This window comes from Capra hircus, chromosome 16 (genome assembly GCF_001704415.2).
Source record: "Capra hircus breed San Clemente chromosome 16, ASM170441v1, whole genome shotgun sequence".
NCBI classification, from domain to species: Eukaryota; Metazoa; Chordata; class Mammalia; order Artiodactyla; family Bovidae; genus Capra; species Capra hircus.
Genome location: NC_030823.1, coordinates 74,766,680 through 75,010,472, shown reverse-complemented (window position 1 = coordinate 75,010,472; position 243,793 = coordinate 74,766,680). Strand labels below are relative to the sequence as shown.

General features: G+C 43.0%; 1 protein-coding gene and 1 pseudogene across 1 annotated transcript; one reads left to right on the top strand and one right to left on the bottom strand.

Moving 5' to 3' along the window:
- On the top strand, window positions 5,196-15,706 carry LOC102170898 (annotated as a pseudogene).
- Window positions 19,704-232,878, bottom strand: CRB1 (crumbs 1, cell polarity complex component). The gene is made up of 12 exons (XM_005691053.3): window positions 232,682-232,878; window positions 161,184-161,765; window positions 143,189-143,384; window positions 140,325-140,464; window positions 133,527-133,712; window positions 72,271-73,230; window positions 65,616-66,163; window positions 64,234-64,399; window positions 56,459-57,368; window positions 53,853-53,981; window positions 49,651-49,777; window positions 19,704-20,951 (listed from the first exon to the last, which is right to left on the bottom strand). The coding sequence occupies exons 1-12, from the start codon at window positions 232,749-232,751 to the stop codon at window positions 20,736-20,738; spliced, it is 4,230 nt and encodes a 1,409-aa protein (XP_005691110.2). The 5' UTR covers window positions 232,752-232,878; the 3' UTR covers window positions 19,704-20,735.

The following is a 243,793-nucleotide window of genomic DNA, read 5'->3' as shown; positions in this document are numbered from 1 at the left end:
ATTGATGCTTTTGAACTGTGGTGTTGGAGAAGACTCTTGAGAGTCCCTTGGACTGCAAGGAGATACAACCAGCCCATCCCAAAGGAAATCAGTCCTGAATAGTCATTGGAAGGACTGATGCTGAAGCTGAAACTCCAATACTTTGGCCACCTGACGCGAAGAACTGACTCATTGTAAAAGATCCCAATGCTGGGAAAGACTGAAGGCAGGAGGAGAAGGGGATGACAGAGGATGAGATGGGTGGATGGCATCACTGACTCGATGGACATGAATTTGAGTAAACTCCGGGAGTTGATGATGGACAGGGAAGCCTGGCGTGCTGCAGTCCAGGGGTCGCAAAAAGTCGGACGCGACTGAACTGAAAGTACACAGCAAGTGTTAGATATTTGTGATACACCACTGTTGTTCTAATAAAACCATTCTTACTGTAATAAGGATTATTTTATCAGTTCTCTGGACTTTGGAAATATAACCTGGAATAAGTTGAGAAATACAAATAGATTTGAAATATTTTAATGTTCTGTCATAGTGGATACTTCCAAGACGACTTATCAGGGAAAATTTTGTCTTAAGTTTTGTGCTTAAGACAAGCTTGTGCCTCTTTTTTGTGCTACCAGAGAGAAAACAACAAATAGGCTAGAAATTAGATCTAGTTTAGAAATTACAACGGCCTCCACCTGGGTTGGCCCGTGCTGGCTCAGCCATGCTCCCGTGTTTCCGCACTGAGGCTTTACCCTTTCTATGTCTCCACCCACATGGCACCTGCCACTCAAAAACTTTACCCAACAGCTCAGTGTAAACCCAGACCTAGGGCGCTGACAAATTGGGGGTTCCCAGACTATTTCTGAAGGATGACGTTTGATATTTCAATTAGAATCAAAATTAAATATTAAGACAAAAACTCCATTGCATTATCTTAGTCTTCATTTAGGAACTAAGAATCGTTTTACTGTCCTCCTGTTTAAGGCTCCCGAAAGGTCTTCGATGCCCCACCTGGGACTTTCGAAGCGCCTTCAGTTTCCCACGGTCCTAAACACCCGGACAGGCCGGGGACGCTGTAGACCGAGGGCAGGGTGGACGGCTTGTTCTCTGAGCGTCTCCTGTGCCCTGAGGGCGACACGCGGGACTGGACCGACGGGAAAGGATATTTGCAAACCCGAGGCCGCTCCTGGGCGTCGTATCCAGGAGCTTCCTGCCTGTTAGGCCTCTCCCGTCTCCAAACAAACGTCCCGCATTTAAAACGGGCCCAGCCTGCAGCCCTCCTGTCTTCCCCACACCATGCGCAGGACCTGCCCAGGGGTACCCAGAGTGTTTAAAGACCCCCTTTCCTACCTTTCTCCTGGTCCGAAGCCGCTCCCGCCGAAGTCCGGGGAGACGGGGCATCAGCCGAACCTCGCTCGTATCGCCTAAATAAAGGGCCCACGCGCAGGAGAGCGGGCTCCGCCCCTGAGACGCACCTGCGCAGAGCGGGCAGGGGGTGGGGTTTGATGCTGGGCTGGAGGCGTCCTGAAATGCACACGCTGGCCAATAGTTCAAAGGAGGGGTTTCCCCCTTTACGTTTCTAAGCTCATTGCAGCGTTTCTTAAAACCCCCACTTTCCTCGGGAGTTTCCCTCGCCCCCCGCTTTTTTGCACCCACACTGCTCCTCACTTCTCTGGCACAATTCTCCCAATTCCGGCCGTGACTTGTGCCTCTCTGCTTGCGTGTTTGCTCACTCGCTAAGTCGTGGCTCACATTTTAAAACCCCATGGACTGTAGCCCGTCAGGCTCGCCTGACCTTGGGAGTCTCCAGGCAAAAATACTGAAGTGGGTTGCCATTTCCTCCTCCAGCGGGGCTTCCTAACCTAGGCATTGAACCCATACCTCATATATTCAGCGTTGGCTGGCGGGTTCTTTACCACTAGGGTCACTTCCGTTTGGTCTGTTATTTAAGGACAATGTATCTTTATGAATGGGGCTTCCACTGTGGCTCCTGCAGATGAAGAGTCTGCCTGCAATGCGGGAGACCTGGGTTCGATCCCTGGGTCAGGAAAATCCCCTGGAGAAGGAAATGACAACCCACTCCAGTATTCTTGCCTGGAAATTCCCATGGATGGAGGAGCCAAGCGGGCTACAGTCCATGGGTTGCAAAGAGTTGGACGCGACTGAGCAACTTCACTTTCACGTCTTCATTGTCTGTCTGGATGATCTGTCCATTGATGTTAGTGGAGGTTAAAGTCTGCCGCTATTACTGTGTGACTGTCAACTTCTCTTTTTATGTCTCTTAATATTTGCGGATAAACTGAGGTGCTCCTGTGCTGGGTGCATGTATACTTGCAATTGTTATATCTTCTTCTTGGGTTGACCGTTGGATCATTATGTAGTGTCCACAGCTCTCCAGCTCTCCTGAATGCAAGCCCGCTTGCCTTCAAAGCCAGACACTCTGCAGGCTCATTTCTTGGTGTAGGATTCCCAGCCGATGTGGGACTCAGACCCCTCGCCCCTTTGGAGGAAGCTTTGCAATCCTGATTGTCCCCGAGTTTGTGGGAAGCCTGCCTGAGTATGTGGGTCTTGACTACACGGCGTCTCTGCCCCTCCTGCTTGTCTTGCTGTGGTTCCTTCTTTATATCTTCAGTTGTAGGAGATCTCTTCTGCTAGTCTTTAGGTCATGCTCATCAACTGTTGTTGTGTAAACAGCTATAATTTTGGTGCACCCGTGGGAGAAGGTGAGCTCAGGGTCTTCCTGCTCTATCGTGGCTCCCTCCTGCTTTGCTCATCTTTGAATCTCCACTTCTTAGCATGACATCTGTCTTGCTGTCAGTGCTTAATAGCTTTGTGTTGAATGAAACTGAATAGAATTTCACTAATCAAGGTGGCAGAATTTGGGAAAGACCTGATACCTCTCTGTTAACTCTCAAATGAGTCTGATAAATTAACTATCTCTTTCTTTGGAGATGGGCTATCCACTACATATTCGTACCAGGCACACAAAATTGAAAACAGAATGAATTGGGGTTGAGTTTAGTAATAATAAAACTAAAAGTCTCTAATTCTGAAGTTATGAAGTGGGATGGAATGAAGCATGTAGTCAGGAACATTTTTCTAAAACTCAAAACCCAGGAGGCAGTTAATCCTGTAGTCATTTCTGCATGAATTTTGGGTAAAGGTTCTCAAATTACAGTAACAGTTCAATTAAATCACTCAGTAGTGTCCAGCTCTGTGACCCCATGGACTGCAGCACGCCAGGCCTCCCTGTCCACCACCAACCCCCTGAGTTTACTCAAGCTCATGTCTATTGAGTTGGTGATGCCATCCAACCATCTTATCCTCTGTCATCCCCTTCTCCCACCTTCAATCTTTCCCAGCATCAGGGTCTTTTCAAATGAGTCAGCTCTTCACATCAGGTGGCCAAATTATTGTAGTTTCAGCTTCAACATCAGTCTTTCCAATGAGTATTCAGGACTGATTTCCTTTAGGATGGACTGGTTGGATCTCTTGCAGTCCAAGGGACTCTCAAGAGTTTTCTCCAACACCACAGTTCAAAAACATCAATTCTTCAGTGCTCAGCTTTCTTTATATCCCAACTCTCAAATTACAGTATAGAAGGGTATTATTATATGTTCTTTGGAAAGATACACAAGCTAAAGGCTATTTTAACTATTTAGGTAGCCTCTCTTGGTTCAATGTATGGGTAAATGTGAAATTTTTATTAAGCATATTTTCTTTCTTTACATATTTTTTGTCCATTAATAAAGTGTTAACAGTAAAGATTATAGTGTATTTTCAGATTTGTACTGAATAATATACAAAGCAACTGACATTTGGTTTATTCTAACAATTGTTCCACACATTTCTTTAATGATTTTGAAACTGTTGGCATAATAGAAAAGAATTAGAAGTCATTTAAAGCTTAAAGCTTATTTGTGCTTAATTATTTAATAGAATACTGGCCATAGTCAATCCTTGGCACATTGTAAAGTAGGTTATGTTCTCATTTTTTGATATCATTAATACTTTAAATGATGTGGTCAGCAGCATCAGAATTTCATCCTAATTAGTTGCATCTTATTTTGTGATTTGTCTTGGATGCCCTTGATTGCAGGATGAACATTTTTTGCCAGCCTTTTCTCTCGTGCAACGTTTTAAATGTCACCAAGCCAATATTTACATAATTGGCTTCTCCCTTTCCACCCTTTTCTATCCATTATACCTCCCCTCCCCCATATGAGGACATCTCTTTTGGAGCTCTGAGGCTTTTCTGTCCTGGACAGTGAAACAGTCTCCTTTCAGAAATCTCTGTTATGTTCTCTGCAATCTTCTCTTCCACCACCATTTCTTCTCCAGGTAAGATTTCAGGTGCTATGTCTGATGTCAGTTAATTATGTTGTACTTGGCACCAAGTGCAAGATATTTGGTATTATTTTTTCCATTAAATGAGCAAAGTGAATAATTCTGTTTAGAATGAATGTGAGGAAGTGTTGTTACATGTACTGGATTTAAAGTCATATTTGTATGTTCCAGATACATTTGAATGACTCAGAAAACATGCCTTGTGAGCAGCCTCACTGTGGACTGGGAGGTGCCGACAGCCTCGGGCCTGTGCGCTGCAGTCCGTGAGGTCACGAAGAGTTGGACACAACTCAGCAACAACAACCACCCAAGCCTCGGAGGTCTAGACATCCATGAAACTGCCAATGAAAGAATGGCGTGGGTTATGGGGAGAGGAGGAAGAAACCCTCCAGGGAACATCAAATTTATATATTTAACTTTACTAAATCAGTACTTAGAAGGTGAAAGTTGTGAAATTTACTGGTGATCCAGGAATCACCAGCTAATCCAGTTTGCCTCCTTATTTTTGGTGGAAGAAGAAACAAGAAAATAACCAAGGAATGGATTTGAAGCTCAGAACAGAGGAACTGAGTTGAAAAGTCCTTAGTACCAAGGAAGGAAAAAGTCAGACGACATGTCCTCTCGCAGGTTACAAAAGGGAATCCTGCTGATATAAGAGAAAGTTAACTGGGACCCAGCAGTTTTGGGTAGAAATAGCTACCTCTTCCTAGGATGATTATACTGCCTCGGCAGCTTCTTGCTAGACAGTTTCAGCAGCCACACGACTATACAGGCCATCAGAGGCAAGTGTGCGAGTCTGTCTCGGAGAATCCCGGGCAGAAAGGCTCTCACCCCCATGTCCTGAGGCTTGGCCTTTGGGGCACGAGATGCTAGAGCTCTTGGAAGGAGTTGTGAGGTGTGCTTGGGAAGGGGCTTCCGGAACACAGCAGAGGACCGTGAAGACAGAAGAAGGTGGTAGCGGGAGGGTCTCACCCCCCAGTGAACCGAACACAGTGGGACTTGCTGAGCATGGTGGGGGCTGGGTTGCACTGTCCTTGCTGCGGAGGACGTGGGGTGGCAGGGTCCCCTGTGAGCTGCAGGTCAGGCTGAGGGGACAGTGCTGCTGCCCAGGGACATTGAGGGGCCACCACGCATGTCCCACCACCTCTTCCAGCAGTGGCCTCTGGGGGTTGGGGCTGCCCTGCAGGAGGGGCTGCAGCCTGTAGACCACTCCTGACCAAGAGGAGATGCCCGGGAGGGCGGCACAGCCTGGGGAACCACGCAGACCCCAGCCCCCTCTACCCTTCAACGTGACATCCTCCAGGGAGACGGGGATGCTGCCGTTTATCTCTGTCCACTGGAGAAGGGAATGGCAAACCACTTCAGTATTCTTGCCTTGAGAACCCCATGAACAGTATGAAAAGGCAAAATGATAGGATACTGAAAGAGGAACCCCTCAGGTCAGTAGGTGCCCAATATGCTACTAGAGATCAGTGGAGAAATAACTCCAGAAAGAATGAAGGGATGGAGCCAAAGCAAAAACAATACCCAGCTGTGGATGTGACTGGTGATAGAAGCAAGGTCCGAAGCTATAAAGAGCAATATTGCATAGGAACTTGGAATGTCAGGTCTATGAATCAAGGCAAATTGGAAGTGGTCAAACAAGAGATGGCAAGAGTGAACGTAGACATTCTAGGAATCAGCGAACTAAAATGGACTGGAATGGGTGAATTTAACTCAGATGACCATTATATCTATTACTGTGGGCAGGAATCCCTCAGAAGAAATGGAGTAGCCATCATGGTCAACAAAAGAGTCCGAAATGCAGTACTTGGATGCAATCTCAAAAACGGCAGAATGATCTCTGTTTGTGTCCAAGGCAAACCATTCAATATCACCATAATCCAAGTTGATGCCTCAACCAGTAACACTGAAGAAGCTGAAGTTGAACGGTTCTATGAAGGCCTACAAGACCTTTTAGAACTAACACCCCCAAAAGATGTCCTTTTCATTATAGGGGACTGGAATGCAAAAGTAGGAAGTCAAAAAACACCTGGAGTAACAGGCAATTTTGGCCTTGGAATGCGGAATGAAGCAGGGCAAAGACTAATAGAGTTTTGCCAATAAAATGCACTGGTCATACCCTCTTCCAACAACACAAAAGAAGACTCTACACATGGACATCACCAAAGATGGAGAATCTCTATACAGTCAACAAAAACAAGACCAGGAGCTGACTGTGGCTCAGAACATGAACTCCTTATTGCCAAATTCAGACTTAAATTGAAGAAAGTAGGGAAAACCGCTAGACCATTCAGGTATGACCTAAATCAAATCCCTTATGATTATACAGTGGAAGTGAGAAATAAATTTAAGGGCCTAGATCTGATAGAGTGCCTGATGAACTATGGAATGAGGTTCGTGACATTGTACAGGAGACAGGGATCAAGACCATCCCCATGGAAAAGAAATGCAAAAATGCAAAATGGCTATCTGGGGAAGCCTTACAAATAGCTGTGAAAAGAAGAGAAGTGAAAAGCAAAGGAGAAAAGGAAAGATATAAGCATCTGAATGCAGAGTTCAAAAGAATAGCAAGAAGAGATAAGAAAGCCTTCTTCAGCAACCAATGCAAAGAAATAGAGGAAAAGAACAGAATGGGAAAGACTAGAGATCTCTTCAAGAAAATTAGAGATACCAAGGGAACATTTCATGCAAAGATGGGCTCGATAAAGGACAGAAATGGTCTGGACCTAACAGAAGCAGAAGATATTAAGAAGAGGTGGCAAGAATACACAGAAGAACTGTACAAAAAAGATCTTCACGACTTGGATAATCATGATGGTGTGATCACTCACCTAGAGCCAGACATCCTGGAATGTGAAGTGAAGTGGGCCTTAGAAAGCATCACTACGAACAAAGCTAGTGGAGGTGATGGAATTCCAGTTGAGCTGTTTCAAATCCTGAAAGATGATGCTGTGAAAGTGCTGCACTCAATATGCCAGCTAATTTGGAAAACTCAGCACTGGCCACACGACTGGAAAAGGTCAGTTTTTATTTCAATCCCAAAGAAAGGCAATGCCGACAAATGCTCAAACTACCGCACAGTTGCACTCATCTCACATGCTAGTAAAGTAATGCTCAAAATTCTCCAAGCCAGGCTTCAGCAACACGTGAACAATGAACTTCCAGATGTTTAAGCTGGTTTTAGAAAAGGCAGAGGAACCAGAGATCAAATTGCCAACATCCGCTGGATCATGGAAAAAGCAAGAGTTCCAGAAAACCATCTATTTCTGCTTTATTGACTATGCCAAAGCCTTTGACTGTGTGGATCACAATAAACTGTGGACAATTCTGAAAGAGATGGGACTACCAGACCACCTGACCTGCTTCTTGAGAAATCTGTATGCAGGTTAGGAAGCAACAGTTAAAACAGGACATGGAACAACAGACTGGTTCCAAATAGGAAAAGGAGTACGTCAAGGCTGTATATTGTTACCCTGCTTATTGAACTTCTATGCAGAGTACATCATGAGAAATGCTGGACTGGAAGAAACACAAGCTGGAATCAAGATTGCCGGGAGAAATATCAATAACCTCAGATAAGCAGATGACACCACTCTTAAAGTGAAGAGGAACTAAAAAGCCTCTTGATGAAAGTGAAAGAGGAGAGTGAAAAAGTCGGCCTAAAGCTCAACATTCAGAAAATGAAGATCATGGCATCCGGTCCCATCACTTCATGGGAAATAAATGGGGAAACAGTGGAAATAGTGTCAGATTTTGTTTTGGGGGGCTCCAAAATCACTGCAGAATGGTGACTGCAGCCATGAAATTAAAAGACGCTTACTCCTTGGAAAAAAAGTTATGACCAACCTAGATAGCATATTCAAAAGCAAAGACATTACTTTGCCGACTAAGGTCCGTCTAGTCAAGGCTATGGTTTTTCCTGTGGTCATGTATGGATGTGAGAGTTGGACTGTGAAGAAGGCTGAGTGCCGAAGAATTGATGCTTTTGAACTGTGGTGTTGGAGAAGACTCTTGAGAGTCCCTTGGACTGCAAGGAGATCCAACCAGTCCATTCTGAAGGAGATCAACCCTGGGATTTCTTTGGAAGGAATGATGCTAAAGCTGAAACTCCAGTACTTTGGCCACCTCATGCGAAGAGCTGACTCATTGGAAAAGACTCTGATGCTGGGAGGGATTGGGGGCAGGAGGAGAAGAGGACGGTAGAGGATGAGATGGCTGGATAGCATCACTGACTCGATGGACGTGAGTCTGATTGAACTCCGGGAGTTGGTGATGGACAGGGAGGCCTGGCGTGCTGCGAACCATGGGGTGGCAAAGAGTCGGACATGACTGAGCAACTGAACTGGACTGAACTGAAGAGGGGAGAGTCCAGGTGACTGATGGGTATTTCTCCTTAAGATGGGAAAAAGCAGCTTTGCACCAAGAACAAGGTAGGGATTGGAGCTGCAGAGGTTCTCCACAGGGCTTGGAGCTGATGACTCTTTTCCTAATAACCAGGAGAATATGACCGAGAAAAGTAAAGTACCCTCCAACTATGAGGGTAATCCCTCAGAAGTCTAGTGAGAAACAAAAGTTAAAACACACGGCTGGATTAAACACAGTTGGTCGGAAAGTTCATACTTATATCCAGGGCTGCACTTCTTCAGTTATTGCTACAAATAGTTAATGATCACAAATACTCTTTTTTTTTTTTTTTTAATAAGAAGAGCTGTTTCCAGAGAGAAATGACTGGCTGGCTGATGTCTTATTGGGCAGCTGGGCGCCAACACTTGGCCATCCTCCCACATCTCCTAACTGGTGTCTGACAGCAGCAAAGAGAAATTGTTATGGTCTTAGGGAGCAAATAAACTGACTTTAGACCTGAATTTTGTATACCTAACTTGTAACAGTGATGAAAAATACCGTAGCATCCAAATCTGTTTTTACTTTTCTGTGCAATTGATTCAATCATGTAAAATCCGTTCAGTCTCTCATGCAAAGTGACCTTTGATCAGATTTATTCCTAAACATAGATCTATTCCTATCAGGATCTAGCTTGAATTTTGACCTAAGGATTGATCTACCATCTTGAAACATTTTCCACCTAGTTTTAGCCTCTCTAATTTTAATTTCTGGGTTGAAGGACACAAAAAGAAATATCCTCTGAGAATAATCCTCTTTAAAACAATAGCTCTCATTAAAACAAACCGAGAATATTTATTATACAGGTTTTAAGATGAACTGGAGAAGGCAATGGCAACCCACTCCAGTACTCTTGCCTGGAAAATCCCTTGGATGGAGAAGCCTGGTAGGCTGCAGTCCATGGGGTCGCGAAGAGTCGAACACGGCTGAGCGACTTCACTTTCACTTTTCACTTTCATGCATTGGAGAAGGAAATGGCAACCCACTCCAGTGTTCTTGCCTGGAGAATCCCAGGGACAAGGGAGCCTGGTGGGCTGCCATCTCTGGGGTTGCACAGTCGGACACGACTGAAGCGAGTTAGCAGCAGCAGCAGCAAGACGAGCTACACATGGCAACAGTGTGTTTGTTTTTCCAGCCCTTCTGGGTCTTCATCTGAGACCCAGATAACCTGAGATGAAACAGTTGTCTCATTGCTAGACTGGGCTTCCCAGGTGGCGCTAGTGGTCAAGAACCCGCCTGCCAATGCAGGAGACATGAGCGACGTGGATTCCATCCCTGTGTCGGGAAGACTCCCTGGAGGAGGGCATGGCCACCCCCTCCAGTATTCTTGCCTGGAGAATCCCACAGACAGACAGTCCATGGGGCTGCAAAGAGCTGCACTCAACAGAAGCGAGCAAGCACACGTGCTCGCATCTCTGAAGTAGTAACCCTTGAGGGCAGGTGTTAGATCTACTGAAATGCATTCGGTAGGCCAACACACTATTCACATACGTTACGAAACTCCATTTAATCCAAATAAATGCAATTTTATCACATGGATGTGTTTGGCTAGTTTCTTCAAGAGAGAGGGACTGGAATTAATTTGTGTTTCATTTAAAATGATTTAAAGTGGCTTTCACCAATTCAGATGACAATATCATATTTTACTTTCTAATTAAAAACAATATTGTCTTCATTCTTTTTTTTTTCCCATGACAAGGCCTCCTGTTCTACCAAATGCTAAATAAGTTGACATAATTGGAATCTCCTCTAATCAGTGATTCTGGTCATTAAATGCTTCAGATACTTAATTATTAAATTGATCATCCTTATCCCTCTTCAATTCAAAACATTTAAGTCCTATTACTGCAGATTCAGTAATTGAATCAAATGAGCACTTAGCAGTGAAGGGGTATCGAACTGAAATCCATGTTCGGTTCCGATCTCCAGGCAAGAGGACTTTTTGACTTCTGTCAGTCAAAGAATTAAATAACAACGCATTCAAAAGTAGCAAAGACTTTTAGAAAAACCTGAGTTTGAGTTCACATGGAGACATCTATATCCTGTATGTCAGAGACTTAATCACTTTGGGAACCTTATGAAAGAAACCTTAAGAGTTAGATGTAGTCAAATTTTTCATGTGACAAAGTATTTTCAAATTAAACCTCCTCTTGGTGGTTAGTATTTAGTTATTTACCTCTGTGCAAAATTAAGCATCCCCAAATTATTCAAATGAAGAGTAATTTTTTGGTTTTGCATTTTTGGAAATAGGACTGGCCTGGCAAAACAAACTTTATGAATGATCTCTGGGGAACCTCACCTGGCAGGTACCTGTGGATATGTGGCCTGATGGTGAAAGGCTTTCACTGTTGATTGGGTCACGGGATGAGCTGACCTATGACATCTCCAAATCCATGACTTGAGGGGCTGAGTCACAACAGGCTCTGAGAGCACCTATGCTTTCGGGACTTTTACCAACATGTATGCCTGTTTCCATTTGGTGTTTGCTTTATTTCAGGCTGAATAAACTTCAGTTTTGGGGCCTGGAGCTCCAAACCATGAACCCCTCTGAGAGGTGCCTCTTAGAACTGGAAGAGGTGGATTTGAGAGCAGTTTTCAAGAAGTTGTCACCCAGCATATCAGGAGACCCTGTGGTTGGTTCCTGAAGTGGCTGTCCCCAGGCAGGACTACCCGAGAGATTTGATGGATGTTCCCAGGTTCCTGGAACCACGTAAAGCAGAGCCTGGGCACCAGATCACAGAAGCATGGACTTAAATTGAAAACATGCATTTTTGTCATCGCTTTTCAATGGATGCACAGCAATAAAAGCTGCACTTTTGCTGGGAGCGAGTTGAAATGTGAAAGGTCAGATTCACTCCAGAATTAAGGAAAGTTTCATGCTTTGAATCATACCCCTGTCGAGCATAAAACCAGGGAAAACTGGCTAGCTAGTTATCATCAAAAGGAGGATTTAAACCAAGACATGAGGGTCAGTCTTTCTGAATGTGATATCATGGGTGACTGTGATTCCTTAAGAAAAGAGGTTTAGGGATAATCCTAAAAGACCGGGTTAAAAAAAGTCATCACTGCAAAGCAAGCCTTTTTTTTTTTTTTCCCATTCTTATCGTCAGCTGTTTGGGGGACTGAGGCTTTTGATTTATTTTCTGACAATTTTATTGATACCATGCAGGTCGTCTGTCCAGTTCGTGTCAGTCTTACAGACGAAGTGATTTCTCCAGCTGGACGGGGCTGCCATCTCAGGGGTGATTCAGAGACATGGCAACATGAAAAGGAAATCTTTCTTTGCACAAAATCTGCTTGGTTTAGAAGTACATCATAAGATGGGTGGGAAGGGGACTGGGGGGCAGTTATCCCCGGGTTGGTTTGGCAGATAAAGCAGGAGATGGGAGAAAACAGCACCCGCGCGTGTCCCCTTGACACTCGGCCTTCTCTGAGTGATCGTGGGAGATGCCACACCTGCTGTGCTCACTTGCAGTTAGTGTTTTCATGAGTAACTATTACAATACACCCATGAGTCAGAGGGACGAGTACTGTTTTTCAGGCTAAATTCATGTCTTCTGGATGGGGCAGACTAGAAACTTAAAACCTATCAATATGTTTCTGGGTCTCCAAAGGTTCTTACTGCTGCTGCTGCTAAGTCGCTTCAGTCGTGTCTGACCCTGTGTGACCCCATAGACGGCAGCCCACTAGGCTCCTCTGTCCCTGGGATTCTCCAGGCAAGAATACTGGAGTGGGTTGCCATTTCCTTCTCCAATGCATGAAAGTGAAAAGTGAAAGAGAAGTCCCTCAGTTGTGCCCGACTCTTAGCGACCCCATGGACTGGAGCCTACTAGGCTCCTCCGTCCAAGGGATTTTCCAGGCAAGAGTACTGGAGTGGGGTGCCATTGCCTTAAGGTAAGGATAAAAGTTCCTCTTTCAAAGAGCTGTCAAGGTTTTAGTGAGACGTGATGCACAGAATGTAGCTAACTGGAGTCCTGGTCCTTACCAAGAGCCCCCCCTCCCGCCCAAAGGATCCCTCATTATCATTGTAATAATGGAAATTCTCATTACCGTAACGCCTTTCAGTTCTACCTCTAGGTACTGGGACAATTTCTCTTCCATGACTGCAGCTAATACTGGTCGGTAATGATAATAATCATGGTACCCAGGGCCAGACTCTGGGACCACAGCGTCCTCTGTCTCAGATGCCGGCCTGTTAAGCAGTGGTCACTTAGGAAGTAAACTAGGGCCGGCGCCACGGCCGGTTTAAGTTATGGTTGTTGGTCATTTCCTGCTTCCCTTTGCACTGTGCCTCCGGGAGCAGCGTGAGAGGCCCGTTGCAGGAGCCTTCCTGTCCCTCCTCATAAACATGCCCCAGATGTGGCCCTGGCTACCTGGTCAGGGTGTGCCCAGGGCAGGAAGTGGGAGGGCTGTGTCCACTCTGCACCCAGGCCCCCAGGGCTGCAGATGGCTGTTCTGGGGGGACGGGTACCCTCAGCCGGTCCCAGGGCTGGGATCCAATGGATCCTCATCGCACCTCCCACTGAGGGGACTCAGCATCCATGTGTCATCTTTTGTTAATAATGGACTAATGACTGTCACTCTGCAGATGAATACTAAATGGCTCACCTGTTCCTGGGCAGTAGTTTCAGAAGCAGAGGAGTCCCACCTCCTGCCACATTCCTGGTTTGTCTTGTTGGTGTGGACAGGTGTGTCTCAGTCATCAACCACTCTGTAGCAAATCAACCTGAAACTTAGTGACTTCAAACAATGACTTATGATTTCTCCTTGATTCTGTGGCATGATGGGGGGGTTGCTCTGCTGGTCTCACACAGTCACCATGTGGCTGCATCCAGCAGGCAGGGTGGCTGGGAGCCTGGCAGAACCGAGCCTCTGTTTCCAGGTGGTACATTCACTCCAGATTTCACAGCATGGAAGTCTCAGTACCACCATCTAGGAGAAGGGAAAAAAACCCTTGCAAACCTCTTGAGCTTAGAATCATTTCCATGAGAAGTGAGATGCTGTTGGTCAAAGAAAACCAAACAGCCAGCCCTGACCCAGGGGACGGCAAGCAGACCCACCTCTTGAGGGGAGCAGTGGCGATATTATAATGCGAACAAGGGCAACAGGAACTGTCTCCACCATCACCGAAGCCAAACACACACACAAACTGCAAAAGTACACGGGATGTGAAAGTTGCATCTGTTGCAAATATTTTCTCTCATTCCATATTTTTTAAAAATTTCGTTTATGGTTTGCTTTGCTATGCAAAAGCTTTCAGGTTTAATTGTGTCCCATTTGCTTATTTTTGGTTTTATTTTGATTAAGCTAGGACGTGGATCCAAAAAAATATTGCTATGATTTATGTCAAAGAGAGTTTTCTGTATGTTTTCTTCTAAGAGTTTATAGTACCCAGCCTTCCATTAGGTCTTTAATCCATTTTGAGCTCATCTTTCTGGATGGTGTCACAGGATGTTCCGATTTTATTCTTTTACATGTAGCTGTCCAGTTTTCCCGGCACCACTATGGACTGTCTTTTCTCCACTGTATATCCTTGCCTTCTTTGTTGTAGATTAATTGACTGTAGGTGCGTGGGTTTATTTCTGGGCTTTCTAGTCTGTTCCATTGATCTATGTTTCTGTTTTTGTGGCAGCACCATACTGTTTTGATGCCTGTAGCTTTGTAGTATAGTCTGAAGTCAGGGAGTGTGATTGCTCCAGCTGTTCTTCTTTCTCAAGATTGTTTTGAGTATTCAGTGTTTTTTTTTTGTTTTGTTTTGTTTCCATACAAATTTTAAAATTATTTGTTCTAGTTCTGGGATTAATTTACAAAACAAAAAATTGCTCAAACAGCTTAATTAAAAAAAAAAAAAAAGGCAGCCCAATTAGAAAAGTGGACAGAAGACCTAAACAGACATTCCTCCAAAGAAGACACACAGATGGCCAACAGGCACGTGAAAAGATGCTCAGTGCTGCTAGTTATCAGAGAGATGCAAACTGAAACGGCAGTGAGGCATCACTCCACAGCAGCCAGAATGGCCATCATTACAGAGCTCACAGATAGCAGATCCCAGGTAGGGCGTGGAGCAAAGGGAGCCCGAGTACACTGTTGGCAGGACGGTAAACTGGCCCCTTGCTGTGGAGAACAGTGTAGAGGTTCATTCAAAAGCTACAAACAGAGTCACCATATGATCCAGAAATCCCATTCCTGGGCATATATCAGAAGAAAACTCTAATTCAAAAAGATACATGCACACCAATGTTCATTACAGCACTGTTTACAATAACCAAGACAGGGAAGCAACCTAAATGTCCACAACAGATGAATGGATAAAGAAAATATGCTGCATATATATAATGAAATACTCCTCAGCTATAAAAACAAGGGAATAGCTCCCTTCCTGTTTCCTGTCACGGCGCAGGATCAAAGTGAGAAGGAGAACCCTATGTGGGAGCTGCGCATCCGCAAGCTCTGTCTCAACATCTGCGTCGGGGAGAGCGGAGACAGGCTGACCTGGGCAGCTGAGGTGCTGGAGCAGCTCACGGGCCAGACCCCAGTGTTCTCCAAAGCTAGATACACTGTCAGATCCTTCGGCATCAGGAGAAATGAAAAGATTGCCGTCCACTGCACTGTCCGTGGGGCCAAAGCAGAAGAAATCCTGGAGAAAGGTCTACAGGTGTGAGAGTATGAGTTAAGAAAAAATAACTTCTCAGATACTGGAAACTTTGGCTTTGGGATCCAAGAACACATCGATCTGGGGATCAAGTGTGACCCAAGCATCAGTATCTACGGTCTGGACTTCTATGTGGTACTGGGTAGGCCAGGTTTCAGCATCGCAGACAAGAAGCCCAGGACAGGCTGCATTGGGGCCAAACACAGAATCAGCAAAGAGGAGGCCATGCGCTGGTTCCAGCAGAAGTACGATGGGATCATCCTTCCTGGCAAATAAATTCCCGTTTCTATCCAAAAGGCCAATGAAATATTTTCAATGAAAAAAAAATAAAAATAAAAACAAGGAAATGATACCATTTGCAGCAACATGGATGGACCTAGAAATTATCTCACTAAATGAAGTCAGACAGAGAAAGAGCAGCATCATATGATGTCGCTTATGTGTGGAATCTTTAAAAAATCACACAAATTAACTTATTTACAAATCAGAAATAGACCCACCTATGTAGAAACCAAATCTGTGGTTATCAAAGTAGATGGAGCTGGGAGAAAGATAAACCAGGAGACTGGGATTAGCATACACACACCACTATCTACAGAATGAACGGTGGGGCATATTGTGTAGCGCTGGGAACTGTATTTGCTGCCAAGTCGCTTCAGTCGTGTCCGACTCTGTGCGACCCCGTAGGCGGCAGCCCACCAGGCTCCCCTGTCCCTGGGGTTCTCCAGGCAAGAACACTGGAGTGGGTTGCCATTTCCTCCTCCAATGCAGGAAAGTGAAAAGTGAAAGGGAAATCGCTCAGTCGTATCTGACTCTTAGCGACCCTGTGGACTGCAGCCCACCAGGCTCCTCCATCCATGGGATTTTCCAGGCAAGAGTGCTGGAGTGGGGTGCCATTGCCTTCTCTGGGGAACTATATTTAATATCTTATAATAACCCATAGTGGAAAAGAATCTGAAAAACTATATATATATGTATATAGTGGCTCAGCAGTAAAGAAACTGCCTGCCAATGCAAGAGATGTGGGTTTGATCCCTGGGTCTTGGAGAAGGAAATGGCACCCCACTCCAGTGTTCTCGTCTGGAGAATCCCAGGGACGGAGGAGGCACCCCACTCCAGTATTCTCGTCTGGAGAATCCCAGGGACGGAGGAGGCACCCCACTCCAGTATTCTCGTCTGGAGAATCCCAGGGACGGAGGAGGCACCCCACTCCAGTATTCTCGTCTGGAGAATCCCAGGGACGGAGGAGGCACCCCACTCCAGTATTCTCGTCTGGAGAATCCCAGGGACGGAGGAGGCACCCCACTCCAGTATTCTCGTCTGGAGAATCCCAGGAACAGAGGAGCCTGGTGGGCTATAGCCCATGAGGTCACAAAAGAGCCAGACACGACTTAGTGCTTAAACAACAAAAATATATATACGCACACACATGCGTATATATATATATATGTATATATTATGTATGTATGTATACATAATATCTGAATCACTTTGCTGTATACCTGAAACAACCCTGTAAATTAACTATACTTCTATTTAAAATGTTAATTAAATAAAAAGTTGCACCAACATTGGTGATGCAAATGCTAGCTTTTCTACTTAAGATGGGGTTTTGCTGATGTGTGACAGAAATCAAACCAACATTGTACAGCAGCTATCCTTCAATTAGAAATAAATAAATTTTAAAAAGACATAAAAAGGCAAAAAAAAAAAAAAAAAAACAGCTTGGATTGATCCTGTTAAAGAGAGTTCAGTACAAATACTCCACAGGGCTGACATGGCAGCATCCTCACAGAAGGCGCTGTGTGCACAGCCTGCTCGGATGCAGATCTGACTTGCTGGGCTGGCCAGTAAGTAACTTCCTGTGTGTTTCGTGCGTCCACATGGGATTATTTATCCATTCATGCCTGCATTCATATATGTGTATATATATGAGAGCATATTCCAATGGAAAGCCCTGAACTAGACTCTGGAAGAGAGTGAACAGCCAGATTACTTAGACGTCTTTTCCAAACTTGAAATATTACCATCAATGGTCACCATTTTCTTCTTACCTGTCCAACTTCTCCTCCGTGATTTTTTTCAGTTTGTAGTATTCTTAAGTGAAAGTGAAAGTTGCTCTGTCGTTCTTTGCAACCCCGTGGACTGTAGCCCGCCAGCCTCCTCTGTCCATGGGATTCTCCAGGCAGGAATACTGGAGTGAGGAGTCATCCCCTTTTCCAGGGGATCTTCCCTACCCAGGGATCAAACCCAAGTGTCCTGCATTGTAGGCGGATTCTTTACCATTTGAGCCACCAGGGAAGCCTGTAGCTTTTTAAAGTCAGCTATACTTTTTCCTTTAAGCAAGAGCTGTTTCTGTCCTTCCCACATAAGCCTCTGTTGAGAAGCTGTAACTCTGATGGCATGTAAACATAAAGAGAATATCTTCTGGAAAACTCTAAACGTAGATACCCAGAGACACCATCTTCTTGGACAAACACTTAAAACAATATTAAAAACAGAGGGAAAGCCAAAGATTAAGACATTAATAGCTACCGAGCTATGACAGTTTAGTAGCTAGGATGTCCAATGACAAGTCACATAAATCTTGGGCACTTTGGGATTTTGCTGGTGGCAGGTACAGACAATACTCATTCATTATTTGTTCACTTATGCAGAAAATATTGTGATTTTATTGTATGCTAGGCCTGTTCTAGGTGAGAAATTTTTCAGTGAAATAACAAAAGAGAGCAAAGTTCTTGTCCCATGTCCTCAGAGACCATGTGACTTGTCAGGGAAGGATAAATGGTACGGAAAAAACAAAGTGGAAGCTGGGAAGATGAGGGGAAGATAGCGAAGAGACGGAAATGGGCTGAAACAGTAGGATGAGAGGGAAGTCAAGATGGGATGCTGTCCCACTGGGTGGCGAGGGTTTTGAGAAAGCAGTGATAGTTATTTCAGAGGCGGTAAAGTCTGAGGATGGGCCGCCGTGTTTGGCAATGTGGTCACTGGTGACCCTGATATGAGCTCATCCATGGGGTGGGGCAGGGAAAAGCCAGATCAGTTTGATTTCAAAGGAATGGGAAGAGAGGAAGGAGAGGAAGAGAAATATTAAACCCCTTTATGGGTGTGTTGCTGAAAGGTGTACTAAGGAATGGGATGGTAGTTAGAGGGGATGGGGCCACAGCGGGTAATTCTATATGATAGAAAAATAGCAACATGTTTGGTGCTGTTGGAGAGGATCTGGTACAGGGGGAAAGTTGATGGTGCTCAAGGGGGAGGGCAGTGATGGTCTTGAACAGCTGGGGAGCATGGCTTGCTGCCAAACATATATAAGAAGTCATGTTATTAATTTCTTGAGCATATATCCAAATATATAAGCATATATTTAAAATTTGTATTTATATGCTACTTTATTTTTTTTTTACATTATACAAAATATTTTATTTATTTATTTAATTGGAGGGTAATCACTTTACAATGTTGCGTTGGTTTCTGCCACACATCAACATGACTCGGTTACAGGTATGACTCCTCCCTCTTGAACCTCCCTCCTGCCCCCGCAACCCCGTCCCACCCTCTAGGTTGAGCTCCAGGTTGAGCGCCTTGCATCATACAGGAAGTTTCTGCTGGATGTCTGTTTGCATATGGTAATGTATATGTTCAATGCTACTCTCTAAATTCGCCCCGCCCTCTCCTTCCCCTGCCGTGTCCATAAGTCTGTTCTCTATGTCTGAGCCTCTATTCCTGCCCTGCAAACAGGTTCCTCAGTACCATTTTTCTAGATTCCCTATATATGCATTAATATATGATGCTTGTCTCTTCTTGACTTACTTCAGTGTGTAAGGCTTTAGGTCCACCCACCTCACTAGAACTGACTCAAATTCATTCCTTTTTATGGCTGAGTAATATTCCATTGTATATATGTATCACAGCTTCTTTATCCACTCATCTGTCAGTGGAGATCTAGGTTGCTTCCATGTCCTGGCTATCGTAGCCAGTGCTGCAGTGAACGTTGGGGTGCATGTGTCTTTTTCAGTTATGGTGTCCTCAGGGCATATGCCCAGTAGTGGGATTATGGTAGTTTTATTCCTAGTTTGTAAAGAAATCTCCATACTGTTCTCCATAGAGTCTGTATCAATTTACATTTCCACCAACAGGGCAAGAGAGTTCCCTTTTCTCCACATCCTCTCTAGCATATATACATTTCACAACATGTAAAATTCTAATTAAATCTTCAGAGGAAAAAAATGTATAAATATAAGACTATTTTCTCTCCATACCCCATAGACTTATACACATGCTCCTTTTAAAAATGTTCTTAAATTTTTATTTCATGTATTTATATACCTTACTTGTAGATTTCTATTCCATTTTGTTCCACACAGTCATTTTAAAACTATTTAACCTAATTTCGTTCTCACTGACATTTCCCCCATACATTCTCAAGTTTATTTTAAAATGTATCTTTCTATATTATGCACACAAACTACCACCTACGCTCCTTGAAGTGTGTGTACGGTACTTGAAGGTTCTTACCTTCAGACAAGGTCACGTCTGACACTGATTTATCAAAAAGCAGCTGAAAGGAAAGAGCTTGGCCTTTTAGGTCAGAGAATCCCAGTGTTCCTTTTATCTTGCTCTTCTGTCTCAGGAAGTGTTTTGACCTTAAGCAGCACCTTATAAAGAGCAAGGACTTTAAATGTAATGCTAGAGGTGAGTTAGTTCAAAGGTTCTTCAAATGCTCCTGGAGGTTACCTTTGTTACATGTAATGTCACATAAGCAAAAAATACTCAGAAAGAGGAACAGCCATACTTCAATTTTTATTAGTGGACGCTGGATTGCTTTTTAACCGCAGGTTATTCCCATGACTTTCTCAAATGCATGACTAAAGGACAAACCATGTGCATCTTTGCTTTGGTACAAACTAAACCTTTCACTGCCTGATGGGAAGAGTGAGGAAGGTACCTACTTTTTCTGTAGTTTCTGTATGAAACAATGCAGTTTCCAGTGAATGGGCAAACTAAAAACACATCCCCAGGTTGCAAAGAGTAAAGATTGTAGACATCAGGCACTGGAGACACGTCTTCTTTCCCAGAAGACACGTCCTTTGGCAGGCATTTTTGCTAAATTATGAGGCTGAAACTATTGGCACAAGAAACATCATTCTGTGACTGGCTAATATAATACAACAAAACAATGATTTCAACTTGAACCACTATGAACATCTGTATGGTGGTCAAGGGAGTTCTTCCTTCAGTTTCAACGTGGTCCTGGTCGTGAACTGATGTTTCCAGGTGCATCAGATCTCTCGGGGGCAAGCGTCTCATTCACAGTGCACGGGTCTCTTCCTCCAGGGGCAGGGTGGCCCTAGATCAGCCTCTCTGCTGCAGGGGCATCCATCACGCTCCACATCTCCACACGAGAGCCGTCCTTTTCCTGACGGCTCGGGCTGTAGGAGCCCTGGGTTGCCCTTTTGTTGGAGGCGAGAACAGAAGCCACCACTGCCAGAAAGAGGATCAGCAACAAGGCTAACGTCACTGAACCGATGGCGGCGAACACGTCCGACAGCAAGTCATCTGCCAACTGTGAGGATGGAGATAATTGTGATGTGAGTTACAGAGCAAAGGAGAATGGCCAGGACAAGCAAATACTCTGGAATGAAAGTCAAGCAGAGCACAGGTGCCACCCTGTGCCTGAGAAAGACTAGATACGGAGGGACATTCAGGGGTTCTTATTCCCAGATCACGAGAATGGGACCATGTCTCTGGCGTTAAGGTCTGAAGTCAGGAAGTAAGGCACATCTACTGTGTTTACCTTCTGTCTTGGTCTCAGTGACTGAGAGCATTCATCTCAAGGCCACAGGATGAACCCACACGTAGCCATGCATGCGCCCTCAGTCAGTCCTGTCTGACTCTTTGCTGCCTCATGGACTGCAGCCCGCCAGACTCCTCTGTCCATGGGATTTCCCAGGCAAGGAGACTGGAGTGGGTTGCCATCTCCTCCTCCAGGAGATCTTCACGACTCAGGGATCAAACCTGTGTCTCCTGGGTCTCCTGCATTGCAGGCGGATTCTTTGCCACTACACCACGTGGGAAGCCCAAACCCACCTGTATATTTGTAAAATAGGTTTCCAACTATAGGACCCAACTGTTTACAGTCTTTTGACTCCTGTGCAAAAAGTTCTGATTTTGCACTGAAAGAATGGTTGTTTTACAGCCTTTCTTGGGAAATGAAGAAAATTAAATCAGTTGGGCCTCCTGGGAAAGATCCGAGACAAAGGATGGGCTGCAAGGCTCTGGTTTCCACACTCACCACTTTGATTTGGATTCGATGCGACAACTGAACGGTTGTGGACACAGTCGTGCTCCGTGTGGAGCCAGACCTTGAGAAACAGGAAACTGCAGGAAGAGCCCCTCTTGGAGGAGCTGGGTCTGGGACACTCAAGGGTGGGCCTTGGACAGACGGGTCTCTCTGATGTTGACTGCATTGTGTTTGCCAAGCACTTTTTGTCAATGGATAAAAGACACTGATTGGGTTGCACAGAAATATTAAAGACAAGATATACTTGCTATTTAAATTTTTAACAGGCTTGCAAAGAAATATTTCTGTCAGGGTAAACAAAGCAGAAGTAGACCGCCTTCTCATCTAGCTTCCCCTAGGACCCATCCCCTGTCACCTAACCAAGTTACTACTATAAATGTAATCTCTGTTACTGTAATATCCTAGGGAATTTTTAACACTTTGGCTTTCCTTTGTGCGTGTGCGTGTGTGTGTTTGTTGTTGTTCTTCACTGTGCTTTGGTTTAAATCATTATACGGTCAATATATTCCTATGATACTGTGTCTCTTCATAATACTATCTTGTATTCACTATGTCTTGTATTCACTTGTTCAAATGTGGTTCATTAGTTTCTTCAATCAACAATATTTATTGACTGTCTGCTATAAACATTGAACTGAGCTAGGAAATAAAAATCAAAGTTAAGCCAAGGTTTGATATCTGGAGCTGAGATTGTGGACGTGGGCAAATGGAGGACACACACATGCACACACATAGATAATCATCATATATCTTAAACACGTGTTACGGAAATGTCATAAATGATCTACACGGGCTGTAGGTGGAGTGATAGTGGAGGATGCATGTGATTACCTTTGGAAGGATAAATGAGCATTCAAATATTTCAAGCAGGAAATTCTACTTGGATGAAACAACTTGAAATAAAAAGGGCAAGAGTATACAGAAGTCCTTAAGAGTTTAGAGAAACAGGAAGAAATCTGACATGACCAAAGGTACTGTCCATGAATGTGTACATTTGAGCGGTAAAGGATTTAAAGAGTTGGTGAGAGATGGGACTCTAAAGTAGATGAATCTTAACCAGAAATCTGAAAGCCACACTAAAATTCAGTCTTGGTCCTGAGGTCACTGGGAGCCTGGGAAGGTGTTTGAGTAAGAGCATAGTATGATCAGATCTGTGTTTTATTAACTTGGCTAGGGTAACAGGGTGGAGGGTGATGGGCGTGAAGGTGGGGCTGGAGATAGAGGAAATAGGAGTTTATTGTATTTGTCAAGATGAGATGATTTGGGTCTAAGTTTACCAGTGGAGTGAGACTCTCTCCAGGCAAGAATACTGGAGTGGGTTGCCATTCCCTTCTCCAGGGGATCTTCCCAACCCAGGGATCGAACCCAAGTTTCCTGCATTTCAGGCAAATTCTTTACCCTCTGAGCCACCAGGAAATCCCACATTCACTGGGAGAAGACACACAGGAACAGAAACAGGAAGACTCTGGTTCCGGTTGGGAAAGGCAAGTGTCAGTTTCCTGGACAGTGTTCAGGTGCGCGGTGCTATTAGACAGAAAGAAATAACTGCTCCCTCCTCTCCACATTATTGTCTACAATTCTGGGTCTCAGCAGCTTTCCCAGTTATTGGAGAAAAGCAAGTAAAGTTTCACCGAAATCAGTTCCTCTTGAGAAAAATCATTCACCTCAACTCGAGGGTCCGTCCTCTGGCCATGGAGTGTGGCAGTGACATCCTTTATCAGGGACGACGACCATGGACTTGAAGAGAACTGTAGACATGGCCTTGAAAGCTCAAGAGTCTGGGACTCAGAGGGGCAGATGGAGCCTCCGGTGTCCTCTGGGGACCTCTCCATCATGCGACACTCATTCCTAGCTGCTGAATTCTCCTAATCTAGCCGGTAAGTGGCATGGTCTCTGGGAGTAAATGGCTGCTCTGCTGGTGAGGGAGTTGGGAGCGGCCACACCTACACGGAGAAGGGAGAAATCACTGGGTTTGCCTCTGTTTTCTCAACTTTTCTGGCTTCATCCCATTTGGCCTGAGAAGAATGGCATGCAGGAAGCTGATGCCTCCCTGCAGCCAGAGAGAGGGGACACGGCAGGTGTAGGCACTGAGCTCTCGCTGGAACCCCACTTCTGAAAGAACCAGAGCACTGGTCCGCTCCACTCATCTAGGGACCTGCAGGGAACCAAGGCTCTTCTCCGTAGAGGCTCTGGGCTCTCAGCAACACGGACAGTGCAAGGGCCAGCTCTGGGCTGGGAGCAGCCCCCGGCCCAGCCCACCAGCAATGTGCAGAGTGGGAAGGCTCAGCCTGTCCCCACAGGGCCCTGCGCTTGATCCAGCGCCCTGTGCCCCGCCAGTGTGATCAGCATGTCCTTCCCCACTGGAGACTCAGGTTTATCACTTGCAATGCTGGATCCAAGTGTTGACACCTAGGGACCAGGGTCAGGAGTCCCTGAAGAGGTGCTCAGCTCATGAGGATGTGAACCACAGTTAAGGCGCGGTGCGCCCCCTCCCTGACTTTACTTCACTCTGAAAGATGAACGGGAACTCCCTTGATGCCTTGGGGTGCGACCCGGGAGCCGACCTACAAACCTAAGATTGCAATTCCGAGCTCCAGATAAAGCGCTGGCTGAAATGGCTGGCCTAACCAAATCAGATAAGACTCATCACTAAACTCTGGAGGGGAGCTGAGGGCGTCGGGGTTTGAAACTACCTCTGGGAGGCCCTTTGCTTTTGAATTCCCATGGTGGAAAGGCCTTATTAGCTCTGCTATTCTTCAGCTGGGCTTAAAATACACAGCCCCGGAATGGATCCTTTGATAACAGAAACTGCTGGGACACAGGAACTGACAAGGCCGCCAAGTGCGGACCGTCCTGGAAAACAGCAGGAGTGCCAGGTCAGGCCTGTTTCGGTGGGTTGTGCTTCTAATGCTGTGCTTTTGAATAACCTTTCTCAGAAAAGACAGATTCCAAGCTAACTAAAACTTTCATGTAAAACTACTTTTCACATGGCTTACGCTGCAACCTGTACTGTTATGCTAACATCCTGTTTATGAAATGTATGAAACGTACATCTTTATATGAAATGTACATTTTATATGTGATCAAATTAAATGGTGACGAGCTGAACTTCCTATCTGCAGAATAAAATAAATCAGTGTTTCATTTTTTCCCCTGTAGAAGACTCGTTCTGAATCCCTGACTGGTTGTGGCTGAATGAGACCCAAGGAAGGGTGCACGCTGGCATTCTGAGAGAAATGGCCAAAACTTCCTTTGAACCATCTCGCCTGGGGCTAGGCTGAAACACACTGGAAACTTCAGAAGCTTTTTCCCTGAAATTCCAAAACAGGAATTCTAACTGTGACTCTTCTGAGGGGAGGCTGCAAACAGAATGTGCTCGCTAAACAACCAGAAGTGGGTTTGAATCCAGTTTTGCCATTGTATCCTCTGTGCATCTCTGCTGTCTGCCCACCTGTGAAGCAGGGGTGACAGCTGTGTGTCTGAGACTCGCTCCGTAGCATAGAAAACATCCAGGTGTGCAGAGCTTCTCCGAGGGCAGGCCCAGAAGGGAGCTCAGTCCTGTGGTCACCCGTGTCTCACTCCCCAGACGGAACCTTCCCGGTTGATTTCCCAGGTCCTGCCTGGGTGTTGAATCACCCATCAGATGCCTCCACTCTGGTGCCGTGTCAGGACGCAGTGCCCAGCCTAGGAGCCAGGGGTGGGGCGGGCGCTGCCCTGGAGCTGGCCGGGGCCCAAGCCGTCGGCCAGCAGGGCCAACCGCCCCCTGGCTAGCTGACTGCTGGACAGTTCATCTGACTCTGAAAACACAGGATGAACTGGCTTGTCTGGAAAGGAAAAGAAACAAGACCGCTTCTGTCCTCAGCCCCCGAATCCGCCTGTCATAATATTTAGGGCCAATACGGAAAAATGTGGAAACGATAAACACAGCGGAAAGAGATGCTGTGGAAAAGAACGGGATGTTTTCGGAAACTTGACCTTCTAGTCCCAAGTGAAAGGCGGTGAAGGTGTTGGAGCTTTGACTTGAAGTGAGGAAATCTAGGGCCAGGGTCGGGGTTACCTACCTAGGTGCATGTTTTCTCAAGCACGTTTGTGGTTGAAAAAAGGAGAAATGATGGGACTTAGAAACTGGCTCCTGAAAAACACTAGGGTAGAGTGAATTCCCCCAATCCTTCTAAGAATTCAGTCAATATGCCAGCTGTGTGGAAATACGTGGAAAATGACGAGTAAAAATGTTCAGATGCTTGTGGGCTACATTCCAGCTTCCTTGTGCGAGTTTCTGAAATGTGTGTGTGTGTGTGTGTGTGTGTGTGTGTGTGTGTAGTGTTACACAAGTACATAATGATATATCAGGTGCTGTTATGACCATTATTAACTAATGTGAAAAACACTTTAAGGATGCTATGTTTTTGACAAAGCCGGTTATAATATTTACCTTCCATCTATGTATCTAAAGTGAAACAAGGACATCTCCTTAATTCTCACAGTTCAAATTAAAAAAAAAAAAAAAAACGAAGAGAGAGTGCAGTCCTTGTGAATTACTATTGTGACCAGTAGGTCTTCTATTTGGTGGATTGTAAAACCTTCCCACACAGACCCGGGTCCTTGAACTCTCTCTTATCAGTGAATTGCTAGAAACAGCCGTTTCCATAGTAATCCTGAATATGTGCCAGAATTCTGGTTTTAAAATGAATATTGCTGCAGCGGCCAATTTTCAACCGCAAATACACTGTCCACTTTACAGTTATAAGGGCGGGGGGAACAGGGGACCGAGAGGCCGAAAGAGGGGCCTGGGCAGTGTCCAGGCCCAGGGAGTGGACCACCCAGCAGGGCTCCCGTCACCTCGTAAAAGGCTCAGGACTGGGGAGGGTGGCGGCCATACGGTGGGGGGACCCCCTCCAGGCAGCCCCCAGCCACCGGCTCCAGGGGACTCTCAGGGGCACCTGAGCTGAAGCCCAGGGGCATCTTCTCCTTGGCGCCCCCATCTTCATCTGCTGCTTCTCCCAGAAAACACACAGGCTCTCAGAGGAATCAATAGAGTCTTCCAAACCAATTCTCACCAAGTAATTACAGTCCCTCACACCTCCACATCCCTCCCAGGGATGGGGCAGGGCAGCCTCTCGACAGCCTGGGACGGGCACACGGAGCTACATGAGGGGGTTCAGGGCACCACTGTCCTGGGGGAGCTGCCCTGGGGAACTTCAGACGTGATTTCCACATCAGGCCCTGTCGAAGGCGCTGGAACAGCTCCTGTGGAAGCTTGGTGCGGGCCCATGCCTGGCAGTGCTTTCCAGGTGGCGTCAGTGGTAAAGAGCATGCCTGCCGATGCAGGAGACGGGAGAGACGCAGGCTCAGTCCCTGAGTCAGGAAGATCCCCTGGAGGAGGGCACGGCAACCCACTCCAGCATGCTTGTCTGGAATATCCCATGGGCAGAGGAGCCTGGCGGGCTGCCGTCCACAGGGTCGCACAGAGTCGGCTGCGATGGAGCGTCTAAGCACAGCACGCCTTAAGCTGAGAGCGGAGGGGTGCTGAGACAGTGGTCCTAAAGGGACACGGTTATTCCTGCCTTCAGCAAACGGTCCTTGAACACATCCTCTGAGTGAGCCCAGCGGCACCTGGGGTTTGGTGGGGAGCCTCCAGGCCCCGCCCCATCCCTCCAGGGGTGGGTCTGGAATCCTCCTGATGTCCCACAGGCTCATTCCGATGAGGACGCCAGATTTCCAGCAGAAGGACTGATGCAGCTAGGAGGCTGGAGACCTTTACTTTCATAGTTCTCTCTCCTTGACTAGGTGGTCTCAGTGATAGAATTGTTTTCCTTGGAACGCAAGGCCTTGTGAGTAAAACTTCTCTCTCTCTTTGCCTCATACAAGAACCAAATCCCAGTGGCCCCAACTCGGGTTTCATGATGTTGCCGCAAACTTGCTGCGTGCAGACAATCGCGGCCCTTTCTCTGGTTGGGGAAAAGGGTCACCAGATGCTGTAGGCAAGGAAACGTCTAGCTGGTAGGTGGGGATTGTCGCTTCCTGTCGCCTTCGCTGGTCGCCCTTGTTGACTGCTGCCAGCTTCACTCTCCCTGGCACGTTGTGCCCCGTGACACCTACACAGGTCAGGGGTGTCCACCCTCCAAGTGTGGAAGCTCCATCAAGGGGCAGCCCCATCCTTCTGCCTCCCTGGCACCTGAACTGACTTGGGTCCCCCCAGGGACCCCATGGCGAGCACCACTGGGCAGAAGGGCTTGCCCAGTACACAGAGCTTCCCTCCCGGGATTCCTGCAGGAGGACATTCTCAGCCTGCATCCCGTGGAGGACAAGGCAGCCACTCTCTGATTCTGCTGAAGGGTGGGTGCACCTCGGAGGGGCTGCGGGCAGACCCGAGGGGGCAGATTGGGAACCACGTGGTCAAGGGGTGAAGGGGCCGTGAAGACACTTGCTGACTCTTCCTTTCTGCGGAATCAACCACAAACAACTTGTCTGCTTCCAGCTTCTCCTGTCCCTGGAGCCCAGACAGGAATGTCATTAGGCAGAGCAACTAAGTCCAGGCACCACAACTACTGAGCTGTGCTCTGGAGTCTGTGTTCCATGAGGAGAGCGGCCACTGCAATGAGACGCCCTCACACCACGAGGAAAAGTAGCCTCCGCTCCTTGTGGCTGGAGGAAGCCCACGTGCAAAATGGCGAAGACCCAGCCCAGCCAAAAATGAATAAATCAATGTTTTTTATAAACCTCTTTTTTAAAAATTTGCTTTCATTTCCTGGTCAAGGCCATCACCAGCTGCAGCCTCACTAGCACCTTGCTCTGCGGCAAAGTGACCTTCTTGACCAGCCCTTTTTTGAATAGGAACCTCCTCCCCGACCCCTTCTGCAGACCCCTCCTCTATTCAGAGCACCCTTGGGCTTGGCTGCCCTCTGCATTGCCCCTGAGGACCCTTCAGGGTCCCCCTCCTGGGGTCTGTGTCTCTGTCAGCAGAGCCTGGGGCTTTAGCAGCGTTGAGAAGACCTGCAACCTCGCCTGCCCGGCATGACCTGCCCCGCGCACTTGAACATGCTGCTCTGATCAAGAAGGGTTGGGCCCCCCTCCACCCCTCCCCTCCGAACTGCAAGGATGGGAATCCGTTTCCTCTGGAACTTTCCAACATGCAAAGTGCAGTGCTTCGCACAGAGTGACAGATCAATCATTCCCGACTCACCCACTTGTAGTGCTCATGGCTCTATTTAACACGTTGATTGCATCCTTTGCAGTGGTGGGGAGAGTTCTCTACAGCGCGGAGCTCGGCTGGTGGGGACCTTCATGCACGCAGCTGCTTGTGCGCTCATTCACGCACTCCTGTGTGGATACTGAACGCTTTCACCGTCGCAGGCGGTTCACGGGGTCCTGGACACACAGAACCCAAAGGTGCGGGCGCCGTCTTGCTAGAGCGGACCGTGGAGTGGTGGTACCGGGTGGGGCGGCCACACGGACCACTGCAGTTCCCGTGAGGGGGCCTCTGGTAGAGGCCGGCACCAAGGAAAGGGAAAGGGGGGGAGAAGGTTGACTTCCTGACATCTCCCAGTTTTCTTAAGGGGAGCTGCGAGGAGACGAGGTAAGGAAAGGCGCCGGAAGCTGAAGGAAAGAGAGATTGTTCGAGAGAGGGAGAGCAGGTGCCAGCCTCTGCTCCAGGAAGCTTCTCTCCCCTCCCTCAGCAAAGCGGAAGCCAGAATCTCAAGAGCAATTTCTGTATATTCTCTGTGGGTTCTTTCCCCGCAGGTCTGACCTACACCTCTTATCAGAATCGCATCAGCCTCACATGCGGGAGTCCTCTACTGACCAGCGTTTTGTAGGACCCAGAAGGACTTAAATTTCTTTCTATCCCTCCTTTTTGCTATGGTCTATAGATTTTTAGAAGGTGACTGATAAGTATGCCAGTTGATTTTACACAGCATTTCAAAAGCAAGAGAATATCCAGCAAACAAGTTAAAAGGGCCTGGGGACTTTTGAGATCAACTGATACTAAAATGACAACAACTAAAGGCAATGGACTGGATCCTGGATCAAAATAAATAAACAAATCTCAAGGACAACTGGGGCCAATTAGAGAACATGGGTAGAATACGAGATGGTCAGTTTCATGAACGCTTCCTAGTAATATGGGCTTCTCAGACGGCACAGTGGTAAAGAATCCACCTGCCAATGCAGGAGACTCAAGAGATTCGGGTTCAACCCCTGTGTCAGGAAGATACGCTGGAGGAAGAAATGGCAGCCCACTCCAGTATTCTTGCCTAAAAAGTTCCATGGACTGAGGAGCCTGGCGGGCTACAGCCCATGGGGTCACAAAGAGTCAGACACGACTGAGCGACAAAGCATTCACATTTAGTATGCAGTTGCAGAAGGAAGTCCTATTTCTTTGGAGACATTTGCCGAAATATTTAGTGGCAAACATAGGGTCACAAAGAGTTGGACATGACTGAAATGACTTAGCATGCAAGCAAAATGTTATAACATCTGCACCCTACATTCTAAAGAAGGACGTATCCTGAGGCAAGAAAGGGAACAAAATACTAAAAAAGCTGCTGTGACTGGGTGAAGGGCATGCATGTGTTCACTGCATTTTTTTTCCCTGATTTTCTTTAACTTTCATTCCCCCCCCCCCAGATCATGGAAAAGTAATATTTTAAAAAACGATGGTTATGGTGAAAGGAATTCCCCTAAACCCCCCGTTTGCAGACCTTGCTTCTTTCACTGTTTGTTCCTCTGCTACTTCAGGTCTTGTTGATTTCTCTCTCTGCTATAATTTTACTGCCCAGTAAATCCTGTTCCCATCAATGGTTTTATCTCCCCTGCCAGACCCTGAGATACTCATGGATCACATCACACACCAGTTTCATCACGGAATTGGCCTTAACCACCCCCTGCCGGAACCTAACACGGTGCCAGGCACATGGTGGGCGTTCATGGTCTTTCTCACCATCTCCTGGCACCGTCCTTCTTGACCTAAAAGCTGTTGTTGTTGTTCAGTCACTAAGTCACATTTGACTCTTTATGACCCCTGGATCGCAGCACACCGGGCTCCCCTGTCCTCCACCATCTCGCAGAGTTTGCTCAGATTTGTGTCCATTGAGTTGGTGATGCTATCTAAAGGCTGTACCTTGGCCATTTCCTCACGCAGATTATGTCCTTCTTACCAACTTTTTTCAGTTGGTGAAAAGCTGCTATTGATTCATTCTCACATTAGGCAGGAAAAGAGAGTGCTGAACCCCCTACATGCTTATGGCTTATCACATGTCCTTTCTTTTTCGGCAGAGGTAATCTAGTTTATGTCACCATATTTATTGCCTGCAAATCAAAACCAGTTGCTAGAGTAATGAAGGTCTATTGGTTTGTGTTGGCTTAATCCATGTCAGGGGGGCTTTAGGGGCGTATAAGGATAATTTGACCAGCAAAAGGAAAGCCATAAAAATGATCAAAAAGCTAACAGATATGCTGAGAACACCAAGCTTATTTTGCTGAGGATTTATGGCCAACTTATCAGAAAACTATTTGGTCCAAGTCGACATTCAAATCGCTCCCTCTGTAATTCAGCAAAGATTCCAGCCTCCGGAAAAAAAAAAAAAAAAAACCAGCCTCTATAATGAGATACCCTGGAAACCCCTAACTTGCAGCACATGGAGTTTAATTTTCAACAGTTGTGAGATGGCAGTAAATTCAGCTTTGGAATAACCAGCTCCACCAATGCCTCAGACCTGCATTAAATTAATAGAGCACAGCGATGAACTGCCACGCCTCCTCTGACATACCCACATCCGCATTTATTCATCAAGTGGGGCTTAAATGTCCGACCTCCCCCAGATGGCACCGGGGCCAGGGCCTGCGGGGTCCCGGCAGAAGTGGGTGCCAAGTCACGGGGTTCTGCCACACGACGTCAGCTGTGCCCCGGGCCCAGCCCTGGAGGCTGTATTTTATTGACCGGACTCAAATTGGCTTCCCCTTGTGTAGGTGATAAAGAGTGGCGTCAAGTCACCCGTGTGAAATACATCACTTTAACTCTGACAGCTTGTCATTGAAGGCCTTGTTTATATAATCTATTGTGCCATTTACTCTATTCTTATTTTAAAAAGCAGACATAGAAATAAAAACCCTACCTTCCAGTGTTTCGTGGACGGATGTCCTGTACCTTCTCTGAAATAATCTCAGAAGTAGCTATTTCTCTTGTCACTGTTGGTTTACATCAACTGATCAGTTTCAGTTTCAGAGTTGGCCTCACAGAAGATGAAAGCTGGATCTCGTGCTTTAATGAGAAGTCTTTGGGGCGTAGCTTCTCCCTTCGAAATCATTTGAGAATTGCTATGTCTGAACAGGCAAGAAGCCTGCCATGCTGAGGCTGGCCAGATGTGAAGCAAGCATTCTTAAATCTGTGAGCTTGTCACCGCTTAAAACACCAGGGTGCCTTACCACCAGCAAAGATAGAAATCTTCATATTGGGAAGGGTGGTTCAAGTAGTATTTAGTTTCAGAACACAGAGTTCTTTCAGAAGTCAAGAGTTCAGATTCCAAATAAGCCTTTTGGTAAAGTTCTATAGGTTTTACTGTGGGCAGAATTAAAACACACACATGAACACAAGAATCTTATGTCTGATGTTGTTAATAGTCTACCTAAATGCCCCCAAATGCATCTGGAGATAATGATCTGTTTACATTAGTATTGAGGCATGGACAGTCTTCCTTCTTGGAGAGACAAAAATAAAGTCTAACAGCATTTAACTCTTAGTCTAAAAACCCTGGCTTCCTCGGTGGCTCAGTGGTAAAGAATCGACCTGTCAATGCAAGAGACCCAAGTTTTATCCCTGAGTTGGGAAGATCCCCTGGAGTAGGGCATGGCAACCCACTCTAGTACCCTTGCCGGGGGAATACCGTGGACAGAGGAACCTGGCGGGCTATAGTCCATGAGGTCACAAACAGTCAGACATGACTGAGCACCTAAACAACAGCTAAAAACCTTGCTGAACTACAGGACCCTATCTCTATGTACTAATATAGTATAGAATTTAAGAGCCCATTATAGAATGAGATCAGACTCTAGCTGTGATGGTTACTTTACATTTTTGGAGCTCTAAGTGTCTGGACACCTGATGCAAAGAGCCAACTCATTGGAAAAGACCCTGATGCTGGGAAAGATTGAAGGCAGGAGAAGGGGGTGGCAGAGCACGAGATGGTTAGATAGCATCACCGACTCAAAGGATATGGGCTTGAGCAAACTTCAGGAGATGGTGAATGACAGGGAAGCCTGGCTTGCTGCAGTCCATGGGGTCACAAAGAGGTGGACACGATTGAGCGACGGAACAACAAGAGCAAAGTGTCTGGACACAGTAATTATGGTGTTCGACTAGCCTGCGCCACCTTTTGAAAGAACAGTCGAGGAGATCCTTGCCTGAGCAGCTCTCTGCCTTCCCTACAGAGGGCTCAAAGGACAGGCCACGCCCTCCCCTCCTGTTGCCACTGACTAATTTCTAGTCATGTCATGAAGGTAGCTCAGTCGTATCCAACTCTTTGCAACCCCGTGGACTGTAGCCTACCATGCTCCTCTGCCATGGGATTTTCCAGGCAAGAATACTGGAGTGGGTTGCCATTTCCTTCTCCAGGAGATCTTCCCAACCCAGGGATCGAACCTGGGTCTCCCGCATTGCAGGCAGACGCTTTACCATCTGAGCCACCAGTGAAGCTCGACTAATTTCTAGTGACGTTTTAATAAAATGGAGATCAGATTCTCTGCTGCCTACCCAGTTCAGAGACCTTTTAAAGAAGAAATAAGATAGCCCAGCTAATTTATTTAATTGCATTCTGGTTCAATAATTAGCTGTTAATATTCCAAGAGTGTAAAGCTTTTCTCTGGATTGTCTTTGCTGATCACTGTATTTTCTCATATTCTATGTCATATTGAAATTTTAATTATTTACATTCATTTTTCCCCCCCTGAAGTTTGGAGTAATTGCCCAAAGAATATCCCCCTTACTAACTGGAATAATCTGAAACATACGGAAATCTTGTTTGCTAAACCCCCAAAGAGACTGAGAACTGAGAATTCGGACTGTAAACTAAGCCTCTTCAGTTTGCTTGCTTCTTTTTCCCAGACCCTAGACTAACACTCCTCTCCCTCCCTGTAAAGGCTATTTCCCTTGAGTCTATAACTTTTCTGTTCCACCACCATTTAGATGACTTGTCCTCAGGGACGTGGCTGTGTTAAGAGCCCCAGGAAGCAAACCGTGATTAGTCGCCAGGCTTGCGAAATCCTCCCCGGTTCTGTTTACGAGCACGGCTGCCAACCCTCCAAAGGCTGGCTCCGCACCCGTGTTCTTTTCAGGGTCACTCTGCCTGCAGAGCGCAGATTAAACACACAGCCTCGGGACTCTCGTTGCTGTGAGGAGAAACATTTACATTCCACTGACAGCGCGGGGTGTAAAAGGAAGCCATCTGCTCTGATTTAACGACTTCAGGAGTCGCTACGACTCCAAGATGAGAAAATGTCACAACATGGCTCACCCTCAGCCCAGGGCTCTTCTGTGAGGCAGATCTGGGCAGGAATCACCTCCGTGTTAGGAGGCATTTTCATCCTGAGAGATTCTCAGAGGTTGGCCCTCTACCCAATGGTTTCATTGTTCTCTTTTATTAATGGTTCTTTGCTACAGTTTTGTAGGGCTCTTTCCCTTGTCTTAGGAACCTGGAATAAATCTATTATTTCTAACATAAAAGGTGACAATTAGGTCATTGATTATTTGTGCATTCCACCGAGGCAATTCACCTGTTTGATATCCAGTCGATTTTCTACAATGAGATCAGCTGCAAAATATTGATACTTCAGAAGGAAAAGGTGGGGTGTGCGTGCTCAGGCACTCAGTCATGTCTGACTCTTTGCGACACTACGGACTGTAGCCAGCCAGGCTCCTCTGTCCATGGGATTCTCCAGAAAGAATACTGGAGTGGGTTGCCATTTCCTTCTCCAGCTAAAAGGTTGTAAACAGGGGAAAAAGGAAAAGTAATTTAAACCTGAGGATTTAATATGTCCCTGGCCTCTGCCATGCCGTCTCAGTTTAATCTTCACGATTGTCTAAGGATACAGAGATCGTTGCTCTTAATTAAAAGATCTTTTAAGCAATTTGTCCCAAGTAATGAATTGCTTAAGCAGCAGATCTGGTATCCAAATCGTCCGGGTTTGTTCACTTACACACAGATGCATCCTGGGTAGAGCACTAGGTAGCTATAACCCTAAGTTTACCCTGAATTTCAACCAAGTTCCCCTTATTCGACATATTTACCCACTGAGAGATGAGTAATAACAGTTATTTTCTGTTCGGATCTCTTGCTATGGACAGCGCTTACGTAATCAGCACTGCTTCTCTGCTTAGCGGTGTGGGTCTAACTGTTTAGGACTTTGCACGACAGAAAAAGCTCCGACAAAAGTAGGCTGATGGGTAGAAGCGTTTTGTCTGCGAGTTCTAGGAAGGTGCCTGGCACACAGCAGCTATCTGGGAGCAAAGCTGTCTCTCTAAACAGTGCCGGCATAGACGCTGAAAAATTCAGCAGAAGAACAAAGAAAGGGACCCCTAATTCACAACTTTCAGTCCTGTGCTTTTAACAGCCCAGCATGTCTACCAAGAAACAAAGCAACGCAGACAAATCTCCCAGGGTTGTTGCTTGTATGAAACAGCCCTGTGCTACCCTCCAGTTTTAACACAATGTTATCAGGCGATGATTAAGAAGGTAGCTGTTTCCTCGCTTTGCAGTGTCAGAAAACAAGGTATCAAGCCAACAACTGCCTTTGGAGGTGCAGCACTCAGATCGCAGCCAGGTATTGCTTCCAAGTGTAAATATTAACAGCGAAGGAGAGGAGGCGATCTCTGGCTCTGGGCTGCCTGAGCTCAGCAGATTAACGTGACACTCCGGCCTGATTTGCTGAGATGCAGATAATTGAGCTTCTTGTTAACGAGTTTCCATGTTTTTTGTTTTTTTTTTTTTTACTCCATCAGCAGGTTCTTGAATCAATGCCTGGATTAGGTTTGACTAACATCAGCACAATTGACTCTGATGGAAACTTTAAAATTTATAGTTAAAAATTGCACGTCCATTTGCTAGTTTCCAAGTAAAAGGAGTTAATCCTTCTGGAAGCATTTATACCTAGTTTCCAGAACATATTATTTCTTCGGCCTCTGCTTGAATGAAGGAGTCCGTGATGTTTTCAGGACACTGGGTAATGCTTAGGGGCAAGCTGAAGGAGGCCTCTCATGTTTCACCCATTGCCAAAGGATTTAAGGTCTTCATGAGTTTGGGTGAATGACAGCGGTTTTCACACTCCTTTCGAGATGCTGGTAAAGAATCTGCTGCAATGCAAAAGACGTGGGTTCAATCCCTGGGTTAGGAAGCTCCCTTGGAGAAGGGCATGGCAACCCACTCCAGTACTCTTGCCTGGAGAATCCTATGGGCAGAGGAGCCTGGCGGGCTACAGTCCACAGTGCCGCAAAGAGTCGGACACAACTGAGTGACTAACATTTCTGAGACACTAAGCTTCAAAACTGTTATATAGGAGCTCTTATTTTCTTGTAGATTTTTAAAAAATGGCCTCAGCACTGTTTACATGAAAACGTGCTTGCATCCTTTTCTCTATATGAAGTACATAAGCATGGCTTACTGTTCCTGCAGTCAATAAATGCCAGTTGATGAGGATGATGATCCCGGAGTCCCTCAGATGCACTTGAGCTGTCTCGCTGCAATGGCACGTTACCACCCATAAAAATCTGGCACAGAATGGGCCCAGATGTGTGTCTCTGCAGCTCCATGGGCTGTAGCCCTCCAGGCTCCTCTGGCCATGGGGCTCTCCAGGCAAGAACACTGGAGCGGGCTCCCATTTCCTCCTCCAGGGGATCTCCCCAACCCACAGATGGAACCAGAGTCTCCTACATCTCCTGTGCTGGCAGGCAGATTCTGTACCGCTGAGCCACCTGGGAAGCTTGTCCTACACTACCATGCACAAAATCAAGGATGACAGCATTAATCAAGTACCAAATGTTATAAAGTCTACCTGCTTTTGTTTATAAGAGCATACTCTGAATTTATGTGGCAAAAATTCTAATCAGCATATTCTTGGCTATGGACTCCTATGGTTCATCACACACTAATGTCTTGGTGTGTGGTTTCAAGATCTATACTTTTCTATATTTAGAAAGCTGTATTCAAACAGAATATAGCATCTTCTTCTTTTCTGTCAACTTCAAAGTTCATAACACACTGTAGTTGCTCAAATTCTTTTTGGCTGAGTCGACAAATTAGATAGCACTGTAAAACAAACGCAGAAGTGAACTTGACAGAGGTGACGGGCAGTGCCTGATCTATCCAGGTGACACTCAGCTTACTTCTCAGGAAGAGAGCATGGCCTGGTTGGTCTGTGCATCAAGACTGACCTCACTCTGAACTCGGAGAACTCAGCAGGAGCTGGTCATTGTGACTGCAATCCATGACCACTGGGATGTGGACAGTTCAGTTCAGTCACTCAGTCACGTCCAACTCTTTGCCACCCATGGACTGCAGCATGCCAGGCTTCCCTGTCCATCACCAACTCCCGCAGCTTGCTCAAAGTTATGTCCATCGAGTTGGTGATGCCATCCAACCATTTCATCCTCTGCTGCTCCTTTCTCCTCCCGCCTTTAATCTCTGCCAGCATCTGGGTCTTTCCCAATGAGTCGGCTCTTTACATCAGGTGGCTAAAGTATCGGAGCTTCAGCTTCAGCATCAGTCCTTCCAATGAAGAGTCAGGGTTGATTTCCTTTAGGGTGGGCTGCTTTCATGAGGACATCAGTGAACAAATCCTGAAAAGGGAACTGGACCAAGGATGGTGTCCTTGTCAAATCTGCTTCAGCCCGCAAGGCCATGTGAGTCAACGCACAGGACCCAGTCAGCTCTTCCCTCCCCCAATATTTTACTTGAACAGGGAGCCACTCAAACGCTTTGCCCTCTGGAAAGGCACATGCCTGTGTGATGCTCACAAATGGCCTCTCAGGCTCCTTACATCCCAAAATGCCTCTGTACAAAGGCGCTCATGGAAGGAGCCCGCCCCCTGCCAGCCAAACAGCCACCGTTACTGTCTCAAGGCAGAAGACAAATGGCACACAGTGACACAGAACCTGGACCTCCTGAGCTCACCCCACGAGGTGACTGGGGAGCTTAAAGGCATCATTTAGGGCTCTGCAAATACAGTATCAAACAGGGATGCTTATAGTGGTTACTACAATTCAAGAGCATCTATTGTGGTAATTTAAGTGGTCATTTAACGTGCATCCGTGCGTGCTAAGTTGCTTCAGTCGTGTCTCACTCTTTGCAACCCCATAGACTATAGCCCGCCCAGCTCCTCTCTCCATGGGATTCTCCAGGCAAGATGCTTATATTGGTTACTATAATTCAAGGACATTTATTTTGGTAATTTAAGTAGCGATGGAATTATCCCAGTTCAAACATATAGGACCATTACCCTCAGGAAGCTGCAAATTAGAATAATTTACATACTGCCCGCTGTGAATATCTTTAGCATTCACAGCACTTCATCATAAAAAACAAATAGGTTATTCTGGGTTCCATGGGGGCCCAGAGCAGATACTACAATCTTCGTTTACAAGATTTACATTTTTCATATTCTCCCTGGAAATGTTCAAAAAATTCCAGAGTTACTTGGATATCGTCTGTCTCGTGAAAACCTTGCATTTCCGTAAGTTATATATGTGCACGTGTGTGTGCTAAGTTGCTTCAGTCGTGTCTGACTCTTTGTGACTCCGTGGACCGTAGCCTGCCAGGCTCCTCTGTCCATGGGATTCTCCAGGCAAGAATACCGGAGAGGGTCTATATATAACGACATCTGTTTCAAACTCCTATTTTATAATTAAGAAACGCTAACATCTCTAAACTATTCAGGTAGGGTAGTCTGCTGAAAACCAATGTCCAGGTGTTGTGTTTATAAATTAGGACACTGAAACCCAAGGCAGTGTTTTGAAGGAAAACCAGTGACGAGTCTGAGTAAATCATTTAACTCGTCTGGGCCTTAGTTCTTGCATCTGTCCAGTGTCAGCACCCTTCCTACTGATGTCAGGATTAAATGAGGTGCTGCTGGCACGCTTGTGGTCATCAAGACAGCTCAACATCAGAGAAGGCCCAGATCTTGGTGAAAGAGGTATGAGAGGACCCTGGTCGGCCGGCGCCTGAGCCAGTGGGCTGCCCAGGGCCCAAACTGGTAACTCTCCCTGGGCAGCTAATGGTCCTCTTTCAGAAATGTCTGGCTTCCCCAGCTCTGAAAACAAATTACACCAAAGAAATGCTCGAACCACCTCTGTCTTGGGGCTTCCCTGGTGGCTCACATGGGAAGGAGTCCATCTGCAACGCACAAGACCTGGGTTCCATCCCTGGGTCAGGAAGATCCCCTGGAGAAGGGAAAGGCAAACCACTCCAGTATTCTGGTCTGGAGAATTCCACGGGCAGAGAGGGCTATGGTCCACAGGGTCACAAAGAGTTGGACACAACTGAGAGATGGGAATACCAGATCACCTGACCTGCCTCTTGAGAAACCTTATATGCAGGTCAGGAAGCAACAGTTAGAACTGGACATGGAACAACAGACTGGTTCCAAATAGGAAAAGGAGTATGTCAAGGCTGTATATCTTCACCCTGCTTATTTAATTTCTATGCAGAGTACATCATGAGAAACACAAGCTAGCATCAAGATTGCCGGGAGAAATATCAATAACCTCAGATATGCAGATGACACCACCCTTATGGCAGAAAGTGAAGGAGAACTAAAAAGCCTCTTGATGAAAGTGAAAGGAGAGAGTGAAAAAGTTGGCTTAAAGCTCAACATTCAGAAAACTAAGATCATGGCATCTAGTCCCATCACTTCATGGGAAATAGATGGGGAAACAGTGGCTGACTTTATTTTTCTGGGCTCCCAAATCACTGCAGATGGTGACTGCAGCCATGAAATTAAAAGATGCTTACCCCTTGGAAGGAAGGTTATGACCAACCTAGACAGCATATTAAAAAGCAGACATTACTTTGTCAACAAAGGTCCATCCAGTCAAGGCTCTGGTTTTTCCTGTGGTCATGTATGGATGTGAGAGTTGGACTATAAAGAAAGCTGAGTGCCGAAGAATTGATGCTTTTGAACTGTAGTGTTGGAGAAGACTCTTGAGAGTCCCTTGGATGGCAAGGAGATCCAACCAGTCCATCCTAAAGGACATCAGTCCTGGGTGTTCATTGGTAGGACTAATTTTGAAGCTGAAACTCCAATACTTTGGCCACCTGATGCAAAGAACTGACTCACTGGAAAAGACCGTGATGCTGGGAAAGATTGAGGGCAGGAGGAGAAGGGGACAACAGAGGATGAGATGGTTGGATGGCATCACCAACACAATGGACATGGGTTTGGGTGGACTCCAGGAGTTGGTGATGGACAGGGAGGCCTGGTGTGCTGCGGTTCATGGGGTCGCAAAGAGTCGGACACAACTGAGTGACTGAACTGAACTGAAACTGAGCAACTAACACTTTTCATCTCCATCTTGGTCTATTTTATAAGGATTTGCATAGCTAGGACATTTTAAAAAGTGAGCAAATGCCTTTCTTAATTTTACATACTTCAAGATGATGAATGATAGCCTTATTAGTCTATTGCCTCAAAGAATCTTTTTCATGGTGCTGATCCAGGGAATTTGCTCAGTTTTTAGAGAAGGGGGACTTAATCTGATTAAGCTTGAACCTCCTCAGACCAAAACATGCCTTTGGTCCTTTGAGAAAAAAGAGGGAGAGCATCACAGGCCTGAAAAATCCTCAATTAATGAAAAAGAACTTTAGAAAGATTTAAATGAAGTTTTTTTTGGGGGAAAAAAAAGATGCTTAAAGCAAAACTTAGTAACCCAGAACTATGCCTAGAGAAATCTTTAATTAGCAGAAATCAGGTTAAAGAACATGGGCCTTTGATAAGTTAGAGAAAAACCAACCCCCCAACCAGACCTATTCAACGAAATTTTCTGCCCAAACAGCATAATTTATGAAAAAAAAAAAAGAATATCTAGAACAAGGAGCAAATTGTATCAGTTTGAGTTCCAATAGGAAAGAATAAGTCTGCAAATATCATTGATGTGTTTCCATCAGTCAAATAAAGCCATCATTAAAGAAAGGTGCTACTATTTTTGGTGGAAGGGAACCCCTTTAATCAGAGTGAGGGGCAGCGCATGGAAAATCACAACCTATTGAAAATAATTTAAAGGATGGCGTGGTGCCGGCCCAAATCGGGTTATGAAATGACTCTTTCCTGCTCCGGCTGGGTTTCAGACAGAAGCTGGACGGTCTAATCTGTAATCTGTAATCTAGCCCTCGCTTGAATGTATCCGATTTTACTCCCCACCACTTCCAGCATCCTTTGGCGTCCCGGCCAGGGCTGGTCCCTCTTTGTACCTCACGTCGTCCAGACTAGGTTCCCACCATCGCATCTTTACTCCTGACCTTTCTTCTCTCTTGAACGCGCTCCCATTTTCTGTTCTGCAAATAATCTTCCTCGTGTTTTATGGCCTAGTCGAATTCCCATAACCTCCTTGAAAACTCCCCCTCTTGGAATAACTCGCTGTGACCAAACTTCGGTAATTCATCCTGTGCTTTCACTCAGCCCCATAAATCAGGGGCTGTTTTCAGCATGTCTTGTGGCTTCTCTTTCTCCTCCAGAACCAGATTGCTGTTTCATTGGCGCTCTCGGAGTAGGGATTATGCATCTCCCTGATTCCCTGTCCCCCTCCCTCCCTCCCTGTGTCCTGTCCACTCTTAGACACGGTGCAGAAACGCCTGTTTGACGCTGTGGTCACCTCCTTGACTCTCAGCGGGCAGAGACAGCAGCCACTCAGCAGTGCCCGGCCTCGAGGTGGGACTTGTGAAGGGACAGGACTCTGGGCTTCCTGCTAGGAGGCCCGGCTCGTCAGCTCAGCCCACAGGAGCAGTCTTGGAAGACGGAGGTGGCTCAGAGGCAGGGTGACCTAGTGGGGAGGAGAAGCTGGTGGATGGCTCAGCCCCTCAGGCTCAGCTGAACTCGGAAAGCAGGGAACAAGTGGAAATCTCTTCGAGAAGTTTTTTCTGACAACCAGTGCTGTGAAAAAATAAGCGTCGGTCTTGCTAATGGTGCTCTTGGGGCAAATACAGGCCATTTCACCCATGTCCGTGCCCTCGTGGGGCAGCTGTCGGGCACCCTTCCCCTTGGGAACAGCTCTAACTGTTTGCTGGGTCCTCCTGGTCTCCTGGAACTGCCTGAATTTCATCCGCCCCTTTTCCTCTTTCACTGCTTGGGGCTCTTCAACAATCTGTCCAGTGTTTTATCATCTTGTAGGGTCAGTGCCGTAAATCTCCTTGCCTCTCTCAGACCTCTAACCCTTCTCCCATGACCCCGAAGGAACTCGGTGCTCTGACGATTGGTCTTCAGGGTTCCTGTCTCAGACTCTTGCAAATATCAAGATGCCGCTACACAAAGACAAACGCCTAATCATCTAGGCCACGTGTAATTATAAACACATCGCGGCACATCTCACTGCAGAATCCCAGTGAGAACCCGGGGTTCTGAGCCCTCTGCTAACAGCACACAACTTTATTTGTGACAATTTCTTGCATGAGAACCAATGTATTCAGCCCTTTGGCAACAAACAATCAAACAAAACAAAAAAGACGTCTGGGGAAAATGTGCTTTTTGTGTGGCTAAGAAAATTCCTGCCCATTCTGTAAGACCTGGTCAAGGATCTTCTGGGAGAAACTTTCCCTGCCCTCCCCTCCTCTGTGCAAACCACGTGCCACCCACCAGTCCTTCGTCCATCCATTCATCCCTTCAGTAACGAGTGAAGCACCTGCTCTGTCAGGCAGGGCTGCCAGGCCCAGACCTTACAGAGTTAAACAGCCTTCCAGGAGCTCACAGGCTGGAGGACTCGGCAGACAAATCAAAGTGTCTGCACTATCGCTCCCACATACGTGGGGCACGTGCCCCAGAAGCTGAGCACGGGTCCTGCACCTTCTGAACTGGATCTGCTCAAGAAAGGCACTTAACCACGGACTTTGTGTTCTCATCAGTAACGCAGGAAAATATCATGTAAGTCTTGGGACATTTGTGACAGATAATCAGCATGATGTGTGAGAAGACCTTAGGCTTAGTGGCTGGCTCGCAGGAGGACTCTACAGTCAATAACCTTCATCAGTGTTGTTATCATTATATGTTACAATGGAGGTGTCTTTGGGAAGGTGTGGGAGCTTGAAGGCCCCCTAGTGTTGATGGGGGAGGGCAGAAGAGAAAGGAAGACTTCAGTGGCAACTTTGAGAATATACATACTGGACCTGGCAAAGAAGGATTAAATGAGAATTCAAAGAGCAAGGAATTATATTTTCTTTAAAACATCTTTTTTCAAAGTTGCAACTGTGGTCAGCTTGTTCTGGGTTTAGAAGAGGTGAAGGCATGGATTTTAATGATGCAACACACCCATATTTGAAGAGAAGAGAACTTACACTCCTCTCCAGAATCACTGGTTTTGAGGGGCCCTGTCCATCCTGCTGTAAATGGAATGCTTTCCTAAAAGCAAGTGAGTGAGTGAGTGAAGTTGCTCAGTCGTGTCCGACTCTTTGCGACCCCATGGACTGTAGCCTACCAGGCCCCTCAGTCCATGGAATTTTCCAGGCAAGAGTACTAGAGTGGGTTGCCATTGCCTTCTCCAGGAGATCTTCCCAACCCAGCGATTGTACCTGGGTCTTCTGAATTGCAGGCAGACGCTTTACCGTCTGAGCCACCAGGTAAGCCTCCTAAAAGCAAAGAGGAAGTCAAATTAGATACATCCCAGAGGGCTGCCCTGAGACTGTGTTACAGGTGAGCGCCCATGTCTTTGTGAAGCTAAGCTTCCTCTGGGAAAATGGTTCAGGAAAGAGCCAATTTATATCCAATTTCACTTCAACATGAGTAACAGGGTTTCTGTGCATTTGGTTCTTGGATGGAAATAATGCTCCTCTGTGAGAGAGTGTGGGCTTCCCCAGGGGCTCAGTGGTAAACAATCTGCCCGCAGTTCAGGAGATATGGGAGACTCCGGTTTGATCCCTGGCTCGGGAACACCCCCTGGAGGAGACCAGGGCACACACTCCAGGAATCCTGTCTGGGAAACCCCATGGACAGAGGAGCCTGGACAGACATCAGGCTACAGTCCGTGGTGTCGCAGAGAGTCAGATTTGACTGAAGTGACTGAGCACGGTGGAAAGAGTGGATCACTGATCCTCAAGAGCCTTCCACCACCAAAGAGGCTACTAACGACCAGCACTAGGCTTTTCCATTCTGTGAATTTGGTAGGAAAGCTGGACAGATTTTCGGTACTTAATATGTACCATCATTTATATCTTCATAACTGTGGGACAGGCTTCACACACACACACACACACACACACACACACACACACACACACACACACTTAGAAAATGCCACTCTGAACTCATCTTAAAAACACATCATTTGTTATATCAGTAGGTTCTTTAATATTCATTACCTACTATACAGGGAGGCCTGGCGTGCTGTGATTCATGGGGTCGCAAAGAGTCGGACATGACTGAGCGACTGAACTAAACTGAACTGATACATGATATATATAATGCTGGCTATTGAAAACTTCAAAGGAATATATGAGCTTTAAAATAAATGTTTTCTCGAGTTTTTTTTCAGCTTCCTAGGTGGCACAGTTGGTAAAGAACTTGCCTGTCAATGCAGGAGACTCAAGAGATGGGGTTCGATCCCTGGGTTGGGAAAGTCCCCTGGAGGAGGAAATGGCAACCCACTTCAATAATCTTGCCTGGAGAATCCCATGAACAGAGGAGCCTGGTGGGCTACAGTCCCTGGGGTTGCATAGAGTTGCACATGACTGAGCATGCATTGAACTAGAGTGATTTCACTCATTCATCAAAAATTAATATGTAATTTGCCACTTTGAATAACAAGTATATGGATACCTCAAATCTCCATAACACAGTCTTGCTATTCAGCATAGGGTTATCAAAAAATGTTAGGGGAATTGAGTTAAAATAACATTATTTAGAGTTTTATGTGCAACTAAAATCAGGCAGACAATAAAATGATCATATTCTAAATGATTAAATATGTTTCATTGCAAATAGCCTATTTGTTTTCAGAGGAGCTATATTTAGTATGTTACTTTCCTCTGTACAATTAGTTTCCAATAGATTTCCATACTACATGAAACAATCTCTGACTCAGTAATTACAGTGTGAGAAGAAGATAAGACCCATGATATTTTTATGTCCTTTTAGAAGGAAAGAATTCTATCAAGCCTAGGAAAATAATATTTGTATAATACATATATGAATCATGAAAGTTTAAAGTAGAAAAATATTTTAAAAAACCAGTACCAATTTCAAGTCAGTTTTCTTGATATTTAAATTTGGTCAAATATAAAATCCCCTGGAGTGGGCCCGGTTTTCTACATTTACTTTCACAAAAAAGATCAGCAATGGATTCAATGAGCTGCACCCTCTTTTCCCAAACCCAATGTAAGTCAGTCAAGAAGAAAGTCCATATAAGAATCTATACATTCAATTCTTAAAAAAGATTGGGAGAAACTAAATTCATGTTATATTCAACTAGATAACATCATGATATTCACTTGCATACTGTTTTGTTTCATTAATCACAACTCTATTTTTAATAGATGAACCAATGTTAAAAGTTCTTCTTGAGTAAAAACCAACAGGAATAACTCAAGAAAATAATAGTTAACATGGTGTGATCAGCTTCATTATTCACCTTGAGTCTTTTGTTAACTAGATTGTAACAGAGACTTGCTTCCTAAAATGATCTGTGGGGACTTTCTTGACGGTCCAGTGGTTGAAAATCACCTGGCGATGCAGGGAAATCGCCTGGTGATGCAGGGAGCACAGGTTCAATTCCTGCTCAGGGAACTAAGATCCCACATGCTGAGCAGCTACTAAGCCTGTGCCCCACAACCAGAGTCCGTGTACCTTAGCAAGAGACCTCACGCAAAGCCAAGAAGATTCCTTGTGCAATAACATCTTAGTCAAGAGAATGAGGAGATCCTACTCTTTGCAACAGCCTGGATGGACTTGAGGGTGTTGTTGTTATTGTTGTTGTTCAGCCGCTTAGTCGTGTCTGACTCTTTGAGACCCCATGGACTGCACCACGCCAGGCTCCCTTTCCTTCACTGTCTCCCGGAGTTGCTCAGATTCATGTCCACTGAGTCAGTGATGCCATTCAACCATCTCATCCTCTGTCATCCCCTTCTTCTCCCCTCTTCAATCTTTCCCAGCATCAGGGAGTCAGTCCTTCCCATCAGGTGGCCAAAGTATTGGAGTTTCAGCTTCAGTACCAGTCCTTCCAATGAATATTCAGGGCTGATTTCCTTTAGGATGGACCGGTTGGATCTCCTTGCAGTCCAAGGGACTCTCAAGAGTCTTCTCTAACACCACAGTTCAAAAGGATCAATTCTTCGTCATTTAACCTTCCTTATGGTCCAACTCTCATATCCGTACATAACTACTGGAAAAACCAAAGCTTTGACTATGCAGATCTTTGTCAATAAAGTGATGTCTCTGCTTTTTAAAATGCTATCCAGGTTTGTCACAGCTTTTCCTTCCAAGAAGCAAGCATCATTTGTGGCACTCATCGTCTCCAGGGATTTTGGAGCCCAAGAAAATAAAATCTGTCACTGCTTCTACTTCTGCCTTGAAGACCAAGTGAAAATGCCCCTCTTCTGTACTCCTCTAGAGCTGGCACTGAGTTCCATCCTAACATTGACCCAGGAATTCTTCTCCTCTGCCAGTCTACATCCTCAATGAGACCCTCAGCTTGTGGGCATGTGCTGCGTCTAATCTACTGTTGAATTCTCTAGTCCAGGGCATAGCACATAGAAGGTATTTATCAGCATTTGTTGAATAAATCAAAAAATAAAGTTGTGAAATGAAGTAGTCTATATTACTAGTGATTTTGGCAGTTGAGAATAATTTTCATAGTTTCTTCACTGGTATTCTTCCTAAATCACTAAACTCAAACTTTATATATCACCGTTCCCAGAAAAGACTCCATTTAAATTTTGCAAAATTAAAGCTGAACAACTTCTGCTGTAATGCTCAGATATGGCAAAGGGATCTTTAAACACAATTTAGTGAAGAATTTGGAAGGTGAGAGATATTGGTTGCCCTTACAGTGAAAAATATGTGTTTATGGAAGGCTTATCACAATCCCTGGCCCAGAGAAGTTTCTCGGAAGAGTTATATTCGTCTTTCTGTGCTGTCCAAACACTGATTTCTCCAAACCTCCCTATTTTCTCAACTTTCCCTGTTCTCCAAACAGAAGGGTGATAAAAACCACATCCACACACAGGAGGAAATGGTATGGCCAAAAATAGACACATAGCCTTGTTTAGTTCAAATGCTGAACCTTAAAAATGAGCAAAATGAAACATTTCTAACTCAACCACTACAGGTTATGTTTCAGAGGCAGAGTCTAGAGGAGCCTGTGTAGATTTCTGTCACTCAGGTGAGAGGGCCCCTTCTCAAGAGCCAGGTTAACCGGGGACACTGCACATCCCCAGTAAGAACAATTAAGGATGTCATCAACTTGAGAATCCCAACTAGAGGAATGTCTGGACACAGAGGGAAGGTACATGGAACTTTGACCTAGACGGGCACAGGGGTCTACCTGCAGGAACATGTCTGGGGGAAGAGACTACCATTCAGGGTGATCAGCACAGGTTCTTCTGTGTTTGCCCATGTGTTTGTGTTTGTGTTTGCGTGTGTGTGTGTGTGTGTGTGTGTACCTGCACACACACCAGACTTGTGGCCATCTTAGCGTGCAAGACACAGTCAAGGCAAATGAAGACAGATATCAGAAGATGAGGAGTAGAGACACAGAAACAATGGTTTTATTTTTCCGTGCAAATGTGCACAAGCTGTAGTCACACACAATGCAACTGAAAATACAGAAGAAGACAGAGAAGAAGGACAGGGTTTTTAGGTCAGATATGACAAGACATGGGGAAACGGAAAAGCAACTGACAATAGAATTGCATGGAGGAAGAAATGGCGAGGGACTCAGAAAGATATCTGGACGGAAACGTGTTATATTTGGAATGACCTGTATGTACATAATTACAGATATGCCCAAGAGGGAGTAGATGTGAAAACTGTATGTGTGGGCTTTGGCTATAATCAATTTTATGGTTACTTCAGATAATCTGGGAAAGCAAATATTGATAGGAAGGGTTTCTCCAGGTCTCTTGTCAGGAAATCTAACTTTGCAGCAGATCAGCTGAGATGGTGGGTCAGCACATGCTGTCGGGGGGTAAGGGGGTGGGGAGCAGAAAGGAAAGAAAACTTCAACATAAGTTTCTCCAGTTGAGTGCCTGCCAGCACTCCACAGCATAGAGCATTTGCTGCATAAAATCCTCTATAACTGTTGAAAAATCAGGTTGAGTTGACTTCCTTTGCTTTTATAGTATACTACTTTGTAGTTTTGATGTCATGCTATATTTAAATTTAGCTTGTAATTTCCACAGGAAAACAATTTTATTAACCAAAAAAAAAAAAAAAAAAGAAGAAGGAACTACATGAGTATTGGATACCACCCAATGGATAAAACACCCTCACATTTTCAAACCAGGACAACTCCTGAAGACACAAATGCATTTACAAAATGATATTTGGTGGGCCTTTGCTATTATAGTTGCTTTCTGAATTAATTCATAAGATCAACCTATTTTCCCTTTAAATGAACACTAATCATGGCTCCTTGGGAAGGTATGTCCACACACAGACACTTAGCATAAATGACAGCAAGTCAGCGGAAGCAATAAAAATACTAGTAAATAAAGTTACTTTCTAATTAATATATTATATACTGTACTAAAGCTAAGCAAGAATATATATTAATCTTTGCATACCTTATTAATTTACTTGGTAAATCCATCACTTCATGTACTTATTTATTAAAAAATCATTGTGCCAAATATATTTTGATTATAATACAGGTCTATGGGGTTGCACAGAGTCAGACACGACTAAAGCAACTTAGCAGCTGCAGTATGTTTTCTCTTCAAAAATATAGTTGAGAGGATAAATTTACTTGCAGATGTTAGAAAAATAGGCCTCCAGGAAATTCAAGTTTTATAAATTGTATTTTTAGTATATACCTATAGAATAGCATTTCTTTCTTTTTAAAATATGTATTGAAAAGCAATTTCAATTAGTTCATTTGATAGGAAAGTCAATAAGCTCATAAATTTATAAGCAATTAACAAAAAGTTATTCATATAGAAAGTATTGCAGGAAAAAAGGAACGGAAAAAAGTTTTATCTGTCATTTTTTAACTTACCGGAGAACTGGCAACACAGCATAGATGGATAAAAATTTTTTAAAAAAATCTAATTTCAAACTGTTGTGTCCTGAATAATAGATGGGAATGAGAGGACAAGACTGACTGAGGATGAGGGTGAGGGAGAGTGACTTACACTATAAAGGTGCCCACAAGAGCAGGTGTGGGAGAAAGCACCCTCTCACCGCAAGGGTCCTTCAGACACAGATGCGCTTAGAATGATGGCATATATGTACTCAATATTCTCAGCAAGGAGACGTTTCTGCTTGTATTGAGAACAATATTGCTTTGCATTTAGAGCCAGAATAAGTAGATATTTGCTACACTCGTCAAGTGCTTTGCAATATGCTTAAAATAGGCCTTGAATTTAGTTTTTCAAGATGATTAAATTTCAAGGCATATCCTGAAAGTCGTGGTTTCAGGTTTGGGAGCGCTCAGACGCAGTTAGTAATCGTCCTGGTCTCCCCATTCGACCACGGGCTCATCATTCAGGCGCAGGATGAGGTAGGAGAGGAGCTGGAAGAGGTTCTGCCAGAGCAGCAGCGAGACGTAGAAGGAGAGGCCGCTTACGTCCAGCTCGCAGCGCGGCCCGGCGAAGGCCAGCGCGCACGTGCACCGGAACCCGTTCAGCAGGTCGTGACAGCGGCCGCCATGCAGGCAGGGGTCGGACGCGCACTCGTCGATGTCCTTGTCACACCTTCAAGACAGAAACGGCAGAGACCGGGCCCCGGCTCAGCACACTGGCCGTGACGCCACCAGGGAGGGAGCGCTTCGGCCTCCCCAGCGCAGTGGGACCGGCCAATCCCCACGCCCTTCCTGCGTGTCCGACAGCTGGGAGACAGCCCTCCAAATGCCTTTCACGGATTTTGGTTTTAATGAAAATAATGTGTATACAACAGCACACTGTTAATTAGAATGAGAAAACTGCTGCAGATCTTTAGAAACTAAAGCAAAATGGCGCCATGCACAGGTCAATTTCCGTTTCCCCCTCAAGAGTTAGTGTGGTGGTCACCTCGTTAAAGTTCGGTTCATTGGGGTCCGCGCGGACCAGGGGAGGGAGCTGTGTTTTTCAAACCCAGCGTCTACAGAGTCGACCTGGGGCTATGAGAGTTCTAAAGCATCCGTGTGCCAGGCGAAGGGGAGAAGCCCATAAGAAGCAGGAAAATGTACTTGTGTATTCTGGGGGCTTTTGGATTATTTTCCTTGGGAATTGCATTTTACATATATATATATATGTATATATGTAAAATGCATGAGAGCTAAGCCACTTCAGTCATGTCCAGCTTTTTGGGGCCCTGTGGACTATAGCCCGCCAGGCTCCTCTGTCCATGGGATTCTCCAGGCAGGAATACTGGAGTGGGGTGCCATTTCCTCCTCCAGAGGATCTTTCCAACCCAGGATCGAACCTGCATCTCTCGCATCTCCTCATTGCAGGCAGGCTCTTTACCGCCCGTTCATTTGGCTGCACCAGATCCCAGCTGCGGCGTGTGGCTTCTTCGCTGTGGCTAGCGGGATCCCTAGTTGCAGCTGTGGGATCTTCAGCTGCCGCCTGTGAACCCCTAGCTGCAGCACATGGGATCTAGTTCCCTGACCAGGGATCACACCCCAGGCGCCCTGCATTGGGAGTGCAGAGTCCCAGTCCCTGGACCACCAGGGAAGTCCTGGTGATTCCATTTTTAATAAAAGCCAAAGTAGATAATCAGAAGATTGCACTCGCTAATAAACTGGTTTCATAGCTAGGTTGTAACCTTTCCAAGTCCAGGCAGAATGATTTTCAAAAGCCAAAATTTTCCAAAAACAAGTGATGCCAGTTCTACGGTGACTGAAACTGTCCTCTTCCCTGGAGCACTGTCACTTTTCACCTGGTTTTCCATCTACAGAAATTGCTTTTCTGTGCATTCACCGATTAACTGCCCAGTCCCTTACTGAGTAGATATTGAGCACATGCCAAAACCTCCACTGGGTCTCGGGATAGAGCAGTAACTGAGACATCTCTCTGACTTTGGGAAATTCATACAAAATCATAGCTTCAAAAGTCTCTGCAGAGCAGCTCATAGAGGTGAAGTCCACTCCAAGCAGTTTTTCATTCCCCACCTCTGAAGAGGTAAGCATGTGCGCCTGGGTCATCCACTAATCCCCAGGCTCAAGAAATGAAGAGAGGAGGTGGTGGTGGGGCAGGGCCTCCCCAAGGCATAAAGGAAATAAGATTTCATCCCAGAAAAACAGCTCCTTATCCCGCTGGATACCAAGCATAGCTGGGACATTTTGTTTCCCTGCTTTGGCTCAGGCTCCCGGGCTGGAGGAGGCCTCTCTGGTTGGAGCAGAGCAGAGCTCAATGACTGGAGGGGGCTTGCCAAGTCCTCCCTGCCCTGGGTGGGCTGGAACGTTCAGAGCATCCACCACGCATAGCCTGCCGGGGTGACGGCACAGAGCTGGAGGTCGAGCCCCACGGCAGAGGAGGCGGTCTGTTACATGACAGCTTTCCAACATCTCTGGGCTTTGTGGAAGCCTCACCCCCTAGTCCTTGGGAGGCTGCCCAGTGCTTTCCGCTTTTCCCCTAGTTATTCTTTCTCTGTTGCTTATCTACTTCTCTTTCGAACTGAACAGTACACAGTATACACACAACAATCATTATTGGAGCTTTCGTTAGAAGTTATTAATGGGCAGGAAATTAAAAAAAATAAATCCATTGCCATCCAGTGAAATAACTAATGACAGAGAAGGACTTTGAAAGCATGGAATCCATGGAACACCTGGGGACTATTTTAGAAATTCATTTTCAGTGGAGAAGTTTATCTTGGTGAAATGATTCCTGGGAGAAGAAGGAGAATGTTGAGATTGCTTTTCTTACCATATTTGAAATCAACAATTTGGAGGTTAAATGTCAGATACTCTTTTTTTTGAAAAAACAAACAAACAATGTTGGAGGAAAGGGAGACATTTACTGTAAACTGGGACAACATGCAAGCAGCAGAGAAAAATAATCCAAGACTCTGGATGAGGTCTAAGCTGTCGTCATTAGACATCAGTTAATCAACTGAATAATAACAGTAAGCATTAAACTGTGCCATCGAGGCAGAAGGGAACCAGCACTTAAATATATAAAGCATTGTTCAAATTTCCGGACAAGAAAATCTTTGCAGTATTTTGGAGATGGAATCAGAGGCCAACCCAATGGTCTCTGGGTTAACAATATTATTATGGTGCATGTACGGAAAAAAACCGGTGCTGTGAAAAGCAGAATGTGACTTCAGGTCACACCCCTCCATACACACAGATTCTCCAACCGCCCGTGCTTCGTAGAGCCAGCCGCTGAGAGCAGACCAAGAAAGCAAGGACCAGCCTTGTCACTGAATGTTGGAGGGGAAAAATGCAGGTGTGGCCACACTGCCTGCTGTTTGCCAACATGACGAAAGAACTATGTCTGTGTGGTGCCCGAAGCACTAGCTGAAAAAGAGAAAATTCCAGTTAATCCAAACTGCAGTTGTCATGGGGCAAAAATGCACCCATTATTTTACTGACTACTCTCCTGGGGAAATTAATTCGGTCAAAATCGTTTTGTCCAAGGTGTTGGATTTGATCTAATTTGTTCAATGGAGGAAGCCTGATCAGAGAACAATTTATCTAGCCCTGGATGGTATAAGAGATGGAGGAGAACTCTTTCCCTTTTCTTTTAGTTGTTGCAAGTAAAGATTTGGTCATATGTTTATGCCAGAAACATCCTAGAGATGGGCAGAGGTTCTGAAGGTGGCCTGACCTGGCTGCAGCACAATCTGAATTGACACCTGACCTCTCCCCTAACCTCTCAGCTTCAGTTTACACAAATGCAGAAGGGATATAAAGACAACTAGAGACAATATTTGTAGGGTGCCTGGCAGAGCGCTAGACAAATGGCCAGGTATTTGTTCTCTGCTGCTACAGTGTATCATGTAGAGTCTCGGTTTGTCACCATTCTGGGGACACTGATCCCCTGGGGAATCTGACAAAAGCTACAGGGTGTGCACTTTTTTGGACTTCCCAGGCAGCACTAGTGGGTAAAGAACCCATCTGCCGAGGCAGGAGACATAAGAAACGCGGGTTTGATCCCTGTGTCAGGTACATATCCTGGAGTAGGGAATCACAGTCCACTCCAGTATTCTTGCCTGGAGAATCCCATGGACAGAGGAGCCTGGCAGAGTCAGACATGACTGAAGCGACTTAGCACACACACCTGCACATTTTTGCCCTTGAACTCACCTCAGCAAGTCACATGCATATACAAACATGCCTGCATTTTCAGCAAGTCATATATTGAGAGCAGTAATCAATTCCACGTCAACAATCCCAGCATTAGGTACGGAGGAGACAGGGCTTCTCCGGGAACAGTAGAGTCATCTGGATAAGGTGCGTATACTTTTAGTGTTCTAGGTAAGTCCACGGGGCAGTCTTTAAGGTATATTTTATTTGACCTCAACAACACCCACGTTTGCATCATGTGTTAGAGTTAGTGGGAAAGAAACATGAATCCAGAAGTATTTCTAAGAAAGAAAAATATCACATTTCACATTTTTCAGAGACATATTTCCCTAGTTAAAGTCTTGGCTCATAAAGTGTCCTTGACTTTGACCTCAAGGGTAATTTTTCTTTTTTATTTTGACTCTGGCCAGACCTATACTAAAGCACAGATTTTCCTATGGGAACTGAGACGAGAAAGCGGAGAAGAAACACACTTCGCATCGTCTCACTGTTGTCTGGCCTGGAAGGCCCTCCCGTAAAGCTCTGCTGAGACTCACCGTTCCCCCGTAAAACCTGGCCAGCAGGCGCACTTCATTTCTCCCTGGAACTCCGTGCAGTTGCCACCGTTGTAGCAAGTGAGGTTGGTCTTCTCATTCCCACAGAAGGTGGAGGGTAATCGGAGGTACCTAGGGAGAAAAAAGTAACAGTCACTGCAGTTCATCCTGTTCATTTCATTCAAGAATACTTTTTTAGAAAAGTCCGTGTATCTTGTCCGTGCCAAACTCATGAGGTGCTCAGGCCAACTGAGCTACAGATGCTTAACTGTGCTGTTTTGGACATGGATCACTCTTTGGTCCACAGGTCCTGCGGGAGGGCGCTGTAAGGAGTGTGCCTATCCATCTTCCATTTCTACCCAGTGCTCATTCATGAGATAAGATCTGTGCCGGGGGGTGCGGGGGTGGGGTGGTGGTGGCAATAAATTTAGTGTTGGAAAGAAACTTGCTATGGCTAGATTTGCTGCTGCTTGGCTAATAAATCACTTCAGGCCATAGGAAAATTGCATCCCTATAAACGTCAGGAAAGAAAGGCCAGGACTCTGGTACCCAAGCACTCGTGTGATTTCTCCGCTGCCTCTCACTGAAGCCGAACTCCGGTTGCCCCGCCAACACTTGCTGCCCTCATCCAATAATTCATGACTTAGCAGAAGGCAAGCCAAATGCTGTCCAGGAGGTTTGTATACAGCAGTCAGTGGAAAGTACATGTGAATTCAGAGTGTGGCTCTTTTGTTTAAAAACACAACTTTATATGTTAAGGAATGCCTATAAAAGCCAGTACAAATTGTTAGATGCTAAGCAGAACTTTACTACCAAATAAAATCCAGGGCTGTGATGGGGCTGGTTAAAAAGACTTTAAAGTGTCTAGGTCCTTAACTACACTGTGCGTGTTGTGCATGGAATCAGATACATAGTTATTATTCAAGAAAGATAAAATGAGTTTTATTTTGTTCTGCTCATCAGACTGCAGCTAATATGGAGAAAGCAGCCTATACGGTAAGTGTGTCTCTTCCCACAAGAGCTAATCAATTTGACTTTAAAAAGAAAATATCATAAGGATTTTTCAAAAGAGCCAAAAATGTCAACCAGCTTTGGAAGAGGTCAATTAGCAATGCAAATAGGAAGCTTTGTATACATCTTAACGTTTAATAAACAATTTTTGAATCTTGTTAGAAAGTACTTTTGAATCAAAATTTAATCTTTGAAAACTTGGCTTTGATGAATTAGGCAGAAACAAATACTGGAGCACTGGCTCCTAGGCATATATGTGTCTCTTACTTATCCAAAGTCACCACAGCAGTACTATTGATTTTGATCCTGAATGTCTTTTGCTGTTAAGCATTCAGTTTACCTGTTGGCGAATGAGCAGGTTAACTATGAGAAGTCACGTTTTATTGGAACGTCAGTACTCAGCAGTCAGCCTTGTGTCTTGCCTTCATAGGCTCTGAACAACAATATCATGGAGACAAAAATACATCTCCTTGTAGCTGTGACTACATGTTGTGTCTACCAGGAGATTCATCCAGTGAAGGTATCACCTCTGAACTACCGTAACGTCTCCAGGCTGCCAGCCCACTCCAGGCATTCTTGTCAACATCCTGGAATCTATTACTTGCTGGAAATAACGGTCTCATGTTCCTATGTGCATGCTTAGTCACTTTAGTCATATCTGACTCTTCATGACCCTGTGGACTGTAGCCTGCCAGGCTCCTCTGTCTATGGGATTCTCCAGGCAACAATACTGGAGTGGGTTGCCATGCCCTTCTCCAGGGGGTCTTCCCGACCCAGGGACTAAACCCACATCTCTCATGTCTCCTGAACTGGAAGGCGGATTCTCTACCACTGAGCCGTCACGGAAGCCCACATGCATATCTATTATGCGTACGTATTTATGTATGTAATTGTATTGTCCTTTGACATTTTGATTTTTATCTTACTGGTTCCCTCATTAATTCATGACAAAGTCATCGAAACATGCTCATTCTGAGTCATGAATTCCCATTTTGGAAACCACTTCAACATAGCCTTTTCAGAATTTTGTAACATTGACCTGCCTGAAGTGACCCAGGGCATTCTTTCAGGGATAGGAGTCATGCTTCCTCCTACAAAACCAGAATTCAGCTTGTATTGGTTGTCACTGTGTTTATTTCCTGCGGCCTTAAGGCTCGGACTCCGGGGCCCGTCGTTCCCGAGACATACTCTGCCCGAGGTGACTGAGAAGACATTTTGTTTGAAGGATGTGGTCCAAATCCTGTAGAACGTGCCAGCAGATGCAATCCTGTCTTCACAGGCCTGAACCGTCATGGCCGTGACCGTGAGCCCCTGCTCAGCACGGCGTACTGAGTGTACCTGTGCACGTGAGCACACCTCCAGACATGCTTTATGTGGGTGTAAGGCTCACCTGGCTGCTCAGAAGATAAAGAATCCGCCTGCAAGGAGGAGACGAGGGTTGCATCCCTGGGTCGGGAAGACCCCGTGGAGAAGGGACTGGCTAACCTGCTCCAGTATTCTTGCGCGGGAAATCCCATGGATGGAGGAGCCTGGCAGGCGACTGTTCATGGGGTCACAAACAGTTGGATGCGACTAAGTGACTAACGCTTAATGCTCACCTGCAGAACCTTCCCGTGAAGTTTCCAGGACAGCGGCAAGAGTAGCCGTTGGCGTCACTAATGCAGGTGGCCCCGTTTGCACACTGGTGACGCTGGCAGTGGTCCACCTCTGACTCGCAGTTCACACCGGTGAAGCCAGGCTCACACCTGCAGTGATAGCCTGCCCCAGCAGGGGCAGAGCAGTTGCCGTGGATACAGGGTCTTGAAAGGCATTCATCGACGTCGAGCTCGCAGTGTGGCCCCGACCGTCCCGCGGGACAGGTGCAGCGGTGGGAGCTGTAGGTGTCCTTGCAGCGTCCTCCATGCAGGCAGGGCCCGGAGCGGCAGGCGTCGAGCTGCAGGCAGCCCGTCTCCACCGGAGGCCCGGAGACTTTGAGAAACCGCTCCTCCTGAGGTCTGTTCATCAAGCCACCGACGTTTTCAAAGTAAGACAGATAGAGGCCGCTGATGGCGATCGTGCTTAGACACCCTCGCAGGGCCCGAGTGCTGTTGCTAGCTCGGTCACCCACATAGACGTTTGTGTCGTCCTTCAGGAAGCTGAGGCTCCCGGCAGCGACTGTGCTGGTCACAGGAGGCGTTTGCCCGTCCACCTCCATCTGCCACCTGGAAGCCTGGGCCCCCGGGTCTGTCATGGAGATGGTCACCTGGTACCACACGCCGTCGCTCACCGGCTGCAGACTCGTCAGACTCAGCGTGTAAAGGCTGTTGCCGCTTTGCAGCTGAAATAACAGCCGGGAATCCCGAATATGAATACGAAGGAATTCAGGCTCCTTCTCTGCATGCAGTATGATCGCGTGGGCATCCCTCGTTCTGAAACCGAACGTGACGTTGGTGAGCTCTCTGGTGATGTTCCCGTTGCTCCTGAATATTAACTCATGGCTTTGTCCATTAAAAACAGCATTTGCGATACCTAAAGAGAGAAGGCCATGCCAGTCAGCAACTTGACTAAACCTGTACCATTTGCTTCAGTTCAGTTGCTCAGTTGTGTCCAACTCTTTGTGACCCCATGGACTGCAGCATGCCAGGCTTCCCTATCACCAGCTCCTGAAGCTTGCTCAAACTCTTTTGCTTAATTACCTTTATTAACATTAATGATCAAGACATTATTACCATCATGTATTGATTGATATGGGCTAGGCACTCTGTTAGTTGTCTTTATATTACTTTTAATACAGTTCTTAAATACAGGTTTATTATTAATATCATTTCTATTTTATAGAATAAGAAATTGAGATTCATAGAAGTTAAATAAGTTTTTCATGGTCAAATGGCTAATAGTTAATGAAGACAGTGTCAAACCTGGAAGGTCTGACACCAAAACCCGAAGCATATATTTCTTTTCCATTGAAACGCTAATACATTCCACTATTATTTTACTTCGGTTCCCACCAATAAAGCATTGATTACCCATTTCATACATCAAGAAACTAAGCACAAAGCAATCTCAAGTCTAGCAACGGTTACACAGCAAATTAACAGTGGACACTGGCTTCTGAGTTAGCTGAGTGTGTGCTCAGTCGTGTCCGACTCTTTGCAACCCTATGGACTGTAGCCCACTGGGCTCCTCTGTCCCTTGAATTTTCCAGGCAAGGATACTGGAGGGGTTTCCATTTACTTCTCCAGGGGATCTTCCTGACCCAGAGATCTCACCCACATCTCTTGTGTCTCCTGTACTGGCAGGCGGATTCTTTACCAATAGTACCACCTGGGAAGCTGACCATGAGACTCTTAAAAGTAGCAGTCTAAATGACTGATTTACTATCTGCAAACTCCAATTAGGTGTCCAGTTACCAATCTGTGCCTAACTAAGAGCTGTGAAATGGGCAAAACCATAAAACCATACCATCTGCTCCACTGTATGACAGGTATACGTGATCACATATGACCACAGCACTTTGGGGCAATCTCACTGCGTTTTTCTATTGAAGTGTTTTATCTCTTAAAATACCCGATGCTGTCAGTTTATGATCTCCTTTAATACGTTCTTAAGAAAACAAGAGAAAGAAGAACTGCTTCAGCTTTCCACCTGACCTGTAAACCTGACATATTTGGATCCACTCTGCTTTCTATTCTGTTATAATAGACTGTTGTTGAGTTGCTCAGTTAAGTCCGACTCTTTGTGACCCCATGAACTGCAGCACACCAGGCTTCCCTGTCCTTCACCATCTCCCAGAGCTTGCTCAAACTCACGTCCATTGAGTCAGTGATGCCATCCAACCATCTCGTCCTCTGTCGTCCCCTTCTCCTCCCGCCTTCAATCTTTCCCAGCATCAGGGTCTTTTCCAGGGAGTCAGCTCTTCCTATCAGGTGGCCAAAATACTGGAGCTTATATGGATGCATCGGATGCATATGGATGTTATAATGGATGCATTGCCCTTCTTCTCATCTGTATAATAACAGAAAATATATATACTGTTCTCTGCCCCTGGTTCCTGACCTGAGGCTCCGAAAATCCTGGTAAATTCCTAAATGATGAGAGCATGGCACTGGGAGCATGTGTGTTATAATGAGACAACTCTGCTTGGGTTTCTGAATGGAGCCTGGATGCAGGCTGGTCATCAGGAAGACCAAGCCATGACTAGAAGCCTGAAACTCTCAGCCCCAGCCCATCCTCTAGAGAAGGACGAGGTTGGAAAATGGGGTTAATAATTAGTCATGCCTACATAAAGAAGCTTCCACAAAACCGCCAAAGTATGGCATTCAGAGAGCTTCCAAGCTGCTCAACACAGGTACACTGGGACGGTCACGCACCCCACCTCCTCAGGACAGAAGCTCCTACACTGGGGACCCTCCCAGACCTCGCCCTGTGTATCTCCTCATCCAGATGTCCATCTGGGCCTTTGCAGATCTCTCAATAAGCTGGTAAACCAGTAAGTGTTTCCCAGAGTTCTGCGAGCTGCTCTTGCAAACTAACTGAACTGAGGTGGGGATTGTGGGAATCTCAGATTTACAGCTGATTGATCAGAAGCACGAGTGACAACCTGGACTTGTGGTTGGCATTGGAAGCGGGGTGGGAGTCTTGCAGCGGGCCCGAGCCTGTGGCCTGTGAGACCTCACACGATGTCTGGAGAGACAGTCAGAGTTGCACTGAATTGTGAGAACTTGTAGGACACCCAGCTGGTGCTGCGGAATTGCCTGGTCAGGGGTAGCCTGCACACGTCAGGCGTCAGAAATGTTGTCAGTGGGGTCCTAGTGTCAAAGTCAAGGGGAAGCACACAGGAGGGGGACCGCTGGGTTTTCCCTAATCGGGTGGGAAGCCGTAGGTTTTGCCTCATACACCCAAGCTCAGCTGTCCCAGCCATGCCTTGGGTCCCCTTCATTTCCACCTTCTACACGGAACCTCCCCCTGTACTTCATCATCATTTTCCCTCCCCTTCTTTCATTTCCCAACGGTGCACAAATAGGCTGCAATTGCACATGAAAACCCAAGTCCTACACTGACTCCCACTGACCCTCTTGCATTTTTATTTCTCTAGTTCCTTCTCTGGCAAAGCTTTTTCCGAATAGTTTTATATTCACCTTGTCTCCACTTTCTCATCTCCCATTTTGTTTCTTAACATCTTCCACTGAGCCTTTGGTTCCCGTCACGTCGCTGAAACCACTCTGGTCAAGGTCACGGAGGCACCGGTGTGACCCGGTCCAACAGGCAACTCTCTGTGCTCATTGTCTCCCAGCTTTCCATGGAAATGAACCTCCCAGCACTGTGTTTGCTCACATGTGGAGCACCACACTCACCCTCGGACACTTCAGGTACAGCCTCTTCCAGCTCTTCCTCAGTGCTATAGTTTCTACTGCTCTGCAGAGCAACGCACCGACCATTCCTGAGCCTGAGACCCCACTGGTTACCATCACATCCAGAAAGACGCCCCAAGTCCCACACACGGCGGACAGAATTTCTGTGACCCAGCCCCTGACCGACTCTCCAGCACCATTTCCGGCCACTCTTTCTCATTCACGTGCTACAGCCACAAAAGCTGCTGTTTCTTGAAGACAACACGCTTGTTCCCAAACTGTGTCTTTTACCCTTGCTATTACTTAGACAGGATATTGGCCCCTGCTCTTCCCACACCCGCCTCTTTCTCAACATAATATGTGCTCAAATGTCACCTCTTCTGAGAGGGTTTCCCCAACTATCCAAGTGTTTCCGTCCCAAATCCACTCTCTTTTCAATTACTCTGCTTGATTTTCTCCATAGCATCTTCTAACTATTTGAAATTACATCGTTAAATTTTCTTTAACAATCCAATTAAAAATAAACAAAAATATAATAATATAATAGTGAAACAGTGAAAGTGTTAGTTGCTGTCATGTCTGATTCTGTGTGACCCTCTGGACCGTAGCCCACCAGGCTCCTCTGACCACGGGATTCTCCAGGCCAGAATACTGGAGTGGGTTGCCATGCCCTACTCCAGGGGGGTCTTCCCAACCTGGGGATCAAACTTGGGTCTGCCACATTATGGGCAGATTCTTTATATATATAAAATATACATTTTATATAATATATAAATACTCATTTTATATATAAAATAATACATAATAATAAAATAAGTAAAAATTTTCCTACTTGTTCCTGGTCTTTCCTCACTAGAACATGAACTTTCACGAGATCTTGGACATTCTCTGTCTAGGTTCCCACTAAGCCCTGTGCCTGGAACACTGCCTGGCATAGAGTAGGTGCTCAGTAAATATTATTAAATGAATAATGTATGAAAGTCACTCAGTCCTTAATTCTGAAAAGTGAGATAATGATTAGAAACCTCAACCTGAGTAAATTCAAGTGGATTATTTGACTGGATTAACATTGCTCTTGATTTTATTGCTTTTGACTGTGGTGAATCTTTTTTTTTTTTTTCCAGCCAGGTTGCAATTAGGGAGGAAAAGAGCAAGAAGTGCCTCATTACATGCTTTAACATGTAACATGTTAACATAAATGTTAACATGACAAGTCTCATTATTCCTCCAGCTCCTGAAGGAAGAGTGGCGTCTGTCACGCTGCATAACTTGTCTCACAGACATGCTGACTGTGCAGAAGTCACTCCTTGTTATCTGAGTTAGAACCGCCGTGCAGGTACCATTTATACTCTGCCTTCCTTCAGGGAACTTGATCATAATAAACACGTCTCTGTCTAAGGTGGGTTGTAATTTTTAAGTCTCTCTCCTTCTATAGGATGCACAGATAGAAACAATTAGGTACTAAAGGTAAATTCGGGTAATGCACCAGCTATACTCTCAAGAGTAGTTACTCTAGCAGAACTATCTTTTCAGCACATCTCACTCGAAAAACATACCATACGGTCACGAGATCACATACAACAGAGCAAAGATGATCTGGGGTGATATCTGTCCGATAGGAAAAGTTCACCCCTCCTACTGATTTCCCTCCCCCTCCCCCACTTTATTAAGATAGAGCATACATCAAAAATGTTTCTGAGACTCTATGAAAGGTCAGAGGCAAACTTTCTCCTCTCTCCGCAGAGGCAACGCCTAGGAATGAAGAGCCCTCCATGCCTTTCCGAGGCATCCAAGTCCTTCACATGAAGACAGAAGGCAACAACTCTCACCTGGGGTGTGGTGAGTGCCACTGTTTTTAGAAACCCTCTTTTTTTTCCCCTATGAAGGCATTCAGAATGATTTAAACCCTTTTGTAGAACATACCTGGGACAAACAACTTTAGTACTTCCATCAAAAGAGTAATAATAAAATGAATAAGCAGTGAACTATTTTAAGCAAGGGATTCAGAGGGTCGAGCAAGGCAAAAGGTGGCATTAAAATTCTGCATCACATTTCAGGCCTGATCTCATTCTTTATGCAAATTCATCATGCTTTCTTCATGTGTGCAGCATGTGTTCGTGTGCGTGTGTGCTAAGTCGCTTCAGTCGTGTCCCACTCTGTGCAACCCCATGGCCTGTAACCCACCAGGCTCTTCTGTCCATGGGATCCTCCAGGCAAGAATACTGGAGTGGGTTGCCAAGCCCTCCTCCAGGGGATCTTCCCACCCCAGGGACTGAAACCGGGTCTGTCATGCCTCCTGCTTTGGCAGGTGGGTTCTTTACCACTAGCGCCACCTGGAAAGCCCCATGTGTAGTACATTATTTCTTAAATATGAAGCATGAGGGTATGTGTATTCTTCAAGAAAAGCTCCCCAAGTATATACACAATGCAATACATTTCACATGTCAACTGATAAGTTGACATATCATCTTAAAATACATAAACATCAGAGTAAATATATACTTGTCCTCAGTCACTTCCAAGCTCAGTTGTTAACGGGTCTGAGGGCCATCTACCCTCTAGCTCCAGACTATTATTTTAGTTCATTGTTTTACAAGGTATTTTGTATATTTTTTAAATTGTATGCAGGCAATGTACTTTAAGTCTAGAGCAGTTAAGTGAAGATATTGAGTTAACTTGAAGAAAACAGATATTCATTAAGCAAATGCTTCCTGACAGCCTCCTATGTGTTTGGCATTGTTCTGAGTGCTGGGAGTACGGTGGGAAGCCAGAGTGACTACCTCCTTCTCTTTTGAAGCATATATTCCACTGAGGAAAAGATGATGAGCAAATGAGCAAATACGTATAAAACAAAACATCCAAGGAAGATAAGATCCATGAAGAAAAATGAAGCCAGGGAAGAGGGCGTTTGGGTAGGAAAGGGAATGAAGTGAAGAGGCAGCCTGTGAGGCTCTGGGCTGGGAGGGTTCAGGGTAGAGGTGGGGGGAGCCTGATTGATGGGGTGAATGCAAGAAGACTGGACACTAAGATGTGAGGAGCGCGTGGAGGCCAGCTCCCAGAGGGGTTCTCCCACCAGCAAAGGGGCAGGAACATGGGAGGCAGCTGGTGGGGATGGGGGGGCAGGGGTCATCCCCCGAGGGAATCAGGGGAAGCAGTCTGTGATGAGGATTTGACAGTATGTTTATATGCTGGTGGGAGAACTGATGATGCTGCTGGCGGGCGAGAGAAAAATTTCAGAAGCAAAATCACTGAATGAGGCAAAGAGACAAGAGTTGAGTCCAAACATGGAGGGTTGGCTACACACTGAACTGAGCATTGTCTCAAGTAGAAGAAAAGACAGACTAAGAATCACTGTGTCGCCAGTACGTAGACATGTCAAAATTGTGAGGACAGCGTTCAGCTTGCTAACATTTGGGAACCCATTGAGTAGTGCTGCATTTGGGCAGGAAAACTGTTCCAACTGAGGGAAATACTCTTTGCAAACAGGAATTGAGTGCTTAACGTGTTTGGCTGTCTACACACAAGGTCATACAATGATCACACACACACACACACACACACATACACACACACACACACACAGAGATTTCTCTGCTTGTCCAGCAGACATTTTATCCTTGATTTACAGAGGAAGCCTTAGATTATGGAGGCAGGTGAGCCACTGGAGGCCTCATAGCTAACCGATGGCAACAGGCTAACACTGGTGCTTTTGCTCTGCTTAATCAGCAAGGAGGAAAGAAAAGCCAAATATCAGCCGGCTAGCTCTTTCTCTAGAAATCAGCCTTACACGATCCAGGATGTAGGTTTGGAGTTGCTATGGCCACCATCTCCCCACCCCCCCAAAATCCAGGGGCGGGATATGTCATGAGGTTACCCTGGTTTACTACACTCGTGTTAGGCTTGTTACACCACCCCTCATGCCGGGAGAAGCAACCACAAGCTTCTCTGCTGAGCTGGGTGTGTCTGTGTTCTTCTGGGTCGACTCATTGACCAACCGAAATGCCCAGCCGGACTGGGTGGCAAGAAGTCTAAACTGCACCTACATTCGAAGCCTCGAGGCAACTGCAGGCACTGGGCGCCGGGAGGACACGGGCCGAGTTCACACCAGCGCAGCTCCTGGCAGGCCTTTCCGGCTGTGTTCGCAGGGCAGGAGCAGGAGAAGTCGTCCCACAGCGGGTAGCAGACACCTCCATGGTGACAGGGGTTGGGCTGAGTAGACAGTAAATCACAGGCGTAAGGAGCTCTGGCAGCTAAATGCGGAAAGGAGCCAAGCAAGACTCCGTGAATCTGTTCATGTTAATTTCCTACTTATTTACGTATGGAACATTTTTATATCTGTTGGCTGGTAAGCAGAATAAAACTTACTGCTACCATCAAAAGGAAAAGGAAAATAAATAAAAATATATAATACTGATCTCCTGTAGCACAAGGAAGATTTTCAAAGGTATGATAATAGTCTCTGTAATTTACAAATTACCAAACACTTTCAATGACACTAATGAACATTTGAGTTAGAGACTTTACCTCTCGTTTCTCCTGGTGAGGAAACTGAGGTCCCTTTCATTGTCCAAGATCCTGTGTGCTTGTATGCCTGCTTCAGTCATGTTTGACACTTTGCCGCCCCATGGACTGGAGCCCACCAGGCTCCTCTGTCCACGGGGTTCTCCAGGCAAGAATGCTGGAGTGGGTTGCCATGCCCTCCTCCAGAAGATCTTCCCATCCTAGGGATTGATCCTGGGTCTCTTATGTCTCCTGCATTGGCAGGTGGGTTCTTTACCACTGGGCCACCTGGGAAGCCCTTCCAAGATCCTATCAAAAGCCAAACGGTGAAGCTGGTACTTAGATCCTCTGGGTCCCCATAGAGCGACACCTCTGCCCTCCAGGAGCCTCGCCTCTGAATCAGAAACATACTGTTATCATCTGAGTCCTCACAAGGTTGCTCACAAAGTAATGAAAACAGAAGCACTGACAAAGGAATTCCTGAGAGCTCCCTCTGCACTATGTCCATCACTCTATTAACATGTCATCTGGGGACTTCCCTCGTGGTCCAGCGGTCAAGACTTCACCTTCTAAAGCAGGTGGTGTGGTTCAGTCCCTGGATGGGGGTCAAGATTCCACACGCCTTGAGGCCAAGAAACCAGAATATAAAACAGAAGCAGTATTGCAACAAATTCAATAAAGACTTTAAAAATGGTCCACGTCAAAAACTTAAGAAACATTAAGGAGAGGGTGGGATGATTTGAGAGAATAGCACTGAAACATACATATTACCATGCGTAAAACAGTCAGTGACAGTTTGATGCACGGCGCAGAGAACCCAAAGCTGGTGCTCTGTGACAGCCTGGAGGGGCAGGGTGGGGTGGTGGGGGGAGGGGGTTCAGGAGGGAGAGGACAGCACGGACAAAGTCCGTGTGAATAATCCTACCTCACACAGGCTGTCTCCGGGACAGCCTTCGGTCACATTGACAAGAACGGCATTGTGGGCTGCGCTGCTTGTTGAATTTGGGAAGAATTCCAGGTTCTCGTTGTTTAGCCTTATATCTTGGATGCAGCCTTTGAAGAATCCACCACTAACCTCAGTCTCTCGCCTGTTGGGCAGTCCACCAACATAGAGGACATCTCCTTTTTGGAGTTTCCACGTAGGAGCAGAAAGAAATCCTAGATTTTGTGACGACTGATACAGTTCAATTTTATTTGGCTTGATTTTCAAAGATACCAAGTGGACGTTTCCATCGCTGAGAACAAATGTTACTAGTAATTTGGGAGAACCTGGAGTCAGCATCCCTAGCCTGCCGTGCTCTAGCCAGACACGGAGGTACTGGTAAGTGCCATTTCCCAGAGCTAGGAGCAGGCCAGCCGGCCGGCGTGTTCGAACAAACATGGAGAGTGCGAGGTCCTCTTCGTAATCCTTGTTGAGATGAAAAACAGCATATCCAGGAGAGTCATCTTGGCCAAATCTGCCTGCCACATACTCTTCAATAGCAAAATAGAGGAGGAGAAACCAAGAAGAAACATCTTAAGATTCACAAGTAAAAAGCAGCAAAAGATTATACACACACACACACACACACACACACACACACACTCATATAATTGCAATGCATGTATGTTGTTGTTTCTTCACTCAGTCATGTCCAACTCCTTTGCAACACCGTGGACTGTAGCCTGCCAGGTTCCTCTGTCCATAGGATTTCTCAGGCAGGCAAGAATACTGGAGTGGGTTGTCTTTTCTTTCTCCAGGGGATCTTCATGACACAGGGATTGAACTCATATTTCCTGCATTGTCTGGTGGATTCTTTACCACTGAGCCATCAGGGGCACCCGTAATGAATATATATATATATACACACACACATATATATATATATATACACACACACATATATATATATATATATATATATATATATATACACACATGCACAAATACAGCCATATTTTTTAAAGTTCATGACAGACTTATTCAACAGAATGACAATTTAGCCTGACTTTCTGAATTTGTGGGTTTACTTTATTCTAAATTTAGATGTCGGTGTAGGGTTTATAGTCGAGGTCCACTGATCACAAGGAGGAAGAGAAGATTTCTGCCGTGATGAAACTCTGCGCCTCCTCCTCACTGTCCTGAAGAGGTGGGACTAAAAGGAGGAAGACCAGATCCTTCTCTGCTCTGACTTGGCTTGGAGAAGTCTGGGGAGCAAGAGCTCTTCCTCCAGGACATTAAGCAGACTCTGAGCAATTGTCGTCTTTGCTATATGGGGAGCATCCTCAAGCAAGTGGCATTAAACCTAATTATTCCTTGCAAAGGAAAGAAATCAAGAACTAGATTGGCAAACCCTCGCTTGCGAAGATAGCCCTGATAATAAGAGGAGGTGAGGCAGCTGAACAAAGGAAGAGGAGGACTCTTCCTCCTGTGGTCCTTGGTGGGTAAAGGAAAGGCACGGAGCACACAGAAGTTGGACAAAGCCGAGTTTTGAACTCACCCAACATCTCCTGGGGACACAGAGGTTTCTAATGCACGGACGTGGTGACACTACCGGTGTGCCTCACCACAAGAAAACCCTTGAGGAGCATGAAAATGAATAGACGCGGACCTTCAAAAGCATCGATGATACAGTAGAAACAAAAGCTTTCGTACTCCTAAAGCTTATATTCCAGCTGGGTAGAGGTTATGTGGTATGTGAAGTGGTGACAGTTTCTTTGGCATAAAATAAATCAAGCAGACAATGGGATTACAGAGAGCTGGGGGTGGGAGTGGAGCCAGCATTTTAAAGGGAGTGGTCAGGGAAGAGCTCTGAGAAGGTACTATTTGAGCAAAACCCCAAAGGAGAGATATTATTAAAGAAATGCAGGAAAGAAATGATGGTAGCTTGTTGGAGAAGTGATCAGAGATTCTGGAAATGTTTTGGTAGGACCAACAGGATCTTCTGGGGCAAGTTCATCTCCAAGGAGTCTGGTCTAAGTAACTAGAAGCATTGAGTTTCTATTTGCAGAGATGGAGAAGAAAACAGGAGGAATGGATTTGGGTGGGGGAGGAATGGGATTCCATACTACATTTAAGATGTCCTATTAGATATCCAGGTGGAAGTGTCTAGTCAGCAGTTAGATACAGAGGTTCAGGGAAGACACTTGGCGTGAGCCGTGGTAATTTCGGATTTGCCAGCATACACATGGCTTTTTAGCCATGAGACTAGATGCGATCACCAAGAACATCAATGTAGAGAGAGAAGAGGTCCAAGAACTGAGCCCTTAAGCATCAGACACCTGGAGGTAAAGGAGCCGATAAATGAGTAAGATAGAAAGAGAACCCAGAGAGTGATGCCCCCCAGCCCAGGGAAGGAAGGGTTTTCAGGAGGAAAAGCAAAGTGAAAGTGAAAGCCACTCAGTCATGTCCGACTCTTTGTGACCCCAGGGACTATACAGTCCAGGAATTCTCCAGGCCAGAATACTGGAGTGGGTAGCCTTTCCCTTCTCCAGGGGATCTTTCCAACCCAGGGATCAAACCCAGGTCTCCCACATTGCTGGTGGATTCTTTCCCAGCTGAGCCAGCAGGGAAACCCAAGAATGCTGGAGTAGGTAGCCTGTCCCTTCTCCAGCCAATCTTCCTGTAAGAGGAATTGAACTGGGGTCTCCTGCATTGCAGGCGGATTCTTTACCAGCTGAGCCACCAGGGAAGCCTTTCAGAAAGAGGGGGTATTCAACTGTGGTCATGGTTGCTGAGCAGTCAAGGCAGGTGAGGACTGAAAACTGACTGCTGAATTTGGCAACCTGGAAATCGCTGATGCACTAGACAGGGCATCACCTTAAAGATATTACCGTCTTCATGTCTTCACATCCCCGTCTGACCCAGAAAAACGGCATATTCCAGCGTATTTAAATGATGTCATATGGTTCCACTGAAGTTTGAACAAAGGTGGGACATATTTTAGTTTAGCTGAACTACAGTGAAATTTGCTCAGGCAACCGTCGTGTTTGAAGGCCTCCCGCATAAAAGGCTGCATTTTCAGAATTCCGTCTTGATTTCTTACAGAATCATTACAGCTCGAATCTGCATTTGGAGACCACCCGCTCCAGAGAGCTACAGGTGGCTTTCAAAGCGCGCCGTTAGATATAACGGTCCGTTTGAAGAGACTAACATCTCTGAACACACAGCAGTGCTTTCATGTGAGATAAAATGTTTAATAAGGAAAGCTGGCTCTTGATGTTCCCGAGGTTTGGGAAAATGCGCAGAACCGCTCAGCTCAGGGGTGGTCCCCGCTGGTCATCCTGGGACGCCTACAGCATCACTTTGTGGATCCAGATTAAAAAGACAGAACACAGAGCGGTTTCTTTCTCTCAGAAGTTTGACTCTTCAGCAGTCCTGTTCATCTTTAGAAGTCACAAGCACGTAGTCAGAGCACGTGATTTAGTACATGATTTTAGAAGCGCCTGATGCCATACATGACTCGTCTGGGGACACGGAAAGAATGATTCTTATATGTGTTGTTGATGTGTCCTGGAGAGGGATGACAAATACGGCTGAAAAGTAACTTCAAGTTTTAATGATTGATGGACTGCAACAAGAAGAAATGTATTGAGAATAAATAAAAGCCACTTGGGTCTAAACGCACTTCACTGGTTTAGGGTGGAAGAAGCAGAACTCTGCAGCACCATCAGTGAGAACAGCTCAAAGTGAGCCTATCGCAGAATGCGGCTGCCCAAAGGTCAATGTGATCTTAAGCTGCAGAATAGAAGAACATTCTCCAGAATGAGAGGGTCACAGTCCCGTGGCACTATGGACTCTCAGAGCCAACTAGGAGCCGGATAAGCACATTTATTCCCAAGCAGGCAAGCAACCAATGGAGGGTCTGAAAATGGCCCCTATGGAAAGCATTGGAAGAAGCTGGGTGTGTTTAGCATGATAGGCATGACGGCCTGGATAGTACAAGACTTGTCTCCAAATATTTGTGTTCTCATGGAGAACACAAGTGAGCAAGATTGACATTGGCTCCAAGAGTTACAATGCAGCCAATGAATGGAAGGGTAGGTCATCCTACATTATTTCAGGACCAAGAAACAACTTTTAGGGGATTTCTAGGAAGACGGAGGATGAATGGGTTCTCACGCCTGGCGGTGCATAAGCAGAGTTCTGGGCCACTATGCTTGGCATGTACAGCTGTAAGAAATTCAGTCATGGAGTGAAGCGTATCCTACGCCTGAGAAGCTCTAATTCCAAGAGGGTAAGAGTCTCAAAGTTTAGGTATATAACTGAAGATAAAACATATGTCAATCACCTCTGTTAATGAAACATCCTCTAGAAGGAATGAGATCAGTGACATGTTATACTGAACAGTATCTTGGAAGCTCCCTGTTCCTGGATACAGCGAGGATGACAAGATAACACTGATCTGGAGCATCAAAAAATGATGCCTAAGGAATCATGTCCATGCTTCTAAGGAAGCATAGACACTTGCAGACAAGTTTTGAGAAAATTTTCTCTGAACTCTTCTTATTGAGACACTTGATCATTTTTAAATGATCAGCTTTACAATACAGGAAGCCCCTCTGTCTTCCATGTGTAGTCAGCCAGCTAAATTCTCCATCCAGTCTGTCTGTTCCTTGCAATGGGTACCATGTTTGGGAAATGCTGAGCTGGGATCAAGACCTGGGTGAAGTTCACCTTGTACTTTTTTGCACATCTCCTCCCTCCTGAACGTCTATGTACAACGACAGAAAGACTCCAGGTTGTCCCATAGAGCTTGCAAGCATCTTCTGTGATGGGATAAACTCCCCAGCAAACATTCCTCAAAGATGACCGCAAATAGAGGACACTTTGAGGCTTCCCAGGGGGCGCTAGTAGTAAAGAATCTGCCTTCCAGTGTAGGAGACCTAGGAGATGTGGGTTTGATCCTTGGGTCGGGAAGATCTCCTGGAGAAGGGCATGGCAACCCACTCTAGTATTCTTGCCTGGAGAATCCCACGGGCAGAAGAGCCTTGCAGGCTACAGTCCATAGGGTCACAAAGAGTGAGACTTGACTGAGCTGACAGAATGCACACAAGGATGCTTTGAATTTATGAATAAGAGGTGATATCGGAAATATAACTTTTCTTAAACTTACACCAAGAAGTTCAGAAAGAGACTTTACAGAACTTACTCCCTAAGGAGATATCTTCTGAAGCTTTTTCATGAGGATTAACCAGTTTCAAATAGTGGAGGGGTGGGGGCAGCAGGGTGGGGGAGAAGGAACTTGGAGGAAGACAGGGGACAGGTAACCAACTCAGGAACTGGGTTTCAAGACTGTGAGTTTTCCAAGTTGGAAAAAATAAAGCAAACCAGAACCCACAAGACTGGCATCTCTTGAATCTATTTACCAGGACAGTTAGCATCACTGCAGTCAGTAGTAACCTCATGGGTCACTGCACTTGGAAGCTGGTCAAAATGACTCAGCATCTGTTTGTTATTTTGTATATGTAGGAAAAATATTGCCTTGGGTCAATTAGATTTTTCTTCAAAAACTGAACATTGCTGCAGTATAATTTCTCCCTTTCTCCTTTAAAAAAAATCTCAAAACAACTTGCCATTCCATTTAAAATATTACTTAGAGCTAGTAGATGCCAGACCTCATTGTCAAGCAGGTCCGTGATTTGTAATGAATATTGTGGTCAGGGGGAGACCCATGAATAGTGCCTAATAATTCTCAGCCCTTCCTACATGGAGTAGGGTATAGACCAAGGCTGGTTTCAATTTCACTTCGTATAAAACACAGAAGACTATTTACCAGATGTCGTCCCTTTTCAAATAACTCTCAAATCTTGGGGTGAATTACAGCTGCACTTCAAAGCAGTCTGTTGCAATTACCTTGCCGACATTTTCAGTGCCAAAGAATCATAATAAAAAGAAACAGGTATGTATTGATCACTATCAACAGCAATCTTGGGAACGATGTTGGAAGTAAGGCTTTTGAAATGCATTTCAAACTCATCTGCTGGAGAAATTAAATCAATTAGTTTATGGCATCTACCCAGTTTCCATGTTGTTACTTTTTAAAAATATTTTCTTTCTTGGACACGTAAGTAGAATACGTGTTTTCTCCAATGCAACTCTTAAAATACACCTTTGAATAAAATTGGCGGTTCATGAAAGTGCTAAACTGAGGTACAATTTTGGAGTAAGTGTGAACTGCATAGAAAGGAGGGCAAGAAAGTAACTGTTTCTTAGGAAAGAAACACGTACTACACACGAGCCATTGAGCTAGGACTTGGCATTGACTAGTTTCATGGCCTATTCTTCAAAAAGACTGCTTCCCTTTCAAGTAAAATATACAAGAAATTTCTGGTACACCACAAATGATAAGATTATAGCAGCACTTTGTAAACACCAAGAAGGAAACTCGCTTGGATGGGAGCTTTGGGCTTAGTTTTCGCTCCTCTGCGTGGCTGAAACCCTGGCGTGGGACGCGTTCACTGAGATGGAGCTAGTGCACACCCCCAGCCTGCTCTGTTTCCCGTCGGCGGGCAGCCAGCAGCAGCGTCCTGCGGGGTCATCACTGCCAGGAGCAGCCTGGCCGTTACGCTCCCAGCCCCCCAGCCCCCAGCCCCCTCACCTCCGTGACAGCCGCGGCCGCGGTAGGGCCTGTAGCACTCACACTGGTGACCGAGCCACAGGTTGAGGCAGCGTCCTCTGTTTTGACAAGGCTGGCTCTCACACCAGTCCTTTCGGGTGCAGCCTGCCCTGACGTTCAGAGACTGGTCGGATGAGATGCTCTCTGCAGTGATGGCATTCGAGTCCAGGTGCACGTCTTGGAGGCAGCCTACGAGCGAAGGTGCGGATGGCATCTTATAGACGTTAAACAGAGCATCACCACTGTGGGCTCTTCCCTCTGGCAAACCCCCCAAAAAGGAGTTCTGGAGAGCACACGCTGATGACCCAGCACTTTCAAACGGAGAAGGAGCCCTAGCGATGCATGTCCCCGTGCAAGAGTCGTCGCGTAGGGCGAGGGTCACAGCCTCTGCAAACGTCGCCTCCACCGTGTGCCACCCTCCGTCGCTGGTGTCGTGGGGGATGAGCAGGACCACCTTTGGCCGATTGCCAACTTGAACGGTCAAGTGGACGAAGCCAGCCAGCACCTCCAGCATCATAAACGCGTCCTGGTCACCCCGGAAGAGCAGCAGGGCCGCCGGCTGGACGGTCTGGAACCTGAGGGCTATGGTACAGCCCGACTCCTGGGCCGGAGCTGAGCCACTTGAGACCCACAGGAAGCCGCTGCCCTCAAAGGACAGCGTGGTGACGGTTCCACACCGTGACCCGGTGTAGCCAGCAGGGCACAGGCAGTCAAATCTGTGCCGGCCGTCGTGGACGTGGGGGAAGCACGTCCCGTTGTTTAGACACGGATGATCGGCACAGCCCAGGAGAATATCAGAGCAGTCCCTGCCTCCAAAGAAGACTCCAGAACGGGGATCAAACGGGCAGCGGCAAGCGTAACCCTCAGGCGAGTTCTCACATGTGCCCCCGTTGCGGCAAGGGCTGGACGAGCACTCGTCCACGTCCTCTTCACAGTGGACTCCTGTTCAAGGACAGAGAACAGATCTGAGTTACATACAGTCAGATCAAACACAGACACCTCACGTCATCTTCATGTGGAATCTTGCGGAGGGGCAGACGGGCTCAGGTTTAGGGCTGCGACAGAGAGAAGTAAGTGTGAATCATGATCGAGGGTGCCATCATTCTGCCTGTGAGGGGCCTGGAAGTGCCGTCACAGCAAGCCTGGAATTCTTCCTCTAGAAATCGGCTCCTTGCCATGTAGAGTGGCTGACTCAGATTATCACTGACAGACACATATGCAACAATGAATATCGTAACATTTTTTTTAAAGAGAGAGATTGCTGTTGGGATCAAATCTAGATACAAACTATTTGTTTGGGGACTTAATTCCCAGATATGGTTTATGCTGCCCTGGGCTGCCTACTTCACTCTGTTCCACCTGGGAGCAGCGATCTGCCTTCTCCATTTTTTGGCAGCTCCCCATAATCCCTAGTGGCCTCCCTGGCGGCTCAGATGGTAAAGGATCTGCCTGCCAGTACAAGAGAGGTGAGTGTGACCCCTGGGTCAGGAAGGAGCCCTGGAGAAGGAAATGGCAACCCACCCCGGTATTGTTGCCTGGGAAACCCCATGGACAGAGGAGCCTGGCCGACTACAGTCTATAGGCTCGCAAAGAGCTGGACACGACTCAGCAACTAAAGAACAAGAACATAATCCCTAGACCCACAGACAGTGCAGACGCCTCTCTCTGCAGAGGCTTCTGAGGAGAATGGAGGGCCCCCTCTCCTGCTCACCAGGATTCCAACATAAGCCGTGAAATCTGTCCACCAAGCCCTGGCTTCTAGCTCCTTCACTTTCTTTACTCTTCCTCCTGACTCTCAAGTCAAAAAAATTTTTGATACCTAATTAGAGAGCTCATTAAGTGAATTCTATTAGAATTCTAATAGGATTCATTTAATCCAAGTAACAAAAAGAAACATAACACTGTGTGAGAGTGATGGTTGCTGCTTTTTGATGAAGTTCAAATGCACAAACGGTGCTGACAGAAACTTCCATGCGTGTGGCACTTCCATAGCGCTGCCAGCACCGTCACCCACGTGATGTGTCTGTGCTTACTGAAAGATCCAGAGGCTTTCAGGGCTCAGCTCTCTTTCACAGGCAGTTTCGAAGCTTAGAAAGACTGGTGTCTAAATTCCAAAGCACTTATACAATCTGGTTTTTAAAATGAACTTTCTCTTTTTAATTGATAATTTGGTGCATTCCTGCTTATTGTTATTACTAACATGTCTGTCTAACTTTCCCAATGAACTCCATACCTAAATGCCTGCTTTTAAAATTTACTCAAAGGCTCCCATATTGATAAAGCCGGGTTTGAATCCCAGCTAAGGCAGTGAGCAGGTTACATTTACTTTTTGTGTCTAGGTCTTCTGATCTACAAAACGGGGCTAATAATAGTACCTGCAGCACAGGGCTTTCTAAAGATTGAGTTAAGACACACCGGATGCTCATAACCTTTCTTGATATATAAATAACTAATCCATACGTGTTGGCTGTAATTAAAATGCAGTACAAAAGGAATTATTCTCTCATGACCAAATCAAGTCGCACTATCATCATTGAGAGAAACCATTTAGAAAGGGTGGGCATATGGAGTGACTGACAAATTGTACCACTCTCCATAATGAGAGGTTTACTGGGACAGCATGTTAGGCTGGAGTCTCACTCTTCACGAGAGAAGGGAAGCTGTCTTGTTCAACAGTCCATGTCTAAACCACGCATGATGTCTGCACCATGTTTGGCGCTTGGAAACTAATTTTTAAATGAATTGATTAATGATGACCATTGTAAGCTGACTAAAATGTTCATACTGAATTTATCCTCATCTAATCCAAAGCCCAAAGTGCTCCTTTTGTGTCTATTTTCAGGTAAATTTATCCGATGTTAATCTGTGCCCCTGGCCACCTAGGCACCATGTGTTTAGACCCTATTGTACTTACATTTCACTCTACTTGGATTGCTTTCATACAATTTTGTTAATCCAAAAGTACTCCAAGCTCCATGAAAAGAGGGAACATATCACAATCTTAGGGTCTCCAACAGTCCCTGCACGGGGCTGAGCAGGTATGTGTTATAAAAGAAACTGGATGAGTAGACAAAGCAAAATGAAATCAAATGGATTTGTTTGCTATAATATAGAATCATCCTAGACTTCCTCTTGTTAGGCACTAAAATCCCTGCAGATGGTGACTGCAGCCATGAAATCAAGGTGATTACTTCTTGGCAGGAAAACTACGACAAGCCTAGATAGCATATTAAAATGCAAAGACATCACTTTGCCAACAAAGGTGCATAATAGTCAAGGCCATGGTCTTTCCAGTGGTCATGTATGGATGTGAGAGCTGGACCAGAAAGAAAGTAGAACACTGAAGAACTGATGCTTTTGCATTGCGGTGCTGGAGAAGACTCTTGAGAGTCCTTCAATAGCAAGGAGATCAAAGAGGTCAATCCTAAAGGAAATTAACCCTGAATATTCATTGGAAGGACTGATGCTGAAGCTGAAGCTCTAGTACTTTGGCCACCTGATGCAAAGAGCTGGCTCATTGGAAAAAACCCTGATGCTGGGAAAGGTTGAGGGCAGGAGAAGCGGGTGGCAGAGGATGAGATGGTTGGATGGCATCATCGATTCGATGGACAAAATCTTGGACAAACTCCAGGAGATAGTGAAGGACAAGGAATCCTAGCATGCTGCAGTCCATGGGGTCACAAAGAGTCAGTCATAACTTGGTGACTGAACAAGCAATCAAAAAATAATCATCCTTATAGGTAATAGAGAACTGACATAGGAATTACAGGCTACATTCTAAAGGAGAGTTCTAATGCAAGTTTCATTTAACTGAACTTACAAAAAGCTCTTCTAAAACTTTGTTGTTAGATATTTTACTTAGATTTGATTCTCACAGGATTTTGAGCACAGAAAAAATTAATCTGCAAGCATTTAATTAAGAGGAATACTGAACAACTCATGAGTTATAATCATATAAGTGAAACACCTTGCCCCCACCCATTGTGCCTTTCAACATATTAATGGAGTGGAGGGTTAAAGCTTGGATAAAATCTCCAGCAGACTCCAAGTCTTTTCTGCTCAGCCTTGAGTAATAATAGTCTTAAGGTCATATTTTGAACACCGACGCTAAATAGTCATAAGAACTGTGAAGTTTCAGTACATTTCAGAATTGAATCTTCTTTCTCTATCTGCTAGGTGGACTTCAGGCTATCTTGGAAATGACTTGAGGAGTTCCCCCTTCTTTTTCCCTCCACTCCACCCCCCTACCCTTCTAGAGTGTCAGAAGGGTTCAGAAGGTATTCCCTGCCGGGTGCTGGCAGTGCATGCTTCACGCTCCCTGAGACTGGCACGTGCTTCAGGGGGACTTATTCCGGGGGCTCTTTGCTGGGTCCTTGGTCTCTGATGCTCCAGTGAAGACCCCAGAGAGCTGCCCAGCAGGCCTTGCTCTCAAGTTGCCCCTCCACCAGCCCCTTCCCCATGGATTTCCTGAGGTTTACTTCACTTCACCCACTCGGTTTGTCCGTTGGCGTTCCTGAACCTTCTAAGACGGACCAGGACCCGTTTCACACTGTCCACTGGCTGCCACCCCTCCCATGATTCCCTAAGAACCCCAGGTCCATGGGCTCTGCTTCACAAGTGGAGGGGAAGCGGTCGCTGCCCAGCCCAGCCCAGCAGCATCCCCCTTGCCCTCCTCTCCTTCTCCTGCGGCCCCAGGCATGCCCTTTCGCCTCTAGGTTCCTCGGGTAGGTGGAGAATCTAGGCTAAGTTGCCGCTCCTGCTCTTCCCACAAATTATGTGAGACTGCAGTCTCCTTGGAGCCACTCTGGCTGGTTGTGGTGAGAATGTAACCCCCAACCTGGTACGTGAGGGCTGGGCTCCAGCTTGGCATAGCGGCCAGTTTATCCAGAGAAATCTCTGCACAGACTCGCTCCTTCAAGCTGCCTACTGGGAGCTTTCACAGAACCTTGAAATGAGCCTAAAGTCTGTCATCTGTCTTGATTTTAACATTCTGCATTATAGTCTCTCAAAATTCACGTTGGTTCCTGAAGCAACCATATTTAGACCCATTGTGATCTGCTGTGCTAAGTCACTCCTACTCTGAGGAGCGACAGGCTGCTAAGTTTTGTCCTACCCTTTGCAAGGGTACAGACTGTAGCCCAGTAGGCTCCTCCATCCATGGGATTCTTCAGACAAGAACACTGGAGTGGGTTGCCATGCCCTCCTCCAGGGGACCTTCCCAGCCCAGGGATCGAGCCTGCGTCTCTTACGTCTCCTGCATTGGCAGATAGGCGTTTTACCACCTGGGAAGTCTTTTTTGACCCCTTAGTAGAAGTTTTAATTTACTGTTTTCTTAAATTTATAAGATACCTATTCTGAGCCTCACAGAGGATTGTGAGAGACACAAAGCAGAAGACACAGGCCAGGCTTCAGTATGCTTACGGCATAACGGAATAAGAAAACTTATATTTATGCAAACACAGAAAATGCATTGCGTATAGCAGGTTCTCAAAGAATGTATGGATATTAAGTGAGGATCAAACCAGCGGAACATTTGAGAAGATTTAGCCAAGACAGATTTTATTTTCTTGGGTTCCAAAGTCACTGTGGATGGTGACTACAGCCATAAAATTAAAAGACACTTGCTCCTTGGAAGAAAAGCTATGACAAACCTAGACAGGGTATTAAAAAGCAGAGACATCACTTTGCTGACAAACGTCTATATAGTCAAAGCTATGGTTTTCCCAGGAGTCATGTGCAGATGTGAGAGTTGGACCATGAAGAAGACTGGACACCAAAGAACTGATGCTTTTGAACTGTGGTGGAGAAGACTCTTGAGAGTCCCTTGGACTGCAAGGAGATCAAACCAGTCAATCCTAAAGGAAATCAACCCTGAATATTCATTGGAAGGACTGATGCTGAAACTGAAGCTCTAGCACTTTGGCCACCTGATGCAAAGAGCCAACTCATTGCAAAAGACCCAGATGCTGAGAAAGCTTGAGAGCAGGAGGATAAAGGGGTGACAGAAGATGAGAAGGTTGGATGGCATCATCGACTCAATGAACATAAATTTAAGCAAACTCCAGGAGACAGTGAAGGACAGGGAGGCCTGGGGTGCTGTAGTCCACGGGGTTGGAAAGAGTTGGACATGACTGAGTGACTGATCAACAAGTCAGGTTTTAAGGAAAAAACATTGAATGAGAGATTGTTGTAAATCTTTAGTTGTGAAAACTAAAAATTTTAAATCAAATCAATCAATAGATATTGATTACATATCTACTGCATATAAAAAACACTATGGATAACATGGAATAAAGACTGACCCCTGTCCTCACTAGTTTAATGGAAAAATAAGACACATGTGTGAAAAAATTAAATGAAATTGTAAATTAAGACAACATTAGAGAGAACACTGAACAGGGTATAATGGGTTCCAAGTGAATCGTATGAACAACGGCTGCTCTGGAGAGAGAGCCATCTTCAGGATGGGCTGGATTGGGAAGATTTTGTAGGTAGAATTTAAGACAGGTTTTCAAGTATGGATCAGATTGGCAAAGACACATGCAGACTTAACCGAATCAGCAAAAACTGTTTCATGGAAAACCATTAGACGTTCAGAAGTGACAGCGTGCTCGGCAATCTAGTTGGCATGGAGGATTTATGCAGGAAAAGCAAGTTAGAAAGATTAAATGTAGCCAGATTGGAGCAGGTCTGGCATTGAGGGCGTTTTGTTTCATTAATTAATTTTTAGAAGGCAATGGGGATTAAGCTGGTAGTTATCAGGACCTGTCACGCGAGTGTATGTTCCTCGATTCTTTGTCTCGTCACAACAAAGATTTGGAGTGACGGACATTAAAGCCCCCTCGGCAAGTCACAGCTCTCAGGTCTTGGATAGACTGTGTTATAGCTCTCAGGTCTCAAATGGACCGTGGTATAGCTCTTGGACAAATCAGTTTTACAGCTCAGTGTTACAGCTCTATTTTATTTAGAAGATAGCAGGAAAATCCATCTTTGAGGCGTGAGGGCACGTTGATCTAAAGACACAAGGAGAAGAGCGCCCCAGCACCCAGGAGGGAGAGAGCGCTGGCTCTGGCTCCTCTGTTTATCTGTTTATCTCTCCCTGGGCCTGTCCTGTGTAAATTGGGCTAGCCAGGAGTGTTGTTTGTTTTACTGGAGGTCCTCACTCTGGTCCTCGGACCTTCTTTTGTTTCATCTTCGTGGGCTTTTCCCTTCCTTGTCTGTGGCCACCGCCATTCTGGACTCCTCTTCCCTGCTCTGCCCGCCTAGCAGACCCATCCCACGGGATCTGTACCAGCGTGGAGTGGGAAGAAACCAGAGACGGGAAGACACGAGGCAGTTGTGAGAATCACCTGCACCTGAGATGAGGGGGGCCTGGAATCAGACACTTCCTTCTTTATCATTACAGTCACCTTGCATTTATCTCTGGTCAGCAAATAAGTACAGAGAGGGATATTTCTTTATGGTTGCTGACTGTATTTTATCTTGCAACTCCTAAAGTTTATAGATTTAATCTTTCACAAAATAACTACCAATCACTTGATTATTAGTATGTGTTTCCTTTAAATATAAACAAGAAAAACTAGTTTTAGATTTTACTACCATCATGGGGAAAAAAGAGAGAAAGTCTGGGTCAACAGGTCTGAAGAAAGGTCAATATTTAGGTCAATAGTCTGAAGAAAGTAAGAAGAATTAGATATTAAAAGTAGAAAGGTAATTTACGCTTACACTTCGCTTAAAATCTGTTCTATTGACATCTCCAACATAAAGTAAGGTTAGGCATATTTATTTCATGAACCTAGAAATTAAAATGGGAAGAGAGACTGAAACTTCTTTTATCGGCTATTTGACTAGCTTGGCAAAGAATGTCTGCTGTCAATCAAGATAAAAGGATTAAGGAATATTTGTAGGATTACCTGTGTCATTGTCTTCTTAATGGGTATTTTAGTTGACAATGAATTGGTTATTTAGGTCCTTGTATTTATAGAACAAGGTGGATTGCTTAAAGCTGTTACGTTGTCTATGTGAAGTCTATTCATTTAATTCAAAAAGGTAACTTCCTTTTATTTTTCTAAAGTTCTTTTATTTGAATATCTGATTCTCTGATGATTATATTTAAAAATAATCAAGATAGGGAAAATTCATATTATCTGGAATACCCCACATTTACACAATAATAAATTATATTCATGGATAAAAAGGACATAGACTTTATGTTTAATATAAATATCATGAACTCTTAAATGACCCTTTGCTACATTCCCACTTTACAGAAAGTCACAGCTAATGAAATATCTAATAGAAAATTATTTCTACAAAAACTTATATACAAGTAAGTTTATCTTTATTTTAAATGACTCAGGTGTTTCATTTTAATAAATAGAAATCAAGAAAAAATTAAAGTCCAAGGACTCATTGCCTAAATATTCCCTGTACTCATTACTTTCTGTTACTCAAAACTCATAATTTTCAGTTGACAGTAATCTCTAATATAGCATTAACACTAGCTGCTAAATAACCATCTTAAACACTGTAACAATGGTACCAGTCACCTTATACAAGTAATAAGAAAAGAGTGAATTACCTATGAGCATTGCCATTAAAATGTGAAAACCTTGGGTCCTGGCTCCAAACATTTTCCTGTAGAAAAAGGGGTATCCATCCAAACACCTGCTAGGTTGACAGGACCAGTTTCTGACGATTTCCTGCCATTTTCCAAAAGTGTGTCACCTTCTTCCTTCAGGCAGAGGCTGTGGGACTCAGTCTGGGTGCTGGATCAGTGGGGCTTAGTGTGACCCATCTGTGCTGCTTACCAAGTAGACCTGTTACAGCCTTAGTCTCTCCCTAGTCCTGGCGCCTCCCCTTTCTAAGTCCCGAGAGCAAACGTTGACAAGCACACTGCCACCTCTATCACAGAAGGATGCGTTTGGGGGGCTTGACAGACAGACTGGAATTTTTGGTAACTTCCATCATGGACCATTAGAGATCGATTTTATTTTTTCTTGACAACAATGAAAATGGTTTCTGTTTTCATTTCTCCCCCTATTTTGCTTTTGAACAGCAGTTAGGAAATTTATGGCAGCTTCGAATCTACTGAACGTCTATGCAGGGCACTGGCAAAGAGAAACTATGGAAACAGCAGGGGTTTTCATCAGACTTCACAGATTGTGGCCAGTTATTTGTGTGATGCTCCCAGGCTTCAATTCCACTTCTCTGTGAGAAAAGAAAAAAAAAAAAAAAAAAAGACTCTGCTCTGTTCGTCTTAAGTATGACGGCATTTGAGGCTGTGCAACAGGACAGTTTAAACAGGTGAGGTGTTTGGGACAAACTTAGAGCTGGTGCTTAATGGCTTTGTTTTACTCTTTTTTTTTAACAGACCTGAGGATTTGCAGAGGTTTCACTCGGGCAAAACAGGCTGAGACCTCACCAAGCGCCACAGAACTGCCCTGGGGCCTGAAATCCTTACCACTGGAGCAATTTCTGTAGACTGAGGCCTGGTCTCTTAGAAGGCTTGAAAAGATGAAAATATTACCTGAGAAGGGTGGTAACTGTGTCATGAGGCAGGCATCAGTGCCTTCTCATGGGTCAGTGTGATATGTGAAGTCACTTAGTTGTGTCCGACTCTGCGACCCCATAGACTGTAGCCTACCAGGCTCCCCCCTCTATGGGATTCTCCAGGCAAGAGTACTGGAGTGGGTTGCCATTTCCTTCTCCAGGGGATCTTCCCGACCCAGGGATTGAACCTGGGTCTCCCGCATTCCAGGCAGATGCTTTAACCTCTAAGCCACCAGGGTATATAAGCCTAAAAATCTGCCAGGGGGCTTCTCTGGTGACTTGTCAGTGCAGGAGACAGGGGTTCAATCCCTGCTCTGGGAGGTTCCCACATGCCACAACTACCGAACCTGTGCTCCAGAACCCAGGAGCCACCACTCCTACAGCCCTCGTGCCTGGAGTCTGCTCTCCACAGCAAAAGAAGCCGCCACAATGCGAAGCCACAGGCCACAACTAGAGGGTAGCCCCTGCCCCTTGCCACAACTAGGGAAAGGCCTGCATGGCAGCGAAGACCCGGCAAAGCCAAAAACAAATTTTAAAAGTTATTTTTAAACAGTCTGCCATGGATCTGAGTCAGAGAGGCTGTGACGGAAACCAGGTGATACGGGAAAAGTCATTGCAATAGTATATTCCTTCACTCCTTGACTATTTGCTCACTCTTAACTGTGCTGGGTGAATGTGCATCACTCATTATTCATGCATCCTTTTAACAGGTGCTGGAAATAGGAAGTGAGCAAAAGGAGCCTTGGCTTTGCTTCACGGGAGGGAACATGGGTTACAGCCCTAGGGAAGGCTGGGCAGACGGGGGTCTCGAGGACCATGGGACCAAGTCAGCCCACAGGGGCTAGAGAAGAGGGTGTGGTGCAGCAGAGAAGCAACATAGTCAGAGTTCTGACTAATGGATCAGCTCAGAGAGAAGTTTCTAGCAACCATCAGGGAGCCAGAATAATGAAATAGAATAAACAAAGAGTAGGAGCCTTGAAAACTGATTTTCAAAAGCCAACTTTGATACTTACTAGGCTATGAGAACTTGGGTAGGCTTCCCAGGTGGCACCGTGGTAAAGAACCCACCTGCCAATGCAGGACACACAAGTGACTAGGGTTTGATCTGTGAGTTAGGAAGATCCCCTGGAGAAGAAATGGCAACCTGCTCCAGTATTGTTGCCTGGAGAATCCCGTGGACAGAGGAGCCTGGTGGGCTGCAGGCCACGGGGTCGCAAAAGAGTTGAAGGCGACTGAGCATGCGCATGCGTGCCTGCAGGGGAGCTCAGGGGAGCTCAGGCAAGCAGCTATTTTTTAAGCTAAAGCTAATGTATGAAGTGGATATAATAAAGCCCATTAAGTAGTTATTTCTGTGTGAGCAAAATGAGAACTATAGATGCTTGGGGCATAGTAGTATTTCAAAAGAATTTCCATAATTTGTGTGTGTGTGTAATGGATAAGTAAACTTGAATATAAATGACTAGAACTAAAATGTAGAAGGCATGCTGACCAAATTTGCAGGCAATGTGAACTTGTTCAAGATAAGGACTCCTCTGAGCCAGAAATGATGGGCCAACCCAACAGTTGTTTCCCCTGCACATCTCACGCCCTTCCTTATGGGCAGAGCACACCTCCACCATAATGAAGGCCGAAGACAGACTCTCTGACATCCTCCTTGGTAGCTGGGCCACGGGCATGTGACCCAGTCCCGGGCAACGGAACCTGAGGAGGCTCTGCTAGGGGGCCTCTGCAAAGGGCTTTCCTTCCTAACATGAAAAGACATGCGGCCGTCCTCTGATATTGTCTGGTGCAGCTATGCCCTGCGGCTGTCACAGTGGAAGATACTATCTAGGGCAAATAAAATGATAATCCTTCTGAAACTCCAGATTTCTAATGCTTTTAATCCTTTCAGTTCAGTTCAGCTGCTCAGTCATGTCCGACTCTTTGCAATCCCGTGGATGGCAGCACACCAGGCTTCCCTGTCCTTCACCAACTCCTAAAGCTTGCTCAAACTCATGTCCATCGAGTCGGGGATGCCATCCAACCATCTTATCCTCTGCTGTCCCCTTCTCCTCCCACCTTCAATCTTTCCCAGCATCAGGGTCTTTTCCAATGAGTCAGTTTTTCGCATCAGGTGGCCAAAGTATCGGAGCTTCAGCTTCAGCATCAGTCCTTTCAATGAATATTCAGGACTGATTTCCTTTAGGATGGACTGGTTGGATCTCCTTGCAATCCAAGGGACTCTCAAGAGTCTTCTCCAATACCACAGTTCAAAAGCATCAATTCATCAGCCCTCAGCTTTCTTCACAGTCCAACTCTCACAGCCATACATGACTCCTGGAAAAACCATAGACGGACCTTTGTTGGGAAAGTAATATCTCTGCTTTTTAATATGCTGTCTAGGTTGGTCATAGCTGTTCTTCCAAGGAGCAAGTGTCTTAATTTCATGGCTGAAGTCACCATCTGCAGTGATTTTGGAGAAATCAAAGAAAATAAGAAAATATCAAGAAAATAAAGTCTGTCCCTGTTTCCATTGTCTCCCCATCTATTGGCATGAAGTGACGGGATTGGATGCCATGATCTTAGTATTCTGAATGTTGAGTTTTAAACCAACTTTTTCACTCTCCTCTTTCACTTTCATTAAGAGGCTCTATAGTTCTTCTTCACTTTCTGCCATAAGGGTGGTGTCATCTGTGTATCTGAGGTTATTGATATTTCACCCGGCAAACTTGATTTCAGCTTGTGCTTCATCCAGCCTGGCATTTCAAATGATGTACTCTGCATATAAGTTAAATAAGCATGGTGACAATATACAGCCTTGACGAACTCCCTTCCTCATTTGGAACCAGTCTGTTGTTCTATGTCAGTTCTAACTGTTGCTTCTTAACTCACATACAGATTTCTCAGGAGACAGGTCATGTGGTCTGGTATTTCCATCTCTTTCAGAATTTTCCATAGTTTGTTGTGATCCACACAGTCAAAGGTTTTGGCACAGTCAATAAAGCAGAAGTAGATGTTTTTCTGAAACTCTCTTGCTTTTTCCATGATCCCACGAATGTTGGCAATTTGATCTCTGGTTCCTCTGTCTTTTCTAAATCCAGCTTGAACATCTGGAAGTTCATGGTTCATGTACTGTTGAAGCCTTGGAGAATTTTGAGCATTACTTTACTAGCATGTGAGATGAGTGTAAGTGTGCAGTAGTTTGAGCATTCTTTTTATTGCCTTTCTTTGGAATTGGAAAGAAAACTGACCTTTTCCAGTCCTGTGGCCATGGCTGAGTCTTCCGAATTTGCTGGCATGTTAAGTGCAGCACTTTCAAAGCATCATCTTTTAGGATCTGAAATAGCTCAACTGGAATTCCATCACCTCCACTAGCTTTGTTCGTAGTGATGCTTCCTAAGGCCCACTTGACTGTGCATTCCAGGATGTCTGACTCTAGGTGAGTGGGTAGCCTTTCCCTTCTCCAGGGGATCTTCCCAACTCAGGGATCAAACCCAGGTCTCCCACATTACAGATGGATTCTTTACCAGCTGAGCCACTAGGGAAGCCCTTGGATCCTTTAATAGGTATTGCTATAAGAAGTACACTTCATAAGGAAATCTAATATAAATCAATTCCTTGAAACCATGTTGTTAGAGAAATTCTTGAAGAAAATAGGGAAGTTTAACCCAGAGAAAAGCAGGTACTAGAAAGTATCAGAAGGTCTGCACGGAGCTATAAGTCCAGCCTGTAAAACTGTCTTTTTCGTTTGGTGCTGCCAGGAAAAAGTGGCACCAACGGTAAGATGCCATAGGGTGCTATACTTATGCTCACTGTGCAGAATCTCCTGGAAATCGATGCTGAGGTTCATAGAATCAGTTGTCTTGAAAGACAGGGAGTTTCCTGACCTTGAAGACGTGCACATTTAGAAAGGATCACCATGCAGGGTGAATGCTACACAGGAAATTAAAGAACAGATGGGTTCTAGAGTCCAGTGGCCTCTAAGGACTCTTCTAGCCCTGAGATTCTATCATCATTTACAAATAAAAGATGTGTTGTATGCATCACTGCTAAGTAAATAATATAAGAGCATGCTTAATACAATAAACTTCAACATCTTCATAAGCTTGTCACGGTTTTTAGAATATGTTTAAAAGGAAAGAGTAGTAAGTTCCTTAGAAGGCTTCTACCAGAATCAGTGAGATAGTTATTCTGATTTGATAGGTCCAGCTCGTACTGGGGGCTTATCCAACACTATTTATCTTGCCAAAACCTCTTACCTCCATTTTTACTTGCTTTAAGTTTTTAAAAATATATATCTATAATTTATTCTATGTTGATTATAGTTCAATTACACTTTTCCAGAGGTCACCAAAAGTGATCTCAACCAGCCAGAACATAATCATGAAGATATATTCTAAAAGTGTCTATGTTTAAAAACCAGAGATTGCAAAGTTAATTAACTGTATCCTCAGACCCTTGTTCACCAGTTATTATTATTTTGTGTTAGTTGCTCAGTTGTATCTGACTCTTTGCGACCACATGAACTGTAGCCAACCAGGCTCCTCTGTCTGTGGGATTCTCCAGGCAAGAATACTGGAGTAGATTGCCAAGCCCTTCTCCAGGGGATCTCCCCGACCCAGGGATCAAACCCATGTCTCTTATGTCTCCTGCATTGGCAGGGGCGTTCTTTACCACTAGCACCATTATTTTAGACACAATTATTAGTTTAGATACACACCTTCTGATGTCCCCAGTACCTGCTTTTCTCTGGGTTAAACTTCTTTACCTTTTTCAATACCTGGATTACCAGGTATCCAGAAAGAGAAAAGAGGACTCTACCATATATATTTTCAGCGTCAAGAAATAACAGTTGAGAGCTGGACAGTTGAGTAGATGAAAAGTAATTTCTAAGAACCGTGAAGGGTCCCAGCCCTGTGAACAGTTTACAATTTCCACAATGACAGAGTGTGTTGCTTCTGTCATTTCAGAGAAGATGGAAGTGACTCCTGGTGGGTGCGACCGGGGCCCCCGTCTGCATGACTCCTGAGATGAGCCTATTCCTTCTCTTCTAAATCAAGTTGCTTCCAAGGAAAACAATGCAATGATATGGCATAAAATAATATGTGAAAGTAAGCCAGCTGGGAAATATTAAAAATAGGAGCAAAATCAATGTCTATTTTAAGGCTGCACTCCATAGGACAATGACATTCAATAAACCAATAACATAAGTCATCAATAGAATGCCTAAGTGCATGCAGCCTTTTCCACCCAGAAATGCAATAAAAGTGTCATATATTTCTGAAATATTTTAATGCAAAATGGTGGAAAGAGAACATATTTTCCCACAAGAATCATACAAATGTTTTACATCTAAAGCTTTTTTACATGCCCCCCCCCAACCTTAGTGACATCAAAAAAGCAGGATGTTACCGTTGGTGAGTGTCTTGTTTATTGAGGTGTGTATGTGCGCAGCGTTGAGCACGGGCTGTTTCTTCACCATCCATTTTCCTTTGGTCTATTTCATTATTGCACTATTCTGAAGTTTGACTCAGACACATACACACACTCTCTAGACCTGACATTTGTTCAGAACCATACAGCCACTCAGGTAAAAATACTGAGCCCAGAGGAAGATTCGATTCAGTCCATGTGTGAAGACTATGGGGAGATCTTCAAATGGAAGACGAAATAGCTGCACAGAAGCTTTGCATTTCAGGCCTACGATGCACTTGATTTTTGCACTTCAAAAGTCCCACTTTGAAGCCCAGTGGGGACGCGGGGAGTGATTTTCGGTCATTTTACGGACTACCAAGCAGAAAATGCAGCATTGCACACCTTCACTCCTGTTGTCTTTACTTTGAAAAGTAATTTCAGAGAAACTCAATCCAGTTCGACCGGAGCTCTCCTAATTGGCTCCGATCAGTAAATCATCAGAGACGACTCTGCCCTTGCTGAGTCCCTCTCCCCCTCTTCTTGTCAAAAGTGCTCGATCAAACACCCGGTTACGGGGAGTTACAAAAACCCGGTCTGGGCTGGGCTCCGCGCGCTGCTCTCCCGCACGGTGTTTGCCTTCTCTCTGCCATGGCAGCAAGTGCCTTTCCTTTCGTTGGTAGTGACACTCGTGCCCTCACACGTTTATTGATAGTTGCTTCTGCAGGGCCACCAAGTGATGTCCGAGGCTGAGGAAATGACTGAGCTCACATTCAGGGCCCTCGACAATCTGGCTTTTATTTACCCTCCCCTCCACCCCACCCCCAAGCCCAGCATTCCTTTCCACTGCCCACCACAGAAAGGGTCTGTATTCACACATTTTTAGCAGAATAAAAATTGAAGCATATTCAAAGCCTTCTCCCTCTCTCCACTTATTCAAAATTTCAACTTTCTTCCCAGACTCAGCTTCGTGGGTGCTCAGGCCTGTGGAATGCCTGCCCTGAGCAGTCTCAGGACACCCTGCCCTCCAGCATCCCAGACTTGTCTCAGAACAGACTAGGTTGTATTGCTACTTATTCTTTAATATTTGTGATTTGCTTTCCTCCAGCTGCACTGTAAGGTCTGTGTGTGTGAATGCCTCGACTGTCACTCTCAAGTAGACGCTTTACACACCAGCACGGTGCCCGGTGAACAGTACCCCACAATGCTACACGGTGATGTGCCTGTCTCTGACACAGAGCGTGCGGTACAGTCACATGTTCCCAGAATCAAAACTCACACGCATTCAGTCCTTTCCACGCATAAAAGAAGAGTCTAACATATTGGAACACAACTCTAGTCTCTACCTGAGGGCTCTGAACCTGGTGCTCACAGACAGCTAAAGCATCCATGAATGGACATCTCAGGTTTATGGACCTTTTGAAAACATAAGAAATATTTTGTGATTTGTTATTATTGCATTTTCTGGGGAGACCATTCATAGTAGCAACTCTAACATTTAATATAATAAGTATCACTTAAAAACTTGAGTAGCTTTGTTCTCCACCAGATGTTTGCTAGGGAACAAGTGAAAGTGAAGTCGCTCAGTCCTGTCCGACTCTTTGCGACCCCATGGACTGCAGCCCACCAGGCTCCTCTGTCCATGGAATTCTCCAGGCAAGAATACTGGAGTGGGTTACCATTTCCTTCTCCAGGGGATCCTCCCGACCCAGGGATCGAACCCAGGTCTCCCACACTGCAGGCAGACGCTTTTCCATCTGAGCCACCAGGGAAGCCCTAAGTATCACTTCAGTTCACTTCAGTCACTCAGTCATGTCCGACTCTTTGAGACCCCATGAATTGCAGCACGCCAGGCCTCCCTGTCCATCACCAACTCCCGGAGTTCACTCAGACTCATGTCCATCGAGTCCGTGATGCCATCCAGCCATCTCATCCTCTGTCATCCCCTTCTCCTCCTGCCCTCAATCCCTCCCAGCATCAGAGTCTTATCCAATGAGTCAACTCTTTGCATGAGGTGGCCAAAGTACCGGAGTTTCAGCTTTAGCATCATTCCTTCCAAAGAAATCCCAGGATTGATCTCCTTCAGAATGGACTGGTTGGACATCCTTGCAGTCCAAGGGACTCTCAAGAGTCTTCTCCAACACCACAGTTCAAAAGCATCAATTCTTCGGCGCTCAGCCTTCTTCACAGTCCAACTCTCACATCCATACATGACTACTGGAAAAACCATAGCCTTGACTAGACGGACCTTAGTCGGCAAAGTAATGTCTCTGCTTTTGAATATACTACCTAGGTTGGTCATAACTTTTCTTCCAAGGAGTAAGCGTCTTTTAATTTCATGGCTGCAGTCACCATCTGCAGTGATTTTGGAGCCCAAAAACATAAAGTCTGATCCTGTTTCCACTGTTTCCCCATCTATTTCCCATGGAGTGATGGGACCGGATGCCATGATCTTCGTTTTCTGAATGCTGAGCTTTAAGCCAACTTTTTCACTCTCCTCTTTCACTTTCATCAAGAGGCTTTTGAGTTCCTCTTCACTTTCTGCCATAAGGGTGGTGTCACCTGCATATCTGAGGTTATTGATATTTCTCCTGGCAGTCTTGATTCCAGCTTGTGTTTCTTCCAGTCCAGCATTTCTCATGATGTCCTCTGCATATAAGGTAAATAAGCGCGGTGACAATATGCAGCCTTGACGTAGTCCTTTTCCTATTTGAAATCAGTCTGTTGTTCCATATCCAGTTCTAACTTTTGCTTCCTGACCTGCATACAGATTTCTCAACAGACAGGTCAGGTGGTCTGGTATTCCCATCTCTTTCAGAATTTTCCACAGTTGATTGTGATCCACATAGTCAAAGGCTTTGGCATAGTCAATAAAGCAGAAATAGATGTTTTTCTGGAACTCTCTTGCTTTTTCCATGATCCAGTGGATGTTGGCAATTTGATCTCTGGTTCCTCTGCCTTTTCTAAAGCCAGCTTGAACATCAGGAAGTTCACAGTTCGCATATTGCTGAAGCCTGGCTTGGAGAATTTTGAGCATTACTTTACTAGCGTGTGAGATGAGTGCAACTGTGCGGTAGTTTGAGTATCACTTAGTGAGGGTTAAAATGTGTTTAAAAAGGCAGATTCCCAGGAAAAAGGATTACACAAATTTTGATGTGTAAAGGAACATGCAGATGATTTCAGGATGCTGCACTATGCTCATGATAATACAGAGTAAAACTTCGTTCCTGTGTGCGACATAAACAGAAACACATAACCGGTCTCCACCTTGGTTTCTCCCTAGACCTCCTAAGACTAGTCATTTCCTGAGTGAGGGGGTGATAGGAGTGTCCCACACAGCGGTCCTAAATCCCTTGGATGATAACAGTGGCTTTTGCTCTAATGAGGCAACTTTGGGTGGGCTCCTGGATAGCTTTAGGTTGAGGGAGGGTCACCAGAAAGACCAAGCTGAGATCAGAAGCTTGAACGTTCAGCCCCACCCCATATTCTCCAGGGGTTGTACCTACATGATAAAGCTTCCATAAAAACTCCTCAAGTACAAGGGTCAGAGAATCTCCAGGTTGGTGACCACCCCGAGGTGCTGGGAAGGTGGCCTGTTTTGAGAGGGGACCCAGAACCAGCCACCACCACCTCCGTGCCCCATGTTTCTCTTCCATTTTGCTGTTAATAAATTGCATCCTTTACGATAAGCAAAATCAAAAACACAATATACCGAAATTTATGGAATCAGCAAAAACAGTACTAAGAAGGTAGCTTACAGTGATAAACGCCTACATTAAAAAACAAGATCTCAAATACACAGCCTAACTTTACACTGCAGGAAGCTAGGAAAAGAAGCAAAACCTAGCCTGATGTTAGCAGAAGGCTGGAAAGAGAGATTAGAGTAGAAATAAATGAAACAGAGAATATAAGCCATGGAAAAAATTCGTGAAACTTAGAATTGATTTTCTGAAAAGACAAACAGAACTGATGAACCCTTAGTCAGATGAATCACGGGAAAACAAGAGAAAACTCAAATAAAACCAGAATTGAAAGAGAAGTCTTTACAACCAATACTGCAGCCTCAAAAAAAGAAAAGGAAATCCTGTACATGTGACAACGGGGATGAACCTGGAGGACATTATGCTGAGCGAAATAAGCCAGAAGCAGAAAGACAGATGGGGCTTCTCAGCTGGCACCAGTGGTAAAGAACCCATCTGCCGATGCAGGAGACATACGAGGAGGCGTGGCTCCATCCCTGAGTCAGGAAGATCTCCTGGAGGAAGGCATCATAACCCACTCCAGTGCTCTTGCTGGAGAACCCCATAGACAGAGGAGCCTGGTGGGCTACAATCCATGGGGTCGCGAAGAATCAGAGACGACTGAGCGAATTAGCACACACAGAAAGACAAATGCGGCACAATCTCACTTACACGTGGAACCTAAAATAATCAAATTCACGGGAGCAAAGAGTAGAGAGAGGGGGCTGCGAGGGACAGGAGCAAGGCAGAAATGGAAGGTTATCAGGAAAAAGCTTCAGTTATGCAAAGAGAACAAGTTCTAGAAACCTACTGTACAGCAGAGTGTTGATAGAAACACTGTATTTTGTATGTAAAATCTGCTAATAGTAGATCTTATGTTCAATGTTTTAATAAAATTTTTAAAAATTTTAAGAGGCTAGATTTCATATTAAATGTTCTTACTACAATAAGAAGTGTAAACAGTAAATACATGAAGACATCTAAAATGGCTAAAGCTGTGTTCAAAAGCAAGTCATTGAGCATAATGATTTATTCCTGATTTAATTTATTAACAAAAGATAAAATAGAATCTTGTAAAACAAAAAGCATGTCATAAAAATAGAGTAAAAATAACTGCAGTTCAAATTTTAAGTTTTGGAAGTAGGAAATAATAGAGGATCGGAAGTGGTAAATACTGGAGGAAAAAGCATAATACACAGCAGAAATGAAAGATTTAAGACCATTTAAGACCCTTAGGTGTTTATTTCCACAGAGGGGGAAAAAAGATAAATGACACACTAGATTTACTCAAGAAAAAAATTTTAAATTAACAGCAAATACTAATATATTGTAAAAACAGATACAAAAGATATACAAAAGAATACCATTTATAATATACAGAAATACATTTTGAAAATTTGAAAACAAGCAGGCATAATTTTCTGGGAAGTAAAAATGATCAAACCACTAAAGGAAGAATAGAAGGAGATAACAGCTAGGAGAAATATTTCAAGAGCTTTTTACCACAAAATGCTTAGGTGCTTAACAGTTTTTATAAATTAATAATAACCCTGATGTTAGACAATATCCTGCAGAAAAAGATGGAAAGGTATTCAAAGCACAATATTTTCCTATCATAAAATCAACATCTGTTAGATTATAAAAAAAGCATGCAAATCAACCTTAATCATGCATATTGATACAATAGTACTATTATGAATAGTACTATTGTGAATAAGATACCCCCCAAATTTTTTTTAATTAAAAAAATTTTTTTTTCAAAAACGACTTTTAAGATGTGATCAAAGCTAACATCATTATAATAAGCCATATTTATAGACTGCAAGGAGATCAAACCAATCAGTCCTAAAGGAAATCATTGGAAGGTCTGAATGTTCATTGGAAGGACTGACGCTGAAACTGAAGCTCCAACACTTTGGCCACCTGATGCGAAGAGCTGACTCACTGTAGAAGACCCTGGTGCTGGGAAAGACTGAAGGCAGGAGAGAAGGGGATGACAGAGGATGAGATGGTTGGATGGCATCACTCAATGGACATGAGTCTGAGCAGGCTCAGGAGTTGGTGATGGACAGGGAGGTCTGGCTTGCTGCAGTCCATCGGGTCCCAAAGAGTCAGACACGACTGAGCAACTGAACTGAATGCAAGTGTCTGTCCATGGATAACTGGACAGACACATGTATTAATATGCACACAGCAGAATACTATTTAACCTTTAAATGGGAAAGAACTCTGACAGTCTGCTGATGTTTGAACCTTGATTGTATTATGCTAAGTGAATCAAGCCAGTCACGAGAGAAATACTGAATAATTTGAATTGTGTGAGGTTTCTAGATTAGTCAAATGCATAAAGAGAGAAAGTAGAATGCTGGTTGTCAGGGCCTGGAGACAGGTTCCCTAGGAGAGTTGCTTAATGGGTGTAAAATTTTAATTTTGCAAGATGAAAAGAGTTCCAAAGATTGGCTATACAATAATGTGAATGTTCTTAATATTACTGAACTGTACACTTAAAAATGGCTAAGAAGATACATTTTGTTATGTGTATCCTATCACAATTAAAAGCAAAAGTAATAAAAGATAAGAATGAGGGAAACTTTTAAAAAAATTTACTGAAGGATGCAACTCAAATTTCTGTTCTGAAATACAGATACAATTCAATACTAGAAAATCTGCCAATAGTTTACATTAATAGGTATAATAACAAAAACATGATTCTTCCAACAGGTGATAAAAATCAGTTCAATGAAATCCAACGCCATTTCTACAAAATAAGATGCTGTCAGAATAGTGAGATGGAAGCATCCAAGATCAACATGGTAAGCATGTCTCTCTTTGACCAGATATGCATGGAATGGTAAGATTAAAAGGTAAAATCAGGAGCCCAACATGAGTTAGCACTCAACTGTAATTAATTACACGTCGAGTACTTGCAAGCTAAGTCAGTTCAGTCACGTCTGACTCTGTGATTCCATGGGCTGTAGCCAACCAGACTCCTCTGTCCATGGGGTTCTCCAGGCAAGAATTCTGCCGTGGGTTGCTGTGCCCTCCTCCAGGGGATCTTCTTGACCCAGGGATCTACCTGTGTCTCTTATGTCTCCTGCATTGGCAGGCGTGTTCTTTATCACTAGTGCCACCTGGGAAGCCCAATTACACACTTAGTTCAGTCGCTCAGTCGTGTACAACTTTTTGTGACCCATGGATTGCAGCACTCCAGGCTTCCCTGTCCATCACCAGCTCCCAGAGCCTGCTCAAACTCATGTCCATCAAGTTAGTTCATCTAAACACATAATTACATTTAAAATATACCTTTCGAGATCTGTCATTGATTTGGTCATTTTAATAAGAGATGAGAAAAACTGTAGGTATTGAGAAGAAGAGTTATTTGCAAACAAAATGGAATTCCTTTTATGCAACATTTAAAACTGAGCCACTCTACTGGGCCCTGAGCATTAGCTCGGTTTATCCTTTTGAAAAAAAAAGTGAAAGTGTTAGTCATTCAGTCGTGTCCGATTCTTTGTGACTCCATGAACTATATTTACGTTTGGGAAACTGAGCCTCAGAAAGGGTAAGTTCACACCGTTCTCACTGCAATCTCTGCCCATAGAAACCTCACAGTTCCTTTGCTTCTTTCATTCCCCGGTTTGACGTGAAGGGCAGCATCTCTGATTTACCAGAGCAGAGATTCAGTCTACCTGAATTATGTTTTCAGGAAATAGTTGTGAGGAGAGAGAGAGACGAGGGAACAGTAGAAGAAATATACCAAATATTTCTGAGCGAGGGGTCACAATGGTTTTCAGGTTTCCTCATTCTTTTAGTATTTTCCAAAATTTTCTACAATGAGCATATTTTACTTTGATTTAGAAAATACAACAGACATATTTCAGAAAGCGAATGTGTCTTTGCTAAAGCATCCAAGTCTCTGGGAGCCAAAAAAAAATTTTTTTAATAACTTAAAGCAGGCCTGAATGAATATTTGGGTGAGAAACTGAGTACATCAAAGTGAGGCTGAATGGTGCTTTTATGTGTTTGCATGGTTTACGGTTTATTCTGGAAGAAAAAAGCAGGACAGGGTTTGTAAGGCCACTAGAGATCCAGGAGTTCCGTAAGGTGCTTAATGTTTCTGTTTTTAAGATGTACCCTAGTTTATTTTATCACTTTTAAACGCTCTGTCGTAATACTTCTGGTTTCTCTTGGCGGCTCCTGTGTTCAAAATCTCTGACCCACTTTAATGACACCAGCTATGAAGGGTGTGGCACCGTCTAGTGGAAACTCCCGCTAACTGCAGAACCACTGATTTCATTCATTAGTTCATTGACTCATGGGATACAAATGGTTGCTTGAGTGTGAGATACTTGGCTAAACCTTTGTTTTCATTGATTCGATTCTCACACATGGTAGGTAGACTTCTAATGTGCCTCTAAGATCCCCATTCTTGGTATCTATACTCTCATGTAATCTCTTCCCCTTGAGTCTGAGCTGGAAACGGTGACTTGTTTCTAAATACTAGAATATGGCAGAGGTGATGGGATTCACTTCCATGATTATGTTGAAAAGACTGTGACTTCCAAAATGACTTGCTCTGTTGATGACTTTGGTCAAATTGCCATTGTTAAAAGCCGACCATCAGTGAGAACTGAGACCCTCAGTCCAACCCTCCTCAAGAAATTGACTCCAGCTGACAACTCCATGACTGGGTTTGAAAGTAGATTATATCCCAGTTGATTTCTGCTGGATTCTATGTTATCTATATTACGCCCTTTCTGTTTGCTTTGGGTTTAATTAGCTTCTTTTTCTGGTGTCTTAGAAGCTTAGATTTTTATTTGAGATTTTTCAGACTTTCCTAATGTAAGCAGGTAATGATAAAAATTAGGAATGGGCAAACTTTTTCTGTAAAGGGTGTGACGGCAGATATTTAGGCTTTGAGATCCATATGCCCTCTTGTGCGTGCATGCTGAGTCGCTTCAGTTGTGGCCTTCTCTTTGCGACCCCCTGGACTGCAGCCTGCCAGGCTCCTCTGTCCATGGGATTCTCCAGGCAAGAATACCAGAGTGGGTTGCCATCTCCTCCAGGGGCTCTTCCAGACCTGTGTTTCTCATGTCTCCTGCATTGGCAGGCAGATTCCTTACCACTTGTGCCACCTGGGAAGCCCTTCTTACAACCACTCAACTCCAGGGTAGAAGATGACAAATTTACAGAAGATTTCCAAGAAAACTTCATTTATAAAAACAGGCAGTGGTATGAATTTCATTGCTACAGTTTTCTAACTTTGCTATAAATTTCTGAGATTAAGTTTTAGTGTTATAAAAATGTCACAGAAAGGCTGAAAGTCCACTAAAATTCCTCTCTTTTCTCCTTTGTAGGTAATATCTCTTTTCTCTGCCTGACCACAAGATTTTTCTCTTTCTGTTTAGCTTTCAGCAGTTTGAAAATGATGTAACTAGGAGTGTGTGTATGTGTGTGTGTGTGTGATTTCTTCCTAGGTTTCTCTGAGATTCTTTAATTCTTTAATCTTGGGATTTAGTATCTTTATTATTATTTTTGGAGAATTTTTAGCCACTTTCTCTTAAAATATTTTGTTTGTTCCATCTCCTTTCTTGCTTTTGCATCAATTATAGGTATGTTAAACTGATATTGTCCCAAAGCTCCCATATGTAGTCTTTTTTTTTTCTTCCATTTTCACTCTTATTTTCTGTTTATGTTTAGTTTGAATAATTTCTCTTTACTTAACTTCAAGTTCATTGACTCTTTCCTCACAAGGAAATCCAACATAATTTAGCAACTAAACAACAACAACTAATAATATGCAATCTCCCAAACAACTCAAAGTACGCCCATAAGGTGGGAAAATATTTCTGGCTAATGAAACATTTGTTTCCTGCCTCCATTTACAGAAATTTTCAGAGTTCAACTAGTTTCAGATATCACATACATTACTTGGGGTCAGAAGAAACACTTCTAGAAAGTTTTTTCACTTAGTTATCACTTGGAACAGTGCTGAAGCATATCAAGTTTGTGAGATGATTTTCATTGCTGGAGCTGGGAGAGTAATTTATTTTTCAGTCATGTCTCTGCTGCATTTGCTCTGTAGACAACCTCTGGTGGTTCTGTTCAGGTTCAATCTTTATGTGGAAACTGTAACTTCAGGCAAGTTACTTATGGTCTGAGGCCCAACCCTACTTCTCTCGACAAGGCTGATAATAATAACTGCACCCCAGGGTTAGGATGAAAACTGAATGGTGTAAACAATACTCCTCAGCCGCCTCGTGAGTCAGCTATTTATTTCTCTGGTTGCCTTAGGAACTAACTAAGGCATCAAACAGAGATACGACTTGGAGAAACCCCGTCTCACTGGAGCACAGCCTAATGCATGTGCTCTCGTGATGGAAAATGGGATTTCTGTGAATGGTTTAGACAACCTATTGAATTAAAATGTTATCACCACCTTTGGAGAAATACAGATGGACAGCTAATCCTGTCACTGACCAGAAATGGTGCCTTGAAACTGACTTCAATAAAAACGGAATCAACAGGATTCTTTGACACAAGAAGTAAATTGAAGGTAAAGTCATTAGGATTTTTAAAATAAACTAAATTATAATGGATAATTATAGAAATTCATGTATAATTCTTTTTATTAATTGGTATAAAATAAGTAATTTCATAATATCTATACATATAAATGCAGTTACATGTATAAATTCTAGTATGCATACCTAAAACTTCCTAAATTTTATGGGAATTTTTAAAAAGGCTGACTATATACTATTTATATACATAGTAAGATTTAAAAATTGGTCTTGAGACGATTGTAGTTTTAAACAAAAAAAGAAAAACTATTTCAAAAGCACCTTTTCTTACTATATATTCACTTTCCTTTATTCTGTTTTCCTAATGCTTATTTAAATACATTTTGTAGAGGTAAGCATTTTGGAAAAAATTAAGTAAAAGAACAGACCAAAGTGACTTAATGTTCATAAAAATTCCATTCTTACTAATGGAAGCAGAGTTTGCAAAGGGCTAGAGTTGTAATAATATGTCATAACGCAAACATCTGAAATTTCATTGGCTGAAACATGATCTGGAGTAATAGTTTGAACCATTTGGGTAATATTTTTGTAAAAGTTTGAGTACTTAAATCCTTTAAAGCCTAAGACCTTTTCAGTAAAATAATAGTTTTTTTTTTCCTCATTGGTTTCACCTCTTAAGTAATGAATTTTTCTCCTTTGAAAAAATGATCACTTTTTAAGCGATCAGCAGTGCTGACAGTACCTGGTGTAGTCATCTAGATCTGCCAAGGGAAACTGAAACCAGCTCGAGGCGATGGCACCCCACTCCAGTACTCTTGCCTGGAAAATCCCATAGGCGGAGGAGCCTGGTAGGCTGCAATCTATGCGGTCGTGAAGGGTCGGACACAACTGAACGACTTCCCTTTCACTTTTCACTTTCATGCATTGGAGAAGGAAATGGCAACCCACTCCAGTGTTCTTGCCTGGAGAATCCCAGGGACGGGGGAGCCTGGTGGGCCACCGTCTATGGGGTCACACAGAGTCGGACACGACTGAAGTGACTTAGCCGCAGCAGCAGCAGCTATTTAACCGCGCGCGTTAGCTCCTGAGTCACCGGGCCCCGTTCGCCCGCTCTGCTACTGCTGGATCTTCACCTGCGGGTCTCTCCCCAGCACTGCGTGGGGGCTGGGATTCTGAAGCTAGCCGTTCAGCAGCAGCAAACCCAGCTCTAAGAAACGGTAGTTTATATTAGTGCCCATGACCGCGTCTAGAAAGGCAGATGAAACATGGAGCAAACAGTTCTACTTTTCGCCGTGTGTTCACTCCTGTGTCTCCTTTGTGTGTGCTTTTAAATTTTAATCTACCTTTAAATCTGTATTGTTAACACTATGGGAAAAAGTTCATTTAGAGTCTTAATTATATTTATGTCGTGAGAGACACACTCAACGTACTTAGCCAGTATATGTTTGGATGCAACTACAGAGTATATAAATTCATGCTCAGTTGGTAAAGAATCCACCTGCAATGCAGAGACCCCAGTTCGATTCCTGGGTTGGGAAGATCCCCTGGCGAAGGGACTGGCTACCCACTCCAGCATTCTGGCCTGGAGAATTCCATGGACTGTATAGTCCATGGGGTTGCAAAGAGTCGGACACAACTGAGTGACTTTCACTTTTCACTTTCAGGGCAGCAGGCAACGCCACCCACCTCCCCCCATTATTTCACCAGGTTCTAAGTTTAAAGAAAACCTGTATTTGTAACCTGATTCCCTACTTGGTTACGGGGGTGGCAGCTCAGAAAATGAAATTCCCAGCTCTTCAGTTCCACTTGCTCATTTCCAACAGGACTTAATTTCCTCACGAGGGCAGCCTCGCTGGTCCACTGCAGATCTGTCGAAATTTTATCCAGTTGCACATCTTATATTTGATCCATGGTATTTTTTAAAGTTATATTTTATTACAATTTCTCTGTAGTCATATTGATTCATTTAAGCAAGGCTTTAGAGCTCTGTTGTTCTACGTTCCATGTTTTATGAAACAGTAGTTTCACAAAAACAATCCATCCCTTTCCCCTTTCCCCTTTTCAATCTTTGGGTTCCTTCTTGGCATTCGACAGTATGGCCGCAGAGATTGGAAAATGGGTATCCAGTAATAGCACCAGGAGAAATAATTATTATACCTGACTAAGAGGAGCTAACATTCCAAGAATCACTGGGAAATGTATTTATTTCCATTTGGACTACTTTCCCCCCAAATTTAATATATACCTTTTCCAATCCAGCCAACTCCCAAGTTGGTCTTATTTTCACATTGTGCTTAAGCAATAATTCTGTATATTTTTAATGCAACCTATTTCTTTTCTGGTCAAAAGGGTTGTAATATGGAAATTATGGAAGTAAATTGTTTGTGTTTCAGCATAGCTCCAGTCCCTCTAGTGTGGTGTTATTCACTCAGTCATGTCGGACTCTCTCTGACCCTGTGGACTGTAGCCTGCCAAGCTCCTCTGTCCATGGAATTCTCCAGGCAAGAATACAGGAGTGGGTAGCCATTCCTTTCTCCAGGGGCTCTTCCCAACCCAGTGATCGAACCCAGGTCTCCTGCATTAAAGGCAGATTCTTTACCATTTGAGCCAGTAGGGAAGCCCAGTACCAGTTCTGAACCATCTGCAGTTATGATCCAGTTATCCTGCTGGTTTTCTCATCCTGTGGTGCAATCTCTGAGGTCTTAGCTAGAATAAGGTAATAGGAGCTAGTTTTCTCATTTGCAAGTGGGAAAATGATATACATATATATTTTTAAAATATAAAAACCAGAATATATTTTATATTCAAAATTATATATATACATATATATATAATTGTACATAAGTGATTTTGGTTGTTTTGCCTTGTCATCAGAGAGAAAAATTGGAACTTCAGGTGTGGAACAAGAGTAGAAGGTGGCCTCAGGTGTTGGCCACACCATCCTTGCCCCTTCCAAAGCTGCTCGGATATCTGAGCTCCCTTTGCCCTGGGATGTGGGCCCCACAGGATGCTGTATCCTACTGTTGTTCAGTTGCTCAGTCATGTCTGACTCTTTGTGACCCCGTGAACTGCAGTGCACCAGGCTTCCCTGACCTTCACTATCTCCCAGAGTTTGCTCAAATTCATGTCCGTTGAGTTGATGATGCCACCTAACCATCTCATCCTCCATCACCCCCTTCTTCTCCTGCCTTCAATCTTTCCTGGCATCAGGGTCTTTTCCAATGAGTCGGCTCTTTGCATCAGGTGACCAAAAGATTGGAGCCTCAGCTTCAACATCAGTCCTTCCGATGAATATTCAGGACTGATTTCCTTTAGGACTGACTGGTTTGATCTCTTTCCAGTTCAAAGGACTCTCAAGAGTCTTCTCTAGCACCACAATTTGAAATTGTGCAGAATTTCTTCTGATCCCTTCAGAAGAAATTTCACCTGCAAATTCTGTGCAGTTCTTCAGTGTTCAGCCTTCTTTATGATCCATCTCTCACATCCATCTGTACAGGACTACTGGAAAGACCATAGCTTTGACTAGACAGATCTTTGTCAGCAAAGTGATGTCTCTGCTTTTAACATGCTATCTAAGTTTGTCATAGCTTTCCCTCCAAGAAGCAAGCATCTTTTAATTGTGTGGCTGAAGTTACCATCCGCAGTGATTTTGAAGCCCAAGAAAATAAAATCTGTCACTGCTTCCATTTGTTCCCCTACTACTTGCCATAAAGTGACGGGACCAGAAGTACGGATCTTAGTTTTTTGAATACGGGTTTTTTGAATATGAGTTTTCAGCCAGCTTTTTCACTCTACTCTTTCACCTGTATCAGCCTTCAAAGCCCTCCCTGGCCTCACCCCTAGTTTCTTATAGCTTCTTGAATACATCCCTGGGAATAAAAGGTGCCTTTAGGTGTCTTTGCAGGGAGACGCCCAAGTTTCACCTGCAAATTCTATATGCAGACAGATGCCCCATCACACTCAGCCCTGGACCCTCTCAGATACTGACTTTATCCAAGACTTGAATGTGACTTGTCATCCTGATGTTTATTACTATGGGAGGGTCTTTCCCTTCCTTCTCGACATTTTTCTTAATTCTTGCTTGTTGCACCCACAATCTGACCCACTAGCACCTCTTAGAAAGCCTGTCCATCCTGGCAGTACACTTCTGGGAACTGGTTACATTCAACAGCCATGAACAAGAAGGTCAGCAGCTCGGTTGTGCAAAACCCAAGAGTGGAATTAATTATAAAGTTTTGGGACGCAACTCTCAGAAGCAAAGATACCTGCTGGTCTGTGCAGTTATATATGGAGCTCACTTTGCTTGTTAACAGAAAACAACGAGCAACGGCAAGCATCCTTTTCCATTTGAACTCTTTCCAACGCAATCATCTTCCATTACAGTGACAACTTCACAGCAGAAACTTGGTTTGCTTTTCTGTGCGCTTCGAAATGATACCATTAAACAACTCTTCTGAAGGGATCAGAAGAAATCACGAGAAATTTATGAGACTCTGTGCGCCTGTAGACCCTCTGCCCCTCCATCAGAGTTGGGTGAACCTGGCCTGCGGGATCAATAGTTATTATAGCAGGTGGACAGGCCAACAAGGCAAATGATTTCATAAGGTTTCTTTCCTGAGGAGGCCGCACTAAAAACAAATTTGTTTTCACTCCAACAACCTCTGAGGGAGTTTCAGAATGTTAGCTGTTTGATGAATACCACTATCGAGAGAGACTGGGAGGCTTCTAACAAGCCATAAAAGGAATTGTGTTTCTGGTCTCTAGGTGAATTCTCTTGCTTGTTCTAATTGCAATCGGCAAGTAATCGCTCCTGCTGTCTGCTCAGAAACCGGTCCTGCCTTCAACTCTTGCCTGGGGAAATAGTTTGTTGGGAAAGTACTTTGACAATTCCTAGGAATTAAAAAGAATTTTTTTGCTCCAATATATATGAATCTGCAAAGGATAAGTAACTATGCCTGCATAAACTTATTGTTGAGTCCTGTCACAGCATATTTATAAAGGCCTCGGGCTAGAAAATGATAATTTTAATGGGAAGTGTCTTTATCTGAAAACACACCAAAAATCAAGAAGAGACTCTTCAGTTGTTATTTTTGTGAGAAAGGAAGGGAATTTAAATATTTTAATTAAGCTTCCCCCCTCTCCCCAGGTTTACTGAGATTTAAATAATACACCTGGGGTATCTCCTCTCCAACACTCACTGCTCTGCTCCTGGGAGCTGACTGTGGCTCAGATCATGAACTCCTTATTGCCAAATTCAGACTTAAATTGAAGAAAGTAGGGAAAACCACTAGCCCATTCAGGTATGACCTAAATCAAATCCCTAATGAATATACAGTAGAAGTGAGAAACAGATTTAAGGGACTAGATCTGATAGGTAGAGTGCATGATGAACTATGGACAGAGGGAGGTTCAAGACATTGTACAGGAGACAGGGAGCAAGACCATCCCAAGAAAAAGAAATGCAAAAAAGCAAAATGGCTGTCTGAGGAGGCCTTACAAATAGCTGTGAAAAGAAGAGAAGCAAAAAGCAAAGGGGAAAGGGAAAGATACGCCCATTTGAATGCAGAGTTCCAAAGAATAGCAAGAAGAGATAAGAAAGCTTTCCTCAGTGATCAGTGCAAAGAAATAGAGGAAAACAATGGAATGGGAAAGACTAGAGATCTCTTCAAGAAAATTAGAGATACCAAGGGAACATTTCATGCAAAGATGGGCTCGATAAAGGACAGAAATGGTATGGACCTAACAGAAGCAGAAGATATTAAGAAGAGGTAGCAAGAATACACTGAAGAACTATACAAAAAAGATCTTCACGACGCAGATAATCACGATGGTGTGATCACTCATCTAGAGCCAGACATCCTGAAATGTGAAGTAAAGTGGGCCTTAGGGAGCATCACTGCAAACAAAGCTAGTGGAGGTGATGGAATTCCAGTGGAGCTGTTTCAAATCCTAAAAGAGGATGCTGTGAAAGTGCTGCACTCAATATGCTAGCAAATTTGGAAAACTCAGCAGTGGCCACAGGACTGGAAAACATCAGTTTTCATTCCAGTCCCTAAGAAAGGCAATGCCAAAGAATGCTCAAACTACCGCACAATTGCACTCATCTCACATGTTAGTAAAGTAATGCTCAAAATTCTCCAAGCCAGGCTTCAGCAATACGTGAACCATGAACTTCCAGATGTTCAAGCTGGTTTTAGAAAAGGCAGAGGAACCAGAGATCAAATTGCCAACATCTGCTGGATCATGGAAAAAGCAAGAGAGTTCCAGAAAAACATCTATTTCTGCTTTATTGACTATGTCAAAGCCTTTGACTGTGTCGATCACAATCAACTGTGGACAATTCTGAAAGAGATGGGAATACCATACCACCTAACCTGCCTCTTGAGAAACCTGTATGCCGGTCAGGAAGCAACAGTTAGAACTGGACATGGAACAGACTGGTTCCAAATAGGAAAAGGAGTATGTCAAGGCTGCATATTGTCACCACGCTTATTAACTTATATGCAGAGTACATCATGAGACACGCTGGGCTGGAGGAAGCACAAGCTGGAATCAAGATTGCTGGGAGAAATATCAATAGCCTCAGATATGCAGGTAACACCACCCTTACAGCAGAAAGTGAAGAACTAAAGAGCCTCTTGATGAAAGTGAAAGAGGAGAGTGAAAAAGTTGGCTTAAAGCTCAACGTTTAGAAAACAAATATCATGGCATCCAATCCCATCACTTCATGGCAAATAGATGGGGAAACAGTGGAAACAATAGCAGACTTTATTTTGGGGAGCTCCAAAATCACTGCAGATGGTGACTGCAGCCATGAAATTAAAAGATGCTTACTCCTTAGAAGAAAAGTTATGACCAACCTAGACAGTATATTAAAAAGCAGAGACATTACTTTGCCAACAAAGGTCCATCTAGTCAAGGCTCTGGTTTTTCCAGTGGTCATGTATGGATGTGAGAGTTGGACTATAAAGAAAGCTGAGAGTAGAAGAATTGAACTGTGTTGTTGGAGAAGACTTGAGAGTCCCTTGGACTGCAAAGAGACCCAACCAGTCCATCCTTAAGGAAATCAGTCCTGAATATTCATTGGAAGGACTGATGTTGAAGCTGAAACTCCAATACTTGGGCCACCTGATGCGAAGAGCTGACTCATTAGAAAAGACCCTGAAGCTGGAAAAGATTGAGGGTAGGAGGAGAAGGGGACAACAGAGGATGAGATGGTTGGATGGCATCACCGATTCAATGGACATGAGTTTGAGCAAGCTCCGGGAGTTGGTGATGGACAGGGAGGCCTGGTGTGCTGCAGTTCACGGGGTGGCAAAGAGTCAGACACGACTGAGAGGCTGAACTGAACTGAAATTTATACAAGGTTGTGTCAGTGCAAGGTGTACAAAGTGATGGCCTGATTCATGTCTATACTGGGGAATGGTCACCACAAGAAGGTTAGCCAACACTTCTAGCACCTCACATACTCGTATGTGTGTTTGGGTATGGTGAGAACTTTTAAGATTGACCCTTCCAAAAACTTTAGTCTTTCCTGGTGGCTCAGTGGTAAAAAAAAAATCTGCCTGCTCACACAGGGAACGTGGGTTTGATACCTGGGTTGGGAAGATCTCCTGGGGAAGGAAATAGCAGTAACCACTCCAGGATTCTTGCCTGGGAAATCCCAGGGACAGAGGAGCCTGGCGCTGCAGTCCATGGGGTCACAGAGTTGAATGTGACTTTCACTTTCCTGTTCTTTCATTTCATAACATCATGGTTAATATTAATGAATGCATATACATGGCTGTCAACATATTAATACCTTCTATTAACATTAATATTACATATAGAGTATGCATTGTTATAGCATAATATATTCTAATATACTTTTATTATTACTATTATAAATAACCTGTTCAAACTGGTACCCTGAAGAGTTGGAGTGATATGAGAAAAAAGACTCAAGAAAGAAGAGAAACCTGAAAACTTATTTCCTACTTCATAATTTTATCGCTCACATTATATACATATACTTTTCTGATAGAATATCAAAGAGAATTACAGAGCGCAGTTTCCCAAAACCCCTCATTTATCTATTTACATTTTTAAAAAGACATTTTTTTGGAAAAAGCAATCCTCCACTGCTTGTTCATTTAAATTACAATTTGGGAATCATTAAGACAACTTTAATAATGATAACACACATCTGATAATGTACAACCTATACAACTAATTCAACAAATTAACAACAGCAGTTCATCGCAGAGGGTAGAATTTGTGATATGGGGAGGGGGGGAAGGTCTGCAATAGCAACATTTCAGAGGAAAATTCCCAATTTAGAAACCTGAATTAATGAGCTTAGCTGACTAAATCACAGCCCTCCCTCCCTGCAAACTCCTCAGATAGAAAATCCTTCAAAGGTTTCCGCTGATCCTCTGAAGTGCAGAGCAAGTCCCATTTTATTACAAGTCTCTCCACCTTTGATGAAGGAGATTAGCTTTCCTTTTACTTTTTTCTATCCAAGAATCTTTACCAGAGAGAAAAAACAACTGACTGAGACAGGTGGTACCCACACCTCTCCAAGGCAGAGACTACTGCACACGGGCAGAGGAGCAATATCAATATGCAAATGAGGTCATTCACATCCTCCTTACCTGTAAATGCTAAACAATTAAGCGTGAGATGCTTTTGCTAAACAATTAAGCGTGAAATGCTTTGGGGGAATAATTTAGGTAAAACTGCATTTATGCGCTGCAAGTACCACAGTGTAAGGTACGTCTGTGCTCATTTGCCCATTTTATTGTTCCGTTTTGAGGACTTCACGGAAGCTCCGGAGGCCTCCGGGACTCATGAATGTTAACTGACTCCACGAAAAGGCTACACCTACAGAATGTGGAAAATACATTTAAGATGCAACTCCCCTCTCAAGACAATGTGCTCTGAACTTGGAATCAAGGCAAGGGTCCTATACTGAGATGCCTGCTCACACCAGGGGACCATCTGCAGAGGCAGCGCTGTTTTCAGGGCCAGCTCCTGAGGCCAGGGACTTTGCATTTCCCCTTGCAGGGCAGAGCAAAGCCTGCCTGGGAGTGCTTGGCGCCTGGTGGTCTGGGCCCAGGTCCTCTGTGCCCTGTGCCTTCTGTGTGACCCTGGAAAACGAGTTACTGAATCTCTCTAGGCCTTAATTTCCTCATTTGTGAAATTTGAATGATGACAAAGATAGGAGTTTTGAGAAGAGAAAAAAAATGAACTCGAGCTTCATGGCAGCTGAGACAAAAGAGAAATCACGATGTCTGAAGTCCCTTTCTGAAGTCACAATGTCCCACAGAAGGTTCAACTTCGAAATCTAAAGTTTCTTAGAAGTGTCTTTGTATAAGGGACAATTTGACAAAGACATGTAACCATTTAGCAAAGAGTAACTTAACTAGCAGTTCTGTTGAAAAAGTAGAGTTTCTCTGTGCCTGCGATCTCGGTCCTCAGGGCCGACCCTAGGCACCTGGTCCTGGAATGGTTTGCAAGAAGCAGATAAAGAAGGGGGTAGCTGATTCAGATGCATCTGTCAGTGGTTATCTGACAATTCAGAGACAAGCCTTAGAAAAGCTCAAGGAAAGAACCGTCACTATGATTCCTATTTTACCTTTCCCAAATGTCAACAATTTTAGTTGCGGTTCATATGGACACCCATAGAGAGATAGGTATCTTATGTGTTGACTGAAAGCAGGTCCACTTTGCACAAACCAAGGAGGTGTGAGGCTGGGGGAAGGGGTAAGCAAGTGAGAGGGCGAAGAACACAGGGGTAGGGGCCAAGAATTCTCAGAATGTAACTTGGGGCCCATTCAAGTCCTTGAACGATTCTGAAACAGCTCCAGAATTCTGTACCAAAAAGAGTGGACAAATAACTTTAGCCTGAGAGATTTTTCAGGGAGGTCATCAATTTTCTATTCCAGCTATGACAGTTAAATCTGACTCCTGCAGGACTGCAGCCTGGGAGGTCAAGAAAGCTTAAAATAGCCACAAAATGTACCTGAAATAAGTTCTGTGTGTACCTTTATTTCCTTCTTCCCTCCCTAGAATGTAATTTGCACAAAGGCCGAGATTATAGTCTGTTTCGTATTTCCAGGGCATGCAACAGTAGCTGGCACAGAGTCTGCTCTTAGTAACTGCTTGTCCAGTGCAGGATCATAACTGTTATTGTACATCCAGATACATACATGTGTGATAGTTCATTCAGCGACAGTTCTGGTTTGGGCCTATTTTTTGTTTTGCAGCTTCTGCTGGATATAATTGATAAACAGGTTCCTTTGACACTTAAAGCAGGCTGCTTTATAACACAGATGGTCCTCTGGAAAATGCCTTTCCATCTTAGAATGATTATTGTAGCATCTTCTCTGAGATTTGCTTTCTATGCCAAGGAATAAGCAAATTATTAAATGAATTAATTAATTTGCAACGTCTTTCATGCAAGCTAAGTCACTTCAGTCATGTCTGACTCTTTGGACTGTAGCCTGCCAGGCTCCTCTGTCCATGGGAGTCTCCAGGAAAAAATACTGGAGTGGGTTGTCATGCCCTCCTCCAGGGGATCTTCCCGACCCAGGGATCAAACCCGTGTCTACTTATGTCTCCTGTACTGGAGGCAGATCTTTTACCACTAACGCCACCTGGGAAGCTCTTGCAATGTCTATATGTCACTAAAACAAGTGTGACGTTGTCACTGATTTCCTTCATTCGTCAATCAGAGTCTATCACATGCTTCACCAGTTATCAAGTCTGCATCAGGCACAGTGCCAGATATTTGAAAGGAAATAGTGGGTCCCACTGTCACTGTCCTCAAGGGAGACACACGATGATAGAAAATATGTATGCTGGGCTTTCTCTGCACCAGGAACTATTCTAGGCATTCTGCACATATTAACTCATCGGTGAGAAACTAGACAGACACATTAGACTAATTTGTCTTCACACTGAGGAAGTCTGACCCCACGGTCCATGCTTCCGATCACCACCACAGTTTCATTTCACTCGGCTTGGTAAAGAACTGCCTAGCACAGAGCCAGGCATGTCATATGTATTTGAAAATTACATACTGAGCCAAACTTCTTACAGCCTAAAGGAGGAGAGGCCATTTGGAAAGCCTCAAACCCATCCATGGTGAAGAGTTTACTCCCTGAAGCCCATAAATTATTCAGCTGCCTTACATTAAAGAGTGCAGAACACTTTTAAGGAGTTCAAGCATCTCACTGGTTGGTATGTACTTGATTTTTCCAATCAGTGTGTAAATTTCCAAAATTTTTCATGAGAGTAAAGAGGTTGTGGACAGTTCTAACGATGCTCAATATTGCTACCGTAATGAGTTATGCTGTCATCTGACAAATTGAAGGTTATAAGCATAACCTCTTGTGTCTTTAATGATTTTCTATAGATCTGTGGTTTGACCAAATCAATTATATACATTATAGCTAGAGAATTTAATACAAAGGACAAAACTAATTATGTTTATTGAGGGAGCCCTTTTAGTTACACGTACACAAATGAAACTGATCTCCTAACTCTCTACGGAGAAAACTTTTGTAAGATATCACCGCAAGGCCCTGGAGAAAATAATCATTTTGTGCATCTGAAAGAATATATTTATCTTCTCAGCATGCTTGCTATGATCTAAATTTGCTTGTGAAATATGTAGTAAACGGGGATTCAGCAGACAGTCTGAGTGAGCCAAGGAGAGTCATAACCTAGTCTCCTGTTGGGGCTTCCCTGGGGGCTCAGTGGTAAAGAATCCACCCGCCAATGCAAGAGGTGCAAGTCTGATCCCTGGTCGGGAAGATCCGCTGAAGTAGGAAATAGCACCCCACTCCAGTACTCTTGCCTGGGAAATCCCGTGCACGGAGGAGCCTGGTGGGCTGCAGTCCATGGGGTCACTAGGAGTAGGACACGACTGACTGACTTCACTTTAACTTTTCACTTTCATGCATTGGAGAAGGAAATAGCAACCCACTCCAGTATTCTTGCCTGGGAAATCCCGTGCACAGAGGAGCCTGGCAGACTACAGTCCACGGGGGGTCACAAAGAGTTGGACCCAGCTCAGTAACTCAACAACAACAACATTTTCCTCTCACTTCTCTATTGTAAAATATTCCTTAAAGTCACTGAAAAATTCTCTTATGACACAAATGTCCACTGCCTGAACAGGCTAAGGGGAGAGGAAACCCAGAATGGGGGACCCATGTAACAGAAGTGGCCTGAAGGAGCTGGTGAGGTACTGCTTAAAGGAAGAGTCATGAAGCTGATAGTAATTAACCATCTGTCGGGATCCAAGAGGAGGAATTCGAACGGGAATGGCTGTCAGATGAGATAATGGGATCGAGAAGAGACATATATCCTCCGTGGAAACAGGGAGGCACTGAGGAATCTCTGCTTTTTTCTACTGCTGTGGGAGGCATGATTGGATGCTAAAATCTCTCACCCACAAGGACAGTTCAGCAAGACGAGATGTGCCAGGCACACAGCGTGCTGCCTCCTGGACCCCTCCATCCCGCTGGGCTGCTTTGCACAGCCTGCCGTGGTGGTGACGTGTTCAGCCGGCATGGATCAAAGTGCCCAAGCGCCAACTGAGAGAATTCAAAGGCAAAGGCGGCCTCAGATGATCTGGAAGGTGTCTTGGTGCAAAGCTTCCCAGTGTTTTAATTTCTCATAGCGTTTTGCCTTTGGGGCTTTGCAGAATTTAACTGTGGTTGAAGTTAAGTGCGCAGCTGGGTGCTTGCTTCTATCATTTTTCCTAATGAGTGCGCTACGAGAAATTGGATTATCTTACTTGGATTCTCTCACCGATTTGTCTAAGCTGTTTAAATCTTTTCACTGGAACAAATTCTCTGAGCTTCCTCCTGCTTCTGTGAGGGAATAAGAAATACAAGGATGCCCTTTTCTGCCAGATAAATCTAGCTACTTAACTGAAAGACCACAGCTGGATGGCTGCCCCAAGAAATCATAGGAAAGTGGGTTAAGAGAAGAAATATAGGGTCTTATTAACATTTCAAGGGCAATTGAGACAGGCAAGAGATAATGAATGGTACTGGAGTTTGGCCAGGTCAATGGTGTTAAAACTCATTCAAAGAAATAGATAAATTTGAGGCCCTGGCCTTTGTTTAAACTCCCATCCAAAAGATGATTCTCCTTTGCCAAAACTTTTGATGATATTCCAGGATATTTGTTTAATAGGTAACTCAAAAGGAATGCTGCCTTCAGTTTAATTACCTTAGGCTCTGCAGAACCCAGGTGTGAAGTAGAAAATTAGACAGCTTCTATCTTTATTTGTCTTTTTCTGCCTACTTACTAAATCACTGAAACAAAGTAACACGTAAAAACATTTAAATCACAAAATGAAGTAGCCACATGTGGAAGAATATTAAAGAAACAAAGTTCTACATCATGAAAAGATGCAGAAAAATGAAATCTTAATTCTATTCCTGAGCACTGGGTGCAGAGTTATAGAAAGAAAAAGTTTTACAGTCATCATCTAGGCAACATGTTTGTGTTAAAATAAAATTATGTTAGTTTCAATAAAAAGGGACATAAAAGAATTTCACTATGCAGCAGAACTGGCCCAAAGAATGGGATTAGATATAAATTATCAAATGAAACTTATTATTTTGAAACTTATTCTAACATCTAGCAAGATGTCAGTGGATATAATTCTTAATGTATAATAAAATATTCTATAAATATGAGAAACAAAAACCCCATCCTACTATTCTACGAAATTGAAAAGTCATTTTAAAGGGTATTCTAAATATCACCTTTATTATTAGAAAATGGAATGCCACTGTGCACATTTATAATTACCTTGTGCTACCGCTATGATGCTGATCATTAGTTCATTTTTACATACATTTTTCGAGTTGGAAATAATCAAAGAAGTCATCCAGTTCAACCAACCACTCAGTGAAGGACCTCATCCTTCCTACCCAGGAGCAATTCCAATCCTGTAGACCCTTTCTTCTTCCTGAGATGCTTGTGCCATTTGTAAGAGAGTTTTAATTGCTTGAAGGTCATTCCTTTGATTGAACTGAATTTTGCCTTTGTTGCTACCTATGCTGATTCTAGCTGCCTCCTTCAAAAGAAAGTAGCATATATTTAATCATTAACTTGACCTGGATTCTGGATACATGAGTATGTTCCCTTTACAACAAATTTATGAAGCTATAAATGTGTGACACATGCACTTTTCTGCATGTATGTTATACTTTGATAAAATGTTTACAAGATGCAAAAACAAAAAAAGGAAGAGGAATTATGATATCTGGATTGATGTGGTTCTTTAGGAGAAGGTAAACTATAATTTTGGGATGGTGGCTTCTAAAGAAAACCCATGAAGAAGAGAATTTATATGTGTGTGTGCGTGTGCGTGTGTGTGTGTGTGTGTGTGTGTGTGTGTGTGTGTGTGTGTGTACAGCTATAGCAGCAGAGTATCTGTGACATCTATGAAATGTTTCATTCAGACTTTCCTTGTCAGGGTCAGACCACCATGAAAGGAACTGAAAAGTAGCCTGAAATAACTTCATTACACAACTTCATCTCAGAGGCCTTAAAAGTGAGTCTAGTTCCTCTTCTGTCAAGAAAGGTTGACAGAGTTTTGGATTAGGGAATCCATCATATAAATTTTAGTGAATTTATTAAGAACTATTAAAATAAGAGAGAAAACGAGAGAGATGAGCAAAAGCAAGACAGAGAGAGAGATTAAGAATGAAGAAAGATTGGAGTAAACCAGGCTAACCTACACAGTAAAACAGCTGTGAACACTCTTGAGACAGAAGAACAGAACTGGAGGCATCAGGCTCCCTGATTTCAAACCACCCGACAAAGCTACAGTCATCAAAACGAGCGGTTCTGGCACAGAAACAGACACATCGATCAGTGGAGCAGAATAGAGAGCCTAGAAATAAATGTGCACATTTATGGTAAATTAATCAAAGGAGGCAAGAATATACCATGGGAAAAAACAACCTCTTCCATAAATTGTGTTGGGAAAACTGAACAGCTGATCAAACTGGACCACTTTCTCATACCATACCCAAGAGTAAACTCAAAATGGATTAAAAATGCAAATGTAAGACCTGGAACCATAAAACTGGAAGGAAACACTGGGAGTGTCCTTGACATCAGCCTTATCAACCTTACAAAGCATTTTTGGCGGTATGTCTCCTCAAGCAAAGGTCGCAAAAGCACAAATAAACAAATGGAACTACATCTACATAGAAAACTTCACAGCAAAGAAACCGTCAACTAAATGCAGAGGCAACTACGATAGGGAAAAGATGTTTACAAATAACATGTGACAAGGCATTTATATCCAAAATATACAAAGAACTCACACCACTGAACACCCAAGTATAAACAAACAAAAATGGGAAGAAGACCTGAATGGACATTTTCCTAAAGAGATACAGATGGCCTAAAGGCATGAGAAAATATGCTCAACATCACTAACCATCAAGGAAATGCAAATCAAACCCAACCTGAGATATCACCCAAACCTGTCAGAATGGCTATCATCAAAAAGACAACAAATAACAGTATTGGTGAGGGTGTGGAGAGAAGGGAATTCTCCTGGGATGTTGCTGCAACCACTATGGTATGGAGGTTGCTCAAAAACAGTTCTGGGTACTTTTCCAAAAAGTCCCTCAAAACACTACTTCAAAAAGATATATGCACCCCTATGTTCATAGCAGCACTATTTACAATAGCCAAGAAATGGAAGCAACCACAGTGTCCATCGACTGACAAACAGATAAAGATTTGTAATATACAAAGAACTATTATTCAGCCATAAAAACTGACATTTTTAATGGCACTTTAAGACATTTGTGACAATATGGATAAATCTAAAGGGTATTATGCTAAGCAGAATACGTTAGACAGAGAAGACAAATACTGCATGATCTCATTTATTAGTGGAATCTAAAAAACAAAAGGAAAACAGACTTACAGATACAGAGAACAAATGGGTAACTGCCGAAAGCAAAAGGCAAGGTGGGGGCGGCTCAGGGCTCTTGGCAAAAGGCAAGGCAGGGGCGGCTCAGGGCTCTTGGCAAAAGGCAAGGCAGGGGCAGCTCAGGGCTGTTGGCAAAAGGCAAGGTTGGGGTGGCTCAGGGCTGGGCAAAAGGCAAGGTGGGGGCGGCTCAGGGCTGGGCAAAAGGCAAGGTGGGGGCGGCTCAGGGCTCGGCAAAACATGTGAAAGGGGACCAAGAGGTACAATTCTCCAGTTACATAATAAATAAGTCACAGGGATAGAAACACAGCATTAAAAATATGGTCAATAAGTACTTTGTCGGGGGAGAGATGGTTACCAGAGTTATTTTGGTGGTCATTTCATAATGTACGCAAAAGTCAAATCATTAAGTAGTACATCTGAAATCAACATAATATTGTACATAAACTATATTTCAAGAAAAAGATGGTATGATTTTTTAAAAAGCTATTGTAACTTCCTGGAAAAATTCAATTAATAAGCTGATCTTGATCTAAAGTTTGAATCCAATTTAAATAAAAAGTGACTTTGTGGAGAGCTGGCAACTTTGCTTGGATAGGTTTAAGAAATTTTAAACAATGGCTATCATCTGCATGATTGTATGATACTTGGAAAGGATTGAAGGCTTCATGTGTCAGAAAGGGCCTACTCACACATAGCTTTATCCTACCCCCTTCCCCCTCCCCCACAGTTAGGAAGATAAATCAGGAAACTCAAATTGGGAAAAACAACTGCAATATTGCGTTAGTTCAGATGTACAGCAAAGTGATTCAATTCTACATATACATGTATCTATTATCTGCAAATCTTTAAATTATTGATAAGAAGTTGGAACTGAGGAACTTAAAGATAGGATGTTAAGATGTTAGAGTCTCCTGAAAAGTAAAGATCGATCAAAAATAAAGAGAACACATTTTTCAGATTATGAAATGTCAACTGACCTGGGACATTTAACTTATCAAAATTGGCCTAGACTGTATTTGGGACAAGAATTGTGGGTTTCAATTAATTATATTTAACTTAGAAGAATGAAAGACTCTTCCTAAGATTCACTAATGCTTTTAGCTGCCAAGGGCAAAACTTCCCCTGACGTGGGGCTGATAAACTATACATGCCCGAGTCCTGAGATCTGGCTGAAGCTTCAGTCGAGGGGTTTCAGCGTTTTTATATTCAACAGTGGGGTGGGCACTGGGCTAGGTGGACTTCCCAGGTGGTGCTAGAGGTAGAGAGCCTGCCTGCTGATGCAGGAGACACGAGAGATGCAAGTTCCATCCCCGGGTGGGGAAGATGCCCTGGAGGAGGAAACGGCAGCCCACTCCAGTGTTCTTGCCTGGAGAAGCCCCAGGACAGAGGAGCCTGGTGTGCTTCGGTCCATAGGGTCACAAAGAGCCGGACACGACTGAAGTGACTGTGCGCACACACTCACTGTACTAGGTCCCAGGCCCCAGTAATCAACAAGATATTCACAGTGTCTTTCATGGTGGACGAGTCTAGTCAGGGCTGCGAGTGGAAAAGGAAAAAATAAACGCAAGAGGGTGTGCACACATGCTTACAATAAGATAGCAATAAACAAGACGAAGAAATTAAGGTAAGGAAATAAGAGGGTGTGCACACATGCTTACAATAAGATAGCAATAAACGAGATGAAGAAATTAAGGTAAGGAAATAAGAGGGTGTGCACACATGCTTACAATAAGATAGCAATAAACAAGATGAAGAAATTAAGGTAAGGAAATAGAGTGTATATACGCATGTGAAGATCCCCTGGGGAAGGGAAAGGCTACCCTCTCCAGTATTCTGGCCTAGAGAATTCCATGGACTACGGAGTCGCAGAGTCGGACACGCCTGAGCGACTTTCACTTTTCACTTTCCTATGTATGTGTTGGGACAGAGAGAGAAGCATCTTATTTAGGGAGGTGCAGAAATATCTCTCTGGGGAAGTGACATTTGAACAAAGACCTAAAAGAGGTAAATGGGGCGCTATGCAAAAACTTGGGATCTTTCAGGGAAACATAAAGGAAATGCAGAGAGTTCAAAGCAGGAATGAGTTTGGCCTAATCAAATAATATCAAGAACCCAGTGTAGCTAAATAAATGGCGAGAAGTCTGCAGAGCAAGTCCAAGTCCAGGCTACGTAAGGGCTTGTAGAAAGCGTCAAGGCGCCACTAAAATGTGTGAGTGGATGATTTTTATGGTCAGTTTACATTAAAAGTTTTAGGGGGATCTGATTTAGGGATTCAAGGAAGAAGCACCCAAAAAAGCTAGAAGACTGTTACAGCGGTCAAACTGAGACATGTTAAGTGTCTCGGGGAAGCATAGGAACAGCAGAGATTATAAGACTTGGTCATGCTTGGGATACATTTTGAAAGAGAAACCTATGAAACTTGTAGATGAACTGGATGTGAAATTAAAGGAAGAGAAAAATCAAATATGACTTTTCACCTTTCGGTCAAACTGGGTGAATATGTTATTAACGTCACTGAGCTGGAGAAGGAAGAGCGTCTTTGTTAGTATCGTTCTGGTGGCTCCTCGTTGCTTGCTGGGTTTGCTTTAGTTTGTTTGTTTGTTTAATTTTGGAATTCATGAAGAGGGGAAAATAACAAGTTTCATTTGGTATATACTATCTTTAAAAATCATTTTAGTTATCTAAGTGAAAAAGTTAAAGGAAGATTATGAGTCTGGGCAAGAGATAAAATGTTGACAACATATACATCTATATAACATTTAAAGTCAAGAAAGTATGTGAAATTTCCTAGAGAGTGAGCATGAATGAAAAAAATATATCTAAAGACAGCCTTAGAGGTTAGAGAATAGAGAATGCACTAGCAATAGAAAGGCAGTGAGCAGGAAGAAAAGGCAGCAGATGTCAAGAAAAGAAATTTCATCCAGAAGATGAAAGAGAGCAGCTATAAAATAGTACCGAGAATTCAAACAAGACGAGGACTAAAAACTAAGCTTTGACTTGGCAAAATGGTTATCTGGTTAACTGTTGATGAGTCAGTTTCCTCTGAAGTAATAGGAACAGTCTGATTGGACAGAGTTAACAGGTAGTGAGAAAGTAGATTAAGAGTAGACATCTCTTTGGAGAAGGCTGATATAGAGAAGTGGGGGGATACCTGGAGGGGGTTAGGCATTCTGGAGACCACTTCTTTCCCAGATGGAGGATAGTCAAGTTGGTGATGACTTAGAATAGAAGGGACATCAATGTGGGGAAGGAAACGGCAACCCACTCCAGTGTTCTTGCCCGGAGAATCCCAGGGACGGGGGAGCCTGGTGGGCTGCCGTCTATGGAGCTGCACAGAGTCGGACACAACTGAAGCGACTTAGCAGCAGCAGCAGCAGGACATCAGTGATGTAAGGTTTAGATGGGACAGAGGGAGGGAGGTACCCAGGGCTGTGGAGGGAGACAGCAGGTCCTCACCAGCTGGTATGGCTTCGCATCATTTGATTTCAGTTTCATGTGATGATTTTTGGCTCACCCAAACCAACCTATAACATTTTGATCTATCTGAAACCCTGTAATGGATAGCCAGGTCCACTTGCTAAAGGCAAGTCCCTGAGTCATTGAGAAGGAACATACAGGAACAACTGTTTGGAACATACAGGTGGAGAGCCTTGAGTGGGAACACTGTAATGGGGGTGGGGGGCAGTATGCCAAACGTGGGCAGATGCTGGGGAGTGGTGAGTTGCGAGTAACAGGCAAACAGGTTGGCGGCAGAGATTCAGTCTGCCCTGGGGGCTGAGCATCACTGCACGTTCTTGATGGGTAAACCAAGAATGCAGGACCCAAGCATTCTTCTCCTGGGCCAATACTTAGGGTTGGGTGTTGCAGCAAGCAGCTTTGAAGAAGGAGATGACATCTCCCTTTAGGACAAAAATCAGCCAGCTTACTGCTGATGGTGTGGGTCTCCTGCTTCCCTGTCTCACTCACCAGCCCACACCATCCTTCCTAAAGTTGAGCAGCAGGGGTACCATTGAAATAAACAGCCTGGTGGGTGCCAGCTCTCTCTTGGGCGGGAAGAGGAAGGGGTGTCAGAGCCAAGAGGCAACGTGTCTGTGCTTCTGAGTGAAGAAGAACTGGAAGCTGACCTAGATTCTGTCAACAGTGAGGACCTGGCTATTCATTACAGGGTTTCAGCTAGATCAAAATGTTATAGGTTGGTTTGGGTGAGTCACAAATCGTCACATGAAACTGAAATCGAATGACGCGAAACCACACCGGCTGGTGAGCACCTGCTGTCTCCCTCCATGGCCCTGGGTACCTCCCTCCCTCTGTCCCATGACCTCCGCACCCTGAAGAATAAATGCCCCCACCCACACAGGACCTCGAGTCACCACCTCACCCAGAGGTGGAGCTGCTCTTGCCTGGTGAGACCCCTTTGACAGGTCAGAGCTCAGAGGGTAGAAACGAAGGGGCCTCCTGGTCCAGGGGCTCAGCAGCCATCAGGAGAGCCAGGGGAGGAAGGAACTCTGACACTTGGACTACATCCCTGGGGTGAGGACCGAGGGGGGTGAACAGGTTTCTGGCAACCCTCCCCGTTCTGCCTCAAGAGCAAACCTGCCCCTGCCCAGCCCGCCTGCCCTCCCAGTTGGGGCCTGTGTGGTTTTCTGGTGGCTGTTGGTTTTACTAACTCACCATGGCTTCCCTGATAGCTCAGTTGGTAAAGAATCTGCCTGCAGTGCAGGAGACTCTGGTTCAATTCCTGGGTCGGGAAGATCCGCTGGAGAAGGGACAGGCTACCCAGGTCAGTTCTTGGGCTTCCCTGGTAGCTCAGCTGGTGAAGAATCGGCCTGCAATGTGGGAGAACTGGGTTCCATCCTTGCACTGGGAAGATCCCCTGGAGAAGGGAAAGGCTACCCACCCCAGTATTCTTGCCTGGAGAATCCCATGGACAGAGGAGCCTGGTGGGCTACAGTCCATGGGGTCGCAAAGAGTCGGACATGACTGAAGTGGCTTAGCACACATGAATGCACGTGGCAGGTATCCCTTTGAGGGGGAAAAACACTCTATTTCCCATTCAGTTTAACTGCTTCCTCAGTGGGGCCCTCTGCCCACAGAGACCAGGATCCTCTGATGCTTGGGCCTGATGGTGTTTCTGGGAAAGCACTGGTCATCCAGTCCCAGCAACTGCACAAGGCTGACTGAGGTATGGACTGGTCAGCACAGTGGCCTCAGTGGGAGCTGGTCCTCCTTGCCTGAGACAATCACTATCCTAAGGACCAGGTATTTTGTTTCTATTACTACCTCTTGGGCTACACTTAATGATCTGCAAGACCACAGGCTGGCCAGTTATAGATGCTCCTATTTAGAGCCCTCAATCATGGAAAAAAATGTCAACCACCAATCAGACAGCTTGGTCCAATCACACAGATAACCAAGGGAAGGGCCCACGTTGTCTAATGAGACTGAATCAAAATGCTCATCAAGCCTGAATCACTCAGGCCGCTGTAAGCACTGTCTGGATCCATTCTCATACCAGTCGAAACAATAGGCTCAACCCCCGTGGAAGACGCGATTGCGAGCTGGAAGGACCAGTGCGTGCCAGAGCCTGACTCCTGCCAAAATAGGCCCAGTGGTTCTGCAGTGAAGGAGACCACACTTCACAGAGGAGCGTCTTCCCTGTCTCCTCCTACAAAACTGACCACTGGCTCTCCGACCCTCCTTGGGGACTGACGTTGGCATCTTGTCACTTAGACATTTTCAGGTTACACTGTGGCTGTTCCAGTCCGGTCAGCTGACTCTTGTTTTCAGCTTTCCAGAACATCTGCAATCTGACAGAAGCTTTTTTTTTTTTTTTTTGTAGAGGCACCCAACAAGGGACAGCGAGTCAAGGTCAACAATGGGCATTCCATACTTCTTCATTCTCTGATAAGGCTGCTTACACCATTGAGAGATGGTATAGATTTTTTTAAAGTTTCACTGACATTATTTAAGTCCCAGGTATAGAGCATAGTGACTCACAGTATTTAAGGGTTATACTCCCTTTTTAGTTGTTATAAAACATGGGCTTTATTCCCTGTGTTGTAAATATATCCTTGCACCTTATTTTATACCTAATAGTTTGACCTCTTTATCCCCTATCCCTGTGTTTCCCCTTCTGTCTCCTTTGTTCTCTATATCTGTGAGTCTGTTTCTTTTTTGTCATATTCATTCGTTTGCTGTATTTTATAGATTCCACACATAAGTGAATTCATACAGTATTTGCCTTTCTCTGACTTATTTCACTTGGCATAACGCCCTCCAAGTCCATCCATGTTGCTACAAATGGCAACATTTCATTCTTATTTTATAGCTGAGTACTCGTCCATTGTGTGTGTGTGTGTGTGTGTGTGTGTGTGTGTGTGTGTGTGTGTGTTTAGCCATTCATCTGTGTTGATGGATATTTAGGTTGCTTCCATATCTTGGCAATTGTGAACAATGCTGCTATAAACATTGGGGGTGCACATACCTTTTCAAATTAGACTTTTTTGTCTTTTTTTCAGATATATGCCCAGGAGTGTAAGTGCAAACCAACCCCAAATGATTTCTGACTCTATCTCCATCACCTCTTCCCGGTCCACACACCTTATTAAGGCAGTTTGGGCATGAAAAGATTAATTCCTTGTAGGGTACCTCTTGGGTAATGATCAAGATGAAAGAGGTGAGGTGTTATATAAACCTAGTTTGAAAATTCATGATTCTCCCCTCACCATTAATGCACCTGAAGCCTCTTTCTCTCCCCCAATGACCAGCTTGTTTTGTACCCACTCTGAGTGGAGCTCCCCCACCCTGAAGGAGATGCTAAAGGACTCAAACTGAATTCCGATTCTCTTCCTGAAGTAACATTGTCCTAGACCATAATGACAATGATGCTTGGTTGAAAACATTGCCCACGAATTCTTCCTACAGTAGTGGCCTACTTGGGCCATACTGGAGAGTATAATGGACCTCTGCAGATTTTTAAAAATTACCTTTGCCTATTTACATATGACCCCACTCCCTGCAAGGAAATCAGCCCTAAATATTCTTTGGAAGGACAGATGCCGATACTTTCACCACCTGATGTGAAGAGCTGACTCACTGGAAAAGACTTTGATGCTGGGAAAGATTGAAGACAGAAGGAGAAGGGGACGACAGAGGATGAGATGGTTGGATGGACTGACTTGATGGACATGAGTTTGAGGAAGCTCGGAGAATTATCCTGTCCATCACCAATTCTGGTGTGCTGCAGTCCATGGCGTCACAAAGAGCTGGGCATGACTGAGTGATTGAACCTTACGAACTGAGCTGAACCACTCCCTGAAAGATGTTGTACATAGATGGCTGGAGACAAGGTAGAGTTACAGGTCCTGGGGAGACACTTCAGTCTTGGGGCCATGGAGGGAGAACCACCCCCCAACCCCAGCATCTGAGGACCGAACACTTCAGACCCCAGGAGGTTCGGGGGTGGGCACTTGGAGCTCACTATGCTTGTCCCTTGGACTCAGTGCCGCTAGCTGGCCAAACAATCCTATGGTTGGGTGAATATAGCAGCAGATGCAGCTGACCATTTAACTTGCTACTGGGGTCATCATCCCTGTCTACATGCTGTAGAAACAGAAAAACTCCTTGGACACAGCCAGCTGGTCCTAAACTATTCTGCATGCCTGACACCACCAAAGGCGGTTCCTGAACCTGCCCCCTCTCAACCATGTATCTGCATAGACAAAGGCATGCATGCATGGGTGCTTGGTCATGGCCGACTCTGCAACCTTGCGGACTGTAGCCCACCAGGCTCCTCTGTCCATGGAATTCTCCAGGCAAGAATACTGGAGTGGTTTCCATTTTCTCCTCCAGGGAATCTTCTTGACTCAAGGATCAAATCTGCATCTCCTATGTCTCCTGCATTGGTGGGTAGGGTCTTTACCACTGAGTCAGCAGGGAAGGCCCCCCTACAATCTTGTTTTGATCTTAATGGCAAAAATTCACATGCCTCTCCTGATGCCCAAGAAGCTCTGGACTGTCCTATACAGTAGTTGAGCCTGAAACTATTCAGTGATGCTCTCCAGTGTACCAGTTAGCTAAACCATTGTAGCTATGGTCTAAATCAAGTTTAACAACAAATTCCAAAACGGAGCAAACTGTGGTCCTTGATATTATGGATTTGTATGTGGGAGAATGTCTGTCCTTTGGGGGCAAGTGTTACTCATCTACTGCTCCTGTAAAAACATCAGAGATCTGCAGGTCAGTCTAAACTCCTTGTGTGGGTCACTGACTGGCTTTGGACTATATCTTGACTAAAATAAGGCCTGCTGATGCCCTTAGGATTTATTCCCAATTTGTTGAGTCCAGGACCTTGAGGAGTGGAATTGAAGTCAACACTGCAAACTGACCTCATCCTGTTTCCCAGAGTTCTATGATAATATCCTTAACCAAATGCTAAATGAGGGAACTAGATCAGATTTGACCCCAGTCAGATTAATCAAGTTGGCTAGTGGAGTGGCATATTCAGCCAAAACTTTGCACTCACCCTTGAAAGTGTCAGACCATGGGATGGACTCCTGGACCCTGTGCATCCTTGCAGTCCCTTACTGGGAAAGCCAAGAATGAAAGGCTCTGAATTCCCTTCACCCAGCCCATTTCTCAGGATTTGATGGCAGGAGGCAACTCTGAGGATGAAGTCATGTAAAATCTCCCTCCAGGACAAAGAACAGGCTTCACACTGCTTGCTATAGGAACAGTGAATTGTCAGCTCAGTGTTCCCTATTTGCATCTGTGTAATTCTCACCTGGGCCCACAGTGTGTCAACCCTGCAAGGACTGAGTGCAGGAGAAAACAGTGTAAACACTGCCCATGCTGACTGCTGTGCGTGCCTTTCTCCCCCTTACTCAAAACGCTTACTCTTCAGCATCCATGAAGAAGGAACATGCTAAGTTATGAGCTAACTTGCAAGTAGGATGAAATCAAATCTCAGATCCAACAACAGATTTAGTGGAGGGAAGATGAGGTGGTTCTTCTCTGAATGAAATTAGACACCTGATAATCAACGGAGGGTAACAACGAGGGAGGAGTTAATCGAAGTTTGAAGAAAGAGAAAGTATAAAAAGGTCATCTTGGGAAGTAGAACTCTGAAAGGAGTATTGTCTAAGGGCTAGGAGTCTCCTTGAAATTTTTGGTCATAGATTTAAAGCAATATTCGTGAGTTAAGTGTTTGAGTTATGAGTTTTTCTCTAGCCATGCCCAAATTGCTTGTAGGAGTGGAGAAGATGAAGTGTGACGTTTAATCGCACGTGTACTTTTGCCAGGTAAGTACAATGGAGAGAGACAGGATCAGGGGAGCTGAGGTTACCCGCAAGGAAATACTTGTAGGGTTAGACCATGAAGTCTTAGCTAAGACAGAAGGGGAGGCAATGAGTAGAAAATTGGTTGGAACAATTGACGAGGTGCAGTGAAAAAGTGTTGGCATGTAAATGAACTGGAAGAGTGGAGGCTGTGGTCAGAGAACAGAGGAATGGAAAGTGAGGTTTTCCATGAGTTATTGGTGACAATAAGATCTAGATCATGACCACAGAAGGGGATGGAAGTAGCCAGGTTGCAGTCAGAGTCATTTGGAAACAAGGAGGTCGAACGACTGGGAAATGATGCTTGCAGGGGTATTCTATACGTGTGTCTCCAAGAACGAGGAGAGGAGTGAGATAGTAAACTCTTCAGTGGCTGATGGAAAGGTACAGGGGATGAGAGGAAAACCACAATAAGGAGAGGCCACATGTAGGTGGCTTCATGCTGCACTGCAGGCAGATTCCTCGCCATCTGAGACATCAGATACCAGCCTGTATATGAAGACACATCCTTTCAAATGAGTGGGGTTTTGAATGAAGAGGAAGGAGCAATTGCCTAGAGGTAGAAGGTGACTTTGGGAACCAAAGATGGGATTTTGGAGAAGAATAGAAAACAACCACCATTTACAAAGATTGCAGAAAAATAGCATTCTGAGAATATAGCTAGATTGTAGCTAAAGCATGTAGGTGAAAGAAATCTTTGAAAAAGAGGTTATGGAGGGAGGTTGCTGGGTCATAGGGTAACTCTATTTCAAGTTTTTTAAGGAATTTCTATACTGTTGTCCACGGTGGCAGCACCAGCTTACATCCTCACCTAACAGTGTAGAAGGGTCTTCTTCTCTCTGCACCCTCTCCAGCATTTACTGGTTGTAGACTTTTGATAATGGCCATTCTGACCGTGTGAGGTGATACCTCACTGTAGTTTGGATTTGCATTTCTCTAATAATTAGTGAAGCTGTGCATCTTCTCATGTGCTTTTTAGCCTTTTAGTATGTGCTTTACTTTTTCAGCATGACTTCTCTGGAAAAAAATCTCTATTTAGATCTTCAGTTCATTTTTTAATTGTTTGTTTTAGTATTGAGCTTCAAGAACTCAATATTATATATACAACATGAGTTTGTGTATTTTGGAGATTAATCCCTTATCTGTTACTTCATTTGCACATATTTTCTTCCATTCCAAGAGCTGTGTTTTTTGTTTTGCTTATTGTTTCCTTTGTTGTGTAAAATCTTTTGAGTTTAGTTAGGTGCCTTTTGTTTATTTTTATTTTCATTACTCTAAGAGACAGCTCAAAATTATGTCAGTGTTCTGCCTATATTTTCCTCTAAGAGTTTTGTAGTATCTGGCCTTAAATTTAGGTCTTTAGTCCATTTTTAATTTTTCTTTGTGTGTGTTGTTAGGGAGTGTTCTAATTTCACTCTTTTCCAAGTAGCTGTCCAGTTCCCAATACCACTTATCGAAGAGATTGTCTTTTCTCCATTGTATATTCCTGCCTCCTTTGTAGTAGATTAGGTGACCATAGTTACACGGGCTTATCTCTGGACTTTAATCCTGTTCTATCGATCTATTACTGTAGCTCTGGAGTATAGCCTGAAATCAGAACCTGATTCCTCCAACTCCATTTTTCTTTCTCAATATCTCTTTGTCTATGTATGGCCTTCTGTGTTTCCATACAAATTGTAAAAGTTTTTGTTCTCATTCTGTGAAAAATGCCATCGGCAATTTGATAGGGATTGCACTGAATCTATAGATTGCTTTGGGTAGTAGAGTCATTTTCACAGTATTGATTCTTCCAGTCCAAGAACATGGTATGTCTTTCCATATGTTTGTGTCATCTTGTATTTCTTTCATAAGTACCTTACAATTTTCTGAGTATAGGTCTTTTGCCTCCTTGGACAGGTCTTTTCCTAAGCATTTTATTCTTTTTGATGTATACCTGAAACTAACTCAACTCTGTAAATCAACTATATTCTAAAAAAAAATTTTTTTTAATGAATAACAAAAAAGAAAGAAACAGACTCATAGACATAGAAATCAAGCTTATGATTACCAAAGGGGAAAGGGGTCAAAAAGAGATAAATTAGAAATTTGGGATTATCAGATACAAAACTGCTATCCATAAATAAATAAGCAGCAGATTTACTATAAAATAGGGAACTGTATCCAATGTCTTATAATAACCTATAATGGAAAATAATCTGAAATACATGTATATGTATAGGTATACACACAAACACACACACACACACACACATTTATATATACATACATGCCAGAATCACTTTGCTGTACACCTGAAACTAACACAACATTGTAAATCAATTATACTATAATAAAAAAATAAAAAAGAGGTAAAGAGAGTGATAATGGAGTTTATAATAAATGTTGAGACCTTTAGCATATAGTAGGCAGGTCAGAAAAGGATGGGAAATCAGATGAAATTAGGCAATATACAGAGCATTTTGGTGTCAGAGACCAGGGCTTGCCTGGCCTGGATGAAAACACCTGGGGTGCTGGATGCCTATGAGTGCCAAGATAAACAGACTTGCAAGTCATGGTGAGGAACTTTAAACAGACTTATAACCAACTCTGACTCCAGCCTTTCCAAGAATACTTGCTCAATGACTGAGTAGGGAGAGGTGGAAGAGGACTACTGCGGAAGGAGGGCTGGTTTTCACCAAGAGCAGGTATAATAGAACCTTTTACTGTAAAAACAGACCTAACTCTTTAGTAAATTTGGTTGATCTAAGGTTCTAATGCTGTCCTGGGGCCTGGGGCCTGGGACCTGGGACCTGAGACCTGAGCTGCTCAGGGCTGGAGTAAACTCCAGACAAATGTGTGTGTGTACATGGTTAGGGAGGGGTGGGTGATGGAGGAAAAGGTGCTTCTGAAGTACCTTCCGTGTGTCTGTCGAGAGACAGCCTCTCAATACAGAACACAGCAGTGGCCTTTGGTGAAAGAGCTATAATCTTTGATGAAGGCAGGTGGAGGTGACTAATACTGTTCTTTCTTAACACTGTTGTTGTCATTCAGTTGCTAAGTTATGTCTGACTCTTTGAGACCCTATGGAAGGCAGCACGCCAGGCTTCCCTGCCCTTCACCATCTCCTGGAGTTTGTTCAAACTCATGTCCATTGAGTCGATGATGCCAGCCACCCATGTCATCCTCTGTCGCCCCCTTCTCCTCCGAAGATTAGCATGCTTAAAGAAACTCTGGGGGAACCTGAGCAGCAGGGAATGAATGGATTGGGGTTTTCAGATAGCTGTCCTCACCAGCAGCAAACCAAATGCTGCCAGGCCATGTGCAGGCGTGCAGTGTGGACTCCCATAAACCCAGCTCCTAGTATCTTCAACCTCGTCTCTGAACATCCACTTCTAGTTCTCGCTCTAACAACACCTGGTTACTATTGGGGAGTGTAGCACCAAAGAATTGATGCTTTTGAACTGTGGTGTTGGAGAAGACTCTTGAGAGTCCCTTGGACTGCAAGGAGATCCAACCAGTCCATTCTGAAGGAGATCAGCCCTGGAATTTCTTTGGAGGGAATGATGCTGAAGCTGAAACTCCAGTACTCTGGCCACCTCATGCGAAGAGTTGACTCATTGGAAAAGACTCTGATGCTGGGAGGGATTGGGGGCAGGAGGAGAAGGGGACGACAGAGGATGAGATGGCTGGATGGCATCACTGACTTGATGGACGTGAGTCTGAGTGAACTCTGGGAGCTCGGGAGGCCTGGCGTGCTGTGATTCATGGGGTCGCAAAGAGTTGGACACGACTGAGCGACTGAACTGAACTGAACTGAACTTCCCTTACAGGTCTTATAAATGGTGGTGGCCCACATTTCTCACACAAAAGTAGAATCCCAGTCGCACCAGTGGCATGACAATGTGGATTATGGAGAATTTAATTATGAACTTCAAGGTGAAGGATTTGCCACGGTTTTATTCTTCTGTTTTAGAAAGCTTTCTTTTCCTGATACATGTTGGCCAGAATCCTTGGAGAAGTGACATCTATCTGCTGATTATCCATTTGAGAGCTTTCCTTAGCTTGTTTCATGCCATGTCCACAAAATAATGCTAACCTAATAAAGCAGCCAAGGGCTTCCCAGGTGGTAAAGAATCCATCCACAACTGCAGGAGTAACAGGTTCGATCCCTGGGTGAGGAGGGTCATCTGAAGAAGAAAATGGCAATCTATTCCAGTATTCTCGCCTGGAAAATCCCACGGACAAGGAGCCTGGTGGGCTACAAAGTCCATGGAGTCACAAAAGAACTGGACACAACTGAGCGACTAAACAGCCAACAATGGTAAAGCAATAAAGCCACAACCCGAGAAGCTGTTATTATCTCTCTCTGTCCTGAGGGTCTCCCAGATGCGGCCATCTCTGTATCTGGCCTGAATTTGACCGTCTAAATCATGACCGTTAATTTTCCCTACAAGACACCTTCGTAGAGAGTAGGTAGTAAGCATAATGAAGATGATTTTCAAAATCAATGGGTATATAAGGTGGTGACACGCCTTCCCTAACTGTTAGAGCTGAGACAGCCAAATCAAGAGTAGTACATGCAGAAATGTGCTCATACCTGTGCTACGAAGGGTTTTGTTCATAGATGTTAAAATTCATAGAAAAAGCAAAGGTAAATGAACTGGATGAATCTGTTGAAAAGATTAATAAACACGTCATTAAGTAAATAAGGATGAAAGCAAACTTTGCTCTTCTAGGGTTACAGCTTCACATGTACATCTAATAGCTGTTCAGGTTATTTAGGACTTATAGTCTCAAACTTGGAATTATTAATTACGGGAAAAGTGCACCTCTAAGAACAGCGAGCCTGAGACAACAAAGAAACGAACTCTGTGGACGATTTCTCTGTGGGCAGGAGCTGCTGATGGCCCCATATGCCTGCTTCATCGCTTCATGAATATAGGAAGCTTTCCAGGTTACATGTTCAGCCCTATGTGTCTATTTTAGTTGGATTTGGGTAGAATGACAGGATTTAACTTTTAAGGAGAAGTGAACACTTCATTTTTAGCAACACCGTGTTGGAGGCGGATGAACCCGATCACGAGGGGCCCCGTGTGCAGTCACTCTGCCAGGTGGCTCTCATCGGGGTGCTCATTGTTGAGAACCCCGCTATTCCTGCCTGAGGTTTGAAGCCAGGACTTCGCAGGATTCCCTGCTGCATGGCTCAGTTCTTCCCATGCACAGAGCAGATGGGTGAGGCAGAAGAAGATCCCACCTCGGAGGCAACAAGGAAGCATTCCAGAGACCAGCGACGGTGCTGCTCTTTGTTGGAGGAAACGTTAATTGGAGGTGGTGAGTGAAAGTTAGAGCTGAAAATTGGACTTGGCTTATGAGCCGTTGGGAAACTTGTTAGAGGTTTTATCACCACATGTTGATAAACAGAAACAAAATGTTCACATTAAAAACATGAGTCAATTGTTTCCAATTTAGCTTAGAACACAGGCCTCCAGGGTAAGCACAGGGGTCACAACATCCTTTCTTAATGTTTAGAAGTAACGCGATCATTTGTATTAAAATACTACCAAGTCATCTGGATTCTTGGAATTTCCACTAAATTCTATCTGACATAAATAGCAGACATAGGTCTTCTTTCCTGATTTCTCTGGCTGTACCTTTTTACGGCTTCACTGTGGCAGTTACTGTATTGTCTTATATTCTTGTGCCTCTTTTTTTTCCTCCCGCTCTTTCACTTTCTTTTGGGACGAGACCATGTATTTTCATCATTATATCCCTAGAACTGAGTCCAGTGCCCCAAAGTCAAAAGTTAAAACATGACGGAAAGAAGCAGCCAACATTCCTTCTAGCAGCGGTCAAGGATGGTCATACAAAATAAAGATAATTTATAGTTTTGGACTAAAATGAACAGCGTTTCTCAACTACAGGCCTTTCCCAGTTATAGATTTATTTAGTTTACCATTAAAATTATCTATGTGAGTTTAAGTAAACAGACTTTAAATCAAGTCTTTATCCACCATTCTCATTACAAGTCGAGCATTGCCGCTATAGGCACAAAATGGCTATGGTGGTATGTGAGGAAATTTTGCCGAAGAATATGTTTAATGGTTTTGAGATAATTAGAGAAGAGGAAAGACTCTGCCTACAATGCAGGAGATCCAGGTTCGATCCCTGGGTCGGGAAGATTCCCTGGAGAAGGGGAGAGCCACCCACTCCAGTATTCTTGCCTGGAGAATCCCAGGGACAGAGGCGCCTGGTGGGTTATAGTCCATTGGGTTGCACAGAGTCGGACACAACTGATGGCTAAGCTCCAAACCTGCCCCTTTTGCCCGCGCATTCTCTATTTCCCATTCCCGTGGCCTGGAGCTCTCTTTATTTCTGTCTCTCTGGGAATCTCAGTTAATTTCTACCCTGATATAGTTCACTTTTTTCATTATAGAAAGTTAGAAATTGCATTAAATATGCAACCACGACTATTTTCAATGTGGAATATAACTGTACACAGAGTAAACAGCAAGAGATACATCCTTAATTATAATTTTAAAACCGGAAAAAGCTTGTAGCTATATTTAACAAATCTAATGGTTTCATTGAATGGAGGTCTGTCATTAAATGTATTATTCACAATTACAGTTTTCATCATGATAGAAATTTATTTTAATCTAACAAGTGATAGAACTGCAAACATGTACAGGTTGCAAAAAGTAAACTGTGTTATTTATATCATCAGCAGAGATCAATGGGAGCCCAAGTAGTACCAGATGTACCAACCAGCCCAAAATAACACTGCCAGGACTCCGAAATCTAATTGGTCATTGGGCCTGCAGAGCCCACAGGAGCAGACTATGACCTGTTTGCCAAAACGAGGAAGCTGACTGCCTGATAAAATTTTAAAAATTCAAATAAGACTAATGTCCAAAATGTCCTAGATACAATTGGGAAATCACCCATCATACCAAGAATTAGGAAAACTACAACTTGTGTGAGAAAAGAAAGTGAACTGATGTCATCAACTCAGTCTGAGCTGAATCATATTTTTGAACTATCGGACAAAGATTTAAAGTACCATCATAAAATGATTTAATAAGCAATTACAAACTCTCTTGAGTAAAAGGAAAAATAGACAATATCAGCAAAGAATTAGATGTTAAAATATGGAAATTATAAAACTGGAAAATAAAATAGGAGAAACAATCAATTCTCTGGATGGGCACAATAGTGGAGAGGAGATGAAAGAGAATAAAATCTGTGAATTTTGAGGACAGATCAATAAATTTACCCATTCTAAACAAAAAACAGGGGAAAATTAACAGAACTCAGGAATCTGTGAAAAAACAGGAAAAGACACAAAGTTTACGTTATCAGAGTTGCAGCAGAAGAAAAAGAGACTAGGGCTGAAAGAGCAATAAAAGAAAACCTTGGCTAAAGACATCCTAAATTTGGCAAAAGACATACATCCACAGATTTGAAAAGTTGAGTGAATTTCAAATTGGAAAAAAAAAATAGACACAGAGATACATTCATAAGTAAAATTCTGAAAACGAAATAGAGCTGAAGGTGTTATCACTCCATAATTTTTCTCTGCAAGGAGTCAGAGAAAAGATGTGCTACCTACAGGGGACCATGAATTTCAACGAGAGTGGATTTCTTACTCGAAAAATAGAGTGCAGAAGGAAGAGATGTATATTTCCTCAAATGCTTAAAGAAAAGAATTGTCAACCATGAATTCTACATTCAACAAACTATCTTTCAGGAATAAATGGGCAATAAAGACTTTCTCAAATGAAAACTAGAAGAACCGTCACTAGCACACCACCTCTTAAAGAAGAGCTAAAGGAAGTTCTTTGACCAGGAAGGAACTAGTAGCATAAGAATCTTGAGGCAAAAGGCAGAGAGAAAGAACAATGGGGAGGGCAGGCAAACAGGAGAGAGCACCCTTCTTTCCATAAACTGTCTAAATTATATGCAATGATTAAAATAAGAACTAGAATACCATCTTATCCTCAAGACAATAATACTTTAAAGTGGGGAAGATAAAGAGACCTAAATGGAAAAAGAGTTTTCCTCTGCTTCATCCAAAACTATAAAATGTTAATACCAATCAGCTATGAATTGCACATGTACCTTGTAATAGGCAGAAGAACCATATTGTGTATATGAAAAATTGACAATACATCTAAAATAATAGAACTAAATCAAGATGAAAACCCTAAAAAATGGTCAAGTATTCCATAGAAAGGTAAGAAAAGAGAAACAAAGAAATCAAAGAGAAAACAAATAATAAAATGGCAGAGTTTACCCCAACCACATCAATAATTACGTCCAGGTAGATAGTCTAAATATACCAACTAAAAAGCAGAGATTGAAAAACAGTTTTTAAAAAGCATGATGCAATAATATGCTTTTTTATTATAACATTTAAAAGAAACTCACTTCAAATTAAACAACAAGAGTTGAAACTATAAGGATGGAAAAAGGCATTCTGTATAAATATTAATATTTTTAAAGGGCAGGAACATGATTGTTCATGTCAAAAATATGAAAGAACTGAAAAAAAAAATCCTAGAACTAATAAATGATTATAGCATGGTCTCTGAGCACAAGGTTAATATATAAAAGTCAAAAGTCAATTGCTTTCCTACATAACAGCAGTGAACACATGGAATTTGAAATTAACAACACAGTACCATATATAGGGACACTCCAGAAATGAAATACTTAGGTATAAATCTAACAAAATGTGTATAAGATATATTTAACAAACTATGTATAAGACTTATTTGAGTCAGCTTACAAAGGGGCTTCCCAGGTGGCTCAGTGGTGAAGAATCTGCCTGCCAATGCAGGCGAGGAGAGTTCGATCCCTGGGTTGGGAAGATCCCCCAGAGAAGGAAATGGCAACCCACTCCAGTGTTCTTGCCTGGGAAATCTCATGGACAGAGAAGGCTGGCAGGGTTAGGGTCTGTGGGGTCGCAAAGAGTCAGACAGGACTGAGCGACTAAGCATGCATGTGACCCTGAATCACCATCTGAAGGACAACTGATTCTGAGAACCCTCTTTGGAAGTCACATGAGTGGAAAGTGAGCAATTTCATGAAGCCGTACTTGGGGCAGCCCAGGACTTCTTTTAACTCATGTAGTCATTCTCAGCTGCTCCTCAGAAATCAAGGCCAACACACTTTCCTGGGGCATTTTATTGCCTCTCTTGTTCGGATCTGCAAATACATCGGTCAGCCATGTTCTTTCATCTAATGAGGCAACATTAGCAGAGGCCTCTGACTTTGATAGAATCTCCTCTTTATAACTTTACACCCAAGAAAAAAACATTTATAACTCCCTTACCTTGTTTCAAGGAGAACTTAGAGTGGTTAACAAAATCACTTACACTACACCAAGACCATACAATTCAGAAAATACAAGAAAATAAGGCAACTAAGAAAAGAAACAGAACAATAAATTGTTTCTTAAGAAACAGAACAGGAAATTTGAATAATCCCAGGGGTGGGGTAAATACAGAAATGTATTATCAGAAAAACCTATATGCTTGTAGAACCCACTTTTACCTATAAGATTTCCAGCATCTTACATTGTTGGGAAATATGATGTATTACAAGATTTATTTCATGCTTTTTTTCATTTATCAAGATTTATTTGCACATCTTTTACTAAGCGGAAAAGCATGCAAGCTAGAAGCTATTCAGGAAGAACTATACTGCTTCTGACGTTGACACTGGCGAGACTTTTCTCCTATGTGTTTTCACAGAGGGGACAGTGAATCAGGACATTCTCTACAGCAACTTTATCGCAAACACTGCCAAGAAACAAAGGTCATTGCACATAAAAACTGAGATGTTAAAATAAAGGGAATACTAAGTGTAAATAGACCCATCCCCCCTTTTTTTCTTATTCCTCATTTACTTTTCTCAGAAACCCCCAACAGCAGCTGAAATATTGCTATCAGATATCACCGGATCTATTGAGAGAGAAATAAGGTAGAAATCTAGGTTGCAATTAGTTTTCTCAGTGGTATCTATGTAACTGTGGGTAATTGGTGCTGCTGCTGCTAAGTCGCTTCAGTCGTGTCCGACTCGTTTGACTCCATAGACAGCAGCCCACCAGGCTCCTCCGTCCCTGGGATTCTCAAGGCAAGAACACTGGGTTGCCATTGCCTTCTCCAGGTAATTGCTACTCATCATCAAATACAGGATTGTCTCCAAACTTCTGAAAAGTTTCAGAAATGGGACCAGACACAAACACAGCTGTTCATGCAAATTTCCACTGGGTTTAGAGTAAGAATATTGTAGAATAAGACAGAGTCCTTTAAATTTGATATGGGGAACAACTTTCACTATAGAATAGTTGATTACTTGAGACTAGATAATTGTTCTCAGTGTAAATATAAATACGCTAACTTTTTAAGCAAAATCTGAATAACATAAAATGTAACATCATTAGAAAATTTAATGACACAAAAACTCTAAACTTTTCTCTCTCTAAGGTGAAGAGCTTGAGTTGGCTTCTAATTCCCCAGGATAAAGCATACAAGTATTTTCCCTTTCCTACGCCTCTTCTACCCCTGTTTTTAACATTTTCCTCATGATCTGAGGAATTACGATAGGTGAAATGAGGTATTTTCCAGGCCCACAAGGGGGACCCTTTGCACCAGGGCACAGAGGTCACACAGCACCGCTCTCTGGGTGAATGCATGATTTGCTGGCAAATGCTAGAAAGGCCAAGTGTCTTCCCCGCGCCGGGCCTTACCTGTGAGTCCGGGTGGACAGATGCAGAGGTAACGGGGGAAGGCTTCGGGGCGGCGGGATGCAGACAGCAGACGGGCCAGGCGCTCACGCCCGGTCTCCGAGGGCAGCTCCACGCACCGCCCGCCGGCCTGGCAGGGGCCGCTCCCGCATCCATCGAGGTCGGTCTCACACTGCGCGCCCGTGTATCCTGCAGGATAAACGGCCAGAGAGGCTGCGGGCTCAGAGCTCCTCAGCCATGGAGCACGCGCCTGGGCTGCAGATGGCCTGGAGGCTGGCCACCGCGTGGCGCCAGGTAACAGGTGCTGGGCCCCCCTCGAGGAGCCGGCAAGGGGACCTGATAAAGGGGGCTTCCGTGAACGTTAAGAGCAACAGCGGAGTCACTTCCATGGTACCACCCAACACTTAACAAAGAAGGATGAAGGGGCTTCAGGATCATCTTGACTTAACCTGGAAGTTTTAACTAAACTCCAATTCTTCAAACATTCCAACTATTTGAATGCTTAGCAAGAAAAAAAAAAAAAAAGATATATTTTTCCAGAGTATAGATGGAAAGTCAGCAGACTGCAGGTGGGCGCTGGTGGTAAAGAATTCGCCTGCCAACGCAGGAGATGTAAAAGAAGTGGGTTCAGTCCCTGGGTTGGGAAGGTCCCCTGGAGGAGGAGATGGCAACCCACTCCAGCATCCTTGCCTGGAGAATCCCATGAACAGAGAAGCCTGGCAGGGTCAGCATTGCAGAGTCAGACAGGACTGAAGCGACTTAGCACACAGCACACACTCAGCAGAAAGCACGTAGCCAAGCCTCAGTGCTTCTCTTAAACCTCGGAGCAGAGGTAAATGATTTCCTTACACACCGTGAGACAGAAGAAAAAACTGTTTTGTATTTGAATGGATTTAGCTGGGTCATTTTACTAGGGACAAGAATAAAAACAATAAAACATGAATGATTTAGTATTTTATAAAATATTTGGATATTAAATATAAAAGAAAGTCCCTGCCAGAACTATTTTCTGTGGTTTTACTGACATATGCACCTGTTAAAACCATATATGTGTCTGTTTATTGTGTGCGTTAACGTACCTGGAACTGTACTGACTGCAAGCATCGTGCGGTTCGGCTTGGTTTCTTTACTCCCTTGCACGATCTATCCATGTTAGAAATATAGAGCTGACTCATAATTTTTAACTATTGCCAAGTAGTCCATAACATAGGTGTGTATAATTTGACCATTCCATTCCCTTAGGGGGTTTATATACATTTTTGCTATTACAATATTGTATTGAATAACATCATATATGCAGCTTGTGCAAATGTGTGAGTGCAACACTGGGGTCTATACTAGGAGTGGGATTTCTGGGTTATAGGTTACGGGCATTTCAAATTTTAATAGATGCTGGTAACGACCTCTGGAGAAACTGTAGAGGTTGTCACGTGTCTACTGGCACAGGATAAGAGTGTGTGTGGTCCAGACCCTTGTCAACACTTGCCACACCAAGCAAAAATTTTTACCAGTTGGCTAGATAAAATATCATACCTTATCATTGTTTGCTTTACATTTTCGCCAGATATTACTGAATTTAATATTTTTAGAATTTTTTATCATTTCATATCTTTTTCCATTAGGTTGTTTTTCTTACCGATTTTGACTATTTACATACTATGTGTAGTGCTAGTCCAAAAATGTAAACTTAGTAACTGCTAATATAATGCTGAGGAGTGTATCCAGGATCACACCAGCTGTTTTGTGAGATGATGAAAGAGATGTACGAAGTTCCCATAGGAACACAATCTGACTTATAATACAAATGACTTCACCTACGGATCTTTGCAATGTCACTTAACTGCTGAAAAATATGTTTTAAAAATAAAATTGCAATCCAAAATGGTAAAGGTTATAAATCTAACCATGGTCTTTCTTTACTTTGAAACTATTCAATGGCTTCACTTTTCACACAGAATAAAGTTCAAAATCCTTAACCTGGCCAGCCCTTTATTATCTGGCCCCATTCCCAAATCTGTTCCTGTCTGTCCCTAGAATGCCTTCTGTCCCAGGGCCTTTATAATACCGTTCCCTCCCCTAGAAAACCCTCCTCCAAGACTGCCTGCATAACTCTTAAGTTTTCCGACTCGATCTTTTATTACTTGCTCAGAATGTCATTTCCTCATGGACAGATCTAAATAAGAACCTTTTTTCTCTCACATACCCAATTCTTTCCTTTCGTTGTCTTACAAAGATTGGTATTATGCGCTTATTTTTAGAGGTAAAATTCATTTATGTATATAGTTTTCACTTGATTGCTCAGACAGTAAAGAATCTGCCTGCAATGCAGGAGACTCGGGTTCCAGCCCTGGGTCAGGAAGATCCCCTGGAGAAGGGAATGACAACCCACTCCCTTCATGCAAGGGCATAGCAACTCGCTCCAGTATTCTTGCCTGGAAATCCCACAGACAGAGGAGCCTGGCGGGCTGTAGTCCATGGGGTCGCAGAAGGGCCAGAGACGACTGAGTGACTAAACAAACGACATAGCTTTCACTTATTTATGTAGCTGTCTCTCTCAACAGACTGTGAGCTCCATAAAAGCAGAGACTGTGTTTTTTTATTCACCATGCTAGGACTGAGCAACACCTGAGTACTAGAAGTGAAGTTGCTCAGTCGTGTCTGACTCTTTGCAACCCCATGGACTGTAGCCCACCAGGCTCCTTGGTCCATGGGATTTTCCAGGCATGAATACTGGAGTGGGTTGCCATTTACCTTGAGTCAACTCCTGAGTGAGATTCAAACAGAACTAATCAACAATTTAGATGATAATCCTCGCTTAGCAAATAAACTAGAGAGTTGATGAACTCTTAATGAGCAAATAATGAGAACATGATATGAATGCTCATGTAATTTTAATAAAAACCTATATGGGGTCCTATGTCAAGTTGTAACCACAACACAAATTCTGCTGCTCGTCCATATAACACTTTTGTCACATTTGAACCCCAGGTCTTTATCAACCTTCTCAAGAAGAAATTGAGAGTTGAAAAGGGAACTGGAAGCACATGTCAGATGAGGGTCCCACAATCCTTTGTCATGACCCCACCCCTAGAACCCTCAGTCTCTTAAGCCTGAATGTTTATTTTTTAAGCGTTTTTATTTCATACTTAAGGATCTACACCTATTCACTAAATAATGGTTTTCACAAGTTTTTATAAACGTCTTGTGCTACAGTTGACTTACTGAAGCTCTATTTTCAATTTTCTTCTCATTCTAAGTTTGAAGACTTATGCACAGCCCAGGTTAGGAAGTAATTTAGTACTTTCATAAATCCTTTTTTGCTTTCCAGCTCATGCATTGTCTTTATTTCTATCCTGAACATTAGGAAGGTTCTGATTTATGGTCTTATGGGTCCCGTCCCTACCACTGGGCCCTGTGGGGATTCTGTTTGCTGTTCCCTTTAACCAGAGGTATAAATAGATTCTTTCAGTCAAGACTACATTCAACAGTTCTAACAAGTTTTCCTATAAAACTCTGTACAAAGAAACAATATGATGCTGAGTCAAGACCCCAGGGTTCTTAAATTACATGTTTTAAGGAAAAAAACAACAACAACAATCTTTTCTGGGTAACAGGAAAACTTTTAAGGTAAGCATTTAAGGTGACCGACACTTGCGATTAATTAGCCCTGAAACGAGGACCCTGGGAAATTACAGCGCTGTATTCTTGTCATCGTGCTCAGTGGCAGGCATCTCATGATCCAAAGGAACGGTCTACGATTCTTAGATAAACCTTCTCTTTACATATAACTGTGAGAACTGGGTACAAAGACATTGTGAGTTTTCTCTCTAGGCAAAATCGACATCCATCCAGTGACCCAAGAGAGAAACTCAGAAGCAGAACTGTCCTAAATTGGCGCTCCTTCCCAATCCCCACGTCATTTCCACCTCCTAAGGGGCTCCTGTGGCCGTCCATATGCTCACATCCACCCTCACCGCTGGCATCTTTGTTCCAGTCCGTGACTTCCCTGTTACTTAAATCACTGCAGAAGTCTCACGGGATTCCCTGCGATCAGCCTTATTTCTCTCCATCGTTCTTCCACTGAAGCGCCAGGAAGCTCTTCGTAAATTAACAGGTCAGACTGCCCCACGGTTTGCAGGGAGGACATCGTGATCTGGCTTCAGCCTCATCTTGCTCCTCAGCCCACCCGCTACCCTCAGCTCTGCCTAGCGCATCATTTTGAAGAGCCCCTCCAGGCCCCACAGTTGGACGGGCTCTTTCCTCTGTGCTCCTGCTGCCCTTTGGTCTTTCCCTTTTCTTTTTTCCTCTCTTCTGTCCTCAAACAAGCAATGAGCTACCACCTGCCGGCCTTAGGGTCTAGAATGGCCCGTCTCCTAATTCCAGTGCCAGGCTGACATTTGTTGACTTGCTGTGGTCTAGGCTGAGCTGGGAGCTCCTTCTGTATTGCCGGACTTCACTCCACAATGACACTATGAGGCAGATGTTATTATCATCTCTGCTTTATCTGTCGATGAGGAAACCGAGGCTCAGAGCAGAGACGTGGCCAAAGTCACACAGCTCGTGGGTACATTTCTGGGGTGTGCTTAGTGATCTTTCACGTTTTCTAAAATGCTGCCTCCTCAGTCAAGCCATCACTAAACATTTTCTCCCCTTATTCCCTTTTACGGAATTTATTAGAGATTCTTGCGAAAGTGTTAGTCGCTCCGTCATGTCTAACTATTTGGAACCCCATGGACTGTAGCCTGCTAGGCTCCTCTGTCCATGGAATTGTCCAGGCAAGAATCCTGAAGTGAGTTGCCATTCCCTTCTCCAGGGGATCTTCTCGACCCAGGGATCGAACCTGGGTCTCCTGCAATGCAGGCAAATTCTTTACTGTCGGAGCCACAAAAAATTGTACTGTTCACAGTTTTTTCACACTGTTTTCCTGCTAGAATTTAAGCTCCTTGGAAGGAGGGACTGTGTCTTTTTGACCCCCTAATCCTTCATATATATAGTTGGCAGTGAAATCTTTGGGGCTTGAATGAGTGGGACTCATACTGGTCTTTTTTAGGCAGCTCTCCTTTGCTGCCTGACTCCATTACAAACCCTTCAGAACAGCAGGACCCAACTTTTTTGGCACCAGGGACTGCTTTCGTGGAAGACAACTTTTCCGTGAACTGGAGAGGGGTGGGGAGGTGGTTTCAGGATGATTCGAGCACATTACATTTATTATACACTTTATTTCTATTATTATTACATCAGCTCACCTCAAATCATCAGGCATTAAATCCCAGAGATTGGGGACCCCTATTTTAGAGCACAGAAACCATCTGTCATATACAATTTCCACCTCCTGGTGTAGAACCTGGAATGTAGTAATAGCAGTTGCTTTTTTTTTTTTTTTTGAGTACTTAATACATGCCAGGTTCCATTCTTATAATTTTACCCTCACAACAATACTACAGATAGCTTTTTTATCCTTCATTTGCGGATGAGAAATGTAAGAATTAAGGGGTAATTCATCCTAGTTCACTCAGTTAACAAATGGTGGACTCATCCTGCTCCCAAGCTGTCCACTTCACCCCCTGCTTCTGGACTGAGGTCCTGTTCAGAGTGTTGATTGAGTGTTGAGGGTTGGCTGATGACAAGAACATGGAATAACATGTTTTGGAAAAAAATTCAGTGTTAGAGGTGACTTGTTGATTCAAGTGTTACAAATTGTTTCCTAGTGACAAGGACCAATGGCCAAAGGATAACAAATACGTCCTCTTCATTATCTGGAAGTGGGGAGACACATGAGGTACACAGAGCTCTGAGCCACAGGCGAATTCCCAGCTTCCTTTCATACTTTTAAGTTTGTTCAGTTTTTACCAAAGCATGTAAAATGTTCCTCAGGCACTGAGATGCCTTTTGATCAGAAGCTGCTATTGACTGGACTGACCCCAGTCTCCACGCCTCCCCCCAACTACAGGGCCTCCCTTTCCTTAGATAACAATATGAATGGGGAGGTGCGAATACGAGGTCAGTAAGCTTAGATTTTAAATAATTGCATGCTTATCGGTTGTTTTCCAATGGCTCAAGAAAGAAGAGAGGCAAAATGCACTTTCATTTCTAGCAATAAAATCCTAGTAAGGGTTAGGCTGAAGTATGTCAAGCAGGTTATTTTTTGCCAAAATTAACACCAATATTTATGAGTGGCTCGTTGATTCAAGTGTCACACACTCTCTCCTGTCACCTCTACGCTCAAGTCCAGTTACCTTTTAAGTGTAAATTACGGTTTATGCATGTGTAACTTGTATCGTCTTTTACATTGTAAAAGGTGAGCAGAATACTTACATTTCTGAAAAACCATTCTACACTGTCTATGGGGACCATCAACAACAATCACATTGATTGACTTCATGAATTTCAACACAAGCACTTAGGATTTTAATGGAGTTTCATGGGTTTTAAAATGTTCTAGGTGTCAAAGAAAACATCTTGGAGGACAAGGAAGCATCTTCCAGTGAATTTTACTCCATGAAAACCATGTTGAAATCAACCTTTCCATTGATTACTTTTTCCCTCTCTGTTTCTTCTAGAAGATTCTGATGATTGGACACCTTGGTAATCTAGTTCAGATAATGCATAGTGTAGCAATAGATATGTGTGAGCACTGAAGAACATGATTAAATCAAACAATGGCAACTAGAAGAAAGAGTTGGTGTTAAACCTCTGGCAACAAGAGTTGTTAGTTTCCATTTGCCCTAAGTTATTTGTTTCTATTCTACGCAAAAGGAAAAAAAAAAAAAACTAACCAGTGGGAGGAATCCTGTCACTCACCAGGCCGGCAGCGGCAGGTGTAGCGGTCAGCACTGTCCTCGCAAATGGCGTTGTTGTGACAGGGCTGTGACCAACAGGGGGGCAGTGGGGTCTCACAGCGTGTCCCCGTGAACCCGCTACCTGCGCAGGTACAGGTGTACCTGGGGAGCAAAATGAAGTCGGGACATTAGCCCGTGCTCACGGGAGATGACGCATCCTTATCCTGTCTCTCCCCTGTCCCTCAGTGTGGGCTTAATACCTACCCAAAGCATATGCTTGCAGGCTTCTAGAGATGATCCCTCAAGGTTTTTAGTAAAAGCAAGTGTGTTAAGGAGAGCTAAGGAGCCTTACCCCAAGCAAGTGTTCAGTCAAAATTCCTTGGAAACCGTGACTGTTCATACTTTTGTCTCCTCACCCATAGATTGAAAGGAATAGTGCCTTTGCCACAGAATCATCGGGATAATTGAATGTGCGTATGGAGAGTGAGCGCGGCATGCCAAAGGGCAGAAAACACTGAACCAAACCACTGAACCGTATGAAACAGATTGGTCAGTGCTGGTGAGGCGGCAGAGGATGATTTACACCATCGAGGCACTCTTTATATAAAGAGCCCAGTAATAAGGTCCCTAGTGAAATAATAAATTATGGAAAAAAGGAAAGCTTCTCATTATATAAATTGTGACTTATGTTTCCTTATTTCTAGATTACAAGAATGTTTTGGTCGTGTTATTTATAATGATTCGTCGATTGAATGGGATTATCTGACAGACCTAAAATACAAATCTAGGGAGAGTCGTTCATTTTATTTCACTTCAGATGGCCTCTCCTTGAGGATCTAGTATTGAAAAATCATGGGCTTACACACCCAGCTTAGATAAAATAAGTGTCTGGGGGAGGACACCTATGATTTAATAAAGAGTAACAGTGCTGTTCACCCTGGCTATGTGTCTATGTACCACCAATGCAGACATTAAGATTCACTAAGGAAAATGAAACACTAGCAGATATAAGTGACTATAATTTTTACACATAATTTTCCTAGCTAGAAATCCTCTAGTCACTATTTCATTTCTCCGATTTAAAAAAGGCCTACTGCAAATCTAAACACCACGTGTGAGACACTGGAGACCAGAGCCCTGTGGTCAAGCCTGGCTAGTGCAGTTCATAGACTGTCTCCATTCACATCTTCCTTTGCCTGCAGGAACCTTCCAGGGGGCATAATTTTTGCCTTTCCCGCAAATCTCATAGGGAAAACAAAGTCAGGCTGTATTTGCTGAACTTGAGATGATCTCAAAATTTAGGTAATGAGAGAGCTATGGATTCAGAAGAAAGAGTATTCACAGCACATACTCTGGTGAAAAGAGGAAAGCCAGCAGGAAGCAGGTTTAGCCCTGTTCTGCTTGTGTTTCCAAAGGCATCAAAGGGCTTCCCAGGTGGCGCTAGTGGTGAAGAACCTGTCTGCCAATGCAGCAGACAAAAGACCCGGGTTCGATCCCTGGGTCAGGAAGATCCCCTGGAGGAGGGCATGGCAACCCGCTCCAGCATTCTTGTGTGGAGAATGCCATGGACAGAGGGGCCTGGTGGGCTACAGTCCACAGTTTCACAGAGTCGGACACGATTGAAGCTACTTAGCACACACACATGCAGGTATCAAAAGCATCGTGTGACTTCTGTCCTGACGCCTCCTGGAAACAGTCAGGCCTGGCTGGGAGAGCCTCCTCTTTCCCGGAGCACTTGTGTGGGAACCGCTGCTTTGGTCTGTCTGTCCACGTGTTTCCTGGTTACCAGTCTCCAGATGTGAAGATTCTCGCCACTGGAGAACAAAGTGGGTATAACTGAAAATCACAGGCAAAGCCTGGATCACGCTCCGAGTTTACCAAAGAGGTGCTCCGCCACCTTGTTCTACTTAAAATGTGCTGTTTTCCTGGATATTTGAAGCACACAAGACTTTTATTGCTCCCGCTTTTGAGTCTGACACATTTTGAAATTCAGATGTGGGATAAATTATATCTTATTTATCAAATAAAATTGGATTCTAGTCCTCCTTTGCAAAGAATTAACTGCATGAACCTGTGGGGGTCCCCTGACTTCTCCAAACTTTAGACTCCTTGTTGTTGAGGGGGAATTTTAAGGCCCACCTTGCCTTCCACTGAGCCGCCAGAGGATATGTGAAGACACCGCCAAGTGCTAAGCAGTTAAAACTCAAGGTTTAATAACTCAATGCCTGTGCTTTAACTAAGTGTTAGAAAGTTCTTCCAAAAAATATCTTATATGAATTCAACTACCATTACCCAAATTTATTATATGCCTTATATTAAGGTGTGATTTATTGTTTTGGTTTTGTTTCTGCTGAAAAGTCAATGTTAGACTCTAATTTGGAACATCACTCTGCTGGCTCAAAAGTACTCACCTAATTCCCTAAACAACTAGAAATTCAAGACATAATTAATTTAATATCACTGCCCTTGCCAACACTGTTTAGATAAAATTCCTAAAGGATTTCTTTCTCACCACTTGATTTATATGCTTGTCATTTCAAACGTACAATCTTATATTCACATACAGAATAACTCCAGCTTTGTTTTCACATCTACCATGGATAGGGAAGGTAGATTCCCCTTTGTTTCTTCGATGTGGAAGACTGGCACTTTTCCATAACGGAAGAAATTCTAAACTGTTACAAGAATGACTTGGAAAATGCTCTCTCTTGAGACAGGGGCCCTCAAAGGATGCATTTTTTAATAAAGCGTGACTGCTACAACCTTGAATCACTTGAAGCATAAAGCACTCTGAAAACCTTAAGCTGGGGATGTGAGATCTCCAGATTCACCAGAGGTGGTCCAGTAGCTTCTGGCCAGTGAGTGCTCTCTCGGGAGAAAGCGTACCTGTTGGCTCCGTCCACGCACAGCCCGCCATGGAGACACGGCCCACTGGCACACTCGTCCGTGTTGAGCTCACAGCGATTGCCCAGGAATCCCGGGGCACAGTCACAGAAGTAGGCCCCTACAGCGTCCTGACAAGTGGCACCATTGAGGCAGGGCTGGGACCAACACTCATCAACTTCCAGTTCACAGTTTACACCTTTATTCAAAAGTTGGCACGGGAGGGAAAAAAAAGGAAAAGTTTTAGCAAAGTGTTAATATTTTCGCTCTTTGGCAATGCTTTGTTTGCCAAAGCTCTTGTCAAATGTGATGTTGCCCAAAATAATTTTCCTCCTTAATTGTAATTGATATTAACTTTCTGGCAGGCTTGCGGGAAGTTCACAAAGCAGAGCAGCTGTCACTTACAAAGAACCATCGCCTGCAACAGCTTGTGGCTTTTTAGTCCGTGGAAACAAATCATTTTTAGAACAAAGTAATTGTTTACTGTACTTTTGTTGGAAGCCTGAAAGGGACTGGCCAATGTCTTTAAATTATTTTTAAACACTTAGTTTAATTAGGCATCACATTGAACAGTGGGTAAAAGCTCAGACTCCAAAGCCAAATGGCCTGGATTGGAATCTTGTCAAAGCCTCTTTTAGTTGTGTGACCTTGGGAAAGTTGCTTGATCTTTCCTAATCTCAAGTTTCTTAACCTGAAAAATGGGATCAATAGTTGTAATTACCCCATAGGATACTTATCACAATTGCAATGTGTTCTAAAGTGCCTAACATAATACCTGGAATATACTACATATTTGCTAGAGAAAAAAAGGTACTTTCTCTTTCCACAAATATTTATTTATTATACAATGTGCAATTATTTCCCTAGTATCCTTTTTGCATAGAAATATTTACATTTTCTATACCACTGTAAAATGTTGCTTTTAAATAGAAAATTCATTCATGACTTAAACTCAACGTATTTAGTGCTATTATTAACAGCTACTTCATTTTAAGGTAAAATTACATTTTAAAAAATCTGTATTCCCCCCTCCCCAAATAATAGGTGAAGATTATTTTCTAAGCAAGCTAAGTTTAAGACTTTCAAAAGTAGTCACACTGAGATCACAAAGTATTCTACTGAATCTGTCTAAATAACATTTGATGGTACATTCATGCTTAGTCATGTCCAACTCTTTGTGACCCCATAGACTGTAGCTTGCCAGCTTCCTCTGTCCATGAAATTCTCCAGGCAAGAATAGTGAAGTGGGTTGCCATTTCCTACCCTGGAGGATCTTCCTGACCCAGGGATTCAACCTGTGTCTCTTACATCTCCTGCATTAGCAGGCAGGTTCTTACCATTAGTGCTACCTGGGAAGTTGAAATAGTATTTGATAAACAATAATCAAATGTGCATATAGGTTTTAAAAGATAAAAAAGGGGGCTATCTATATTTGCTCATCTTTATTCCTGGGCCTATTCCCTAGGATAACAAATTATGAATTAAAATTATAGAGGAATTTCTCAAGAACTCAGAGGTTTTTAGTAGTTATTCGATTTTTTGTCCTCTTTTCTGACAGAAAATGAAATAGGATATTCCAACACCACCTGCCATTTACAACTGTGACTAGACTCTACAAATGCTGACCCAAAAAGAGATGCCAGCATGTTAACTTCGAGTGATTTTTGAAAAGAAAAAGAATTTAAATTTTACATCAGTAAAAATGGAAAGTTGTAGAATAGTATCTGTTGTAGGTAAGTGGCTTGCCATTTTTTTCAAACTTTAAACTTTTTATTTTATATCAGAATATAGCCAATTAACAATGTTGTGATAGTTTCAGGTGGACAGCAAAGGGATTCAGCCATACCTATACATATATCCATTCTCCCTCAAAGCCCCCTCCCATGCAGGCTACCACATGACATTGAGCAGAGTTGCCTGTGCTATACAATAGGTCCCTGTTGGTTATCCATTTAAAATATAGCAGTGTGTACATGACCTTCCCAAAGTACCTAAGTATCCCTATTTGAGGCCTGGCTATTTCTCACCCGGCCTGCAAATGGGAATTTCTCTGTCAGTTTTATTTGGCATTAGGAAGGTTGGTGGCTCAGTGGTAAAGAAGTCGCCTGCCAATGCAGGAGATGTAGGCTCAACCCCTGGGTGGGGAAATGAACTGACCATGAGACACTGGTGTTCTCGTTCTATCTCTGAAGCAGTTTTTCAGCAATGCCTTGGTATCTTTATTTCTGCCATGTAAAATAATACAATTACACATACCTTTTTTATTTTTTAAGAATATATAAATGATCAATTCTTTTAGAAATGTTTCATATAATTATTTTTTAAATATTTGTTATTCAGTTGCTAAGTCATGTCTGACTCTTTGTGACCCCATGGACTGCAGCTTGCTGGCTTCCCTGGCCTTCACCATCTCCCAGAGTTCACTCAAACTCATGTCTACCCAGTCAGTGATGCCATCTGACCATCTCATCCTCTGTCATCCCTTTCTCCTCCTCCCCTCAATTTTTCCCAGCATCAGAGTCTTTTCCAGTAAGTCAGCTTTTCAGAAATCAGGTGGCCAAAGTATTGGAGCCTCAGCTTCAGCATCAGTCCTTCCAATGAATATTCAGTGTTGATGTCTTTTAGGATTGATTGATGTCCTTTAGGATTTGATCTCCTTGTTGTTCAAGGGACTCTCAAGAGTCTTCTCCAGCACATTTCAAAAGCATCAATTCTTCAGCACTCAACCTTCTTTATGGTTAAACTCTCACATCCTAATAGCTTTGGATTACAACTTTTGGTATTTTAGTCATCTATATTTACTAAAAACCGTTAACATATAAAGCCAAATAAGTCATTTAAAACTTGTTAACACTTGCCCAAATTTTATTTCATAATGTGAATAAAATTCATATATCTATCTGTTATACACTCAGGTTACTTCCTATTGCTTAAGAAATAAGATAAATAAATTAGAAACCATTATTTTAGACACTGCAGCTCCATTTATAACAATGTCATTCAAATACTTTAGCTCTTAAGTGATCCTGATGCATGTATAAGAACGTGTTTCAAAAGCTTAAATTCAATTTCAGTACAGACAACGATTTGCTTTGGATTTATTTGATATGTCTTATCACTCTTAATATTACTTAACAATGTGATTCTTATCACCGCTTTTCAGTGGTACTGATACGGGAAGAAAAGAAAAAGTGATTTGGTCTCCGTCTGAATGCTGCCAAAGCAGCTGGATGAAAAGTGATGAGCATAGTCAGTCATCCAGATGTTTCTGTATTTCCAGATGCTTGCCTTCATAGATGAAACATCTGGAAAACTAACTATGATCTTCAGTTTTCATTTGGATGTTTACTGTTTCACGCATACAGCCATCAAGTATAGATAGTTAACTGACCTTCAAAACCATACCTGAACAGTGTGGTCCAGTCTGTCTGGAGACATTCACATTGTAAACAGTGTCCCTGAGTATGGGGTCGTGTCATTCTAACCCTATGTAGCAACAGAAACTGATTGCAGCTACCTAGTAGCTTTCTGTGGCTAATTGTCTAAGAAAAGGAAAATTCGTAACGTTAAATTCTTTCACAAAAACTCCTCCAGGAGCTGAACCAGTCTGTTCAATTTGGTTTATAGTTCTGTGAATTCCATGGATGGTATAGTCCATGGGGTCACAAAGAGTCAGATGTGACTGAGAGCCTTTCACTTTCACTTATTTTTTTTTTTTCCTATATGAAAGGAAAGTAGAAAGGTTGGGATAAAAACACAAACAAAAGGAACTCTGCATCAACAGAAAAATGTACAGGACAGGAAAAAAACCCTCTGACTTTATTAGGTTCGGGGACGCACTATAACTTACACAGTTACTACGTATACATCGCTACGTATACACAGATGACTAAGGTGTTACATCACTGATTCCTGACAGTCACGGATAGTTTCACTCTGAACTGCGTGACTTCCATTAGCTGTCAAAGGCAGTTCAGACATTCTCTCACAACCAAATATTTTTAAAGATATAAATTTCAAAGAAGGATTGAAATCACATGCATTTAGGGGAGGACAGGGAGACCTGGTGTGCTGTAATCCATGGGCTCGCAGAGTCAGACATGGCTGAGCGGCTGAACAACAGTAGCAGAAAAGAAAAAGGATGAGAGATTCCCATGTTGACACACTGGCTTCGGTGGAGAAGCACCGTTCCTGGCAAATAATCTAATGATGCTTCTTCTATAATTAATTTAAAGCAAAAAAGCACTCCATCTCCTCCTGGTTTTGACGATGCTTTCGGTAGGTTCTCCTTTAGTCTCTTCAAAGGCTTCTGGATTTGATTGACTCTTCCCTTCTCAAGTCCTCCTTTCTCTCCTCTTCTTGCTTACCTGCTACATCAATTTTTTTTCCCCTTTTCCTTATATGGAAAGGTCATATTCCCTGGGGGGAGGAGAGTTCACTTCAGAGAGATCTCACTTCATAGCCCTGAGGCCAAGAGAAAGGCCAGCGCAGCTCCTGCCTCTGCCCTGACCTCGCCCTTGAGAAAAGACATCCTTGCCTGGTGGGGGGTACGGGGGTGTGGAGGCAGTCTTGTTAGAACCCAAGGAAAGTGACGTCCAAACTTGAAGGGCAGAGAGCGTCAGTCCAAGGGCACCGGGAAATCTGCTGTCCATGCAGCGCTGAGATCACCCCTTCCCAAGACCACCTGCCCTGCAACAGAGAGACGTCAGGAAACACGTGCCCTCAGACTCCCTTCTCCATGCAGTTCCCGGCTTGAGGCACTTCGGGATTCGGGAGGTGGGAGAGAAGCCGGGACTCATGGGGGCAGGTAGGCTTCCCAGCAGCTCCCCGGAGAGTCTGGAGACCACTTGTTCCCACGGCTGCAGGATGAGGTGTCTGGGAACTTCCCAGAGATCCTTCAGAGCTGCAGCACCTTCTGGGGAGCTTTCAAGAACCCCCACTTCAGTGCTTTGGTGAAGATCCTTTCTGGGAATTTCTGTGACTCCCCCTGCCCCAGCCATCTGACAAGCAGGGCCAGTCTCCTGGAATTCATGGCATGTGACCTTTGCTGTCACTCAGGGCCTTGTGCCTAGAAGGGCCCTGTATGAGTTTGCCAGGGCTTCCTGGGAGGCTCAGATGGTAAAGAATCTGCCTGCAGTGCAGGAGACCTGGGTTCCACCTCTAGGTCGGGAAGATCCCCTGGAGAAGGGAATAGCAACCCGCTCCAGTATTCTGGCCTGGTTCGGACAGCATCACCCACTCCACGGACAGGAGCTTGAGCAAAGTCTGGGAGATGGTGAAGGACAGGGAAGCCCACGTGCTGCCGTCTATGGACTTGCAGAGTTGGACACGACTGAGCGACTGAACAACATCAAACTACTGGAAATCAAGCGGCTTAAAAAGCAGAAATTTGTTATCTCACAGTTTCCAAGTCTGAGACGGAGGTGTCATCAGGACTGGCTGGCTCTTTGTAGGAGGAAGACTCTACTCCAGGCCTCTCCCTGCTTCTGGGGCTTGGCTGCCAGTCTCTGACATCCTTTGGTTTATGGAACCATCACCACGATCTCTGTCCTCATCTAGGAATTAAGGGCTTACAAATTGTATTGCCTGTTCTGCATACAAGCCTTTAATTCCTGTACGAAACTCCTCACATCTGAAATACATAGAATGAATTTTTTTCCTAACCAAATCCCAATTGATATGCAGACTAGAAATATCAATAACCTCAGATATGCAGATGACACCACCCTTATGGCAGAAAGTGAAGAGGAACTGAAAAGCCTCTTAATGAAAGTGAAAGAGGAGAGTGAAAAAGTTGGCTTAAAGCTCAACATTCAGAAACGAAGATCATGGCATCCGGTCCCATCACTCCATGGGAAATAGATGGGGAAACAGTGGAAACAGTGTCAGACTTTATTTTGGGTGGCTCCCAAATCACTGCAGATGGTGACTGCAGCCATGAAATTAAAAGACGCTTACTCCTTGGAAGAAAAGTTACGACCAACCTAGATAGTATATTCAAAAGCAGAGATCTTACTTTGCCAACTAAGGTCCGTCTAGTCAAGGCTATGGTTTTTCCAGTAGTCATGTATGGATGTGAGAGTTGGACTGTGAAGAAAGCTGAGTGCTGAAGAATTGATGCTTTTGAACTGTGGTATTGGAAAAGACTCTTGAGAGTCCCTTGGACTGCAAGGAGATCCAACCAGTCCATTCTGAAGGAGATCAGCCCTGGAATTTCTTTGGAAGGAACGATGCTAAAGCTGAAACTCCAGTACTTTGGCCACCTCATGCGAAGAGTTGACTCATTGGAGAAGACTCTGATGCTGGGAGGGATTGGGGGCAGGAGGAGAAGGGGACGACAGAGGATGAGATGGCTGGATGGCATCACTGACTCGATGGACGCGACACTGAGTGAACTCCGGGAGTTGGTGATGGACAGGGAGGCCTGGCGTGCTGCGATTCATGGGGTCGCAAAGGGTCGGACACAACTGAGCGACTGAACTGAGGATAGAAAATATTGGAGGAGCACATTCAAACAAGCAGAACTCTTCAGCATTTGGTCCAACCTTCAGATTAAAGGAGAGAAACTGAGGGTCAAAGATACATCAGAAATGCAGGTGGAGGAGAACCCCAGACTTCTCACCTTTATCCTCGGTGAGCTAGGGATAGGATGGGACCCTAGACATATGCTGGGACCCAGGAAAGAGGTTGTGAGTATCCTGTTTTTCCTTTTAGAACTAGGAAAACACATCAGGCCACCATAATTCCCAGGCTGCCACACCACAGAATGGGCAGAGAAAACTATATGAAACCTGAATATACGGAGGTAAATGATTTTATGGAGAATGCTTGTGCAAGCCTGAAAAACTGCCAATGCTTTTTCTGGTAAGCGAAGTAATTACTGCTTTATAAGACCGGGTGAGAGAATTATAACAATTGTCCCTGCGGCTCTCACTTTCCTTTTCTCCCCGCTTTCCTCTGCTGCTCATCACAGGTGAGTAGAGGAACATGGGTTTGCAGGCAGACCGCCCAGGACTGCACGCTGCTCTCCACCTCCGAGTGAGGCTGGATACAGCTAATGCTCAGGGAAGGGTAGGGACAATCCACAGTCATTTATTCTTTCCAGTGTTCCTGCCTTGATTTCTCCAAGTAGGTAGAATTTTAAAAAATTTTGAAAAGTAATTGGAAGCAAAGATAAATTTGCCAGGGAATCTGGGATAGCTTCCAACTCAGTTAAATACAGATGTGATGCTGAGACAACAGGAGCTAGAAACTGGAAAAGCATGAAACACCACTGTATTACATATGATTTTTAAAATCTACAACTGACATGTACTAGGGGCTTCCCAGGTGGCACAGTGAGAAAGAATCCGCCTGCCAATGGAGGAGATGTGGGTTTGATCCCTGGGTTGGGAAGATCCCCTGGAGTAGGAAATGGCAACCCACTTCAGTATTCTTGCCTGGAAAATCCCGTGGACAGAAAAGCCTGGTGGGCTACAGTCCATGGGGTCATAAAGGGTCAGACACAATTGAGCACACATGGATACACACACGAAAAATACTAAATACATAACTACAGGCAGCTAATATCTGAGGTGGCTCAACAGCCCTTAAAGCGCGAGAAAAGAAAGCAGGCAGTGGGGATTCCCAGGTCTGCAAAGTTGCAAAATACTAATTGCAGGTCAAGGGCAAGAAAGTTAAGCAAAGAGGCTCATCGTTAAAGCAGCTCCCCAGGAAGCCCAGTCTTCCCGGGTGGCCCTAGAGGTGAAGAACCCACCTGCCAATGCAGGAGATGTAAGAGACACAGATTCGATCCCTGGGTCAGGAAGATCCCCTGGCGGAGGGCATGGCAACCCACTCCAGTGTTCTCGCCTGCAGAATCCCGTGGACAGAGGGGCCTGGCGGGGCACAGTCCATGGGGTCACAAAGAGTCGGACACAACTGAGCGTCTGAGCACAGCACAGCGTGGCCCTAATCCCAGGCTGGCTGGGGAGACAGCAAGACAGGGAAAGAGTGATGGGTGGCACAGATGCAGAGAGGCCAGGAGACGGAGCTTCTGCTGGAGCTGAAGGGAGATTTCAATAGAAGCAAGGAAACGGGAAGTTTAGTTGTGAGAATTTGGGTGGTAAAACCTTTTGAACAAGGGCAGGCTCTGAGCTGAAGTTGTCTTCTTGCGTGGTTATAGTGGAATAGAGATGGGGGTCACCGAAAATAAGAAGCCCAAAAAATTCTAAAAGCTTGGTCCATAAAATTCTGCAATAGCTGCTAACTGGGTTTAGATAAACCAAAAACTTACTCTGGTACCAAAACATCTTTGTAATATTTTCAAGTTCTTTTCCCATGACAATTCTATCACCCTTCTACATTCTAGTCCTATGAGACCATTTGCTTTTTCTCAAACCCACTAGGTCCCTCTACCCTCACTCAAGTTTAGACACACTGCTCTCTCTCCCTCTTCTGGAAAATTCTTTCCCACCTATCTACCTGATGAAGTCATCCTTTAAGGCTTCTGGTAAATGTCCCATCCTCAATGACGCTCATTTCCCTTACTCTTTCCAGCCTTCTGGGTTCCACAGACCATCCACTGTTATATTTCACTTATTTGTTACTTGCTTATATCCCACAACTGTTTTGAAGACAAAGATCTTTGCCTGTTATTAATGGTAACAGCTGGCATTCACTGAGTTTATTTCACACCAGATACTGTGCTAAGCATTTCATGCGCATGATCTGATTCTGTTTGTCAAAAAATTATCCATGAGGTACTACTATGATGCCCATCGTATTAAGGATGAAACTGCAGCCCAGAGAAGTTAAGAATTTAAACAAAATCAAAAAGCTAGATAGTAGCAGAGTTGGGATTAGAAAAGGAACAGCTTATGAGGAAGATGAGAGAGTCATGAACTAAAGGACGGTCTTCAAGGAGCAGTGGGCTGAGAAAGTCGACTTCCCTCTCGGCCCCGAACGAGACTCAAGGAGAGAGGAAGGAACCCTTTAATAAGGGCTGTGTGGAAAGTGCTTTCAACCAAAAAACACCAAGGTCTAGTAAGGCCAACAAATTAAAGGTGCACTGGAAAAAAATTTTTTTAATGTTTTACTTACTTGCATTTGAGAAAAGACTATGGGGGCTGGGGGGAGAAGCAAGTGACTATTCTCAGGGAAATCAGGAAGCAGTTTTTCCCTTTAACATCTTCTCAGAAACTACGATTTTGATCTGTAACTTAAGCCAGACCGCCCTTCTGAATCCAACCATCTCTAGGATGTCTCCGCAACTATCTCACAGGCATCATTGAGCAATTCCAAATATCAACTCTCTCTCCTCTGTCCACCCTCTCTGACCCCCCTTCTCCTCTGTCCACCCTCTCTGACCCCCTTACTCCTCCATCCACCCTGTCTGACCCCGCTTCTCCTCTGTCCACCCTCTCTCCCACCCCTGCCGGTGAATGGGGTTATCATCCGGGTCACTCAAGCCAGTTTTCCAGGAATTACCACGATCTTCCTCGCTATTTCCCATGCCCTAATTAGCCATCAAATCCCGTCACTCCTCCCTTAGAAATGGATGTAAGGTGCCATCCTCATCGCTGTAAACTTGCCCAGACCCTGCTCACCATCTCTCATCCTGTCTGACGACCGGCTTCTCTCTTCCAAATCTCTCTCTACATTTCTTTTCTAGGAGTGATCTTCATAAGAGACGGATCTGCTTTTACCATTGTCTGTGTTAATTTTTAAAAATAGTTTCTTCCTTGTTTCCAGGAAAAAGCGTGTTGTCTTGGAATGCTACAGAAGCTTCTAAAAGATATGGACACTGTTGGAGCCACCTACAAGGATGGTCTTGCAGCCCACCATCTCTCACACCCCTCGACTGCACACAGCTGTTCTCCTTCCTTGTAAAACCCGCTGCTCACCCAATATACTCAATAACTAACAGGGCTCTGTGCACAGTTTGCTCTTGAGTAAGAATCACGTATGCCATTCCTGGGTTCTGAAGGAGCGATGTACAGTGCATCAGTTACAACAGCCATCAGAGCGTATCTGCAGCCAGTATCAGTGCAGAGGTACGGAGCACACGTTTCCATTACAACTATAGGTTTACGGTAGAGGCCTGGGTTTCTACATGTCACTTATAATCTTTTAACCTCCTGGAGCGATGAAAAGAGTCTGTGTGACTTCCTGCTCTGATTCAAAGTGTCAAGCTACCATAATAACAGTTAGCAAGATATTAGGAGAGATTAAGGGCCTCCCAGGTGGTGCTAGTGGTAAAGAGCTCACCTGCCAATGCAGGAGACATAAAGAGATACACGTTCAATCCTTGGGTCAGGAAGATCCCCTGGAGGAGGGCATGGTAACCCACTCCAGTATTACTGCCTGGAGAATCCCTTGGACAGAGGAGCCTGGTGGGCTACAGTCCATAGGATGGCAAAGAGTCAGACACAACTGAAGCAACTTAACACACACAAACATGAGAGATTAGAATTGGGACTTTTAGTTTCAATGGGAGCATTTTGAATTTTTATCCAATAAGATTTCTGGCTTGTGCATTTAGACTCACCTTTAAATGACAATCCACTCCAGTATTCTTGCCTGGAGAATCCGATGGACGGAGAAGCCTAGTAAGTTACAGTCCACGGGGTCGCAAAGAGTCAGACACGACTGAGCGACTTCACCTTCACCTTTCTAAGGATACCAAAACGTATTAACACACTTTTCAAAACAGCATTTGCTTAGAGTAGACTTTACAAGCTTAGGACTCGTCTCTGAGAGACAGTTGAGTTTCATCGGCTCCCAGACTGCTCTGTGCCACCTCACATTTTTAACTTCTATAAACCACCATGGACAATCAACAGGGCCTTGGTGTTGCATTATATTTCAGTTGCAGAGGTTTTCATTCTTATATGAAACCAATGTCATTATCAGGGATGAATTTAACCCTGATAAAACATGAAAATAGATGTATTCTTTTATTATTTTAATCATATTTACTAATTACATATTTTTATTATGTATTAAGATCTGTTGCTGTTGTCAGTTGTTAAGTCATATCCGACTCTTTGTGACCCCATGGACTGCAGCATGCCAGGCTTCCCTGTCCTTCTGTATCTCCTGGAGTTTTCTCAAACTCGTGTCTACTGAGTCCATGATACCATCCAACCATCTCATCCTCTGTCACCCCCTTCTCCTCCTGCCCTCAATCTTTCCTGGCATCAGGGTCTTTTCCACTGAGTTGGCTCTTTGCATCAGGTGGCCAAAGTACTGGAGCTTCAGCTTTAGCATCAGTCCTTCCAATGAATATTCAGGACTGATTTCCTTAGGATTGACTGGTTGGATCTCCTTGCAGTCCAAGGGACTCTCAAGAGTCTTCTCCAGCACCACAGTTCAAAAGCATCAATTCTTTGGCACTCAGCTTTCTTAATGATCCAACTTTCACATCCATACAAATAACTACCAGAAAAACAATAGTTTTGACTACATGGATCTTTGTTTGCAAAGTGATGTCTCTGCTTTTTAATATGCTGCCTAGGCTTGTCACAGCTTTTCTTCCAAGGAGCAAGCATCTTTTAATTTCATGGCTGCAGTTACTGTCCACAGTGGTTTCGGAGTCCAAGAAAATAAAGTCTATCACTGTTTCCATTGTTTCCCCATCTGTTTGCCATGAAGTGATGGGACCAGATGCCATGATCTGCCATGATCTTAGCTTTTTGAATGCTGTGTTGCAAGCCAGCTTTTTCACTTTCCTCTTTCACTTTCATCAAGAAACTCTTTAGTTCCACTTCACTTTCCACCATTAGGGTGGTGTCATCTGCATATCTGAGGTTACTGATATTTCTCCTGGCAGTCTTGATTCCAGCTTGTGGTTCCTCCAGCCCAGCATTTTGCATGATGTACTCTGCATATAACTTAAATAAGCAGGGTGACAATATACAAACTTGACGTACTCCTTTCCCCATTTTGAACCAGTCCATTGTTCCATGTTTGGTTCTAACTGTTGCTTCTTGACCTGCATACAGGTTTCTCAGGAGACAGGTAAGCTGGTCTGGTATTCCCACCTCTTTAAGAATTTTCCAGAATTTTTGCAACCCACACAGTCAAAGGCTTTATGAGTAATCAGTGATACCAACATTATACATTTCAACCTTCTGTAATGATAATCCTGTAATTGTAACAATTATCTTTCTTGGTAATTGTTATTCCTGAGTGTTTGAAGTGTTATAACATTAACAAATCCTTAATTCCTTTATTTTATGATATAACAGTTTCAGAAATTAAATTCTTGCCTAGACACATCATAGTATTCCAGTTTAAACTCATAGAGTCCTGGGACTATGACTCAGTTAACCCATTCCTGAGTATGATTCTAATCTATTCAGAATGAACACAGCTCACATATAAGAAAACGATACCTGCAAAATGCACTGGTCAGGGTTGTATAACAGCTTTGGTAGCAGCAGCAATATTGAAGATGTTAAAATAGTGACAACCAGCAGACACACAGCCTTAAATAGTTTATGGAAATATTGTCACTAAATCATTTCATTCTCACCAAGAACCTGACATTAGGTGCTAATATGATGTTTACTTGTTAAAGTGAGGAAATGGAAACTCAGAACTCTCGTTGTTTACCATCATCAGGCCACTGGAGAAGGTCCAAGCTGGGCCTGGAATCCTGTGCCCCATTCCCCACGTTGCAAGCTGGCAGCTGTGTGGCCACACCCTCCTCTCTCAGACCGGCACACCTATGCACAGCTGCAAGGCACTGAGAAGAGAGCCGAAGAGGGAGGGCGTTTAGGACGGAGCACGCCATCCACACTGCCAGCTGGACCACAGGCCAACTGTCAGCAAACACGACGGGAGAAACGCCACCTCTTTCCAAAACACCGCCGCAGCCCTCCCCCTTGCTCTCAGCTCGCTGTGACTCACACAAAAACAACAATAAATGTAGCCAGATTACAAGAGTCTCAGCTCCACATCCCGGAGCTGGTGCACCCTGCCCTGCTCATGGACCACTTTTTCTCCGGAGTGTTCCCTGACTCTGAGTGGCGTCTTTCTTCCTGCTCCCCCAGCACTCTGTTCAGAGAGAGACTGTAATTTTTGTTCACATGCTTTCTCCCTGAATAGGCTGTGAGCATTTTGTCAGGGATAAATTCTGTCTTAGCCATCTTGAGGTCTTCATGGTCTGGCACAGTGTCCAGTGCCTGGCAAAACTGTGATGAATATTTTCTGAGCAAACTGCATTTGTTACTTTGTGCTCTCATTCAACAAACATTTGTCAACTGCAAGAAACCGCATTTCTCATGAAAACTGTTTCAAATGGGTCTGTTCCTGAGCAAAGCCCTGAGCAGTATTTAACCGCCTTTGCATGACCCCACCAAAAATTGGTCAATTTCACAATTACGAGCCTATAGGAAAACCACCATTTTCCCTTGATAAAATAAAGATACAGCCTGTGAAATTCAGAATTTCTCTTTAGGCTGTTACACATTATTTGTCTTTTGGGTTTGAAAGATAATTCTTATGGGTATATTATATGGTGAGTAAAATTTGAAGTGTCTAGGTAGGTGCTCACAGAATCAATATTAAACTGTTCTTTAAACTGGTGCCTCATATATTTATGTAAATATGGACTATCTAAGAAAATTATTCCTGGTAATGGATCTAAGTTCATTAAGTTTCATGTCTTGATTTTGTAAATAGGATTACACTATCAACAAAAAACTTTCAATAGTAATGGTAATAAAAATAATAGTTATCATGAAATAAGATTATATTTTACATAATATATTTGTGTTCCCCAAATTATTTTCATGACCATTCAATCACACATTTGATTCACCAGAGCTTCAAAGTGATTTACCTGAACAAAGATACATTAAGAACAGATGGAACATCAAGCCTAGGTACGAATCTCCACATTGACTGAAATTCAAATTTTGCCTGTGATAAACGCCACTTCACGGCAGTGTCAGAGCTGGCTACCTTTTGAGGACTACTGGAAAAAGCTTAGAGAAGAACATGAGGAATTATCAAAAAAAAAACACAAAAAACAAAAAGAGAAGGTCTTATAGTCTTATAGGAGATTTTACGTAAGTAGTATCTATATCATGTCATGTGGAGAAGCAGAGTAAGTTTCAGGTGCCCAGAAAGAAGCTGCATGATAACATGGTTTATCTGCCAGCCTCTAAGGGGGGCTTCCCTGTGGCTACAACTATTGTGAAGGGGAGACCTGTGCCGGATAATCTGGATTTCCCACCAGAGGGCAGAAGGGAGCAGGCCCGGGAAGGCGTGTGCTCATCTTATTTGCATCATTCGTGACCCTTCAGTGTTCATTTCTGTCCTAAACTTTAAAGGAAAAAAGGCAGTGGTGTTAAACTATGATACTTCTCTTTCCCTCTTTCCTCTCCAATAATAGTCCATTTGCTTGGATTATTATATTACCCTCCATTGGCACTCTAATTCTACCCTAACCTCTCCCTTCAGTGTATCCTTAGCTCAAGGAGCAGAGTGATTTTGTTGAAATGCAAGTCGAACCTTTTCAGTCCTCTGCTCAAAACTCTGCAACGAGTTTGGGATTAACAGATACTCAAAACTACATATAAAAGAGAAAAACAACCGGGACCTACTATATACAACAAGGAACTATATTCACTATATTCTAATCACCTATAATGAATGGAAAAGAATCTGAAAATGATCCATCAAAAAGATGGATCACTTTGCTATACACCCGAAACTAACATAACAGTGCAAATTATACTTCAACACAAATTAAAAAAAAACTCTAAAGTCATTCACTAATGACTGAATGAATTCAACAAATATTTATTTTTACCCATATCATTTATCTGGAACTTTTTCTAATAAAAAAAAGAACCTATATACATGCAGATACATAAGCCTATGCAGTACATACATGTGCGCTACATATAAAGATAAATATATAAGTGTGTGTGTGTTAGCTGCATCCAACTCTCTGCAACCCCATGGACAATAGCCCGCCAGGCTCCTCAGTCCATGGGATTCTGCAGGCAAGAATACTGGAGTGGGTAGCCATTTCCTTCTCCAGGGGATCTCCCCAACCCAGAGATCAAACCCGGGTCTCCCACCGATTGCAGGCCAATTCTTTACTGTCTGAGTCACCATGGAAGTTCCCTACATAAAAAATAAAATATAAGTATATAAAAATGCATGTATACCTACTTTGGGTTGATCCTTGTCTTACAGGCTTTGTAAAATAAGAATCAAAGATGTCACGTGACAATCCATTTACTTGTTTACATCAGCGTTCTCTCAAAGTGTGGTCCCCAAACCAGCAGCAGCAGCACCACGGAGGAGCTTGTTATAAATGCATGCTCTTGGACCTCACCTCGGATCTATTGAGCTGGAAGCTGTATTTTATTAAACTCTCCAGGTGAGACTGTTACATGCTAAGATTTGAGAAAGACTGAAACAGATTATAAATTCATTAAGCTGGAAATGGCAATTGAATATTTAATGCCTTCTCATTTTCATATTAGAGATTTCAAGTTTTTGGTGGGTAAAATAAGTTTGAAAATATTCTGGCTGTGATAATGTCAGAAAGTCCTCTTCCTAATGCCGTGGACACCTGTTCTTCCCTTACCTGCCTTTAGCCCCTCATCCAGGCTGGTCCTAAAGTCTTATGCCTGGAATTGCAATGTTTTCTAAAGAGTCTCCATGTACTAACTAGCTTCCATGTATTAACTAATCTCCACATACTAAGGCATTTTCTTGAATAAAAAAATAAAATTTTCATACCTTTTTGTTTGTGAAATGAGATGCATCTTACAATCAATAAATACATTACAGTGCTTTTTCTTATTTCCCCAAAGATTATTTTTATGTCAAAGATCTATTTCACTTGAGGCACTAAGATGTTTTCCCGTACTGCTTCGCTTCACCACACTTCATCATGCGTCTCCCTGCCCTCTAATCGCTCTGTTCATCTCATACTGCAGGCAGTTTTAACATGAAAAACGTTTATTAGTCAATCGGACTAATTCTAAGGGAGATGTCAATTTCAGAATGACCCACTGCAAACACTTGAACTAAGAGTATGTCACTAAGGTGAGGCTGTTGAGGTGGCCCCTACTCCAATCAGACTGGTGTCCCCGTAAGAAGAGGAGACGTGGACACAGAGATGCACAGAGGAAGGACCACAAGAGGCATTTCTCATTTGGGATACATCCTTGACATCTTTTATGCCTAAATTTGGACCACTTAAAGGAAACCTTACAATTCAATTAAAAGGTAAAAGTAAAAAAAAAAAAAAAAAACACATACTCTGTAAAACAGAATTTTTCAAGCTATGTTTTTGCAATTGTAAGGCTGTTTTAGAAAACTAATCTATATGGCTGAAACATTTGCCTTTACGTCTGTTCCTCTCAGTCACCATTCATGATGCTATACTAGGAGAGGGAAACAGGAGATAGTATCTTAATAAGCTATAGTGGTTTTCCAATGCGACTTTATAAACAGATGCAATCCCAAAAGCAGTCCTATAAAAATTAACGTCTCATTTTTATTCAAACACTAATAAAATTTTGATGGTAAGCACACTGATAGTGTATACAACAGAAATACAATGCGGTGTGCATGAAACATGTAATATTATGTCAGTTACCCCAATAAAAAATTAAAAATTTTAATACTTGAAATTCAATTGCTGTAACTCAAAAGAATGGACATGATAATATGGAATGTGAACAAAGGGTTTTTCATGAGGTAGTTCTGTTTTATGAGCTACTTTAGTATGCCCGTAATTTTTAGCATATTAGATAATTTAAAGACATTGAACAAAATAATTTTCCATGTGACATGTGTTCCACCATTGTAAAGTATGCATAAAGTAATAGAGAAAGTAAAATCTAGTTTAATATCTATTTACACCAGTTTCATTACTAGGAAGAGTACCCAGAAACATTAGGAAGAATTAATTAGAACAATTCACTAACAGTTTATTATTTCACCACGATTCACTGTGCTGAGTACCCCTCTTTTTAATTCACTAACTTAGTATAATAAATACTCCCAAAGTATTGATGAACTGAAGGATAAACAGAAAACTAGTTCTTTCAGAACTAACACTTTAGTGGGAGGAGACAAAAACACAGATAATCCAAAGAAGAGGACAGAATATAGGGCGTTCTTGAACAGAGACGCGAACTACTATGGAAGTAATAAATAATCATAGTTACTTGGTGGCTCAGATGGTAAAGAATTCACCTGCAGTGTGGAGACCCGGGTTCATCCCTAGGTGGAGAAGATCCCCTGCAGAAGGGCACTGAAGTATTCTTGTGTTTCCCTGGTGGCTCAGATGATAAAGAATCTGCCTACAATGCAGGAGACCTGGGTTCAATCCCTGGGTGGGGAAGATCCCCTAGAGAAGGAAATGGCAACCCACTTCAGTATTCTTGCCTGGAGAATCCCACGGACAGAGGAACCTGGCGGGTTACAGTCCATGGGGTCACAAAGAGTAGGACACACTGAGCCTTATACTGAATGAGCTACTTGTTACTCTGCTACTAAATCAACATCAGCAGAAACTTTGTGAATAGATATATGGGGTTATTATTTGCTGTTTCCATGAGATTCAGCCAGAAGTCGCTTTTTTAATAATAAAATCATGACTTATCTCAAACGCCATGCTCAGTCAGCTTGCTATCCTTGGTGTGTTTATCACACTTCGACATCCTGTGTCCATCCCTGGCCGGCTCCCACCAGGCCGCCCACACCCCTGGGACAAACAGCGTCTGCTCTGATGGGGAGACTGGACTGCCTTAACGAAGCCCAGGTCCTAGAAGCCCTCTAACTCTAGACTGAATCTAAAATAACAGCGACAAACGCTCAAGCTGGGTGGATTTTAAGTAGCTAAGAAGGCCCCCTATCTGCTGATGAGCTCCTATCAAGGCTATGTTCAGGAGCAGTAGGGTGGGCCATACGAGGTCTCTGCTTCCATCACATTAAGCAGAGGGCTAGGTTCCTCGCCCCGGACTGGACCCCCACTTACCGGAGAACCCGCGCGGGCAGAGGCAAGTGTAGCGTCCGATCTCGTTGAGGCACGTGGCTGCATTCTGGCAGGGCTCTGACACACACTCGTCCACTTCCACGTCGCAGCGCCGGCCTTGATAGCCCGGGACACAGAAGCAGGAGTAGCCGTCGCCTCCGTCCTGGCACACGGCGCCGTGCAGGCAGGGGCTAGACGCGCACTCGTCGAGGTCCAGCTCGCAGAACCTTCCCGTGTAGCCAGTGGGACAGACGCACACAGGGGGCCCGGAGTCCCGGTGGCAGACGCCCCCGTGCAGGCAGGAGCTGGGCCCGCAGGGGCCAGCGGCAGTGTCACAGCCGGCCCTGCTGTGCCCGGGGGGACATCTGCACAGAGAGCGCCTCTCCCCCGGGACACGGACGCACGTGGCGTGTTCCGGACAGGGGCTGGAGAGGCAGGGGTCCTCCTCTTCCCCGCAGTCTTTGTCCCCGTGAATGGCTGTGTCTGAACAACGGCAACTCTTGTCTTTTGAGAAATCCTTGCACGTAGAATTGTTTTGGCAAGAATTGGAGACGCACTTGGTGTCATTTTTATTGCAAAAGGAACCTACAAGGAAAAACATCAGATGAAACGTGCAAACAAATAGTGGATGATAAAATTAAAGAACGTCCATCTTTCTGCTCTTCATGCACCTCAAATGAACTCATTAATGGAATGCAAACTTGACTGTTTCTGGTGATGAATTTGTCAAGTGATGTCTAATAACGAGCTCTGTCATAGTGCTGATTTGTCATCTTTTTTCCCACATTGCTGTTAATAAGAAGCAGAAATGGCTGGTTTCTGATTCTTTGCTTCTCTTGCATTTTCCTTTCTCAGGTAGAAGTGCTGTTGAGAAATGGGGTAAATTGTTAAATTTCCCCATAAACCCTAAATTTTGAAATCCACATTCTCTCATGGAGGATTTTTGGGGTATCCTGGGAGATAAGCTACAAAATTGTCTCTGAATATACTGTCTAACTGAAACTAATATTTGAATGAATACACTACTTTGGTTTATGACTGCTTTATTACAATGATCTTGTGTGGTCTAAAAAGAAAAGTATAGAAGAGTGAGAATATAAAATTAAAATAAAACACCATTTGTTAAGGTTTACTCTGTGTACCAAGCATGTCAGATGTTTCACATAGATTATTTATAATCGTCACAGCAACAGATATGCTGTGCTTCTTACAGATGACAGGTTAAGTCCCACCGAAAGGAAGCAGATGTAAAGTGTATGGACTTCCAAATTTCTGAAAGCTTCTCTGTTCTAGGGAAACATTTTTGAAATTCTAATTGGAATGATGACCAGCAAGAAAGCAATACTTCCGTGATTCGTTTCCAAATTCACTGGTTATCTGCATGTGTATAATTTTTCCCTGAATCTACACATATTATGATCACAGCATTGTTATTTTCTTAATCATGTATATTGAGAAGCTGTTTGATTTGGCAACTCAACTGCATCAGATAACAAAACATTGTCTTTTGTGTATGGATTTATCTAGTACATCATTCTCTTATTGTTACTTCCTGTATCACAATATTCCTCACTAATATAATAGTGGATAATGGTCTAGGCTTACAATTTTAAAAATTATGAAATTAATAGTGTGCTCTTAGGAGACATAAATCAATTACTGTCAGAAGAAAGTAGCATGAAAACTTTGAGAAATATGTAAAAGTGGTAAATCTCTTCCTGCAAAAAGAGAATTGGTTCTCTTTAATGTGGTCTGGTCACCAAGAGTGTGATGGGAAGATGGAAACATAGCGATTGACTGGTTCATCACACAAGAGTTAGGGCTTTCACAGTTATCTTGCTTGGAGTCTTTCTGGCAGCTGAAAGTTCCCCTCCAGTGCCTGTGCACAGAAGGCTAACATATGCTTATGTGTTATCAGGAGGGTTGATCTGAGAGCAGACCTTTTCTAGTCTCTATGGGAAAACTCAACCAGTCATCCTTTTCCCACAGTTGTTTTTTTCAAGCACTGGCTTTCCAATCACATCGTCAAATGTATGACTGGCTTCTAGCTGTTCATGTCTCAGCTACAGTGTCACTTTCTGAGAAGAGCTTTCTCTGAACCCCTTTTCTAAGCCTTTACGGCATTTTGCTTCCTCATGTTTATGGGAGTGTGCTTGTTTCTCTGGGCATATGTTTGTTTTCTGTTTTCCTCACTGCAGGTCTAGCTCCACTAAGGAAACGGGAAGACCTTGTCTCTGGCGTTTTCTGGGTTTGTAACATTACCTGTTGCATAATATCTGCTCAGCGCATACCTACTGGAATAGAGTGGAGGAATGTCACAACACAACAGGGGAGGAAGGGTGCTGTGTGATCACAGGGTCCAGGGTAAGTTTACCAGGAAAGCCTCACTGAAGAAAAGGTACTTAAGATACCTTCTAATTTATTTTTATTGATAATCGGATGACAGTTGGTTTACAGTGTTGTGTTGGCTTTTGCTGTACAATAACGTGACTCAACCATGGTGGTGGTGGTGGTTTAGTCACTAAGTTGTGTCCGACTCTTGAGACCCCATGGACTAAAGCCTGCCAGACTCCTCTGTCCGTGGGATTCTCCAGGCAAGAATACTGGAGTGGGTTGCCATAAGTATACATATATCTGAGATGTCTTTTTAAATGAATGCAAGTGAAGGAATGGCATTATTTTCAGAAGAAAAAAGGAAAAAGCATGAGAGGTATTGGCTTTGCTCTGCCAATCATATGAAAAGCATGAAAGTGTGGGAAGGCAGAGGTCTGAGAGCGGGGCAGAGGGCAGAGGATAGGGAGGAAGATAAATATTCAAAAGTTCTATCATTTACAGTACTTAGAGTTCCTGTGTCCAAACTAAAAAAAAAGAGAAATAAATATTGCAATTCTGCTCTCTGAACTCTCACTGTCAAAGGCATATGATGAAATTACATTTTCAATCTTGTTTGTTTTGTTGCATTTTGTTAGTGGTAATAATGATGGTTTTCCCCTTCCTTCAGAAATCAAGTATCTTGGAATAATAGTGGAAAGTAAGAGAGGGAAAAAGGGAAAGTGAACTGTACCTTAAGAGATACTTTGAAGAGGTTCAGTACTATTTATAGGCATATTGTGATAAGTCAAAGATGTATATTGTAAACTCTAGAGCAAGAGTTAGCAAACTCTAGCCTGTGAGCCAAATATGACCTGCCATCTGTCTTATAAATAAAGTTTAATTGGAGCACAAAAAAATCAAGTATCTTGCGACTTCCCTGGTAGTCCAGCAGTTAAAACAGCCTTCTAATGCAGAGGGTGTGGGTTCAATCCCTGGTCAGGGAGCTGAGATCCCACATACTTCACAACCAAAAAACATTAAAAAAAAAAAAAAAGCAGAAGCAATATCGTGACAAAGTCAATAAAGACTTTAAAAATGGTCCACATCAAAAAAAAATCTAAAAATGAAGTATTTTCATTTAAGCCATTAATTGAAGCATTTGTATAGAAAAACACATAGCAAAGGAAATTAGCATTTATATCATAGGCCTTTACGGTGCAATTTTAAAAGTAAACTTCTAACAGCATTTGTGCAAAGCATTTTACAGATGGAAAACTGAGTTTTATAGGGAATGAGCTATTTGTACGGGGTCATAGAGAAGGGGGATTTGAACCTCTGATTTGTCTGATTACAAAGTTCATTTCTTTTTCCTGCATTATTTTAGAATTTAGGATACTTCTGGGTAGAGTTTCCTACTTAACCATGGTGATATCCACCTAAGTGTTTACTTCTGCTGCCTTCTAAACCCCATGAAAAGCCTAGAGAAAGTGTTAGTTGCTCAGCCGTGTCTGATTCTTTGCAGCCCTGTGGACCCTGCCAGGCTCCTCTGTCCATGGGATTCTCCAGGCAAGAATACTGGAGTGGGTTGCCATTCCCTTCTCCAGGGGATCTTCTCGACCCAGGGATCAAACCCAGGTCTCCTGCCCTGCATGCAGATTCTTTACCATCTGGGCCATCGGGAAAGCCTGTATGGCTTAAAACAGTATGGCGACTCAGTGGAGAAGGAAATAGCAACCCACTCCAGTGTTCTTGACTGGAAGTTTCCATGGACAGAGCAGCCTGGCGGGCTATAGTCCATGGGCTCGCAAAGAGTTGGACAGGACTGAGCACGTGCTCATTTGAATGCTCACCCATTCAAATGACTAAATGACAAAGATTGACAGTACCAAGTGCTAATGGGCATCTGGAGAAAACGGAACTCTCCTTCATGCCCCCTTTATTATAACTTATCTTTCTTGTCTATATGTTAATAATTGTATTCATCTTTCAAATAATGGACTTTGATTTTGTAGAATTTGTCTATACTATCTTGGTTTCTTGGTTTTCTGTCCTACAGACTTCTACTTTTACTTTTTTTTCCCCTTAATTTTACTTTTTAACTTTCTATTTATTTTCCAGATTTCTTCTAACTTATTAATAAGATAATTTTTTCTTTAAAAATACAGCTTTGCTGTGCTTCTCACAATTTCTTATTATATTAAAAATGTTTTCTAATTTCTATTGTAAGTTATTCTTTGCCATATTAAAAATCTGTAAGAATTAATTAGATCAAGTTTGTTAACTGTGTTATTTAGATTTTCTATAGCATCATACCCCTCCAAGGTAAGGAGCAGCCACTGCGCTTTGCTGGAGCAGCTGTGAAGGGATACCCCACACCCAAGATAAGAGAAACCCAAGTAAGATGGTAGGTGTTGCAAGAGGGCATCAGAGGGCAGACACACTGAAACCATACTCACAGAAAACTAGTCAATCTAATCACACTAGGACCACAGCCTTGTCGAACTCAATGAAACTAACCATGCCCACGGGACAACCCAAGACGGGCGGGTCATGGTGGAGAGGTCTGACAGAATGTGGTCCACTGGAGAAGGGAATGGCAAACCACTTCAGTATTCTTGCCTTGAGAACCCCATGAACAGTATGAAAAGGCAAAATGAAAGAATACTGAAAGAGGAACTTCCCAGGTCATTAGGTGCCCAATATGCTACTGGAGATCAGTGGAGAAATAACTCCAGAAAGAATGAAGGGATGGAGCCAAAGCAAAAACAATACCCAGCTGTGGATGTGACTGGTGATAGAAGCAAGGTCCGATGCTGTAAAGAGCAATATTGTATAGGAACCTGGAATGTCAGGTCCATGAATCAAGGCAAATTGGAAGTGGTCAAACAAGAGATGGCAAGGGTGAACGTCAACATTCTAGGAATCAGAGAACTAAACAGGACTGGGTGAATTTAACTCAGATGACCATTATATCTATGACTGCAGGCAGGAATCCCTCAGAAGAAATGGAGTAGCCATCATGGTCAACAAAAGAGTCTGAAATGCAGTAATTGGATGCAATCTCAAAAACGACAGAATGATCTCTGTTCACTTCCAAGGCAAACCATTCAATACCACAGTTATCCAAGTCTATGCCCCAACCTGTACGCTGAAGAAGCTGAAGTTGAATGGTTCTTTGAAGACCTACAAGACCTTTTAGAACTAACACCCAAAAAAGATGTCCTTTTCATTATAGGGGACTGGAATGCAAAAGTAGGAAGTCAAGAAACACCTGGAGTAACAGGCAATTTTGGCCTTGGAATGTGGAATGAAGCAGGGCAAAGACTAGTAGAGTTTTGCCAAGAAAATGCACTGGTCATAGCAAACATCCTCTTCTAACAACACAAGACTCTACATATGGACATAACCAGATGGTCAATACCGAAATCAGATTGATTATATTCTTTAGAGCCAAAGATGGAGAAGCTCTATACAGTTAACAAAAACAAGACCAGGAGCTGATTGTAGCTCAGATCATGAACTCCTTATTGCCAAATTCAGACTTAAATTGAAGAAAGCAGGGTAAACCACTAGAACATTCAGGTATGACCTAAATCAAATACCTTATGATTATACAGTGGAAGTGAGAAATAGATTTAAGGGACTAGATCTGATAGACAGAGTGCCTGATGAACTATGGACTGAGGTTCAAGACATTGTACAGGAGACAGGGATCAAGACTATCCCCATGGAAAAGAAATGCAAAAAAGCAAAATGGCTGTCGGGGGAGACCTTACAGATAGCTATGAAAAGAAGAGAAGCGAAAAGCAAAGGAGAAAAGGAAAGATATAAGCATCTGAATGCAGAGTTCCAAAGAATAGCAAGAAGAGATAAGAAAGCCTTCCTCAGTGATCAATGCAAAGAAATAGGGGAAAACAACAGAATGGGAAAGACTAGAGATCTCTTCAAGAAAATTAGAGATACCAAGGGAACATTTCATGCAAAGATGGGCTTGATAAAGGACAGAAATGGTATGGACCTAACAGAAGGAGAAGATATTAAGAAGAGGTGGCAAGAATACACAGAAGAACTGTACAAAAAAGATCTTCACGACCCAGATAATCATGATGGTGTGATCACTCACCTAGAGCCAGACATCCTGGAATGTGAAGTCAAGTGGCCCTTAGAAAGCATCACTACAAACAAAGCTAGTGGAGGTGATGGAATTCCAGTTGAGCTATTTCAAATCCTGAAAGATGATACTGTGAAAGTGCTGCACTCAATATGCCAGCAAATTTGGAAAACTCAACAGTGGCCACAGGACTGGAAAAGGTCCATTTTCATTCCAATCCCAAAGAAAGGCAATGCAAAAGAATGCTCAAACTACTGCACAATTGCACTCATCTCACACACTAGTGAAGTAATGCTCAAAATTCTCCAAGCCAGGCTTCAGCAATACGTGAACCGTGAACTCCCTGATGTTCAAGCTGGTTTTAGAAAAGGCAGAGGAACCAGAGATCAAATTGCCAACATCAGCTGGATCATCGAAAAAGTAAGAGTGTTCCAGAAAAACATCTATTTCTGCTTTATTGACTATACCAAAGCCTTTGACTGTGTGGATCACAATAAACTGTGGAAAATTCTGAAAGAGATGGGAATACCAGACCATCTGACATGCCTCTTGAGAAATCTGTATGAAGGTCAGGAAGCAACAGTTAGAGCTGGACATGGAACAACAGACTGGTTCCAAATAGGAAAAGGGGTTGGTCAAGGCTGTAAATTGTCACCCTGCTTATTTAACTTATATGCAGAGTACATCATGAGAAACGCTGGGCTGGAAAAGCACAAGCTGGAATCAAGATTGCCAGGAGAAATATCAAATAACCTCAGATATGCAGATGACACCACCCTTATGGCAGAAAGTGAAGAAGAACTAAAGAGCCTCTTGATGAAAGTGAAAGAGGAGAGTGAAAAAGTTGGCTTAAAGCTCAACATTCAGAAAACGAAGATCATGGCATTTGGTCCCATCACTTCATGGGAAATAGATGGGGAAACAGTGGAAACAGTGTCAGACTTTATTTTGGGGGGCTCCAAAATCACTGCAGATGGTGATTGCAGCCATGAAATTAAAAGACGCTTACTCCTGGGAAGAAAGTTATGACCAACCTAGACAGCATATTGAAAAGCAGAGACATTACTTTGCCGACTAAGGTCCATCTAGTCAAGGCTATGGTTTTTCCTGTGGTCATGTATGGATGTGAGAGTTGGACTGTGAAGAAAGCTGAATGCCGAAGAAGTGATGCTTTTGAACTGTGGTGTTGGAGAATACTCTTGAGAGTCCCTTGAACTGCAAGGAGATCCAACCAGTCCATTCTGAAGGAGATCAGCCCTGGGATTTCTTTGGAAGGAATGATGCTAAAGCTGAAACTCCAGTACTTTGGCCACCTCATGAGAAGAGTTGACTCATTGGAAAAGACTCTGATGCTGGAAGGGATTGGGGGCAGGAGGAGAAGGGGACGACTGAGGATGAGATGGCTGGATGGCATCACTGACTCGATGGACATGGGTTTGGGTGGACTCTGGGAGTTGGTGATGGAAGGGAGGCCTGGCATACTGCGTTTCATGGGGTCACAAGGAGTCGGACACGACTGAGTGACTGAACTGGACTGATAGCATCATTCATTGTTTTCTACTTTTTCTCTCTGCTGAGATTGATGCATTAAAACCTCCCATAGTGATTATATATTGGGCTTCCCTGGTGGCTCAGTTGGTAAAGAATCTGTCTGCAATCCAGGAGACCTGAGTTCAATCTCTAGGTTGGGAAGATCCCCTGGAGAAGGAAAAGGCTACCCACTCCAGTATTCTGGCCTGGAGAATTCCATCGACTGTATAGGCCATGGGGTCGTGAAGAGTCAGATACAACTGAGTGACTTTCACTTTCTTTCCATTTTCATAGTGATTATAAATTTTGTCTATTTCTCCTTTTAGTTCTGGCAATTTTCACTTTCATATTCTGAAGCAATGTTCTTATGTTCATAGAAATTCAGAAGAGTTACATCACACTGTTGGTTTGATCCCAATATATTTTTTAAAAATCATCTTTTGTCTTCAGAAAGGCACTGTAACTTAAAAGACTACTTTTGCCATTATCATATTGCTGTATCAGTTATTTATCACATACATTGCCGGTGGAAATTCAAAATAGGGTAGGAACTTTGAAAAACATTTTTGAACTGTCTTATAAATTTAAATATACATTTACCATATGACCCAGCAATCCCACACCTAGGCATTTCCCCTAAGAGAAATGAAATCATAACGGCCATACAAAAAATTGCTTGAAAAAGAAAACAACTTTATTCATAGTGACCAACACCAGAAAGAGCTAAATGTTCATCAACTGGTAAATAAATTTTAATATATCATACGTTGGACCACTACTCAGCAAATTACGGATCCACAGAACAACGTGAAGAAATCTCCAGAGTATTATGCTAAGTGAAAAAAGGGAGACCAAAGGCTACATGCTGCGTGATTCCACTTTTGTGACATTCTAGAGAAGGCGCAGTTATATCCCTGGATGCAGTTCAGTGGTCACTGGGGAATGGAACTGGTGAAGGGCCTTAATGCAGAGGGTCATAAAGAAATATTCATGGACATATTCTGTATCATGATTGTGCCTCTAGTTACTAATCGTATGCGTTTGCCACTTAAAAGTGGTGAGTTTTCTCATACTGTATGCAAATTATACCTCAATAAATCAGACCCACCCCAAATCCTAAAGTAATACAGAAAGGAATAAATCACCATAACCTTTCAAGAGCCAGGACAGAGGTTGAGGGGTAGACAGCCATAAATACACATACACAGTGGAAGCTGGACTTTAGGGGGTGAGAAGTACTAGCCTTAGGGAGCCAAAGAGAGCTGACACCAAGCCAGAAGTGGGAGAACCAGCTGATGCCCCAGAATCCCCAACAGGCTCAGGAATTACACACGTCACGCACTTCTAAAACGATCATGCAAGCGGAGCTGAGAAAAGGAAGGTTGTTTGGGAAACTGGTAGAAAACAGATGCTCTTGTTCTCTCTCTCACTCTAGGAAACTGCATGTGTTTCCCCCACGAAGGCAGATTCAGAGGCACGGGTGATGAGTGTGGGGCTGAGTCTGGTTTGTGGAAGAATTAAGGGCTGAGTCTGGTTTGTGGAAGAATTAAGTGGGTGTCTATGCAGAATTCTGAGACACCCCCCCCAGCCTCATTTTCAATTCATTTCTAACAATGCCAGGAGACAGATGTATACTCCAAGCAGGAAAGGAAATTATTTCTCTTGACAAGCCTGAGTGAAAATACTTTCAGATACTGATGCGGAATGTCACCTATTGAAATGACCCAGCTGGACCACTCTAGAATAAATCCTAATAAGCTGTAAACCCTAGCACACCAAGAAAGATCTTTCAAACAGCTTTAATAAGAACTACATATGAAATGTACGTAAGCATACAGGGCATGCATACGTGCTCAGTAGAGAGTTATTTTTTAATTATACTTTAAATTATACTTCAATTATACTCTGAAAAACAATGATAAATGAATGTTTTTGAATCTATTAATCAGCTTAAGAAACAATAGTACTTCCTTCTTATATATGAACAGATTGCATGAGATTTTCAGACATTTGAGGAAAATCTCCAACTAAGATCAAACACAAAGACCAAAACACATATTGTTTTAAAGAAATGTAACTTGGAAGAGGCAAAGACAATGTAGGGAGATAACCAAAATGTATGTAAACTTGAGAATTATTATTTTCAAAGAGTGAGGAAAGGATATAGCTGCAGTGAAATGAGTAGAAGGGTTATAAAGATAAACTTACAGAAAACAAGAAATTAAAAATGTGAGTCTCAGACATTTAAAAATTCAGCTGAGTGATTGAAAGTTGGGAAGAATCTCCCCCACCTCACCCCAACAAAAGAATTTGACCAAGAGATTAGAAACAGGAGGTAGAAGAAAAGGGGAACTAGAGGAAGAGTCAAGGAGGAATTTCAAAGTGAGACACCAGAGAAAACGGGAAGGACATGAGGGGGCAAGAAGAGGAGGGCGGAGCTCAAAGTCATGTCAGGATGTACAGAATTCCAAACGATTGTGCGAGTAGCTAAAACTGAAGAATAAAGCCTAGCCTATTATTTTAAAACATACAAATGAAAACTACAAGAAATATCTAGAAGAGTTTCAAGTAGTTGCTTCCAGGGAGTGCATGCTGAGAGTGAGAAGCTGGAATGGAAGGGGAGGTGGGAAGAAGTGTATTGTTGTTCCCCTTATAACCCTTAGTGATTTTTAAAGTGTTGCTGAATAAATGTAATAAAAATATTTTTCAAAGCAAAACAGGAATAGTTATAATATAGACACACACACACACTCATTGGTTTGCTCACATGTGCACTCCGAATTCTGTTTTCCGTGCTGGTGCAGGACAAGATGGTCCCTCAAGCACCTCCTTTTACTGGGTCTTCTCAGGGGATCAGGTTGTCATTGGCACCTTTTGCTGCCTGGGTTTATGGGTGTGCCCTAGGTGAGATGCAAACAGGCCCTCTTAGAAATGCAGCCTGTGTGTGTGTATGTGCGTGTGTGTGTGCGCGCTCAGTCTCTCAGTCATGTCTGACTCTCCACGACCCCATGGACTATAGCTCACCAGGCTCCTTGGTCCATGGGATTCTCTAGGCAAGGATACTGGAGTGGGTTGCCACTTCCTCCTCCACGGGATCTTCCCGACCCAGGGATCGAACCCAAATCTCCTGCATTGGCAGTCGGGTTCTTTACCAATGAGCCACCTGGGAAGCCCACAGACTGTGACCTAAGCATTTTTTTTTAAGATTTTTAATGTGGGCCATTTTAAAGTCTTTATTGAACTTGTTACGATATTGCTTCTGTTTCACAGCTTTTGGTTTTCTGACCACAAGGCATGTGGGGTCTTGGCTCCCTGGACAGTGGTTGAACCTGTACCTCCTGTATCGGAAGGCGAAACTTTAACCACTGGACCTCCTGTATTGGAAGGCAAAGTCTTAACCACTAGCCTCGGCGTTATTAATTGATGCTTCAGCTGACTGTACTAAACAAGCAAAGACCATAGCCTGTCAAAAGGAAAATAATTTTTTTCAAATATAGAAAGGAACTGCAATTTACTGCCTTATTAAAAACAATGGATTAAATAGCCAACTAAGAAAACAAAAGCGGAATATGCAGAGACCAATGATGGGAGTGTCACGAAGTAAGGGTTATGATTATTCCACTTTTGTACACCTGAATTGAAAAAGAATCTATCGTGTATACATTACTTCAGTGTACCGTACACTGTGTGTATACTCAGTGAACAATAAAATAATTCTCATAATGGTAATACCTTTAGAACGAGAGTGAAACGGCCATGCACAGAAGCAGTCTGCAGGAGGAGGATGCTGTTCCTGACCATCACGTGAGCCTTAGCCACCGGGTGAAAGCCTTACTGCATGTGAAGCGGCACTGCTATCCTCAGACCACTTTACAGAGGCTGCCCAGCTGTTTTCTTGCAGTAAAGTTTGCCATCTACTGGATATTGTAAGAAGTTCCAGAATAATGGGGTTCGGACTTTTCCTTTTTTCTTAAGTGCAGCAGGACTCCTCGAAGGAAGATGCAATCCCAACACACATAACTGCACCGAGGAGCAGCTCAGTGTGAGGAAGGGAGGAGACCTCCAGCCCAGCCACTCAGCCCCCAGCCTTTCTGGGGACACCAGCGGGGAGCCCAAGGGGCTGAAGAGCAATCTGAAATCGCTGTTTAGGAGAAAAGGAACTGTTTCGGAGAGTTTCTGTAATTCTTTTGTATTTGCTATTTTGGTATTGCTAGGGCTAAAAAAAATGTGTATATTTTAATATAAATATACACTATATATAAGTATATATGCAAACATATGTATATTTGCTAAGAAATAAAAAGTAACTTGACCAGTTTTAAAGACTATAAGCACACAAACATTAGTATTTACTTATGTGTGGTTATTTCTATTTTCTAATAATTTGATTTATTTGGAAAACAGCCATATTGGTAATTTAGCTTAGTTATAAGAACATATTTATTTGGAGCAATGACATACCACAAGGTGATTTCAGGGAAAAGCATTTTAACATCTCTAAGATTACTCTGCATGTGTGCATGCTAAGTCACTTCAGTCGTGTCTGACTCTGCAACCCTATGGACTGTAGCCCGCCAGGCTCCTCTATCCATGGGATTCTCCAGGCAAGAATACTGAAGTGGGTTGCCATGCCCTCCTCCATGGGATCTTCCCAATTTATTCCTTTGTCCTTGATGGCTTTAATACACTTATCTCTGAAACAGAAATGTAATTCTCAGATTTAAAAATCATCGGTAAAGAATCTAAAACTTTTATCATTAGACTGGCCGACCATAGATGAGCCTCTGTGTGTGTGTGTATGTGTGAGTGTGTGTGTGTGTGTGTGTGTGTGTGTGTGTGTGTGTGTGTTTTGGATGACAAACAAAGCCTGTGAAGTGAGACACACTCTGTCAGGCCTGGCTCTGGCATGCACAGCCTCTGTTTCCTCAGCTACAGAGAAGGAGAAACAGTAGAATCCACTTCTTAGGGTTTTTGTGATAACTAAGTCACTAGATTTAAATGCTTGGCAGACATACAGTAAATGGTCAGTAAATGTTAGTTAGCTCTTATTGTTATATAAGATGCTTAGAGATTGGGAAAAGTTACTGGATTAATAGAAAATGGAGCAATAACAATAATAACCAAAAAAGTGTCATTTACTAACACAGTGTCACTGCAGGAGCTTTATTTGAGGAAACTGTTAACAGACACCTGGCGGAGAAGGCAATGGCAGCCCACTCCAGTACTCTTGCCTGGAAAATCCCATGGATGGAGGGGCCTGCAGTCTTTGGGGTCGCAAAGAGTAGGACACACTGAGCGACTTCACTTTCTTTCTTTCTATAGCTCCTTTTGGAGAAGGAAATGGCAACCCTCTCCAGTGTTCTTGCCTGGACAATCCCATGCACGGGGGGCCCAGTGGGCTACAGTCTATGGGGTTGCAAAGAGTCGGACACGACTAAGCAACTAACACGCACACACAACAGAGACCCAAGTGCACACTTACACAGCGAGACTACCAATGGGCTGATCCAATACGCCAAAGACACTTTTCCCATAAACTACATGACATACATACAACACCACGTATAAAATAGATAACTAATGAGACCAGACACTCTACTCGGTGCTCTGTGGTGACCTCAATGGGAAGGAAATCCAAACAAGAGATTATATATATATATATATATATATAGTGAGAGAGAGAGAGAGAGATGATTCACTTCGATATACAGCAGATAAATAACACAATGTTGTGAAAAACTACACTCCAATAAAAATTTAATAAAGTACCTGGACTCAGTCAGGATCAAACCGAGATGAATGAGGTTTAGACTGAGAAAAAAACCTGCTCTCACACAAGAATATCTTCACTATCTCACTGTATATTTCGAGTGCCATTTAAATTTGGGGCTCAGAGAAATACCTCACAAATTGATAAGGGTTTTCTGTTCAGAGGATCTGCTGTGTTCCCAGTGCCTATTTACGCCCAACAAATGCTCAGTGACTATTTCGTGAATTTTCATAGTCAAAGCCAAGATCTCACCTTAAAGATGTCCCTTCCTGTATAAACTCGGCATGTGTACAAGTCCACCTGCATTTATTTGTAGGGGTAACAACTGACCCTTGTTTCTCTGTTTTTTATGTAAAGGCCCTCTTATTACAGCTCTTCTTGGTCTTTTCCTAGGAACTCCCCCCACTAGCACTCTCATTTTTGAGTTGAGCCCTCATTTTTATTTACTCTAAGAATCAAGTCTGTTAGCAGAAGGGAAGGAAGGAAGGTAGGAGGGACTAGTGTTATTGCTCATATCCGGGTTAAATTAGCAGTTCAAAATATGCCTCACCTTTAAGTAGGGCACTCACCTGCACTCCCACAATTACAAACGAAGTGTCCTCTGCTCACTGCTCTGCGGCAGGCACTTCACTGTGTTTTCTCCTCAAGCAACTGAGGCCTGGCCAGGGCCTGGGGAAACTGCTGCCTGGGGTGGGAGTAAGGGCGTGCCGGCTGCAGGACAGGCACTTCTTTAACACGCTAAGGAGCAGGCTTTGCTGCTGCTGCTGCTGTTCAGTCCCCAAGACATGTCCGACCCTTTGCAACGCCATGGATGGCAGCATGCCTGGCCTCCCTTTAAAGATACAGGCACAGGATTTAAAGATCTAGCATTTCTACTTTTAATATACATTTAACCTAATTTCACCTAAATAAAAATGAAAGATGAATTGAGGGATTGTGAACCTAAATTCAATTTTCCCAGCAACATCTACTGAATAGTTTCTGATACCCTGTCATGTCAAAGACCTTTTCTTACAGAAGTAAATGTTTGTTAGTGAATTGCTTTCATTTGTACTTTTGTTTTTATTAAAATAACAACAAAGTCTACTGTCTTTATAGAGACATTTTGCTTATATCCTTAGTGTTTTTAGAAGTTAATATAGATTTCTACATTAAACCAGCTCTCAAAAGCCACTGTTGATTTCTATAATTGGAACAACCATTGACTTAATAAAGAGGACTTAATTCAGCTGATGCTGGGAAAGACTGAAGGCAAGAAGAGAAGGGGATGACAGAGGATGAGATGGTTGAATGGAATGAGTTTGAGCAAGCTCCAGGAGTTGGTGATGGACAGGGAATCCTGGCGTGCTGCAGTCCATGGGGTGGCAAAGAGTCAGATATGACTGAGCAACTGAACTGAACTCAGTTGTCAAAGGAAAACATTTTTATTCACATTTTATTGTCTCTTCCTCATTCAGAAATATGGTAAATTGGATGGACCCTGTCATTTTGGTGAACCATCTAACAATTTCAATCATGGTGCTGTGTTAGCGGCTCAGTCCTGTCTGACTCTTTTGCAACCCCATGGACTGTAGCCCGCCAGGCTCCTCTGTCCATGGGATTCTCCAGGCAAGAATACTGGAGTGGGTTGCCATTTCCTGCTCCAGGGGATCTTCCCCACCCAGGGATCGAACCCCTGTCTCCTGCATTGTAGTCAGGTTCTCTATTGCTGAGCCACCAGGGTAGCTCATTTCAATAATAGTTTGTATTTCAAACAGCAAACATTTGGGATTTTGGGGTTTCAAATTATCCACAATAACTTGCCTTTACAATGAAATAGGTTATAAACAATGCTAGAGATAGAGGAGAAATTTCCAGATCAAAGAATTCCATGTCAGGGAAGGGGCTGGTTAAATTTTCTTGAGCCTGGCTTTCTGCAGAGACTGAACTTTAATTCCAGGGTTGGGACTGCAGTGGGGGGTGGGGAAAGGATGTGGCAGGAGAGGTGCATCTTTATTCGGGAAGTAGCCAAAATGGCCCACACGTGGTGGGTAATCAATAGGAATGTTGAATAATGGATGAATGAGCAAGAAAACCTGGATTCCCATTTAAGCCTGGCTGTGAAGCTCTCACTCTCACCTCTTTTGATAAAATCAAGTGGAGCAAATCATAGGGTAAATTGCTCACTTTGATACACACGATGAGAGGATCACACGGGACAGTTCAAGAAGTAGATGGGCCCTTTAAGACGTTTCTTTTCTCTGCATTCCTGCGGCCTCTAAAAAACTAGGTATTCATTCTCTCCTACCTAGCTATCTCTATAGACGGGTTTTAAATTCTGAATTGAGGCAAATTTACTGTAATGGCAAGAGTACAATTTTGCGGTAAGACAGAGAGAGGTTTAAATTTTGGCTCTGCTGTTTCCCATACCTGTGGTCTTAGAATGCGTGTCATTAGCCTGCCTCCTCATTTCTGAGGGAGACACTACGCAGCCTTCAGAACAAGGGCTTTGGAACCTGGGTTTAAATCCTGACTCTGCCACTTACAGACAGTATGAGTTGTATTCAGATACTTAACACCTCTGTGCCTTAGCTCTCCTTTTTATAAAAGTGATGCCTACCTCATGATTTTATTGGCAATATTAGTTAATACATATAAAATGCCCAGCAGTGCTTGTAACAGCGAGAGTGTTGTCAGCCAATTCATATTATTGTTATTATCATGAGAGGTAAAAAGGATAACATACATAAAGTTCTTTATAAAAATGTATAATAAAGTAATTATCTAATCAGTATTACTTGTTTTTCCTTTCAGTGCAGAGTTCAAAGCATAGACGCCTTGGTCCCCTTCTACTGACAAGCACAGTACCACCACATGGGGAGTGCCTGGTAAGTGCATGTTTAATACATGAATCCGTGCAAGGAAAATGAGAGTGCATGTCTATCCTGGAAAGAGTTATTAGTTTCTGAGTTCTGGGAAGTGCAAGGGTACTGTCATCACACACGCCTGAGAACCCTTCCTCGCGATCAGGAGGGAGCCAGCCCCACCAACTGCATCACACACGCCTGAGAACCTTTCCTCGCCATCAGGAGGGAGCCAGCCCCACCAACTGCATCACACACGCCTGAGAACCTTTCCTCGCCATCAGGAGGGAGCCAGCCCCACCAACTGCATCACACACGCCTGAGAACCCTTCCTCGCCATCAGGAGGGAGCCAGCCCCACCAACTGCATCACACACGCCTGAGAACCTTTCCTCGCCATCAGGAGGGAGCCAGCCCCACCAACTGCATCACACACGCCTGAGAACCCTTCCTCGCCATCAGGAGGGAGCCAGCCCCACCAACTGCACATTTCACACCCCTAGCTCACCGGCAGACTCCGCAGCATGACCTCCCTGCTGAGAAGCCTGCGCTGGAGCTTGCTGCTGTCACCTGCATCTCACCTGCTCTAGAGTGTCCATGGACTCACCAAGGACTTTTCCCACAAAGGTATTTTAAGTCCCTTGGGTATGGGTGCCATCTTGCTAGGTGCCTTTTACGTACGATTTCTGATCGTTAATATTGGCACACGTGAGATCAGGGCTTGCTTCTCCAAAGCTTTCTTTTGCTCTCAAAGCTTCCCCATGAGAAAAGAAGCCTCTGGGTCCTCATCTACACAGCCTACACACCTGAGCACAGGTCTGGATGGGGTCAGGGTGAGGGACCAATGGATCACACACGCTAACCCCAGAGAAGGGGCCCTGCCCTTGGTAATCCTTAAACATGACTAAAGAATGAAACTGTGAAGGTCATTTTTACTAAGTGCCGATCACTGACGATTGCAATGAGGATCTAATTATGTCCCTTTGACATTAAAATCATCTAAAGCTAATCAGGCCTGGGTACTCTGACCTTATTATAATCCATGTACACTTTAGTAAGGATAGGCTTGTAAGTGACCCCTTTTATTTAAAGGGATACTTACATTTTACTAGGTCCTTGCCTCTAGTGAATTGAATTCCACAGTAAAGCTAAAAATGTTCTAAATGAAGAGAAAAATAAAAGTTCTTTTTTCCCCACTCCTTCAGTTCAGTTCAGTTGTTCAGTCGTGTCCAACTCTTTGCGACCCCATGGACTGCAGCACACCAAGCCTCCCTGTGCATCACCAACTCCCGGAGTCCACCCAAACCCATGTCCATCGAGTCGGTGATGCCATCCAGCCATCTCATCCTCTGTCGTCCCCTTCTCCTCCTGCCCTCAATCTTTCCCAGCATCAGGGTCTTTTCAAATGAGTTAGCTCTTTGCATCAGGTGGCCAAAGGATTGGAGTTTCAGCTTACCACTATTTTCTTAACTAATCAATGATCAACAGACATAATCTCAATATTAATTATAGAACCATCCTACAGAATCATTTAGTTACATGGCTAGTCTTGTTCTAAAATGATACTTGAAAGTTTTATTATTTTCCACTAGATTTTTATCAGATTTTAAAGTAATTATGTTATACAGAAGTAAGGTTAAAGGAAAAAAATAAAGAAAATTGGTAAAATAAGTGAAAACAGACTTTCAAATTTTAGCACATTCTGCTGTACCCAAAATAGTACCGACAATATAAGAATGAAAAACTTAGGATAAACTAGTGTTTCAGTTTTATTATTGATATTACCAAAATGCCTCCAATACCTGGGTTCCTAGGGATAAATACCTCATTAATTCCTCCACAAAAAAATATGGGGTTGGAGGTATTATAGCTATTTTATAAGTAGGGAATTGAGGTTCAAGGATGTTCAATAAATTCTCCAAAGTTATGCAGCTAATATCTGTTCAATTAGGATACCACGAAGACTTTAAACATTTTTTGAAAAAATTCAAATAAAGATGGAATCATAAAAAAGAAGTACCGAAGAAGTGTCTAGACGAGCATTCCCATGCTTTGTCACTCATCTGAACCATGAGGATCTCATGAACTTGTGGACTTTCTGAGTCAGCATTTCTAGTGAGCTCCCAGGGGTGCTGATGCTGAGGGTCCAGACCACACTTTAAACACCAGGCCTCTCTTCCTGCCTTGTCTAACAGAGGTATGATGTGGGTGGGTCACATATGTAACGTTAAGTCTTCTAGTGAAAAATATAATTTAAATTATAACTAAGAGGTAAAAATTAGCAGGTACAATTAACTTGTGGATCACAATAAACTGTGGAAAATTCTGAAAGAGATGGGAATACCAGACCACCTAACCTGCCTCTTGAGAAATCTGTATGCAGGTCAGGAAGCAACAGTTAGAACTGGACATGGAACAACAGACTGGTTCCAAATAGGAAAAGGAGTGCATCAAGGCTGTATACTGTCACCCTGCTTATTTAACTTAGATGCAGAGTACGTCATGAGAAACGTTGGACTGGAAGAAGCACAAGCTGGAATCAAGACTGCCAGGAGAAATATCAATAACCTCAGATATGCAGATGACACCACCCTTATGGCAGAAAGTGAAGAGGAGCTAAAAAGCCTCTTGATGAAAGTGAAAGAGGAGAGTGAAAAAGTTGGCTTAAAATTCAACATTCAGAAAATGAAGATCATGGCATCTGGTCCCATCGCTTCATGGGAAATAGATGGGGAAACAGTGGAAACAGTGTCAGATTTTATTTTTTCGGGCTCCAAAATCACTGCAGATGGTGACTGCAGCCATGAAATTAAAAGACGCTTACTCCTTGGAAGAAAAGTGATGACCAACCTAGACAGTGTATTAAAAAGCAGAGACATTACTTTGCCGACTAAGGTCGGTCTAATCAAGGCTATGGTTTTTCCTGTGGTCATGTATGGATGTGAGGGTTGGACTGTGAAGAAGGCTGAGCACCGAAGAATTGATGCATTTGAACTGTGGTGTTGGAGAAGACTCTTGAGAGTTCCTTGGACTGCAAGGAGATCCAACCAGTCCATTCTGAAGGAGATCAACCCTGGGATTTCTTTGGAAGGGATGATGCTAAAGCTGAAACTCCAGTACTTTGGCCCCCTCATGCGAAGAGTTCACTCCTTGGAAAAGACTCTGATGCTGGGAGGGATTGGGGGCAGGAGGAGAAGGGGATGACCCAGGATGAGATGGCTGGATGGCATCACGGACTCGATGGACATGAGTCTGAGTGAACTCTGGGAGTTGGTGATGGACAGGGAGGCCTGGCGTGCTGTGATTCATGGGGTCGCAAAGAGTGGGACACGACTGAGCGACTGAACTGAACAATTAACTTTAATAATATATTATGTTTAACCACATATAACTAAAACAGTATCATTCTAATATGTAATTAGGGTTAAAAATTAATGAGATATTTACATCTCTTCTCATACTAAGTTGTTGAAATCCTACATGCGCTTTACACTGAGTGCATCACAGCCCTAGCTAGCAACAGTTTAAGTGCTCAGAGCCACATGTGACTCGTGGCTACTATGTTGAATAGTGGAGATCTCAATGGTTTTCTCATAATTTTGTTCAAAGAACTAATGTATAGAAAAATTACATTTGTTTATGAGTAAGACATTCATCTTCTAGTATTGAAATAATCTTCTTTTAAGGCATGATTATAGTACTAGGCATAATATAGTACTGTGTGTGTGCTCAGTCATGTTCGATTCTTTGCAACCCTGTGGACTATATAGCCCACGAGGCTCCTCTGTCCACAGAATTTTCCAGGCAAGAACACTGGAGTGGGTTGCCATTTCTTCCTCGAGATATAGTACTAGGTATGAATAAAGATGCTTCAAGGTACTTTCTAAGCACTTACTTATTACAATATATATTCAAATTGTGCGCATCCTTAGAAGCCTATGTTCCCATGAATCATTCCCAGATCTTTGTGTTCTTGTTGATCTCCTGGCCTGAGCTGGCACAGAACTGATCATGTTAAGACATCACACTTATTTATGTTGTTCCTGAATTGTTCTGTTTCACAAATGGTGACTTGCCTCCCCAGTTAGCAAAGGAACTCTTTAAGTTCAGGAAACAGAACATTCCCCACTTCAGTCTGTCTGTACACAGGCTCTGTGTATTCAGCAGCAACCTCACTTGGCACCCTAGCTCCTGCATGGTGCAGTAAGTACATGCTGCTGGCTTTGCTGATTGATAGGTTTTCCCCCGGGGAAATTTGTCCTGCTCACTTTAAGGCTCACCGCACTTAGAGAGAATGATTTTCTAGTCTGGTCACTGCAGGTTGTTAGCCAGATTTAGGGAAAACCGAGGTTACTGTGGTTACTTGATAACTTGGAAACAATGGTGAATACATTTCATTTTATTTTTATCCAGCTAAAAGCCCTGTGACACTGAGTGTAGTGAGTACAATGCCCTTGTGCCTTTGGTCTGGGCAAGATTCTGGTGGCCTGCTGCCCAGGGCACCCTGGCACCCACTGTTCTAGCAGGCCTCAGTGCACTCAGACCCACCCCAGCTCCCCGGCACACCCCATGGCACGCCTGGACCGTGGGTCTCCATCTCCCAGGACCCATCTGGCAAACTCTACCTACCCCAGAAGGCCGTGGCAAGTGCACACGGGATGAAGGCTGAGCCTTCCTTGCTAAGTACAGAACATCGGGAAAATGAGAGAAAACTGGAGGGAGTGTGTGGTTGCTGACATTCTTCTGAAAGTTGAAAGAGAATGTCTCATGTTTGAATAGGCTGCTTAACTGAATAGAAAATAAGGAAAGTCTAAGGCTAGTTCTACTGTGGAAATGACACAGAAAGGAGCTTCATGAGCAGACACAAGACGCCGTACTGTAGGAAGGCATGGCTGCACCTTGGCACTTAAAGTATTGTGGAGGTGGGTGAGTAGATAGGTAAAAAAGGATGAACTCAAGAAAATAATTAATTCCTGATAAATTAAGTAAATTAATATTTTGCATAGTAATAGAAAACATTTTACTTGATATAAATTAGGTTTTTAAGTAAATCCCATATATTATTCATCATTGCGTATACCACCCATTTCCAGCATAGACTCAATAATCGGTAATTCATAACTGAACTGAAACAAGCAAGCTTAATCCCTATATCCCGAAATGTAACTAATTGTTTTTTCTAAGCCTGGTAGGCTACGGTCCATGGGGTCGCAAAAAGTCAGACGTGACTTAGCAACTAAACCACCACTACCAGGCTTACTGTATTTTTTTTTCTCTTGAAAAGTTGTCTGAAGCCCACCACCATCTATTAATATCTCTGCATCATATACCTGGTTATACTCCCACTGATCTTTCACTGAGAAGGAGCTCTTGAATGAAACACGTGTATGAAATGGGAGCCTTCATTGTGTTAGTTGCTGAGTCGTGTCAGACTCTGTGACCCCATGGACTGTAGCCCGCCAGGCTCCTATGTCCATGGGATTCCCAAGGCAAGAATACGGGAGTGGGCTGCCATTCCCTTTTCCAGGGGATATTTTCCTGACAATGGGATCAAACCCAGGTCTCCCACACTGCAGGCAGTTTCTTTACCATCTGAGCCACCAGGGAAGGCCAAATGGGCGCTTTCATTCTTTTCTACACCATTTTTTTGTTTTTTTTTTACTGTGCTAAAACAATAAATTCAGAACAAATCCAGTAAACTTACCTAGGATAACACCTAGTAAAATGTAAGTCAAATGGAAACCATGCCTAATTTGAAGCACTCTGAAGGGCATAGCAAAGGATGAGAACTCAGCTTCATTAGTTGGAGCAGAAAGATGACCTCCTGTCAGTGAGCCTGGCAGGTATAATCACGGTGTGCCCCAGGCTTCCCCAAAGCACAGCCTTTTGGTGACCTGTGAGAAAGCTGATAGATGCTACTGCAATACAATGAAAGAAGCCACTTTACAGACAATTCCAATTTCATGATGGAGAGATAGACTAAGGATACAATCAATAATTTTCTGAAATGAAGGAGGCTAAGATCCTATCAGCTAAAGCCAGGTCTCTAGAGAACAATAAAATGCTTAAGCTTTACAAAATAAAAGCAACTTTAGTTTATTTACAAATTAAAGGGCTTCCGTCAAATAAGCCAATTAATATTTATCTTCCAAGGGGATGCTAATCCTGTGGTATAAAAGGGGTTAAGAGACCCTGAAAGAATCTGTTTACCTCGGGTCTATTTCTAAAGCACCCTATCATGTTGTTATAGAAACTACTGCAGGCTGAACATCTCCCTCTATGATTATTGCTATAGAAACCACCAGACGGCCAGAAGCCAGTTTTTCACCCATTAGCCATCACTCCCCTACCCTCCTCCAAGATGGTTTTGCTTCTAAATGCTTCTGTGCTGCTAGAAACAAAGGAGGAAACAAGGTAAACAAATTTGGTGGGAAAGAAAAGACAGAGAGAGAGAGAGGAGGGCTCTTTACAAGCAATAAGGAGACCCTGGGTATTTCAGTTTCCCTTTACAAAGAAAAGAAAGATAATTAGACAAGCAAACAAGCCTTTAACCTGGTGACTAAATCACCTCATGACCATCTGTTCAGATTAAAAGTGAGCAATAAAGAAATTGCTATTCTCATATTTTTAAAGCCATCATTGGACATTTTCAAGAATTTCCCAGTTGAATATATGTCTATGTCTGATGTTTTTTTCTCCTATTTAACTGAAATTAAATATAAAATGTAATTTTCTAGGCCTTCCCTGGCAGCCCAGCAGTTAGGACCTGGCTATTCCTCTGCCACGGCCCAGACTCAAACCCTGGTTGGGGAATGAGATCGTGCCAGCTACAGAGCATGGCCAGGAATATAAACACATTTAAAAACTTAAATAGATAAGTAGATATGTAAACAAACAAGTAAATAAATAAATAAAAGCCTATTTTCTTATGATAGTTTCATATAAGATATTGTTAAGTTCTAGTATGGTGTCATAGTGAAAAACTCATGCTTTGATAACCATAATTTAATTCATTTCCCTTCCTCACAAGGTTGTAATCAGTTTTTAAGTTCTCATATGATTTTAAAGTTTTGGCACTGTTTTGTGTAAAAATGGCCTACATAAATTAAACTAGACAACAGAATTTTAATTTTCTTTATCATACCTCAGACTTTATCTTTTCATACTGAATTGCCTTGTCTGTTAATAAATGACAAATTTGCTTGGACGTTATGGCTTCTGTTTTAAAATTCCAGCAGACATATACATAAACCTGACACTGAAATAACTCAGAATCAGATTTTTTGACACAAGGATGATGGTTTAAATGTTTAAAAACTGTCACCCCCATGAAGATCTTAGAGATATCAAGGGTTGGAGGAGTTTGCTGGCAAGATAGCAGAGCAAGACATGAGCTCACATCTTCTTACAAAAACATCTAGGTCAAAACTAACTGCTGAACAATCATTGACCAAAACAATGCTGCAACCTACCGAAAAAGACAGCCCACCTCCAAAGACAAAGAAGAAGCCACCGCGCGGTAGGAGGGGTGCAATCACAACAAAATCAAATCCCATACCCCTCAGGTGCGTGACCCACAGAAAGGAAAATCATTGCACCACAGATTCTCCCACAGAAGTGGAAGCCCTGAGCCCTATGTTAGGCTTCCCAGACTGGGAGTCAGGCAATGGGAGGAGGTGTCCCCAGAGAATCCTGCTCAGAAGGCCAGAGAGGTTTGAGTACAAGAATGCCACACGACTGGAGGAAACAGACCTTGTATGTACCAGGGTCCAGGGAAAAAGTCAGTGACCTCATAAGAGACGGGTCCAGACCTGCTTGCTAGTCCTGGAGGGTCTCCTATGGAGCTGGAGGTGGCTGAGGCTAACTGTGGGAACAAAGACACTGGCGGCAGCAGTTCTGGCAAGTACTCATTGGTGTGAGCCTTCCTGGAGGCCTCCTACTAGCCCACCCCAGGGGCCTGCAGGCTCCACAGCTGGGCTCCCTAAAGCCAAAGCACCAACGGGATAGGACAGCTGGACCATAAAGAAAGTTGAGGACCAAAGAACTGATGCTTCCGAAATGTGGCGCTGGAGAAGACTCTTGAGAGTCCCTTGGACTGCAAGGAGATCAAACCAGTCAATTCTAAAGGAAATCAACCCTGAATATTCACTGGAAACACTGATGCCCAGATATGTAGACGACACCACCTTTATGACATAAAGCGAAGAGGAACTAAAGAGCCTCTTGATGAAAGTAAAAGAGGAAAGTGAAAAAGTTGGCTTAAAACTCAACGTTCAAAAACGGAAGATCAAAAAAAAAAAAACAACTGAAGATCATGGCATCCAGTCCCATTGCTTCAGGGCAAGTAGATGGAGAAACAATGGAAACAGTGACAGACTTTATTTCCTTGGGTTCCAATCACTGCAGATGGTGACTGAAGCTAGGAAATTAAAAGATGCTTGCTCCTTGGAAGAAAAGCTATGAGCAAACCTAGACAGCATATTAAAAAGCAGAGACATTACTTTGCCAACAAAGGTCTATATAATCAGATCTATGGTTTTTCCTGTGGTCATGTATGGATGTGAGAATTGGACCATGAAGAATGCTGAGCACCGAAGAACTGATGCTTTTGAACAGTGGTGTTGGAGAAGACTCTTGAGAGTCCCTTGGACTGCAAGCAGATCCCACCAGTCAACCCTAAAGGAAAGCAGCCCTGAATATTCACTGGAAGGACTGATGCTGAAGCTGAAGCTCCAGTACTCCGGCTCTCTGATACGAAGAGCCAACTCACTGGAAATGACCCTGATGCTGGGAAAGATTGAGGGCAGAAGGAGAAGGGGGCAACAGAGAATGCGATGGCTAGATAGCATCACCCACGCAATGGATTTGAGTTTGAGCAAACTCTGGGAAATGGTGCAGGACAGGGAAGACTGGGTGCTGCAGTCCATGGGGCTGCAAAAAGTCAGACACGACTCAGCGACTGAACACCACCAGCAACCTCACAGTTGCTTCTGCTCTGACCCTGGAACATGTACATCTTTATTATTCTGAAATTATAATTATTTGGAGGACTACTTTTGCTGCTGTTGACATGATAACATATCATTCCTTCAGAATAAACCTCCCAGAACTTGTGTCAGTTTATATCAATGTTTTGTCAGTAAAGAGTTTATTTGGCTTCTACAAGATAAAAGCACAAAAATTGTTCTTACAGACATAATTCACCTGTTTTACAAGCAGATCTCTTTTCTGAGATTTTTAATAGTTTTGAAATTTGATCTGAATTTATAGATATATTGGATCCTAACTTTCCATTGATATATATATATACATACGCAATATTTCTTATAATTGCATTTTCTTTTCTTTCACTAATTTTAGCTGTGCTATTTTATGAATCTATTACCTTCTTGAAATTAGACCAGACAAAATATTGTGTAAAAGGGTTCATGTACTCGATAGAGACAGCGAAAAATACATGAATAATATTAAATGTTGCCATGTGTAGTTTTTAGAGTAACAGTATAAAAGTACTGTCTTTTGTTTGAATGGATAATGGCCTCTATTCTGTAGCCATGCTCTGTTTTTCCTGCCCTAATGGTGTTTTATGAGTGAAATGGTATGCTCATTTGGTTTCTACGGTGGGTTTTCGGGTGTCTTATTGAATAGCAACTAATAGCAACTGTTGGTATGTATTGATAGTTATCCTTCCATTCGGAGGTTTATTTTCATACTTTTAAATATTTCCTATTTTTAGGAATGTTTGAATTTTTCCCATTTTATTTAGTGTGGAGCAGTATGCCTAAATTATATTATTTATGAGAAATCGAGGGCATAACAATTTAGCATCATTTACAGAAAAGAAAGAAGAATATTTGAGAAAACCCTTATCTTTTACTCAGGCTTGATGATTTTTAATTTAAAAAAATTTCAGTGGTGCAGTGCCTAAGACTCTGCTCCCTAAGCAGGGACCTAAGTTTGATCCCTGGTCAGGGAGCTAGATCCCACAAGTTACAACTAAGAATTCACATCCTGCAAATAAAGATCCTGCATGTCACAACTAAGACCTAACACATCCAAATAAGTGAAGATTAAAAAAAAAAAAAAAAAGAAACAAAGAAAATATCACTGGGAAAGAACCTTCATTATGGCAGAATTGACAACAAAATCTCTTTTAAGATTTCCAATCATAACAGCAACTTTATCTAAAATAACACCAAGTATTTAAAGATGTGGGATTGCCTGGTGGCTCAGATGGGAAAGAGTCTGCCTGCAATGCAGGAGACCCAAGTTCAATCCCTGGGTTGGGAAAATTCCCTGAGAAAGAAATGGCCACCCACTCCATTATTCCTGCCTGGAGAATCCCATGGACAGAGGAACCTGGTGGACTACAGTCCATGGGGTCGCAAAGAGTCGGACACAGCTGACTGATCGACTTCACCTTTATTTAAAGCCTTATTTTTTTTCTAAACAACTATTTATACTTATTTTTATATGATGTCATAATCTGTCACTCAAACTGGTGTAAGAGATTAAAGATACTTTGGTAATCCAGTTACAGTGTTCAGAAACAATGCTGACCTCTTACAACTAACTATATATCCTAAACATACAATGAACCAAAAAACCACCTCAAGGATATTTGTTTCATAACCGTTTGAGAAGAAAGAAAGGCACATTTGTTACTTGGCTAAAATTAGCCAAGGCACTCCACTGGGTATCATATGAGTCTATCATTTTGTAGATATTTACCAAGTTGAACAGCCAATAGTCAAAGGCTGGATAGTGCAGAGAGTTAAATCCTTAACTCTGCATTTGAACTCCTGCCTTGGCACAGGGTCCTGTGTGTGATCCCTGAGCCTTCTGCTCGTTTGCAGATTTAAAAATGGAAAGTGTACATTCCTTAATGAAATAACAAGTGAGCAGGCAGAGTGTTCATGACTTCCCTGCTAGAAAGACTTAGTATTTAACACCTAAAACTAATAGAATGTGTGTATCTTTCATTAGAGACTGTGATACTTATTTTAAACAATATTTTTAATCCAACAATGTACAGAAATAGCCTCAAATGAAGTGCCAGTTGTAACTGGTGGAGAGTCATACATCGATACTTGAAAGCATACAGAGTGTCCACAAGGAGGCTGTGCCTCTGAGATGCTGTGGGCTCTAACAAGGAACTCTTGGCTAAGAGCCATAGTAATTGTGAAGTTTTAAGCATTTTACATTCTAGGAATGAAGTTTAACTTGGGTTCTAGGAAACTGGCTGGGGCGTTTGGGTTGATGTGAAATGCAACTTTTTCCATTTAAAATATTACATAGTAAACATTTTCACTCTCAATGTTTGATTCTCAGGAGTGAATTACTGGTATTAAGCAGGCAATATTTCTCCCCCACCTTTTTTCTTTGCCAAAGCACATTTGAGTTGCATTTTAGTAACTTATAAGCAAAAGAATCCTAACTACTATTTCATTAGTGTTTTATTTTTATGGACTCAGATGTTTTTGCCTTGCTTAAGAAAACCTTTTTCTTTCCAAGATTATAAAAAAAAAAATGTGTCTTATATGTCATTCAAATCTTTTACAGCTTTCAATATTCTTGCTAATATAAATCTGAAATTATGTCAAAATAGTAAAGTGAAGAAACTATTTTTAGCTGAATCTTCAGGTTTAGAGTTTTAATATTCGGAAATTTATTTCTAGGCACGGTGGAAGAAGGCCACTGCTCTGGATGAGATTACTGTCCCTCAGAGTAGTCCTTCTTCTCCTCACCTCGTGGAACATATACTTCCCCACTCCCCCGGTGTTGGGTTTGGTGGTATGACTTGCTTTGACCAAAGGGGCATCAACAGATATTAATATATTGCAGAAGCACATTATACTTCCTACCACCCCATGTGGCCTTATACATTTGCACTGAGTTTTTGTTAAAACAAGAGTCATTGTATAATTAGTGTAATTATGCAAACACGGTTCTCAGGTGAACGCTCTAGTAATTCTAAGGTTCACATAGAGCGCTCTAATTATGTATCCATTACTACATATTTTCAATTTTATTCACTGAGTTTTCTGTATATCTAACTCTAATTGATCTAGGAGCTTTGTGGCAGAACTCTAAAGTTTCTCTCAATATGGTAAAAACACATTTTAAAAAATTTATAAATCCATTCTCTTGTAGACGAGCTGCTCAACAGGCTAATTATATGGCTGGTAGGCTGAGATTTCCCTTTGAGTTATCTTGGGAATTCCTTTTCCCAAGGATAAGGAGGGGCCTGTGGTCTGGCACTATAGCAGCAGTCCAGGGTCCACAGCTTCCAGGAGGAGATACCCCAGCCTCCAACTTAGTAAAGGATAGAAGATTTAGGTACCCCCACCTCCTACTAAGGTCTGGTGATGGGGAAGGAAACGGGAAGAGAATATTTTCTCTTTAACCCCCAAATGCTCAGATTTTCTTTTATGTTTTTCTATTCTGAAAATTGCCAAACCAGCAGAGCTTTGGTCATTGCTTGAGGCAATAAGGAGAGTCACAAGAGAGGCTCTTTCCTTGAAAGAAATTTTAATTTTTTTTAAGTTTTATTGATTTATTTTTTTTTACATTACAATATTGTATTGGTTTTGCCATACATTGACATGAATCTGCCATGGGTGTACATGTGCTCCCCATCCTGAACCCCCCTCCCACCTCCCTCCCCAACCTATCCCTCTGAGTCATCCCGGTGCCATATGACCCAGCAATCCCACTGCTGGGCATACACACCAAGGAAACCAGAATTGAAAGAGACACGTGTACCCCAGTGTTCATCACACCACTGCTTACAATCACCAAGACATGGAAGCAACCTAGATGTCCATCAGCAGATGAATGGATAAGCAAGCCGTGGTACATATACACAGTGGAATATTACTCAGCCTTTAAAAAGAATACATCTGAATCAGTTCTAACGAGGTGGATGAAACTGGAGCCTATTATACAGAGCGAAGTAAGCCAGAAAGAAAAACACCAATACAGTATACTAACGCATATATATGGAATTTAGAAAGATGGTAACGATAACCCTGTATGCGAGACAGCAAAAGAGACACAGATGTATAGAACAGTCTTTTGGACTCTAGGAGAGGGCGATGGTGGGATGATATGGGAGAATGGCATTGAAACATGTAAATTATCATATGTGAAACGAATTGGTTCGATGTGTGATACAGGGTGCTCGGGGCTAGTGCACTGGGATGACTCTTTAAAAGAAATTTCAATTATTTTGTTTTCAACTGTGAGATGACTTCTTGTAACCCCATACTGCAGGGCAAACTCTGTGAGCAGGGAAATGTACCAATCAAATACATATAAACACCATACCATGGGACAGACGCTGCCTGCCCCAAACGAAAAAATTAAAAGATGAAAGCTATGTACCAAAAATCACTCATTGAACTTATTTTCATTTTATCACCCAGTGAGCAAGTGTGGATTGTTTTCAGTTTCCCTTTTTCAAATATGTTGTTAGACCAGCAGACGTCCAGTTGCTAGAAGCGCTGTACACTATATTCAAGAATCTACAGTAAAGCAAGTGTGCTTATATTACATTAATTCTATCATGCTCTGTGTTCTAAACTTCCTGAATCCTTACAGTGAAGAAAGAAATTTCTCTAAATACTTGGATTCCAGCGCTATTCTTTCGGAGGTAGAAAAGCAATGGCAGAAGCAGAGGAGAAAATAATGCAAAATCCATTAAACAGAAGACCTTACGCCAGCCTAGATACCAGCTAGGAAATTTCGTGTGTGTGTCAGAAAGACACAACAGGATGTTCAAAGATCTTCATGGAAGTCCAAACTACTCTAACAATGAACTATGAAATGTGAATGATGCTGGAACAGAACTATCTGTCCTATTCCTCTTTGATCATCAGTGAATATACATTTGCACACTCTACACACCCACATATACACAGACATATATTTTTATATATTTCTATCTTCAGACATTTTGGGATTTTTAGGTTTATATTTTTTTTGTATTTTTATAAAAGCACTTGGTATATTGTGAAATGCTAAGCATACATGAGGAATTCTTTTTCTTAATCACTATCACAATAGTTAACATGTATCGAGAATTTGATATATCAGGAATTTTTAAATTTAGCCCTCATAACACAGTTAAGAGATAAATCTCATTCTTCTCCCTATTGTACAAAGAAACACACCAGGCGTTATCACTAGCATCATAGTAACAATGTGAGCAACAATAGATAACTTTGGTTGAGTCCAAACTGTTTGCCAAGTTTTCCAAGCACATTATGTAAATCAGCTCATTAGCTGATTAGATTAGCTTCACAGTAATTTTATGATTTAGAACTGATTATTATTCCCATAATAGAACAGCCTTTAAGTAACTTGCAAAAGATTATGTAGCTAGTAAGTAGAAAGGCCAGGCAGAGAGAGGGTCAGGAGTGCCCCCCAGCTGGTCAGGTTAAGTTAGGATGAGACAGAGCCTGAGGAAGCCTTGGGACTCCGGCAAACCGCGCCCGAGAGCTCTAGTCGTTGTTGGTATTGTCTAGTCACAAAGTCGTGTCCTCGTCTTTTTGCAACCCCACAGACTGCAGCCCACCAGGCTCCTCTGTCCATGGGATTTCCAGGCAAGAATACTGGAGTGGGTTGTCATTTCCTCCTCCAGGGGATCTTCCCGACCCAGGGGCTGAACCTGCGGCTCTTGCTACATCTCCTGCATTGGCAGGCAGGTTCTTTACCACCAAGCCACACGAAAAAGCTCTACTACCATTAAAGTAACGAGTAGTCCACTCCTCCACTAGTGTAAGTTGTCTAGCCGTCAGTGACAGTTTATGGACATTTCTGTTCATTTTCAAATTTTAAAATAATTAAAGAAAAAAAAATCAGCATTTATAGAGTGCCGCCTGTGATCCGGGCTTCTCTCCGCCATTTTAGTTCCTGCCATTAATGTCATTTGTGTGCAGTTCTCTCTCCTCTTTTAGACTCAGGACCACAGTGGTAGAAACCATGGCATCTTTTCCTTTGCATCCCCAGGGCCTTGCGTGCTGTTTGGCACACGTTATTTTGTTAACAAATATCCATTAAACTAACTGAGTTGCCCATGTAAAGCCCCTTAATCCTGTCCATCTTGTAAAGCAGCTTTTATTATCCTCATTCACACTTGTGAAAACTGGTGACTGGGGAAGTCATCTGCTGAAGGTTTCTGCCACTTTAGAAAAAGGTCTGAAACTTGACCCTGGCAATCCTGATGGTGGCTCTAAAGCTTTCACTACCTCCCAGCTCTACAAGCATTCACCAAGTCCTCTGAAAACTTGTATAAAATATTGTAGGTAAAGTACAAGGCAAACAAAACATGCTTAATAAATGTTGTTGTACTGGCCTCCGGGTAGCACATGCATTCAAAAGAAATTCGAACGTAAGAAATAAAAGTGAATGGATTTCCATTTTTCACCTAAGAATTATTTTCACAGTTACAACTAGGGGACTTGTCCAGCTACACAAATCAAGCTTCTTTTGCAGCATCCTGCTAAGGGCACAAGTGACAGCGTGATGTGAGTGGGATACAGAACGTTCTGCTTGGTTGCGGTGGCTGTTTCTGTCAGCCCTGCTTTAGAAAAGGGCCCTGTGAGCTTTCATTAGGAGTGAATATGACTGGATGCCAAGGCAGCCTAGAGAGAGCCCTCCCTGTGCTTGACTTTGGGTGTTCACGTCATTATTTTCTGTGCCATTTTCCTTCTGCTACAAATGCATTTTCAGCAACAGAGTGATTTCTGTTTCTTCTTTGATCCACAGCCCCAGAGTCTTCTGTGCCCAAATCCTGCCCCTGGCAGAGTCTCTTCCCACTGTCTCACTGCTCCACACAGCACCCACCAAAACCTAACCCACCACCCACCACCTGTGCCAGCCTCTTTGCCTCCAACCCTCAGGACAGTACTTTCAATTTCTTGGCCAGGCTGGACCATCCACTGTGGGATAAGCTCCCTTCTAGAGTTTAGAAAACCCCAAAATCTCAGACGGGGAATCTCTGCCCACTTACCACTATAATTCCCGTTCTCGATAGTTCATAATGTGTTCCTTTGTTTTCTCCTAGCTCCTCCTGATGGTTGGCTGGAATATTTTCACAACTTCCCTTCTTTGACCATTTAATTTCCCTCAGCCCCCTGGGAACTACCTGTTCTCCCACATTCTGGACTTTATACCAACAAGCCTCTCCTTGTTTAGCACTGTCCAGAGACTCAGGGCCAGAGGCCTCCTCTGAACCTTGACCTTCTGGGTGCCCATCTTGGCTGCTTCCTGAGTCAGCGAGGTTTCTCTGCTCGTGTTCCCCAAGGCTGCTCATTATCAGACACTCTTCACTGCTACTGAGGTTGACTCCTGAACTCCTTTGTTTTGCCTCTGATTCTCTTTGGTTTCACTCCCTAAAATTCAGTAACAAAGATATTCCCAGAATTGAGTCTGAAAATGCTGGAGGATCACTCTGTTGTTTAGTTTGGTTTTTAAATTAGATTCCCCGAATCCGTTTCCAAAATGAACCATTCATCATCTGCATTAGAAAGATTTTTCTTTAAAATATAAACCCTGCAATTTGGGTGGGGAGGAAGAGTCACAAGGATTGCAGGTGTTTGAATGTCCTGTTCAAGAAAGCTGTGAAATATTCAGGTGCAGTTAAGACTGATAATCAGAGACACTAAGGAGTTGGCTGTAAAAGTCAGATAATTCTTCAGGTGCTATAATAGTTTATCCAAAGTAAAAATTATAAAAGGACTCTAGTGAAAGCTTGTGGATTATAAGGATCATTCATGTAACTATTATTCCTCTCTATCACATTATAATATTTATATACCCATACCTGTATCAAATACTTTGTCATCATCCTAACCTCCGAAAATCCTTTTAGAAAACACAGTCACATATTTTTAAATCTACTTCAGACGTTTTAACCCACTGTATTATTACACAAAGCTTTTAAACACGTATATCCACTCTTCATTTTTAACAGCAACCCCACAGTTATCCTCTGACTTACTGATTCATTAACAAACATGTTTACACACTTGACTCTCATACTCAAAACCAATGAGTAGATAATTATTGGATGGTATTTAAATTACACCATATATAGACACCACATAGAGAGAAGCTGAAATTATTTAAGAAAATAACCATAAAAATTAGCGACTGTGCAGCAGAAACGACACGAGGCAAGTGCCCCGTGAGGACAGTAGACTTAAACAACATTAGAGCAGAAAGCAAATACGGGCCTGTATTAGGGCTCAGTACAGGACATATGAGGCTTCCCTGGTGGCTCAGTGGTAAAAGCATCTGCCTACAGTGTGGGAGACCTGGGTTTGATCCCTGGGTTGGGATACATAGAACATATAAAGCAAAATATTTAAGTATAAACAGACAATATATGCAATTAGATGCAAACACCACCATTGGAAGGGCTCAAGAGTGGGCTCCAGCTGGGCTTAAAACGACCTCCAGAACACTACAGAACTACCCTGAGACTGCCCCTGGCACTGCCGAGTGCAGAACACAGGGCTGTAACTCTGAGCCAGGGGTCAGGGCTTCCTGCTGTCACTGCCACCATCGCCACAGTCTTTGCCACAACTGCCCCTTGACAACAGGGTGGTGGGCGATGGAATGCTGCCCTGGCCTCGTGGCTGGGCAAGCCTGTACACACAGCCCCAAAGAGGAAGAGGGCTCACTTCCACCGTCCAAGTGCTTTTAATTGGTGGAAGCTAATTCATGCATAGAAATTTCTTCCCCACCTGCAAGGAAACTGAGAAAATGCAGACTTTAGCTTTCCGGCACCCACAAAGCAGAAAGGCACAGAGAAGGACAGTGGGGTGAAGGACAAGCAAGTCAGGCCACAGTATCTACACAGAGGTCACCTGTGTGCATTCCTCCAAATTACAGAGGATAAATATGAGGATCGTAGAGGGTAAGCCTGAACATGGCATGGCCAATCAAACAGTTGCTTTTATTGATTAAATCCATTATTCTTTTTTTACTATAACCCACTGCCATTCACAAAACAATGTCTCCCACGTGGTTAAATGTTTAATGTCATTTAAAATTAGCATTGATATATATTTTTAATTGTGGTCATTAGAAGAGCAGCCATCAAATTGAATTTGAATTATTTTAAAGTTATTAATTTCTGCTTTATTGACTATGCCAAAGCCTTTGACTGTGTGGATCACAATCAACTGGAAAATTCTGAATGAGATGGGAATACCAGACCACCTGACCTGCCTCTTGTGAAACCTATATGCAGGTCAGGAAGCAACAGTTAGAACTGGACATGGAACAACAGACTGGTTCCAAATAGAAAAAGGAGTACATCAAGGCTGTATATTGTCACCCTGCTTATTTAACTTATATGCAGAGTACATCATGAGAACTGCTGGGCTGGAAGAAGCACAAGCTGGAATCAAGATTGCTGGGAGAAATATCAATAACCTCAGATATGCAGATGACACCACTCTTATGGCAGAAAGTGAAGAGGAACTGAAAAACCTCTTGATGAAAGTGAAAGAGGAGAGTGAAAAAGTTGGCTTAAAGCTCAACATTCAGAAAACGAAGATCATGGCATCCGGTCCCATCACTTCATGGGAAATAGATGGGGAAACTGGAAACAGTGGCTGACTTTATTTTGGGGGTTTCCAAAATCACTGCAAATGGTGATTGCAGCCATGAAATTAAAAGACGCTTACTCCTTGGAAGGAAAGTTATGACCAACCTAGACAGTGTATTAAAAAGCAGAGACATTACTTTGCCAACAAAAAGCAGAGACATTACTTTGCCAACAAAAAACCATAGCCCTGTCTAGTCAAAGCTATGGTTTTTCCTGTGGTCACGTATGGATGTGAGAGTTGGACTGTGAAGAAAGCTGAGCGCTGAAGAATTGATGCTTTTGAACTGTGGTGTCGGAGAAGACTCTTGAGAGTCCCTTGGACTGCAAGGATATCCAACAAGTCCATCCTAAAGGAGACCAGTCCTGGGTGTTCATTGGAAGGACTGACGCTAAGGCTGAAACTCCAATACTTTGGCCATCTCATGAGAAAAGTTGACTCATTGGAAAAGACTCTGATGCTGGGAGGGATTGGGGGCAGGAGGAGAAGGGGATGACTGAGGATGAGATGGCTGGATGACATCACTGACTTGATGGACATGCGTTTGAGTGAACTCCTGGAGTTGGTGATGGACAGGGAGGCTTGGCGTGCTGTGATTCATGCAGTCGCAAAGAGTCGGACACAACTGAGTTACTGAACTGAACTTAAAGTAATTATTAAAGAATTATTAAATTATTAAGAATTATTAAAGGATATATTATATTCAATATAATTCAAAAGGGTATATGAAATTCAACTTTCAAGATCTGTACTGAAAAGACTTTGGGACTCTTTTTTTCTGTCAGGAGTAATAACTCTTTTGCCTCAGAGTAAAAATAAACAGAAAAATAATTGACCAAAGTCTCCTCTTCATTAGGAATAAATGACCTAGTCATTTGGATTTGGGCTTCGTTTTAACAACAACAACAAACTGATAATGAGAAAATTGGATGCTGGAGACCAAGACACACAAAATGCTTGTATTCAGCGAAACATGGGAGGTGGGAGATTTGTAGTGTGTGTGATTTAAGCCTTGAGAATGGATCTTTAACTCTCAGGAAGAACTTGACGCCCCTTCCCACCTGACTCCTGTAGCCCAAAGTAAGTGTGTTTGGTTCTTCTGATTTTAATTTGCTATTGTTTCTAACAATAACAGATTCTAGTTCAAGATGAACTAAAGAGGCTCTCGTGTGCAGTGCTGATATTCCCCTACACCTGTCCCAAGACGTCTTGCATCCTTTCCGCCTGGCCTCCAATCTCACCCTGGATTCTCTATTCTTCCTTCCATCCATTAATCATTCTGGGACCAGCAGATTCACCTTCACTCCTGACACATTTGGTTACATTTTTACCCTCCTTTTGTGTGTTTTAGACCCTTTTTTGGCCTTTATATTGGTTACTTTTGGGTTAATTATGAGCTTTATAACTATAACTTAGACAGCATATTAAAAAGCAGAGACATTACTTTGTCAACAAAGGTCCATATAGTTAAAGCTATGGTTTTTTCAGTAGTATGTATGGATGTGAGAGTTGGACCATAAAGAAAGCTGAGCACCAAAGAATTGATGCTTTTGAACTGTGGTTTTGGAGAAGACTCCTGAGAGCCCCTTGGACAGCTCTCAAACCCGTCAATCCTAAAGGAAATCAACCATGAATACTCATCAGAAGGACTGATTCTGAAGCTGAAGCTCCGATTCTTTGGCTACCTGATGTGAAGAGTTGACTCATTGGAAAAAACCCTGATGCTTGTAAAGATTGAAGGCAGGAGGAGAAGGGGACGACAGAGGATGAGACGGTTGGATGACATCACCAAGTCAATGGACATGAGTTTGAGTGAGCTCTGGGAGATGATGAAGGACAGGGAGGCCTGGCGTGCTGTAGTCCATGGGGTTGCAAAGAGTTGGACGTGACTGAGTGACTGAACAACAACTTGATCATGGTTGTAGTCTACGGACTCTTGCTCCTTTCATTCAATATTAGATTTTTAAGACTCATGCATGTACTTGCATTAGCAGTTGCTCATTCATTTTCAGTATTCTCTAATAATCTGTTGCATAAATATAGTTTATTTATTCACTGTCTTGTCAAGGCAGATTTCCACCCCACCCCCACAGGTTTTTACCATGAGGAACAACACTGTTTGAACACTTTTGTACAGGTTTCCTATCACATATATGCATTGAATATTTTTCCTCTAGCTTGTAGGAGTGGAATTACTAGGACTTAGAGAATATTTGTGGTCAAATTTGCAAAATAATGTCACACTGCTTTCGAGGGTTCCTGTGCAAACTTAAACACTTCTCTTCATAATATGTAAGAGGTGTCCTTGTGTTGTCCCACAGTCCCACCTAGTTGTCTTTGTAAAATTTACTAATTCTGACCTATCTAGAAGCAAAATGGTAATTTTTGTGAACTTAACTTGCATTTCCCTGAGTATTAGTGAGATCGACTGTGTTTTCTTCTGTTTTTAGCCATCCATGGTGCCTCTTCTGTCAAACAATTCTTCACAAATTTTACCCATTTTATTATTGGGTTGACTGTCATTTTCTTACTGATTTATAGAAGTGCTTTACATAATAATTTTTGGTTGACTATATAACCTGCAAGTTTCTTCTAGTTTGCTGATTGCTTTTCATATTCCTTGTTGTATTTTTGATAATTATAGTTTTTAATTTAATATAGGTGAATTTAATCCTTCATTTACTTCACAATTATAGCTTTTAGTCTTTAAAAACTTATTCCTATATTGAGGTAAGAAAATATTCTTTTGCTTTTTTAAGAGCTAAAAATATTGCTTTGCAAATTTAATTATGTATCTGGAGTTGGTTTTTGTGTATGAATGAGACACAAATCAAATCCAAGTTTTCCATGTGAATAAATAATCAGGCAATTCCATTTAAATACAGTTTATTCTGTCCCATGTGTTGGCAAGACTACTTCTGTCATGTACTGTTTTTCATCTCTATATGGATCTTTCTGAGCCTCTGCTCTACTTATTCACAGCCTGAGCCAATTTCACACTTTCTCAGTTGTAGTATAATGATAAGTCTTGCTGTATTATCTGCTATATTATCTGGCAGCTCTCCTTCCTCAGCTTGAGGATTATAAGTCTTATTTTCCCTTCAACTGCTCCATTCTAACTCAGCTTCACAAACACAAGACTCCCCTTGTCATTACTTACCCCTGCACTCCCCGTCCAACACTTTTCCTCCTGCCACATCTGCAGCTTGGCCAGAAATTGATGGAAGAACTGGCCACACAACTGACCAAACCAGAATCCTGGGCATCGTCACTGACTCCTCTCTGTTACTCAACCCACTCGATGATTCATCAGATCTTGTAGACCCTCACTCATATCACACCTGGTATTCTCTTAGTCTGGAAAGGGACAGTTAGGACCTTATAAGCAACATTAAAAAAACTGTTTGAAGGGACATAAGTACAGTTTGAATATTAAGACTGTTTGTCAAGGTCCAAACAGAGGACAGAACTGAGATCATGGAAAGTAGTCAGTAATCACGGGTGCCCCCGTGTTCAGAGTAGAGAATCAAACCACAGGATTCAGTGACCCAATCGTAGAGAAAATCAGTGTAACAGGATTAGAAAATCCAGATACTGAGGATACCAGCTCAGACAGAACCAAATTCTGCTGTTAGGAATGGAGAGCAAAGAAGGAAAGTCAGTCAAGGGGAAGACTTGGTTATTGGGAGAAATTGGTCCTGAAATTCAGTGCTTTAAGGTCAGATAAGTGGGGCCTCCAAGTTAAACCACTTTGCCAAGTCCCTGAGGTCTATCTTCTTCTCTTATCTGGAGACTTCAGAATCTGCAGCAAGGCAGCTTTGACAGAAAAAAATATAAAAGAGACTCGGTGATCTCATTGGATAACAAAAGCAGAAATTAAAATTTACTGATTGCTACGTGCCAGGCATTTTTTGGCACCATCCTAAATCATTCCCTCTTATGATGCCATTAAACTTCATAAACACAGTAAACAACATAAGTATCATAGTTATTCTCAGATGAGGAAACTGAGGCTTAGCAAGGTAATGTTCTCAAACTAAACACCTGGAAGGATTAGCCCCAGCAGTCTGGCTCAAATCTGCTGCAGTTACCTTCTATGAAAAGTGTGCCTTGTCACAGACAACAGACTCACGGACACAGCAGGGGAAGGATGGGGTGAGACGGACTGAGAGAGTAGCCCTGACATGTACCCACTCTTGTGTTTACAACAGACGACTGGTGGGAAGCTGCTGCAGAACACAGGGAGCTCAAACCCGTGCTCTGCGATGACCTAAGGGACGGCTGCGGGGTGGGAGGAGGGTTCTAGAGGGAAGGCATATACGTATACTTCTGGCTGATTCCCTTGCTGTACAGCAGAAACAAGCACAACACTGGGAAGCAACTATCCTCCAATTAAACATTTTTTTTTAAGTGTGCCTTTTTACTATAGCTATGGATGTTATTCATGCCGCCATTTAGCATGTGGAAAAACAATCCAAGAAGATTAAGAAATTTGTATGTTATAGTTGACTCACTGGAAAAGACCCTGATGCTGGGAGGGATTGGGGACAGGAGGAAAAGGGGATGACAGAGGATGAGATGGCTAGATGGCATCACGGATTCGATGGACGTGAGTCTGAGTGAACTCCGGGAGTTGGTGATGGACAGGGAGGCCTGGCGTGCTGCGATTCATGGGGTCTCACAGAGTCGGACATGACTGAGAGACTGAACTGAACTGAACTGAACTGATGTTGTAGTTTAAGCATTTCTAGAACTCAGATTCCCCAGTCAGGTGTTCATACTCTTAAAGCCTCATTCTTCCACATATGAATGAAGGACTACATCTTATCTGAGAGAAAACCAAAAATCTCAGGAGTTTAGGTGCCATCTTTCTTAGAGCCAGCAGCAGAAACAAAAGAAAACTGCCTTCTAGCTGTGCGATGCCGCACTTCACAGTAAGGCTGGCTTTGTCTTTATGAAACACAGTTATTTATTAGGATCATCCTAGGTACATCCAGACTCAAGCATAAATAAGATTAGACCTCAGACATATGTTCCACTTAACAGAAAATCTAATTCACAATTTTGATCTACCCAACAGATATTGCCATTAACAAATCTTAATGCTGGGGATGGAAGAAGGGAGGGTGACTAAAACAAAGATGCTGAAATACAGAGTGGCTATTACGTGTTGCAGGGCCAAGATATGCAGGCTTGGAACTGAGCCTTTGTAAAGAACAATGGACCCCAGACTTCCTTGGTGGCTCAGACAGTATAGAGTCCACCTGCAATGTTGGAGACCCAGGTTCGAGCCCTGGGTCGGGAAGATCCCCTGGAGAAGGGAATGGCTGGAGAATTCCATGTACAGTCCATGGGGTCGCAAAGAGTCAGACACGACTGAGCAACTAATACTTCCACCTTTCACACAATGGACAGCAATTAACATGATGAAGCACAAACTCAGTGAGACTGCAAAGTCCTAGAGTACCTGGTCTCGTGATTTAGCTCAAAAATGCTGTGTCCTCTGACATTTCTGTCCTATAACAAGATACTCACCTGTGCTCCCTTGACCCCAGGTTCAGTTACTCTTGCCTCTGGCTTTCCCAAGCTGCTCTCAGTCTTCCCTGCTTCATGTCTGATCCTTGCTCTTGCCTTCCTCATGGGACTTAACACATTTCCTTGGCTTCCTGCTTCAGTCCTGTGGGAGTCAGACATTCAGAGCCCAAGTGACACCATCCAGGGCCACCTTCACTCAAGTCGTGGGCACACTGGAGGCCAAAACAGTATCCACAGATACTGAGAAAAGGACTGAAATCAGCACTCTTACACCCCACCAGTAGGTTAAAAGAGGTAGGCGGTTTTGCAAGAATTCAGAGTATATCACTCATGCCATTTAGGAAAAAATTACTCCTTTGGCTCAGACAGTAAAGTGTCTGCCTGCAATGCAAGAGACCTGGGTTCGATCCCTGGGTTGGGAGGATCCTCTAGAGGAGGAAATGGCAACCCACTCCAGTACTCTTGCCTGGAAAATCCCATGGATGGAGGAGTCTGGTAGGCTACAGTCCATGGGGTCACAAAGAGTCGGACACGACTTCACTTTCAGTTTCTGCCCAAATATTCCAGTAAAACAATCTTAGTTCTCACAAATATCTCACACAAATGTCCCAGAAGAAGACAGATAGGAAAGACTGGTATGTAATAAAACATGTGTATAGATACAATATTGTGTATTATACATACATTTATGTAATATAAAAGTTAAATGAATAAATGCAAGTTGTCTGGAAATGTCCTCTTGTTAGCACTAGGCATGCTAACCAAAAACTCTGGGAACAGAAAAGACCAATATAAATAGATATTAAATCTCTAAGTCTGCTCTTACTATAGAAATATTATAGCATGAATATCCAGCAATGTCATAAATTTTTGATAACTGAATTGATATAAATGTCAATTGAATGAAATTTTATCATGCAATTTGAGGCTATTTTGAACATGAGATATTTACAATAATCAAGAACATTAATTTGAAAAGATATACAGCCAAACAATATTGGAAAGTTAAGGAAATATCAAGATATTAAATTCCCTAATGTAATTACAAGGCTTCCCAGGTGGTGCTAGTGGTAAAGAACCCACCTGCCAATGTAGATGTAAGAGACACTGGTTTGAACTCCTGGAGAAGGGAATGTCAACCCACTCCGGTATTTTTCCCTGGAGAATCCCATGAACAGAGGAGCCTGGAAGGCTATAGTCCATAGGGTTGCAAAGAGTCAGTAACTTAGTACGCACACTCAATGAAATTACAAGTTAGACTAAACTGCTTAGAAAATGTTTTGTAGCCCATAGTGATAAGGAAAGTAAAATTCAATCATTATAATCGAGAGAAAAGACATATATGTCTACCATCTTACATATTTCAATTTTTTCATTATGAATATCCCTTTCAAGTATTTTTAAAGAGTATATTGTTCAAGAAATAAATTATTTTGCATGGATATTTAAATATTACTGATTAAGGTTTATGATAGTAAGTCATTCTGGTTCCTGAAATTGTCTTTACTTAGGTCCTACTAAATGCAAACTTACAAAAGTTGCCAGCTTTGAATAGCCTGTGAGAATGCCGTATATATATATATATATATATATATATATATATAGAGAGAGAGAGAGAGAGAGAGAGAGATGATTAATGTTCGCTTCAGACTTAAAAAAAAATCAGATAGTGCTTTTTAAATTGTGAGGGCAACACTAAAAGAATAGAAACAAAATAATATTGTCAAATTAGAAGGTAGGGATGAGGGAGCAATAAATAAAACTGCATCAACCCAAAACAGTGCACAAATGGAGGGGGATAAGAATGAGACTGTGAGAAAACATGGTAAATAGAAAGCACAAAATAAGATGACATAAAAAGCCCAAATATAATAATGATTACAGTACATATAAATGAAACCAAATCATCACTTGGATGATAGAAAGTTTCAAATTAAAATGAACACAAAATTTAACTATAGTTTGTGTGTAAGAAATTAATCTAAAGCATGGTGGAGCAGAGTGGAGCAGAAGAAAGAGCCCTCAGCTAAACTCATGTAATACTATGCATGCCTACTGGCCATCACCATGTATCACTGTTCCATGTCTAAACTTCAAAAAACAAAGTAAGAACACATACTCTCACCTTAAAGAAAGAAAGTGTTCTGCCTGTAAAAGCTAAGCTTGTCTAGATTCCTGACACAAAGAAAGTATAAATGAATAGATGTTTGTTGTCACGGAGTTGATTTGTTACGCAACAACAGATAACCACCTCATTCAAAGATCCTGGAACTGGAAGATGCTATGAATGATGAGAATATGAATGAAGAGTGTTCTGCTGTTTTCTTTAAAGGAGGAATAATTTCATTCTATTAGCCTGTTGGCTAAGATCAAGTGTAGCATGTAGTAGGGGGCTTCCCGGGGGGTAGAGTGGTAAGGAATCTGCCCGCCAATGCAGGATATTCAAGAGATGCAGATTCGATCCCTGGGTTGGGAAGATACCCTGGGATAGGAAATGAGGATCTGCTCCAGGATTCTTGCCTGAAAAATTCCATGGACAGAGGATTCAGATGGACTACAGTCCACAGAGTCACAGAGAGTCAAACGTGACTGAGTGACTGAACACAGAGCACACATGTGGTTTTTATTTTTTGGTGTTTAGACAAGGAACAGTGAGGCGTGCTGATGGCCAGCAGACACGCACAGTATTACATAAGTTTTGCTGAACAACAATATTTGAGAACTTTTTAATATTTAGTCAACTTCTTCCTTTATAAGCACTCAAGGGAGAAGTCACAGTTCTTTGCAATCTAATCTCAAAGTGACATCTCATTGCTTTTGTGTTATTTTATTCCTTAGGATATAGGTTCAGTCCACGCTCAAGAAGAAGGGATTTCACAAGAATGAGAACTGTTGGGGGGATCATTGTGGGCCATCTTAAGGATGCCTACCAGCCAGCTGATGGTCATTTCTCTCTCATCTAGATCTCTCGATGTTGTAGCACAGCTCACTGATGCTCTGTTTTGGTGTGGTTTTGCTTTGTTTTCTTTTTAAATCCTCTTTCTCTGTATTTAATTTTGGATAGCTTCTGTGGCCACATCACTGATTTTTCCTTCAATGTCTAATTTGCCACTAATCCCACCTGTTAGGTAGTTAGAATAGGAAACAGGAATCCAGAATGGTGGTGGCTAAAAGACAAGGAAGGGAAAAGCCCGCGAAAATGGAACAAAGGAAGGTCCGAGGATCTGAATGAGGACCTCAGGTGGGACAAACAGCACTCCTGGCTAGCCCGATTTACATAGGGCAGGCCCAGGGGCGAGGAATAGGCTTATAAAAAGAGGAGCCAAAGGGCCGGGGGTCTCTCTCTCTCTCTCCCCTATGTGCTAGAGTGTTCTTCTCTTCACATCTTTGGGTCGACATGCCCGCACACCTCGAGGATGGATTTTCTTGCTATTTTCTAAATAAAATAGAGCTGTAACACACAGCTGTAACACTGATTTGTCTAAGAGCTATAACACGGTCTGTTCATGACCTGAGAGCTATAACACGGTCTGTTCATGACCTGAGAGCTATAACACGGTCTGTTCGTGACCTGAGAGCTATAACACAGTCTGTTCGTGACCTAAGAGCTATAACATGGTCTGTCCAAGACCTGAGAGCTGTGATGCACTGAGGGCTTTAACGTCCATCACTCCAAATCTTTGTTGTGACGAGACAGAACTGAGGAGCATACACTCACCTGACACACCCATGGTATCTCATGTGTTCTTGTTTTAATCTAAGTTTGACTTAAATCTTTTCTTATACTGCCCATATTTCTACTTAACTTTTTGAACATCTGAAATACACTGCTGCTGCTAAGTCGCTTCAGTCGTGTCCAACTCTGTGCGACCCCACAGATGGCAGTCCACCAGGCTCCAACACACTAGTAATAACCATTTTAATGTCTTTATCTGCTAAGATCTGTGTCATCTGTGTCAATTTATGATCATTTTTGATTGACTGTGATCTTACTTTCCTGTTTCTTTGCATGCCTCTTTTATTTGTGAACTTTACCCCAGTAGGTGTTGATTATTTTTGTCCTCCTATAAATATTTTTGGACTTTGTCCTGGGATGCAGTTATTAGGAAATAGTTTAATCCTTTCTGGTTTGCTTTAAGATTTGTCATGCGGAACAAGAATAGCCTGAATCCAGAGCTAATTATTTACCACTGCAAGATCCTTCTGTTTACTCCATGCCCCATCAATCATGAGGTTATCTAGTCTGGCAGGTAGCAATAGTCCTTTGTTGAGTGCTGGGTGCTATTATCTTCCATCATTTCAGGGCATATTCTTTCCTGGGTCTTAAGTTGTTTCCTCAAATGCACGAGTGGATTAGAACTCACCTGAATATGCAACAAGAAGCCTCTGCAGGTCTCTGGTCCTCTGTCTTGGGCAGTAATCTCTTCTCAGGAACTTTGTACTGAGAATTCTTTCTGGCAGAATCTCCTCAAACATTCAGCTTTGCCCCTCAGTTAAGTGATTCACTGGGCTCAGCTTGGGTCTCCCCACTCAATGCAGTTTCCTGGAAATTCTCTCAAGGTCATAAGCTCAACAAATTATAGGGCTCATCTTGCTTGCTTCTCATTACTTAGGGATGACTGTCCTTTGTTACCTGATGGCCCATGTATTAAAAACCCTTGTTTCATACATTTTGTCAAGTTTTTAATTGCTTCAGACAAGAGGGTAATTCTGTCCTTGTTATTCCATCTTGCACAGAAGTGGGAGTGCCCTTCAATTATGACTTTTATTTTTAAATTAAAATATGTACTTATTTATATTGATATAATTATGGTTTTTAACACTATACAAATTTCATGTGAACATTATATTTTTGGCTTCTATATATACCACAGTATGCATGCATGTGTCCTAAGTTTCTTCAGTCATGTTTGACTCTTAGCAACACCATGGACTGTAGTCCACCAGGCTCCTCTGTCCATGGGATTCTCCAGGCAAGAATACTGGAGTGGGTGGTCATGCCCTCCTCTGGTTGATCTTCCCAACCCAGGGATCAAACCTGCATCTCGTATTTCCTGCATTGGCAGGTGAGTTCTTTACCACTAGCGCCACCACAGTACACTTATCAAGAAAAATTGTTTCCATTCATTACTGCACAGTTGACCTCCTTTAACCATTTTGGCCTCCCTCCATCCTTCTTCCTCTCTGGTAACACTGCTCTTTTATCTATGCGATTTGGTAACTTATCTTTTCCTCATATGTGGGAAATCATATGGTATTTGACTTTCTCTCTAGGACTTATTTCACTTAGAATAATACTGTTGGGGGTCCATCCATATTGTCACAAGATTGCATACCTTTTTATGGATTATACAGTGGAAGTGAGAAATAGATTTAAGGGCCTAGATCTGATATACAGAGTGCCTGATGAATTATGGACAGAAGTTTGTGACACTGTACAGGAGACAGGGATCAAGACCATCCCCATGAAAGGGAAATGCAAAAAAGCAAAATGGCTGTCTGAGGAAGCCTTACAAATAGCTGAGAAAAGAAGAGAAGTGAAAAACAAAGGAGAAAAGGAAAGATATACCCATCTGAATGCAGAGTTCCAAAGAATAGCAAGGAGAGATAAGAAAGCCTTCCTAAGTGAACAGTGCAAAGAAATAGAGGAAAACAATAGAATGGGAAAGACTAGACATCTCTTCGAGAAAATTCAAGATACCAAGGGAACATTTCATGCAAAGATGGGCTCAATAAAGGACAGAAATGGTATGGACCTAACAGAAGGAGAAGATATTAAGAGGTGGCAAGAATACATAGAAGAACTATACTAAAAAAATCTTCACGACCCAGATAATCACGATGGTGTGATCACTCACCTAGAGCCAGACATCCTGAAATGTGAAGTCAAGTGGGCCTTAGGAAGCATCATTACAAACAAAGCTAGTGGAAGTGATGGAATTCCAGTGGAGCTTTTTCAAAACCTAAAAGATGATGCTGTGAAAGTGCTGCACCCAATATGCCAATAAATTTGGAAAACTCAGCAGTGGCCACAGAACGAGAAAAGGTCAGTTTTCATTCCAACTCCAAAGAAAAGCAATGCCAAAGAATGCTCAAACTACCGCACAATTGCACTCATCTCACATGCTAGTAAAGTAATGCTCAAAATTCTCCAAGCCAGGCTTCAACAGTATGCGAACCATGAACATCCAGATGTTGAAGCTGGTTTTAGAAAAGGCAGAGGAACCAGAGATCAAACTGCCAACATCTGCTGGATCATCAAAAAGCAAGAGAGTTCCAGAAAAACATTTATTTCTGCTTTATTGACTATGCCAAAGCCTTTGACTGTGTGGATCACAATAAACTGTGGAAAATTCTTAAAGAGATGGGAATACCAGACCACGTGACCTGCCTCTTGAGAAACCCGTATGCAGGTCAGGAAGCAACAGTTAGAACTGGACATGGAACAACAGACTGGTTCCAAATAGGAAAAGGAGTACGTCAAGGCTGTATATTGTCACCCTGCTTATTTAACTTCTATGCAGAGTACATCATGAGAAACACTGGACTGGAAGAAATACAAGCTGGAATCAAGATTGCCGGGAGAAATATCAATAACCTCAGATATGCAGATGACACCACCCTTATGGCAGAAAGTGAAGAGGAGCTAAAAAGCCTCTTGATGAAAGTGAAAGAGGAGAGTGAAAAAGTTGGATTAAAGCTCAACATTCAGAAAACGAAGATCATGGCATCTGGTCCCATCACTTCATGGCAAATAGATGGGGAAAAATTAGAAACAGTGTCAGACTTTATTTTTTTGGGCTCCAAAATCACTGCAGATGGTGACTGCAGCCATGAAATTAAAAGACACTTACTCCTTGGAAGGAAAGTTGTGACCAACCTAAACAGCTTATTAAAAAGCAGAGACACTATTTTGCCAACAAAGGTCCATCTAGTCAAGGCTATGATTTTTCCAGTGGTCATGTATGGATGTGAGAGTTGGACTATAAAGAAAGCTGAGTACCAAAGAAGTGATGCTTTTGAACTGTGGTGTTGGAGAAGACTCTTGAGAGTCCCTTGGACTGCAAGGAGATCCAACCAGTCCATCCTAAAGGAAATCAGTCCTGGGTGTTCATTGGAAGGACTGATGTTGAAGCTGAAACTCCAATACTTTGGCCACGTGATGCAAAGAGCTGACTCATTGGAAAAGACCCTGATGCTGGGAAAGATTGAGGGCAGGAGGAGAAGGGGATAACAGAGGATGAGATGGTTGGATGGCATTACCGACTCAATGGACATGAGTTTGAGTAAACTCCTAGAGTTAGTGATGGACAGAGAGGCCTGGCATGCTGCGGTTCATCAGGTCACAAGGAGTCGGACATGACTGAGTGACTGAACTGAATACTCCATGGTGAATATGTGTGTGTATATATGTATATATATATGTATATATCTCACGTCTTCTTTATCTATTCATCCATTCATCACTAGGAACTTGGGTTGCCTCCATATCTTGGCTATTGAAAATAAGGCTGTGGTGAACGCGGTGATGCACATACCTTTTTGAATCAGTGTTTTATTATTCTTCAAATAAATACCCAGAAATGGAATAGCTGGCTCATATGGTCATATATCTAAAAAGGGGTTAATATGCAAAATATACAAAGATCTCACCCAATTAGCATCAGAAAAACAATCCACCCAATTCAAAAATGAGCAGAGGTCCTAATAGACACTTTTCCAAAGAAGACATACAGTGGCCAACAGGCACAGGAAAAGATGTTCACCATCACTAATCATCAGTTCAGTTCAGTTCAGTTCAGTTGCTCAGTTGCGTCCGACTCTTTGAGACCCCGTGAATCGCAGCACGCCAGGCCTCCCTGTCCATCACCAACTCACGGAGTTCAATCAGACTCACGTCCATCGAGTCCGTGATGCCATCCAGCCATCTCATCCTCGGTCGTCCCCTTCTCCTCCTGCCCCCAATACCTCCCAGCATCAAGAGTCTTTTCCAATGAGTCAACTCTTCTCATGAGGTGGCCAAAGTACTGGAGCTTCAGCTTCAGCATCATTCCTTCCAAAGAAATCCCAGGACTGATCTCCTTCAGAATGAACCGGTTGGATATCCTTGCAGTCCAAGGGACTCTCAAGAGTCTTCTCCAACACCACAGTTCAAAAGCATCAATTCTTCAGTGCTCAGCCTTCTTCACAGTCCAACTCTCACATCCATACATGACCACAGGAAAAACCATAGCCTTGACTAGACGGACCTTAGTCAGCAAAGTCATGTCTCTGCTTTTGAATATACTATCTAGGTTGGTCATAACTTTTCTTCCAAAGAGTAAGCGTCTTATAATTTCATGGCTGCAGTCACCATCTGCAGTGATTTTGGAGCCCAAAAAAATTAAGTCTGACACTGTTTCCACTGTTTCCCCATCTATTTCCCATGAAGTGATGGGACTGGATGCCATGATCTTAGTTTTCTGAATGTTGAGCTTTAATCCAACTTTTTCACTCTCCTCTTTCACTTTCATCAAGAGGCTTTTTAGCTCCTCTTCACTTTCTGCCATAAGGGTGGTGTCATCTGCATATCTGAGGTTATTGATATTTCTCCCGGCAATCTTAATTCCAGCTTGTGCTTCTTCCAGTCCAGTGTTTCTCATGATGTACTCTGCATAGAAGTTAAATAAGCAGGGTGACAATATACAGCCTTGACGTACTCCTTTTCCTATTTGGAACCAGTCTGTTGTTCCATGTCCAGTTCTAACTGTTGCTTCCTGACCTGAATACAGATTTCTTAAGAGGCAGGTTAGGTGGTCTGGTATCCCCATCTCTTTCAGAATTTTCCAGTTTATTGTGATCCATATATTCAATAAAGCAGAAATAGATGTTTTTCTGGAAGTCTCTTGCTTTTTCCATGATCCAGCGGATGTTGGCAATTTGATCTCTGGTTCCTATGCCTTTTCTAAAACCAGCTTGAACATCAGGGATTTCACGGTTCACATATTGCTGAAGCCTGGCTTGGAGAATTTTGAGCATTACTTTACTAGCATGTGAGATGAGTGCAATTGTGTGGTAGTTTGAGCATTCTTTGGCATTGCCTTTCTTTGGGATTGGAATGAAAACTGACCTTTTCTTGTTCTGTGGCCACTGCTGCGTTTTCCAAATGTGCTGGCATATTGAGTGCAGCACTTTCACAGCATCATCTTTCAGGATTTGAAATAGCTCCACTGGAATTTTATCACCTCCGCTAGCTTTGTTCGTAGTGATGCTTTCTAAGGCCCACTTGACTTCACTTTCCAAGATGTCTGGCTCTAGATTAGTGATCACATCATCATGATTATCTGGGAAATAATCATCAGGGAAATGCAAATCAAAACCACAATGAAATATCACCTCACACCCATCACAATGGTTGTTCAAAAGGGTAACAACGAGTACTGAAGAACATGTGGAAAAAAGGGAACCTTCCTACACTGTTGGTGAGACTGTAAATTGGTACAGCCACTATGGAAAACAGTATGGAGATTCCTCAAAAAATTAAGAATATAACCTTTAAATGCAACATAATCTTTAAATGTAATAAATTTCTGAATTTTGCATTTTTTTACTGAAGTTTTACCGACTTACAATTTTATATTAGTTTTAGTTGTACAACAACATCATGATTCAATATTTTCATACATTATGAAATGACCACCATAATAAATCTAGTTACCATTTGTCTCCATACAAAGTTATTACAACGTTATTGACTGTATTCTTCTCATGTTGTATATTACATCCCCATGGTGTACTTATAGCTGGAAGTTTGTACCTCTTAATCTGCCCCTCTTATTTGTTTTTATCCAAGTTTGTGTAACTAAGAAGGAAGGCAATTCCTGGTGGATCATTGGTATTTCTTTCTCCTTCATGAGCAGAGTAAAAACAGAATTTCCAGACAAGACAGTTAAATTGAGTATAAGGGAATTTTGCCTTGTTACTGCCTCCAGCATCTTTCTTTAGCATCTCTCTTCCTCTCAGTGGAAAGTCAGTAACCTCATGCTGCACTGGGGTCATTCAGGGTCCCCACTATAGAGGTCACGATAGTAAAAATCTTTCCCAAGCTCTCCACAGGTGATCTGCTTTAGGTCTTGCTGCTTCAAGTCTCTAAGTTAAGAAACAAAGTAAATCTACGTTGATAAGTGCATTATCTTCACAAATGAATCTTCTGGAGACTCTAAATTAACAAAAGCAATAAACAATGAGGAAGAATGTCAGATACCACAGCAAGCTATTTGGAGAAGATATTGGGTTAGTTGCGTGTATGCTAAGTCACTTCAGTCGGGTCCAACTCTTTGTGACCCCATAGACTGTAGCCCAGCAGGCTCCTCTGTCCATGGGATTCTCCAGGTAAGAATACTGGACAGTAGGTCAAAGTCACTCTATAGTTCAAAGGACTGGGACGACCTTTGTTAAATCGTCCCAACTTAGGGTTTACCAAATTCAGCCTTTTTGTTATCAAGCTCTGCCTTTCTTTCTTAACTCCTATTTATTCTTCGATCTAGAAATTTATTTCACCTGTCCGGTAACCTCTGAATATCTGATACAATGTGAATTCTTAGAATAACAAAAGCATATAAATATTGCACAATATGGAGAAGGCGATGGCGCCCCACTCCAGCACTCTTGCCTGGAAAATCCCTTGGATGGAGGAGCCTGGAAAGCTGCAGTCCGTGGGGTTGCTGAGGGTCAGACACGACTGAGCGACTTTACTTTCACTTTTCACTTTCATGCAGTGGAGAAGGAAATGGCAACCCACTCCAGTGTTCTTGCCTGGAGAATCCCAGGGACGGGGGAGCCTGGTGGGCTGCCACCTATGGGGTCACACAGAGTCGGACATGACTGAAGTGACTTACCAGCAGCAGCAGCATTGCACAATAAATTAATCTATTAACCCAAGTTTAATTTGAGAATTCTCTGATATTTATGAGCTTTTATTTGTAAATGTCCATTACTCGATAAAGTAGAAAATTAACAAATTCCAGTTTTTTCTTTTACCCATGTCCCAGAGACAAAATGAACCTGTGAAATAGTTAAATATTCATTTTTTCTGATGACCATATGGTTCTCCTTTTAATTGCACACATAAGCAAAAATTTTATAAAATTATGCAAAAAAATGAGAACTGTGTGAGTGACTTATAAAATCACGGAGTTGGGTGATGCATTAGGAAGGCATTCACAGCATCCAGGGGTCCTCAGGTACCAAGAACCTGTGATCACACTGAAGATTAATTCTAGCAAAACACTGTGACTTTATTGTGCCAGCTAAGAAGTCTAGGGAAATCACACAGGCCCAGGAAAACTGATCAAAAAGAGATTCTTTCCTAATTCACTGAAAGTGAAGACTGAAAGGGAAAGTGTTGGTCTTGTAGTCTCATGTCTGACTCTTTGCAACCCCATGGACTGTAGCCTGACAGGCTCCTCTGTCCTTGGGATTTCCCAGGCAAGAATACTGGACTAGATTGCCATTCCATTCTCCAGGAGAAGCTCCAAAGCCAGGGACTGAACCTGGATTTGTTGCACTGCAGACAGATTCTTTACTTTCTGAGCTGCCAGGGAAGCTCCAACTCAGAGACTAAACAAAATTAAATTAATAATTCCTCAAAGTTAAGATTTATTGAGACAGTTTTAATTCTATGTAGATGATTCTTTTCATTATTTAATCAGCAAGTGTATTTCCCAGGCATGCTCAGCCTCTGGTGAAAATGGGAGGAGCTTTGTCTCTTGTCTCATGAATTGCTTCTCAAAACTTCTGGCTTGTGATCATCAATCCTTATTTCCATCACTTTGGCCTCAGCAAAGAGGAAAATGTAAGTCACAATATACTGTTCATAGCTCAATTCCACTATTATTGCCATTATTCACCATTCCACTCCCCGAGCTTAGAAAGCAATAAAATCTCACAGAAAGTTTGGACAGACAGAGGCTTTGAAATGCAGTAACACAGATGAGCTAAACTTGAGACTCTGACATTCTCATTCCTAGTCCTTTGTACATCCCATGGAGAGGAACGTTTCACCGGCTATTTTTTCTCTGGAGGTCGCGGCCTCTGCCAAGTTGACTGATCTCTCTCCCCATCCTCCATTTCTTTCTGAATTCTACCTTTTTTATTCTCTGACTCCCAAACTCATGGTCATTTATCATTAAAAGCAGTTTAGCTGTCATTTCCTTGCACAATCATCATAGAAGCTATGCCCTTGGAGGAGGTGGAGCCTCACCTTTCTGCTCCCGCCAAGCAGTTATCCCAACTACTTTCCAGGTCACTTCCCAACCAGAGGGACTGCAGTGCTGATCACAATCGTCCTTCTCAGTTTTTTCCTCTGAGAAAAAATCATCTATCTCACACTTCAGTAGCCTGCACCCCTGACCTATTTCAGCAACCAGCTCTTAAGACCACAACTTGTCGCCCTCCATCACTCCCACTACATAGAATTGTTCAGTGACATGGTAATCACTGACCTGCAGCACAACATGGTTTCAAAGACAGACTAGGTTTAAATTTTCACTAGAAATGAAAGGACTGTGACAGACCATAGGGTGAACCTCTAATTTCAGCAATGATCATTTCAAAAATCCATCAAGGAAGAAAAGATATTCCAACCGAGCAGTGGGTTTCCTTGTTCTCTTTTAAAAACAACTATAGTATTATAATGAACACTTGATTCATCCACTTTTGAAAGACATATCCAATGATTCTAAGATTTTTCCATGCTTACTATGGTCTGTGTAAGACAGGCCTGAAGATCTGACCTTTAGTCTTGCAAAGCAGCAAATGATGAATAGTTAGAAATTTACCTAAATCAGAGGCAAGATAACTGAGAATTCTGTGTACCAAACTGAGCGATTACACTCATCATGAAGGCTGCTTAATGAGTAACTGGGAGCAAATAGAACAGAGCTGTCCTGGAGAATGGGGGCAGTTTATGTCAATGAGGGGAGATGTGACCAGCCAAGTACATGCATCAGTTCAGTTCAGTTCGGTTCAGTTCAGTTCAGTCGCTCAGTCATGACCGACTCTTTGAAACCCCATGAACTGCAGCATGTCAGGCCTCCCTGTCCATCACCAACTCCCGGAGTTCATTCAAACTCATGTCCATTTAGTCAGTGATGCCATCCAACCATCTTATCCTCTGCCATCCCCTTCTCCTCCCACCTTCAATCTTTCCCAGTATCAGGATTTTTTCAAATGAGTCAGTTCTTCGAATCAGGTGGCCAAAGTATTGGAGCTTCAGCTTCAGCATCTGGCCTTCCAATGAATATTTAGGACTGATCTCTTTTAGGATGGACTGGTTGGATCTCCTTGCTGTCCAAGGGACTCTCAAGAGTCTTCTCCAACACCACAGTTCAAAAGCATCAATTCTTCCACACTCAGCTTTCTTAATAGTCCAACTCTCACATCCATACATGACTACTGGAAAAATCATAGTCTTGAGTAGATGGACCTGTGTTGGCAAAGTAATGTCTCTGCTTTTTATTATGCTGTGCTGTCTAGGTTGGTCATAGCTTTTCTTCCAAGGAGTAGTAAAGTGAAGTTGCTCAGCTGTGTTCAACTTTGCGACCCCATGGACTGTAGCCCATCCTGCTCTTCCATCCATGGAATTTTCCAGGCAAGAGTACTGGAGTGGGTTGCCATTTCCTTCTCCAGGGATCTTCCTGACCCAGGGATGGAACCTAGGTCTCCCACATTGCAGGCAGACACTTTACCATCTGAGCCACTAGGGAAGCCCCAAGGAGTAAGCATCTTTTAATTTCATGACTGCAGTCAACATCTGCAGTGATTGTGGACCCCCCAAAAATAAAGTCTCTCACTGTTTCCATTGTTTCCCCATCTCTTTGCCATGAAGTGATGGGGCCAGATGCCATGATCTTAGTCTTCTGAATGCTGAGTTTTAAGCCAACATTTTCACTCTCCTCTTTCACTTTCATCAAAAGGCTCTTCAGTTCTTTTTCACTTTCTGCCATAAGGGTGGTGTCATCTGCATATCTGAGGTTATTGATATTTCTCCCAGCAATCTTGATTCCAGCTTGTGCTTCTTCCAGCCCAGCATTTCTCATGATGTACTCCGCATATAAGTTAAACAAGCAGGGTGACAGTATACAGCCTTGACATACTCCTTTCCCAATTTGGAACCAGTGTGTTGTTCCTTGTCCAGTTCTAACTGTTGCTTCCTGACCTGAATACAGATTTCTTAGGAGGCAGGTCAGGTGGTCTGGTGTTCCCATCTCTTTCAGAATTTTCCACAGTTTATTGTGATCCACACAGTCAAAGGCTTTGGCATAGTTAATAAAGCAGAAGTAGATGTTTCTCTGGAAGGCTCTTGTTTTCTTGATGATCCAGCTGATGTTGGCAATTTGATCTCTGGTTCTCTGCCTTTTCTAAATTCAGCTTGAGCATCTGGAAGTTCACGGTTCACATACTGTTGAAGCCTGGCTTGGAGAATTTTGAGCATTACTTTGCTAGCATCTGAGATGAATATAACTGTGCAGTAGTTTGAGCATTCTTGGGCATTACCTTTCTTTGGGATTAGAATGAAAACTGACCTTTTCCAGTTCTGTGGCCACTGCTGAGTTTTCCAAATTTGCTGGCATATTGAGTGCAGTGCTTTCATAGCATCATCTTCTAGTGTTTGAAATAGCTCAACTGGAATTCCATCACCTCCACTAGCTTTGCTTGTAGTGATGCTTCCTAAGGCCTACCTGACTTTGCACTCCAGGATGTCTGGCTCTAGTTGAATGATCACACCATCATGGTTATCTGGGTCATGAAGATCTTTTTTGTACAGTTCTGTGTATTCTTGCCACCTGTTAGTATCTTCTGCTTTTGTTAGGTCCATACCATTTCTGTCCTTTATAGTGCCCATCTTTGCATGAAATATTCCCTTGGTAATTCTAATTTTCTTGAAGAGATCTCTAGTCTTTCCCATCTATTACTTTCCTCTATTTCTTTGCATTTATTACTGAGGGATGCTTTCTTATCTCTTCTTGCTATTCTTTGGAACTTTGCATTCAATGGGTATATCTTTCCTTTTCTCCGTTGCCTTTAGCATTTCTTCTTTTCTCAGCTATTTGTAAGGCCTCCTTAGACAGCCTTTTTGTCTTTTTGCATTTCTTTTTCTTGGGGATGGTCTTGATCCCTGCCTCCTGTACAATATCACGAACCTCCATAGTTCTGCAGGCACTCTATCAGATCTAATCCCTTCAATTTATTTCTCACTTCCACTGTATAATTGTAAGGGATTTGATTTAGGTCGTACCTGAAAGGTCTAGCGGTTTCCCCTACTTTCTCCAATTTAAGTCTGAATTTGGCAATAAGGAGTTCATGATCTGAGCCACAGTCAGCTTCCAGTCTTGTTTTTGCTGACTGTATAGAGCTTCCCCATTTTTGGCTGCAAAGAATATAATCAACCTGATTTCGATATTGACCATCTGGTGATGTCCACGTGTAGAGTCTTCTCTTGTGTTGTCGGAAGAGGGTGTTTGTTATGACCAGTGCGTTCACTTGACAAAACTCTGTTAGCCTTTGCCCTCCTTCATTCTGTACTCCAAGGTCAAATCTGCCTGTTACTCCAGGTATCTCTTGACTTCCTACTTTTGCATTACAGTCCCCTATGATGAAAAGGACATCTTTTTTTGGTGTTTGTTCCAGAAGTTCTTGTAGGTCTTCACAGAATGGTTCAACTTCAGCTTCTTTGGCATTAGTGATCAGGGCATAGACTTGGATTACTGTCATATGAATGATTTGTCTTGGAAACCAACAGAGATCATTCTGTCATTTTTGAGATTGCACCCAAGCACTGCATTTTGGACTCTTTTGTTGACTATGAGGGCTACTCCATTTCTTCTAAAGGAGTCTTAGAACAATGTGTAAACAGAGTGTGTGTGTGTGTGTGTGTGTGTATATATATATCTACACCATTAATGTAGATTTGCCTAGAGAACAATGATCTTTTCCACGGTCAGTATTTTGCTCATATTAACTACTTAATAAATATTTGTTGAAATGTTTGTCAATTTCAGCAAATTCTTAATATTCACCCTTAATGGTGGCTTGGTGATAAAGAATCTGCCTGCAATGTAGGAGACATGGGTTCAATCCCTGGGTCAGGAAGATCCCCCAGGGAAGGGAATGGCCATCCATTCCAGTATTCTTGCTTGGAAAATCCCAAGAACAGAAAAGCCTGGTGGGCTACAGTCATGGGGTTGTAAAAGAGTCAGACATGATTCAGCGGCTAAACAACAACAATAGTTATTAAAATAAATTTGTTTGAGATTGCCCTCTGGAAGTTGGAAAGAAAGGAAAAGTGAAACAGACCACACTATTTGTTTTAAATATCCTCTGTTTTAATATATCCTGAGTCCAATCACATCAGGCTTAGTCATATGACCTGCCTTGACGAATTAACTATGACCCAGAGTGACACAGGTCACGTATGTGCTGAAGCTGTGACGCGGTTCTAGCACCGCTCTTTCCCTCTGCTGTAGAAACACCCATTCTAAAGGGACTCTCTTTCTGGCCTCTGCCCAGATGAGGACACATGAAGCAGAGCTTCAGTGGGCCTGCCCCAAGACGTGATGAGGAACAAAATAGAAACTTCTGTTGTTGTAAACTGATGTTGAGTTTGATCGTTACAATATAAATCTCATGAAAGCTACCTCATATAGGGTGAGGCTACTAAAAAACACTTGGTATATATTTCTGTATTTGTGCTAGTACCATACTGTTTTGATTATCATCTGAAATCAGGGAGTCTGATTCCTCCAGTTCTTTTCCAAAGACCCCAATTTGTGTTTCTGTACAAACTGTAAAATTTTTTGTTCAAATTCTGTGGAAAACGCTACTAAACAGGATAGAAAGTTCAGGGAGAAACCCACACACCTGTGGTCGCCTAAGCGACGGCAAAGCAAAGACAGTCTCTTTATTAAGTGGTGCTGGGAAAACTGGACAGCTGCATGTAAAAGAGTGAAATTACTACATTCTCTAACACCATACACAAAAATAAACTCAAAATGGATTAAAGGCCTAAACATAAGACTGGATACTAAAAAATTCTTAGAGGAAAACATAGGCAGAATACTGATATAAATCACAAGGTCTTTTTTGATCTACCTCCAAGTATGATTAAAATAAAAACAAAAATAAACAAATGGGACCTGATGAAACTTAAAAGATTTCGCACAGCAAAGGAAATCATTAACAAAAGGAACAACTCATAGAATGGGAGAAAATATTTGCAAATGAGGTGACTGACATAGGATTAATCCCCCAAATACAGAAACAATTAATGCAGCCCCACATTAAAAAAAAAAAACACTCCAAACAGCCCAATCAATAACTTGGCAGAATATCTAAATAGACATTTCTCTGAAGAAGACATATAGTTGGCCAAGAAGCACATTAAAAGATGCTCAAAATCACTAGTTATTAGAGAAATGTAAATCAAAACTTCACTGGTATAAATGTAAGTCAAAACTTCCAAGTTGCAGGCAGATTCTTTACTGACTCCATGAGAGACCTGGGTTCAATGCCCCATTTGGGAAGATCCCCTGGAGGAGGACAAGGCGATCACTCCAGGATTCTTGCCTGGAGAATTCCATGGACAGAGGAGCCTGGTGGACTGCAGTCCATGGTGTCACAAAGAGTCGGGCATGACTAAGCGACTAAAAACACGCAAATCAAAACTACAATGAGGTATCACTTCACATCAAATGGCCATCATCAAAAAAATCTACAAACAATAAATGCTGGAGAGGGTGTGGAGAGAAGAGAACCCTCCTACACTGTAAGTGGGAATGTTAATTGGCACAGCCATGATGGAGAACAGTAAGGACATTCCTTTAAAAACTAAAAACAAAGCTACCGTATGATACAGGAAACCATTCCTGGGCATATCCAGAGAAAACCAGGATTCAAAAGGACACATGTACCCCGGTGTTCATTTCAGAACTATTTACCATAGCCAAGACATGGAAGCAACCTAAATATCCATTGACAGATGAATGGATAAAGATGTGGTACACACATACAATGGAATATCACTCAGCCACAACAAAAGGCATGATAATGCCACTTACAGCAACATGAATGGACCCAGAGATTGTCATGCTGAGTAGAAAGACACAGATCAGTGATATTGCTTATAGGTGGAATCTTTAAAAAAAAATGCTGCAAATGAACCTATTTACATAAAACAGAAATTGAGTCACAAATGTAGGAAAAAAAAACACTTATGGATGCCAAGAGGAGAAAGATGGGGAGAGATAAATTAGGGGTTGAGGATGATATATACATACTACTATATATGAAAGATAACTAATAAGAACATACTATATAGCAGAGGGAATTGTATTCAATACTCTGTAATTACCTATGTGGGAACGGAATCTAAAACAAGAGTGGATAATGTATAGGTATAACCTATTCCCATTGCTGTACAGCAGAAACTAACAACATTGTAAATCAACTATACGCCAATAAAAAATAATAACTAAAAAGATAAAAACACTACTGATCCAAGCCTATGATTCCATTACTTAGAATAATCATGGAATCAAAAAATGTAGATCTCACAGGAATCTGGTAATTATATAATCACCCCCCTCATTCTACGAATGAGAAATCAGAGAGTGTAAATGGTGCATTTATGGATGTGCAATTAACCAACGTTGGCCAGGGCCCAAATTTGAATATCCTGACTCTACTTATTTAAAAATTGATGCTGAATATATAAATATTTGTTCTTCAACTACATTAAAAGGAAGAATCACTAAAATTATAGACAGCTATGAAATCAGAATAATGAATTCCTTGTATAAAGAAGTTATTGCTGCTAACTCACAACTGGCTTTCCAATAGCACTGCTTTATTTGCTAAGTGCTATTTCCATTTTCTCTCTTTGTGTTCAAAGCAACAAATTTGAGGCCAGCTGATTAGACTGACCAGTACTTGTATCCACTCGGTCTCTGTGGGAAGCAAACAGAATCATACAGATTGGACCACAAACCCAGCCTCATTAGCACTCTGCTCTCGCCAATTTGCCTAATTTTAAGAATCAAAGAATTTTGGATTTAGAGAAAAGAATCATTCATTTGGCAATTATCAGGATAATTATGTGAAGAACCAAAAAGACCCCAGGAAGGTTAATCTAGGTTACATATGAGTGAGTCTCATTTCTGCAGATATTAGTTATGGGGGTGGATAGCAGTTGCAACTATAAACATTTTTAATTCGGAAAACTTTTAAAGGCGAAATGGATACTCAGTTATCTAGCACTCATTAATTAAAAAACAACCCTGATTTGTAGCGTTTGCCAATTTCCCTGATGCCAGTTACTTCCATCATTGCTCATTGAAGCCAACAGTTTAATAACTCTCTTGCAAAATTCCTGAATGTCTGCCTCTTGGCTTTCGTGAGTTGGTATGAAGCTTGGAACCTGACAGACCTGGGATTAAATCTCAGTTATCACTTTGTAGTTGTCTTTTAAGTATATCACATAAGCTATCATGATCTTAGGTGTCTTAATAATAGCTACTTGGTAGGATTCGAGGTATGGATAACAAACCCATGATACCTCTTCTACTAGGCTCTTGTCTTGCTTAAACCGCTCCAGCAACACCGCTCGCCTCGTGACGCCTCTAAAGCTCTGGGCACGCTCCTCCCTCGGGACTAAGAGCTGCTGTTTTCTTTGCCAAAATGGTTTTCACCCACATAGCTTCATGGCTCACTTGTTCTGTTGCTTTTCTCCAAAGCACTATTGGCAGCTTAAAATTACATATTGTACTTGTGTTTTGTATATCTCACCCCATTTAAATATAAACACATTAGCAAGGATAGTGGTCTTCTTGTTCACAGCTGTAAAATGAGCAGTAGCAAACATGTAGACATTAAATACCTGTTGAATAAAGGAGTCAATGAAGAAATGATTGAATAGTGAACATTTAAATATTTATCATCCTAACCAACCACGGTCTGTTTAGACAAAGCTATGGTTTTTCCAGTAGTCATGTATGGATGTGAGAGTTGGAACATAAAGAAAGCAGAGCACCAAAGAACTGATCCAACCAGTCCATCCTAAAGGAAATCAGTCCTGAATATTCATTGGAAGGACTGATGCTGAAGCTGAAACTTCAATACTTTGGCCACCTAATGAGAAGAACTGACTCATTGGAAAAGACCCTGATGCTGGGAAAGACTGAGGGCAGGAGGATAAGGGGGTGACAGAGGATGAGATGGTTGGATGGCGTCACGGACTCAATGGACATGAGTCTGAGCAAGCTCCGGGAGTTGGTGATGGACAGGGAAGCCTGGCCTGCTGCAGTCCATGGGGTCGCAAGGAGTGGGACACGACTGAGCCACTGAACTGAACTCAACTCAGCTGAATCATCCTGTTCTCTGGTGTCCCAGACGGTAAAGAATCCACTGGCAATGCAGCAGACCTAGGTTCAGTTTCTGGCTTGGAAAGCTCCCCTAGAGAAGGGAATGGTTACCAACTCCAGTATTCTTGCCTGGAGAATTCCATGCAAGAGGAACCCAGTGTGGTCACAAAGAGTCAGACACGACTGAATGACTGACCAACACACACATCTCCAGGCTAGGGATAACTAGTCTTACCTTCATTTCCCTACAGAGCCAATAAGCTTTTTGCTTCAGCTAAACCATTTCAGCTCTGGATAGCCAAGCTCATTTCTACTGCTACGCCTTTTCTCATTTTCCAGTCCCATACTCTTATTATCCTAAGTACACTGGTTTGAGTTCTCTGTGCAGTAGAACTTTTCTGAGAACAAAGAGAAGGCTGGGAATATATGACAACACGCCTAACACATTGCTGGAAAACTCTGGAGGAGTCACTGCTTTTTATTAAATTGGGAAGAAAACTCTATAAGATTGATAAAGGGTGTTAACAGTATCAGCAAATAGGACCTGGTTCTAGATGACTGAGTCCATTCCTTCCTCAGATTTCACTGTTACGGCAAAATCATGAAGTCCTAACCCCTGGTACTTGTGCCCTGCGCACTTTATAAGGTCTTTGGGAATGCACGCGCGTTAAGATATGGTCATTAGGATGGGCCCTAATCCAATGTGCCTGATGTCCTTGTAAGAGGGACAGAAGAGACACAGACAGACACACGGCCCATACCATGTAATCACAGAGGCGGAGCGTGGAGTGATGCAGCTGCGCAACAAGGAACGCCAGGGCTTAAGGATCACCACCCCCAGATGCTGGGAAGAGACACGGAGGATTTGACCCAGAGTCTCGGAGGGAGCAGAGGCCCGGCTGACACCCTGACTTGAGACTTCCAGCCTCTAGAACCAGGAGAGAATGGATTTCTGGCTGAGCTGCACAGTTTCTGGCACTTGGCTACAGCTTACTTAGGAAACTAAGACCATTGCCCAAGATTGGAAGCAGCCAAGATGACCTCTAATAGGTGAATAAACAAAATGTGGTACATCATCATAATGGGATATTATCCAGGGATAAAAAGAAATGAGGTATTCAAGTCTCAGAACATCATGGAGAACCCTTCAATGAATACAGCTACTTGAAAGCAGCTAGTCTGAAAAGGCTACACATTTTATGTTTCCGATTATATACCATCCTGTAAAAGACAAAACTATAGAGACAGTAAGATCCCCTGGAGAAGGGAACGGCAACCCACTCCTGTATTCTTGCCTAGAGAATCCTATGGACAGAGGAGCCTGGCGGGCTACAGTCTATGGGGTCACAAAGAATAGGATATGACTGAAGCGACATGGCAGCCACGCACACAGGACAGTAAAATGATCAGAGACTGCCCGGAGGGCGAGAGCAGAAAAGGAGGGTGAGAAAGGGGACTTACAGAGTAGTAAAACTGTTCTGTATTATGTTGCAATGGAGCGTTTAAAAAACCTAGAGAACTGTAGAGCAAGAAGAGTGAACTCTATTGTATGCAAAGATCCCAGGAAGGAATGTTGATCAGAACACAAAAGAAATGTATAAAACAATCACACAGAAGGGGATGGGGGAAAAGGTGCTATCCAAAGGAAACACGCAAGGCTTCCCAGATGGCTCAGTTATAAAGAATCCGCCTCTCAATGCAGGGGCCGCACATGACCACAGGTTCAATCCCCAAGTTGGGAAGAGCTCCTGGAGTAGGAAATGGCAACTCACTCCAGTATTCTTTCCTGGAAGATCCCATGGACAGAGGAGCCTGGTGGGCTATAGTCTATGATTACAAAGAGCTGGACACTACTGAGCACACACACAAGGAAACAAGCAAGTGTCAAAATAAAAACAGAAACCAACTCATTTTAAAGTGATTAACCTCCAATTAAAATGTTTTTTTTTAAAAGAAAAAAAGCAAAAGGAAAGTCACATAAGTAGTACACCCAAATTGATAAAGATATTTCTACAGGATTGTGGGTTGAAAATTTGACATTGGTATTGTGTGTATTAGTCCCTCAGTTGTGTCCAACTCTTTGTGACCCCAAGGACTATTAACCCAGCGGGCTACTCTGTGCATGGGGTTCTCCAGGCAAGAATAGTGGAGTGGGTTGCGATTTCCTTCTCCAGGGGATCTTTCTGACCCAGGGATCAAACCTGGGTCTCCCGCATTGGCAGACAGATTCTTTACCATCTGAGCTACCAGGGAAGCATTATATAACTTATAAACTCTTTAAGTTATGTTTACTGAATTTAAACAAGTAAATGAATGGGAGATGGCAGGTTTCTCACTGTTAGAGTTGGAATTTATAGACAAGCAAGGAGAAGAAGATAGAATAATCCATGTGGTAATGAAGTTAGAGGTATCAACATAAACTCAAGTTTAGCTTAATATATGTACCAATGTACATATAGATACATGTATCAGTTCAGTTCAGTTGCTCAGTCATGTCCGACTTTCTGCAACCCCATGTACTGCAGCACACCAGGCCTTCCTGTCCATCACCAACTTGTAGAGTTTACCCAAACTCATATCCACTGAGTCAGTGATGCCATCCAACCATCTCATCCTCTGTCGTCTCCTTCTCTTCCCACCTTCAATCTTTTCCAGCATCAGGGTCTTTTCCAGTGAATCAGTTCTTCGCATCAGGTGGCCAAAGTATTGGAGTTTCAGCTTCAGCATCAGTCCTTCTAATGAATATTCAGAACTGATTTCCTTTAGGATGGACTGGTTGGATCTCCTTGCAGTCCAAGGGACTCTCAAGAGTCTTTTCCAACACAACAGTTCAAAAGCATCAATCATTTGGCACTCAGCTTTCTTTATGGTCCAACTCTCACATCCATACATGACTTGGAAAAACCATAGCTTTGACTAGATGGACCTTGGTCGGCAAACTAATGGCTCTGTCTTTTAATATGCTGTCTAGTTTGGTCATAGCTTTTCTTCCAAAGAACAAGCGTCTTTTAATTTCATGGCTGCAGTCACCATCTGCAGTGATTTTGGAGCCAAAGAAAATAAAGTCTGTCACTGTTTCCCATCTATTTGCCATGAAGTGATGGGACCGGATGCCATGATCTCACTTTTCTGAATGTTCAGTTTTAAGCCAGCTTTTTCACTCTCCTCTTTCACTCTCATCTAGACACATGTACAGAAATGTGTGCACAAACACACGTTTCCGTGCTCTGTCAGCTGAGCTGGCCTAAAAGAGATGACACCCCACTGGCGCCATGCACACCTGGTGCTGTGTGCTCGGTTGCTCAGTCCTGTCCAACTCTTCAAGACCCAGTGGACTGTACGCCTGCCACACTCCTCTGTCCTTGGGATTTTCAGTCAAGAATATGGGAGTGGGTTGCCATTTCCTTCTCAAAGAGATCTTCCTGACCCAGGGATCGAACTCACGTCCCCTGTGTCTTCTGCACTGCAGGCTGATTCTTTAACCACGGAGCCATCAGGGAGGCCCACGTGCACCTTACATTCCGATAACTGGTTTCTATTGCCATTATTGCCACACTCTAGTGAAAACAAGCCAGGGCTCATGGGAGCAGTGACCTGCGGTGGGGATGGGACAGGAGACACAGCAGACAAGTCTGGAGCATCTTGTAGAGACAGAAAGTCAGGAAGGAAAGCGCCTCACGTCGATGGGGAGGGTGATAAAAGAGGACAGGCACCAAGTGAAGGAGCTCCCAGTGCCCAAGCTGGAGCAACTTGAGTACTAAAGGAGTAAAGTAGTATCAGATTATAACCCAAGGAACAAAACAGATATCCATGACTCTAAGGTGACATAAATACTTGCATAAACTAATAAACAGTGGAGAAAAGCCAAATCTCCCAAGCAGAGGAATCCCAAGTAACTTATATAGATGCTCTGCTTCTCTCAAAGGGGAGCATAATTCTCCCCTCCTTAGTCCTGGGCAGCGTATAGTGACTTCCTTTCCAAGAAGAAAATACAGGAAGGGAAAAAAGTAAGTTTACAGTGGAGAATCCTGACCAACACCACATCCCAGGTGATTAAGGTCAACATCAGAAGTCATAAATCATGTGACTGTCCATATCCTTGGTGTGATACCTCGAGAATGACATCTTACCTCTGTGGTTTTCCTCCCAGTGAGCCGTAACTCCAGGCTTACCATGAGGAAAACATCCAACAAATTCCAGTGTTGGAGGATCCCATAAAATATCTAAACTATACTCCTCAAAATTGTCAGTGTCATCAAAAACAAGATCAGGGGACCTGCCACAAAGAGAGCCTAAGGACAGCACTTAGGTACTAAACCAAATGCAACATGGTGTCCAAGCAGAATCCCGGAATAGGAAAAATGCTGGGTAAAAATCCAAGAAAATCTGAACAAACTACTTACTTTAGTTAATAATAATGTATCCGTATTGGCTCATTAATTGTAACAAAGCTACCATACTGATGTAAGATATTAAGATTAGAGGGGACCCTCCTGTACCAACCTCTCAATTTTTCTGTAAATCTAAAATCTGTTCTAAAATAATAAAGGCCATTATTAAAAAATAAAACCATGTAAGAGTTTTAAAATACTGCCAACATGTCATGAGGAAGGAAGATATTCATCTGGAAATGCTATAAAATTTCCATTATTCATTTACTCATTTAGTAACTATTCTCTGAGTAACCACCCTGAGATAGATACCACCTGCTCACTGACTAAGGATACGTCAGTTAGCAAAACACCCATGGTTCCTGCAGCCATGTCTTAGCAACCTCATAGGTAAAACAGAATTCAACAGAAAAATAGTATTTTCAAATTTTGGTACATAATATAGAAAAGAAATGAAAATTATAATATAAGGATATATAGAGAAATTTAATGTAAACAGAGATAGTATGAATGGGGACAAACGACACTCTCATTTTCATTTTCTAAAAGGAGAAAACTGGGCTTCTCGAGATTTCCAATAAATCTGCAGCAAAATTTTAAAAAACCCTGATTGTTCTTGTCCTCTTTAATTTCAAAATTTGATATCATAATACCATTAATGGTAATTTTTGAAGGTCAGCAATGATAAAAAAGAATGCAATTCTCCTAAAAAATCCAATTTGCCTAAAACAGACATCAAAAATTACACACTAAAATTAATTCTGCTGCATAATTCAGAAACAGTGAATAACCTTCATGAAGTGGAGACTTTTACCGTACGTTGATGAGATAACTGTTTGATTTATGAAGAAGCAAAGATATCTTTTTCTCACTCTGTAATTCTGTAAGCACTTTACAACATGCTTCTGCAAAGATGTTAACCGGCATGGTGAATAGAAAAGTTTCATGTGTTTCTACACTTGTAAGTATTAAAGATGAGTGGGTAATTACTCCCTAATGAATAACATCGCTAGCGATACTGGTGGCTCAGACGGTAAAGAACCTGCCTGTGGTGCAGGAGACAGGTTTGATCCCTGGGTTGGGAAGATCCCCTGGAGAAGGGAATGGCAACCCACTCCAGTATTCTTGCCTAGAGAATTCCATGGACAGAGGAACCTGGTGGCTACTCAAGAAAGATAGCTATAAATGACCTTCCTAAAGCATAGTAGCTCTAACCTTGTGTCCAACTGAGTGACTAGACTAATGAATAACATCAACCTTCTCTAACCTATTGAGCAAACTCAATTATTTCTTGATAACAGCCACCAGGGTGATTATGATTGAATAAATCTGATCATATTTTATCTTTATAGATTCTATTTATTCTGTATACTTCAGGTAGATTGAAAAGAAAGCATTCTTTACAATACTTCTTCCCTTCTCCAGGGGATCTTCCCCACCCAGGGATCAAACCCAGGTCTCCAATATTGCAGGCAGATTCTTTACCGACTGAGCTACCAGGGAAGCCCTTCTTAAACAATTCAAATTCATCTACTTAATCATTGCTGATGGGTTCTAGAAGATAGGATGGCATCCCAAAGTCTTTGAAGTTATTCAAATAAATTTAATAATAGTTTTGTCAAAGCACATTTCTCTTATACACTGTTAAATATGACCACACTTTGAATACCGGTTAAAACAATTTTAAGTTAAACTAGATGTTGAATCTACGTTGACAATATTCAATTTAGATCCAAATGCATGAAAGACTCAAGAAAGATAGCTATAAACTTCCTAAAGCACAGTAGCTCTAATATGGTAGTTTCTTTTCATGTGTCAAGGTCACAAAGAAAGTCATTATAAGGTGCTCTCATTATTTAAAATACTGTGAACCATAAGAAAATCTCACGCCAATAAAATTCTTCTTTGGGTTTCCCTGGTGGCTCTGTGGAAAACCATCTGCCTGCCGATGCTAGAGACACGGATTCGATCCCCAGTCCAGGGACGTCCCACACGCCACAGGGCAGCTAAGCCCCTGTGCCACGACTACTGAGCCTGCACTCTAGAGCCCCCGAGTTGCAACCACCGGTCCCAGGAGCACCCTAAAGCCTGTGCTCCACAACAAAAGAAGCCACCGCAATGAGAAATCTTCACACAACGCAGCTGGGCTTCCCCTGTGGCTCAGCTGGTCAAGAACCCGCCTGCCATGCGGGAGACCTGGGTTCGATCCCTGGGTTGGAAGATCCCCAGAGAAGGGAAAGGCTACCCACTCCAGTATTCTGGCCTGCAGAATTTCATGGACTATACCCAAGGGGTAACACACAGAGTTGGACACTACTGAGGGACTTTCACTTCACTTAACTTCCCACTCACAACTAGAGAAAAAGCCTGCACAGCAACAAAGACCAGCGCAGCCAAGAAGTAAATAAATAAAACTATTAAAATTCTCTCTTAATACATCACAAGCAGAAAACTTCCTGATGGCTCAGCTGGTAAAGAATCCACCCACAATGCAGAATACCTGGGTTCGATCCCTGGGTTGGGAGATCCCTTGAAGAAGGGAAAGGCTGCCCACTCCAGTATTCTGGCCTGGTTACAAACAGTCAGACACGACTGAGTGACTTTCACTTTCACATTAAAATTTTCTCTTAATACATCAAAGCAGAAAACAATAGTTCTTCTTGAATTATTAAAATTCAATGTAAGTTATGTACAATAACCAGAGAAGGCGATGGCAACCCACTCCAGTACTCTTGCCTGGAAAATCCCATGGATGGAGGAGCATGGTGGGCTGCAGTCCATGGGTTTGGTAGGAGTCAGACACGAGTGACCGACTTCACTTTCACTTTTCACTTTCATGCATTGGAGAAGGCAATGGCAACCCACTCCAGTGTTCTTGCCTGGAGAATCCCAGGGACAGGGGAGCCTGGTGGGCTGCCGTCTATGGGGTCGCACAGAGTCAGACACGACTGAAGCAACTTGTCAGCAGCATGTACAATAACCAGTTTTGTAAAACTACGGAACAGATAGGAAAACAACTGGCAGCGTGTAACCGCAAATTCATCGCAGCTCTGAGTAAAGGGAAGGGTCTCTCTGCACAGAAGAGGAAGGGAATGTCCCTTCCTGTACTCTGCTCTGAGACTCCTCATGTCCACGTCCTCATCCAGAAGAAAACGGAATTGTAGGACACTGCACGGTCAACAGAAAGAGCACACCCCTGGAAGGAGAGGGAGGCACCACTTTCATGAAAGAAAATACAGCATGGAACCAAGGGTGACTCTTCCCTCTTCATTTAAAAGAATATATTTCATTTGCATTTCAAAAACTTTTTGTTTCAAAAGTTCAAGAGGAAAAAAACATTGATTCAAAAAATTCATATGATCCAAATAACCAAAATTTTCTCTATGTCTTTATGATGCTCTGAGCAACGCGCTAACCTACCTCCCCCCGCCACCGCCCCCGGCTCCCCGCAGTGCTGCTGCATTATCCCTTCAGGAGAGTCAGTACACAAGCTGGGAGCACAGCAGCCAGAGTCAGACCTCTCGGCCCTAGTCCCAGGTCTGTCACCCACGGCAGCGGGGCCTCAGGAAAGCAGATAACCTCTGTGTGCGCCACTGCTGCTTCAGCTGTAAGGCCATTAATAAGTTCCACTTGATAATGTGGTCATGTGTGTCATATGGAGAAAACGCTCATAAAACTCGAATTACTTATATTGTTTCTCCTAAACAATCTCTTCGAGGAGAGAGACACTTATGTCTTACAATTCTGATGATTAAAGTTCCCAGGAAAGATGGATTGTGCAGTGCAGAACTTGTGATCGCCTGTGTTTGAAACAGAGAGCTTGTTGACAGTACATTCACAGGACCCACCCAGGCATATGAATTATCAGGGGCTGTACTTGAGAGGTGGCATCTTAAACATTCCAGCTCTCTGTTGTCTGCCAAAGGCTGAGACACCTGGTGTAGGCTTCTGACTCTATACAGTAGGGATGGTTATAATCATAGCTATCTTATGGGGGAGTTGGGAAGAATTAAATGAAATCTAGCACATATAACATATTTAGCAAGGTCAGCAAATGTACTATTATTTTATTAATATGGATGGAATATAGGATTTGTCACATAAGCAGTCAGAGTGGAAAAGAAGGCTGAGGTTGTGAAAGTTTTCAAGTCGGGGGAAGAAAATGCCTAAGCTCAGTATTAGGACCAAGAAGGCAGTATCATCTCTTCTTGAAAGCAAATATATTAACACAGAGTTTGAGAGTTTGCCTGCTTAAAAATTAAAATGAGACTTCAAATTTTTTTAACTAATAAAAGATGTTGTTTTAGAGAATGTATCAAGTAATTCCAAAGTATTTATTTACAGTCTATCAATAAAATTGCCAATTCAAAGAGACAGAAAACAAATTATTTGTATATCGTTACAGCTACACAGCTGTGAGACCCCTGAAAAAAGAGATGGTACTCTAAAAGGTACACACTCATCCCCTTAAAAGCTACGTGCAGCAAACACTAGGAATTATAATAAACCTAACTGGAATTAAAAGCTCTTTGCCATAAAATGTAAAGTCACCTCATCTCACATTTTACCTATCTTCTCATTTCTTTTGCTCCATTTCTCCCCCCCGCTTCTTAACACAAAGCTTCTCTGTCTCGTTTCCTAGTGCATGGGGCCCAGTTGAAGTTTCAAGGAGGATGAATACCTAAACGACGACTCTTTTCAATAAGTACACCTCTGGGGAAAAAACAACCCTGAGTATCTGTGTATGTGTTGCAACTTTCCTGTTCGTTTGGTTTTTCTCCACTCCCTTCGGCTGCCTCAGTTATAGCATCTAGTCCTGTTTCTACCCAGCCTTTGCTACACACTCAGCTGTAAGCCATACAAGTAACAATCTCACTGTAAGCCATACCAGTAACAATCTCAGCTGTAAACCATACAAGCAAAATTCTCAACTGTAAGCCATACAAGTAACAATCTCACTGTAAGTCATACAAGTAACAATCTCACTGTAAGCCATACCAGTAACAGTCTCACTGTAAGTCATACAAGTAACAATCTCAGCTGTAAACCAAAGTAACAATCTTGTTGTAAGCCATACCAGTAACAATCTCAGCTGTAAACCATACAAGTAACAATCTCAGCTGTAAACCATATGAGTAACAATCTCGCTGGTGCAGCCACAGCAGGTGACCCAGATTACAGAACACTGTGCTAATGCCAAGCTGTCTTGTTTAACAGCAGCTGCTCTATGCTTTGCCTTATTGATATTCAGATTCAGCAGACACAAATCACACGGCCCCTTTGAGGAGCACGCACTCTGCTTGCTTCCTTTTGAATGTGTTCAATAGCTATCGTCCTGCATAAACACACAGCTGAGGCCGTTGGTCTCCTCTGATTTTCCAGACTGCCATATATCTGACAAGACTATCCCAGAAAACATTACTCTTGTTTTCATTTGGGGAAGTTGGTGGACTATGATAGATAAAACAAAGCACATACGATAGAAAGGAAGCCCATTCCTCTCTGGTAAAATAGATGCTTTGAACCATTATCCTTTGGGGAAAATTGAGGTTCTATCCCCTTCATCGTGAGAGCAACTGTTGGAACACAAAGTTCTTTAAAAGTGGAGATACACAGCATTGGGGATAAAATTCTGTATAGCTTATGAGTAAGTTCCTTTTTGACTATATCAAAGTGCCAAATCTATTCTATAAAAGCATAATCACAACAAAATAACCTCTCTCTGTGGCCATTTCAAACTCGTGCTCACCACTCGAAGGGGTGAAAAAGAACATTATCTATATCTAAATACTTATTGGAAATCATAGAATCTGAAAACCGTTCACACTGGCTGGTCCCGCTGATTCAACACTAGATGCTTGCTAACACCAAATCCTTTTTACTTTTTAAAAAAGCCTTGTATTTTGCAGAACGTGCAACACTACACACTATTCCCATGAAACATTTGCAAGTCAGGAAAAGTGCCAAAAGTTCAATAAGTGCAAAATACTTACTCTTTATGGAGATGAGCAGTGAGAGACTGAGGCAGAGGAGGAGACGGTGGCTAACTGTCCGTAGCGCCATGGTGTCCTGGAGGACATGCCCCGACCCGCTGCTGGTGGTCTGGTCCCTGTCCAGCTCCAGCTCCCAGCCCTGCCTGACTCAGGGGGTAGCCAGCGTCTCAGAGTCTCACCTGAATGCTATCTCTGCCCCTTCCCCTCCAACAGCTCCCTCGCCACAAGGACTCAGATTCCAAGAGCAGTTGAACTTCTTAGCATCTTACTTGCACAGGGGGATGGGGTGATTTTTCAAACCTGGTACAGATTTTTTTCATGCTGGACTGGAGTCATCCCCCTCAAACCATGTGTACTAGTTTCCTTCCATGAACAACTCTGCCTCCCAAGGGCCTGTTTAATAGTGTCCTAAATCATTCTTAGCAGAGGATTTAATTTCTGATGACTGTCTTGCCACACAGTCGTTATGATCTGGCAACTGTTAAACGATCACCCTATATTGCTGTATATTTACCTTCATCTTTAGAACATAATTCACAGATACATCAGCTTTTCATAAACATACTCTCACAACTGAGATTATTGTTACTGAAAAAATGGACAGAGGTTATTTAGGAGCAGTTTTAGCTCAGTAAAGAATCTGCCTGCAATGTAGGAGACCCCGATTCCTGGGTAGGAAGATCCACTAGAGACGGGATAGGCTATCCACTCCACTATTCTTGAGGTTCTCCTGTGGCTCAGCTGGTAAAGAATCTGCCTGCAATGTAGGAGACCTGGGTTCGATCCCTGGGTTAGGAAGATCCTCTGGAGAAGGGAAGATTACCCACTCCAGTATTCTGATGGTGTCACAAACAGAGAGACATGACTGAGCAACTTTCACTCAATCACTTTCTACAATAAACCTAGGGCCCACTTCTAATCCTGTTCACGCTATTTATATCTGCTGGGATTTCTTGAATTTTTGCGTTATCATAATGGTTAAATGCAAATATGTTTACTTACTGTTTATATACACTTATGCTATTTGGACTGCAAGGAGATCCAACCAGTCCATTCTAAAGGAGATCAGTCCTGGGTGTTCTTTGGAAGGAATGATGCTAAAGCTGAAACTCTAGTACTTTGGCCACCTCATGCGAAGAGTTGACTCATTGGAAAAGACTCTGATGCTGGGAGGGATTGGGGGCAGGAGGAGAAGGGGACGACAGAGGATGAGATGGCTGGATGGCATCACGGACTCGATGGATGTGAGTCTGAGTGAACTCCGGGAGTTGGTGATAGACAGGGAGGCCTGGCGTGCTGCGATTCATGGGGTCGCAAAGAGTCGGACACAACTGAGTGACTGAACTGAACTGAACTGAACTGATGCTACTTCTTGTGACTCGTGTTCAGTCGTGTCCGACTCTGTGACCCCGTGGACTGTAGCCCACCAGGCTCCTCTGTCCATGGGATTCTCCAAGCAAGAATACCAGAGTGGGTCGCCATTTCCTTCTCTAGGGGATCTTGCCGACCCAGGACGGAACGTGCCTCTCCTGCACTGGGGCGGATTCTTCACCATCGGGCCATCTGGGAAGCCCACAGGCTTATGCTAAGTCCTGCAATATTTTCCTTCAGGTTAAATCGTTCAAGGTCTTAAGACTGCATTATCCTTGGACACTTGATGGAGACGTCTACTAGTTTAAGTCAGATTCCTTACTCTCTAATGTTAGTACTAGTACATGGTTTCACTCTATTGTTAAAACTGCCTATTGTTACATTTAAAATACAAGTTACATTAGAAAAATTTTGTGTAAATCTTGAGGGCTCTGTCAAAAGTTTACATATTTTGAAGCCTCTATATTTCCTGCTTGTGTATCTAAACAGGGAATAGTATCTTGATGGCTTAATGGTTTCTACTAATGTTATATGTTGAGCCACTCCCAGTGGATTTTACTTGCTCTAGTGGGGCTTATCCATTTTAGCTATTTCTTTCTTACAGAGTCATGATAGTTATTTTTTTTTAATTTCCCCTACAATGCAAATAATTTAGTTTAGGCAGTTTAACAAAATAATTACAGATTAAAGAGGCAATATTAATTCTCTCTTCTAATCCCTATATTTTATTAGGTAGAGAACAAAAATGCAGAGGAATTATACTGTCTGCCCAGAGTCATCTAGTGAGATATGGCAGAGTTAGGACTACAGTCTCCCCACTGATTTCTAGAACATTATTCCTTCAACAAGCCCTGTGGCTTCCATTTCCATCTTTATTCTTATGTACTCCTTTATGCTTTTTGCAATGTGGACTCTGGGAAATCTTCCATCTGTCCTCAAATGGCCTCCAGAGAGAGATGAATAGGCTGAGCACAGAGCATTTTGGGGGCAGTAAAAATGCTCTGTATGACATTACAATGATGGATACATGTCATTTTACTCTTGTCCAAACCCATAGCTTGTACAATACCAAAAGTGAGCCCTAAGCTAATAGACTTTGGGTGATTCTGATTTGTTGATACAGGTTTATTTTGGTTAAAAATGTACCATCTAGTAAGACATGCTGATAATGGGGAGACTGTGTGGGGACGCAGGGTGTACACAGGAAGCCCTTGTGCCTTGCTCTCCGTTTTACGGAAAACCTAAAACTGCTCTAACAAATAAAATCGTTTTTAAAAAGGGCTCCACCGTGGATCTCATGGACCTCAAGGCTAAGTGAGTGACACTGTATAAGACCACCTGATAGACTGGAGAGGAAGTGAAGGGCTCCAGGCACAGCATCTGATAGAAAGCATTCCGTAAAGTGCTACGAGTGTCACAGCTAAAGAGAAGATTAGGGCTTTTCAAAAGACAAGAAGTATTAAAGATGATAAGCGGTTGGGCAAACAATTACACAAAGGATGTCCGACTATGCATCAGATTTGGGGTTAGTTAGGAAATCTTCACAAAAGCAGCAATACTTAAGCTGAATTTTCAAGTATGATTACAACAAATGAACAGAAGGAAAGTAGTATTTTAAGGGCGTTTCAGGAAAGGGGCATATGTTTGGGAATAGAGGCATAAAGTGGATGGGCAGATCTAGGAAGTGAATATATTCTGACTTTGCAGAAATATGAGTGTGAACATGGCAATGTCAGTGCATAAAACTCAGTAAAATCAAGGTCGTTTAGCTTCTAATATGAAGAAAGGAAACAATAGGTTTAAACATAGAATCAACATAATGAGATTTTGCATTTGGAAAAATAACTCCAGTGGTCATGTGGCAATGACTGGAAGAGGGCAGGTGAGAAGCATGGAAAGCAGTGAAAAGGACATTGTCATAGCGCCCAAGAGAGCTGAGGGGGCCCAAACTGCATCAGACAGTGGAGAGAGCAAATAAAAGAAAAAGAATAAAATCAGACAGATTTATTTAAAGAATTAAATAAAGAACTAAACCAGACAGATCTGAAGAGCTAGTGTTAGAGACTACGGCCCCAGAAAAGCTGTAAGTTTCCCAGCTTGGGCATTGGGATAATAGTAATGCACCCATAGAAACGAAGAATGTAAACAAGGCTTCCAAACAAGCAGCAAACACTCTCTTCCAAGTCAAACACACTGAAATATATGCATTTGGACAAATAGTAGCTTTTGTAAAAATATACAGGTGAGCTCTAAAAAGAAAGGGGAATGTCCATTTGGGACAGAAATCTCTTGGCTTCATGTCGGGGCCTGATTCCAACCCCCACCCCCCCACCACTGGCGATGGGATGCAAACTGGCAGCAGGGCTCCTGCTCTTGAATGTGGATAGAGAGCTCCTGGTGAGAGACAGAACCCAGACCTGCCCCAAGGGTGAACCTATACCAGGGGGAGGTCTCAGCTGAAACTGAATATGTGGCGCAACGTTTTAAGCCAAAAATCTTATTAAAAATAAAAGGGAAAGAGAGAAGTACTGGTTTGTAAATAGGAAAACGGCACCATGAGCAGAGCCGAATCGGAACCATTATGAGGGAAAGCTGAAACTCAGAGTTCACACTGGGCCATGGAAGGCAGCCTCTACTGAAGATGACCTCACAGTATGAAACCACAGATCAAATAGAAGCCTGCTGCCATGAGAGACAGCAACAAGACAAATGGGAACATGCACAACTCAGGAGACTCAAAGAAAAGGGGAGCGAGCTGTCAGGAGAGACTTTAAGATAACTCTATACAATGTCTGTTTAAAGCTTTTAGAGAAAAAAAAAGGTATGAGTTTCGAGAAACAAGACATCATAAAAAAACTATTAGACATATTAGAAAGTGAACCAAATATAAATTCTAAAACTGAAAAATAGTCATTGAAATAAAAAATTCAACTCACAGCTTAAATGGTAGAATGATACTATGCTCAGCTAAACAGATGGTCCTGAAGAACTCAGCCGTAATAGAGCAGTGTGAGATAAAGAGATGGTCCCAAGGAAAGGACACTGAAGAGATGCTGAAAGTTCTACTTCAGGAGAAAGAAGGAAGAAAATAAAATGAGAGGATATAATTCCTGAGAACTCATGGTATATATTTTTCAAATACGAGAAAAAAAATATGGCTCCTTGAGTTTAGAAAAGCCCACTGATTCCCTACGAGATACTGTATTTAAAGTGTATCAAAAATAAGCGAAATGGAACAAAGTGAAGAAAATAAAATCTTAAAGGTCAATATTTGTTTTCAAAGTTAAAAAGTCTACAGTGGAGTGACAGTAAGAAGTCCTGAAGACTTTTCATCAATAAACCAGATGTCACAATAAAAGGGACATAAGAGAAGATGAAGGTGCGTAGATAGACATAATAAGTATGGTTTTAAAATATGCTCAGTTTGAGGTGAGGTGCCTATTCAGAACCAAGATGAGGATATGTGGTAGGATCTGGAAACACAACTCTGGAACTCAGGACAGCGGTTCTTTTTGGTGGAAAGGACAGGTACCATATTAACGTACAAACATCGAGTGCCTATTGTATACCAGACACCAGAATCAACATCAGGGTCACTGCCCTTATGAATCTAGGGAATAGATGCAATCTACTGAGAAAAAATACTTCATCACTCAGTTACCTGAGGTTTAAAGTTGATTAAATAGAGTGCAAACAGCGCTGGTTATCTTCAGCTGGTTACCTGCTCTGGATTGCAGATTCTTTCCTGGACACTGTGTGCTGTGCACTCAGTTGCTCAGTCGCGCCCAACTTGTTGCAACCCCATGGACTGTAGACCACCAAGCTCCTCTGTCCACGGAGGCAGGAGATGCCTCTGACGCAGGAGATGCAAGTGACTCGGCTTCAATCCCTGGGTCGGGGAGATCACTTGGAGGAAGGCATGGTAACCCACACCAGTATTTTTGCCTGGAGAATCCCACGGACAGAGGAGCCTAGCGGGCTACAGTCCATAGGGTTGCCAACAGTTGGACACAACTGAAACCACTTAGCACTCACACATGCAAGAACTTGGTAACAAACAAATAAATCCTAATGAAAAACCTGCTGGCTTCACAAACTGTTAACAAAAGATCAAGATCAAAAAAAATTTATGACTTTTTGTCTGAAATACTATTGGCTTTAATCTTTGTTTTCTAGATATAAGGAAGCCTTTTCATTTAAGCTAATTCTGACTTTACAGCAATTTGATAAATTATACCTTTGTAAGCAAATAAGATAGCCTTCCTCAGAGATCAGTGCAAAGAAATAGAGGAAAAGAACAGAATGGGAAAGATTAGAGATCTCTTCAAGAAAAGCAGAGATACCAAGGGAACATTTCATGCAAAGATGGGCTCGAGAAAGGACAGAAATGGTATGGACCTAACAGAAGCAGAAGATATTAAGAGGAGGTGGCAAGAACACACAGAAGAACTACACAAAACAGATCTTCATGACCCAGATAATCACGATGGTGTGATCACTCACCTAGAGCCAGACATCCTGGAATGTGAAGTCAAGTGGGCCTTAGAAATCATCACTACAAACAAAGCTAGTGGAGATGATGGAATAACTCCAGTTGAGCTATTTCAAATCCTGAAAGATGACACTGTGAAAGTGCTGCACTCAATATGCCAGCAAATTTGGAAAACTCAGCAGTGGCCACACGACTGGAAAAGGTCAGTTTTCATTCCAATCCCAAAGAAAGGCAATGCCAAAGAGTGCTCAAACCACTGAACAATTGCACTCATCTCACACGCTAGTAAAGTAATGCTTAAAATTCTCCAAGCCAGGCTTCAGCAATACGTGAACTGTGAACTTCCCGATATTCAAGCTGGTTTTAGATAAGGCAGAGGAACCAGAGATCAAATTGCCAACATTTGCTGGATCATCAAAAAAGCAAGAGAGTTCCAGAAAAACATCTATTTCTGCTTTTTGACTATGTCAAAGCACAGTGGATCACAGTAAACTGTGGAGAATTCTGAAAGAGATAGGAATACCAGACCACCTGACCTGCTTCTTGAGAAACCCATATGCAGGTCAGGAAGCAACAGTTAGAACTGGACGTGGAACAACAGACTGGTTCCAAATAGGAAAAGGAATATGTCAAGGCTGTATATTGTCACCCTGCTTATTTAGCTTATATGCAGAGTACCTCATGAGAAAAGCTGGGCTGGAAGAAGCACAAGCTGGAATCAAGATTGCTGGGAGAAATATCAATAACCTCAGATATGCAGATGATACCACCCTCATGGCAGAAAGTGAAGAGGAACAGAAAAGCCTCTTGATGAAAGTGAAAGAGGAGAGTGAAAAAGTTAGCTTAAAGAGCAACATTCAGAAAAGAAGATCATGGCATCTGGTCCCATCACTTCATGGGAAATAGATGGGGGAACAGTGGAAACAGTGTCAGACTTTATTTTGGGGGGCTCCAAAATCACTGCAGATGGTGATTGCAGCCATGAAATTAAAAGACGCTTACTCCTTGGAAGGAAACTTATGACCAACCTAGATAGCATATTCAAAAGCAGAGACATTACTTTGACAACAAAGGTCCGTCTAGTCAAGGCTATGGTTTTTCCAGTGATCATGTATGGATGTGAGAGTTGGACTGTGAAGAAAGCTGAGCGCCGAAGAATTGATGCTTTTGAATTGTGGTGCTGGAGAAGACTCTTGAGAGTCCCTTGGACTGCAAGGAGATCCAACAAGACCATCTTAAAGGAGACCAGTCCTGGGTGTTCATTGGAAGGACTGATACTGAGGCTGAAACTCCAATACTTTGGCCACTTCATGCGAAGAGTAGACTCATTGGAAAAGACTCTGATGCTGGAAGGGATTGGGGGCAGGAAGAGAAGGGGACGACAGAGGATAAGATGGCTGGATGGCATCACTGACTTGATGGATGTGGGTTTGGGTGAACTCTGCGAGTTGGTGATGGACAGGGAGGCCTGGTGTGCTGTGGTTCATCGGGTTGCAAAGAGTTGGACACGACTGAGCGACTGAACTGAACTGAAGCAAATTGAATCACTGATCTTTTCTTTCTACCTGATCCTCTCAGAATTTGGAAACTCTTAGTATTCTTATTTTTATAGCAATAAAACTGTTTGCATAAGTTTTCATAAGAATCTGTTCTTGTAACAGGACACAACTGGAAACACTGACTTTGACTGGAAGGTCATATGTGAGAATATGCATAGAATCATATATGACCAGACAGTTTTAAAGAACTAAAGTGGACCTTATGGAGCCGTAAATTCCCCTGGAAAAACACCTTGCTACCTTACCTACAAGGTTCCCAGCAGCCTTACCAGGTAAATAAGTAAGGCCACTCCTGGTAGGTACAGGAGTGTCAAAATATTTTGGGGACATTGAGAAGAGAGGAATTCACCCAAATCTATAGGTACTATAGGTGAATTTGGTGGCAAGTCCTTGGCATTGCTTTCCTGGCCTTTATAGGCCTCTCAAAGTTTAATCTCAGGTTCCTGATGAGAAATTCAGGGCATTCAATTTAAAAGAATCTATATGATTAATTATACTTATATAAATAATCAGACCAAGTTTATTGAAACTGGACTCATTTTCCAAACAAATTAATCCTAATTTAGCTATAGTGGGCAGAAATGGGGGTAATTTTAGAGACAGAAAAAAAAAATTTCAGTGGATAGTAAGTTCTGGTGCTGTTATTTGTCTTTGAGGTAATAAATATGTAGTAAATACATTTCAGGTGGTTTATAAGCATGATACATAAAATGAGAACAACTCTGGGAGGCGGATGGCTTTGCAAGGGAACAGTTCAAAGTTGGAGGTGAGCAAAAGCTTCCCATCAGGGATACAGGGTCCAAACCAGGAGGCTGAAGACTTTCAGAGAGGAAGAATCCATTCAAGACACAGTAAATCAACTCTACTCCAATAAAAAGAAGTATAGCCACATAATTTCCAGATAATAGTTACACTTTCATAAGCTGTGTGCTCAGTTGCTCAGTCACGTCTGATGCTTTGCAATCCCATGACCGCAGCCCGCCAGGCTCCTCCGCCCATGGGATTTCCCAGGCAAGAATACTGGAGTGAGTTGCCATTCTCTTTTCCAGGGGATCTCCCGATCTAGGGATTGAAGCCTTGTCTCCTGCGTACAGGCAGATTCTTTACCATCTGAGCCACTAGGGAAGCCCTGGAGACTTTCAGAGAGGAAGAATCAATTCAAGAAACACTAAATCAACTATACTCCAATAAAAAAAATTTTTTAAGGATATCCATGTAATTTCCAGGTAACAATTATATTTTATAAGCTATTTTTCAATATATGGAGCATTTTATACTCTCAACTTCATAACAACTCAGATTAGAAAATATTATTGCACCATTTTATGGTTGAGAAAACAGAGATTAAACAATATAAAGTAAAAAATCCCTGTCACTTATTCTCAAATCTTAAGAAGTCTGTACATCTACAATGAGTATTAATCTTTCTCTCCCTATGCAGGAGTGTTATAGTTTAAAGTGTTGGAATACGTTTCAAAGAAGAAGTGGGAGAAAAGAAACACTAGCAGGACTTATTTATTGACTGAGAGTGAAGAGTGTGGGACAGGGAGGCATGAAGAATGATTCAGGTTTCTGGCTTTGCAAACTCGGATGTCAGTGGAGTCAAAGAAACATGAAACTATTTTTTAGTTTAAAGGTTAGGCAATGTTGAAATTTAAAAGAATACAAAAAATTTTTAAAAATTTTACACATAAAACTTGCTAGGAAAAGCACACATGTATGCACACATATGTGCACACATATGTGCACACATACACACAGTAGGAAATGGATAGGATATAAATAAAGCACACAGCAGAACCGATGCTTTCACAAGCTTATATGGCAGATTGTCTGGTGCAACAGTGGAGCTAAGTAAGGACTCATGCCCAGAGTTAGGATGTTCCAAGTTGCTCTGTTCAGAACAGAATTCAGCCAGCAGCCATGCCTTGAGGCACTGGACTAGACCTCAGTGAGGAGACTTCTGACATGATCTACTTAGGTAAAAAGCAGAGACATTACTTTGCCAACAATGGTCCATCTAGTCTAGGCTATGGTTTTTCCAGTGGTCATGTATGGATGTGACAGTTGGGCGATAAAGAAAGCTGAGCACCAAAGAACTGATGCTTTTGAACTGTGGTGCTGGAGAAGACTCTTGAGAGTCCCTTGGACTGCAGGGAGACCCAGTCAGTCCATCCTAAAGGAAATCAGTCCCGAATATTCATTGGAAGGACTGATACTGAGGCTGAAACTCCAACACTTTGGCCACCTGATGCGAAGAACTAACTAATAAGACCCTGATGCTAGGCAAGATTGAAGGCAGGAGGAGAAGGGGATGACAGAAGATGAGATGGTTGGATGGCATTACTGACTCAATGGACATGAGTCTGAGCAAGCTCCGGGAGTTGGTGATGGACAGGGAAGCCTGGCGTGCTGCAGTCCATGGGGTCACAAAGAGTCAGACATGACTGAGCAACTGTACTGAACTACTTAGGGTGTTCAGGGCTCCAAACCCATGGACTCTGTTCAAAACAGGGACTCAGGCACAAAGTGGTAAAGTGAGACAAATCAGCAATACCAGGCAGAAGCTCAAATGTGCTGAAAAGAGTAAGAGGAATTAAGTTGAAAGAATAAGCTTCACAGTCATATGAGAAAACACTCTAAGGCAACAAGACTAACTCTTGTTCCCTACTTGTAATGCTTTGGCAGAAATGTCTGCAGCTCCTTGGGCCTGAGTCTATACTTTCAAGTTGCCCAGTGAATAGCTGAGATGGCCAGAGCAAAGCAATTGACTGACAGGTGAAAGGATCCTTGGTTCTCCATTAATCCAGGCCCATTTGACGTGGGCACTTCCTTACAATTACATTGCTCATTTACAACCAGGCTCTCAACCGTAATGGGTAATGAGTCAGTAAATATTTTCCTTGGCTAGATCCTCATCTAAGAGCTTAGAATACATATGTTATAAGTAACAGGTAACCTAGAGGAAATTATTGGCAGAATACTTAACCCCTCAAAGGATAGATGAGAATTTAGGAGAACAGGTTGGAATAACCTGAGTAAAACCATGGTGATACCTTGTCATGACAATAAGAACAGCTTAACTTCATCAGGATAATACTACTCACACAAATGAATTCTAATGATTTCCCCATTCTGTCAAAGTCAAGGAAGACAACCTGGTGCTCTACCAAAGTAAGGCTGGGCAGTGCACCTGGATTTGCCATGTGGCACTACCAAGCTACCCCAAATCGAAAATTGACAACTTCTCCAAAGGAATTCAGGATGAGAATGCTGCTGTCAAATGAAGGTGAAATGGATGCAGGCCACCAAAAGAGGCAGATGCCCATTATAAACCTAAAGAGAAATAGTCATCAAGAAGCCATGGCAAGGCTGAGTATCCTTAAGAGCTTTTAAATTTAAACGACCACAAAATCCAACGAATAAATCCAGTACCTAGTCACACGTGAAAAAAATTACTCCCCATTGAAGAGAAGGCCCATCACGAAATTGCTGGATATATTAAAATTTGTGTTACTGAGTTCTGCAAAGCTTAATTGAGAGATATTTTCTAGAATTGTGGAGAAAACACAAACTTCCAAAGTCACACAATAAGATAAAGGCAATTATTTAATTTATTGGCATATATGAACTTACTTTATTCAAATTCTATAATTGCCTTTAGAAATTATTATATTTTATAATGATATA

What these genes read in the sequence shown, in the direction of transcription:
- CRB1 (XM_005691053.3), bottom strand. Translation starts at nt 232,751, where the DNA reads ATGGCGCTACGGACAGTTAGCCACCGTCTCCTCCTCTGCCTCAGTCTC. An exon ending in CTGCCCGCGCGGGTTCTCCG is followed by an intron (nt 143,385 to 161,183) that starts GTAAGTGGGGGT and finishes TTTTGAATAAAG; the next exon opens with GTGTAAACTGTGAACTGGAA. An exon ending in CCAGGTTTTACGGGGGAACG is followed by an intron (nt 49,778 to 53,852) that starts GTGAGTCTCAGC and finishes TCTGTCTTGAAG; the next exon opens with GTGTGACAAGGACATCGACG.